General features: G+C 44.4%; 4 protein-coding genes across 5 annotated transcripts; 1 reads left to right on the top strand and 3 right to left on the bottom strand.

Moving 5' to 3' along the window:
• Nucleotides 1–2,980: 2,980 nt before the first annotated feature.
• NQO1 (NAD(P)H quinone dehydrogenase 1) lies at nt 2,981–9,658 on the bottom strand. Of its 2 annotated transcripts, none has more exons than XM_044255822.1 (6): nt 9,330–9,658; nt 8,029–8,193; nt 7,788–7,918; nt 5,603–5,716; nt 4,805–4,906; nt 2,981–3,876 (listed from the first exon to the last, which is right to left on the bottom strand). In XM_044255822.1, the coding sequence occupies exons 1-6, from the start codon at nt 9,331–9,333 to the stop codon at nt 3,571–3,573; spliced, it is 822 nt and encodes a 273-aa protein (XP_044111757.1). In that variant the 5' UTR covers nt 9,334–9,658; the 3' UTR covers nt 2,981–3,570. The 2 variants fall into 2 exon arrangements, with proteins under 2 accessions (XP_044111757.1, XP_044111756.1); XM_044255821.1 differs by having other exon boundaries at nt 8,029–8,196; nt 9,330–9,405.
• LOC122913284 (vegetative cell wall protein gp1-like) lies at nt 9,364–28,629 on the bottom strand. Its single transcript, XM_044260056.1, has 3 exons — nt 28,521–28,629; nt 15,443–15,955; nt 9,364–9,449 (listed from the first exon to the last, which is right to left on the bottom strand). The coding sequence occupies exons 1-3, from the start codon at nt 28,627–28,629 to the stop codon at nt 9,433–9,435; spliced, it is 639 nt and encodes a 212-aa protein (XP_044115991.1). The 3' UTR covers nt 9,364–9,432.
• Nucleotides 28,630–33,593: 4,964 nt separating this feature from the next.
• On the bottom strand, nt 33,594–41,445 carry NOB1 (NIN1 (RPN12) binding protein 1 homolog). Its single transcript, XM_044255820.1, has 9 exons — nt 41,368–41,445; nt 41,112–41,244; nt 40,162–40,292; nt 38,146–38,217; nt 37,821–37,949; nt 37,525–37,728; nt 36,850–36,947; nt 34,879–35,023; nt 33,594–34,174 (listed from the first exon to the last, which is right to left on the bottom strand). Exons 1-9 carry the CDS (start codon nt 41,428–41,430, stop codon nt 33,905–33,907), a joined length of 1,245 nt encoding a protein of 414 aa, XP_044111755.1. The 5' UTR covers nt 41,431–41,445; the 3' UTR covers nt 33,594–33,904.
• Nucleotides 41,446–48,213: 6,768 nt separating this feature from the next.
• Nucleotides 48,214–197,602, top strand: WWP2 (WW domain containing E3 ubiquitin protein ligase 2). The gene is made up of 24 exons (XM_044255819.1): nt 48,214–48,292; nt 70,087–70,171; nt 78,925–79,072; nt 79,434–79,555; nt 115,335–115,472; nt 117,279–117,375; nt 140,543–140,670; nt 154,133–154,343; nt 167,506–167,595; nt 176,082–176,256; nt 183,400–183,454; nt 186,807–186,888; nt 187,448–187,576; nt 187,953–188,028; nt 188,326–188,397; nt 188,623–188,711; nt 190,544–190,703; nt 192,124–192,257; nt 192,579–192,719; nt 192,999–193,119; nt 193,423–193,527; nt 194,793–194,889; nt 195,069–195,141; nt 195,621–197,602. Exons 2-24 carry the CDS (start codon nt 70,102–70,104, stop codon nt 195,718–195,720), a joined length of 2,613 nt encoding a protein of 870 aa, XP_044111754.1. The 5' UTR covers nt 48,214–48,292; nt 70,087–70,101; the 3' UTR covers nt 195,721–197,602.
• The last annotated feature ends 8,414 nt before the right edge of the window (nt 197,603–206,016 follow it).

Genomic DNA, 206,016 nt, shown 5'->3' with positions numbered 1-206,016 from the left:
CCTGAGATCATGGCCTGAGCCGAAAGCTGCGGCTTAACCCACTGAGCCACCCAGGCGCCCCCCCTTGTTTTTTAAATCAAAGACATGTTCCTTTAATTGTCTTCTTTCTCCAGCATCAAAATCTTTTCTGAGTCATTCCTACTGGCATATAAATTTGCTGTAATTTCCTTTATCTCTTAAAAAAAATAACTTTTTGACCACATTAACTCCATACACAGAGTTTCCACTTCCTCTCCTTCCATTCTTTCTTGAACCCATTCCAATCAGGCTTTCATGAGACCACTCTCCTGAAATATCTCTTGTCAAAATCGTCAGTATAGCCTCCACCTAGCTATATTCAAAGGTCCATTCTCAGACGTATCCTACTTGGCTTATGAGTTGTATTTGACACACCCGATCACTCCCTCTTTGAAACACGTTCTTTTTTCAGCTTTCAGGACCCTGCAACTCCAATCTCCCACTCTGCTGGCTACTTTCTTTCATACTCATCTTCTTGACCTCCTAACACTGGAGAGCCCTAGAGGTCAATCATCAGATCTCTTCTCTATTGCAGTGGTAATCTCATCCTTGACATAGCATTATATACTATCTCTATGTTGAAGATTTCCATATGTATGCCTCCAGTCATAACTTCTCCCCAAACTCCAGGTACCTATTACCATCCATCTCAAACATAGAATGCCTGAAGTCAAATTCTGATTTCGCCCTTCCTGACCCCAACTTCTGCCCTCAATATGCTTTCCAGATTCTTGCTCATCTTAGCAAATGGAGTTTCCATTCTTTTAGTTGCTTAAGCCAAAATACCTTTGAGGTTTTTATTTGACATAGATATGATCCTTTATCAACTACTGTTAGGCCAACCTTTGAGATGTATTGAACCTTATAAATGCGTCTTCTACTTGACACCTCTGTTGCTCAAAGCATTTATTAAGTAGATTGTCACATTGTCCCATAAGCACAAGCCATGCTTCCATCACTCTTACATTTGATTCCTCCCTACCAGCCAGCATTAAACATGAGTCATATTATAGCTCTGCCCAAAACTCTCCAGCCACTTTCTATTCTTATATACTTATAGAGCTCGCAAGGCTCTGTGTGAGCTGATTCCAGCTATGTGTCTGACCTAGGCCACTCCTCCTTTCTCTGCTTTAGTCACATGAACGTCTGTCCTCTTTCTTCCTCACACTGTACATGCTCCTGCCTCAGATACGTGCATTCTGCCATCACTGCTGCCTTCACGCGTCTACATCTCACTCTCTCACTTTATCAGGTCTTTGCTCAAATGTAGCCTTATTGGGGGCGCCTGGGTGGCTCAATGGGTTAAGCCGCTGCCTTCGGCTCAGGTCATGATCTCAGGGTCCTGGGATCGGGTCCCGCATCGGGCTCTCTGCTCAGCAGGGAGCCTGCTTCCTCCTCTCTCTCTCTGCCTGCCTCTCTGCCTACTTGTGATCTCTCTCTGTCAAATAAATAAATAAAATCTTTTTTTAAAAAAATGTAGCCTTATTGAGGAAGTCTTTATAAAACAAAACTACTCATATCCCATCTCTCTCAGCCTGCTCTTTCTTCCTAGCATGAAGTACTTGGTTTTGTTCATTGCTATGCTCCCAGTGCCTAGATGAGTACCTAGCCCAGTGACTAGATAAAATCAGAATAAATCAGGCAAATTACAATAAATACAGCTGCCCCTATGTATGTGTTTACTGAATTCTATTTTTTTTCTTGATTTCTATAACATTCTTACCTGGATCTCTCTAAATGTCCTGCAGATTCCCTGCAAGGATCTTAATAGGTTGTTCCATTACCATTCAATATGAAACAGCCCTGTTGGGAGAAGGTTGTTCCATTACCATTCAATATGAAACAGCCCTGTTGGGAGAGCTCTCAAGTCGTAGAGGCTTCTGGCCATTTTTTGTTTGTTTATTTGTTTTTTAAGATTTTATTTATTATTTATTTGACAGATAGAGATCACAAGTAGGCAGCGAGAGAGAGAGAGAGAGGAGGAAGCAGGCTCCCTGCTGAGCAGAGAGCCTGATGAGGGGCTCGATCCCAGGACCATGGAACCATGACCTGAGCCAAAGGCAGAGGCTTTAACCCACTGAGCCACCCAGGCTCCCCTGGTCGTTTGTTTTTAAAGATTTTATTTTTAAGGAATGTTCTCCACCCAACATAGGGTTGGAACTCACAAGTCTGAGATCAAGAGCTGCATCTCAGACTTAGCCAGCCAGGCACCTGGGGCCATAATTTCTTATTGCATGCTCTAATCCCATCCTCCCTAGTAAATTCCACTTTTGCCTGTATGCCTCTATCAGTAGCTTCACTGAAACCAGTGAGCGGGTCGGTTTGTAGAAATGGGTTTTATTTATTTCACTGGGAACTTTCAGAAATTTACACAAAATTGCAGTGAGGATGAAGGTAACAAGAAAATATTTTTCAAACTGAAGCACCTAGCCATATGCCATTGTGTGTATTGTAGAGGGAGAAATACCCAAGTACCTGTCAGCATCTAGCACATGAGGCTCTGGTCTGCCGCCCTCATTTTCTTGGCAGGTCGGGGACCTGTTCGTAGTTTCAGGCAACCTGGCTTTGCCTAATCTCTCCTGTTTTCTTTCAGTGCACCACAAGAGGGCGGCATTTCGTCATATTCTACTTGAATTCTACTGACAGTGAGCCTGACTTTAATCGAAATTGGAAGTTGGAATATTAATGTCAAAATTGTTCAGTTAATGAAACTGTAGGATTACAATTTCATCCCCAAAATTGTGGGACCAAAATGCATCCAAAAGGAAAGTCATCAGTTTAGCAATGATAGAGGGAAACCTTCCAGTGTGTTATATAGCTCAAAAATAAAATACTATTTGGAGAAGGCTGTTGCTAAGTATGGGGAGTAACTTTTCCTGAATTCATTCATTGCAGCAGATCTAGTGTATAGAGGTGTTGGCTTATTTCTGCAGACATTAAATTAGAAGACAGAAATAAAAAAGAGATTCTATTATCTTTTACTTGAAGGTATCTGTAGGTACTGTATACATACAACAGAGGTTGAAGCATGAGTAAAACATTAGGCATATTAGTCACTGTGCAGTAATTAAAACCAATACCATAAACAAGCATAAATTACTAACTACTAAACAAGTCCCTTGGGCCAGACAGATTCAGTCATTTCTCTGAGCAATTCCCTTCTGCCATAAGCCACAGAGAGGTGATTAAAAGAAAAATATATCATTGAAGAGTTAGATTTTGCCTTGCCACATTTGGCCCTAAAAATGTATCCCTAATAAGAGGAATTAAATCGTGTAGAGGACCATAAAGATTATTGTCTGGCATCTTTCTACTCCTTGCCCTGCTTTATAACCTAAGTGGCCTCTTGAGCCTAATCAGATTTTGCCAAGATAGCAATCATAAGAATCAGAAAGAAAACTAACCAAAAATATATTAATACAGTCTATTCTGTCCCCGATTCATTCCCTGTGGAAAAAGAAACCCACCTTAAAGACTAAAGCAAGTCAAGGAAGTCTGAATAAGAAACCTCAATTTTGCTACATTTTAGAAGGAAACCAAGTCTTGTGAGTCTCATTTTCTGGCTTTGATCTGGTTGTCAGTTGGGATGGACTTGCCCAAATGATGGCCCACAGAAAGGCCAAATGTTTCATTTTTCTGCTCATCCTGCACTTCCTTTTTCATTAAGAATCCTGCCTGGAAGTTTAAGTCAAAGAGGCTACTTGGAGCAAAATACAGTGGAGTCTCATCCCAGATATTCTCCAGGCGTTTCTTCCATCCTTCCAAGATCTGAATTCGGGCATCCATAGGAGTGTGCCCAATGCTGTAGGTCAGTTGAGGTTCCAAGACTTGGAAGCCACAGAAATGGAGAATGCCACTCTGGGGAAACACAAAAGCACAAACATGAGTCACAGAACAAACCCTACACAGCTTGTGCCACATACAAACAACAAAAGTTAATCTAGGTTTTCCATTAAGACACTTCGATATGGGGACCTGAGCCCTTCTGGAGAATCAATTCATAGTTATTGTCTCTCATCTGCGCTCTATTCCTAGATGTTACCTATGTTAGCCTATTCAGCTGAGCTCCTTTTTAAATGAATAAAACCTTGAAACCCTGCCAGCATGGGATCCTCTGCCAAAAATACCGGAAGTTCTATTACATAAGGGAGTTTCAGCTTCTTGGCAGCTGACTTGCCAAGGCATGCAGATGTGCCTTTCTCCGCCTCTCCATTTAACCAGATGAACCTCCGCAAATGATTCTTACAATTTATTCTCCAGTATTAATGGTTCACTTTTACAGATGGCCACCTCGTTTGCTCTTCTCTCCAACCCTCTTCCGTGGAAGAGATTACCTTGATAGTCCAGTGACCAACCCCAAAAAAGCCTACCTCATTCTTCACTTTTGTTCTAACTTCACTCTGGACTAAATCATTTCTTAAAATTTTCTAAGAGTTTGTGAGGCTTTAGCAGCAACTTGGAGAAAGCCAGGAAGCTTGGAGAGAGAGGTCAGTCATCTGGAGAGAATAGGGGCACATGGCTATATGAATCTAGGGATTACATGCACGAGCCCTTGGTTAGGAGGCAGCAATGTTTGGAAGAAAAATTCAAGTTTTTCTTGCAATAAGGGGGCCTGGGAAGACAAGCAGGGCCTAAAAGGGAGCTCCCTGTCCCTGGAGTTCTGAATTATTACATTGCTTTCCTCCTAACCCCTCAGGTCTATTTTCAGCTGTGATCTTGAGGATCTGGACCCCACAGAAACCTCAATTAATTAGCGCCCCCAAAGGTTCATTGAAAACAAAGTAACCTGAATTGGCCAGAGAATGATATTCATGTCTCCGTGGATACCCTGCAGAGAGTACATGGAGCCGCTGCCACCAGTGGTGATGGAAAGCACGGTCTTCTTATTCTGCAAAAGGCAAGTCATTGTTTCCCTCCACAGCTCCATGGTGACAGGAAGTTAATGAAACAGCCCCTGGGAAAAGAACACCCAAGTCCGCCCAGCTGCACATTGACTCCACTGAGCTACTCAGTGGGACTCCAGGAGTTACAGCCATGGCTAGCCAAGGACTCCATACTACTGGTGGCAAATTGGGGGAACTACAAAACCAGTGTGGATTGCTGGCGCAGAAGTAGAACTCTATTGTTTCTACCTGTCTCCCCGCAGTGCTACACATGTATTTAGTCATGGAATCCAGGAGGCCTCATAATATTTCTTGTGTAGTAGTTGGGTCTCTAAAAAACGAAGATAGACTTTCTTTTTTTATTTTTATTATGAAAAATGTCATACGTAGAGAAAATAGTATAATGATGCTTCCACACACACACCACCATGCCCAGCTTCAACTCTCAGTATTAGCTGTAACTCAAACCCTTCCCCCTTAGGTTCCCGGGCTATTTTATGAGACTGATGCGCTACCTACTGTGCTAAAGAGGCACCTCCCCAGGTTATTTTAAAGCAAGTCCTAAAGTCATGTCTAAATACCTCCAAAAACTTTCCGATCCATCTCTCCCAGGATCTCTCTTCATATCTGTTCAAAACCCTGCCTCAGAAGAGAGTCGAACCAGAATCTAGCTGATAGAGAAAGCAGAACTATCCACCTACCCGGAAAGGTCCCTTGTCATACATGGCAGCATATGTGTAAGCAAACTCCCCTATGAGCACTCGCTCGAACCAGCCTTTCAGGATGGCAGGGACTCCAAACCACTGCAGTGGGAACTGTGGGACAGAGGACAAAGGGGTCAGATCAGAAGGTGGCTCTCGTGCTTAGCTGCTGCCTATGATGTCACAGGCAAACTTCCTAGTCGACCTTTCTTGGTCGGGCCCTTGTCATTTCTTCTGGAGGAGTTAGCACATTAAAATTATTGTCCTTGGTCAGTCAACATGACACTCCTTGACTTGATATCTTTCTCTGATACTTGAATAGTTACTGACCTACAGGAGAGGGGCAAAGGGGGTTGGGTGTTTGTTTTTCTTTTTAAGGTTTTTATTTATTTATTAGAGATTTATTTATTTTATTTATTATTTATTAGAGTAGCAGGGAGGTAGGCAGAGAGAGAGAGAGGAGGAAGCAGGCTCCCTGCCGAGCAGAGAGCCTGATGCAGGGCTCGATCTCAGGACCCTGGGATCATGACCAGAGCCGAAGGCAGAGGCTTTAACCCACTGAGCCAACCAGGCACCCTGGGATTTGGGTTTTAAAACAGAAAGAACACGAGATTGTGTTCTCGCCCTGATTCTGCCACTGACATGATGTAAAACCTCTGCCCCATAAGCCCCTTACTTTCCCTGTCTCATGTGCCTACTTGTGGAAAGAGGGGCTTGAGTAACCTCTAGAGGCTTCTTATATTTATGACTCTGCAACAGTGAGGGGCCACCGGCAGCTTTTAAGAGAAATGTGTAGGTTGTTTAGACAAGTAGATTTGGTCCCTGTGAATGTTCTACAGTCAGAGCTGAAAATAGAATTGTTTGACTTGCAGGATATTGACAGTTTATTCTTCCTCTGGTTGTTCGTGGAGAAGTGAGGAAAGGGAGCAAGAGGCTAGCCCACATGGCACCTCGTTTGAATTAAAGTGTTCTTCCTCAGGATACTATTTCTATGTTGAAAGACTATCATTCATAGTACGCTGATTCTTCTATTGAAAGACTTTGCCTCTCATCCGTTTGTAACATGTTATAATCTACAAATCTGCAGTGTATATACATTGCCCTTTGATGTTGCTATTTGGCATGCACAACCTGCGCAGTTGTACTTATAGTAAATTAAACTTACGTGTTGGATAGAAGCTAAATTAAAAGACCCCCAAGATACACTCCAATTCTAAAATATGAGATGCAGACTTGAAAGCTGCTCCTGCCGCTTCCTTGGTTGCGCCAGGATACGATGCAGCAGAAAACACGCCCCCAAGAAGACATTCCACGGGACACCGGCTAATGGTGCATGGCTTTGATCTATAGCAGCAGGACTGAGGGTAGCACAGGCAGACAGAGAGGCAGGCAGAGGCAGAGGGAGAAGCAGGCTCCCTGCCAAGCAAGGAGCCCGATGTGGGACTCGATCCCAGGACGCTGGGATCATGACCTGAGCCGAAGGCAGCTGCTTAACCAACTGAGCCACCCAGGCGTCCCTGAGGGTCGAATAAAAGACCTAAAAGTTTGGATTCTTTGCAGCTGATTGAATAATTGCAAAAACTACAGCTGGCATCACCTTCCCTGTGCTGTTTCTAGTGTCACAGACATCCCATGTTTAGTATCAAAAAGCTGGTTAGAACCGGGAGAAGCAAAGCCACTGAGTCCAGTCTGGCATTTTCAAGAGAGAGGCCTAACAAGAAGCATATGCATGTCCAGTACTGACTGCCTAGCAGCGAGACAGCTTCCAGGAGAAGAAAGGCCCCACTCTGCAGCTGGAACACATTAAGCAGGGCAGCGGGCCCTTCAGCTGGAAAGCTCCCAGAGGTCTCTTTCCCATGCTTCCCTCGGCAGACCCCTCGGGGTGCTGATGCAGAAAAAGGGGACAACAGCAAACTGGGAGAAATCCCACAAGGAATCCCTAATTGAAGAAAAGCGCCAGGCTCTGGTGTCATTTCTGTAGCCACTCCTCCCATAGAGGAGTATGGCTAGTGCACTGGGTCTATCAATCTGTGTAATAGCACACCTTTGAAGTCATCACCGTTCTTTACAGAGAATGCACTCAAGTGGGTAACTGACTTTCCTAAGATCACATAGCTAACGAGGTGACCGGGCTCGGGCAGTAAGAACTCAAGTGTCCCGACACCTTTCTGATGTCTGACCACACCTGAAAAATCACAAGGTCCGCGGCTTCCAGCTTCTTTTGTTCCGCCACAATATCCGGGCTCAGACGGCCTTCCTTGTAAGCTAGAACAGACTCGGCAGGATACTGAAAGTTCCCCGGGTCCTTCAGTGTGCCTGCCTCGAGGAAAAAGACAGGTTGGAGCCAAAAGGGCCCAGGCAGGGCCAGAGAACCCACAGCTGAGACGTGCCACAGAGACCTCATGAAAGGAGGGAGCTGCTCCTACCTGTGATGTCCTTTCTGGAGATGATGGGATTGAAGTTCATAGCGTATAGGTCCGACACCGTGACCTCCCATCCTTTCCTCTTCAAGGCCTCCACCGCAGCCTCCTTCATGGCATAGTTGAAGGATGTCTTCTCTGCGTGGGCCAGGACAATAAGTGCTCTTCTGGCTGCTCAGGTACACACAAGGCATATGGAGAAAATCAGTTACCAAGAAGCAAAGCTTCAGCTGCAAGGCAGCCAAGCCAGGATCCACAAGGCAAGAATCAGCTTCAGGGGTGCCTGGCTGGCGCTGTTGGTAAAGCAGGGGGCTGTTGATCTTGGGGTTGTGATTTCAAGCCCCACATTGGGCATAGAGGTTACTAAATAAATAAACTTAAAAGAAAAAAAAGGGAGAGTCTACTTTGTTAGGCAGTAGGTGATGCAGTCACCTACTAAAGATGGAATTAACCCCTTAGAAAACTAATATAAGGTGTTAGGAGTCAGGATAGTGGTTCCCCTTGTCAAGGAGTAGTGATCAGAAGGAGCTTTGGGGGTACTGGCAATGTTCTATTTCTTCATCTGGGTGCTGATCACACAAGTCTGTGACAAGCCACTTCGATTTTGTGCACTTTTCAGTGCGTCTATTATATTCAATATGTATTTTGAGTGTTTTTTTTTCCAGTATCCCACAAACACACAACATAGAGCAATAAATTCCTGGCAGAGTAAAGCTCTAAAGGGAGAATTTGTATAACCTCAAGATAGAGAATATTTTTAAGAAAGACTAGAGATTCAGAAACCATGAAGGAAAAGCTTGCCAGATAAAGTCACATGAAAATTAAAAATTTGTTTGTACCAGAAGGCACCATAAACAAAGTCAAAAGACAATCAGCTAGACAGTATCTGCAACTCTTATCACAAAGGGTTAAAATCCCAAAGAGTGCCTATAAACAGAAAAAGACAATGCAACAGAAAAATAACTCAAGGCCACTGCTGCTATACAAGGAGGAAGAAATGCCAATGACAAAAAACAAATGAGCAAGTGCCCTGCCCAGCACTTTAGGGAAATGCCCTCTGGAAAAGCACATTAAAATGAGATATTAGGGGCGCCTGGGTGGCTCAGTGGGTTAAGACTCTGCCTTCAGCTCAGGTCATGATCTCAGGGTCCTGGGATCGAGCTCCGCACCCACACCCAGCTCTCTGCTGAGCAGGGAGCCTGCTGCCCTCTCCCCCTCTGCCCGCCTCTCTATCTACTTGTGTTTTCTCTGTCAAATAAATAAATAAAATCTTAAAAAAAGAGAGAGAGAGAGAGATTATTATTTACCCATCAGATTGGCAAAGCTGCGGCAACAAGCTAGCTCAGTCCGTGGAGGGTGCAAGTCTTGATCTCAGGGTTGTCAGTTCAGGCCCCACGCTGGGTGTAGAGATTACTTATAAATAAAATCTTAAAAAAAAAAAAAAGATTGGCAAAACAATTTAAGACAAGGAATACTGAGGTCTATTAAGACTGCAGGAAGACTGGCATGTTGCTGGTGAGAATACGAGCTGCATCCACCTTTGGGGAGAGTAATTAGGCTGAATCTTTTAAAATTGTAAAGACACATAAATCTTTGGGGCACCTGGGTGGCTCAGTTGGTTAAGTGCCTGACTCTTGATCTCAGCTCAAGTCACAATCTCAGGGTTGTGAGATCGACCCCTGGGTCGGCATGGAGTCTGCTTAGGATTCTTTTTCCCTCTCCACCTTCCCTTCTGTTCACTCTCTCTCTCAAAGAAAAAAAAAAAAAAGAACACATAAATTTTTTATCTAGTTCTCCATGTTGGGGAATCTGTTTTACAGACTAAAAGCATTGGGACATAAGGATACATGAAGAAGGATGTGTATTGTTTTAGTCTTTTCATCCGCAAAAATTGGATACAACCTATTTATGGGGAGTATTTGAATAAATTACAATATATATAGACCAAAGATTGGTATGTTGTTAACAATTAAGAGTTAACTATATATAGTCACCCAGAAAAAAGATATCCATGATATACTGTTAGCTCATAAAATGAAGTAAATGTGAACCCATTTTTATAGATGACAAAGAAAGAGGGGCATCTGGTTGGCTCAGCCGGAGCTTGCAACTCTAGATCCTGGAGTTGTGAGTTTGAAGCCCATGTTGGGTATAAACATTACTTTAAAAAAAAAAAAAAAAAAGACAAAGAAAGAAACTACATATATGTGTGGGTAGATATGCAGTATATAGGAACTATAAAACTAATAGGAAATTAGTTTTTTTAGCTAAGAGATGACAAGGAGATAGAGACAGAGGGGAATGATTTACTTTTTTTTTCTTGGACCTGTATTAATAAAATTGTTAGAACAAGAATGCTCTAGTCTTACAAGAACAGCATTTACAAGAAACAGTTCTATATTTCTTTTTAGGATTTTATTTATTAGAGAGAGAGAGAGAGGGTATGAACGGGGAAGGAGGATCAGAGAGAGAGAGAGGGAGAAGCAGGCTCCTCCTCACTAAAGAGAAGCAGGCTCCTTGCTGAGCAGGGAGCCCGATGTGGGGCTTGATCCCAGGATTCCGGGATCACGACCCCAGCCAAAGGCAGCTGTTTTTTTTGTTGTTGTTGTTTTGTTTTAAGGTTTTATTTATTTGACAGACAGAGGCAAGAGGCAAGTAGGCAGAGAGGCAGTCAGAGAGAGAGGAGGAAGCAGGCTCCCCGCTGAGCAGAGAGTTTGATGCAGGGCTCCATCCCAGGACTCTGGGATCATGGCCTGAGCCGAAGGCAGAGGCTTTAACCCACTGAGCTTTAACCCACTGAGCCACCCAGGCTTTAACCCACGAGCTTTAACCCACTGAGCCACCCAGGCGCCCCAAAGTTCTGTTTATTTTAAAGTCATCTCTATACCCAAGGTGGGGCTTGAACTCACGACCCAGAAGCCCGAGCTCCTCCAACTGAGCCAGCCAGGTGCCCCTTTTTCTTCTTTATTTTAACTGAAGTATATTTGACACACAACGTTACTTACATTTCACATGAACAACAGTGATTCTGCATGTCTGTACATTAGGCTGGGCTCACCCCAAACGTAGCTCCCACCTGCCATACCCCATCACACTGTTATATCACCACTGATTATATTCCCTGTGCTGTACCTTTCACTCCCCCCGCCACTTCACCCCACCCCGACTTATTCATTCCGTAACTGGAAGCCCATGCCTCCCACTCCCCTTCACCCATTTTGTACTTCTGCCCATCCCACTCCCCTCTGGCAAAGTCCCTTTGGTTTTTGTTTTTATTTATTTATTTATTTTTGTATTTATGGGCTTATGTCTTCTTGTTTGTTTGTTCATTGTTTGGGTTTTTAGATTCCACGTACAAGGGAAATACTATTTGCCTTTCTCTGCAAGAATACCATTAATGGGTGCTTACTATGTGCTAGGCACTGCTTGGAGTGCTTTGCATTCTTTAGCAGTTGTCCTGGCAATGCTGAGATAGCTACAGTGAGTATCCTCCTATCACAGATGGGAACACTGAGGCACAAACAAGTCAAGAAAGTTAGCATAGTGAGGGGTAAAACTGGAGTATTATTTATTTATTTGAGAGAGAGCGCGCACACGAGAGCAAGAGAGAGACTGAGAGAACGAGTGAAAGGAGAGGCAGAGAGAGCCCGACATGGGACTCGATCCCAGGACTGTGGCATGAACCTGAGCTGAAGGCAGATGCTTCACTGACTAAGCCGCCCAGGCGCCCCTGAAACTGGAGTAATTTTAAAATATATAGACATAGGGGCGCCTGGCTGGCATCGTCGGGGAAGCTGGGGCTCTTGATCTCATGGTTGAGACTGCAAGCCCCACGCTGAGTTTAGAGATTATTTTTTTTTTTTTTAAAGTACACACAGGAGCGCCTGGGTGGCTCAGTGGGTTAAGCCACTGCTTTCGGCTCAGGTCATGATCTCAGGGTCCTAGGATCGAGTCCCGCATCGGGCTCTCTGCTCGGCGGGGAGCCTGCTTCCCTCTCTCTCTCTCTGCCTGCCTCTCCGTCTACTTGTGATTTCTCTCTGTCAAATTAATAAATAAAAAAAATCTTAAAAAAAAAAGTACACACACACACACACACACACTCCATACATATATATATGGAGAGAGAGAGAAATCTACACAACCACATGCAGGCAGCAGCGGGGGGAAGGGCCAGAGAACGGAAGAGAATGGAGGATCCCACCACCACCACCGCTCCCAGTAACTGGGACCACAACCTGGTTTCTCACTGCTCCCAACAGTTGTGCCCACGGGCGGAGCTCCAAGGGGCGCAGGTGCTTCGGGTTACATTCAGGCCGGCGGCAGCTTCCCGCCCCCACCCTCGCGAGAGCAGCGCCGCCATGCTTGCTCGAGGCGGTTCTGAGGTGGCAGAATGTAAGTTTGATAAGGCATTTACATGCTATGAAAGTGGCTTATCTGCTTTGGACGGCCCGGGGGGGAAAGGGATAAGAGCTCCTGGGGCTGCCTCAACAAGCTCCTACCCCCAGCCTTTCTTTTTTTATCAAACTCCACGATTTTTTTATCAAACTCCACGACTTCCCTTTCTCAGAACTGTGAGTACCTTAAGTTCCGACGAGCATTTTCTCTGTGACTTAACTTTGTATTAGTTACATCAGTGTTTACTGAATACTGCTTTGTCAGTTTTTTATTCTCTTGGCTTCCTACCTATATATAAATATGTTTTTAACTTTTTTTTTTTTAAGATTTTATTTATTCAGTTGACAGAGATCACGAGTAGGCAGAGAGAGAGAGAGAGAGAGAGAGGAGGAAGCAGGCTCCCTGCTGAGTAGAGAGCCCAGTGCGGGGCTCGATCTGAGGACCCTGAGATCAGGACCCAAGCGAAAAGCAGAGGCCTAACCCACTGAGCCACCCAGGCGCCCCATTAACTTATCAGTGTCAGTATCAACAAGCATTTCCTAAGTAGTAAAATATAAAGGTACTTCATGTAAGATGAGAAAATCAGGCTATCCACCCTTTTCGCTGATGAGCAGCTCATCAGCTACCCGCTACAGGACGCCTGGTACCTTCAAATACAAGCAAGGCGAGAGACAAGACACAAACAGGAAGGACATATTTGCGAGAAATAGAACCAACAAAGTTCAGTATCTGGAATATATGGATTCCTGAAAACAACGCAGTAGGCAAATTGTAAAAGGTGCTGCACGCTCAACACTGATTTGCAGTCCACAGAGTAGTTGTGCTGCTTTGCCAGAGGGAAAGGGTAAACGGGAGAATCACTACCCCACATCGGAACACCAAGTCACTCGTTGCCAGTCCTTTTCCATGGACAAACCTGCGGTCTTTGGACTTGAAGGGCCCAGTGGCCCTTCCTGCCACTTAACTAGCAGTATGACAAGCTTGATTTTCTCAGGATTTACCCTGAGAAGGGAACTAAGAAAGACACACAGAAAACTCACGGTGTTAGCCTGACAGGGGAGACCAGGGACAAAATTCCTGAGGAAAACCGTTCACTTCAGGGCTGGCCGATGAGGAAAGGCTTCAGAGGAGCCGCCGTTGCAGGAGAGGTTTGAAAGACAAATGGGGCTTTCTAATTTAACGTTCATATCTGTTTGCCAGGCACACCACTGCCCTAACAGAAGCCACTGCTTATCCCACGGCTGAGCCTGTCCTTGTTAATGCAACTCTCTTCAGATTTCAGTCCCTGCTTGAAATACGCTCCCTGTTTCTGTCCTTTTCTGTGTTCTCAAATCCCTTGTTCCTTCCCCACCGGCTTTTGCGTTCTCTATCCACCGGAGCCAACTTGATCTCTCCCTGTGCAATGCTCATGTTCTAACGCATCTTCTCAGCCTCTCCACCAGGCTTGAGTGAGTACCTCCTACCCACTGGGCACTGCTTTAGGCATTTGGGATACACCAGTATGCAAAAACACACAATATTTCCATAGAGTATACATTCTGGTGTATGGCCAAAGCCTCCCGACTGTTTTGGGGCACTTGGCCTCTGTCCTCTTCTAAGGCTACCACATTCCTACAATTCTCTGCTTTCAAACTCAGGCCAATTCAAAACCAAGTTTTCTCGAACATTCCTGACTGCATGGTACTCTGTCATGGGGCACTTTCATTCAAGACCAACATAGAACTTAAACGACAGAAGGTAAAGCTGGAAGAGAAAGTAAAGAGGTCATGGCACCTTGTTTTAATGTAAAGCACTTCCAGATATCTTTAGCAGTAAAAGAGAACTTTACCCACAGATCATTCTGGCCGAAGAATAAGCAATAGAATAAGGGCAGGCCCTCTAATCAGGTTCGTGCATGCTGTTTCTGCCTCCTGGGCTTCTTGGGTTCCTGGAGGAACACGTACATGCCAGTCAGAGGCTCTTCGTGGTTGTAACAAATGCACAGAATATTCTGTAAGATGGGAAAATCAGGAACTGGCTCTTGCCCTGTATTAGAGGAGGGAGGGAGTGCTGGTGCCCTGAGGACAGCTTTGAATGAAGTAGAACCCCTAAGATGCATGTAGGAAGCCTTGTCAGCTGCAAAGCTGTCTCTCCCAGACGCTTGCCTAGGTTTCTAGAAACTCTGGGTGGGCTTCCAATCCCTGGCTCGGCCCTTTTCACAGAGATTCTAACCCTAGTTTGTCAACTGCAACATTAAGTCCGTCCCCTCACTTGCTTTTGGCAAGATGAGATTCTCTGCATGTGTGTTTTCAGAAAACAGAATGAGGTTCAGAGGGAAGGAAATTGCAAGGTGGAGTTCTGTTGCAGTGGAGGAGATCGCTTCCTAAATGGTAGCACTGTCCCATCTGGGAATGAGGCTTTCTGGGAAAAGAGCACCCTCTGCCTGCAGGTGTTCCTTGCTGCTGGGGTGTCTCTGAGGCCAGGCCTGCATCAGGTAAAGTTGGGGTGACCCATAAGGTCTCCCTCGGGTAGATGGTGGAGAGGGGAGGCTCTGTCACTCCCAAGGGTCACAATCAAAACTGTCCCCTAGCCAGACAGCTTGGGGCTGGTCTCTATCCAACTAAAGGGAACAACTTCCCCAGCTCCAGCCATCACTGGATCTTTTAATTTTCCTCCAGAAGCAGAGAATTCACTTTTTGAATGAAATCAACGATATTTACTGTGGATAGTAGCAACTGATACCAAAATGTTTTCAGTTATGTAAGGCCAAACAAGATGTGCCAATGGGCCAAATTTGCCCCCGGACGACCGGTTTCAACGTGTTCTGGAAGGCTTTTTTTTTTTTTTTTTCTTCAAGGTCAAGTCTCTTTCAAACGCCCACCCCAGTTTGTGCGAATGGGGTCGAAACAGGAGTTCCCCTTCCCTCAGTGTCTGGTCAGGGCTTATCCCGGGATCCTAATGCCTTTGCTTTCCAAACCCCTCGGGGCTCCCGCAAGCTAACGTGGGCCAGGAGCCCCTGTGCTCCACAGAGTGGCGAGGCACTCACCAGCAAGGGCTCCGGTGGTGCGTTGATTGGCTGCGCTACTGGCCGTGGCAAAGTCGTGGCGCGGATATGGGGGACCAGGTCTGCAGGCAGAGACTGGGGCTCCGGGGTACCCCGTGCAGAGCGCCCGCCACTTTATAGCTCCTCGCGCCCGGCCCACTGGACCGGGGCCCGCCAGGGCGGAGCCGGCCTCTGGGACCCTGGGACGCAGGGCGGGGCGCGCCTGGGCAGCGGTTCTGGGAAGGAAGGGGAGTCTGGGGGCGGGAGTGGGGACCCCCGACGTAGAAGAAGGAGGCCCTGAAGACGCGGGGGGAGTGGGGTGGGAGGGCGCGGGTAAAGAGTCCGGGTGCAGGTGGGAAGTATGCCCATCTGGACTCTGTCCAGAAACAACTTGGGGACACCAGGATGCCAGTGCCTGGTGGAGTGCCGGCGCGCCCTTGTGCCTCTCCCAGCCTCGGGAAAGCGCCTCCGCACGGAATGGGGCAGACAGGGAGGAGGGTGTACAGGGTTGTGGTCCTTAACCTCAAATTCGCTGAGTCACTGTGACTCTGGACTTCGATTTTGATGCCTGAGGTAGCTTGGGATACCTGTTCCTGGGAAAGGGAATTCGTTTCTTCATTGGCTAGCTTCAGATTCTGCCCTCCGGGGTCCAGGAAGATGCATTTCCCTTGGTGCCAACCCCTGCTCCTCAGAATCCGGGATTGGTTTGGTTTTGTGCCCCAAGAGCTCAGGGGGCGATCGCAGTAACAGGGAAGCATTTAAGAACAGCCAAGACAAATGAAGGTGGAGTGAATTTACACGCAGCCCTACCTGGAGAAGCTGAACAGAGCACAGAAAAAATTCTCAAGCCTTACCAAGTGAAAGTTAGTCTTAATCCTACAGGTTTTATTGTGCTTGTTTTAGTCTGCTTTGCAGATACTGATTTTTTTTTTTAAATGAATTGAATGTTTGTGGCAACCTCGCATGGAACAAATCTGAGGACACCCTTTGTCCACCGGCGTTTACTTGTTTTGTTTCTGTGACACATTTTGGTAATTCTTGGCAATATTTCAAATGTTTTCATTATATTTGGTGTGTTGATCTGTGATCAGTGATGATAACTCCCTGAAATCTCAGATGATTAACATTTTTGAACAATGAATTATATCACACAACACCCCCCCACCCTCCCACCCCACCACCCCACCACCCCACCACCCCACCACACCCCCCACCACCACACACCCCCCCTCACTCTTAAATGCCTGCCTTCACTCGGGTCATGATCCTGGAGACTGAAGATCAAGCCGTGCTTCTGGCCACTTGCTCAGGAGAGAGCCTACTTCTCCCTCTGCCCTTACCCTGCTTTTGCTCCCTCGCTCTCTCTCTCAAATAAGTAAATAAAATCTTAAAACACACACATAATGAAGGATTTTTAAATTAAGGTATGCACATTGTAAGACATAATGCTATTGTACACTTAACTAGAGTAAGTGTGGGGTAAACATAATTTTTATACACACTAGGAAACCGAAAAACTGATGTGATTTAATTTACAGTGGTTGTCTGCAACCAACCCTGCAATATCTCCGAGGAATGCCTGTACTACCAAAGGGGAAGGAAAAAGAAATAGAACTTTAAAGTGTAACCATCAGGGGTGCCTGGGTGGCTCAGTGGGTTAAGCCTCTGCCTTCAACTCTGGTCATGATCTCAGGGTCCTGGAATCGAGTTCCTTATCAGGCTCTCTGCTCAGCAGGGAGCCTGCTTCCCCCTCTCTCTGCCTGCCTTTCTGGCTACTTGTGATCTCTCTCTATCAAATAAATAAAAATCTTTTAAAAAATAATAAAAAAATAAAGTGTAACCATCAGAAAAATTAGAAATGAAAAGTACATCCTTTGGGTAGGGTTTATAAAATTTCAGGGTGTGCTAAAAAACTCAATAATCAAGATAAATAACTATTTTTTAAGTCTGTTTTTTTCCTTTTTTAAGTAATCTGTATACCCAATGTGGGGATTGAGTTACACACTCCACCAAGTGGGCCAGCCAGACACCCTGATAGATAACTCTTTAACACAATGTTTTTGAAAATCATTTTGCAGAAAAGAAAGTGATGATAGGGGCGCCTGAGTGGCTCAATGGGTTAAAGCCTCTGCTTTCAGCTCAGGTCATGATCCCAGAATCCTGGGATCGAGGCCCACATGGGCCTCTCTCCTCAGCAGGGAGCCTGCTTTCCTTCCTCTCTCTGCCTGCTCCTCTGCCTACTTGTGATCTCTGTCTGTAAAATAAATTAAAAAAAAAAAAAGAAGAAGAAAGTGATGATAGACAAAGTACAAAAATGTTAGGGCACCTGGGTGGTTCAGTAGTTAAGCCTCTGCCTTGGGCTTGGGTCATGATCCCAGGGTCCTGGGATGGAGCCCCACATTGGGCTTCTTGCTCAGTAGAGAACCTGCTTCTCCCTCTCCCTTTGCTTCTCTCCCTGCATGTGTGTGCTCTCTGTCAAATAAATAAATAAACAAAATCTTTAAAATAGATAGATAGATAGATAGATGTTAAAGATTAGTAGCAGTGCCAAGCCAAGCCATGCTGAGCCTAGAGAAAAATGAACATTTACTTAATACCAATCCATTTTTTATTCTGTTAAAAAATAAAATTAAGGGGCACCTGGGTGGCTTAGTCATTAAGAGTCTGGCTTCGGCCACGGTTGTGATCCCAGGGTCCTGGAATTAAGACCTACATTGGGCTCCCTGCTCAGCGGGAAACGTGCTTCTCTTTCTCCCTCTGCCTGCTGTTTCCCCTACTTGTCCACACTCTCTGTCAAATAAATAAATAAAATAAAATCTTTGAAAAAAAATAATAAAAACTAAAAAAATGATAATAAAATTCAATAGGATGTTGGGAAGAGGCTTTATTCAATGATTCATGAACCAGGCAGCATCCAGTCCAGCAGGTAGAATGGGGGTCTGAGGAGCTGTACAAAATGAATATAGGCAGAAAGGAGGGGGGACAAGGAAGTTACACTTTGTGAAAAGTGGATTGGTTTCTTTTGAGGTTACTTTCCTTGAGGGGGTGGTGGAAGGGTCTATCAGGTAGATTACCTAACTAGCACTGATCAGGCCATTCCTGACTGATTTATTTAAGATTCTAGGTCAGGGTGAGCTGAAACCACAAGTCTGTTCAGTAACATAGGGCTAAGCGTAAGTGACTCCATTTTGGGTCTGTTGTCTTATTTTAGCAATTGCCCCCTTTAGTTAGACCCTCAGCCTAAGAGATCTGATTTAAAAATGCAAGGTTTTAGGGGTACCTCAGTCAGTTAAGTGTCTGCCTCCAGCTCAGGTCATAATCTCTGGGTCTTAGGATCAAGTCCTGCTGGGGCTCCCTACTCAGCCGTCTGCCCCTTGCCCCCCCCCCAGCTCATGCTCACTCACTCTCTCTTGTGAGGCCTCTCTCTCTCTCTAATAAATAAACAGAATGTTTTTTTAAAAAATGCAAGGCTTTAGTCCTATTGCCAGTTACTCTCTGGAAGACTTCGTTGATTATGTGTAATTCACAGGTCACACAACATTGGGTTCACATTCTTTAAATCAGTTATTCTCTTGGATTCTTTTTTTTTTTTTAAGATTTTATTTATTCATTCGACAGACAGAGATCACAAGTAGGCAGAGAGGCAGGCAGAGAGAGAGGGGGAAGCAGGCTCCCTGCTGAGCAGAGAGCCTGATGCAGGGCTCGATCCCAGGACCCTGAGAGCATAACCTGAGCCGAAGGCAGAGACTTAACTCTCTGAGCCACACAGGTGCCCCTTCTCTTGGATTCTTTACTGAGATCATTTGCTTGGTGGTGGAGGGCAGAAAACATGCCTTTAAAACTTTTGAGAGAATATAGCACACTGAGGAGGCTATGGTTATTGTAAGCAAGATAATGCCCGGTGTTTGGAGTACACATGACAGTCATGGTCCCCTAGACCCAAGCCAATCAGAATCAAATAAGTCAAAGAAAGACCCCAGTTGAAGGGGCACTTTTTAAAGCCAACTGACTTATTCAGTGATCTTATGCAGCCGAGTCTCAACTTCCAAGTGTCCACCTGGGTGCAGCATGTGGTGCTGGTCACGGCACAAAAACCTCTTGCTCAGCTAAAAGATCATCATGGGCTCTCCTCTTTCCAGGAATGATTTTGGCTGGAGAGATTAGGGATTTCTATAGGGCAGCTAACGCTTTAGCAGCAGATTCTGCAATGTCTTCAAGAGTTAGGGAGAGGTGCCTGATCATAGCCTCACTGGCACTTACCTTAACCAGGACAGGACATTAGGGATCTGCCACAGGACATGAATTTTGAATAATGAGTGACTCGGTAATTCCCATTTGAATCTGTGACTAGGGACTGGAAAGGTGGCAGTCAGTAAAACTGAAGGGTCTACAGACTGCACAGGTGGTTTATTCTGGTTACCCTTGCCTTGTGTCCCCTTCTTTGAACAGAGACACGAGTTTCCCTGGTTTGGGGTCATTAACAAGAGTCCAGAAAAGGGACCCTCAGGATTAGGGAGCCTAACATGATAGAAAGTGGCTGTTTGTTTCAGAGAAACCAAGGCATTGGGAATCAAGGAGAAGCTATAACAGGCAGGTCTCCCAGATCACCAGTTTGGTGGCAAATATAACAGTTACTTGGAGGTTGCATTACCCACTCCCCTGCCGCCCCACCCCACACACAGCTTGCAGTGGCCTAAGCTAGGTGAGCAATGACATCCTCTTTCCAGGCCAGAGTAAGCAAAAGGTGAGCAAAAGAATCATTAAGACCTTCATGGTGTAACAATTAGGAAAAAGATGGTCATAGAGGGAAGGAGGAATGGAAACAATGTCAGAGCAACATTAGTTGCTTGTCTTTTTCCTCAGTGAGTTTTTTTTTTTTTTTTTTTTTTTTTGAGGTCTCTGTCTTTTGCACAGGGCCAGGTACCAGGTAGCACCTTCTTTAGCTGGGAGATGTGTGTCCCCAGGTTTGACACTTTGTAATTGGGCAGCAGGGTCAGTGGTCAAGAGTACTTGGTAGGGTCCTTCCCGTGAATCTTCATTTTGCAAAAGCATCAGAGTAAAACAGGAACTGTCTGTCAATGACAAAAGATTTTAAAATGTCCATGGTTGGGGCACCTGGGTGGCTCAGTTGTTAAGCATCTGCCTTCGGCTCAGGTCATGATCCCAGGGTCCTGGGATTGAGCCCTGCATCGGGCTCCCTGCTCAGCGGGAAGCTTGCTTCTCCCTCTCACTCCCTCTGCTTCTGTTCCCTCTCTCGTTGTCTCTCTCTGTCAAATTAATTAATTAATTAATTAAATGTCCATGGTTAAGCATCTGATGAGAGTTCATTATAATAGAATTGACAAGGACATTTGGTTATTTCTGTGATACACAGTATTTTAAGATCATAACGAATGATAACATTGTTCTAGGACATATCAGATTTGTAGGAATTTTGTATAATTTCTATAACCCCTATCTTTTTTTTTTTTTTTAAAGATTTTATTTATTTATTTGACAGACGGAGATCACAAGCAGGCAGAGAGGCAGGCAGAGAGAGATGAGGAAGCGGAAGCAGGCTCCCTGCTGAGCAGAGAGCCCGATTCGGGGCTCGATCCCAGGACTCTGAGATCATGACCTGAGCCGAAGGCAGTGGCTTAACCCACTGAGCCACCCAGGCGCCCCTATAACCCCTATCTTAATAGGCATCTGTACAAATATCACCTAAGAAGAGTTAACCTCACTTCTTATTTGATAATGCTTGCTGGGTAATTTAATATACCAAAGAAACGTTATTATTTTAACATCTTTGTAGGTGAGAGAGAAATCCTTTAGCTTTCCCGGGGAACATCTGGTAAACCTCAAAGTTAGTTTGAGGTCAAAAGATCCCATTTAGAATTTTATTTGAAGAAAATGTCGAATGGTTTGTACATTTGATTAGATAGGTTATATATCAGGGGCACCTGGGTGGCTCAGTCAGTTAAGTGTCTCTTTTTTTTTTTTTTAAAGATTTTATTTATTTATTTGACACAAAGAGATCACAAGTAGACAGAGAGGCAGGCAGAGAGAGAGAGAGAGAGAGGAGGAAGCAGGCTCCCTGTTGAGCAGAGAGCCCGATGTGGGACTCGATCCCGGGACACGAGATCATGACCTGAAGGCAGTGGCTTAACCCACTGAGCCACCCAGGTGCCCCAGTGTCTAACTCTTGATGTCAGCTCAGGTCGTGATCTCAAGGTCCCTAAGATCGAGCCCTATGTCAGGCTCTGCGATGATCATGGAGCCTCCTCGGGATTTTTTTTTTTTTTTCTCTCTTCCCTGGTTTGCACTTGCTCTCTATTAAATAAATAAATACTAGGAAATAATGTGGAATTACCTACTTAACCAAAGTGGCAATATATGTTAAAGGCAAGTACAGATGTTTACTTTGTTGTGAGAAGACCCAAAATCTTTGCTGTCCAGGCAAATTACCTAAATGATAAGGAAACTTTTACAATCACATATAAAAAGCAGACCAGAAATCTAAGAAAACCTGTCCTTTTAAGAGAAAGAAAACGAAATCTAATTTTGTACCAGTGTATTTTTCCATATGAAAACTCGTTAAAGGGGGCACCTGGGTGGCTCAGTCAGTTCAGGGTCCGCCTTTGGTTCAGCTCATGATCCTAGGGTCCTGGGATCAAGTTCCAGGTCAGGTTCCCTGATAAGCGGGGAGTCTGCTTCTCCCTCTGCCCCTCCCCCTGCTCCTGTGTTCTCCCTCTCTTTCTCTCTCTCAAATAAATAAAATCAATCAATCTCATTTTAAAAAGTCCCAAATACCCTTAAATCCCTTCCAGTCTTAGCTAGTTGAACCAAACATAGACTTCCTTTCCCAACATACGTTTTTCACAAATCCTGGGTTTTTTTAATTGCCATTCAGATTTTGTCCTATGTTTTATTCAAACTTTTTCTCATTCTGGAATAATCAATCATTTTATTTCTTTATTTAGTTTTCATACACATTGTTTCCTTTCATCCTTTTTACTTTTTTCTTTTTCTTTTTAAAGTAAGCTCTGCACCCAACATGGGGTTTAAACTCATGACCCAGAGTTCAAGAGTCATCTGCTCTAGGGACTGAGCCAGACAGGTGCCCCAAATTGTTGTTTTTTTTTTTTTTTAAATTGAGATATAATTGACATATAACATTGTGTCAGTTTATGGTGTGCTGTGTTGGTTTGATACATTTATTTATTTATTTATTTATTTGAGAGAGAGATCACAAGCAGGCAGAGAGGCCGGCAGAGACAGAGAGAGGGGGAAGCAGGCTCTCCGCTGAGCAGAGAGCCCAATGCGAGGCTCCATCCCAGGACTCTGGGATCATGACCTGAGCTGAAGGCAGAGGCTTTAACCCACTGAGCCACTCAGGCACCCCGGTTTGATACATTTTTGTATTGCAATATGATTGCTACAATATTAGCTAACACCCTTTTCAAGTCACATACTTATCTCTTCCTTTTTGTGTTGAAAACCAGATAAGATTTAGTATCTTGGTAACCTGGAAGTTTGTCATATAGTATTGTTGACTTTAGTCACCACGTTGCCCTTAGAGCTCTAGAACTTACTTCTAGTGATAAGTTTGTACCCTTAAATGTCTCCCCAACTCCCCTCCCCCCCAGCTGAGAACCACCATTCTACTCTGGTTTTTGTAAGTTCAGTATTTTTTAGATTCCACACATGAGTGATATCACATAGTATTTGTTTTCTCTTGGATTTACTTTCCCTAGCATAATGCCTTCAGGGTCCACCCATCTTGTCAAAAATGGTGGGATCTCCTTTCTCATGTCTGCATAATGCCCAGTAGTGTATGTGAATGTCTCCTTTATCCACTCATCTGTTGACAGACACAAAATAGCCAGGTGCCCTTGTTTAATTATTTTAAGACCTTATCTATTGGCTTGATATTATGAAAGGCAAGGAGTAGAACTTTGATACTGTCCACCATCTTTCCTCCTTCTATTCTCCCAATATGGCAATATAAAAAAATTGGCCAAATCAGTATTTAGGGTTTATGCTGATATGGTAATGAGCCAAATAGTGAATTATGATCATTTTCTTTCTTCAACTTCTTGTTTACCTAGAGTTAACAATCGCCTCGTTTCCTCATTAGTTTTCTATACCATAAACACTCTACTTTTCCTAAACCTTCCATTGAAATTGTGAAAAAACAGGGGAGCCTGAGTGGCTCAGTTGTTAAGCATCTGCCTTCAGCTCAGGTCATGATCCTATGGTCCTGGAATTGAGTCCCACATTGGGCTCCTTGCTCAGCGGGAATTCTGCTTCTCCCTCTCCCATGCCCCCTGCTTCTGTTCCCTCTCTCGCTGTTTATCTCTCTGTCAAAGAAACAAATAAAATCTTTAAAAAAAAAAAAAAAGAAAGAAATTATGAAAAGCAGTGGTGCCTGGCTGACTCAGTTGGTGGAGAGCGGAACTCTTGATCTTGAGATTGTGAATTGAGCCCCACGTTGAGTATAGAGATTACTTTAAATTCTTGGGGTGCCTGGGTGGCTCGGCCGGGACCTCAGGGTCATGGGATTGAGCCCAGTGTAGCCCTGTGTAGCCCCGTGTCTGGCTCTCTGCTCAGAGAGGACTCTGTTTACACTCTCCCTCTGTTCCCTGCCCGCCTCTGCCCTCCCTCCACTGGCTTGGGTGATGATCTCAGGGTCCTAGGTTTGAGCCTGCATCGGGTTCCCTGCTCTGCTGGGAACCTGCTTCTCCCTCTCCCTCTACTGTTCTCCCTGCCTGTGCTCTCTTGTGCTTTGCTCTCTGTGTCAAATAAACTCTTTTTTAAAAAAATGTGTAAAACAATGATGAACACACCATGAATGCTAATTTTCACTTGGTCAAACTCATCAGTTATACCCCTTCTATTCTTCTGGGAATAGTTCTGGAAGTCCTCTGTTTCAGTCCAGGCTGATCGCTCTCTGAGATTTGCTGCAGAGGTATCTTTCTGAGGGCTTCTTTCTTATGCTGGAGTCCGTGTATTCTCTTTGGTTTACTGTCCTCACCCCCCCCCCACCTCCCAGAGTACTTTTTTTTTCTTTTGAAGATTTTATTTATTTATTTGACAGAGCGATCCCAAGTAGGCAGAGAGGCAGGCAGAGAGAGGAGGAAGCAGGCTCCCTGCTAAGCAGAAAGCCCGATGCGGGACTCGATCCCAGGACCCTGAGATCATGACCTGAGCTGAAGGCAGCGGCTTAACCCACTGAGCCACCCAGGCGCCCCCAGATTACATTTTCTAATAGTTTGCTAATGAAGGATAAATGGAAGGTAAGTTTTTTGATATTGTAATATCAAATCGATATTACAATTCAATTATCAATATGATTATCAAATTGATATTATAATATCAAAATATCAAATTGATAATTATAATATCAAATATCAAATTGATATTATAATATCAAATGTTGTAATATTTGATATTATAATATATGACTAGTTGCGTGTAGGATTTTATGGTGGATGTGGACAATCTGATATCATCTACTTCCTAATTCCTCCCTGTTTTATTCTCTATAAGTACTTGAGATGTTTTTACTCCCAGTGTTGTGACATTTTGTCCAGATAAATATTACAAGAATAATCCCATTATGACATTATTCTATACTTTTACCTGAACTTGTGTACTACTATGGAAACCATATTGTATTAATTTGTGCTTTTCTAAGTGATCAGAATATGTCATGCTGTACTTAACAATGGACAATTCTTTTTTTTTTTTTTTAAGATTTTATTTATTTATTTGACAGACAGAGATCACAAGCAGGCAGAGAGGCAGGCAGAGAGAGAGAGAAAGAGAAGCAAGCCCCCTGCTGAGCAGAGAGCCAGATGCGGGGCTTGATCCTAGGACCCTGGGATCATGACCTGAGCAGAAAGCAGAGGCCCCAACCCACTGAGCCACCCAATTGCCCCAACAATTCTTCTAACTTTTTGACCCCTTCCTGTAAGAAAAGTCAACAGAATTTATTCCTTTCCCCCTACAGAATAGGAAGTAATGATCACTAATTTACTGACCACGCAGCAAGACCTGTTCTGAATACATTTACATGTATTAACTCATGCTAATTCTCCACACAGCACTTTGAGGGAAGTGCTATTATTATTCTCATTTTAAAAATAGATTTGAGGGGCGCCTGGGTGGCTCAGTGGGTTAAAGCCTCTGCTTTCTGCTCAGGTCATGATCCCAGGGTCCTGGGATTGAGCCCCACATCGGGCTCTCTGCTCAGCAGGGAGCCTGCTTCCCGCCCAGCCCCGCCCCCCCCCCCCCCCCGCCTCTCTGCCTACTTGTGATCTCTCTGTCAAATAAATAAATAAAATCTTTAAAAAAAATAGATTTGAGATATATAAGACTTGAAACGCACCCATTTAAAGGGGAGAGTATAGTGGCTTTTAATAAATGTATAGGGTTTTGCAATGGTCACAGTAATCTGATCTTAGAACATTTTTATTACTCCAGAAAGCATCCATTAGCATCTCCATTTCTCCTGCCTGTCCCACTCTTTGGTCCTAGGCAAAAACTAATCTTTCTGTTTCTATGGATTTGCCCATCCCAGTCATCTCACACAAACGGTATACATTATGTGGTCTTTTTAACTATCTTCTTTCACTTCACCTAATGTTTTCAGGGTTCATCCATGTTGTAGCAGATAACAGTACTGCATTTGTTTTTATGACTGATTAGTATTCCATTGTACGGATGAACCACATTTTGATTATCCTCTCATCTGTTGGTGGACATTTGGGTGGTTACCAACTTTTGCTCTTATGAATAATGCTACCATGAACACATGTGTCTAAGTTTTCATTTCTCTTGGGTAGATATCCAGGGAGAGAATTGCTAGTTACATGATGTTTAACATCAGAGAAACTGCCAAACTGTTTTCCAAGGTAGCTGTACTATCTTCCATTCCTACCAGCAAAGTAGGAGTGTTAGAATTTCTCCTCACCTACACTTGCTGTTGTCTCATTTATTATAACCATCCCAGTGTGTGTGTGAAGTGGTATTTCATTGTGGTTTTGAGTTGCATTTTCCAAATGACTGGTGATAGTCAACATATTTTCATGTAATTCTTGGACATTTATATATCTTCTTCGGAGAAATGTTTAATCCTTTTCTTTGCATATTTTAAAATTAGATTGTCTTTTTTATTACTGAATTGTAAGGGTTCTTTATACAAGCTCGTTCATTCATTCGTTCCTTCCTTCCTTTAAAGTAAGCTCTACACCCAACATGGGACTTGAAATCACAACCCCAATTTCAAGAGTCACACACTCTATCACGAGCCAGCTAGGCGCCTCCTTTATACAAATTCCTTATCAGATACATGACTTGTGAATATTTTATCCTATTCCTTGGGTTATCTTTTTATTTTCTCAGTGGTGTCTTTTAAACCACATATTTAATTTTGGTGAAGTCTAACTTATGATCCTTTTATCACTTCTGCTTTGGTGTCCTAAGAAATCATTGTCTAACCCTAGATTTATACCTGTTTTTTTGTTTTTTTTTTTTAAATCTGTGAGTTTTACAGTGTTAGCTCTTATATTTAGGTCTGCAATCTGCTTTGTAGTAATTTTCATGTATGATGTGATTAGGGAAAAAAAGCCTCATTTTAGAGATAGGGAAACTGATGAACCAAGTGGTAATATGGCTTGTCCATGGCTCTACAGCTAGTTAGTGGTATAGTTCGGAATTTGAACTCAGGCCCTCAGATTCCAGAGGAAGCTTCCAGCCCTCACTTGCCCTCAGAATTAGAGTCAGAATTCTTTTTTTTTTTTAGTTTATTTATTTATTTGACAGACAGAGATCACAAGTAGGCAGAGAGGCAGGTCGGGGGTGGTAGGGAATGGAGGAAGCAGGCTCCCTGCTGAGCAGAGAACCCGATGCGGGGCTCGATCCCAAGACCCTAGGATCATGACCTGAGCCGAAGGCAGAGGCTTCAACCCACTGAGCCACCCAGGCGCCCCTAGAATCAGAATTCTTGAGTCCAGCTCCAAATCAGCTGCCAGTGCTCTTCTTTTTGAGCCTTAGTTGTATCTGTAACAACACAGGTTTCAGCTGCATCACCCTAAAGGTCCCTCCAGCTTTAATTTGCTGTCAGTTTAAAAATTGTACAGTTCCCAGGGGTTCTCTGAGCAGACTTTTCCCCAGAGTATGTAGGTAGCAGCATCACATTGGTCATATTGACTTAAAACCGTGTCCTCAAGGTCTCTCCCACATCATCAGGGAGCAGCCAGCGCTGATGGTCTTCATTATCTAGAAATAAAGAAGCAGAGGCAGGAGAAATCTCAGGAGTCCCCCATCCTCCTCCCGATGAAAGAACACAAACAGCCTCATTAGTCACCTTAGCAGGTGGCTGCCTCCATGAGGGTGCCTCCTTTTTAGCATAAGAAGTCCCCAACGCCCCTTGCTGTGGATGCGGGACTTGGTGCAGCAGAGCTGGGCCACACAGGCCTGTCTGGGGACCCGGGCATCTGTCGTCCTCAGTGGCTCCCGTGGCTACCAGCCAGATATCCCTGGAGGGAACAGGCCTTTGGTATTGGGGATTAATGATTCTTCTGCTGTAAACCTCCTCCCCTCTTGTCCCCTGGCCCCAGTCACAAGGGTGTGGAACCTGCACTGTTAGGTTGGACTTCTATGTTCCCGTGTGTTTTGCTGGAACTTTGTCATGTTATATGTTGTGTCAGGACATTCTCTACTGGGCTTAGACCGCTATGTGTAAACTGAAATTTCTCTTGAAATGGCATGCATGTGTTCTGGAGAGGTATTATCTGATAGAGCAAATTGAGTTCTGATGTCAGATCACAGAGTTTTAAGTATAGAATGAGGGCATCTGGGTGGCTCAGTCGTGATTCCCGGGTCCTGGGATCAGGCCCCTCGTAAGGCTCCCTGCTCAGTGGGGAAGCCTGCTTCTCCCTCCCACACTCCCCTTGCTTGTGTTCCCTCTCTCACTGTGTCTCTCTCTGTCAAATAAATAAAGTCTTTGAAGGAATATAGAGTATAGAAGGGACTCCATTTTCAATGCTTGATCCTTTTTCTCCCACTAGTAACTCTTCAGTTCTGGCACAAATACCTTCAGGGGGAGGGAACTCATCTGTAATTTCCAAGAGCAAACTACCAGAAAAGTTAGGGAAAAGCATTCCTTGTCTCTTGATAATTTTCTCCAAACTGGTGTGAGTCATGCACTCAGTCCTACAAGCATTTATGAAACATCATTCAAGAACCTGGCTATGTGCCTCACGAAGGGTGTAGAAAGATAAACCCCACCCAGTTCCCAAGTTTGCAGACCTGTGAACAGCTCATTACTACAGTGTGGTAAATATTCACCATACCTCCGTGTCATCATGGGTCCCAGAATTACAGTCTCATTGTTGTCTTAATAATGCAGAAAGGTTGCATTGATGAGAATTTACCTCCAAACTCATGAACATACAAACACAGTGAGCTAGACATGGCAATCATTTCCACTATAGCTATCCCTCAGTCCATGTGTACTGGGGTGAAAATAACTAGTACATGTGGGGGCTGTGCTTCCTGAGGTCCCAGGGTTTTGCATTTGCTGCTTGATGGTGGATTACGGTGATACTCTTTCCTAGGAGGTGTTTTGGGAATGTCACTAACACTGCTATTAACGGAGCTTTAAAGAAGATAGTTTTGTAGAACTGATGCTGGCACTCTTGATCCAGGGACCCAGAGGGGGTCCTGCAGAACTAGACAAGAGGGTCCTTGGCTTCATGCAGGAGAGAAATCAAATGTGAGTCCACAGAGCTTATTGGAGATAGGGAAGAGATATAGATGATGTGTCTGGGAGACTCAGAAAGGAAAGGAGCAGGAGTCTCCTCTTTGTTCAAATGGGAGGATAGTCGTCCAGTGTACGTGTGCTCCCAGGCATCCAGGAACCTGTTAGAACAAAGACGGGAGCCCAGGTGTTCTTCTTTGGAGCCAGATGGTCTTGGCATCTAGATGTCTGGCCCCGGTGGTCTGGACTATGCACATGATGGCTTCGTGGGGGTCCCTCTCATCTGGCCCTTCCTTAGATATTATCGACTCTCGAGATATCATTAACTCTTTGTCCCTTATAAGGAGGACATTCTGAGCCTTGTGTAAAGTGGGGTAGGGATGCAGGTCCTGGCAAGAATAGAAGCAAGCAAAGGAGCAAAGAGCAGATTTTTATGGAGTACTTCCATTTCCCTATCTCAGAACTCTTATTAATTATTAATAACTAAAAGTGTCAATCAAGGTTGCCAGTAGTATTTGGGTTAAATATGAGTTTCACATGTCCTGAACTAGCAATCAAAACTTTCAAGGATAACTTAGATAAAAGTTCTTAAACTTTTAAAACTTCAAGTCCTAACGACCTAAACGCTAGAATTAACAGCCTGCTATGCACAAACTTAGAACATTTTATCCATTGTTCCTGCTCCCAAGTTTCTTTCTTTTCTTTTTTTTTTAAGTTTTTGTTGTTGTTGTTGTTTTTATTTACTTGAGAGAGAGCACAAGTAGGCAGAGAGACAGGCAGAGAGAGAGGAGGAAGCAGGCTCCCCACTGAGCAGAGAGCCCGATGTGGGGCTCCATCCCAAGGCTCTGGGATCATGACCTGAGCCGAAGGCAGAGGCCTTAACCCACTGAGGCACCCAGGTGCCCCTCCCAAGTTTATTTCAAAGTTACTTGTATGCATCTCTACCATTTGTGGTTGTTACTAATGGCTATTCACCAAGTATTTCTAACATCCTACCTTCCAGCTGTTGACTGGAATGCATTTCCTGGTCCTGTCTGGGTGGGTGGGGCCGCAGTACTAGCTCTGGCCTGTGAACTGTGAGAAGGATCCTTCTGAGGTTTTCTTTGCTGGGTGGGACCAGAGCAGCCTTTTGGGAAAGTATGGAATTTTCCTTTTTTGGTATCTGTGTCTGAGTATAAGTAACCTATTGTTCAGCTGGGACTTACGGATATTTTGTGGTGGGTCACCTGATGGGCCCTTTTGTATGTAGTGGCGGGGGTGGGTGAGATGGTTTGGGGTTGGGTGTCCCTAAAGGTCCTTCTACCTGACTCAGGTTTCCATTGTTCAAGTTGGTTGCCTAAAATTGACCTCTGTGTTGGGCACATGAGTGCTCTAACAGTATGAGGAGAAAGAGAAACAGACGCTCACAGGATCTTGCCCCTACGGCCCTCTCCTCCAGCACCCTGGACAGCAGCGGTGACAGCCAGCCTGTAGGCCGGCACCTTCAGTGAGCTTCACAGAGGTGGAGGGCAGGAGAGCCAGTGTTCACCCTGTTTCTTATGGTCTTCACTGGTCCATTTGTTGCATAAAAGCAGACAGACTAAGCTGAAATCTTGGGCAGGACACTCACAAGCTATGTGACTTTAAGGCATTTAATCTCACGTAGAGGATGACTGCTGTTCACAGCACCTACATCTCGTAAACAATGAATGTCCTGCCCAGTAAATGGATGAACATGGATTACATACTCAACCCAGAGCGTGTAACATGATGAAGTGCTTGAACTAGTAGCTTTTCATGACAGAGTGATAAAAACAAGGAAGATCTCTGTGGATGGATATGGATTGATTTTACTGAGCCAGCCAAGCACCCCTACTACTACTATTAGTTTAAGGAAAAAGTTAGGGCACCTGGCTGCCTTGGTCAGTGGAACATGGGACTTTTGATCTCAGAGTTGTGAATTCAAGTCCCATGGTGGGTGTAGCGATTATTTAAAAATAAAATCTTAAAAAAAGTTGCAGAACAAAACAAAGATGAAGTAGAAACAAAAGAAACCAATGACCTTATCTGTTAAGATGAAACAGGAAGGGAGGGAATGGCATCTGCCTCTAAGTATACCTTTTGGTTTTTACTTTTATTTTTTTTAAGATTTTATTTATTTATTTGATAGAGATCACAAGTAGGCAGAGAGGCAGGCAGAGAGAGGAGGAAGCAGGCTCCCCACTGAGCAGAGAGCCTGATGTGGGGCTTGATCCCAGAACCCTGGGATTATGACCTGAGCCAAAGGCAGAGGCTTCAACCCATTGAGCCACCCAGGTGCCCTGGGTTTTACTTTTAAAACTGTGTTTACTTATGTTAAAAAAAAAAAAATGGGAAAAACCTTAATGCTTTTTTTTTTTTTTATTTGACAGACGGAGACCACAAGTAGGCAGAGGCAGGCAGAGAGAGAAGGGGGGAAGCAGGCTCCCTGCTGAGCAGAGCCCAATGTGGGACTCGATCCCAGGACCGTGGGATCATGACCTGAGCCAAAGGCAGAGGCTTTAACCCACTGAGCCATCCAGATGCCCCAGTTTTTGGTTTAAATTCAGTCTAACTATATGCCAAATGGGTAAGATAACTATACAAGAAAAAAAACCTAATTAAGGAGTTTTTGAAGATCATCAAAAGCTCCTTAAGATTAGGTATATATATATATTTTGTATATATACTATCAATATATAAAGAACTTGGGAAAAGTCTTGTACTAGGTTCATATCCCAAGTAACCAAAGTTAGCGTCATTTAACATGATACCCTATATATCTACCATTCATGGAACATTTCTGCCCAAAGGGTTTCCCCCTACCACCATTGCTTGTGGTTATGCAATCTGTCAAACCCAAATGGAGGGACATTTTAAAAACGTGATACTGGGTGGCTCAGTGGGTTAAGCCTTGGCCTTCGGCTCAGGTCATGATCCCAGGGATTGAATAGAACCCGGCTTCCGGGCTCTCTGCTCAGCAGGGAGCCTGCTTCCCCCTCTCTCTGCCTGCTTGTGATCTCTGTCAAATAAATACATAAAACCTTAAAAAAAAAAAACTTGTTTAAAAAAAGTTATAATATTAAAAATGTCAACTGCAGGGGCGCCTGGGTGGCGCAATTGATAAAGCATCTCTTCAGCAGGAAGCCTGCTTCTCCCTCTGCCTATAGCTTTCCCTGCTTGTGTACTTTCTCAGATAAATAAAATATTTTTAAAAAAAGTCAGCTGCACAAGGCATATGTTAAAAGTATTCAGGGGTGTCTGGGTGGCTCAGTGGGTTGAATGTCCAACTCTTGGTTGCTCAGGTCATGATCTCAGGGTAGTGGGACTGAGTCCCATGTTGGGCTTCATGCTCTGTGTGAAACTCTCCCTCTGCCCCTCTCTCACTAAAATACATCAATCTTTAAGAAAAGGGTTCAGAAATAGGAAGAATGGTGGAACAAACTGGAGAAACTGAGTGCTGCTCTACTTCATTAATGGTAATATATCAATGTGGTTTCCTAAACTGATGCAAAAGAACATCATTTTCCTAGGAGATTCTTGGCGTACTCATGGGTGTAGAAAGGAAAAAGGAAACAAGGCAAAGTAAGACTGAAACTCGGTGAAAGGCTATAGCAGTTCACTACACTGAACTCTCTTAAATGAATGAAAGGCTCCAGAGTAAGTTTTTTTTTTTTTTAAAGATTTTATTTATTTATTTGACAGAGAGAGATTACAAGTAGGCAGAGAGGCAGGCAGAGAGAGAGAGGAGGAAGCAGGCTCCCTGCTGAGCAGAGAGCCCGATGCGGGACTCGATCCCGGGACCCTGAGATCATGATCTGAGCCGAAGGCAGCGGGTCAACCCACTGAGCCACCCAGGCACCTATTTTATTTATTTCTTTGACAGAGGGAGATCACAGTAGACAGAGAGGCAGGCAGAGAGAGAAGGAAGCAGGCTCCCCACCAAGCAGAGAGCCCGATGCGGGACTCGATCCCAGGACCCCAAGATCATGACCTGAGCTGAAGGCAGCAGCCTAACCCACTGAGGCCACCCAGGCGCCCCATGTGTTGTTTTTTTTAAAAAATTATTTATTTATTTGACAGAGAAAGAGAAAGCACACACACAAGAAGGGGAGCAGCAGGCAGAGAGAGAAGTAGACTCCCCACAGAGCAGGAGCTTGCTGTGGGGCTGGATCCCAGGACCCCAGGATAATGACCTGAGCTGAACGCAGATGCTTAACTGACTGAGCCATCCAGGTGCCCCAAGAATAAGTTTTAAAAAAGAAAAAATAGTTGCTTTTATTATAACAGACCTAGTATATTTTTTTGTAAAAAATATAATCTAAATGCTTGATAGTTGAGTATACAGCTTAAGTGTTACTTTCCAGCTACCTAAGCATTAGACATTTGGTGACGTAATGAAAAGGCATAGGAGCTCACAACCACATTTATTAGAAAAATACTAAGAGCTGGAAGTTCCCTTCTTGGAATGCTGAGGATGTGCTCCATGGGGCCATTCCTTCTGTTTTCATCAAACTCTGCTCAGCATGCCAGGAATCCCAGCTCTCTGGATGCTCCCAGGCCAGTTGCACCATGAACCCGACCCATCCCAGGCAGTCAGGAAGCAGCGCTGCGTAAGCCAGGCCTACTGCCTGGACCCAGAGGGATCTGGACCTGACAACCGGGCAGCGAGGTACCCGCGCGCCTCGGCGGCAATCCCGCTGGCCCGCGGAGCTTGCACTTCACCTCTTCTTCACAAACTTCTTTCTGGAAGCATTGGGATTTAACCGCCTTCTCCCTGCTCCCAAGGTGCTGTCTCGGATCTGCAGCGTAGCCGACCGGCTGGAGATGTCATTCTCTGCAAAGGGAGATACCCCAGCTATGTAGTCAGGGGCAAACACGTCCGTTTTCTGCCTGGCCTTTCGGGACAGTCTCAGCTGAGGGAAGCGCTGGTCCTCAGTCAGATGGGGGTTGATGGCGTATTTGCCCCCTTTGGGAGTGGGAAGCGAATACTGCAAACAAGAAAAGAAAGGTCATTAGGCAGGCACCCTATCCAAACATGTCCGATCCTGTTAATGTCAAGCTTCCTGACGGTTCTGGATGCGGGCAGATGACATCAGGGGAGTTTATCAGTCACTGCTCCTTGTGCTGTGACTACACACCCTCAGCTAGCAATGGAATTACCTCCAAACACAGAACTCTACTAAGCAGGTACCATTTTCACTGGTGTGAGTAACTCTGAAACAAGTGTTCTAGGATTGAGCAATTAAGTAATTATGGAAAATGGTGTCAAGATATCAGGGAGGGCTAGCATGAACTCTGTTGGGTTGAAATGGAACTTACAAACTCATTTTAAAATACAGATATCTAACAGAAAATATTCCTGTGTATGATCACATACAATCTCTATCCACTGTGGGCTGAGACATCTCTGACCCCCTAGGGCAAGGAGCCTACCCTGTGCTCAGCTCTGTGCTTCAAAACCCCATTCTCCATAAGAAATCAGAGAAAGGGCTGATCTCATGGCAGGGACGGAACTAGAAGAGTGCCAGACCATCTTGGGCTACAAGGTAAGGCTGGGTTCAAGGCATCAGAGGGACAGTTCCATGCCAAGCCTCTCCTGGTCCTCTCTGCAGATTCTGATCCTGGAGCTAAGAGGTCTTGCTCTGCCAGTCGCAGGCCCGGCTGTGAGGGGAGTGGGAGAGCCGCCACTCACCCGGAGGCCCCGAGGGTTCAGCACCTTCGGGTTGCGTGAGAAGTGCATGTGTAGGCTTCCATCGTCGCTAATGGTTACGGACACTTTCTTCAGGGTCTTGTTTCCACAATGCGAACAGAATACTCGGCTCATGTCAGATGTGGTTCTGGAGAGAAAAGGAAAGTTTTGGCAAAGAAGTCATGGGGGGCAAACCCCGTCCCCAGAGCACAAGATGAGTCATGGTTGTCAGAGGAGGAGAAGGAAGGAACAGGGGAGACTGAATGGCCCAACATGTCACAGACCATGGCCGCCCAGCCTTGTGTTGCTGAGACAAGCCGCCACTGTGCTGTGCCAAGGGCAAAGATGAACAAAGTAACACAGGCAGCAAGTCTGTAATTCAGCCTGAAGTTGAGCCAAATGTTGTTACACTAGTAATGAAGTCTTACTGTTAGACATTATTCCACAAGTTTAACATCAAAACAATCCTACAGAGCTGGCATTCTGTCCATCTTATAGCTGAGGAAACTGTGGCACGGAGCCAGTAAGTGGCAGCTACAAGGCCAGGAAGGTGACTCCACAATCAGTGCTCTCAATGGCACATGACTCAAGTCAAAGGGCTTATTCCTGCTTATTCCTGCGGCTCTCCACACCCTGCCTGGAGATGGCAGCCATGCTGCTGGGCCAAGAGGGAGCTCCAGAAGTGCCCAGAATGTATTAATGAATGCCGCAGGAAACACTGGAAAGCTGCTACGGCTGGATGAATCTCCCAAGAAGCTGAATTCCTGACCTGCAAGTCTTTGAGAATAAACCGCAAGTGCCTCAGTCACTGGGCTAATCTCACAAGAATGGAGAACGTTTCTTAGGGCTGCTAAGAATGCATGTTCATTTGGGGAACTTGGGGTTTTATAACAAAGGGCAACGGGGGAAATGGGATTTCATGAAGCCTCACTGTCCTAGGCCTGGTACATTTCCAAACTGAAGACTGAGAAGAAGGCGGAGGCTGATGGTAGGGCAGGGCCCCTGAGTCACGAGTGCCTGGTTGTCTTAAAGCTGGCAGGGGAGCAGTGGTCCATCTACACAACTTTACCCTCAGTGGAACAGCACTAGGGACACAGGAGACACCTTGCTCCTCCACGAGATGATCTGTATGATGGCCACCAAATCTGGACTGAATCTACAGAGAGGCTCTCAGCCACCGCAGCGTAAAATCCCAGGGCCATGCTTCCCTGGCAAAGCTGAAGTACAGCCTCGTCCACTCCAAGCAGGTCTCTGGGACCCTGGGGCCTGCCCACAGAACGTTAGCACCCCTCCATCACCCCATGAAGACCACTTTATGACCCAGAAGAGAAGGGCATGCTCTGCGAACTAACAGTTCACCTGAGTGGACTGTGTCCTGTGTTCTAGATACCACACTCTTCTAGGACAATCAGCCCTTCTGATTTTATGCAAGAAAAATCTGAGTTCACCAACTTCTGTAAAGCTACTGCAAGACAGAATTTGGATCTGAGCCTGTGTCATCCGAATCCATTCCACCTTTTTTTTTTTTTTTTAAATAGAAAATCTAAATATAAAGTAGACCAAAGAGCACAACGAACCCCCAAGGGCCCCTCACACAGCTTCAACAACTATCCATTGATGGCCATCCTGTTCCATCCTACCCCCACCCGCTCTTCCCACCCGTGGATTATTTCAAAGCAAATCCCAGGCATCATTTCATCCATAAATGCTGCAGTGCATGTGGTTAAATGATAAAGGCTCTTTGCTCCACAATCCACGCCTTTAATCCTATGACTAAGATACTAAGACAGGAGGTCACTGGTGGCCTCTGTCCCAGAGGTTTCAGCGCTCTGGTGAGGACAGAACCTAGGTACCTATGAAGGACAAGGGGGAGGAAAACCTACACACAAGGTCATCCTCCCGGAAGCTGGCACAAAGGACAGGGAGAGAAGCGGTCCACAAAGAGGCCGCGGGTGTAGATCGTCAGCTGTGTACCTGAAACAGCCATGGCAGCGCAAGATGTAGCTCCGGGCCTCTCGGACCAGCATGCCGTTCACGGCCAGAACATGCAGCCCCATCTGTAGCAGGACGTTCTGCAACCAATGAGCAAAAGCACCACCCAAGTCAGCAAAACCAAAGTCTAACATCTGTACAATTACAGTGAAAAGACTTCGCAAAGCCTGGTTTGGTTCATAAGGGGGTTTTGCTGAGGGAAAGGAAGATCAGGATGCCGCTCAAGGCATGTAAACTAGAGCTAAGACCTAGATTTCCCCCTTGTATTTGAAGGGGCCGGGTCTTTGGCCCAGGGCCCCTCACTAAGCATCTCTCTTAACAAAGACATTTATCGTGTTGCCTTTAAAAGCTTAAAAAAAAGACACACACAAAAACAAAGATATTTATTTTGTCAAACACAAAAATACACTCTTTCAGGAGCTGGAAACCTCTACTTTTTCCAAGAACCTAACTGAGAACAGAACATGAAACTTAATACAAGACATCTATTTTGTCACTATGTTGATTTTCTAGTTCCCAACCAAAGCTACAGATAATCAAAGAGCACAGGTAAAGTTTCTAGAACCAGGAAAAGAGGCATCACAGAGTAGAACTGTATATACTCCTGTGAAAGGTTATGAACTAGAGCCTAGGTCCGGCTGATGCCCATCCACCCACCTGCATGGCAAAGTCTGTAGTCACACAGCCAACCCGCACATCCTTTGGCACAGCGCACTGCTCTGACTCCCGCTGTATCTGCTTGATGTTGCTGGGAGTTATCCAACCGCCCCCGTCATCGTCACTATCCTGGTCTTTCCCTTCTTCAAATCCGTTCTCTCCTTCCTCGTCCTCCTCACTTGGAACATCATCATCTCTGTCCATCTGAAACAAGAGAATTCACAAAGTCCCAGCCCACGGGAACGGCAGGAAGAAGCTGGCGTGCTGTCCTCGGGGAATCATACATAGGGCCTTACCAGCAGCTCCTGCAGTTCATGATCAATATTAGGCAAAGGGTTTCTCCAGAACATGAAGGAAGTGAATTCTAGGTTCTCAGGCTCACCAGCTGGCTGTCCATGTTGTACTGTTTCTCGTGGGGGTTTAGACTGAGGTTAAAAGAAAATTAATTTTAAAACCTGAAAATTGAGAGGATTATATGCGGAATGATAGATGACACAAGTCAGATCTGACAGGGGCTGGACAAACTAGGATATTAGTTTAATAAATGTGGTTCACTGCATGCAATTTGTGGAGATATATAGCAAAAGAGGGCAGGAGAGCATGGCTTATCTAAGCAATTACCTTTGAGGGGAGATGGAAACCAGAAATGTGGAGAGGAGTTTCTGGGTGCTGACTTGATAAGCTCACTTTAACCTTTAAAAAGAAAAGAAAAAAGTGACAGCTCTAAGCAGAGAAATACACAGTCTGACAATTGAGCATGAAGAGTAAGTCAACAGAAAACAAAGTATCTTCCCTACAGTTATTAAAAATTGGAAAACATAAAAATAATTATTCAGTGATCCCTTAACTACCAAATAACGACTTTGGAATAGTTCTTTTTTGAATGCATTGATGAACAACGTTACTTATAAAACTTACATGTATCTTTAGTTATATACTTGGGATAAATGCCTAAGAGTGGAATTGCTGGGTCAAAAGATAATGTATTATTATTATAATGTATTATATTATGATGATGATGATGATTATTTTAAAGGTTTTATTTATTTACAGTGAGAGAGAGAGAGAGATCACAAGTAGGCAGAGAGGCAGGCGGAAGGAAAGGGGGAAAGCAAGCTCCTCGCTGAGCAGAAAGCCCGATGCAGGGCTCGATCCCAGGACCCTGAGATCATGACCTGAGCCGAAGGCAGAGGCTCAACCTACTGAGCCACCCAGTCACCTGATACTGTATTTTTAAAAGATATACTGTTTTAAAGCTTCTGATAGAAACTATCTAATTCCTGGGGCACCTGCCTAGTCAGTAGGTAGAGCATGAGATTCTTAAACTGACAGTCATGAGTTCAAGACCCCCACAGAATTTATTAAAAACAAAACAAAACAATACAAAACAACCCCCAAACCTAACTTGTGCCCAAAAGGCTGCAGGAAAAGGGCTATTTTTAGGAATCATGAACTGATGGATGCCAAATGGATACCCAGCTTCTAGTCACACTGTGCTCAGTCTCAGACTCGGGCTTTATGTTTCCCTTTACCGCATCTCCCTAAAACACTTCAGTGACACATAGAAATCTGTGTTTTACCCATCAGTTTTAGGCTCTTTGAACTGGAGGCTCTAAATCTGGTTGAAAACATGTGAAGGCAGTCCCAATTAGTACACAAATGTGAGTTTAGAAGACTTTTGATGATTTGAGACAGAGAATATTAAGCAATTCTTGTTAACACTATTTGAAATTAATTATTACATGATTATTTGGCTTATAAAATCTTCTGGCCTGGGAAAAGCCAATAGGACCCAGCCACAAATCAATTAATCTCTTGAACCTAACCAATGCGGCCAAGTCCCTGAAAGCACAATAGGAACCTAGAATTTTGAAAGTGGCAAGAGTTTAAACAAACAAACAAACAAACAAATAGGCAAGCACACAGCGTTCTGTTTAAAAATAGCAAGAACATAGCTTTTTTTTTTTTTTTTAAGATTTTATTTATTTATTTGACAGACAAAGATCACAAGTAGGCAGAGAGGCAGGCAGAGAGAGAGGAGGAAGCAGGCTCCCCGCCGAGCAGAGAGCCTGATGCGGGGCTCGATCCCAGGACTCTGGGATCATACCTGAGCCGAAGGCAGAAGCTCTAACCCACTGAGCCACTCAGGCGCCCCGAACATAGCTGATTTTACTCTATTTCTGCATTTTCCAAATTTAACCAGCCCTTTCTAAAAACCTGCAGATCAAGAGACTGAGATACTGAGATGCATCTGCTAACTGAAACATTAGAATCTTACTGGGATCGTGATCCAGACAAATGTTTAAAAAAAAATTGTAAAATAATTGGGAAATGTGAATACTAGGTAGACATTTGACAATATTAGGGAATTATTATTAATTCTGTTTAATGATTTTGTAGGGTTTTTTTTTGCTTTTTGAGAGAGAGACCAAGAAATATCAATGAAATACAATGTCTGAGTTCAAAATCCTAAGGGCTGGGGGTCAGTAGAAATGAACCTGATAGATCATGACTTGCTAAGTGTGGAGAGAGAGGAATGTGGACACTGGGTCCAACTATTCCCTCTACTCCGTGTATCTGATAGTTCCCAGAATAAAAAAGTTAAAAGGAGGAAAACCAATAATCCTCCTGATTTACCTTTTCTGGTTCTTGTTTTAGGTGAGACACCCCAACAAATTCTGCTTCTAACTGATAGGTGAGTGCCAGCACTTGAATATCTGTGGCAGAGAGGCTGGGATAGTCGCCAGTTTTCTTTGAAAATTCGGTCACTGTAAAGAGAGCCCCAACTCAAATTAGAAACAAAAAGCTATATGACCTTGGGGAACCATAGTGAAAGTATGAAAAAGAACTCAGGATCAATATCCCAAGAAAACATTCTTAATATTTGCATTCATTTCCTTTTTCTACTCACTGTTGAGACATTTGTACTCTCTATCATTAAAATTCAAGCCAGTTAGGTTTATTGTGACATCCTTATTCAGTCCAGACCATGGGACACGAGAACAAAGTTAACAGAAAGTAACTGAAAGCATAATGTCTGCAAATGATGAGAGTTCCTTATTAAATCTGGTATTATGTTGGAATAGATGATATCTTCTCTGGTCTAAAATTCTTTCATTCTAAGTATAACAAGCCAGATTAACAGGATATTCAAATTCCATAATGGGATTACAAGTTAATTCTGTTAATAACTGTTGTAGTTTATGATGAAACAAAATTATTGGACTGCTCTGTAAAGACTCTGCTTTATAACAATACCACTCACATTTCCTAAAAAGCAGGTATTAGCAGCTAAAATTTGTTGGGCACTTACTATGTATTAGGCATTGTACTAAAAGCTTCTTATTCTATCCTTCAACCAAACCCTATTACCATTAGTTACTTTTCAGAAAGAGTAAGTAACCCGTGTATAGCTAATAACTGGCAAGGCCTGACCCAGAGAGCCTCTCTGCCACCATGATCTCCTAGAACGTGGTTCTGAATCAAAGCTGATAAAACAGCCAGACCTCCAGTCCCACCCGAGTCGGTCCCCAACCGGTTAGCCTGGGACCCAGCTTCGCCATCGACACCGGGGCAGAGGCACTCACCCAGCCGCACGTACTCCGGGAAGGGCTCCTTGAAACGCAGCTCGTAGGGCAGGACGGCGAGCCGCCTGCGCGTGGCTTTATCCCGAATCTCGTTCACCACATCCCGGATTGTATAGATGTTCTTCCCGATGTCCTGCGGAAAGACCCACACAGCTTACACCCATCCATACCACGCAATGCACTGACCGACTGCCCGCAATACTTCAGGGGTTGGTCCAGCTCGGTCCCTGCTCCTCTTGGCGGTAGCCCTCCTTACCTGCAGAGCCGCGTCTCGCAGGAAAGCCCCGGCATCCGCCACAACGTGCTCCACGAGCGCCATCTTGACGGAACGCGCCCTCAGAGCGCTTGCGCACAGAGCTGGCTCCACCCCTACGTTCCAAACTGGGCCTCTGGGAGCCGGGACGTCCAGTTGTGACTCTGCGGCGCCTCCTGGCGGCCGCATAGGCTTTTCCCAGCTCAGGGATACCCAGGCGCGTGTCAGGTGTGGGCAGGTCAAACTTTGGGAGACACTGTAGGAGGTAGGGTCCTGCGGCCCACCCCTTAGCGCCTTATTTACTTTCAGTGTAAAATCTGTATGTAGTCCTATTATTACAAGTCAATACAGAGAAACTACAGTTCATTTTAAGGTCACAAGTCGATGAGATAGGTACTGTTTTGTGTCTAAGGGCCAGCTGCTCGGGACAGCTAGTCTCAGCTAACATGCCTAGTATCCGGTTTTAGGAAGATTAACATCTGGGGGTAACTCTCGATCTCACGGTCGTGGGTATGGAGCCTACTTACAAAAAGGGAGAAAGGGAGAAAGAAAAGGAAAAGGAAGGAAGGAAGAAAGGAGAGGGGGCGGGAGGGGAGGGGAAAAAGGAAAGGAGAGCATAGGTAAGAATAGATTGATTAACGGACACACCAACCCCTGAGCCACTTTCGTATCCATTATGCTCTGTTGACCGCTGCTTATGTACCGCCACTTGATTTTGAGAGTCTTTGATATCCTCACCTACTCTCTAAGCAAGGCACGTAATTTACTAGCAAATAAACCCTTGCGGTACAGAACTGAAGGGGAGTATTAGATGACTTCTAAATTCCTTTTGCAATCTGAGATTCTATAATTATGAGATCTGGTCTGTCAAAATTCATGCTGGAGAATTTCAGCAAAATGATGACGTGGGTTTTCTGTCATTCATCTTCAGCGTAATTGATTCATTCCAAGCCTCTTTTGTCAAGTCTTCAATCTTATCGCTTGATTATAATTTATTCATCCTACCCCCAAAAACCTTTCAGTGCCCTAGGCAGCTCTTTGAACAGTTGCCCAAATCTCTTTTCTTTCTCTAAACATCTGTCTCAACTTTTCTTACTATTTATTCTCTTCAATGGCTCCGGTCTTACCTGCCCTGCCTGAAATAGCATGGTGGAAATGGAAAGCTGTTTCTTTCTTTTTTTCTTTTTTAAGATTTGTTTTTTAAATTTTTATATATTTATTTGACAGAGAGACACAGTAAGAGAGGGAACATAAGAAGGGGGAGCGGGAGAGGAAGAAGCAGGCTTCCCACTGAGCAGGGAGCGGGATGTGGGGCTCTATCCCATGACCCTGGGATCATGACCTGAGCAGAAGGCAGATACTTAACAACTGAGACACCCAGGTACCCCTGGAAAGCGGTTTCTAATGTTCTAGTGGATCATATCAAAATTTTTTGGTTTTTTATTTCCCAGCTTTGTTTCTTTGCAAAATTTGATACTGCTGACCATCTCCTCTTTATGGACTGTCTCTCCTCTCTTGACTTTGGTAATACTTAAGGATCCTGGTCCCCCTACCTCTCTGATGGCTTCCCACCCTCCTTCACTGGATTTTATTCTTCCTTGCACACAGAGCACCCTCCACAGAAATGTCTTGGCCCCTTTGTCCTTCTAAATTCTCTCCTTCAGCAATACTATCTATCTTCAAGGCTTCACTTATTACATTGTAGGAATGTCTCCCAAATCTTTAGGTCCGATCCCTATTTATCTCCTAATTTAGCTTCCTGGAAACATCTATCTAAAATTTTTAGACATCGGGGCGCCTGGGTGGCTCAGCGGGTTAAAGCCTCTGCTTTCGGCTCAGGTCATGATCCCAGGGTCCTGGGATCGAGCCCCGCATCAGGCTCTCTGCTCAGCAGGGAGCCTGCTTCCTCCTCTCTCTCTCTGCCTGCCTCTCTGCCTACTTGTGATCTCTCTCTCTCTCTCTGTCAAATAAGTAAATAAATAATCTTTAAAATTTTTAGACATCTTGGGGTGCCTTCGTGGTTCAGCCAGTTAAGCATCTGCCTTTGGCTCAGGTTGTGATCCCAGGGTTCTAGAGTCCAGAGTCTGGCTCCTTGCTCTGCAGGGAACCTGCTTCTACCTCTTCCTCTGCCTGCCACTCTCCCAGCTTGTGCTTTCTGTCTCATATATATAAATAAAATCTTTAAAAATAAATAAATAAAAAATAAATAAAAATTTTAGACATCTTCACTCAAGGGGAAGGTTAAAATTGATGTAATTATCTCTTAACCTGCTTAAACTTTTTTTTTTTCACTCATTAGAGTTCTTATTTTTTACTAGTGGCATTTCCAACAGAGGCACTCAAGGTAAGAATCTGAGTCATCTTAATTCCCACGTTCATTTTTTAAAAAAAGATTTTATTTATTTGAGAGAGGAAAAGAGCATGGGTTGGGGTGAGGGGCAGAGGGAGAGGGAGAGAGAGAATCCCAAACTCCCCACTGATTGTGGAGCCCCACACCAGGCTCAATCCCACAACCCTGAGATCATGACCTGAACTGAAACAAAGAGCTGGACCACTTAACTGATTGAGCCACCCAGGTGCCCCCTCTTTTACCTTCGTTTGCAACCAGTACTCTCCTTGATGCCACTTCTGAAATATTTGGGGTGCCTCTGACCCCTCTACATGCATCCCGTTTACTCATCTTAATCTCATGCCTAGAATATATAATCCACTCAACATTAGTATTCTTTTCTCTCCTTCTTTAATTGATTGCTCCTGTTGCCTAAAAAGGGAGGGAGGATGTGGGAACTGGACTCCATAATAGGTTTATTAAAATTGGCAGTAATAATTCTGTAATCCCTGTAATGAAGAAGAATGATCTAGATCAGTGGTTCTCAAACTGGAGTGTGCATCAGAATCATCTGGAGAGCTTGTAAAAACAAATGGGTAATACGGGTGGCTGGCTGACTCAGTCTATGGAGCAAGCAACTCTTTATCCTGGGGTCCCGAGCTGGAGCCCCACACTGGGTGTAGAGGTTACTTAAAAATAAAATCTTAGGAACAAAAACGAAACAAAAAATGGGTGGCTAGGCTTCATCCTCACATTCTGATTTGTAGATCCCGGCAGTGTCTGAGAATTTGCATTTCTAATAAGTTTTATGTGCTGCTGCTGAGCTGAGCTGAGGACACACTCAAGAACCACAGATTTAGGGGAATCATGACAAAGAAGATCAGGCTTTGAGGCATTCATTTTCCGGTGAAGACTGAGAATATGTATTAATACAGAAGGTCTCTTGACACTGTGTGTCTTTTGTCACTTTTTAAAGCAGTATTTTAATTGCTTTTTTGTTTCTTTGTAACATTAGTCTCCAAGTTCCCTAAAGCCTTAGAAGGAATTTAATTTACTCCACAAATATGTATTGGGAGCTAATTTATACCATCATGGGTTGGGTGATACAACAAAATGAGTTTGTGGCTTTAGAGCTAGATCTTGAAGGACAAGTAAGGCAGAAGCACCGAGGTATGAAAGTCCAAGTAGTGTTCAGGAAATTGAAGGTAGTATATGTGGTAGCTGAGGACATCTGGGAACAGGATCTCTCACAGATGAAGTAAGCCCTGAAACACTTCAATTTTTTGAAGTTTATGGGTTTTCAAAAGTAAAGAAATCTAACACACTATTACAAAAATTATGGTCACTTTAAGCAGTTTACATTAAATTAACACTTTGAAAAACATGTAGAAGGACTCAATGTATGACTCATTTGGAGATAATGTCAAGTTTTACATGTGAAGCCCTGGTGGTATTTTTTTTTTTTTTTAACATGTGAACCTGGGTGGCTCAGGTCATGATCTCATGAGGTCCTGGGATTGAGCCTCGCTTCAGGCTCCCTGTTCAGCAGAAAGCCTCTTTCTCCCTCAGCCCCTGCACTCCTGCTCCCTGCTTGTGTTCTCTCTCTCTTCCTCTCTCTCTCAAATGAATAAATAAAAATCTTTTAAAAAATAAAAGAGAAAGGTCTTACTTGTGGGCCAGTGAAGATCTGAATTCATTTCCAGGACTGGAACATGCGGAGGCTGTGGAACTATGCACTTAACAGTAGGCTAGGGGAAGGGAAAAGTTGATGCAGAAGAAACACTACAAGGAATCAATAAGTATCCCTAGAATTCCTTTGGACATTTTTGGGAGTGTCCCAAACTTTTTGTCTCTGTGTTTGCCCTTGGTTTTTCTTCTTCAGGGACATTGTGCTGGCCAGTCACTACTTAGTCTCCCAGAAGCAGTTCAGTGGTCCCTTCTGTAAACCAGTCTCTGATTACTCAAATCAGATTTTTTCCCAAGGACTGATTTGTACTTTTTTTTTTTAAGATTTAAAAAAAAAAGATTTTATTTATTTATTGGACAGAGAGATCACAAGTAGGCAGAGAGGTAGGCAGAGAGAGAGAGAGAGAGGGGAAAGCAGACTCCCCGCTGAGCAGAGAGCCCGATGCGGCACTCGATCCCAGGACCCTGGGATCATGACCTGAGCCCGAAGGCAGAGACTTTAATCCAATGAGCCACCCAGGCGCCCCTGTACTTTTTTTCTTATCAAACTTAAGACATTTTAGTTCTTTTGCTCAATGAGCAGTTATTATTTCTGCTTTGCATTGTAATTGTGCATTTTTAAAAAAGATTTTATTTATTTGAGAGTGAGAATGAGAGAGAAAACATGAGGAGGAGGAGGAGGGATAGAGGGAGAAGTAAACTCCCTGCTGAGCAGGGAGCCCGATGTGACTTGATCCCAGGACCCTGGGATCGTGACCTGAGCTGAAGGCAACTACTTAACTGACTGAGCCACCCAGGGGCCCCAGTTATGTGTCTTCTTTAAGTGGGGTGGTGGGGGGAGAGGGATAATTTTCCTCAAATGAGCATTTCAATTTACCTTTTAACTTTGAGGGGACACTTTTATGAAAACATACTTCAGATTTTTTGGTGTGTCTTTGAAAAACGTCTTCTATACTGTGGGATCTACAGCAGTGTGTTCAGTGCTCAATAAATGCTGATGAAATCTATTCATTCACCAGTTTACTTAAAGAGACCTCCTGTGAGCCAGGCACTGCTTTAGGACTATGGCTTTGGGGATATGGCTCCTGTCCTTATAATTCTTCTGGTGGGAAACAGATTACACACACACACACACACACACACATGCATACATTCATTTGTAAGTGAGGTAGTGATTAAGTGTGGAGGAAATATGGAGGAAAAATATCAAGCAGGAACAGGGGCTGGTAGGAGGGGAAGTAAGAGATGGGCTGCAATAGTTAAGCAGGCTGATCAGGAAAGGCTTTACTGTGGATAGTTGAGCAAACATTGGATGAGAGATGAGGGAGTCAGCCATCTGACTTTGGGGAACGAGCTTTCCAGGCAAAGGGAAAATCAAGTCCAAAAAGAGTAACTGGAGATAAGATGTGGGGAGGGATCATGTAGGGCCCCATAGGTGACCATATACACTTTAGGTTTTACTCCTTTAATACACACACAATTGTGAGCATGTTTGCTTAGTTCTTTTTCTTTTTTAAAAATACTTTATTTGACAGAGAGACAGGGAGAGAGAGTGCACAAGCAGGGGGAGTGGCAGGCAGAGGGAGAGAAACAGGCTCCCCGCAGAGAAGGGAGCCCAGTGTGGGGCTCCATGCAGGGTCTTACCTCAGAATGCTGGGATCATGACTTAAAGTGAAGGCAGACGCTTAACCGACTGAGCCACCCAGGGACCCCTGCCTTTTGGTAAACATCTACTTCAATGCTCCCAAATCAAGGAATTCTTTCCTAATCCCTCTGTAGTAAGAAAAACTTCCTTCAGTGGAACTAGAGAAGTTTTAATAGTTTTATAAGAGGAAATTAATATAGAGTTTAAGGTATTAAAGAGGCCTGTATCTCCATGAAATACCATCTCGTGGATTTGGAATGGGAATAGGAAAAGTAGCAGTGCTCAACCAATTTAATTTGCATGCATAATAGGATCCATCTAAATTTGAAAACCCAAAAATAACGATAATTAATTCGCAGTGCTTAAGGCTAATTAAGTGATTAGTATTAATTTTAGTTAATGGTGATTAAGAATGATAAAACTGAGTCTTCATTGAACTTGTCAAAGCTGAAGGTCCATACTATTAGTACAGAATGTTGATTTAAAATGTTCTTTATAATTAATAAAATTCTGTTTTGTAAATTAAGGGAATGGGGGTTAGTTTGGTGTGGTGGGGCATTTTATGGACCCAACCGGGGGTTTTGAAGCTTTCCTATCTTAGCTTTATGTCACAAAAAACAGATGCTCCATAAACTGCCACTTTTGTGTTTCTAGAGCCTAGTACAGTGCGTGGTACCTACTAGGCATAGGGTTGCCAGATATATCAAATAAAATTACAGAATGCCCAAATTTTTAGCTAAACAGCAAATACTTTTTTTTTTTTCTATCTATCTATCTATCATGGGAGTATTTATAGGATAATACTCTCATGCAGTATTTGGGGCACGTCTACATATTGCATAGTTAATTATTCGAAATTCAAATTTAACTAGGCGTCCGTACTTACGGGGTAACCCTAAGTAGCTCAATAAATACTTGCTGACTTGATTGGCCTCCTCTCACCTGTAAAATGGGGCTAATGATAGACCCGCCTCCGGGGTTGACGGAGTGAACGAAGCTCCTGGCAGACAGTGAGCCTTCAACGTATTTGCTTACTCCAGGACCATCTGGTGAGTGGGAACCCCTTCTATTTTGACATACACAAAGGACAAGAAGGCCGACTCCCGGCCAAAGGAGCCCAAACCAGGCCTAGGTTGCCCACACCTGAGAGTCCGGCCGGCCTCTTCCGGGTCAGGTGACCGCGGGCGGTCACGTGACCCGGCCCGAGTGCGGGCGGTGGAAGGCGGAAGTGGGAGCGGAGTTGGGCGCCGCTTCTGTGGCCGCGGCAGGTAGCGAGCGCCGGCACGACGGGCGCGGGGGGTGCGGCGAGCGGGAGGGCGGGCCGGGGGCGCGGGGCGGGCGGGGGGCGGGGGACGGCGCGGGGTGGGCCGGGGCGGTGCGGCCCGGGCGCCGGGGGGCGGCGGCTTCCTGTGGGAGGGGCCTGGCTCGGCGGTTCCGGCCTCCGAGGAGGGGGGTGTCCCGGCTCCCGCCCGAGCGGGGTGGGCGTGCGGCGGGCCGCGCGCGGGGGTGCTTGGAGGTGGGCGCGGAGGCAGCCGGGGGTGCGGCGGCCAGCGGGTCCTGCCGGAAGAGGGAAAGGAGCTTAGGTCCTAGGGATGAAGAGGCGTGACCTTTGTGGAGGGTTCGGGTCTGGACGAAGGGGCGACTTGGGACTGAGCTGGAACCGTGCGCTTGAGTGTTTGACGTGGAGGGAAAGGAGAAATCAGGAAGAAGATGCTGTGTGAACCCCAGCTGAGAGTCTCTTTCTTCCTTGCTCTTTGGAAATGGTTGTTACCCGAGGCTTTGATTTTGGTCCCATTCAGTTTTTAAACTTCAGGAAGGATCACAGAATCTGGATCATTTTGCTTTCGTCACACCCACTTAGTCCTGGTTGGGTAGGGTTCCACTTCTTGGGAACCTAGCCCTTCAGATCATCTTTCTTTTAGATTTTCCCAGATCTCATCAACTTCGAGCCTTAAAAAAAAGAGTGAGGGCACTTTGCTCTGACCGTAAAATGGCTTTTAGCCTAAACTATTGACCACGACCTAGCCCAGCATTACCTCAGCAACAGTGACTGGAGAAATCTTGGCCAGAGTATCTGTACTCTGAAGCTTTATGACTTTTCTTCTTTCTTCGGTTTAAATTATTCAGTTTCACTTATCATGTGACTGCTTATCTTGATAAAGTGTAACTAGGTAGAATGACTGAACGGTCTCTTCTGTGTTTCTTAGTATTGTGACCTTAATCATGATTTTGATATTAAACACCTGTGTAAAAGCTGCTTACCCTCTTTCTTCATGTTTACTAAAATTTGCAGAAGTGAAATGAATATGCCACAAAGATGTGGTATAACTAGAGTGAATGTTCCAGCTGGACATTCACAGGAGCCGGAGTCGATTTGGATTACCAGTAGGAAAAAAAAAGACTTTGCTGACATGTTATGAGTTAAAGTTCTTGGAGTCTTTGACATTTAAAAATTATTTCCTTTCGCGGCCTTTGAGTTAGGTTGGGAAGGTATTATTCATATTTTGGAATGAACAAACAGCCCTAAGGGAGAGGGACTTGTTTTTTTTTTTTTTGTTTGTTTGTTTGTTTTTAGCAGTTTATTGCTTTCTTTTTTACTGGTCTCTCTGTTCCTGCTAGACTGCACATCCTTCAAGGGTAGGGTTCATATTGTATTTGGCTCCTACCCTAGTGGCTGGATATTGTGGGCACTTGGTAAATGTTTGGTGAATAAATGACTTTCTAGAGGTCACACAGCTGTAAGTGAAGGACAAGGGATTTGAACCCAAGACCTAGCTTTTCTCTTATCAGACCATTTTCTGTGCTATTGGTCCATATGAAGATGATGGGCATAGGAATAAGGCTTGGGTAGGCTTCTTAATCCCTTTTACCTAATGATGACTTCCTTGGTTACAAAGAGCTTTTACCAACATCTCGGGACCATGATCCTGTGAAGTTCAGGACTGTCCCTATTCCACAGATGAGGAAGCTAAGGCTTATTGATGTTCTTGCTTTAGATTCTAGAGCTAGTGACTGAGCAGGGACTCAAACCCAGGCAACAGACTCATTCTCTGCCATTTACAGAAGGAGTATAAAGTATTTTTTAAAAAAGATTGATTTATTTACTTATTTGACACACAGAGAGATCACAAGTAGGCAGAGAGACAGGCAGAGAGAGAGGGAAGCAGGCTCCCTGCTGAGCAGAGAGCCCGATGCGAGTCTTGATCCCAGGACCCTGGGATCATGACCTGAGCTGAAGGCAGAGGCTTTAACCCACTGAGCCACCCAGACCCCCCTATAAAGTATTATTTTAAAGTATTTTTTCAAGTATAGAAAGTATGACATTTTAAGGAAAAATAAAGTATATATATATATATATCATACCAAAAATTATGAATATGGGATGTAATTGAAGTTTAAAAAATTCCAAGAGGCACCTATGGTGCCTCTTCCTGGGAGAACATTCTTTCATTCAGTGAGTATATAAGTGCCTACTCTTGGAGTTGCACTGTCCAGTATGGTTGAGTACTGGAGATCTGCGATGGAGTATAAAATACACACTGGAGTTTGAAGAGTCAACTTGAAAAAAAAAGTAAAATATGTCATTGATTTGTTTCGACTGTTGTAAGAAGCATAATATTAATATAATATCAACATATGCTACACATGATAACATTTTAAGTTTATTGGGATAAATGCAGTATAATTGAAATTAATTTCACCGGTATCTTTCTACTTTTTAAAATGTGTTTCCTAGAAAATTAAATATTATATTGGACAGTCCTGTTCTAAACACTGGGAATATAGTACCCAAGAAAAGGAAAAACTCTTGCCCTTGTGGATCTTAAATTTTAGTGGAAAGGAACAATAAACAAAATAACCAAGTAAAGTGCATATTTTATTGTAATAAAGGGGGGAAGTGGGATGTGGAGTGTTGGCTGCGGCTGCAGTTTTGCATAGGGTCTTTAGAGATGCCGTCCTGCGAAGGTGACTGTTGAGTAATGACCTGAAGGAGATGAGGGGAGGAGCCATGGAAGTGGGGACATTGTGGTCCAGGCGGAGGGGACAGCAAGTTCAGTAGCCCTAGGTAGGCGCACCCCTAGCAGGTTTGTGGGCCAAATAGGGGGCTCCAGTGGCTGGAGGAGTATGAGCAAGGGAGAGTAGGAGATTGAGGTCTAAGAGGTGTTGGGGGCAAGGGGAGGGATGGGCACGTCATGGAGGGCCTTGCAACCCATTTTAAGGGTATGGGTTTTAGTCAGTGATTGGGTTCATTGGAAAGTCTTAAGCAGTGGCATGGACACGGTCACCCTGCCTTTTAACAGGCTCGGTCTGGTTGCTGTGTGGAGGAGTATAGAGGAGCAAGGCTAGGGCAGGGAATTGAATTTAGAGACCTCCAAGAGCCGTGGGAAAGACACAGGATGGATAGTGAGTTTTTAATGTTTAAATATTGGTCTTACCTGACATGTATCGGTTGCATTTTGTTTGTCAGGTATTCTGTTGTTTTAGATTTAAAACAAACAGAACCTCACTGAGGCGAAGTGATGTGCGTGAGGTCATGTAACTCCGACATGGAAGAACTGGGAGTTGAGTCTTGATCTTTGAGTGCAGAGCTCTTCCTTTCCTTAGATACGTGGCGGTGGATACATGAACATAATCTCCCACTGGAAGCAAATCAGTGAGCTGCTTTTGAATGATTTTGAGTCACCATGGGCTGTTATAGATTCTGGAATTTCCGAGAGTTAGGAACAAAAGGGAAGTTCTTGTTTCCCTTAAAAACGAACCAATTGAATCTTTTTTAGAAAGTTGCAGGCCTCTGCTTCTCCCCACAAGGTTGTAAACAAACACTCAGTGATTTAAGTCAAGTGTTAATAACTACTTCTAGGAAAATACCAAATACTAAGGCTTGGCAGTCCTGACCTAGGGCAGGTCCCCTTCCTCTGTGTCACCCATGCCTTTTGCTTCCTGTTTTGTTGTGCGATCTGCTTTCCATTCTCTTTTATTATTAGCCTATAATTCCACTGTACTTCCAAAGATATGACCTTCCCTGTCCCTCCCTCTCTGTTTTTATGTGCTTGGCCTTTTACCGATGTCATTTGGCAAAGTTTAGTTGTGTTTGATTGTTTTTCAATGTGGGGCTTTGGAAAATGGAAGGTAACTCAATGCTGGCCAGAGAAAAGAGGCCAAGCAAGAAGAATTAGTGTTGGGAAAGAAAGAAAGAGCTGGGAAAGCAGGAGAGTATGAAGGAAAGGAGAAATTTTTGAACAGACCCTTCTCTTCACATTTTTAAAAAAGTGGATATAGAGTAGATCTGTAATTACAGATCTACTGTAAAAACAGAAGCTCTGCCTGTTCCTACAGCTGCTTAATTAAAACCTTGATGTCGGTGAATAGTTTTTGCCCTTCTTTGGTCCATGTGCTTCACAGGTCCTTTCATCTTGAGATCAGTGTTCAGTGGTTTCTTGACTCAAAGCTGAGTGAAGAATTTGAGGAATTGCAGAGCCTAGACTTTGAGCTTCAAGAACTGTTTTAGCTTGTATTTTAGTTAATATTGAAGAGCACTTACTGTGTGCTAGCCGTTTTCCTTGATTGGGCTCATTTAATCCCTACAGTAATCTTAGAAGGTAAGTAATATTCTTAGGTTCATTTCACAGATGAAGAATTGAGCTTTAGGGAGGGTGAGTAACTTGTCCACTATCACACAAAGGCTTGTGAGTGGCCAGACCTATTTGCCTCTAAAAATTGACTGGTCTGAAAGGTTCTCCTGCAGTTGGGTGAGAAAAAGCATCAGGTGCTTTAGATACTGAAAGAGCTATCCCTTGCTAAAGTTTATGCATGGTTGCTTTCTTGTGCCAAAAGCCCTTTGAAGATTTCTTTAATGGGGGTCCCTCAGAGTAAGAGATCTGAGGTCCCAGATGGCAGGGATCCCCTGACATTCCCCATTGTATTTTCAGGGCCTGGCACAGAGTGGGGCCTATCAGCATTATTGAAAGACTGACCCTGGCTCTGGACTGCGCAGGTTGGAATAAGGGTCCAGAAGAGGCACAGTCAGAGAGCGGGCTGCCAGGCCCTGGAAATGCAAAAGTGAATATCAGGGGATTCCTTGGCCATTTTAGTCCCCTGGTTTCAAGAATCAACCTGTCCTAGACACCCTTTGTATCTGGAATCACAACTACGAAGCACAATTTGAGCACGACCACATCTCCTGTGACCGCTGGGCTGCTTTCTTTTCGGAAGTTACTGCGGGCCTGGGAGTTGGGCCTCCAAAGAAATGTGTTATGGGAAGGGGACTTAGAGTTTCAGCCTGATGTCATTTGAAATCTGGGTCTTCTAAAGCTTTTGCTGCTAATTGTATTAGTTTCCTCTTCCTCATCTGTTTAATGCATTACTATAAACCTGACCAACGTGATGGAGGCCTGAAGTCTGCAGTCAAGGTGATCAGTATCAGTATCGACAGGGCCTGATCCCTCTGGGGGTGGGGGAGTGGGGGTGGGTGGGGTGGTATTGGTGGGATCGTGGGGAATTCTTTCTTTGCCTCTCTTAGTGGCTCAAGGCATTTTGTTGGTTTGGAATCGTAGGACTCCAGTCCCTGCTCAGCCTTCACATGGCTTCCTCCCCTGGGTCTGTGTGTCTCCTCTCTGTCTCCTGTACGGATACTGCGCCCACTCTAGATTCAAGGTGATCTCATCTTCAGACCTTTAAGTTAATTGCCTCTGCACAGACCCTGTTGCAAAATAAGGTCACATTCACAAGGTTCCTTCCACATCCACAGGTTCAGACATATGTTTTTGGGTGCCACAATTCAACCCCCTACTCTAATTGAATGTAGGATGGGATGTTCTTATTAAAATTAAATAAGGACATCATCCTATGACCTGATTTGAAGAGGAACCTTTTTCTTTTCTGAATGTAAATTTTATTTGTGACTAAAATAATAATAATACATAATAAAAATAGTTAAAGAGCCAAAGAGCCTTGTAAGACTGAGAACGCAACAACAGTTACTGGCTTCGCCTCTGTTTGTTCTTGATTCTGCTCTGTGTAGTCAGTGACTTTCAACTCTTAGTTTTCTTCTAGTATTGACTTGTGCGTTTCTTTTATTTTTTTTTTTCCGATTTTATTTATTTGTTTGTGAGAGAGAGAGAGCATGAGAAGCAGGGAGGGTCAGAGGGAAAAGCAGACTCCCCACTGAGCAGGGAGCCCAATGTGGGACTTTGATCCTCGGACTCCAGGACCATGACCTGAGCTGAAGGCAGTCACTTAGCTAACTGAGCCACCCAGGCGCCCCCCTCCCTTTTTTTCCTTTCAAAGTAGGCTCCACACACAACATAGGGCTTGAACTCATGACTCTGAGATCGAGTCACATGCTCTATCTTCCCACTGAGCCTGCAAGACATTCCAACTTCTGCATTCCTGAAGGACAGTTTAATACTGCTCTCTTAGCCTGTCAGTTTTATCTACTGTCTTTTAACTATTGAAGGTGAGGATTTAGCCTTCTTTCTGGCCAGTCTCCATAAATACAGACTTCTACACACTTGTACCTCCACCTTTTGATTATTCCCACATCACAAGTTTTGATTAAGGTGTTTACATTGTTATAAATATTCACAGCTGAGCCACGTACTATGTTAGGATTGCATTTCCTATCATAGAACTTGTTGCTAGTTCCATATTTCCTGATTTTTTCGTTTGCATAGATTTTTGTGTTCCTGTTACTCATCCTGCATCAAAGACTGCCATAGAGCTAAACGTGCTCCTTTCTTCAGCGCACTCAGATGCTTCACGTAATCTATTCCTTCCATTTTCTTTCTTTCCTCTAGAGGTGACATTTCCTATAAATTCTCTAATCCGGACTGTAATGCCTTGGGATTTTTCACTGTTAACCTTGTAATTGCTTTTGTCTCTCCCACGTGAATCCCCACTGTTCTCCATCTTTTTCCTTTATTCCCTTGGAACACATCTTTCAGTAGCTTCCTGACAAAAGCAGCATAGGGAGGAGTTTCTGTGAGACCTTACAAACCATGGTTTTCCAATCCTACTTGACTGATGGTTTTTTGGTTGTAGAATTATAGATTGAAAAGTTAAAAAAAAATCATTTTATCTCAAATTTGAAAGCATTGCATTGTCTTTTCACCTTTGGTGTTACTTCTGAGAAGTCTGATGCTGATTTTTCTTGTTTGTAAATGTGACTGGAAGCTTGTATACCCTTTGTTCTTATGTTCTGAAATTTCATGACATTGTGCAATAGAATGTTTTTTTTTTTTTTTTCATCATTTGGGGCACTCAGTTGGGTTCTTTCTGTTTAGAGCTGTGTATTCTTCAGCTTAAGAAAAATCTTCTGTGGGCGCCTGGGTGGCTCAGTGGGTTAAGCCGCTGCCTTCGGCTCAGGTCATGATCTCAGGGTCCTGGGATCGAGTCCCACATCGGGCTCTCTGCTCAGCAGGGAGCCTGCTTCCCTCTCTCTCTCTCTGCCTGCCTCTCCATCTACTTGTGATTTCTGTCTGTCAAATAAATAAATAAAATCTTTAAAAAAAAAAAAAGAAAAATCTTCTGTGACATTTCTTTGATGATTTCTCTTTTTTTTTTAAAATTTCTGGGACTTGCTATAAGATGGACATTGGACAATTTAAAGATTTATTTGTTTTAGAGAGGGAATGCACACAAATGGAAGGGGCAGAGGGAGAGAATCCAAATCAGACTCTGTGCTGAGCATGGAGCCTGAGGCAGGGCTCCATCTCACCACTCTGAGATCATGACCTGAAACCAAGAGTTGGGTGCTCAACCGACTGAACCACCTGGGTGTCCTAGACTTTGGACATTTTGAACAAAACCACTGTTTTAAAAAAGTTATTTTTTACCTATTTACCATCTTCTTTGTCTTTGTATTTCCTCGCTTTATCAGCTTGGCTTCTGCTATGAGGACTGTCCTTTCTAAGAGCAGATTGTTATTCTCTGAGTCCACCCACCAGCCAACTTACTTGCCTGCCTGCCTTCCTTTAAAATTACATTCTGTTCTTGTTTCATGGGTGCAATATTTTATCTCTCTAAATTGTTTTGAGGTTTTCTTTGACCTCTATTTTATTTAACTGTGAGTTTTTATTTTTTTTTAAAGATTTCTATTTATTTATTCGGCAGACAGAGATCACAAGTAGGCAGAGGCGGGCAGAGAGAGAGAGGAGGAAGCAGGCTCCCTGTTGTGCAGAGCCCGGAGGGAAAGAGAGAGAGCACGCATGAGCCAAGGGAAGGGCAGAAAAGCGGACTCCCTGCTGAGCAGGGAGCCCAGTGAGGGCCACAGTTCTGGAACTCTTGGATCATGACTTGAGCTAAAGGCAGACACTTAACCTACTGAGCCACCCAGGCGCCCCTCTTTGTAACTTTATGAGGAACTGCCAGACTTTTCTAAAACTGTGCACTATTTTTCATTTCTAATTAGCAGTGTATGAAGATTCTAATTTTTCAAAGTTCTCAGTACTATTTGTTATTATATCCTTTTTTATTTTGGCCATTTTAGTTTGTGTGAGGTGATGTCTTATTGTGGTTTTAGTTTGTATTTCTCTAGTGGCTAATGATATACATTTTAAAAAAAGATTTTATTTATTTATTTGACAAAGAGAGATCACAAGTAGGCAGAGAGACAGACAGAGAGAGAGAGAGAGAGGGAAGCAGGCTCCCTGCTGAGCAGAGAGCCCAATGCGGGACTCAGTCCCAGGACCCTGAGATCATGACCTGACCTGAAGGCAGTGGCTTAACTCACTGAGCCTCCCAGGCACCCATGATATACATTTTTTATATGGTTATTTTTAAAATATATTTTTTAAAGATTTTATTGATTTGAGAGAGACGGTGAGACCGAATATAAGCAGGGGGAGCAGCTCAGGGAGAGGGAGAAGCAGATTCCCACTGAGCAGGGAGCCTGATACAGGACTCCATCCCAGGACCATGATATCATGACCTGGGCTGAAGACAGATGCTCAAACAACTCAGCCACCCAGGTGCCCCAGTTTTTATATCTTTTTTAGAGAAATGTCTGTTTAGATCCTTTGCCCATTTTTTTTTTAAGTTGGATTGTCTTTTTATTATTGAGTTGTAAAAGTTCTTTATATATTCTAGACATGTCTTTTTTTTTTTTTAAAGATTTTATTTATTTATTTGACAGAGAGAGAGGGATATCACAAGTAGGTAGAGGGGAAGCAGGCTCCCCGCTGAGCAGAGAGCCTGATTCGGGGCTTGATCCCAGGACCTGAGATCATGACCTGAGCCGAAGGCAGAGGCTTAACCCACTGAGCCACCCAGGTGCCCCTCTAGACTTGGTTTGCAAATATTTTCTCTCATTCTTTGGGTTGTCTTCACTTTCTTGATGGTATCCTCTGAAACATAGAAGATTTTAATTTTGATGAAGTCAAACTTATCTTGTTTTTATTGATAGTACTTTTCATATTATATCTAAGAAACCATTTCTTGACTTAAAGCCATGAAGATTTAAACCTGTGGGGTTTTTTCTGAGTTTTATAGTTTTGTTCTTATATTTTGGATTTCGGTGCATTTTGGATTCATTTTTGTATAAGGTATGAAGTAGGGGTCTAACTTTGTGCATTTGCTCATGGATACCCAGTTGTCCCAGCACCATTTGTTGAAAAGACTGTTACTCTTTTTCCATTGTATTGCCTTGGCATCCTTGTCTAAAATCAGTTGGATGTAGGTGTATGAATTTGTATCTGGACTCTCAATTTTCTTTTCTTTCTTTCTTTCTTTTTTTTTTTTTAAAGATTTTATGTATTTATTTATTTGAGAGCGAGAGAGAGTGCACAAGCTGAGGGTGGAGAGAGGCAGACGTGGAGGGACCAGCAGACTCCCTGCTGCGCAGGGATCCTAGCTCAGGACTTGATCCCAGAGCCCTGAGAACATGACCTGAGCTGCCGGCAAACATGTAACTGACTAAACCACCCAGGCTCTCCCTGACTCTCAATTTCCTTCACTTGCTCTGTGTCTATAGTAGTACCATGGTCTTGATTACTGTAGCTTGCTAGTAAGTTTTGAAATTAAGTAATATCCTGGGGGTTCTATGCAACTGATGAGTTATTGAACACTACATCTGAAACTAATGATATGCTATATGCTGGATAATTTAATTTAAATTAAAAAAAAGAAATTAAGTAGTATGAATCCTCCAACTTTGTTTTTTTCTAACATTATTCTGGCTATTCTGGGTCCCTTGTGTTTCCTTATGTATCTTAGGATGGCTTTATCAATTGAGTTCTATTTTTTCTTTTTATGTTTTATTTTTTTAAAGATTTTATTTATTTATTTATTTATTTATTTATTTGACAGACACAGATCACAAGAGAGGCAGGCAGAGAGGGGAAGGGGGAGGAAGCAGGCTCCCTGCTGAGCAGAGAGTCTGATGTGGGGCTCGATCCCAGGACCCTGGGATCATGACCTGAGCCGAAGGCAGAGGCTTTGACCCACTGAGCCACCCAGGCGCCCCTCTTTTTATGTTTTAATATCTGGCTTTTCTTTCTGAGGCTCTCTTTAGATAGTTGGATTCCTTTATGTATTTAGTAGCCACAGGCTGAGCTGTGTGCTCGGTCTCAAATGAGGGAAGGTGAGTGGGAATGGGACAGTGACTTCTCATAGCTCAGGATGTAGACTTCCATTTATCTGTCTGGATCAGTATGGTGTCTAATCGCTACCCTCAGCTGTGCCTGACCTCCACAGGTCTGGTGTAATCTATCCAGAGACTAAAAATGAACTCTTCCTATTTGGGATTGGGGAGAGGGTGACTGCCTGGCTGAATTGTTGGGGAGGGGGTCTGGGAACTGTTTCTCATACAGGCTTTTACTCTTCTCTCCTGTTTATAGGCCAACTCTGCTGTCACTTTCAGACACACCTAGTGCCCGCAGTCACCCTTTCTGTGATTCCCCAGTGCTACTAGCCTGCTTCTTGTCAACCCTACCCCCCAACCATTACAGGCATCTCACTTGCCCCTTTCCAGGATGTGGCTGCTGCCCCCTCTGTCTGTTGTTTCCTTTTCCATTCATTTTTAGTTGGTTTATATTTTTGTGTTTCTTTTCTGTCATTTTGATGGGATTTGAGAAGAGAGCAGAGATAAATATATGTGTTTAATCTGTTATGTTTATTAGGAGCTCCTGGAAGGTTCTCTAAGGGAAAAGTTGGTATCAGGGAAGGTGCTATGATACTTAGTCTCCTTGGAACCACTCCTGGCACAGAGCTCCTTCACTGTGTTCTGTTCCTAAAGTTTGATATTGCCCCTTTAAAAAAAATCTGCATATTGTTTAGTGCAATCTTTCTGCATAATTTTAGTTTAGCCTTAAACATTTTCATAGAGTTGGGCGCCTGGGTGACTCAGTGGGTTAAGCCTCTGACTTCAGCTCAGGTCATGATACCAGGGTCCTGGGATGGAGTCCCGCACTGGGCTCCCTGCTCCATGGGGACCCTGCTTCTCCCTCTGCCTCTGCCTCTCTGTCTTTTTCTGTCTTTCATGAATAAATAAATAAAATCTTTAAAAACAACAGCAACAGCAAAAGCATTCTGATTGAGGTGAAGTCCTACTCTTAGTGTAGTCAACTAATTCAGTAATGCTATACCAGTGGTTCTCACCCCAGCTTTATATAAGGATCCCCTGGGGAATTTTTAAATAATGTAACTGTCTGCACCCTACTCCAGACCAGTCAAATGGGAATCCCTGAGGTTGGGGTTTGGCTGTCATTGTTGGCTGGTTTGTTTTTAGTGCTCTCCAGTTAATTCCAATGTGCAGAAAGAATGGAGAACCGCTGCTCCAAAGCATTTCATAGTTCATTAAGAATAATTTTACCTGGGGCACCTGGGTGGTTCACTGAGTTAAAGCTTCTGTCTTTGGCTCAGGTCATGATCTCAGGTTCCTGAGATAGAGCCCCACATCGGGCTCTCTGCTCAGAAGGGAGCCTGCTTCCCCACCCGCCCCCTACCTGCCTCTCTGCCTACTTGTGATCTCTGTCAAATTAAAAAAAAAAAAAAAAAAGAATAATTTTACTTAACAGGATACATTCCATTCTATCCCTTATTGCCATTTTCTTCTTCCTCACTGCCCTTGAGACACACTGGCCCCTGCTTGTTTTGCAGCGTCCCAAGACATACTACTACCTCGAGAGCTCTTGCTCTTTTATCTGCCTGGAATGTTCTTCCAGTGTCATTCTCAGTTCTGTCCTTCACCTTCTTCTGATCTTTGGTTAAAAGCCACCTTCTTGGGGCGCCTGGGTGGCTCAGTGGGTTAAAGCCTCTTCCTTCAGCTCAGGTTATGGTCCGAGGGTCCTGGGATCGAGCCCCGCGTTGGGGGGGTCTCTGCTCGGTGGGGAGTCTGCTTCTCCCTCTCTCTGCCTGCCTCTCTGCCTACTTGTGATCTCTCCCTCTCTGTGTCAAATAAATAAATAAAATCTTAAAAAAAAAAAAGCCACCTTCTCAATGAGACTTTCCTCATCCACAGCTTTTTTGACTTTTGACCGCCATCTTAAATTCCTGTCCTCCTTCACTGCTTTGTTTTTCTCGGAATCACTTGTTACCTCTGCAGTTCTTTCATTTGCTTTATATCTGGCATCCCTTTTGACGCATGTCCTTTCCCTATGTTATCAGTCTTTTCGAGTTTAAAGAAGCCAGTGGATGGAGCCTCATTTATTCTTTCTCCCGTGCCCTTCTCTTCTGTTTGTAGATGCAAGTTTCTGACCTGTATCATTTCTTTCTCCTGGAAGGACTTCTTTTAAATGTTTCTTTCAGGGTATGTTTTTGTTTGAGGAAGTCTTTTGTTTACTCCTTCACTTGTAAAGAATAACTCCATTGGACACAAAATTCTAGGTTAGTATGTTTTTTCTTTCAGTACTTTAAATATTTCTCTCTGTTCTCTTCCTGCTTATATGGTTTCTGGTAAAACAAACAAACAAACAAACAACCAACCCTGTTGTAATTCTCATCATTATTCCTGTATAGGTTAGCTGTTTTCTTTCCCCTTTTGGCTTCTTTCAAGACTTTCCTTTTATTTTTGGTTTTCTCTAGATTCAGTATGGTAATATTCTATGTCTAGTTGTTTGTTTGTTTTGTTCTTGTGTTTGATGTTTCTCCTGCTTCTTGTTCTCTGAGCTTCCTGGATTTGGGGCTTGCTGTAGGTCATTAACTTTGGAAAATTCTTGGCCATTATTACTTCAGATATTTCTTTTGCTCTGTTCTCGCTTCTTCTGGTATTCCAATTATGCATATTTTGCACATTTTGAAACTATCCCACAGTACTTGGACTTCTAAAAACATTCTTTCTTGGGTGCCTGGACGACTTTGTTGGTTGAGTGGCTGCCTTCAGCTCCAGTCACGAGCGTAGGGTCCTGGGATGGAGCGCTATATCAGGCTCCCTGCTCAGTGGTGAGTCTGCTTCTTCCTCTGGCCCTTCTTCTCCACTCATTCTCTCTCTCTCAAGAAAATAAATAAAATCCTAAAGAAAAATGATTTCTTTTTGCATTTCTATTTGGGAAGTTTTTATTGACATAGCTCTAAGCTCTGTGATTCTATAGCCTTTTCTAGCCTTTTCTTCTTTCTTTCTTAGGGCTTCCATGTCTCTGCTTACATTATCCATCTGTTCTTGCTTGTTGTCTCCTCTTTCCATTAGAGCCCTTAATATATCTGTCCATAGTTATTTTAAATTCCCTGTCCATTAGTTTTAAAATCTGTGTCTTCTCTAAGTCTGGTTCTGATGCTTGCTTTGTCTCTTCACACTTTTTCTTGCCTTTTAGCATTGCTTGTAATTTTTTGAAAAGATTTTTTTATTCTTCAGAGAGAGTGAGAGAGCATGTGGAGGGGGGAAGGGCAGAGGGAGAGGGAGAGAGAGATTTCAAAGCAAATTCCCTGCTGAGTGTGGTGCCCTACATGGGGCATTGAAATTAATTAATTTCACCAAGCTGAAATCAAGAGTCAGACACTCAACCAACTGAGCCACCCAGGTGCCCTTTAGCATTATTTATAATTTTTAATTGAAAGCTGGACATCATGTATTGGGTAATAGGAGCTGAGGTGAATAGGCCTTTAGTTTGGGGTTTTATGTTAATCTGGCTCGGAGTTAATTTGGGTTTAACAATTGCTCTGACTTGGTGCACCAGGGTGGCTCAGTTGGTTAAGCATACAGCTTTCAATTTCATCTCAGGTCTTGATCTCAGGTTCATGAGTTCAGGCACCCTTGGGTGTGGAGCCTACTTAAAACAAAACAAAATAATTGCTCTAACTGTAAGTACCAGAGGCTTCAAATTCATCTAGTATCCTTGTTTTGGTCTCCCAGTTATCTTTGGTCTTCCTTAAGAACGACTTTGTGAATAGAATTTGCACCTTTCAGCTCTTTCAGCTGTATTCCAGTGTTATACTAGACCCATGAGATGGTGGGAAAGTATGGGGGAGGGCCAGAATTTTGTAGTCTTATCATTAAATCCCAGTCTTTTAGGGGTGTCCGGGTGGCACAGATAAGCGTCCGATCTTAGTTTCGTGATCATGTGGTTGTGAGACTGAGCTCTGCATTGGGCTCCAAGCTCAGCATGGAGTCTGCTTAAGTTTCTCTCCCTCTCTCTCTGTGTCTCCCCTTCACATGCTCTCTCTCTAAAATAAATACATCTTTAAAAAAAAAAACCACCCTCAGTCTTTTAATGAGTCTATGTCCATGGGTTGTCACCTTCAAAAGTGTTTTTTAACTAGTTTTCCTCCTTAAGTGATATAGGAAGAGTAGAAGGACCTCAGGCAGGGGAACTTCCTCCCCCTAGTTAGGATAAAGCTCTGGTGAAGTCGTTTTCGCTAGAGAGTAGGCCCTTGTTGTGAACCTTTGGGATATTTTACAGTGGTTACTTTTTCCTTTTCCATGCAAGAGCCAGGAGGGAATCTTTCTTGGCTCTTCACCAGGACAACCTCTAAAGCAGGAATTTTGTTTTGTTTCATTTTACTCACCGTTTATCACTGGCACCAAAACCAGTGCATGGTATATAATAGATGCTCAATAAATATTTGTTCCATGAGTGAATGAATACCTTTCATCCATGCCCATGAGGTTATTTTACATATGTGTGGGAAAATTTCTCAGACCTAAAATGGTAATGAGCTGATGACATTTCTCTGAGTGAATAGTTAGTCCTCAAATCTATTGATTACTTGTTGGGTTTTGTGGTGTTTTGTGAGTGTCTCTCTAATTTGAAGCCCTACCCAACATGGGATTGTTACAGAGCTGCTCTCATGCAACCTTTAGTAAGGAAACCAGTAAGGAATGTCTTTTATATCATGATCCAGTGTACTTGTTTTGTTTGTTTGCTTTTTAAGATTTTATTTATTTGACAGAGAGAGACACACAGTGAGAGAGGGAATACAAGCAGGGGAAGTGGGAGAGGGAGAAACAGCTTCCCGCTGAGCAGAGAGCCCGATGTGGGGCTCGATCCCAGGACCCTGGGATCACAACCGAAGCTGAAGGCAGAGGCTTAACGACTGAGCCACTCAGGTGCCCCGATCCAGTGTACTTGTACATATAAATGTCCATTTATCTGGACAGACTTTTCATGAAATAATACTTTCCTTTATGTATGATGTACTCTTATATTTTATATTCTGTTATATTTTACTTAAAAAAGTTTTTTTTTTCAAAGATTTTAATTTAATTGACGGAGAGAGAGAGAGATCACAAGTATGCAGAGAGGCAGGCAGAGAGAGAGTGGGGGGAGCAGGCTTCCAGCTGAGCAGAGATCCTGATGCAGGGCTCAATCCTAGGACCCCAAGATCATGACCTGAGCCGAAGGCAGAGGCTTAACCCACTAAGCCACCGAGGTGCCCCAAAAAAGGCTTTTTTTTTTTTTAATATTTTATTCATTCATCTGTCAGAGGAGAGAGCGAGAAAGAGAGCACACACAAGCAAGCAGAGGCGGAGAGAGAAGTAGGCTCCACACCGAGCAAAAAGCCTGATGTGGGATTCGATCCAAGGAGCCTGGGATGATGACCTGAGCCTAAGGCAGCAGCTTAACCGACTGAGCCACCCAGGTGGCCCCAAAAAAGGCTTTAAAAAATTTTTTTATTTATTTGTCAGAGAAGCATGCACACACGCTAGTGAGCACGAGCGGGGGAGGGGTGGAAGGAAAAGCAGGCTCCGCACCGAGCAAAGAGCCCAATGTGGGACTCAATTCCAGGACCCTGGGATCGTAACCTGAGTTGAAGGCAGATGCTTAAGCAACTGAGCCACCCAGGCATCCCTAAAAAAATGCTTTTCAAGGGACGCGTGGGTGGCTCAGTTGGTTAAGCAGCTGCCTTGGCTCAGGTCATGATCCCAGGGTCCTGGGATCGAGTCCCACATCAGGCTCCTTGCTCGGCAGGGAGCCTGCTTCTCCCTCTGCCTCTGCTTGCCTCTTTGTCTGCCTGTGCTCGCTCGCTTTCTCTCCCTCTGTCTCTGACAAATAAATAAATAATCTTTTTGAAAAATAATGCTTTTCAAGATTTACATAGAGGACAGGTTCAGAGGACAATACGCTTTTAGTGTTTTTACATTTGATCTTAGCCAAAAGCCAAGAAGTGATTGTTTTTAGTGTTTTTAAAGAAATTTGGGTTAATCCAACTAACCAGAGGTAGTTTTGGTTTTCCTCTTCCCCACCCAATAAATCCATTACGCCCTTCAATAATGAAATTTTCTGTGTGTCTGTAACCTTTGGTGATACTTAAAACATTGTTCCCCTTCCTCCTCCTTCCTACCCTGGGCTTATGCTAACTCCTGTTTTTGGGAGTGATTTGGATGCAAACATTTCCCATTGCTATGAGCAAGGGAAAAAATTACTTGAGTCCAGGTGCAGGGTTGCTGAGACAGGTATAGCATAAATCCTGGGCCTCAGGTTTCGTAACCTTCCGGTAGTAGGTAGTTGGGGATTGGAGCCTCCTGCCTATTAGGGACCATGTCTCATATGGGACCCTGAGGCAGAGGCTGAGAGGCTAAATGTACTTTGGGATGGGATCTGACTTCTTTTCTCTAGTAATGGTTACTTTTAAAAAATACATGGTTGGAAAGGTCTTACAGTTCAAAATACCTACCTTGTAAAGTCAAGGTGGTATTTTCCTTAATAGATCTGGAAAGACAGACAGTCCCCGTTGTAATAACACTGATTATTATTAATAAACACTGGACTACAATCTTGAAAGACGTTGGAAAAAGAAAACGTGTTATCTACTCTAATTCTTCTGCTTTCCCAGTTGGCTTTCTTCCTTCTGAGACTTCTTTAGAATTTATCTGCTTTGTTTTGTTGTGGGGCCCTGATGGATATAGATCCAGAGGTTTGGTCTTCCTCCCATTTAACAGGCCATGTAGGAGGTGCTGCCAGTTTCATTCTCTCGAATTTTCTTGAGTATAGGCCATAGGCTAAAAGGAGAAAAGCTCAGGGAGGACATGCTAGCTTAAAACTACCCTCAGTTGAGTTGTCTTAGGAAAAGAGTCCTAATAGATATAAAGATTTTTAAAATATTCTTTTATTTTTTGAGTCTCTAAATAATGGATCTCCTGCTTGTAGTGCTTTAACCTCTGTTACCGAAAGCCCCGAGGCTTATTTATAATCATTAATTTTTCCTTCATTATTCAAGATATGATCTTCCCCCTCTTTAAAATTATCGTTAAATTATGAGAGAGATCAAACATGTAAAATGGTTCAGAGAATAGGATAATGAATAGTCATAAAAACCACCATCTGGATTTAATGAATATTAACATCTTTCCATATTTGCTTCAGAACTTTTTCTTTAAAAGACAAAATGTTGCAGATACATTTGAAGTTCCCGTGGTCTCTGTCCTTCCACCAGTTCCCATGGTCCTTTCTGTGCTACCCCAGAAGTAACTTCCATTCTTACCTCGGTGTGGTTACTTCCCAGCCACACTTTTATACTTTTATTCCATTCATGTCTTGCCACAGCAGTATATACAACTGATTCTGTGTAAGTTCAAGCGTGCACCAATGACATCATACTACACTTAGGTTTTCACTTGCTTTTTCCCCCTTTTGCCATTATAATGTGGGATTTTTAAAAAAAGATTTATTTACTTATTTGACAGAGATCACAAGTAGGCAGAGAAGCAGGCTCCCCACCCAGCAGAGAGCCCGATGTGGGGCTCGATCCCAGGACCCTGAGATCATCACCTGAGCCACCCAGGCGCCCCATAATGTGGGATTTGTACGTGTAGATTGAATTCAGATATTCCAGCTATTCCACAGAATTCCATTTTTAAAGTAGATTCAGTTTATTCATTCCCCCATTGATGGACGTTTAGGTCGTTCACAAATTTTTGCTATTACAAACGTTGTGGTGAACATCTCTGCGTGGCTTCTTTTTTTTTTTTTTTTTAAAGATTTTATTTATTATTTATTTGACAGACAGAGATCACAAGTAGGCAGAGAGGCAGGCACAGAGAGAGGGGGAAGCAGGCTCCCTGCTGAGCAGAGAGCCCGATGTGGGACCGGATCCCAGGACCCTGGGATCATGACCTGAGCCGAAGGCAGAGGCTTTAACCCACTGAGCCACCCAGGCGCCCTGCAATGCGGCTTCTTTGGCATGTGTTGGGAGATTTTTCCCGGGGCCAAGACCCAGGAGGGGGATCCTGCCAGGCACAATATATGCATCTTTCACTGTATGGAAGTTGCCAGGTACCATCTCATTTGCCTTCAGAACTGTGTAAGGCTTCTCACCACTACTTTTTCTCTGACATCTCATCTCTTGCTGGTCTGCTCGGGGGAAAGAGAGCATTGATCTTTTTATTGCTTTACCAAAACAAATTTAGTCTAGGAAATCAAAATATCTTCCTTTTAAATTTCAGTCAGTGATGCTCCAGTTCACTGGGTAAACATTTATGGAGCTCCTGTTAAGAGCCAGGCATCATTCTGGACGGCAGAGCAGGGCTCCAGGGCTAACAGATGGGGCACACATCTCAGCCTTTGTGGGGCTTACATTCTAGGGGAGGGAGAGAGACAATAAATACGAGAAATCCATACAGTATGAACCATGCCAGTGATAAATGCTAGGGAGGAAAAGTAAAATAGGGAAGGAGGGGTCCAAATGCATGTGGAAAGGTAGGGTAATAGAGTGGTCCAGTAACACCTCTTAAGAAAGTGACTTCTGAGTACATGCCTGAGGTAGTCCCTATAGGTGAACAATTGGGGAAAGAACATTCTAGATGGAAAAGGTAGAAGTCCAATAGGAGAGCATGTCTGGCATGTTCAAGGATGAGTGGGGAGGCTTGTATAGCTTCAGGAGAGGGAGGAAGTGGGGAAAGAAAAGAGAGGGGAGGTCAGAGAGGCGTGTGGACTGTATCATGCAGGGCCTACATTTTAAGGACTTTGACTTGTACTTTGCAGTAGACTGGAAGCCCTGAATGGTTTTGAATAGCAGAGTGATGTAATCTGACATACGTCTTAAAAAAAATCAGAAGCAGGGATGAGTCCTAGAATTTTGGGCTGAGCCACTGGTTGGAAAGAGTTGTCATTAACTGAGATGCAGAAGGCCAAGAAGCAGGTTCGGAAGATTCGTTTGGTCATTAGACAAAGAGGGGCTGAGGTTCGAGGGTGAAGTTTGTACTAAACACACCAATTTGGGATTGTCAACAGTTGGCTGGTATTTAAAGCCATACGAGAAATTACCAGAAGACATGCAAGGCCTGAGCTGTGGGACACCCTGCTGGTTAGAGGTTGAGGAGTAGAGAGAGAGCCTGTAAAGAGGCTGAGAACGAGCAGCCCGAGAGGCAGGGGGAAACATCGGGCAGCTGTGATGTCCTGGAAACCACGGGAAGAAAGCATTCCAAGGAAGAGTGTGATCGATCTGTCATGTCAGGTGTGCCGGTAGGTTGTATGAGACGAGGACTGAGGATTCACTGTTGGACTTAGCAACACAGAGGTCTGGTCTTAAGAACTTGATAGCGGTAGTTTCTGTATTGTCTTCTTAGATGCTCCCTAGAACTTTTTAGATGTTTCTATTGCCACCCCATATCTAAGATTATAAGTAAAATGCCTGTTATAGACTAGTCCGGGAAAAACGAGTCACTAAAAAATACTTTTTTGGACTGCATGTACCTTATAAATAAGGCAGTTGTTTTGTTTTGGCTAAAATCTTAAAGTATAAAAGTATTTGACTTCAGCTATGGAAAATGTCAAAATCAGTGTGACTTTATGGTAGCTACATTTTCATCCTCACATAAAGGGTTTCCATTCTTAGTGAAATGTGTGGTGACTTAACCATCTTTGAAGGCTGAGTAACCCTTCAGAATAGCAAGTTGGAGGAGAGATCAGAAAGAAATACAATGGAAGAAGGTATTAATGATGTCGAATAGAAGAGGACTTTCTTAGTGTCTTTACAGTAGCAGTTCTCCACGCGAGGGAGCAGACGGGGGTCCCTTCGACCTCTGCTGGCCACTTGAGACCTAAAAGGTTTTGCAAGATCAAAACTATTTTCATAATAACCTTATTTGCCTTTTCCACCATGATTGCATTTGCACTGATGGTGCAAAAGCGAAGGTGAGTACAACCGTTGCTGCCGTTGTTGGAATCCGGGCTGTGCTGCGAGTCTGAGCTGTTGTCCTTGTCTTCCTCACTGCAGCGGACTTAGTAAAAAGAGAGCAGGCCAGTTTGACTTCAGAATGTGCTTGACAAAGCAGTAAAAATTATTAATTTTATTAAGTCTCAACCCCTATGCATGTCTTTTTTTTAATACTCTGTGTGATGAAATGGGAAATACGCCTACAGCACTTCTGCACGCCTAAGTATGATGGTTGTCTTGGGAGGAAGCACTTGTGTGAATTGAGAGCGAAGTTGCTTTTTTCATGAAATGCTATTTTTACTTAAAAAAACTGAACAAACTGAAGTTACTAGATTGGGTATTTGGCAGACATTTTGTTGAAGATGAATGAAGTGAGCCTGTCACTTGAAGGAAAACAATGGACAGTATTTGTTGCCAATGATAAAATATGAGTTTTTAAGCGAAGATTAGAATTTTGGAATACTTACATCTGCCACTAAGAGCTTGACACTTTCCCAATACTTAAAGATCTGATGAGATCAGTGGTGACATTCACAAATGTGCTTTTTCTGATAGTGTATAATGACATGTGTCAACATTTGGAATATCTACATAGCTCAGTGAACCAATATTTTTCAAATGATAAAGGGCGATGTTACAAAATTGTGTATAAGTAAAAGATCCATTCAAAATGCAAGATAGACTTATGCTTTGAGCCAAGGTAGAGTGACAGAGATGCCGGATGGCTAATGATGTCCAGAATGTGCTTATTGGCCATTCGTGTATCTTTTTATTATTTACTTATTTATTCATTTTTATTTTAGACAGTGTACCTGGGAGGGTGGAGGGGCAGAGAGAGAAGGGAGAGAGAGAGAATCCCAAGCAGAGAGTTCTAAGCTCCACACTGGGTGTAGAGCCTGATTCTGGTCTTGATCTCACAATCCTGAGATCATGACCTGAGCCTAAGTCAAGAGTTGGTCACTTAATCTGCTGAGCCACCCGGGCACCCCTTTTGTGTATTCTTCATTGATTTTAAAAATTGGACTTTTATTTATTTATTTATTTATTTTTAAAAAAATTTTATTTGTTTATTTGACAGACAGAGATTACAAATAGGCAGAGAGCCAGGCAGAGAGAGAGGAATGGAAGCAGTCCTCCTACTGAGCAGAGAGCCCTCTGTGGGGCTCGATCCCAGGACCCTGGGATTATGACCTGAGCAGGAGGCAGAGGCTTTAACCCACTGAACCACCCACGTGCCCCCCCCAAACTTGGACTTTTAAAAAATTGTTGAACTGTGATTTTCTTTTTGAAAGTGTTATATTAGGCTCTTTCCTGTAAATGTTGATGTTGTAATAGTCCTTTGCCCTTCCTAGGCTAGCAGAGACCTAGCTAGGCTCAGGACAAGACAGACAGACTCCACCCCGACAGAAGTAGCACGAAGTTGCTTGGACCTTTATATTTTTCTGGTTTATCTCTTTCAACTGAAATATTAAAAAGGGGTGCAGTTCCTCAGTCTCTTACCGGATATCCTCTAAACCTCCTGCTGTTTGTCTTGCAGTTTTCTGGTGATGACATGGCATCTGCCAGCTCCAGCCGGGCAGGAGTGGCCCTGCCTTTTGAGAAGTCGCAGCTTACTTTGAAAGGTGAGTGGCATCCTGTGAAATGTTTTCTGTTTGAGGTCCAGCGCAGTCTATGGGGAAGAGGTAGAATTATACCACGCCTCTGTCTGAGACCAGATACTGTGAAACAGCCTAAGAGTCTACTCTTCATTCTCACAGTGTTACCATATAGCTGGATTTCTCTTTTCTTTTTAATATTTTACTTTTAAGTAATCTCTGGAACCAGCGTGGGGCTCAGACTCACAATCTGAGATCAAGAGTCGCATGCTCCACTGACCGAGCCAGCCAGGTGCCCATATAGCTGGAATTCTTTTCCTTTCTTCCCTTTTTTTTTTTTTTTAAAGATTTTATTTATTTATTTGAGAGAGATTGAGAGAGCACAAACAGGAGGAGTGGCAGAGGGAGATGGAGAAGCAGACTTCTCGCTGAGCAGGGACTTGACATGGGGCTCCCTCCCAGGTCCCTGAGATCATGACCTGAACTAAAGGCAGATGTTTTACCACTTGAGCCACTCAGGCACCCCTGTCACTGGAATTCTTAAAAAAGAAGGATAAAAGGAACTTTTGGCAAAAATTAATGGTGATTCCTTCATGCCCTAGGGCCCTTTTCTGCCTATACTCATTCCCTAGGTAATCTCATCCAACCTCATGGTTTATTTATTTATTTTTAAAGATTTATTAATTTATTTGAGAAAGAGAGAGTGCTTGCACAAGCACACGGTGGGGAGAGGCAGGGGGAGAGAGAAACTTTAGCAGACTCCATGCTGAGCGTGGAGCCTGATGCGTGGGGCTCGATCTCAGGATCTTGAGATCAGGACTTGAGTCAGTCACTTAACCAACTTCACCACCCAGGCGCCCCCCAACCTCATGGCTTTAAATGCCACCAATAATAAGAACACTGCCAAAATTATGTCTCTAGCCTGGACCTCTTCTTTGATTTATTTCCAGATTTTTATCTCTAGTAGCCCACTTGTCGTTCCACTTGAATGGTTAGTAACCATATAAGCTCCTGGTTTTCCTTATCATATTCTGTATTCAGCCAGTCAGGGAATCTGCTTATGTCTGCCTTCAGAGCTACCCATCATTCCGCCTCTTCGCACCACCTGCGCGTCCACGAGCTGCCATGTCCACCCTAGATGAAGGCAGTAGCCTCCTAACCTGCCTCCCTGCCTCTGTCCTTTGTCTTACTTCGTCCTCTCAGTCACACAGCAGGCACATCAAGGCTTTCAACGTGTCAAGGGTGCTCCATCTCACCCAGTAAAAGCTGAGGCTCCCATGGATATGACCCCACCCACCACTCCCATTTCTCATCTCCTGTTACTCTTCCGCATATACCCTGCTGCGGCCACGTGGGCCTCTTTGCTCTTCACTGTGTGTGCCGGGCACACTCCCACCTCCGAGCCTTTGCATTTGCTGTTCCTTTGGAGTGAAGTCCTTTGGGGCCAGATATATACCTGGTTTGCTTCCTTGCTTTCTTTAGGTCTTTACTCAAAAGTCAACCTCTTTTTTTTTTTTTTTTAAAGATTCTATTTATCTATTTGACAGAGATCACAAGTAGGCAGAGAGGCAGGCGGGGGGGGGGAGCAGGCTCCCTGCTGAGCAGAGAGCCCGATGCGGGGCTCAATCCCAGGACCCTGAGATCATGACCTGAGCCGAAGACAGAGGCTTTAACCCACTGAGCCACCCAGGCGTCCCAAAAGTCATCCTCTTTAACAAGCCTTCCTGATTTCCCCATTTGCAGCCTCCCCGCCCTCCTCATGTCTATTCCCTTCATTACTTTATATTTTTTTCTTAGTCTTGTTACCATTTAACGTAGTACATATGTATTCTTAAAGATTTTGCTTATTTATTTTAGAGAGAGCAAGTGCGGGTGCACAATTGAGGGGAAGAGCACGTGGGAGGGAGAGGGACAAGCAGACTGCACTGAGTGCAGAGCCCAACTTGGGGCTCAGCCCCACCACCCTGCAAGTGTGACTGACCTGAGACGAAAATCAAGAGTTGGACATTCACCTGACTGAGTCATTCAGGCGCCCCAATGTAATTTACAGATTTTTATGTATTTCCTTTATTGACTTTCTCCTTCAATAGAGTGTAAACACAAAAATAGGGCTTTTGGTCTGTTTTGATTACTTTTGGTACCCCAGTGATAGAGAACAGTGCCGGACACTTAGTAGGCTGTCAATATTGCTTGAGTGACAGAAGGTTGCTTTGGTAGCCTTAGCTCTGCAGAAAAGTCACGGGACTGAGAGATGCCTGGTGACCCGGGACAGTGCTTAGTATCACAGCTCTGGCCTCTCAGAGACATGGTCATTTGGAGGCAAAATTGTCGCATCATTTTTTAAAATTATTATTTCTGAAATGCAAGTATTATTCATCTCTTTAATTCATTCAGATGCTTTAAAATTGTTTCCTTTCCTCCAGTTCCTCAGTGCCCCTGCTGGGAAACTAATATTACCAGCTTCTTGTGTGTCCCTTCCAAGATACCTGAAAGGGGATATGGTTTTGTAATCTTGAGAGCCGGGTTCCCTTCCTTGGAAGGAATAATTTTCTGGCAGTGCATGAGAGTGCCCATTTCCCCACATCTTTACCGACACAGTGTGTTCTCAGACTTTTTTTTTATCTTTGCCAGTCTGATTGGTTAAAAAAAAAAACAACTTTTTTCTTTCTCTCTGTCTTTTTGTTTTTAAAAGATTTATTTATTTGAGAGCAAGAGAGTGTGCATGAGCAGAGGGGTAGGGGCAGGGGAGAAGCAGGCTCCCCACTGAGCCTGATGTGCGGCTCCATCCCAGACTCCAGGATCATGAACTGAGCCAAAGGCAGATCCTTAATCCACTGAGCCATCCAGGCACCCCCAAGTAACTGTTTTCTCAGTGGACTTTTATTTCACATTTCTTTTATTATAAATGATGTGTAACATCTTATCCTATGTTTAAGGGAAATTTGGATTTCCTAGTCTGTAGATTCTCTGCCTCTTTCTTATTTACTTATTGATTTAAAAAATAGTCTTGATACATTTTAACCATTTTTGTTGATGTCTCATGGTTACTCTAGTCTAGCCCTCTTGAGGAGGGAGAAGCATTAGAGGGAACTTGATAGGGTTTTGAAATTGGGAGTTTAGCTTTTACTACCTGGTCTAAAAATTATCAAGTCTAGGTTAAAACAGAAGGCTGCCATAGACCTGGTGACACAATGAGGTCCCTGTTTTGGGGCCATATTATTCAGGAATGCATTTGACTTGTAAAGATGTCTGTTTGCCTTTCCTCAGTGTGAATTTTTACCAGTGTGGAATGAGCTAACTGGATAATACAAGCGTGTCTGACTACAGATGCATTTAACCAATAAGGATTCTGTAATACCACTGAGGAAAATGATGGGGGAAGAGAAAAAGAAAAAACAAAGTAGATGGTGTAGCTGGTTCCTCCTCCCATGTGTTTCATTAAGAGAGCCTATAGTGTAATTTGGGAGAGGTGACTTCGCTATTCCTTCTCTCTGCCTCACTTCCCTTATGTTTCTCTATAATGCAGGCCTACAGTTTTATTTTATTTATTTATTTTTACAAAAAGATTTTATTTATTTATTTGACAGAGATCACAACTAGGCAGAGAGGCAGGCAGAGAGAGGGGGAAAGCAGGCTCCCTGCTGAGCAGAGAGCCTGATGTGGGGCTCGATTCGGACCCTGAGATCATGATATGTGCCGAAGGCAGAGGCTTAACCCACTGAGCCACCCAGGCACCCCTAAAATACACTTTTAAAATATAGCAGGGTCCTTAAACATAAGCGAGCTGTTTTATCTGATACTTAACTGAAGAAGCACCGAGAAACTGAACACTGAAAACCAACACAACAAAGCAAAAACTGGCTTTTTGCTTTATATTGAAAGACATTAGATTAGACTCTATTCTGTACCTTCCTAAGAGCTTTTCAAGGTTACAATTTTGGCCATGTGTGGTTTTTTTGTTTTTTTTTGCCTTATTTGTTAACTTTAAAAGCTAAATTCTATGTGAAGATGTGAAATTGGCATTTATATTTCATCAAACAGTAAATAAACTTTCCAGATAAATCTGCTCAGATGTTGAGGCTTTTAATTTGGCTTGTGTTTTAAGAACATGAAACCTTCAAAATATCATCCCACTGATTAATTGTAAGTTATGAAGGGGAAAATGTATCTTTACCGTGGAGTGACCTGACAGACTGCACATTAACCAGAGGATCAAATTTAGTATCCACGGTAGGAGGACAGCCCAGTGTGTATAGTAAGACACATGCAACGTAACCTATGTAGTATTCTTGACAAAAATATTCACTGTGTATCTCATCATGAGGGTAACAATCAGAAAAACAGCATTTGGTGCATTATATGAGACAGCTGGTGGAAGTCTTTAAAAATTATTGTCAGGGAAAAAGAAGGGAGAGCATTCTAGGTTTTAGAAGATTAAGGAACCAGTAACCAAATCCAGTTTGCTCGTGCCGATAGGTTCTTGGATTGGGCGGAAACAGCTCTAACAAATATGTTTGGAGAAATTGGGGAAATTTGGATATGTAATGAATATCAAATGATAGAGGGAGTAACTGCATTTTTTTCAGGTATAATAATGGTGGTGTGGTTAGGTGGAAAAATGTCTTCCCTTTCTTTTTTTATGCTTTTCTTTTCTTTTTAAAAAAGATTTTATTTATTTATTTGGCAGACAGAGATCACAAGTAGGTAGAGAGGCAGGCAGAGAGAGGAGGAAGCAGGCTCCATGCTGAGCAGAGAGCCTGATGCGGGGCTTGATCCCAGGACCCTGGGATCATGACCTGAGCCGAAGTAGAGGCTTTAACCTCTGAGCCACCCAGATGCCCCTCTTTTCTTTCTTTCTTTTTTTTTTTTTTAAGTAGGCTCCATGCCTAGCTTGGAGCCCAACTCAGGACTTGAGCTCACAACCCTGAGATCAAAACCTGAGCTGAGATCAGGAGTTGGAGTTAATCGACTGAATCACCCAGGTGCCTGCATTTCTTCCGTCCCCTTTTTTAAAGGAAGTTCTATGCCCAGCATGGGGCTCAAACTCACAACCCTGAGAGTGAGTTGAATGCTGTACAAACTGAACCAGCCAGATGCCCCTCCTTATTTTTTTTAATTGAAGTATAATGAACATACTGTGTTACATTAGTTTCAAGTGTACAATGTTTAGAATGTCCATTTTTTTTTAAGATTTTATTTATTTATTTGAGAGAGAGACAGTGAGAGAGAGCATGAGAGGAGAGAAAGTCAGAGGGAGAAGCAGACTCCCCGTGGAGCTGGGAGCCCAATGTGGGACTCAATCCCAGGACTCTGGGACCATGACCTGAGTCGAAGGCAGCCACCCAATCAGCTGAGCCACCCATGTACCCTAGAATGTCCGTATTCTTACAAGTTGTATACTGGAAGTATTTAGGTTTGATCAGTCATGATATCTACAATTTTCAAATGGTGTGGGTATATGCAGAGTCATGCCCATACACAAATACAGATCTCCTGTATCTGTATCCTGGGCTATCTAGAAAGATAGTCACTCTAGCCACATAGAACTACTTATGTTAAGATTAAAATTAAACTTTAAATTTAAATCCTCAGTCATACCAGCTATATTCCGAGAGCTCAGTAGCCACGTGTATCTCATGGCCATGCATTAGCCTGTGTTGGCATAGAACTTTTCCTTATCACTGAAGTTCTCTCTCTCTCTCTCTCTCTTTTTTTTTTTAAGATTTTATTTATTTATTTAACAGAGAGAGACACAGTGAGAGAGGGAAGACAAGCAGGGGGAGTGGGAAAGGGAGAAGCAGGGTCTCCTCTGAGCTGGGAGCCCGAGGTGGGACCTGATCCCTGGGATCAGGGTCCCTGGGATCAGCCCGAGGTGGGACCTGATGCTGGTGGGATCATGACCTGAGTCGAATGCAGACACCCAACTGAGCCACCCAGGCGCTTCTGAAGTTCTCTTGAGTAGCAATGATGAAGGCACACGCATAGAAAAACAAAAACAAAAAAACACTAATGTGGTGGGGTGCCTAGCTGGCTTAGTTGGTAGAGCACATGACTCTTGATCTTGGGATTGTGAGTTCAAGCCCACTGATGTGGGGCTGGATTCCGGAACCCTGGGATCATGACCTGAGCTGAAGGCAGACACTTAACCTACTGAGCTACCTGGGTGTCCCGGAAAAAAGGTTTTTAAAAAAGCAAATGTGGCAAAGTGATAGTTGCTGCGGAATATACAGTTATGTATTGTCCTATTCTTCTTCTTTTTTTTTTTCTTTTGAGATTTTATTTATTTGACAGATAGAGATCACAAGTAGGCTGAGAGGCAGGCAGAGAGACAGGGAAGCAGGCTCCCTGCTGAGCAGAGAGCCGGATGCGGGGCTTGTTCCCAGGATCCTGCGACCATGACTTGAGCCGAAGGCAGAGGCTGTAACCCACTGAGCCACCCAGGCATCCCTTATTGTCCTATTCTTTTAACCCTTTCTGTAGATTGGACACTTCAGAATAAAACTACCAACTGCAATATGTAATCCTAGATTGGATCTTGGGCCACACACACACACAAAAAGTGTCTTTTCTCTTTTGCTATAATGGACATTGATAGGACATTTAACAAAATTTAAATGAGGTCTGTACATTAAATCGTAGTTTTAAAGATTATTTAATTTCTCCATGTTGATAATTATATTATGGTATTATCAGAAACTGTCTTTGTTCTTAGAAATATACACTGAAGTATTTAGAAGAAAAGGGCACAGCATCTCAAACTCACTTAAAGTTTCAGGAACGGATGTGGACGTATATGAGAGAGACTCAGGGAAGAGAAAGAGTAACAAAGCAAATATAGTAACAAGTTAGTATTTGGTGACCCTTAGGCGAAGGGTTTATAGGAATTCTTTGTATTTTTGCTGCAACTTTTCTAAATCTGAAATTATGTCAAGATAAAAAAGAAAGTAAAGATATCACAAAACAAAACAAAAAATAAATCTCCAAAGGGAGGAAAAAGAACCTAGGGGTAAAAGTTAGAGGGACAAAAAAGGAAACATTATAACAGAGTTCTGAGAATTGGCCTGTGTGCTGCCAGATTTTGGATATGTTATCTCACCTCCGGGCACCTTACTTAATTGGCCCAACTATTAAATGAAGGGTTCAAACTTGTTGATTTCTTCTTCTTTTTTCTTAATTTAAATTCAGTTAATTAACATATAGTATATTATTAGTTTCAGAAGTAGAGTTCAGTGATTCATCAGTCTTATATAACACCTAATACTAATCATTATATCAGGTGCTCTCCTTATGAACTTGTTGATTTCAAAGAAACTGTCTAGCTCAAAATGATAGGACTATAATTATAACTAGTCCTCTCCCCTTGCCCGTTTTTTAGACTCTATGTGCAGAGCTACTCTCCCACCACGAGGTGGCGTCAGTTAACCTTAGTCTATGTGTAAAGTAGTTCAGTTTTCTACTCTGGCCCACATTTCCCCTCGCCCCGACCTGTTTCTCCTACCATACCCTCTTGCTCCTGAATCTTAGCCACAGCTTTTGCTGCTGTTGTTCTTTGACTTGCTCTCTACTGTTCTATTGGGCCTGGAAAACACAGGTATTGCTAAAAGAATCCAGAGGTAGTTTTGTCCTTTCTCAAGTTGTGGACCCTTATAGGACTCTCAGAAGGGTATGGGAGAGAGAGGTTTGCTAACCCTTATCAGAAGGGGAGCTCAGTCTTGCCTCATGGGTAAGAAATGCCAGTCACATGCTCTGATTTGGGTCCCGGGATCGAGGACATCTTAGGTGTGGTCTGTCTCGTTGATCTGGAGTTTCCACCATGGGTAATACATGCTCTAAGAGATGCCTGCATACTTGTTCAGTTTGGCTTGCTCGTACCAAATAAACATCAGAAATGCTGCCACATGAAGGTTACAGATATAACAGGAAAGGCAGATGGCTAACAAGCTCATGGAAAACATATTCACCCTCACTAGTAATTGAAGAACGGTAATATAACCAATAATCGTGGTGGGGGGTCAGGTTGCCTGGGTGCACATCCTAGTTTGAAGCCCCCAGGCTCTGTGACCTGGGGCAATGACTTAGTTTCCCTAAGCCTGCTTCCACTTGGGTGAAATGGGGATGATGATGTAATTTAGATGATGTGTGCATAGCCTAGTGTCTGTAATAAGTGCTCATTAAATCTTCCGTAACTTAGATGATTTTTTTCCCCCTCTGATTTGCAAATATTGAAAAAACCTAATAGTACAATGGTGGTGACGTGGATATATTGGTATCTACATGGGTTTATCCTTTTTGTGAAGGAATGAAGCAGTTTGAAGAAAAATACTCCTATCATTTGAGGAATACTGAGAAGGGCCTGCAAATATTTACATTCATGCTGATTTTCCCAGAGTGAAAAATTGTAAGCACTGGAAGAATAGTTAACTAAATTATGGTATGTCTCTACAATTGGCTCATATTGTAGCCATTTAGAATTGATTCTGGAGGGAGAACAATTCTTGAAGAAGTGGGAGCATAAAAGATGAGAGTGTTAAGTGTGGATTTGCCAATATTTCAATGATAATTATCCCAGTATTTTCAGGTTAGGAGTGCTTATTTCCTTATGCTTCATAGTTTTAAAATATCCTTACATTTTTTTTTAAATAAATTTTTTTAGGGTCAGAAAAAAATCCCAAACCTATTTTTTTTAAAGAAACACTAAAAAAGAGCGAGAACATTTGCCACAGGGGGGCAGCTGGGAGCCTTCTGACTCATCTTTGACTTTTTCTTTCTTTCCCGTCCAGTGGTGTCAGCAAAGCCCAAGGTGCATAACCGTCAACCTCGAATTAACTCATTTGTGGAGGTGGCAGTGGATGGGCTCCCCAGTGAGACCAAGAAGACGGGGAAGCGAATTGGGAGCTCCGAGCTTCTCTGGAATGAGATCATCATTTTGTAAGAGAGTCTCTTCTCTTTGCAGTAACCTAGGAGAAAGAGAGAAGGTGCTCCACGGGGGTTGTGGGAGATCCTGCTTTCCTGTGACACCTCTAACTTCTCTGCCTTTGGTTCCCAAGGCACTTCTTACCAGGTGTTTCTACTTCATTGAGGTCACAGAGCGTTCATTATTAGCCGGATGGTTACAGGGTCAGCTTTGTGGGGAGAAGAGTACACATACAAGTATCTCCCTTTTGAGGCTTCCCCCCACCCCCAACCCCACCCCCATTCCAAGAGGTCAGCAGTAAGTTTATCTGTTTTCTTTTAAGCTGCAGGAAGACCAATAGGCTCGGATGTGATGAATCAAGTTTTTGTTTTCCAGGAATGTCACGGCCCAGAGTCATTTAGATTTGAAGGTCTGGAGCTGCCATACTTTGAGAAATGAACTGCTAGGCACTGCCTCTGTCAACCTCTCCAATGTTCTGAAGAACAATGGGGGCAAAAGTACGTATGATGAAGGGGTGGCCGGTGTGATTCACTTATGAGGGTGGAGAGAAGAATTTGCAGGCTTGGGTTTCTCTCACACGCCACGGATGGGCCTGGGGCCGCAGTTTCCTCCAGGACCAGGGGCTGCGGTGGCTGTTCCCTGTGAATGCCGTCGTGGAGTATTAGGAAGGCAGGAGCTCCTCTCTGCCTCCACTGCTGGGTTCAGCCTCCTTTGTCCCCAGGCTCTCCTGCTGGGATGCAGTGATGTGTCTCCTTGATACTTTCTGGGGGTTGAATGCTCTCCTTCTGCCTCTCCTCCTCTCTTCTCAATCTGGGTGACATGTGGTCTGTTGACTCAAACCGTCCGGTGCCTCCAGCCTAAATCATTACTTTCCTGGTGTGAGTCCTTGAGCAGAACAAAGAAGCAGCATGTGTTTGTGTGTGTGTGTCGGGGGGATGGTGTTACAAATAGTGCCTTGTGCTTAGTAGGCACTCAGTAAACATTTACCGAAGGTTGCAATGTGATGGAAGCTCTGTCTTAATTATTCAGGGAGCCTCTGCTGCATGGCAGTCCAAATCCTACAGTCTATTTATTGCTGCTTGTGGTCCGTGGCATAGCCCATGCCTGTGGTATCTGGACCCTCCCTCATAAAGCCTCTATTGAGAGCAGGACCATATGTGGTGAGGGAATGCCACGGAAAGAAAGGCTCCTTTTTCTCTTGATGTCTGCTGTCTAGAAAATATTTTCTGAAAGTGGATTTAGCTTAAGAGAGATGTGTGGGGGTGGGGAGTGTTGACTCCCAGGGAGAGCGCCGTGTTGTTTCGAGAGTCTTTTCTTTCTGAGCCTGTCCGGGCCACTTGAGTAGTGTTAGAGGCTCCTCTGGTCTTTCCCTTTCTGCAGGGCACACAGGCATGGGGTGAACCCAGCTTCAGGAATTGTTTAAAACCAGGAATATGCCTCTCTTTTAATTCCCCGATGGTTTATCTTCTGAGTTGGTCTTTATTTTCCCAAACTCTAGCATGCATTTTATAATTTGATCATCAAATTTGTTATGTCATTTGGAAATACACTTGAGGACATTCTCACATTAAGATCAGCAGCCGCTGTGACTGTCCCCTTCTTCATTTGTTCTGTCAACATACTTTTGATTATAAAAGTAATTGTAGAAAAACTAGAAATTACACGAAAGCACATAGACACACAAAGAAAATAAAATTCTCCTGTAAGCCACAGTACTTAGTGATAATTACTACCATTTTGATACAGGTTTTTCCGAACCTTTTTTTTTCCTTGCAAACAAATATTTAAGACATCAATGAAACAAAATTGAGACCATACATAAACATAATATCTTGCAACATGCCTTTTTATCTTTAAAATGTATGAATATATCTTTTTTTTTTAAGTTTATTTATTTAAAAAAAATTTTTTTTTTTAAGTAATCTCTACATGCGGATTTTGGGGCTCAAACCTACAACCCCCAGATCAAGAGTCACACACTCTTCAGATTGAGCCAGTCAGGCGCCCCTCAATATATCTTTATTTACTTATTTATTTCTAACTGTGGTAAAATGCACGTAAACATGAAGTTTATCATCTTTGTCATTTTTCGGTGTGCAGCGTAGTGGCATTAAGTCCATTCACATTATTGGGCAACCGTCACCACCATCTGTCTCCGGAATTTCAGACACAAACTCGGCACCCATCGGACAGGTCATTCGCTCTCTTCACCTCCCGCCCTTCTAGTTTCCGTCTCTATGTCTCTGAGTCGGTACTTCATGTAGGTAGAATCATACAGTATTTGTCCTTACAAAAAAGGGAGAGATCTTATTTATTTATTTATTTATTTATTTAGAGAATGAGCAGGGGAAGGGACAGAGGGAGAGGCAATCTTTTTTTTTTTTTTAAAGATTTATTTTTTTATTATTTATTTTTTTAATGATTTTTTTTAAAAATTTTTTTCCAATTTATTTATTTTTAGAAAAACAATATTCATTATTTTTTCACCACACCCAGTGCTCCATGCAATCCGTGCCCTCTATAATACCTACCACCTGGTACCCCAACCTCCCATCCTCCCGCCACTTCAAACCCCTCAGATTGTTTTTCAGAGTCCATAGTCTCTCGTGGTTCACCTCCCCATCCAATTTACCCCAACTCCCTTCTCCTCTCTAACACCCCTTGTCCTCCATGCTATTTGTTATGCTCCACAAATAAGTGAAACCATATGATAATTGACTCTCTCTGCTGGACTTATTTCACTCAGCATAATCTCTTCCAGTCCCGTCCATGTTGCTACAAAAGTTGGGTATTCATCCTTTCTGATGGAGGCATAATACTCCATATTAAAGATTTATTTGACAGACAGAGATCAGAGGTAGGCAGAGCAGCAGGCAGAGAGAAAGGAAGGTTAGCAGACTCCCCACTGAGCAGAGAGCCCAATGTTGGGCTTGATCCCGGGACCCTGGGATCATGACCTGAGCCAAAGGCAGAGGCTTTAACCCCACTGAGCCACCCGGCGCCGCAGGAGAGGCAATCTTAAGCAGACTTCATGCTGAGTGTGGAGGCTGACATGGGGCTTGATTTCTCACTCCAGAGATCACAGCCTGAGCTGAAACCAAGAGTTGGACACTTAATGGACTGTGCCAACCAGGCACCCACCCCCCCAATATATTGAAATAGCTTTAATTATTCTTCCAAAGTGTAGTTTTTTTTTTTTTTTAAGATTTTATTTATTTATTTGACAGACGGAGATCACAAGCAGGCAGAGAGGCAAGCAGAGAGAGAGGAGGAAGCAGGCTCCCTGCTGAGCAGAGAGCCTGATGCGGGGCTCGATCCAGGACACTGAGATCATGACCTGAGCCGAAGGCAGCGGCTTAACCCACTGAGCCACCCAGGCGCCCCCAAAGTGTAGTTTTTGATGACTGCCTGGTCGTGGTCTCTCAGGTGGTTGTGTGATGGACATTGGTGTTGTTTTTGGTATTTTATAGTCACAAATAATGCTATGGTAAATATATATATAAAAGATTTTATTTATTTATTTGACAGACAGAGATCACAAGTAGGCAGAGAGGCAGGCAGGGAGAGGAAGAAGCAGGCGCCCTGCGGAGCAGAGAGCCTGATGTGGGGCTTGATCCCAGGACTCTGGGATCATGACCTGAGCTGAAGGCAGAGGCTTTAACCCAGTGAGCCACACAGGCGCCCCTAAACTTACATGTTTATTAATCGTTGTGCCCATTTTGACAGTTGTGATAAATTACTGAAGATGGGTTTGCTGGATTTGAATATTTTTCACATACCTGTGACATTGGACACATATTGCAAGATTACTCTCTGGAAAAGTTCTGCCAGTTTACTCTCCCATCAGCAGTGGTCAAGACTGCTGGTTTCTTTTGCCTCTTGGCTTTTATTAGGGACTTTTTTTTATCTATTTGATAATTAATATTATGCCAGATTTGCTTCATCTAATTTTTTTTTTAACTTGTAGTATTTCAAAGTAAATTACAGGTGTTTCAGTATTATATTTTAGAGTTTTCAGCATGTGTCTTATAAAAAAGATATTTTTGGGGCGCCTGGGTGGCTCAGTGGGTTAAGCCTCTGCTTTCGGCTCAGGTCATGATCTCAGCGTCCTGGGATCGAGCCCCGCATCGGGCGCTCTGCTCAGTGGGGAGCCTGCTTCCCCTCTCTCTCTGCCTGCCTCTCTGACTACTTGTGATCTCTGTCTCTCTCTCCACACCAAATAAATAAATAAAATCTTAAAAAAAAAGATATTTTTATTTTTTGAAATTTTACTTTGTTGCATAAATTAACCCATTTATTATAGGCTCATAATGTTTCAGATGGTGGAGCTTCTACTGGTCTCTCAAGTCCTGCAAGGTTCTGATGGCCGTCAGCTTTACTGTGACTGCAGAGCAGTACTGCAGGTCTGAACCCCGCCAGCTGCTGTTCCCATGCAAGAAGCACAAAGCCAGATCCCTGAAGCTTGTCTTTTCATCTTGGTTTTGCCACAGAAGGAACAAGAGTGCCTTGCATATTGTATTACTTCAGTCTTTTTCACCATTTTCCTTCGAGAGGCCCCATAATGGGTCTCGTATGTACCAATGGTTCTGACCTTCTTGGTCCATTTAGCCATGTCACTGCAAACTAGGTCTAAGCCCAAAGAGGAAACAAGAAGGATCTTTTCTTATATAATTACTATACCATTATCACACCTGGCAATATTAACGTGAATTCCTTATTATCACCTAATACCCAGTTCCTGTTCAATTTCACTGTTGTCTCAAAGTGTTGTTTTCAAGTTTGTTTGCTTGAACCTGAATTCGGACAAGGTCTACTCTTTGAATTTGGTTGTTATGGCTCTGAAGTTACCCCAACTTCGCTCTGCTTTTTGATGCTATGATTTATTGAAGGAGATTGAATGGTTTTAGAGTGTGTTTATTGCCTTACTAATGTTCTTTGCTCATTTTTCTATCAAAGTGTACATTTTTCTCTTTCAGTTTTGAAAGAGTTCTTTATATGTTAAAGCCATTTCTCTTTGTCTTATAATTTGTAAATATTTTTCATTTGCATTTTAGTTTTTTTTTTCAATTTTTCATTTTCAGTTTTTCATTTGCATTTTAGTTTTTTTTTTTTTCAATTTTTCAAACAGATGTTTTAAACTTGCATTTGTAACTTTTTCCTTTATGAAGGCTTTCTCCATCCTGAGTTTGGATGAATCGTCACCTCTGGTTTTTCCTAGTTTATTGTAATTTTCTTTTTTCACATTAATTCTTTTTTTTTTTTTTTAAAGATTATTTATTTGAGAGTGAGAGAGTGAGAGAGAGTGAGCCCAAGCAGGAGTGGGGAGCAGAAGGAGAGGGAGAAGCAGGCTCCCTGCAGAGCAGGGAGCCCAAAGTGGGGCTTAATCCCAGGACCTGGGATCATGACCTCATCCAAGGTGGATAATTAATCAACTGAACCACCCAGGCATCCCACATTTTATTCTTCAAGTGAGCTTATTTTTGTGAACAGTGTGAGTAGGTATCTAATTTAATTTTTCCCTAGAGTTTACTGGTTGCTTTAGCACTAACTGAAATCTGTGATTATTATCCCTGATGGTTTGTTACCTTTAGCCTATATTTAAAAAAAAATATGTGTGCACATACAGACACACACACAGACACACACGTACACATACACATACTTGGACCTGTGGGGGATTTTCCATTTCATTTGTTGTTTTAGTGGACTTTTAAAATCACTCTGTCTTAGCTGTTATAACATTACCACGTTTTAATATCTAACTTTTTGAGCTTCTCTGCTTTTCAAAATCTTCCTTCCTCTTTTTCTTTGCATATATGACAATACCACCTGAACTTTGAATTATTTTCTGAGGTTCTCCCCCTCCTCCTCCTCTAAGATTTATGGAAATTCTATTCTTTGTAAAGTTCCTTTATGGAGAATGTCTATACTAATTCTTCCTACTTAAAAACATGTAGTGTCTCTAAATTCACTCAAATCATTTTGAAGTTATCTTTAGATAGACTCTTTTAAATTGTAAAAATATTTTTGATCTTACTTTTAGTGGGATTTTTTTCCTGTTGGGCCTCCTAATTTAATGTTGTTGATATATGACTATTAGTTTTTACATGTTTTTGTTTTGTTTTGTTTTTATAATTGGTCAACTACTGAATTCTTAGTATAGTTTTTCAGTAGTTTCTTTTGGGTTTTCTTGGTAGACATTTATGTGGTTTCTAAGATTGATAATTTTGCTCACATTAGGAAATAATTATGCTTTTTTCCCACTAGTTGTTTTGCATATAACTTCCTGTTTTAGTTGTGATGGAATGACCATCCCACCCTGTCTGGTAACCAGGCTTCTAATGACTCTTCTCTGGGTATAAAGTTGGGTGTTAGTAATCTCTTCTTGCCCCACCCCCCCTTGGTTTATTAATCACTTTTTTGTTGTTGTAATTGTTTTAATCAGGAAGGGTGTTGAATTTTTGTCAAATATCTTTTTTTTTTTGAGATTTTTTTTTTTTTTAAAGATTTTATTTATTTATTTGTCAGAGAGAGACGGAGAGAGAGCAAGCACAGGCAGACAGAGAGGCAGGCAGAGGCAGAGGGAGAAGCAGGCTCCCTGCCGAGCAAGGAGCCCGATGTGGGACTCGATTCCAGGACGCTGGGATCATGACCTGAGCCGAAGGCAGCTGCTTAACCAACTGAGCCACCCAGGCGTCCCTTTTTTTTTTTTTTGAGATTTTATTTATTTATTTGACACAGAGAGAGAGAAATCACAAGTAGGCAGAGAGGCAGGCGGGGGAGGAGGGAAGCAGAGAGCCCGATGCGGGACTCGATCCTAGGACCCTGAGATCATGACCTGAGCTGAAGGTAGAGGCTTAACCCACTGAGCCACCAAGGTGCCCCCTGTCAAATATCTTTTATGTAACTGGGGCTAGGTGGAGTCTGGGTGGTGCAGTTGGTTGAGCGTCAGACTCTTGGTTTCTGCTCAGGTCATGATCCCAGGGCTGTGAGATCAAGCCCCGCATTAGACTTCCGGGTCAGCATGGAGTCTGCTTGAGTTTTTCTCTCCATCTACCTCTCCCTCCCTGTTCATGCTCTCTCTCTCTCTCTCTAAAATAAGTAAAGTCTTTTTTTTAAAAAAAGGTAACTATTGGGATAATTAAATGGTTTTTCTTCTATTTCTTGCATTGATTACTTAATAGTAACAATCTTTAAATTTCTAGAATATACCCAATTGCTCATGTTGGATTTTGTTCCTTGAAAATTTTGTTAGAATCGCTTGTTAATATGTTATTTGGGGTTTTTCTGCCTATATTCATAAGTGATATTTGTCTGTAGTTTTGTACTATTTTTGTCGGCTCTAGAATCGAGGTTTAGCTAATTTTGTAAAGTAAATTGAAGCTCTTTCCAGCTTCAGGAACAGACTCTATAACATGGGAATTATCTGTTCTGTGAGTGCAGGAAAGAGCTTACCCGTAAAACCAACTGGGTCTGGCTGCTTTCTCTGAAAGAATTCTTTGATGACTTTTTCAGTTTTTTATCCCATAATGATTGGTTTGTTCAGCTTTTCTGATTCATCTTTCTTTCTTTTTAAGATTTATTTAGAGAGAGAGAGAGACAGCAAAAGAGGGAACACAGGCAGGGGGAGTGAAAGAGGGAGAAGCAGGCCTCTTGATGAGGAGGGAGCCGGATGTGGGGCTTGGTCCTAAGACCCTGGGATCATGACCTGAGCTGAAGGCAGACGCTTAATCACTGGGCCCCCAGGTGCCCGTTTCTGATCATCTTGCATCAATTTTGTTAATTCATATTTTCTGAGAAAAATTGTTTCATGAGCTTTTTCAAATTTATTAGTATAAAGATTTTAAATCTCATTCCCATTTAAAAAAATATTCCTAACTTTTCTCACTTAAAATTTTTGGTATTTGTTCCCAATTTTTTTCTTGACTAGTGTAAGCATTTTTTTTTTTTTTTTTTGGTAAGCATTTTCATTTTAACTTTTGCTCTTTATTTTTCAAAAGCTTCTTGGATTTATCAGTTACACCATATTTTCTAATATTTCCATTTTTTCCCCTAAAGATTTTATTTATTTGACAGAGAGAGAGAGAGAGTACAAGCCAGGGGAACCTCAGGCAGAGGGAGAAGGAGAAGCAGGCTTCCTGCTAAGCAGGGAGCCCGATTTGGTACTTGATCCCAGGACCCTGAAATCATGACCTGAACTGAAGGCAGCTACCCAACTGATTGAGCCACCCAGGCACCCTAATAATTCCATTTTTAACTTTAACTTTTTCAACAATTTGCCCTAGATATATATTTTTTTAATCCAGTCAGTTGGTCGTTTCTAGCTTTTTGAGTTGAAAGCTTATAGTGCATTTATTTTTGTCTTGTTTAATGATGAAAACCATCATGCTTTCAACTTGGCTTTTTTTTTTATCCCCCCCGTGGGTAGTCACATTTTTTTTCTTTTAAAGAAAAGTGCACAAACCTTAAGTGATATAGTTCAGTGAATGTTTACATATGTTCACATCTGTGTAATCACTACTCAGATCAAGATAAAGAACATTTCCAGGATCCCAGGAGATTCCCACATTACTGTTAGTCAACATCCCTTTGCTCACTCTGAGATAACCACTATCCTGACATCTAACACTATTGGTTAGTTTGGCCTATTCTTGAATTTTTATCAGTGAAACCATACAGTATAGTTTCTTGTCCTGGCTCACCATTGTATCTGTGAGAGTCACCCATGCTTTTGCATGTAATGCTGGTTTGTTTTTTTATAGGGGTAAAGGTTCCTATTGTATGACTATACCACAATTTATTTATTGTCCTTCTGCTGGACATTGGGGCTCTTTTCCAGTTTGGGGCCATCATGAACAAAGCTGCTTTGCATATTCTTTTACATGTATTTTGGAAGATATAGACGTATATTTCTATTGAGTGTGTTTACACACACACACACACACACACACACACACACACACACGTAGGGCCCTCGGTTCACAGAGTGGATGTATGTTTAGCTTTGGTAGATACTGTCCAGCAGTTTTTGAGGGGCAAATCCATACCTGTTGTTCTGTTCTTGTTTGTAATTGCTGTTGTGGTTTTTCTCTTTGAGGCTGGAACTACTCAGGGGCTTATGCTGTGTGACAGTCACTGTAGCTGCTCCTGCTCTGGCCAGCACCAGCTGAAGCACTTGAATTATGTGGCTGGGTGGAGGAGTGAGGCACATCAGATCCAAATCTGATGGAAAATGTGGGTTGTAATAGGCAGTAGGCTGTTTTTTCATAGAAAAAGAAATCTAGGATGACAGTGGCATAGAGGAAATATGTAACATTCCAGCTGTGTTTCATAAAGCCTTCTGTTTAGAGCAAGTCTGCTTCTGGTGATTACAGAGCTGTTGCATAGAAAAGTGGTTAAGAACATACAGGTTCCGGAGTCTGACTCCCTGGGTTTGAATCCTGATTCCATCAGCTTTGTGGCGTCAGACCATCACATAACTTCTTTGTGCTTCTGTTTCCTTATCTGTGAAATGTCGTTTTGAGGTTTAATGATCTAAAAATAGTTCCAGACATGTTTTAGTACTATATAAGTAGTAGCTGTGGTAGCCTTCTTTTTTTTTTTTTTATATATTTTTTAAAGATTTTATTTATTTGACAGACTAAGATCACAAGTAGGCAAAGAGAGAGGAAGGGAAGCAGGCTCCCCGCTGAGCAGAGAGCCCGATGTGAGGCTTGATCCCAGGACCCTGGCATCATGACCTGAGCCGAAGGCAGAGGCTTTAGCCTAGTGAGCCACCCAGGTGCCCCCCCGTGGTAGCCTTCTGCCTCCACTGATTCTTTTCTTCCCCAAGCTGGGGACGTTCAAATCCTTGAGATGGTGGCAGAGACCTTATTTCTTAGTCTAGGACCTCCTTGCCTAAATGAGAGGTAGCCCCAAGGTTGTTCCAAGGGAGAGTTCTTTTTTTTTTTTTTTTAAAGATTTTATTTATTTGTCAGAGAGCCCATGAGCACAAGCAGGGGGAGCAGCAGCCAGAGGGAGAAGCAGCCTCCCTGCCAAGCAAGGAGCCCGATGTGGGACTTGATCCCAGGATTCTGGGATCACAACCCAAGCCGAAGGCAGATGCTCAACCGACTGAGCCACTCAGGTGCCCCTCAAGGGAGAGTTCTAAGCCTGGACAGATGCAAAGACTTTGGGGATGTGGAGTGGAGAGGCTGCCATTAACATGAGGTATTTCAGCTCCAGGGCCTTGGCACCTGCATTCCTCGGGGAGCTGCTAGGCTGGGAATGTGTCCAGAGTTGTGTGTTAAGTATGAATATGGTTGTGTAGGTTCATAGGTCACGGCATGTTAGGTGACTCCTCTCCCTGTGGCCTCGTCTTACCGAAACAGCCGTTCCTGGGAAAAGACCTGACCGGTAGCGCCTGTCCTGCTACAATTCCCTCCTTCACTCGCTGCCTTGTTGTCCCCTAGGTGGACTTGAAGTTGACTGGGAAACTCAGCTGGTGTCTTATGCCTGGTGGAGGGCTTTGCTCGAGTTCTGCAGTTGCATAAGGGTCAGCCTTGACCGACTTTCTGAAAGGACCTTGACCTGGCTGTGGCTCCAAGAAGTACTTGACTCTGAGGGCTGGTTTGGCTCTTAAGGATGGCTCTACTCATCTCTGTGTGGAAGCCACATATTAGGGCTGAATATTGATTTTTAAAAACCTTCTTATTAGGGGCATTTTCAAGCAGAATCCCTATCACCCAGCTTCAGTAGTTATTAGCATGTCCATTTGTATCTGCCCACTGGATGATCTTGATTTCTTTCTAAATTGGTAGCAGGTAGGATGTAAGACTTGACTGATTTTCTCTTGCATTTCTCCTTTCCTGCAACTGGCCTCATTAACGCTGTAGATTTTGGCACTGTCAGATTGTCCTCCTTGCAAGGAGGGAGATGTAGCTTGAAGTAGATTAAAAAAAAACAAAAACAAAAACAAACCAGGGGCGCCTGGTGGCTCAGTGGGTTAAAGCCTCTGCCTTCGGCGCAGGCCATGCTCCCAGGGTCCTAGGTTCGAGCCCTGCATTGGGCTTTCTGCTCGGCAGGGAGCCTGCTTCCCCTCCGCACCCCGCCTGCCTCTCTGCCTATTTATGATCTCTGTCAAATAAATAAATAAAATCTTTAAAAAAATTTAAAAACCGCACAAAAATCTTTCCTATTTTAAAATAATGTCAAATTAAGACACAAGTTAAAGTTTTTTTTTTAACTTTTTTTTTTAAGATTTTATTTATTTATTTGACAGACAGCGATCACAAGTAGGCAGAGAGGTAGGCAGAGAGAGAGAGAGGAGGAGCAGGCTCCCTGCCGAGCAGAGAGCCCGACTCGGGGCCCGATCCCATGACCTGGGATCATGACCCGAGCCGAAGGCAGAGGCTTTAACCCACTGAGCCACCCAGGCACCCCAAGACACAAGTTAAAAGAAGGGGAAAGGAATTCCCCTGTACCCTGCATCCAGCTGTTAATATTTTGATACCCTTGCTTTAACATTGTCCCTGTCTATACTTACATCTATAATCATTTTCTAAACCATTTAATTGTATTTTTTGTTATTTTCTTTTCTTTTTAAAAATTTATTAATTATCTTTATTAACATATAATGTATTATTTGCCCCAGGGGTGCAGGTCTGTGAATCGTCAGGCTTACACATTTCACAGCAGTCACCGTAGCACATACCCTCCCCAATGTCCATAACCCAACCACCCTCTCCATGCCCCTTCTCCCTCCAGCAACCCTCAGTTTGTTTTGTGAGATTAAGAGTCTCTTATGGTGGGCGCCTGGGTGGCTCAGTGGGTTAAGCCTCTGCCTTCAGCTCAGGTCATGATCTCAGGATCCTGGGATCGAGTCCCACGTCTGGCTCTCTGCTCAGCAGGGGGCCTGCTTCCCTTCCTCTCTCTCTCTCTGCCTGCCTCTCTGCCTACTTGTGATCTCTGTCTGTCAAATAAATAAATAAAATCTTAAAAAAAAAAAAAGAGCCTCTTATGGTTTGTCTCCCTCCCAAACCCATCTTGTTTCATTTTTTCCTTCTCTACCCTCAAAACCTCCCACTCTGCCTCTCAGATTCCTCATATCAGGAAGATCATATGATAATTGTCTTCCTCTGATTCACTTATTTTGCTCAGCATAATACCCTCTAGTTCCATCCAGGTCGTTGCAAATGGCAAGATTTCATTTCTTTTGATGGCTGCATAGTATTCCATTATATATATATATATATACCACATCTTCTTTATCCATTCATCTGTTGATGGACATCTAGGTTCTTTCCATAGTTTGGCTATTGTGGACATTGCTGCTATAAACCTTCAGGTGCATGTGCCCCTTCGGATCACTACATTTGTATCTTTGGGGTAAATACCCAGTAGTGCGATTGCTGGGTCTTAGGGTAGCTCTATTTTCAACTTTTTGAGGAGCCTCCATGCTGTTTTCCAGAGTGGCTGCACCAGCTTGCATTCCCATCAACAGTGTAGGAGGGTTCCTCTTTCTCCGCATTTATATTTTCATAAGATTTTATTTATTTACTTGACAGAGATAGAGAGAGAGCACAAACAGGGGGAGCAGAAAGGGGAGAGGGAAAAGCAGGCTTCCCTCTGAGCAGGGAGCCTGATGCAAGACCCGATCCCAGGACCTTGGGATCATGACCCAAGCCGAAGGCAGATGCCCAACTGACTGAGCCACCCAGGCATCCCTGAATCATTTAAAATTATCAACCTTGTACTTTTTTTGAACGCTCAGTACAAGTAATTTATTGTTATTATTATGCCACTATATTGCTATTATTATAGTCATGTATATATCATTCTTTTAAAAAATTTATTTAAATTCAGTTCACATACAGTATATTATTAGTTTCAGAAGTAGAGTTCAGAAGTAGAGTTCAGTGATACATCAGTTTCCTATAATACCCAGTGCTTGTTAAGCATGTCCCCATGTCCTTCTTAATGCCCATCCCCCAAGTTACCTCATCCCCCCATGTACCTCCTTTCCAGCAACCCTCAGTTTTGTTTTTTTTTAAGATGTTTATTTATTTATTTGACAGAGATCACAAGTAGGCAGAGAGGCAGGCAGAGAGAGAGGAGGAAGCAGGCTCCCCGCTGTGCAGAGAGCCTGACGAGGGGCTTGATCCCAGGACTCTGAGATCATGACCTGAGCAGAAGACAGAGGCCCACCCCACCCAGCCACCCAGATGCCCCCTCAGTTTCTTTCTTTTTTTTTTTTTTTTTAAAGATTTTATGTATTTATTTGATAGAGGTCACAAGTAGGCAGAGAAGCAGGCAGAGAGACAGGGAAGCAGGCTCCCTGCTGAGCCGAGATTCCCAATGTGGGGCTCGATCCCAGGACCCTGAGATCATCACCTGAGCCGAAGGCAGAGGCTTAATGCACTGAGCCACCCAGGTGCCCCCTCAGTTTGTTTCTTAATAGTTAAGAGTCTCTTAAGGTTTGTCTCCCTCTCTGATTTCATCTTATTTTATTTTCCCCTCCCTTCCACTATGATCCTCTTTTAATTCCACATATGAGTGAAATCATTTGATAATTGTCTTTCTCTGATTGACTTATTTTGCTTAGCATCATACCCTCTAGTTCCATCCGTGTCATTGCAAATGGCAAGATTTCATTTTTTGATGGGTGCATAATATTCCATTGTATGTATATACCATATCTTCTTTGTCCATTCATCTGTCGATGGACATCTGTGCTCTTTCCATAGTTTGGCTGTTTGTGGGCATTCCTGCTATAAACATTGGGAGAATCTTGTACTTCTTTGTCCCTAAATACCTGAGCGTCTATTTTTTAAGAAGAAGGATGTTTTCTTACCTAACCACTGTACAATTAAACCAAGAAACCTAACATTTTTGCAACATTGCAAAAATGCACTTAAAGTGATTTTTTCCCCCCATGATCCAGGGTCCTGTGCAAAATTAGACATTGCATTTTGTTGTCATGTCTCCTTAAATCTGGGATTAGTTCGTCAGCCTATTTTTGTCTTTCATGACACTGAATCAACACTCATTGTTGAGGAGTTCAGGCCAGTCTTTTCGTAGAATCCTCTCAGTTTGGCTCTGTCTGGGTTTTCTTCAGGATTAGATTCAGGGTATGTATTTTTGGCAGTCACACTGTGGAAACGATATTGTGTCCTCAGTGCAAAATATCAGGAGGCATATGACTCAGTGTGTTTCACTGTTAACTTTGTTGATGTTAACTTTGATCATTGGCTTAAAGTGGTATCTGCCATGTTCTCCACAGTAAAATGACTATTTTCTATTTATAACTAAAAAGTAATTTCTTGGGAGATATAATACTTTGCAGTTATGTAAATATCTGTCTCTTGTCACACCTTCACCTACTTGTTTTTGCCTTCATTAATGATTTTTTTCTGAATCAGTTACTGTGATGGTTGCAAATTTTTTTACTATTCCTTGTACATTTATTAGTTGCTATACTATTGCAAGGAAGAGCATTTCCTTTTCTTTTAGGAATGTAGGTATGATCAGTCTCAATTCATGAATTCTTATTTCATTCAGTGGGTTATAATTTATTTTGCCATTATTTTGATGCTTATATTATCCCTGGTTTGGCTAGTGGGTATCTCTTCAAACTTGCTCCTGTATCCTTATATGTCCTCCATTGTATATTATTTTCTTTTTTTTTTTTTTAAAGATTTTATTTATTTATTTGACAGAGAGAAATCACAAGTAGATGGAGAGGCAGGCAGAGAGAGAGAGAGGGAAGCAGGCTCCCTGCTGAGCAGAGAGTCCGATGCGGGACTCGATCCCAGGACCCTGAGATCATAACCTGAGCTGAAGGCAGCGGCTTAACCCACTGAGCCACCCAGGCGCCCCTCCATTGTATATTATTCTAAATATGTTCCAATATAGATAGAATTTACTATATGATAAAGGTGGCATTAAGAATCAGAAGAGTTGAGGCACGCCTAGCTGGCTCAGTTAGTTAAGCCTCTGCCTTCGGCTCAGGTCATGATCTCAGGGTCCTGGGATTGAGCCCTGCATCGGGGTCTCTGCTTGGTGGAGAGCCTGCTTCCCGCCACCCCCAGCCCAACCCCCTGCTTGCCTCTCTGCCTGTTTGTGATCTCTGTCTGTCAAATAAATAAATAAAATCTTTAAAAAAAAGTTTTTTTAAAAAATTTATTTGACAGAGATCACAAGTAAGCAGAGAGGCAGGCAGAGAGAGAGGAAGGAAAGCAGGCTCCCTGCCGAGCAGAGAGCCCCATGCGGGGCTCCATCCCAGGACCCTGGGATCATGACCAGAGCCGAAAGCAGAGCCACTGAGCCACCCAGGTGCAACAATAAATAAAATCTTTGAAAAAAAATCAGAAGAGGTGAACATGGGCATCAGTTGGAAACATGCTAGAATGTAAATTCTGGGACACCTGGGTGGCTTAGTGGGTCAAGTATCTGCCTGCAGCTCAGGTCATGATCCTGGGGCCCTGAATTGAGCCCTGTGACAGGCTCCTTGCTTATCAGGAAATCTGCTTCTCCTCCTCCCTTTGCCTCTCCTCCTGGCTTATGTACTCTCTCTTTCTCTCAAGTAAATAAACTCTTAAAAAGAAAAAAAAAAAAAAGAAATAGAGATTCTGAGTCCCTATCCCAAACCTGCAGAATCAGAAACTCTGGGGCTGGGGTTCAAGCAATCTGTTTTAACAGATTTTCCAGGGAATTCTGATATATGCTCAAGTCTGAGAACTACAAAGCTAACTGCTTAGGAAAAAACGGTAAGCTTGATACCTTCCTTAAGTTGACACTTGTGATAATTTTCATTCGTCCGTCCTTCCTTCCTTCCTTCCTTCCTCCCTGTCTCTCTCTCTCTTTCTCTCTCTCTCTCTCTTTCTTATTTTTAAGTAATCTCTACACCCAACGTGGGGCTCGAATTTACAATCCTGAGATCAAGAGTCGCGTGTTCTACCAACTGAGCCAGCGAGGTGCCCCGTAACCATTTTCTTTAATTAGTTTTAAAAATATTTAACCCTTTAGTCAGTCGAGAGTTTATTTTATTTTATTTTTTTTTAAAGATTTTATTTTATTTATTTGAGAGAGAGAGACAGTGAGAGAGAGCATGAGCGAGGAGAAGGTCAGAGGGAGAAGCAGACTCCCCATGGAGCTGGGAGCCTGATGTGGGACTCGATCCCGGGACTCCAGGATCACGCCCTGAGCCGAAGGCAGTCGTTTAACCAACTGCACCACCCAGGCGTCCCGAGAGTTTATTTTTGATATATGATGTGGGATAGGGATCCAGTTGTATTTTTTTCCTAATGGGTTTTACACAGTCTCACTGTTTTCTTTGGACGGAGTGTCAGCATCAGGTTGGACATATTTCTTCTCCCTGCTCCTCTTCTTCAAAACTTTTTCAGCTATTAAGCATTCATTTTTTTCTGACAGACTTTCTGTCTGTCCATCCAGCTATTTAGCTAGCTCTCTATGCACATGTGTACACACATATGTGTAAATATCTATTTCTGTGTTTCTGTATTAAACACCATGAGTTCATCATTGAACCTCCATTTCTAGTTCAGTCCCGCAGGGCTCTTCCTAACTTGTCTTTCTTCCTGTATGAAAGCTCTGGCTCTCAGCACCATCCGTATATTGACTCATTCCCTCTATTCTAGAATGTACACAAGGTGTTTCGAGAATTGCTGTACCCATACCACTGTGAAAAGTGAAGTAGACTTTGAAAAGCCCCTTGCTTATGCTCTCCATTTCCTATGCATCTCTCTTTTCTTTGCCCATGTGTGTTAAAAAAGAAAAAAAAAGAAAAAGAAAAAGGCAAGCAAGAAAGCAAACAGCTCCCTTTAAAAAAAAAAATCTTATAAGCAGAGGGTTGTCTCGGCACTTTACATTTTGAGAACAGATAGGCCAGTCATGAGGGGTGCGGCATCTCCCTCACTCCGGTAAGGACGGAGTGTTCTGGTGGGTGGGCTGTGCATCTCAAGGAGGCATGCCCGACAGACAGTGCATGCATTTATTTTAAAGTAAACACAGTGCTGTTTTTCCAGTTTTTCAACTGAAAGATAAATAAAACTACTAATTCTTGGAACTTGGATCAGAGGGAGAAGAGAGAAAATGAAACAAAAATTGGCTCTACAGTTAAAAGCAGTTTACATTTATTTTTAAAATTAATTAATTAATTTTTTGGCGCCCAAGCTTTAAGAACTCCTACAAAATATTCCAGATAAATGACTTTTTTAATCCTCCTCTTCCTCTTCCTGGTTAATCTGGAAGTAATACAGTTTATAACTCTCTGCTCTTAGCAGCTATGTACAACCAATCACGTAGATTGTGCTTTTTCAGATATTTCTTGGTGAGATATTTGAAATACCTTTTGGAAGAAGGCACCAGAGAAGTTACAGTAATCTTGCTCTTGCTCCTTTCAGTATACATCCCCTCCACTGAGTATCCCAGCTTTGCTGTTGACTTTGATTCTCTCTCGGAAAAACTCCTCAAAATTGGTGGCATCTTTGGTTCCATCTTCTCTGTACGTATGTGTGTACGCATGTATATACACTGTACACCCCGCATGCTGCTTGTACTCACAACTCTGAGATCAAGAGTCACTAGCCCTTCCAACTGAGCCAGCCAGGCGCCTCACAATTCTGTCTTCTGTAGGGTGGGTGCTGTCAAGGGTAAACTTAAGAACTTGCTTCTTTTTTGTGCCTCCCCAGCCCCCAGGCTTTATTGCAGGGGCCATGGCAGCAACGGAAGCAGAAAGGCAAAAATAATCATACATTTAAATTCATAAAGTTGTTCACTACTTCTTTTTATTTTATTTATTTGACAGAGATCGCAAGTAGGCAGAGAGAGCACAGGAGAAGCAGGCTCCTTGCTGAGCAGGGAGCCTGATACAGGGCTTGATCCCAGGACCCTGGGATCTGAGCTGAAGGCAGAGGCTTAACCCAGTGAGCCACCCAGGCGCCCCTGTTCATGGCTTCTTAAACTTGAGGAAGAAGTGAGAAGGGACAAAAGCGAAAGGCAGTATGTGAGAGTCCTCTAAGCTGATCAGAAGATCTTACTTAGGACATACCTACAAACTCCAGTGTTTTGAACAGGCCTGATGATAGAAATGGTCAAAGCAGTCCTACATAGCCCATGATTTTTAAGCCTGGTAAACAAACAAGACCCAGTTTTTTTTAGTTTTGCGGAATGCTTACAGAAAATTTCTGAGAAATTCTCCAAATTGAAAATATTATTATTTTTTTCTATAATATTGCCTCTAAAACTGAAAATATTATTGTTGTTTTTCTTCTTATGATTTCCATGCTTATTTGAAAAAAAAAAAAGACAGCCGTTCTTTCTTTCTTTCTTTCTTTATTTATTTGACAGACTGAGATTACAAGCAGGCAGAGAGAGAGGGGAAGTGGGCTCCCTGCTGAGCAGAGAGCCCGATGTGGGGCTCCATCCCGTGACCCTGAGATCATGACCTGAGCCAAAGGCAGAGGCTTTAACCCACTGAGCCACCCAGGTCCCCCCCCACACTTTTTAAGATTTTATTTGAGAGAAAGAGAGCATGACTGGGGATGGAGGGAGAGGGAGAGGGAGAAGCAGACACCCCACTGAGCAGGGAGCCTGATGTGGGACTCGATCCCAGGACCCTGGATCATGACCTGAGCGGAAGGTAGACACCCAAAACTGACTGAGCCACCCAGGCCTCCCGACAAAAGCATTCTGAACTGCTTTAGTGTGTATCAGGCATTGTTTTGAATTCTTGAAATACAAATATTAAAACTTGTTCAATCCTCCCGTATACCTGTGAGATAGATTGTATTGCCATCCCCTTAGATGAGGGGATGTTACCTAAATAGGTAGATGTTATTATTACTTTTCCAAGGCCACACAGTAGGTGGTGACAGAACAGGGATTTAATCCAGGCCTTTTAGTCCCACATCCTGTCTGCATCTACTGCCTTCCAATGAGGGAGAGGGTTAAAATCACCTAAAATTTTAACATTCAGAGCTAACCCCATAAATCCTTTGTTATATATCCACTAAGCTTTTTGGGGTGGTATGTAAATCATATATGTATGTATATATAACTTTTTTTTTCCAAAATGGGAACTCACTATGCAGATTCCTTTGTAACTTTTTTCACCTAGTTTTGTTTTCTTTTTTTAACCTCAGTGAAACCAGACTATTTTCAATGGCTGCAGTAGCCTTTTTTGGGAATGAATGCGCCATAATTTAGCCAATCTCCTATTGTTGGCCATTTCTACTCTTTTGCTGTTATAAGAAAAACTTTTTGGTCATTCTTTTTTTTTTTTTTAAAGATTTTATTTGTTTATTTGTCAGAGACAGTGAGCACAGGCAGAGAGGGAGAAGCAGGCTCCCTGCTAAGCAAGGAGCCCAATGTAGGACTTGATCCCAGGACTCTGGGATCATGACTTGAGCCAAAGGCAGCCGCTTAACCAACTGAGCCACCCAGGCATCCCCTTTTGGTCAATTCTTATAAAGAGAGCTGTGCCGCAATTTTTTTCTTAAGGTGGTAAATTCCTAGGCATGCAGCTGCTGGGTCAAAGGCGTGCAAGTTTCAAGGTTTTTGATCCCTGTGGCCTGGGTCTGCTTCAAAGCCCAGGCCATTCACATGCTCACCACTCACCGATTCACCCTTCTCTACCTGTTCTATGTGTCCGTGGTGCTGGGGGTTGCCAACCTGTTCACCTCTGTTAAGTGAAAAGCAATTACTCTTCGTTATGTTAATTTGCATCTCTTTAGTCCTCTCTCCTCTTCTTGGGAAACTTCCAGGGAGGCTTCTGTCCTGCTTGCCCTGAGTCACCGGCCTCAGTCACCTCCCTGTTGTGAACTCTAGCGGTCAGGGGCATCCTCGGCTCACTTGCTTCCCTGATGGGATAGGATGAGTGATCCCTCCTCTGGACTTTGTTTTCACTTGGTTTCCTGGACACCACACCCGACTGGTTTTCTGTCTTTCTGGCCACTCCTTTTTTGTCGTTTTTTGTTGGTTTACTCCTCGCCAGGCTGGAGACATCAGGATACCCCAGGTTGACTTAGTCCTGCGTCCACTTGTTCATTCTCACCCCCGTCTTTCACGATCTCATCTAGCCTCATGGCTTTCAATTTGGTCTGGACACATGCCGTGGAAACCAAAGACTGTGTGTTTCTGGATGTCTAATTAACATCTTCAAAGGAACGTGTTAAAAGTCAAGCGACCTGGGCACCTGGGTGGCTCAGTGGGTTACAGCCGCTGCCTTCGGCTCGGGTCATGATCTCAGGGTCCTGGGATCGAATCCCGCATCGGGCTCTCTGCTCGGCAGGGAGCCTACTTCCTTCTCTCTCTCTGCCCACTCTCTGCCTACTTGTGATCTGCGTCTGTCAAATAAGTAAATAAAATATTAAAAAAAAAAAAAAGTCAAGCGACCTGCTTTCCCATGGCTTCCTCCATCTCAGGCAGTGGTGGTTGAGTCTTTGCTCAGGCTTAGAACCTTAGTGTCTTCCTTGATGCCACTCTTTCTTTCTGTTATGACCCACGTCCAGTTAGCATGTCCCGCCTGTGTTACCCTTAAGATATGTTCGAGGAACTGACCATTTCTCACGGTGACCGCTGCCATCACCCCTGTCCAGATGCCTCTTTTCAGCAGTCTCCCTGCAATGCCCTTTGTCTCCCTACTGTGTGCACTTTTGAACCCAGCAGCTAGAATAACCCAAACTAACTGAGAACCACATCATAACATTCCCACAGTGGTTGCCCATTGAACTAAGAGTAAAAATTCAAGTCCTCCCCTATTGGCCTAAAAGGCCCTCCCTGATCTTCCTGTCACTCCTCTGTTTTCTCAACCGTTATCCCCCTCTACAGGCCCCACTCTGGTCCCAAAGCCTCCTTGCTGTTCTTCTAACCCACTGCTCTTCTTGACCTCAGGGCCTTGGCACTGACCTTACCCTCTTCCTGAAATATTCTTCCTCATGTGTCCTCATGGCTTTGCTCGCTCACCCCCTTCCCGTCTACTCAGATACCATCCCATGGAGGCTTTCTTTGACCATTCTTTGTATTTCAGAAGTGTATAATTCAGTGATTTTTAAATCATTGATTTTATTTTTAAAATTTATGAGAGAGAGAGAGAGCATGTGGATGGGGAGGGGCAGAGGGAGAGGGAGAAGCAGACTCTCCACTGAGCAGGGAGCCTGACACAGGGCTCAATCCCACGACCCTGGAATCATGACCGGAGCAAAAGGCAGACGCTTAACTGATTGAACCACCCAGGTTCCCCAATTCAGTGATTTTTAAAAATTTTACCAAGTTGGGCATCATTCCCATGAGCTTTTCCAGCACCCCAGTAAGATCTCTTATGCCCACTTACCATTAATTTCCGTTTCCACCCCCCACTTCTGGCAACCATAAATCTACCTTCTGTGTCTGTAGATTTGCCTTTTCTGCACATTTTGTACAAATGGAATCATTTGGCCTTGGCCAAATGGTCTTAATTGCAGTTCCTCCCTACCCATCATTCCTGCTTTCTCTGCTTTATTTTCTTTCTAGCACTATCCCCATATAATACGATATATTTAGTGTATATCACTCCTTGCCCTCTACTACTGGAATGTAAGTTTCATGGAGCAGGCATTGTTTGATTTTTGTTCACTCTCGGGCATCCCTTCACTCCTGTGCACTCCTGTGCCTAGAACACAAGACACTAACACATATGTCTAAAATATATGCCCTTTATTTTATATGTCCTCAATTAGATTAGTGAGGATGAACATTTTTTGTTGTGACTTCGGTTTTTGTGGCCAGGGTCATGACTCACCTCTGAGGCAGAGGTGGGGCCGGGGTAGTCCCGAGTGCCTGCTCTGGGGAGGCATCAGGCTGAATCCGTCCCCAGCCTCCAAATGCAAGCCTTTGTTTCATTTTGCCCTGGTCTGGTTGCAGTTACATCAGTGACTACTGTTTTCTTGATTGGCACCAGATGCCAGGCATTGGGATTTAAAACCGTCTTTAATGGTCTCTGAAAAGCTCTCTGTGTGTTGCTTTCCATCATCTGCACCTCAGGCAGATATGGCCAAGCCAGAACCTCAAGGAATTCCCAAAGAAGCCAGAAGCACCCCCCGCCTCCCCCAACCCCACGTCCCCAGCTTCTCAGAGTTACAGCCGGGCCCAGTTCGTGGCTTTGGTGTCAGTGGAGAGCTGTTTGAAAGAAAAGGTCCTTTTAGCCAGAAGTCTCAAAAGTAAACACACAGGCCCCTGCGATGAATGTTAAAACAGACCCACTCTCTGTGTCACCAGCAGAGAGGTTGCCTTGTGAAACCTCACTTGAAGGAAGAAGAAAAGCTTTCTGTCAGGAATCTTTTCCCCTGTACGTGGCTGCCTCAGCGTAGCCTGGGGTTTACTGCTTGCTGCCTCTGGAGTGTTCTGTAAGCCTCTCGGTTTTGGAAGCCTGTCACCCTCCCTCCTGGGAGCATATATTGAGCAAAGAGTGTTTCTACCCCTTGAAACACGAATACCAGCCACGGCTGTTCCCCTTTCTCTTCCTCTAGAGGTGTATTGTGACCTCCTGCATTTTAGTCCGTGGTAGATGGTCAAGGCATTCTTCCCTCCATCTTGTTCTTTTGCCGTTTTAGATGGAAGGATGTCTCAGTGTTGGAGAAGGGTTTTGTATGAGAGGAAATCTGCACTCTTGGACATTTTCTCAGGATTGTGGGACCTGCCTGGAGTAGGGAGTGGATATGGAGTTTACTTACCAGCATTCACATGGTAAATTTTTACCTTCAGCTCTGGGCAAGATGCTAGAGAGGTGGAATGAACAAGGCGCTGTCCTGGAATTTAGGATCTAGAGAGGAAACCGGGCAGACACTAAGTAGGTCAGTAAAAGACACTAGTCCAGCGGTGACAGACGTGATGGAGGGAAGTACAAGATGCTCTGGGACTGTTTCACTGAGGACTTCATCTATCCCGAGGTGGGGGGTGTCAAGGAAGGCTTCCCTACGGAAGGACTCCAGGGGATGTGAAGGGATGCCTAGGCCAACAGGAGAAAAGCATTCCAGGCTGAGGGAACTCTTGGGAAGCTTTGAGGCAAGAATGGGCTTGGTGCTGTTAAGTCACACAGAGATGGCCCTTGATGCCATCCGGGCCTTGTGGTGAGAGCTGCTCAAGATTATGACCAAAAATTGGCAGGGAGGAGGCACTGGAACAGTACTGGCCAGTAGAAATATAATGTGAGCCACATATATAATTTAAAATTTTCTAGTAGCCACATTAAAAAAAGTAAAAACAAAAATAAGCAGGTGAAATTAATTTTAGTACTATATTTTATTTAGTATACCCCAAGTGTTACCGATTTATATATAACCAGTATAAAGAAAGCTATTACTGAGGGATTTTTGCATTCTTTTTTGTGTGTATGTCATGCATTTGAAATCTGGTATGTTGTTATATCCTCGCAGCACATCTCAGTGGGGACGGGTCTCATTTCTAGTGCTCTGGCCATGTGTGGCTTGGGGCTTCCACACTGGACAGTGCAGGCCTGGAGGTTGTTACTTAAGGAAGACTTGGGAGACTGTCCTCCTAAGTTAGGTTGTTAGTATAGGACTGTACTGTTTGTACAGTTCTAGAAACTCCTCTCATTCCTCTTAAGCTTGCCCCACAGAGGCATAGTGCCATGTCCTGGAGAACCTGTAGTGTTTCTAATCAGCTGTGTAGCATTTCGATTCTAAACTGACAGCTGTTATAGGCCTGAAATGGTGGCCTTGCGGAGAGCCCAGAATCAGTGATAGGAAAATGAGACTGTTGCCTGGATATGAGCTGTTTCCTTCCCCTTGCCAACAAAACAAAACAAAAAGAAACCCCTGCAACATTTCATCTAATGTTCAGGTCTCTATTTTACACCAGTTACTCAGGAGTGGCTTCTGCCCGATTATCCATTCCAGTCTCCCAGGTTCTCCCAGGGCAGGCATTGTGGCTGCTGGAAGAGTATTAGTATGAAACCTTATTTATCTCACTCAAGTGTATTACTTTCCCTTTTCTCCCAGTCTTCCAGGATGCTCAGAGTATTTTTCTTTTTTTTTTTTCTTTCTTTTTTTTTTTTTTTTTAAGATTTTATTTATTTATTTGACAGAGAGAGATCACAAGTAGGCAGAGAGGCAGGCAGAGAGAGAGAGGAGGAAGCAGGCTCTCCGCTGAGCAGAGAGCCCGATGCGGGACTCGATCCCAGGACCCTGAGATCACGACCCGAGCCGAAGGCAGCGGCCTAACCCACTGAGCCACCCAGGCGCCCCTCAGACTATTTTTCTTAGAGGAGGAGACTTAACTCTTGGCAGAAAGCGGCGTGTTGGGAGGGAGAGCGATAGTGCACCAGAGCACGGATGCCATAATTAGATGGTGGCGTTTAGGGCCGCTGTTAGGTACAGGGTGGAGATCTTCACCCCTGGTTTGGGGGATGCTGTTTATGATGCATAGGACAGCACGGCGCCCATTTCTCAGGTTCTGATCTCTGTGCCTTCCTTCCCTCCCTCTCGCTTCTCCTCCCTTCTCTTAATTAGTGTTCACTAATTAAGACACATTAAACACACTTAAACACACATTACATACATTCATTCTCATAGAGGGGGGCATTATAGTCCAGGCTGAATTCACCTTGAATATGTCCCTTCCTCGATCCGAAAATCCCCCTAAATGGATAGATTGCTTCTGTATGTATTTTTGAAGATTCATGGAACACATTAAGTGAAAAGTCAGAGGTTATGACTTCTCGGATAAAGTCAGTTTTGGATGTGTAGTTTATGTGTATTTGTGTTACTGCTGACAAGTACAATGACGTCAAACAAAGTCGACAACTATGAGTTATATCCTGGGGAAGGGATTTGGAATGTGTGTTTTTATGGTGCAGATGTCTTCTTTGCATTTGCATATTATTTTAATTTTTTAAAAGATTTATTTATTTTAGAGAGAGAGAGAGAGAGAGAGAGAGAGCGTGGGTGGGACAGACAGAGGCAGAGGGAGAGAGAATCTTAAGCAGACTCTGCACTGAGTGTAGGACCCAGTTCAGAGCCTGATCTCCCAACCCTGAGATCATGACCGGAGCCAAAACCAAGAGTCAGATGCTTGACTGACTGCCACCCGAGTGCCATCTCAGTTTTTCATAATAAGCCTGCTGTTGTTATTTTTTATTTTTTAAGTTCATATTATTTATTGTGAAGGCAATATTTTATAGCATAAATGGGACATTTAAAAAAACTTTTTATTATGGAAAGTATCAAACATAAATTAATGTAGAGCAGTGTAATGAACCATCCCATACTTGTTACCCACTTTTAAGAAGGATCAGCACGTGTCAGGTTGTCTTTAGCCTCCAGACCCAACTTTTTTGGGGGGAGCGTTTGAAAGCAAATCGTAGACATCCTATCATTTCATGTGTAAACACTTCCATGTACATGTCTAACTGATAAGCATTTCTGATAGATTTCTGTCTAACTGATAGAAAAAAAATTGTCCACTATGCAGATAATGGAAATTTAAAAAATAAAACCTTGTTTCATAATCTTACTCTTCAAACACAACTTACTGTTTTTCTCTGGTTCATTTATTTCTTTGTCCCGTTACATATTTATTTTTATAGGATTTTAGTAATAGGGTACATTCTATAACTTCATTTTTTTTAACTCAATGTAGTGTGAATAATGTTTTATATTCTTATATACTCTTTGTAATCATTAATCCATACCTTCATTGTGGCATAGCATTTCATTTCACTTATCTGACATTCTAATTTTTAAAAAGCAGTTGCTTACAAAGGAGATTTTTGCGTGTGTGTGCGGAATGATTACCACAAGTTTAGCTAATGTTTATCACCTCAAACAGATTCAGAAAGAAAAAAGAAAATGTGTTTTTCTCCTTGCGATGAGAATTTTTAGTTACTTTCTCGAATAGATCAGTGTTAACTGTAATCACTATGTTGTACATTACATCCTCAGTCTTTATAACTGGAAGTTTATAACTGCTGACTTTTTAAAAGCAGAATCTTAATGGTGAAAGTTCTCTTCTAGCTGGGCTCCTACGTTTTATATTTAAAGACCTTTGAAAAGGGAAGGTTTGTTCATTGAAAGCCTTCCCCTGCCAGTTTATAAACATGGCTTTGATCCTATACCACCCGGGAGACGTGGTGTGTTGCTGAGTTTCCCTGAGGGCACAGAGAATGGATGAGCTGTTAAGGGGCTGTGGTATAGGAATCTAGGAATTACTTTCATGGGTGACAAGGACTTTCCTTCCCATCAGGGACAAGGAGCTCTAATGACGAGGCAGCAGTAACTCAAATGGACTGATAGTTTATTCTGAAGACCTGGCTTTCCCAGATCTGTATTTATTCCCCCTGAAAAATTTATTCCCCCTTGAAAAATTAAAAAAATATGCTACAGCTTGACATTGAGATTTATCAAGATGAGGCCTTTCGTATCCTGTGTTAAAAGGACCTTCAGTTGGTTCAAGAGAGACTTTGTCTCTAATGTACCTTTCTCGATGGATGACTGTGACGAGGGGCCAGTTCTGAAAAGTGTATGCCCATGTGCTTTTTTTTTCTTGTAAGTGAAGAAAAAATGTCTGTTTCTGCATGGGCTTTGGCTTTTGACTTGAGTTTAGAGAAATAAGGATGATGATGATTAACAAAATCTGTCATGTACTAAAATGAGGATGCGCGTGACTAATTCCTCCTCCCTCTTTCCTCCAATAGGAGAAAAGGTGTCCCTCTTCCTCTTTCTAAGGGTGGAGTCTCCATCCATGCTTTGGAGCCCGTGTTTCCTGACTTCTCGGGAGTCCTTTCTGATTTTCCTGTTGCCTCTCTAACTATTCTCTGTTTTGCAAGGTCATCGTCATCTGTTTGTTAGCTGAGTTTCCTATCATTCCATCTTCTTCTGTGATCACATTCTTTTTTTTTTTTTTTAAGATTTTATTTATTTATTTCACAGAGAGAGAGATCAGAAGTAGGCAGAGAAGCAGGCAGAGAGAGGAGGAAGCAGGCAGAGCAGGCAGAGAGAGGGGGAAGCAGGCTCCCTGCTGAGCAGAGAGCCAGATGTGGGGCTTGATCCCAGGACCCTGAGATCATGACCTGAGCTGAAGGCAGCGGCTTAAACCACTGAGCCACCCAGGTGCCCCTGTGATCACATTCTTGTCCATACCTCCTCTTTATGCATAACCACCATGTGCAGGTGACCCATAGATTTGAATCTCCAGCCTAGATCTCTCCCATAAGCTCCATGCCCACATACCTGTTTTCTTGCTGTCTTCTTGTGCATATGTCAGAAACCCGTGCAAATCTTTACTCACTGACTCTTTCCCAGGCTTGACCCTTTTCCACTGTTCCATATTTCAGTTTGTAGATCCACCATTTATTTATTTAAAATAAGTTAGAAACTCGGGAGTCATCTTCAATACCTCTACCGCTCTTGCCTGTTTACTTTGCTAATCTATTTTAAGGTTCTCTTGGGTTTTACCTTTACAAGTTTGCCCACCTCTTTCATCTCCACTTCTGTTGGCCTGGTCTTTTCTTTCACCCTCTTGTCTGCTCTGCCTCTATCTGTCCTTACTTCCCTCCAGTCTTTTCCACACTGCAGACAGACGATTTTTGAAATCACAAAGCCGATCTTGTCACAGCTCGATTAAAAACCCTTAAGTACTGTGCTCCTGCTCTTAGGATAGAGAGAAACTTTTCAACATGGCAGGCCCACAAGGCACTGCCATGTATGGCCACCACCTGGGTCATCTACCCCATTTGGATCACATTCCATTCCATCCCCACTCATCTGTGTTCAATTTCTTGAGTGCGTTTGTGCCACAAGGCCTTTGCACATGGTATTTCCTCTGCCTCACTTGGTCTTCCTCTGTATTCTTCAACGTGCTCTGTGCCTGAAACTTCAGAGCACAGTTGAGTTGTCAGTTCCTTAGGAAATTTTCCCTGATGCATTGATGAGACCAGCTATCCAGTGCTCATGAGACTATAGATGTCTTCCATGATGTCTATTAATATAGTTGCAGTTTTACATGCTTTGTGAGATTTTTTAGTTCCTTTTCTCTCAAGTGACTTGTGAGTTTCCTCAATGCAGAGACTTAGTCTGTTTTCATTCTTCATTAATAACCAGCCTCTCACCCAGTGTCAGACGGATAGTGGAGGCCCAGAAAATGCTTCTTGAATGAATGAATAAGAACGAGAGAGAGAATATGAAAGTTTACAACCTGGCTTTGTAAAATGAAGCTATTTACATTTTTAGTGGAGTTAATGCAACCCCCATAGACCAAAACTGATTTAGGGACCATTGAGGGACTCTCAGCAGCACCATACAGAAGAGGCTTCAAGACCAGAGTAGACTCTTCTTTGCACCTTGTGTTCTAGGAAGAGCCTGCCAAATTGTCAGTGATGGGGGCTGAGGGGAGATGGGATGAAGCCAAGTCAACACTGGTACCCCAACAAGAATTCCAGTGTTTATAATCTGATGGTGGTTTGCTAGAAAAGACTTTCTCTTGTTAGGCTTTGGGTAAGTTTGGAAGCCAAAGAGACATCGTAACAGTAAATCCTGGAAGCCTCTGGCTTCCTTCACTGCAAAGGGAATGTGAAAGAGTGTTCTCTTTAAACCTGGGGTACACTCCAGCCTGTGTGTGTCTGAGTTACAGGGAGCCAGGGAATGGAAAGGAGACTATTTACTCTCTGCCCTTCTGGAATTTCCTCCGGTTCCGTTCCTCTGTGCACCAGTGTTTCACAGCTCTGTGTAGAATGAACACTGACCTGTTAATGAATGCCCTGCTTATTTTCACTTTCTTTTGATGGGCCTATGGGACTGAGGGCAGAGGGAGGCAGGAAGAAGGTTTGTTTCTTCCACTGAGCAGTTCGGTTAAGGCCAGATCAATCACATCTTCATTGGGCTTCCGAGACACTTGACCCAAGAGTACTTAGTCTCCCTTAAAAGTATCCTACTTTTGTGTCCTGTTTTATTTTTCTCACATTTCCTGGTAAATCTTTACATTTGTATTCTGAGTGAGGAAGAAAAAGAAAAAGATAAGATCTTTTTTTTTTTTTTTTTTTTTAAAAGAAGGCTCCACACTCAGCATGGAGCCCAACATGGTGCTTGATCTCACAACGCTGAGATCAAGACCTGAGCTGAAATCAGGAGTTGGACGTTTAATGGGCTGAGCCACCCAGGCACCCCAAGATCTTTCCTTTTAAAAAGATATGTGTGTATATGCATATACATTGTCGTGCTGTGTGAGCGGGAGCGGCAGTGATGATAGAAGATTCTACAGTTGAACATTCTTTCTCACACACCACAGTGAAGCTGTCTAGGCCGGAGTTCTGGATTTCATAACCGAATCCCATTACCAGTGGCACAGTTTGGCAGTTCTGGTTTACCTCATTTTCTCTTTTGTTGGAATAAGGAAGGCAACTTCCATGCTCTATTTATCTATACTTATTAATACCATATGCAAAAAACACGTTAAAAAGTCCAATTCAAGAAAGGGAAAAAGTAACTCTTAGAAAAATATTACTCATCTTTATTGCACGCAACCGCTCTTCCCAATAGGAAATGATTAACTTGAAGCCACTTGTAAATCTGAGGCTTTGAAGTAAGGAAAAATGAGAGTAGGAGTTCCTCCCGAAGCAGCTTGATTGTGGATCCCCTACCTTTTTGTATTTCAGACTGTATATGTAATGTCGAATTCTTATTTTTAGTTGATTCCAGTCACTGTTTGTGCCTTAGGTATGCTGCCTTGAGGGGGGAAAAAAGCTATTATAGAAAATGTCATGCATTCATGAAAGTGGAAAGAAGAGTCCATGAGTCCATGAGTGTCTGTCACGCAGCTCCACAGCCGTCAGCAGTGGCCTTTCCTGTTTCATCTTTCTTCTTACTCCACCCCCTACCGGGTTAGGGTTTTGGTTTTTTTGTTTTTTTTTTCCCCATTTAATTTATTTTTTGAGAGTGGGAGAGTGGGTACCTGCAAGCTAGGGCAGGGCAGAGGTAGAAGGAAAGAGAACCTCAAGCAGACCTGGCTCCCCTGCCTCCCCAGACCAGAGCCCTTGGTGGAGCTCAATCTCATCACCCTGAGATCATGAGGTGAGCAGAAATCAAGAGTCTGTTCTTTTTTTTTTTTTTTTTAAAGATTTTATTCATTTATTTGACAGACAGAGATCACAAGTAGGGAGAGAGGCAGGCAGAGAGAGAGAGAGAGGAGGAAGCAGGCTCCCCGCCAAGCAGGGAGCCCGATGCGGGACTCGATCCCAGGACCCCGAGATCATGACCTGAGCTGAAGGCAGTGGCTTAACCCACTGAGCCACCCAGGCGCCCCAAGAGTCTGTTCTTAATGGAATGAGCCACCCAGGTGTCTCCTCGGTCATTTTTCCTTATTTTAGTAGGGAGCTCTACAAGAGAAGGGCTCCCATAATTATAAAACCAATATCATACCTAAAAAGCATAATGGTAGTTATTTAAGTATTATCAGCTAGCCCAGTTTTACATCCCCTACTTGTCTTAAAGTTTCTAACATCTGTTTGTTCGCTTTGTTTGAATCAGAATCCGAACGGCGCTGATGTCTCTTCAGTCTCTTTTAACCGATACATTCTCCTTCTTTTTGTCCACGCCGGTTCAGTGTTGCAAAAACTGGACAGCTTGTCCTGTACTTTCCCACCTTTTGGATCTTGCTGCTGTTCCTCTGTCCTTCCGTGTCTCCTGTAAACTCAAAGGTAGATCAAGAAACTTGATCTGATCGGGTTCTGTTTTCCTTTCTGACGAGGTGGCTTGTGCCTCTATTTGGAAGCACCTAGATGTTTCTGGTCGCTCTTGGTATGCCAGCGTTTGAAGGGTTCTCCTGGCATGGTCCTTGACATTTTCCAGATTCTTTGCCTAGGTTCTGATAGTCAGCTCTACTGCTGTCTTGACCTTCATGATGTAGCATTATAAGGCCTGGCTAACCAGACAGTATGTAGAACAGAAGGGCACAATCCTGTAACCGAAGTACATTGGTTGACTGCTGAAGTTAGCATGAGCTTAGGCCTTTGGCTTTCTCAGAGAACGGAAGCCTCTTGCCAGCGGGATATTTTCATTATAAATGTTCCATCTGCTTATAATTGAATCAGACTTCCTCGAGCCATGCTCTAAGTTGGCCCTTTCTGCAGCACCTGCCTGTCCTTTGCCCCAACACTCCGAGAGACTGGTGGGCCCATGTGGTTGGGGAATCATGGGTTTTTCCTAACACACGCTAGGGAGGAAGCCAAGGTAGAGTCTTCCTTAAGCACTGTGTTCCTGGGGAAGACCTTGCTATCGTCCTGGCCCAAGCCAGCAGCTGTTGCACCTGGAATATCGCGCTGACTTCCTCCCAGGTCTCGTCTGCCTCAGCCCTTGGTCCTCCCGTAGCCCGAGGGATTCCACTACAGCACCACTCATGGCCCTTCCTTGCTCACAGCCCCCCAGTGGCTCCCAGTCTCACGCAGAGGAAATGCAGAGACCTTGCGGGAGCTTCAAAAGCTTTCCTTGTAGGCTCTGGGGACCCATCTCCTGCCCTCATCTGCTCATGTCGTCCCTCATCCACTCCAGCCACGCCAGCCTCCCTTCCTCAGACACACTAGGCCTGCTCCTGTGTGGGGCCTCTGTGCTTCCTTTTCTCTCTGCAGAATATTCTTGAATATTCTTCTTCCAGACACCTACCCGGCTTCCCTGGCTCCTCCTCTTTTCAGTCTCTGCTCAGTTGTCACCTCCCCAGCGAGCTTTTCTCACAACAGCAAGTCCTCCTGCCATCTCTAGCACTCACCCTCTTCTTTGCTCTGTGCATTGGTTTTTCCTGCCCTTGCCGCCTTCTGACAGATGATGCAGTTGTCTTTAAAAAAATTGCTAATTGTCTGTTTTCCCCAACTAGAATAGAAACACCCAGGCACACAATTTTTGTCTGTTTGGTTGCTGTTAAATCTCAGTGACCCGGGGCACCTGGGTGGCTCAGTCGGTTAAGTGGCTGCCTTCGGCTCAGGTCATGAGTCCGGGGTCCTGGGATCGAGTCCCGCATCAGGCTCCCTGCTCAGCAGGGAGTCTGCTTCTCCCTCTCCCTCTGCCTGCTGCTCTGCATACTTGTACTCTCTCTCTGTCAAATAAATAAATAAAATCTTAAAAAAAAAAGTCTCAGTGACTCAACTAGTAGGTGCTCTCTACACACACGTGGACGCCATGACCACGGGTGGGGTGGGGATGACGAGGCCGAGTGACTGGTGCACTTCCTGGGCACAGTCTCATTCTGGTTTATGGCAGTCGACTTACCGTGCCCCTTTTTTCAGCGATTTCTTGGTGTTTGAGCAGTGCCTCAAAAGGCAGTGGGAAGACCTGCTGCGAGAGAAAGGCCCTTTGTAGAGTCGTCCGCGTGGCTGTAGTGAAACCCGAGGGCCCCAGAGGCGAACTGGCTAAGGCTGCTATTTATAACTCAGCTTCAGTGTATGTTTTCCAGCCACACTTACTCCTTTCAGCCTCCCCTGTACGCTCAAGTCTGTCACTCAATTAGCTAATGGTTTCTTTGGTCCCATTATGCATTGTAGGGCTCCCCTGGCTCAGGTATTTTTTTTCAAAGAGAATAATGGGGTGTTCTGTTCTCAGAGGTTTAATTTTTTAATAGCCTTGCCAATTAAAAAAAAAACCCTTTTCCAACTTTGTATTATGAAATTTTCGAACAGACAAGAGAATGGAAAGAAGAATATAATGAACACCCAGACGCCCTCCACCTTGACCCAACACTTGTTACCATTTTTTTGCATTTGTTTTATCTAGTATGTGTGAGCCCCGTGGGCACATGCATTTTCCCCCCAAACCAGTTGAAGGTAAATTGCACCTATTGTGACACTTCCTTCCCCAGAACTGCAGATTATTCTCCTATAAGAACCATTCAGTAATTGTAGATACTATCAAAATCTTCTTGCATCTCTCAAGACTAGGAACATTCATATGTAAAACCACATGTTCTTATTGAACCTAAGAAAATTAACAGTCATTTCAGACAACATTTAATATCCAGTCAGTCTGGATATAAATTTCTCCACTTACCCCAAGAATATATTGTTTTTAGATTTTATTTATTTATTTGAGAGAGAGAGTTGGGGGGGAAGGGGTGGAGAGAGGGAGAGAGTCTTAAGCAGACTCTGTGCTGAGCATGGAGCCCGAGACTGGGCTCGATCTCATGACCCTGAGATCACGATCTAAGCTAAAACCAAGAGTCACTCACTCAACTGACTATGTCACTCAGGCGCCCCACCCCAAGAATATTTTTTTCAAGCTAATGTTTAATAAAACATTGCATAGCATTTGGTGGTTATGTTTGTTCAGATCCAAAAGAGTCTCCTCCTTGTCCCACTTTCTTCAGAAAAGAACTCTATTTGATGACATTGTCTTTTTGAAGAGCCCAGGACAGTTATTGTATAGATGTCCCATATTCTGGGTTTGTCTGATTGCTTCCTCGTGGCACTGTTGAATTTATTTCTCTGTCCCCTTATTTCATGTATGTCGGGAAGGAGATTGAGTGGCTTAATTGAATTCAGGCTCAGTGCTTTTAGCAAGAAGACTTTAAAAATGATGTTGTGTGCCTCATGCTGCATCACGTCAGGAAGTGTGTGTGTGTGTGTGTGTGTGTGTGTGAGCTTGTCTCGCTCTTAGGAATGCTTCATTTGATCACTTGGTGAGGACGGCGATGGTCAGAGGTCTCTCTGACTCTCTTTTTTTAGTAAATAGAACAAAGGAGGAATTATGGTCTGAAAAGTTTTGTTTAAAGAGGAAAGATGTCCCTCCTCCCTAGGTTTTTTGGAAGGCAAAATGTATCTCAAGGCATTGCAAGGTCACTTCTGAGCCTACAAGTATATAATGACTACTGGACGTGACTAATCGGTAGAGAGAAGAGCTAAGTTGGAACCTTAAGACGAGACCGTGTAGAGAAAAATTCAAGTTATGCCTGAGGCTTCTGTCAGAGGACCATGGCAGTATGACTTTCAGGAGTTTGAAATAAGCAATAAGAAGCCTGGGGCTCCCCTAGCTTCCCTTTGACCAATATCATCCCTCCAGAAAGGAGGGAAAGCCATGCCCACACTCCATTTGTAAAATAATGGTTTTTGAGATACCGAGAAAAGAATCATTTTTGAAATGCTCATCCCAGCACATTTCTGAGTTCAGAAGGCAGGGCATCTTTCAGAAGTGTCCTAGAAACAAGATGAGAAGGTGATTGGTCCTTGGGATGGTTAGGTAGCTCACCTTGGAAGACTTTTTGAAGTTTGTTGCTACAACCTGGAAAAGGCTCCAAAAGGTCCAGAGACGTACACCTTCACAGTGAAGAAGTTAGACCAAGAGAAATTGGGACTCTTCAGCCTGAAGACAGGAAAGTCAACAGGGAGATAATAAAAATGACAGACTATTAGGAGCCTGCGGGGCCCTAATAAATGTGCTCTTGCTATTCCTTTTTCCAGGTGGGGAGACTGAGGCTTGTGTTAAATAATTTGCATAATGCTGTAGCTACTAAGTAGTGGAACTGAGATTTGAACCCAGTCTGCCTGGCTGGTACCCATCCTGAACCTCTGTGCTGTACTATTTGCTAGGGACTTAGGCCCTGGATCCCTGCATAATACAGTAGAGAGACACCCCTTGACTTCTCTTTTAAGCAATAATAATAAGTATTTATTATCTGTGGGTTTCGGTGGGTCAGGATTTATGAGTGGCTCAGCTGGGAGATCTGGCCTAGGATCTCTCATGAGGTTCTAGTCTATACGGTGGCTGGACCACAGTTGTCTGAAGCCTCGACTGGGGCTGGAGGCCCTCCTTTCTGGGTGGCTCATTTGCAAGGCTGGCAAAGGGGTGCTGGTGGTCGAAAGGCCTCAGTTCTTTCCCAAGAGCTAGACTTTTGAAGGAACTCGTTTTCAGATTACAGGTATTACTTTATAGAAATATTTGGAGCTCACCAAGCCCCTGAGTGAAACGGACTGAAAGTAGCAACGGGCTCAAAATGACTTGGAGAGATCCATTACAGGAAAGAGAGAGTGAGGGAAGGTAGAGATACTTAGGAGAACTTGAGCAGGCAAAGGTAACTGGTTTCCACATTCTTCTAGTAGATCCTTGAATTGATCCAGACTTTTCCTTGGTTCTTAAAGGATTGTGTCTGTATCTTAGATTTGGGGCTGGCTTTTTTGGTTGGGGGAATTTGTTTCTAGAAAGTACTTAAAAGAGAGACTTTTTTATGCATATGCTGCCTCGTGATGGAAAACCAGTGAGATAGCTTATAATAATAGAGTAGCAATTAAGAGAGAGCGTAGAGCAGGTGGTTTCGTGGGTGGTGGGTGGGGAGGGAGGTTGGAATATGTGGTGCTCTCCTAGCCTGGCTCTGTAAGGTGTGGGAAGGCATGGAACAACCACATGCCCTTTGGAAATCCTCATAAATGCTGTTCTCTCGGTCATTACCGAGTGACCCTGAACTGGAGGTTTTAGCTCCTGAGCATAACTGGGTGGAAGCTGATCCCTGTGGCCAAGCTTGGTGGTGATGTTTGGGGGGTGGGGTGCAGCAGTTTCCAGACCATGGAGGGCTTGGGGCTTCTGCCTCGTGTCAGTTTGTCCTGTTTTTCTGCTGTGGTTTCCAGACTCTTCTTGCTCGCCCACAGGACTTGACGGCCTGGTGTTCTAGGGGCCAGGCGACAGTGAGGTGCCTTCTTACTCCTTACAGAGCCACTTGTCAACTGCTTTCTCCTCAGGGACTAACCCAGGGCCGTGTGACTGTTGTGGGGCTGACTTACCTTTGTTGAACTTTTGTTGCTTAAACATTTTTCCTTATTTCTAAGTGAAACATCTTCAGAAGTGAAAATTAAAAACAATATTTTTAACAGATAATCTTTAATTCTTCATCTAGAGATGACTCCTGATGACATTTCCTCAGGTCTCCTGACCTGTTTCTCTTCTTTTTTGCCACTGTTCTTTATGTGGGTAGGGGGATGCTGCTTCTCACGGCTTCCCCTATATGCCATCAATATCTCTGGACTTTTATCACAGCCCTGCAAGTATAACCAAACAGATCAGTCACACTGAAATTATAAAGATACAACGTGTTTAGAAAAACAAGAGTCCAGCCTTTCCCCGCAGTCTAATACAACAGTGATGACAATGAGACCTATTCCTTCCCATTCCTCTTTCCATGCCACAAGACGGATTCGAAGTGACAGAAAAATATTGCCTGGGGTGCCAGAGTAGGTTAAATGAGGGCAGAGAACTTACAGAGTCTTAACTTGGGGTGCATTTGATTTAGTCTATCCCTGTTGCTTTTCGTGTTCAACAGTGGAGAACACGCAGCTGACCCTGAACCTGCAGACGGAGAACAAAGGCGGTGTTGTCTCGGGTGGTGAGCTGACAATTTTCCTGGATGGGCCAACTGTTGATCTGGGAAGTGTGCCTAATGGCAGCGCCGTGACAGACGGTGAGTGCCGCCCTGCTCCCCGGGGCTGTGCCGGGATGGGGTGGGGCAGGGCTGGGGTGGGGCGTGCCCGGGGCTTGGTTCTCGCCAGGTACCTGCCTTTGGGTCCCACTCAGCCCTGGCCTGTAGCTAGTCCTGAATCCTCCTAATAATCTTAGCATGATCAAAACTGTGACATGGTTTTTTAAGGGCAGCTTTCTGATAAAGGACCAAAATAAATGTCAAGTGTGTTGTTGTTTTGCTTTGAGGGCAGAGAAAATATCTTTTCATCCCACATGGGCTCTGGAACATAAAGTGTCTTTATTAAATGTTACTTGGGCCCATTTTTTCCTCCCAGTACAGTTACACTTCCTGGGGGATCTTGGAGGTGACTTTTATATGACGGTATTGGTTGGGAAAGGGGACTATATGTCTTAAAGATTCACACTAGCAAAATACAGGCAGAAGCAGGGAAATTGGAGTATCTCCCACTCTGTCCTGAGTGAGGGCAGTTTGTTTCTTTTGATCTAGTCTGAAATTAGTCACCTTTGGATCTAGCAGGAAATTATTTCATGAAGTCTGAGGTCTGAGATGGGTTGGGTTTCTCCACAATTTTTCTTGTTAAATGTGAGGTAACTATAGCACTTTCCAAGCCTTAAACAGCCTTTCTGGAGCTTCAAGGGAGTGAAATTTGAATTCTAATTTAAGGGCATTTGGGTAGAATTACAGTGATTGGATGGGCCTTGACTGGAGAATCCTCCCTGGATGGAGTGATGCTTCGGGTACTGTAGGTGCATGGAGGAGGAAACATGCTTTATTAACTCATTCTGCACGTATTTCTATAATTGAGCACCTGGTATGTACTAAATCTTGGACCAGGTGCTAGCCAGATGGCAGGGGCAAATTCATATGGTCTCTACTCCTAGGAGCTCAGGTGGGTGCAGGGATGTTAGACATGAAACAGGTTAACGAAGAAATAACTATGTAATTGTAATCATGACAAAAGCGATGAAGTAAAAGTACCAGGTGATATGAGATTCTCATACTTTAGGGGGATCTCACTTAAATTGGGGGCCAGGAAAGATTTCTTTGAGGAAGCTCAGACCCGCTGGAGTTGAAGAGTTTAGATAGGCCAAGATGGAGGTTTGGGAATGGGGTAGCTGAATAAGAGGTAGAGGGATCCCCTGTGCAAAGGCCCTGAGGTGGGAATAAGCTTAGACTGCAGTGGAAGCAGAAGTGGTCCGGGTTGCTGGACCAGGGAGAGCAAGAAGGAGAGTGATGGCAGGTAAGCCCATAAGAGCAGGTCAGTTCAGATCACCACAGTCTCGAAGACCTTGGTGAGGATTTTGGACTTTATCCTAAGAAGCCAAAAGCTGTTGAGGAGTCTTGAGCAAGAGTGTCATGATTTGATTTGAATTGAATTGGCTTTGGATTTTTAAAAAGTTTTCTGGTTGCGATACGGACAAATGCTCCCACTGCTTGCCCCTACTTTGTCTGGTTAGCATCTGCTCTCTGTCTCCTATGATGCGGCTGAAGTTTATTAAATGCACAAGGCAAGTTGTTTGTAAGTGCCTCAGATGTTCTTGAAAGTCTTGGAGAAGAAGAGCTGTTTCACAGGTTTGAGCGCCTCTGCTCTGGGGCCCTGCTTGAATCCCATCTGGCTGTCCCTATTCCTGTTCCTACTGGAGGCCGCAGCTGGCTAGACTGCCAGGGTCCCATGTGGTGGGGCACTCGGATGCACGAACTGGACTTTGTTCCTGAGCCACATCTCAAACAAAGGTTGAGCTTCTCAATGTTTCTGTCTTTTCTTGTGATGGGTCTCCTGTTTAGGATCCCAGCCACCCTCAAGAGAGTCCAGTGGGACCGCTGTTGCTCCAGAGAACCGTCACCAGCCCCCCAGCACAAACTGTTTTGGTGGGAGATCGCGGTAAGAGCCCCCCCCTTGTGGATGAGGAGGAGCTAGGAAGGTGCTCAGAGCTATCGAAAACCTGTTGGGAGGAGGTGGGGAACAATTAATGTTAGAAACTATTGGAAATTTCCAACTGACTTACTCTGTTAAGGAGGTCCAGAGGGGAGTACAGAATTCAGGATTCTCGGGAGGGTCAGGGGTTCCTTGTCAGCGATCAGGACTGGCTAAGCTGGTTATTTGGGTAAGAGAGACTGTCGAACAGGGCTTAACTGGTGTTTTATGTTATGGGGGCAGCGACCACAGTTATCCTTTTGGTATACACACGAAATGCTTCGAGTAATGGTTCTTTATATGTGGGATTTTCTGTTGTGCATTTCTATTTTTTGGGGTGATCCATGATTCCCTCCTGCTCTTGGAGTCTGAGTTATGTTATACTTATTATAGCTATGAGGAATGACTTAATTTTATTTATTGACATACCCATCTTATGTGTGGGGTAACAGTGCAGATTCACTTCCATGCCACCTGAATTCCCAGGTATGTTAGAGAGGTGGGGAGGATGGACTTGGGGACTTTTAAAAATTTATTTATTTATTTATTTAATTATTTATCACAGTGTACAAAATCTCCAGATGTTTAAAGGAAATGTTAGGTAAAAGAGTCTTATGACTGTAATTTGTAAATCGTTACTATCTGCAGAGAGTAGGTGAAAAAACTAGTAAAATTAGTCTTCCTGAACAAATCCCAGGGAAGGAGTGGGAGTAATGCTTTGAGAAACACAGTATGACTTCAGCCAGTACCTACAGCATCTTTTTTTTTTAAGATTTTTATTTATTTATTTGACAGACAGAGATCACAAGTAGGCAGAGAGAGAGAGAGAGAGAGAGAGAGAGAGAGGAGGAAGCAGGCTCCTTGCTGAGCAGAGAGCCTGATGCAGGGCTCGATCCCAGGACCCTGAGATCATGACCTGAGCCGAAGGCAGAGGCTTAACCCACTGAGCCACTCAGGCGCCCCTCTTTTTTTTTTTTTTTTAAGATTTTATTGACAGACAGAGATTACAAGTAGGCGGAGAGGCAGGCAGAGAGAGGGGAAGGGAAGCAGGCTCCCTGCTGAGCAGAGAGCCCGATTCAGGGCTGGATCCCAGGACCCTGGGATCATGACCTGAGCCAAAGGCAGAGGCTTTAACCCACCGAGCAACCCAGGTGCCCCTACCCACAGCATCTTGAAAGATCCCTGTAATGATAGCCATCAGCTGTCTCTGGATTCATTGATTTTTAAGGGTTGGCCAGGGAGGTGTTGGGAGCAAGAGAGGGTTGCATGTTTGGATCTTTTGTGTGTAGCATCAGTAGAAGCCAGGGTACCATTTCCCTGTTCTCTTTTCCCCAAGCCTGTGCAAAGGTGTTGCCTCACATCCCGAAGACCATTCACTCTTTTCCTTGACTTGCTAGGTGAGTTATAAGTTAGGATAAATAGTCAAGTCTCACAGGGTAAGGACCAATGGTATAATTGGCAAATGTTGTGTCAACAGAGGCATGAGGGACACCTCGAGCTAGAGAAAACAGAATCTCTTTGGTGGTGAATAGCTGGCGGAGAAGAACACCTCAGCATTTCACTCTCTGAGAATGATGTCTTCTTAGCTTTGGCCCTAGCAGCTGCCATCTTGGTCTTTGAGCTGACTTGGAAAGTTTTGTGTCATATGCAACTGATGTCACTTATTTGGGGGCTGGAAGGCAGGCTCCAACCCTTAACAACTTTGGAATTAAGTTCTTGACCCATTTATTGCTCTCTGAAGTTCTCTAGTGAGGAGATCTTGAAACTCACATGTCCTAGGAGCCCTTCTTTGTTGTTTTGTGTTGAGGGTTGTTGTCTTATAAAGCAGCAACCAGACTTCAGCAGAGAATTGGATGCACCTTTTCTCATAAGCCACAGTAGACGTTTGATGCTAATTAACTATGGGTGGGCAGTGTGCCCTCCAAGTAGTTTGAGTGCTATGGGAGCTCGCCTTTGTCTGCTTCACTCCTGTAGCATCTTCCACTCATGGCTGCTGAGTTTTCACAGGCCTCTGCCATCCAAGTATCTATTCACATGGAGCCGGCTGCCATTCAGTAGCAGACACTTTTGAAAGGTTCACCTGCAGGCAGTGTCTTCTCTGTCCCTACGAACTGTTTTCCCCATCGCCGCTGCACCGAAGAAGACAAGTGTGCGCAGGCAGGTGGTAGTCGGGTAGTTGGCTGGATCAGGGTATGGGGCTTTACTAGCAGAAAAAGTAGATTGAGTCTTGGCCTGTCGTTTACTTGCTGTGTAACATTGGACAAGTCATTAAACCTCTTGGCACCTCAGTTTTTTCAGATGCAAAATGGGGATATTGCCTGCCTCACGGGATCGTTGTCGGAATTAACTGAGATGAGCTGTGTCAGGCTGAGTGAGGGCCTTGCACACTGGGAGGGCTCAGGGACAGTGGCAGGGGCTGCCTTTGCTCTGGAGACTCTCCTTCGTACCCATTTCCTCACCTGCAAATCTGAGAAGTATGGCCTGGCTGATGTTTTTGCATCAAGGTCTGTAATTAGCAGGGTGACGAATCAAACCTTCAGGATTCAAGGACAGTCCTCTGCTGTCCTTGGTTTCCTCGGGTAGAGAGGATGGGCTTCTGCCTGCTGCCTCCTAGACTAAATATTTAGCCTTTGCTTTTTGGTGGGTAGGGTTTTTTTTTTTGGACTTGGGTGCTATTCACTCTGATCAAAGATGCTTTGACGTGTCCATGAAGGTGAAAATGGTGAAGTCAAACATCTTTTCCTCTCCTTCCGCCTCCTTTATTAAGCTGTCGAACTGGAACCATGTAAGGGTTTTATTTAGGGGTTCATCTACCCAAGGTCATCCAGTCAAGGGACCATTTGCTTGTAGAATAAGACTCCTCCCCACACAAGCTCTGTCTTTCAGTGAGATCTTGCTCACTCTTTAAGAAGAATTGGGTGAGGGGCGTCTGAGTGACTCAGTCCATTAACAGCTGCCTTCGTCTTGGGTCATGATCCCTGGGGTCCTGGGAATGAGCCCCACATCGGGCTCCCTGCTCAGCATGGGTCCCTGCTGAGCAGGGAGCCTGGTTCTCCCTCTCTCTCTGCCACCTGCCCTGCTCGTGTTCTATCACTCTCTCAAATAAATAAGTAAATAAGTAAGTAAATAGATAAATACAGTCTTCAAAAAAAAAAAAAAAAGTATTGGGTGAAACATCCCTAGTTATTTTATCATGTGGCATAAACTGATTTATAGACACACCGTATTAGTATGCTGTCAGTGGGTCTGGTTGAGTAAGGTAAATATAAATTATTGTATAGTCTTACAGTGAAGTACCATCCCATACTAAAATGGGTGAAAGACAGTTGCATCAATGTGGTGGAATCTCAGAAACATAATGTTGAATAAGAGGCAGGGCATGGGGGAAAATCCCACAGTATGATGTAATTTATATAAAGTTTAAAAATGTCAAAATAAACCATATATATTTTTTATGGATGCCTCCATAACCAGTAAAGCTATAAAAAATGGAAGGGAATACATGACCTTGAATTTAGTAGGTTGGTTTTCACTGTGGGGCCGGAGGTGTGTAAAACAAGGAAAAACAAGGAAAAAGCACACAGAAATTTCCCTGCCTTGTGGATATGGGGCGTGGGTCCCCATGTGTTCATCCTACTCATCTTTGAACTGAACATATATTTAATGTATTCTTTGGTTTGCATGATTTATTTCACAATAAAAAAGGGAAGAAGTGTCCTCTGTCAATCTGAGAAAAACGAACAGCAATGGTATTAGGTTGGGGACACTGTCGTTGGCTGTTGAGGCAGACAGATGTCAGAACTTCGGATTTCTTCAGGCTCCATAACGACCACTTCTCCTCCTTCTGCCTGCTTGATCTGTGTAGCAGGAGCCACTGACTGGAAGTCAGTGAGGCTTTACATCGGCCTCATAGGTCGTGCTCCTGTCACTTCGGCCTGAGGCTTGAGAATTTAATTTGGGAGTTGGGGGGAACGGGTTCCAGATGGAAGCCAGCCACTGCCAGATAATGTGTCTGAACAGCGCTAGTGTTGATGTCCTTCCTGAGAGGCCTGGCCTGACACTATTTGGTGTTTGATTGGAGTGGGCATGATTACGTGGCGCCCCCGGATTCTGTCCGTGTCATCCTGCCCGGCGTCCTCAGCCAGTGTTCCTTCTTCCAGGGCAGTGGTGGAGCCGGCCTGGTGTGGGACGGAGCCCCCTGGGAGAGCGCATGCTCATTGGCACAGGGAATACCTACCACACCCTTTAATAATCCCTAAGCGTTTATTTTATTTTGCTGGAATGAGAGCTAACTTTGGGAACGGTGCCTAAGTCAATTCAGGTTTTGCAGATCTGATATGTGCCTGGTACTGTGCACACACTGCACACGGCTTGCCAGGAGCATGGGCTCCCCTTTCCATGGCTGGTTCACAGTCTTCATGATACATGAGATCTGTGTGCAACAGGCAGATAAAACTATGAGCGTTCCGGGCAGTTCAGAGGGAGAAGAAATCTGTGGGTGTGGAGGGAAAGACGGAGGAGAGAGTGGAAGTGGGAGTTTGCAGAGAGACTGTGGTCCCTTGTGTGAGGGTTCAGTACGATATCTCAGGGGCTGACTAGTGGAGGGAGTGAACAGTCAACGAGAGAAGCCACCAGTGGGGCGTCTGTGGAGGGAAAGGACCCGGCAGAGGGGATCCGCGCCGGTACTGACAGCTGTCTCCAGAGGTACTGTTCGGTTAGAAATGAGTGTGTAATTCGAGACTGGAGAGTAGAAAGTCGGGATGTGTGAGTCCTGCGTACTTTGCTGATGCTCCGTCACCTGTGACTTTTTCCTTTGCCCCTCCCCAGCCGTTTCTGTGAAATCAGGGCAAGGAGGGAAACCCAGCTCACAGCTGAAACTCTTGGGGCTGTCTGTGAGCCATGCTGCTCCTCCAAGCACAGTTGGAGATGCCTTCTGACTTGACCAATTAGCTCCTCAGTCAAGAATCCCTGTAGAGGGGTGCCTGGGTGGCTCAGTGGGTTAAGCAGCTGCCTTCGGCTCAGGTCATGATCTCGGGGTCCTGGGATCGAGTCCTGCATCGGGCTCTCTGCTCAGCAGGGAGCCTGCTTCCCTCTCTCTCTGCCTGCCTCTCCATCTACTTGTGATTTCTCTCTGTCAAATAAATAAATAAATAAAATCTTAAAAAAAAAAAAAAAAAAAAAAAAAAGAATCCCTGTAGATTTTCCACAGTTCTATAGGGAACTGGGGAGACAAAAAGGTGTTGAATTTCATGAATGGGCCGGAAAACTGAAAGAGATCTAGTTGAAGAAGCTGTAAGGAGCTTAAGCAATTAATTTTCCTTTGTCGTGTGTGTCCACATTTGTTTTGTGGAAGCGTAGATGCAGATGTGCAGGGAGGTACGTGCCTCTGTGTGTTTGGTGTGAGGGGATGGAGACCTGGAATTATTCCACGTCCATGGTCAGCTGTGAGTACTGGCCAGTGTTGGGCAGACCTCACGTTTTAACATGCTCCCCTGTGATTCTTCTACATGTAGAAGTTTCAGAATCTCTTCTGATAGAGTTTTCACCCACCCTTCTTTCCTCTTTTCATTTTTGTCCTGCTTTGTTGAAAGCATATGAAATTTATTGACTCCCTTGCCTTGGCATTAATGACCTCTGAAGATTTAAAAAAGAGTTATCGTCTCAGGGACTTACAAAGCCCCAAGGTCTCTGGTGAGCTCTAAATAGCTCATCAGCTGTGTCTGCAGACAGCCGAGCCCAGAAAGGAAAGAAAAATAAACTCAACAGGGCGTGAGTCTGCTGGGAACACTGCTGGGAGTCCTGGGAGGACCAAGGGGGTTTGGGAAGCAAAGCTAATGGGGACAGAGGCACGGACAGGACAGGAGTTGAGCCTTTGGGCACTGGGCCATTTTCTCAGTCCTCGTTGGCCACTGCTACCTCTCCTGCACTTGAGATGACCAAACTGTAGTTACTCAGAGATGTCACCTGGTCAACATGAAACACGGTTGAACACCTTTACAGTTTTCATGCAAGCCTCCCCACAACAGCTTCTACTTTACATCTGGGTAGAGCCTCAGGATTGCTCAGGAAGAGAAAGGAGTAACAGGAGAAATAAGTGGAATTCATTTATTCCTTTAGAAATGACTAAGATTCAGTCCCTGTTTGCAAGGGACTCTTTCCTGAGTAGTTGGTTTATTTGGAATAGGATTGAGACCGTGGACAGGAACCTCACTGCGTTGTCAAAGCAAGGCATTGGAAGGTAATCATGGAGATTAATTACACATTCATTTATACATTATTAATTTTGCACTAATTAAAATCCTGCACTATACATTATTATACACTTATCTCTTCAGATCTATGTATTTTGTAGGTATTTTTTGCGCATTTCTTCTCCGTGAGCCTAGAGAGGTGTGGTACGTGTGCCAGAAAGCTGGTTGGGAACTTTTCAGGAACTAGGACAAGGTAAGGCAGATGTCTGCACTTGAAGGCAATGTTGGTTCCACAGACAAGAATGCTGGGCTCTGAGCTAGGTTGTGGTGATAAACAGATGGAAAGCCATGCTCCCTGTCATCAAGGACATCTAGTGGGAGATACGAAGGTGACCATCAGTGTAGCGCAATGGACTGTGTAGTGGTAGTGAGTTCACATGCGAGAGGAAGGTAGTGGGAAGTGTTCCTGAATCTACCTGGGGGGTTTTGGGGAATGCCTCCCACGTTTGAGCTGTACTTTGGAAGGAGTTTGCAGACCAGTGTGGTATCAACATAAGGCAAGTCACTCCAGGAAGAGGGTACAGCATGGTCAAAGGCAAGGCAGAATAAAGAGAACTTAGCATATTTGAGGAACTATTAATCATTTGCTAATGTCAGTATAAAAGATATTTGTAGAGATAGCTATAGCAAACTGGTTCACAGACCAGCTCTAGGATGCCACCTGTTTACTTGTTTCGGTTTTGGGGGTTTTTTAAAGAGCAGTGTTAGGTTTACTGCAAATTGAATGGAGATTTCCCATAAACCTCCTGCCCCCACATACACAGTCTTGCCTTCTGTCAACATCACACACTGGCATAGCCCATTTGTTAAACAGTTGATGAACCTACACGGACACACCATTATCCCCAAAGTCCGTAGTTGGCATTACAATTCACTCTCAGTGTTGTACGTTCTGTGGGTTTTGATGAACTTACAGTGACACTTACCTACCATTATAGTGTCGTATAGAGTAGTTTCACTGCCCTGAGCATCCTCTGGGCTCGACCTTTTCATCCTTCTCTCACCCTCAACCCCTGCAACCACTGGTTCTTTTATGGTTTCCAAAAGCTGTCTTTTCTAGAACATCATATAATTGGAATCCAAGTATGTGGCTCAGATTGGCTTCTTTTCCTCAGTAATATGCATTTAGGCTCCCTTCATGTCTCTTTATGGATTGAGAGCTCATTTCTTTTTAGCGCCGAATAATACTCCATTGGCTGTACCACAGTTGATTCATCCATTCACCTACTGAAGAACAGGCTTGATTCTTTCCAGGTTTTGACAGCCATGAATAAAGCTGCTATAAACATCTGTGTGCAGGGTTTTTTTGTGTGTGTACATGTTTTAACTCCTTCAGGTACCAAGGAGAGTGACTGTTGTAAGAAACTGCCAGGCTGTCTTCCAAAGTGGTTGCACCGTATTGCCTTCCCACCAGCAATGAAAGAGAGTTCCTATTGTTCCGTACCCTCACTAATATTTGGTGTTATCAGTGTTCTAGATTCTGGCCATTCTTAAAGCTTTGTAGTAGTATCTCATTGCTGTTTTAATTTGCATTTTCCTGATGACATATGATGTACGGCATTTTTTTTTCTTTCAAGTTTTTATTTAAATATAGTTAGTTAGCATATATGATAAAATTGGTTTCAGATGCAGAATTTAGTGATTCATCACTTACGTACAACACCCAGAGCTGATCGCAACAAGTGCCCTCCTTAATACCTATCACCCATTTAACCCCCCCACCATCAACCCTCAATTTGTTCTCTATCATTCTGGTTTACTTCTCTCTCTTTTTTCCCTCTCCTAGTGTATTCATTTGTTTTGTTTCTTCAATTCCACATATGAGTCAAATCCTATGGTATTTGTCTTTAACTTACTTCACTTCACATAACACCTTCTGGCTCCATCCACGTCATTGCAAATGGCAAGGTTTCATTCTTTTTGATGGCTGATATTCCATTTTATTTTTTATATTTTTTAAAGATTTTATTTATTTATTTGACAGAGAGAGATCACAAGTAGGCAGAGAAGCAGGCAGAGAGAGAGAGAGAGAGGAGGAAGCAGGCTCCCCACCAAGGAGAGAGCCCAATGCGGGGCTTGATCCCAGGACCCTGGGATCATGACCTAAGCTGAAGGCAGAGGCTTTAACCCTCTGAGCCACCCAGGTGCCCCTGATATTCCATTTTATACACATACACACATACCCCAACTTTTTTATCCATTAATCAGTCAATGGTCATTTGGGCTCTTTCTGTAGTTTGGCTATTGTTGACAATGCTGCTATAAACATCGGGAACATTGAGGTGCATGTGCCCCTTCGAATCTGTATTTTGTATCCTTTGGGTAAATACCTAGTAGTGCAGTTGCTGGGTCGTAGGGTAGCTCTATTTTTAACTTTTTGAGGAACCGCCATACTCTTTTCCAGAGTGGCTACACCAGTTTGCAATCCCACCAACAGTGCAAGAGTGTTCTCCCTTTCATAGGTTTTTTTTGTCACCTGTGTATCATCTTTGGTGGGTTGTCTGTTCAGGTCTTTGGTCTGTTTTTTACTTGGGTGGTTTCTTTTCTGATTGTTGACTTGTAAGAGTTCTTCATATATTTTGAGTGACAGTCCTTTATCAGATATGTCTTTTGCAAATATTTTCCCCTGGTCTGTGGCTTGTCTTAATTCTCTTGAGCACCTGTTTTTGTAAATAATATTTTATTTGAATACAGCTATGCTTATTCATTTACATACTGTCTGTGGCCCCTTTTATGCTCCAAAGGGGCAGAGTTATGTAGCTGTGGTGGTCTGCAAAGCCCAAAATATTTGCTCTCCGGCCCTTTGTAGACAGTTTGCTGATCCCTGCTATAGGAGAGGGTAAGAAGGCAAGACCATTTCGTAAAGGGCCTTTATGCTTTACTGAGGACTTGAGATTTTATTCTTTGGAACTAAGGAACCACTGAATTTTGAGCAAGGGTGTGGTGTGCTATTTTTGTGATAAATTATCCAGAAATGTACCAAATGCATAAATTTGAAGCTGTATCACTTAGGGTTCATTGCAGGAAGCAGAAACCACGCTAGGTATTTTGAGCAGAAGGGATTTAATATGGGGAATTAGGTGTTTACAGAAGTCTTTGTATCGGCTGGAGGAACCGTAGTTTCAAGGTCACAGCCTTGCATCTGTAATCCAGATGTCAGGAAACTGCTATTGCCCCTCCAGCTGCCTTCCATGCACACAGGCAAGATTGCAACAGAAGAAGGCTGGAGTGTCTGCCACGGTGGAGGTTGAGATTGGAACCAGGGGCCAAGAGGAGGACTGTTGTAGGAACTGGTGAGATAGAAGTTGATGACTGGCCTTGGGCAGTGGCAGAATGGAGAGAAGTCAAGAGAAATACCTACAAGGTGTCATCATTGAGCAGGACTGGTTGATTGACTAAGAGACAGAGTGAAGAGCAGGAATAGAGAGGTCTCAGCGCTTTGTGATGTTATTCATGGAAATAAGAAATGGGGGTGGGGGGGAGGAGCTTATGAATTTGTCTCTTTAAAATGGCATCTTCCAGAATAGTTGGAAATGGTATTAGTGGCCATGTGGCCTTGAGGTAGTCAGAATCCGAAAGTGTATCCACAGAGGGAGGAATGAAAACCAAACTTTAAGAGATACAGAGCAAAACAAAATGTAATTCTGACATTGAACAACGAGGGGCCATTATAAGGGTCACCACAGTGAGGGCACAGCGGTGATGTCTCTTTAATTAGGTCTGTATCTGGATTTTGGGATTTCTCAGTTCTAGAAAATTGTGGTTGAAAGGGAGAGGATTTACAGAGAAGCAAATAAGAAGAGTGTGGGTCTTGGAGAAATGGCTTTTTAGTCATGGTTGCTTAGGCAGCTTGGGTCTGTGGTGATTAAAGAGCAGAACAGAACTGATGGCAGATGCTTTGGGCCGATGGGGATGGCGGGGAAGGGGGTTGCTTATGCCAGTTTGTGGCGTAGTATGGCGTGATGAGGTTAGACTTTTCCTTTAGGATTCTTTTGGCGCTGGATGACTCTTTTTGAGAGTGCCAAGGTTTGTGGAGGTGGAACTTTGGCATTTAGTTTAGTGACTGTCTCTATGATGATGTACTCAGTAGCCTTGATAGAATGACTCCTTTCAAACACTGAAACAGTTCTATATTTAAGTTTTGAATTTAGATGTAAAGTTCCAGAACTGAATTACAGAGTTTATAGAGCATGATGCTTCACCTGTCAGTGTTCTGAAGTTATTATGTACCCTTAGCTTATTAAAAATATAGTGAAGCTATTAGCCTCAGTATTCTTTGTGCCCCCCTTCCTTATTTCCCTTTAGGTATTAGTTCATTTCATTCTGGCATCTGGTTCAAGCACCCTGCCAAAATTATACCTACAAAGTCCCACCTGACCTATTTGCAGGTTTAACCTTGTGGACTAGTTCTTTCTGGAAATGTACATCCTGTGCCTTGCAGAATCCCAGGGTGTTCCTCTTTTTTCTGATTTTATTGATATTTATTTATTTATTTTATAATTTGATTAAAATTTTTTTATTTTTAAAAATTATTTTAAATGATTTTATTTATTTATTTGACAGACAGAGATCACAAGTAGGCAGAGAGGCAGGCAGAGAGAGAGAAGGAAGCAGGCTCCCTGCCGAGCAGAGAGTCCGATTTGGGGCTCGATCCCAGGAGCTGGGATCATGACCTGAGCCAAAGGCAGAGGCTTAACTCACTGAGCCACCCAGGTGCCCCTGATTTTTTAAATTTTTAAAAAATATTTTATTTATTTATTTGACAGAGAGAAAGAGATCATAAGTTGACAGAGAGCCAGGTAGAGAGAGAGGGGGAAGCAGGCTCCCTGCTGAGCAGAGAGCCCGATGTGGGGCCTGATCCCAGGACCCTGAGATCATGACTTGAGCCGAAGGCAGAGGCTTAACCCACTGAGCCACTCAGGTGCCCCTGATCTTTATTATTTAAAAAATAAATATGACCAATGCAATATATTTATATATCTATATCTGTATTATTTAACAACAAGATTCAGGAATAAACAGGCAGTCAGAGAGGCATTATTAAGAAGATGACCTTTCAACAAAGATTAGAAAATGAGGGCTGACCATGAGCATATCTGGGAGGAAGAATATTTGGGCAGAGGAATGGCTTCTGCCAAGGCCTTTGGAGGTGGAGCAAGGGTAGGGAGGCCAATCTGGTGGTTGGTGTGGAGGGAGTAGTGGGAAGATAGGAGATGAAGGCAGCAATAGGTGGGGCCAGATTGTCTCTGAGAACTTCTGCTTTATGCGTTTCTCAAGATTATTTTATTGGGTCCACGCTCTGAATTTGAAATAGGAGTTATGTGCAAATTGAATTTTTTATCTTTATCTCACTATCCCCCTCTTTTAGTACTTTTTCTCTGGAAATTTATTTGGTCTGAAGGATGAAAAGGAACAACCTACAACAACATAGATGACACTCAAAAGTATTATGCTAAGTGCAGGAACCTAGACACAAAAGGCTATATTGTGTATGAATCCATTTATATAACATTCTGGAAGAGGCAAAATTATAGGGATAGATATCCAATCAGCAGTTCCTAGGAATTGACGGGGGTGGGTGGTGGGATTAACTGCAACAGGGCACCAGAAATGTTTGGGGGGGATAGAAATGCTCTGTGTCTTCATTGTGGTGGTGGTAGCATGATTGTACACATTCGTTACAGCTCGTTAGACTGTACCCCTAAAAAGCGTGGATTTAACTCTATGTAAATTACACCTGATTTGTAAAAATTTTAAAAAATCTATTTGGTTTGACATTAGCATAGCTGACCCAGCTTCTTTTTGTTTTGTTTTGCTTGGCATATTTCCCCCCCACCCATTTAGTTTTAACCTTTTTGGTGTTTGTATTTTAGGTGGTATTGCTTGTGACGCCATTGAACTGTATTTTTAAAATACCGCTATGATAGTGTCTATCTTGAAACTTCACAGGCCATTTATGTTTCTTTGTTTCTGGATATCCTTGGAGTTGTTTTCGCCATCCTCTTGCCTCTTCTGTGCTGCCTTTTTTGTTTCCTATCTCTGGGCTGACTTTGCACTTTAAGCCTGTGTTTGCTGTGCCTTTTCTTGGTCTTGATGAATTGAAGTCAGCTTTGGTTCGCTGATTATTTGATAATGGAGTGTGAAATTCTGCATCAGCGGTGTGAAGAGAACAGGAACTTATTCGCTTACTCCCTGTCTGAATATTTTGTTTGCCTTTACTATTTAGCATGCCTAACGGGTTCGGTCTACTTTGTGTAGACAAATAGCCTTTAAAGGTACAAGGTTTTAATGACAAAATGACAAGAATTTTTCAAAAATGAAAGTAGTGAAAACACAAGGTAGAATGTAGTGCAAATAATTATTTCGCAAAGGAGAAGGAGAGCCTAAGACCAGGTTTGTTTGTTGTTGTGTTCTATTTTTAAAAAATTTTACCTTTAAAAAAGACTTAAGAAAGATTTATTTTAAATCACATCATTCAGTTTTGCTTTCAGCTTAGAAAAGAATGAATTACAGACTACCGAGGAGTGACTTCTTCCATCCACTTCTTTTTGGAGGGGGAGAAGGTGCAGGGGGAGTGGTGCCAAACTCTCAGCCAAATATTGTGTTAAAGGCATCTGTGCATTATTCATCTTTCTCTCCTTAGCAGAGCCTAGAATAGTGCCTTGCTGCACGTAGCAGCAGCTCAATAAATATTTGTTGAGTTGAAAGAGTCTTGTGTTCTCGTTCCATATTTGCCAAAACTTCGGGGTGGGTCTTGCTACTAGTTTACATTCCTTGGCGCCACTTCTCCTGAGAAGTGATGATTTCAGGGGCCCAGGGTGTAGGGGAGACTTTTTATCAGGACTGCCTTGTGCTTTCCAGGGCATAGCCTAATTGCCAAGAGCATGGTGGGTTCCCTGTGCCTGCTCTCTCTCTCCTGTTTCATCTGTTTTTTTCTTCATGACTGGTATTTCCATACTGAACCGTTTGCATGGACTGTTCTTTTCAAATCTTTGCAACTTTTTAGGTTGACACTGGAATCAGACACAAGTTGATACATGAATATGTCTTTTTTGGGAAAAGAATGTGTAAAGCCCCTGTAGCCGAACTCTACCATAGGAGAATGTAACCCATTAAGAACAGTAATGCCTCACTTATATATAGTTGAAATTCCCAAGTGAATGTTGAATCTTTGATGCTTGTCTCATAAAAGGACATCATATCACAGAAATGCTGTTGCTGTGAGATGAGCCCTGATCGCATAGAGCTGTACCACACCTGCATAAGGCGTTCTGGAATCGGAGTGAAATAGGGTGATCTGTAAGAATTTGGCCAAGGCTATTACCTAGCCTCATATTTGAAAGTTAGTGTTGTCTTCTGTGGAAATTGACATTTATTTGTATTGAAAGGTTGTATCAGTTTTCTATTGCTGTGTAATAAAATCACCACAAACTTAGGCCTTAAAGCGATAACATTTTTTAGCTCATATTTCTATAGCAGCACAGTGTGGCTGGCTGGGCTGCTGCCTTCTAATCTGGAAAGTCTAAGGAGGACTTTGCTTCAAGCTCATTCCGGTGGTTGGTAGACTTCTGTTACTTTCGGGTGTAGGACTGAGGTCCTTATTTCCTTCCTGGCTGTTAACTGGGGCCTCGCTTAGGTCTGGAAAGCCACCTGCATTCTTTCTCATATAGGTGCCCCCCCCCACTCCCTTGAGCTTTCAGTCAATCTCTCTGATTTTCTTTTCTGCTCTCCACTTCACATCTGCTAGAGAAAGCATACTGTTTTTTTTTTTTTAAAGATTTTATTTATTTATTTGACAGAGAGAAATCACAAATAGACGGAGAAGCAGGCAGAGAGAGAGAGAGGGAAGCAGGCTCCCTGCTGAGCAGAAAGCCCGATGCGGGACTCGATCCCAGGACCCTGAGATCACGACCTGAGCCGAAGGCAGCGGCTTAACCCACTGAGCCACCCAGGCGCCCCGAAAGCATACTGTTTTTATATTATATAATAAGATCAGGCCTGCTTGTATGAGCCCTTTCTTAAGTTCACCGGTGCCACATAATATAACATAATGAAGGGTGCGTTATTTTGTCACATTCACTGGTTTTAGGCATTAGGGTGGCGTATCTGGGAGGAGGGGTCATTCTAGAAATTCTGCCTACCATAGAAGGTGTCTCTCTAAATTCTCATGTTTAGTCACTCGCCTACTCTTTACTTGTTAGAATATGCTTAAAAATTATAGCTAGAACAAATAAAAACCCATGCCAAATAAAACTTGTTGGATTTAGAGATTGTCTCACAATTTTAGTATATGCTTTTGGGCATGAGTCTAGTGAAATGATTTTTATTTCTAGACATGATATTAGAGAATGTTTTTACATGATGCTTAGAGCTGGTCTTTCTGGAAGGCAGTAGCTCTGATACTTCTCAATTACCTCGTAGGCCCTGGATTCCATCCCCTGGCTGGATTCCATTCTCTAAAGGGATGGTGGGAGATGAGGACGTGATGAGTGACTGGGCTACAAAGAACATAGGCAGCACTAGAGATTACAGGCCCAAGAGTACTTTTTTAAAAATTTTATTTATTTATTTGACAGAGAGAGATCACAAGTAGGCAGAGAGGCAGGCAGAGAGAGAGGAGGAAGCAGGCTCCCCGCTGAGCAGAGAGCCCGATGCGGGACTCGATCCCAGGACCCTGAGATCATGACCTGAGCCGAAGGCAGCGGCTTAACCCACTGAGCCACCCAGGTTCCCCCAAGAGTACTTTTGAACTTGACAGCCTGCTTCTTTTATTCATTCGGCAAATATTTTTACATGCCTTTTTGTGGGACCAGGCTCATGCTGGGTGCTGGTTATGCAAAGGTACATAAAAGATACGGTGCCTGCCCTCATGGACGTTCTTGGAGGTAGACTTTGAACAAATAAACAAACAAATACATAATTACAAATAGAAGTATTTGTAATACTTCTATTTGAATTACAAATAGAAGTATTTTAATACTTCTGTTTGCCATAAAAGGAAAATTAGAATGCTTTGTGAGAGAGTATCAAGGAACTTATTGTAGCCTCGGAGATGAGGCCCATTTAGACCAAGATTTGGTTTGGGCGCCCAGAGAAGCGTCTGCCAGGTGAGTAGATGTACAAAGACCCTGAATTATCCTCAGGAGCAGTTTAGAGGGATGTTCTGAGGAATGTCCAAGGACCATACTCTTTTTGGAGCTTACCTCACTTCCACTGGATTTCTGCCTTTGTGATTTGCTGGGTCAGAACGCTTAGAAATAACAGCAGAATGCACTGTTTGACCCCAGTACCTCAGGTCCCCATGTCGTCCTTTTTGGTCTGAGGTTGTAGCACAAGGGACACTCAAAAGAGACAACTTGAATAGGACAAGGTGGAGACGTCTTTTTGGCTTACCTGTACGAAACGAGGTGGGGCTCCGCCTCGTGGGGACCTCAGGGTCTGCTCATGCAGGTTCCTCCTGCATGTGAGCCGGTGGCCCACAATGCTCGCCGCTTGAGCTGCGTATGTCCTCGTGGCATCTGAGGGCAAGGGACATTGATCAGTCATTGACTGCTGCAGCAAGCTGGGTAGAATGAGGAGTGAATACTTCCCCTGAACTTCAGCTCCCGTTCAGCTTGGGGAGGGTGTTGGGGTATTCTTTTCTGTTATTCTCGACCTACAACATGGAATTAGGTTAGATGAATTGGAATGTATCGTATGTTCTCGTGTAAGATGAATCTTTTAGTCTCTTAAGCTGCCACTGTTGAGATGATTGCTCTGTACTCCAGGTTGGGCACAAGTAAATCATTTGTCTTTCCAAAACGTTGAATGGACTTGGCAGCAGTTTTATTTTTACCTTTCCTGTCATTTCTGAGGCTGGCAGCTAGAGGTAGGGTGTGGAATGGAGCTGTAAATTACCCTTGGTATGATGAGAATGGTCCCATTTTAACTCTTAATTGCACCTTTACTTTTCACCTCTCCTTTTTCATCCCTTCCTTATTTTTATTTATTTGTTTGTTTGTTTATTTATTTATTTAGTTTCCCCTGAATCCACATTTGAATGGAGAGGAAGGATTGAGGAGCGTGTAGGTGGGGAGCAGGTTTGATTCACAATGCATCTCTGAATGGTGGAAACCATTTCTTTTCCCATCGCCAATTCCTTTTTTTTTCATTGCTTCTATTTTAAGTGCCTGCTTTTTTTTGCTGGTTCTGTCTTACTGGAAACTGGCCCAGCCTCACTCAGTTTTGTTTCCATGCTGCTATTAAAAGACAATGCCCAGTTAAGAGGCCCTGGAGGAGGGGCCGGACGGCCACCCTCTTGGGTCCAGTCATCCCGGCAAATATCAGTTCCCTGGATTGGAATGTGAGAAGAGTTTGAAGGTTATTAGGTGATTTTTAACTTTTGCATTGTTATTGATTTGACTTTGTAAATGGAGGAAAACTCACTGTTAGTTGTTATACTCTGAAACTTTGTATGAGCTGAGGTCAAATACTAATGGGCCTGAATCTGAGGTCACAGAACCTCCCTTTTGTACCCCAGTCCTCTTTTACCAATGTAGAAAATTATGCTCAGCAACCTGTGTCCAGGCAGCCAGGAATTCTCAGTATTTCAGAGAAATGTGTTCCTGAGCTTTGAAGAATCCTCACATTTAGTAATACAGAGTGTTTGGAGAGTCTTGAATATCGCCTAAAGTACATTCTTCCTGAGAATCTTGTTTGTGTGTGTGTGTGTGTGTGTGTGTGTGTGTGTGTTTAGCATTTCCTCACACAGTAAGTTACCTGTCTTTTAAAACTTTTGCTGACTTTTATTTTTTCTTTGTGTGATGAACTGTTTTTGCAGTGGCTGAAATATATAAATTGATGTTTAAAAATTATTAAGTTAGGTTTACTGAGGTGTACTTTATAAACAGTAAAATTCATCCTTTGCTGTGTATAGTTCTGTGGCTTTTGACTGAAGCATAAGTCCGGTAGCCATTACTGTATTCAAGATATAGATAGCTTTATCTTCCTGAAAAATTCCCTCGTGGCTCTTTGCAGTCATCCTCTCCTTCTACCTCCCACCACTGGCCAACACCAATCTGTTTTCTTTCCATACAGTTTGCCTTGCTTTGTCCTAAATACTATAAAAATGGAATGAAACACTGTAGCCTTTTGAGCCTGTCTTCTGGTTCCTGTAGTGTGTTTGATGTGAATCTATGTTGTTACATGTGTTAGTAGTTTGTTTGCTTTTATTTGCTACGTACTAGTCCCTTATATGGATGTACCACAGTCTGAAGGACTTTGGGTTGTTAACCGTTTTAGAAATTATGAATAAAGTCACTATAAAATATGGCTAAAGGTTATGGAAACATATTTTCCCCCCATTTTTGGGTAAATACCTAGGAGTGGGATTGCTGGTTTGTATGCCAAGTGAATATTTAACTTTATGAGAAACTGCCAATGGTTTTTCTTTTCTTTTTCCTCCAAACTGTAATCTAAAGTGGCTGTACCACATCCCATTCCTTCCAGCAGTGTTTGACTTTCAGTTGCTTTGTGTCCATGTTCCTCAGCACTTGCTACTGTCAGTTCTTTTGTTTGTCTGTTTTTATTGTGTCCATTCTAATAGGCATGTGATGGTATCTCATTGTGATTTTAATTCATATTTCCCTAATGACTAATGATGTTGAACAACTTTCCTGTGTTTATTTGCCTTTTCTAGATTGTCTCTGGTGAAATGTTTGTTAAAATCTTTTGACTATTTTTTTATATTGGTTTGTTATTGAGTTTTGAGAGTTCCTTATATATTCTGGACTTAAGTCCTTTATCATATAAATAGTTTCAAATATTTTTTCCCAGTCCCTGGATTATCTTTTCGTTTTCTTGACAATGTCTTTGGAAGAGCAGGAATTTTGAATTTTGATGAAGCTACCAACTATGTTTAAAAATCAGTTTCCCGGGGCACCTGGGTGGCTCAGTGAGTTAAAGCCTCTGCCTTTGGCTCAGGTCATTATCCCAGGGTTCTGGGATCAAGCCCTGCATCAGGCCCTCTGCTTAGCAGGGGGCCTGCTTCCTCCTCTCTCTCTCTCTGCCTGCCTCTCTGCCTACTTGTGATCTCTGTCTGTCAAATAAATAAATAAAATCTTTAAAAAAAAATCAATTTCCCTGTGAAGGATATGATAGACTAATCTCAAATTCTAAGCCACCACCAAATTTTGAATTCCACTGTTAATTTTGCAAAAGGTTTTGTGTTCTGACTTGTGAGCTATTACTTTTTTGGATTGTTCCTCTTCTTTTCACTTATGTTTCCAGTGCTAGGGCAGGCCTCTTTTTAAACCAAAGAAACAAAGTTTTGTTCAACTACGCCACATAAATTATTGCTTATGTGAGGCTCCTGGGTGGTCAGCCAGTTAAGTGCTTGCCTTCAGCTCAGGTTAAGAACCCAGAGTCCTGGGATCGAGTCCCACATCGGGCTCCCTGCTCAGTGGGGGGGACTGCTTCTCCCTCTCCCTCTGCCTGCTGCTCCCTTTGCTTGTGCTCGTTCTACCTCTGTGTCAAATAAATAAATAAAATCTTAAAAAAAGTATTGTATTTGTGATGATGGTCAACAAAGTTGTACTGGAGTGACACTGCCAAATTGTCAGCCAGTCTCACTCACTGGCCCAGTGGCTCTCACATGTCAGTATTGTAGAGTGTGATGCAAAATTACAGATCGGTACATTTCCACTAAGATGTAAACTTTTTGAGATCAGGGACTCTTTCTGTTTTTGTCTTTAAGTGTTTGCCACTTTGCCAAAGGATATGATAAAGAATATGAATCAACAACCAGATGGAAGACACACATAGGGCGAGGTATGAGGAAAGGTGGGGAGCTTCCACGCCCTCTCCAGGCACACCGCTCTACCCACATCTCCATGTGTTCACCAACCTGGAGCACCAGGGACCCTTTCTGTTTTGTTGTTAGCCCTAGACCAGGGCTTAGTGCTCAGAAAATAATTGAATGCTGTTCAGTGGCTTTCATGAAGCCACTTTCATGCAAGATGTCCCAAAGCAACCAGGGCTGTGGCTCTAGGTACAGCTGAGGACTGAGGCCAGCTCTGTGAATGGCAATGCTTGAATGCCAAGGGACAGCCCAGAGCCCCATCTGGGGGACTTCACATGCAGCAGATCTGCTTCTGGGAACGTGGAGAGAGAATTCCAGGGCCCTGGCCTTGGCTGGATTTTTTAGGGAGGCCTCAGGTCCTGAGAGAGGAACTTAGGTAAGGATTACCAGCATTCTGAGTAGGGCATGCTGTTGAGAGAGCTGAATCTGGGTGCCTGGATGGCTCAGTTGGTTGAGCAACTGCCTTAGGCTCAGGTCATGATCCTGGAGAGCCAGGATCGAGTCCCACATCAGGATCCCTGCTCAGCAGGGGGTCTGCTTCTCCCTTTGACCTTCCCCCACTCTTCATGCTAGCTCTCTCTCATTATCTCTCTCTCAAATAAGTAAATAAAATCTTAAAAAAAAAGAAAGAGCGAGAACTGAATCTCTGTAACTAGGTAACTTGAAACCAGTTGTGGAGTTCTGCTGTTGTATCTTCTGTCTCTGGGGTTGCGTACCACCCTCTCCCCTGCCCTCTGCTGCCTCCTGCCCCTGCTGACTTCTCCACCCTCAAAATGGTGGCGGGATCAGGCCAAAGTTGAAGTCACTGGCAGAGCCGGAGCCAGGCCGCCTGTGGTGGAGCCCAGCTCATCCCCACCCCACCGTCTCACTTTTGTCCTGATACTATTTTGGCTTATGGTGTGTGGTTTCAGCATTTGAGCCAGCTTTTAATCACGACACAATCCCATCTTGTAAGGGCTGAGCGAGTTCTCCAAGAGAGGAAACTGCTGAAGAGATTTTCCTCAACTGCTGAGGCCTTTCCTCCTTCAGAGAGTCTTATGTTAAAGGTAATTCAAGGTGAAAAAAAAAAGTGGAAACTGCAGACTGAGAGCAAGGGAAGAATCTGGGGAATGGGTGTGTGTGTGTGTGTGTGTGTGTGTGTTGGGGGGAGGGCGGAGGTGGCAGTGGGCTGCGGCCAGGGAGGCAGCAATTCCTGCCAAGTGGTCCCAGCTGCCCTTGGTTACAGGCTAATCCCAGCCCTGCTGCAGCCCATCATTCAGGGTGAGCTGCTATCATTAGTGGTGAAGCATTTCTGAGAGTATTCGCTCTCAACTCTGACCACAGGCCCTTTCGGGGAAGGGAGGGAGGAGCCAGGAGACTTAATGGGGCCCACCCTGTTGTCATGTCCAGCTGCTCTGCAGAGGGACAAGCAGCTGCAGACTGGAAGTGATCACGGGCCCCTCGGAGCCTGTGCGTGTGACGGGACTGATGTCGCCTTTCCTGTGCTGCCCACGCAGCCTGCTGCTTCTTGAGTGGTACAGCCCTCTACTGTGGACTGTGCGTACCAAATCAAAAAGGCTTTTTTTTTTTTGTCCTTTTAAGGGTATTCTTGGCCGGAATAAACCTTTTATTAACCAATTTTATCTCTGTCAAGCTCTCTGCACTCAGCACATTCACATACATTCACCAGTGGCCGAAGATTCTTTCCCTTTGGAACGAATCTGTACTCCTTCTACTTTCGATGAGGAGTTGTGGGAAGATGCTCAATACTAACATTTCTTCCCATGAAGTGGGGACTTTGAGATATTTTTTTTGACTGAGGTGTGGTTGACAGCTTTTTTTTTTTTTTTTTTTTTTTTTTTTTTTTTTTAAAGATTTTATTTATTTATTTGAGAGACAGTGAGAAAGAGCATGAGCGAGGAGAAGGTCAGAGAGTGAAGCAGACTCCCCATGGAGCTGGGAGCCTGATGTGGGACTCGATCCCGGGACTCCAGGATCACGCCCTGAGCCGAAGGCAGTCGTCCAACCAACTGCGCCACCCAGGCGTCCCTGGTTGACAGCTTTTAATTTATGAAATTAGCTTAGGGAAAAGTAAGATGGAAAAAGAGAGTCCAAATTAAATCTTTATTTCCATAGCTCAGTTGCGCCTTCTTTATCCATTTTTAACGGCCATGCAGTCTTTAGCAGTGAAAAACTGCACGGTTTGCTAGGTGTCTTCTTTCCTTCCTTCCTTCCTTCCATTTTGATCCAAGAAAAAACTTTTTTCTCCTTAAAAAATTGTGTTTTTTCCTTACTCAAAAGTGTATAATTTCTTTCTTTCTTTTTCTTTTTTTAAAGATTTTATTTATTTATTTGCCAGACAGAGATCACAAGTAGGCAGAGAGGCAGGCAGAGAGAGAGGAAGGGAAGCAGGCTCCCTGTTGAGCAGAGAGCCCGATGCAGGGCTCAATCCCAGGACCCTGAGATCATGACCTGATCCCAAGGCAGAGGCTCTAACCCACTGAGATATCCAGGCGCTGCAAAAGTGTATAATTTCAATGAAGAAAACTAGGAAACTCTAGAAAAGCACAAAAAGAAAAACCAAGGGAATTCATAGTCACAACAGTCAAAGATAATCACTAGTAATATTTTGGCTTATGCCCTTCATGTTGGAAAAAGTCCATTTCTTGTGCTGGAGAAGGTGGTTTGTGGGGACACTTCTCACGCCCCTAAAAACCTCCAAGTTTATTGTGTTGTGGACTTGTCCCAATACACTGGATGAGAGTCTCACCAGCAGAGGTGTTCTGTGGATATGCAGCCTTCCAGCCCAGCAGGGGACCTTTTCCTTTGGGCTCTACATCTCACCATCAGCCCAGTGAGCAGTGAAAGAATAGCCTGGGAGGGATTCAATTCAAGTCCAGGCTGCCCACCCCCAGTCTCCACCAAAGAATAGGAGCTCTTGATCTTAGGCTGCCTGGACTTGAGTCTTGCTCCATTGCTTGCTTTATCTTCTTTCTTACCTGTAAAATAGGCGTAACAATCGTTAACTCCTTCTAGGGTTTCCATGTTAGATGAGATAAAATAAAGAGCACAGTGCACCAGGGATACCTGTTACGTAATGTTCCAGCCCAGTGCATAGTACACACTCCTGTAGCTACTGCTGTTCCTTTTGTTGCTGATCATATTCTCATGGTCCATGTACATGGTGTGAGACTTCTCTCCAAGCGGGTGTGTGTTCTGGGGGATTTGGGGTACATGGACTTCTGTTTCTTTACTTAGACGGGGTGGTCTTTTCTTTACTAGACAATATTGAAATACTCTCACTTGAAAATTAATAGTAATGACTAGTCAGTTGAATAATCTCCTTTGACAAAACCCCTGGACTGAAGGGTGGGGAGCTTAAACATTGTCACTGAGTGAACAAAATCGGGACAACAGGACTGGGAGAATATGGACTGCCCATTGCCTCGTGTTCTCTGAAGTTGTCAGACGCTCTGCTCCTGGATTCCGCCATCTTCGGTGATGTAGATCCCTTTATGCTATGTTCCTCATTTATTTGGAATGGACCATTGAGTCATCTTTCCTAGATAAAACATGTCAACATATGCATGGGCTGGAGTTGTCTAGTGCCCCTTGACTTCTTTTTCCCTAGAATTGTATGTTTCTAGCTATAGAGAAAATATATTTAGATAAGTTTTGGCACTTTTTATGTAATGGGAGAATTATGTCATCTGTAGCCTGTCCAGTGATTCGTGTTTATTTATTACATTTGAGCCCAATAAAAATAATGTGATGGTCATAGGATATTTTGCCAGTTACTTCAGATGTGGGGGCAATTCACTCTGGATTTGTTTACTTCAAGTGGAAAAGTTTACACAAAGTTGCTTTCTGGGCTATGACCAAGAGGGAAGCTTACCTGAGTCTCTCTGTTTGGAGCCAGCTTCTGTTGAGTCAAAGACTACCGGGGCTTTTAAAAGTCTTATTTCCAATAAATAGTGAGAGAGGGGATACGATGACTTAGATGGGACATACTTTTTTCTTTTTCACAGTGACTTATATCTGTCTGCTTTATACTTTGAATTTCCAGGACACACAGACATTCAGGTGGCTCAGCCAGAACAGCCCCAGCAACTGGTGAGCAAAGCCCTGGTACTAGCAACAGGCACCGCCAGCCCGTCAAGAACCCAACCCACAATGGCTTGGCCAATGGCACAGGTGAGTGACAGCACAAAATACCGGCCTGGACTAAAGCAGTGGCTTCTAACCTTGCTCACATGGAGTCGGGACTCTGCCTGCTGCGTCAGAATGTAGGGTGGGCTAGAGAAGACTCCAATACTAAAATCCATCAGCCTTCCCATCTGCTTTTGTCTGTGGCATAGTCTTTTCAGCCGAGAATATTCTCCATATGACTGCACTCTTCTAAAATATTCCTTTGCACAAAAATAGAAAGTGTTGATTTTTAAATTCATTTCTGGTCAGTATTGGGGGAAAGGGGGTACCTTATTTAAATATGACACATTTTTTATTTCCTTAATTTAAGGGAATGATCAGACTAGGGAGAAAAAGACTAAGTATTGTTTCTCAGAGCTGGGTTTGAGAAGATGGCAGTGCTGTCGGACCCATTGGGACGCTGACTAGCAGCAAAGCGCCATAGGGGGTGGGGATGTGGGGGGGTGAGTGTGGGGGGCACATTCCGTGGTTGTTCCAGTGAGAGTATTCATACCATTGGAGAATGGGTAGCCCTTCCATATCCACAGAGAACTTTTGTGCCCTTGATTCTACTTCTCTGTAAGTGGAAAGGGAAGGACTATTTCAAAACGAATCAGTTTTTTGTCATGCTTTCCTTCTGTCTCCTCAGAACAGTGTCAAATTAAAAAGCAAAAAAGAGTTTGTTTTTCTCAATGTCTTGAAGATTGTCAAATCTTTAGTGATTGCCGGTCATTTGGTAATTTGTCTTAATTTGAAGCGTTTGGGAAAGGACTTGGATGTTTATTTCAGTAAACTGTAGATGAGGGAGATGCAGGTTTTTTTTAAACTTTATTTTCAATTATTTTTTAAAGAGTAGATCTCTTTTTGTTGTTGTTGTTCTGGTTTTTTATTTATTTGACAGAGAGAGAAAGAGAGAGCACAAGCAGGGGGAGCAGGACAGGGAGAAGCAGGCTCACTCACCCCATGTGGGTGGGGCTTGTTCCCAGGACCCTGAGATCATGACCTGAGCCGAAGGCAGATGCTCAACCCACTGAGCCACCCAGGCTCAGATGTTTCAATCAGTACGTGACATGGAATGAGTTTTGTAGATGCTGTGATAGCCGAGGTGTAGCGTGAAGGAGGGGAGATTGGAGCAGCATACCTTTCGACAGGCTAGTACATAGGTCCTGTTGCTGCCCCTTGTGAGCCGACTTACTGAGTCAGAGAGTTCAACTAGGAATGCTTTCTAGTGGCTTTCAGCTGGCGGGCAGCACCGTATGAGGGCCTCAGAGCCCCTCCGATAGTTCATGGTGCTTTGCTATACCATTACCTGGCTGGACTGCAGGGTGGAGGAGCCTGTCCTTCTGGCCTCCGTGCATGTGTGGTGAGTGGACATTCTCCCTGGAGTTGGGGACCTACCTGAAGGAATTGAGTTAGTTTGTTCCCCCTGAGCCTTGAGGACGAGGATGAGCTGGGGATGAGGAGTACACGTAGCTACCATCTCAGCGCACCTGGTGCTCCTATGCTGACTGCCATATTCACGTGCTGGGACATCCAGTCGTAGTGACCATGGGGGGCCCTGGCTTCTAGTCTGGGGGAAGGGGATGGTGAGGTGGCAGCTATGGAATGTGATATAGAAAACCATGAGCACCAATAAACGTGCTTCTCTTTGGAAAATAAGTCATGGGGTGCCTGGGTGGCTCAGTGGGTTAAACATTTGCCTTTGGCTCAGGTCATGATCCCACAGTCCTGGGATCAAGCCCCATGTCAGACTCCCTGATCAGCAGATGAGTGTGCTTTTCCCTCTCCCTGCCCATGTTCATGCTCTCTAGCTCACTTTTCTCAAGTAAATAAATAAAAATCTTTAGAAAAAAAAAAAAAGAAAAGAAAAAGGAAAGAAATGAGTCACTTGTAGAGAAGGGCCAGCATTTACAAATGGGGAGGGGAACTGGGTTTTTGGAACCACTTGTTTCTGGAGGCTGTGGCCAGGCTACCACGGGCCTTTGTTTTTTAGGGGCCTACATTACTTGAAACTGGTTTTCTTCAACCACCTCTGCTTTTCTTATAAAAACTATTGGTAAATTGACTTTATATGGCGATGGTCTTTGAGTCACTCCTATTGGGTACTGGAGCAGATCTGTGTTTCCCCTACGTTTATTTTTAGGTACCTTTGCGTATTGTCCTTATCTCCAGGAACGCTATGTTTCAGCAGACAAGGCAGGTGCCAGCCATGTCTTCAGAAAGCCAAATGTCTCTAACCCCAAACTGCACTGGGAATGTTTTATAGTGTTGTATCTGAGTGCCCAGACTGTTCCCAGAACCCATCTGTGAAGGACAGTCATTGCATTTTGGGGATTTCTGCCTGTTAAAATACTAAGGCTTTGGCCTCTATCTCGTCTCTCTGCTTTCTGCTGTGATGACGGTTCACCTTTGCTTCCAGCCAGCCTGGGTTTTGTAGGCTTTTTAATGTCTATCCAAGGGGTACGGAAAGATCTTACCTTTCCTTTGGGGAGCAGACAGAAACCCTCCTTTCCGGCAGCACGAGACAAGAAAGGAGTTTGAGGCTGTGAATGAGGACATCTTCATCTTTCAATATGTTGCTCTTAGAACTGTAAGGACCTGTTCCAAAATGGTGGTAGTAGCTGTGCCTCCAGGAACTATTTCCACAGACATACAAGATTTATTTAGCAAGCCTTCTTGGCTATGCTCTGCAGTTATGCATGAAAAAGACATTTAGGGCAAAAACAGAGCTGAGTTCCAGGTGGTTTTTTCATGTTGTCACAACTGTAAAGTATCCTTTTTTGTAAAATGAAAGTGAATGGCAGCCTGTCTGTATTAATGTAACATTACTAAGTTTTAGAAGTGGGGCAGCCGAGTAGATGAATAGTATAGCACTTCATTGAGACCTGTGTGCCATGATTTACTTTCTAACTTTTTATTGAAAACTTTATCCAAGAAAATTACATCTCTTATTCCTCTCTTAAATGTGATTTCCATGCACATAAAGCCTGGAGTCACACTGGTCGTGGTCAGATTCTGGAGGCGCCCCTCCCCCTGCACACACCATGTACAGTATGTGTGTAAGGCCCAGTTTCCTCATTGATAAAATGAGGACAAGAGTATATATCTCATAAAGTTGTTAGAAGGAATAAATTATATAAAACATGTAGAGTGCCCGAGACTGTCAAAGTTAGTTTTTCCTACAATTTTAATTATGTAGCATAGATATGAGGGTTTTTAAAATCCCATTTTTTTTTTAAGATTTTATTTATTTATTTGACAGAGATCACAAGTAGACAGAGAGGCAGGCAGAGAGAGAGAGAAGCAGGCTCCCTGCTGAGCAGAGAGCCTGATGCAGGGCTCGATCCCAGGGCTCTGGGATCATGACCTGAGCCGAAGGCAGAGGCTTTAACCCACTGAGCCACCCAGACACCCCCAGATCCCACTGTTTTTTTACACACAGTTCTACGTCTATGTTGTCTTGTTTGCTTTTTTAGTGACCTCCTACTGTTTCACAGTTAATATGTCAGAATTCATTTAACCATTGAATTCATACGCATTTCCCTATTATAAAACAAAATCCAATTGCAAATGTCTTTGCACACATCTTTGTTTCTTTTTGCGTAGTTGGAGTCAAAGGACATGAATTTTTAAAAATGAGATCAAATGATCAAATTAGCTTGCCTTCCAAAGGGATTGAAGCAATCACAGTAGTATAAAATTTGTTAGGTGGTATATGAAGTTTATTTTTTCCTGAAACTGTGTAAATACTGGCTTATCATTTTGCTAACAGCTGTTAAGTGCCACTTCATTGTTGAACCTAATTGCACGTTTCCAGTTACTAGTTGCTTGCTTGACTGTTTCTTTCCTCTTGTGTGATTTTTTTTCATAGCATTTGATTTTTGTTTGTTTGGAGATTGAGAGATTTATATATTTTGGTACAAGTTTTTTTTTTTTTTTTAAATTGTGGGAAAATATACATAGCCATTAAACCATTTGAAGTGTGTAATGTAGTAGCATTAAGTACATTGTCAGTGTTACTCAAGTGTCACCACCACTGTGCACATCCAGACCTTTCTCATCTTCTCAAACTGAAACTCTGTATCCCTTGAACAATAACTTTCTCCTCTCTATCTGCCCTCCAGCGCCCACCCTTGGTAACCTCTAGTCTCCTGTCTTATTTGTCTTGTTTGCTTATTCTTGGCTCCTGGCTGGCTTGGTCAGTAGGACAAGAGACTCTTGATCTTGGGGTCATGAGTTCGAGCTCCATGCTGTGCATAGAGATTACTGGGGGGGGGGGACTTAAAAGATAACCAGTGGCTAATAATTTAATCTATGATTTTGCTTATTCTGGTACCTCTTATAAGTGGAATAGTTTGTACTTTGTCTCTGGCCTATTTCACTTAGCATGTTTTCAAGATTTATCCACATTGTAGCATGTTTCATTCCTTTTTAAGGCTGAATAATGTTCCATTGCATGTGTATACCACATTTTATTAATCGCTTCATCTGTTGGTGGACCCAGTGGATGGTGCTTACCTTTTGGCTGTTTTGAGTAATATCAAATAATGCTGTTGTGAATATGGGTGTACATCTTTCAGTTCTTTTGGCTATAAACCTAGGAGTAGAATTAGTGGGGGTAAATGGTAATTTTGTGTAACTTTTTGAGGAACCCCCCAAACTATTTTCCATTGCAGCTGCACCATTTTACATTTCCTCTAGCAGTGAACGAGTGTTCCAGTATTTTCATATCCTTGCCAACACTTATTTTCTGTTTTTTTTTTTAAATGTAATAGCTATCTTAATATATACAAAGTACTTGGGTATAAGTTTTATCTGTTAAATTTGTGATTTTAAGTTTCCTTCCTATATTATTGTTTTACATTTTATCTCATTTTCTGTGGCTTTTGTAGTAAAGGGGAATGAAAATTTAAAAATAATTATGCCTGAGCATTTTTAAAAAAATGTTTATAGTTTTACTTTTTGCTTCAGTAGTAGAAAAAATTCTCTCTTGTCTGTGGTTAGGATAAATACTTTATCTGTTTGACTTTTTTTTTCATGGTTACAAAATAACTTATCCTAATGGAATGTTGTATACTGATATGTCTGAATACATATTAAATATAATGAAGTCTGGGTCTGAATTAATTTTTCTTTATATTGGGGTCCTATTATTCCAGAAACAATTTTTTTTCCTCACTGGTGGTTTTACTTAGTGTTTATCACTTATCATGTTCTTAATATGCAGTGAGAATTTATTTCTGAACTCATTTCATTTATTTCCAGTTTGGGGCTATTCCCATGTGATTTATTTATTTATTTATTTATTTATTTTAAAGATTTTGTTTATTTGACAGAGATCACAAGTAGACAGAGAGGCAGGCAGAGAGAGAGAGAGGGAAGCAGGGCCCCTGCTGAGCAGAGAGCCCCATGTGGGACTCGATCCCAGGACCCCGGGATCATGACCCGAGCCGAAGGCAGCGGCTTAACCCACTGAGCCACCCAGGCGCCCCTCCCATGTGATTTTGATTCTTGACGTGTGATAGTGTGTTTTCTAATATTTTGAAGGGCTATTTCTGATATTTTTTGGTATTACACATTTTCAAAACAAATTTCAGTCTTTGAGTTCTTAGAAGTGTGATGGGATATACTTGGAAGTTGGGCAAATCTGTATTTTGGTCAAGGAAGGACTGAACTTTCCCATGGTATGGCTTTGTAAGGTTTTCAAGTCTCTCTTCTTGCTTTCCAGCTAATTTTTCTTCTTTTTTCCCCCCATCTAATTTGGTTGCTTTTCTTTATATAAGCTCCTCACTGTATGTCATGCTAATAATGAAAGATTTTTCTGGTTTTGGTTGCTCTCATGAAGAACTGAGCAGCTAGTTGCCTTGGAATCCATTGCTTGTGTTTCATGGATGAGCGATAGTGACTGCTTTGCTGTGAATTATATGTTATGAGCTGATCTTCAGTTTAAAAAGTTTCCACTGTTGGCAATAACCTTTGCCATGCCTGAGTGTGGGGGCTAAAAAGGCCTGTGTATATACCAAGAGCCAGCACTATGCTACACACACCTGAAGGTCTTGGAACATACAGTGAGCTGGCAGCATGTCCAGGATTAAGAACAAGAATTTACAAATCCTGATCTTTTCTTGGCTAACTGCGACTAGGGTATGTCTCAGTCCTGACTGAATAACTGATTCATAAAGTTAGGGTGTTTAACCAGCCTCACAGAGGGAAGCTTGTGAAATATTCCTTGTTGCAGAAACCGGAGGCCATTCAACTACCATTTTACCTACTTAACCCCATTTACTGTGTCATCTTGGTACCCAACTTTTCTTCCCATAGGGGAAGGCCTTCAAAGCCATCTTCGTTTCTTCTCCCCTCCGTTCCTTCTCCCCTCCTCCTCCAAGTAAAACCATTGCTTTTATTTTGTGGTGTTCTGGATTTGAGTACTGGTTTTGCTGTTTGCCAACTGCATGGCTCCTGTCTGGGTGGAACCTCTGAGCTTCAGTTTTGTCTTAAATAGAATGAGAATAGTAGGGGCGCCTGGGTGGCTCAGTGGGTTAAAGCCTCTGCCTTCGGCTCAGGTCATAATCCCAGAGCCCTGGGATGGAGCCCCGCATCAGGCTCTCTGCTCAGCAGGGAGCCTGCTTCTCTCTCTCTCTCTGACTGCCTCTCTGCCTACTTGTGATCTCTGTCAAATAAATAAATAAAATCTTAAAAAAAAAAAAAAAGAACGGGAATAGTTATCTTCCTTGCAGAGCTATTAGGCAGGTAAATGAGTTGATGAAAATAAGTTTGCTAAAGGGATTGTAGGTTCCTGGATTGGCTCTTGGAACAGAAAAAGGGCATGAGTGGTACAGCTGGTGCATCCAAATCAAGTCTGAAGTTGGGTTGATAGTAATGTGCTGGTGTTCATATTTCAGCTTCAACATATGTGCTCACTTTCCCGTACTATTGCTCTTCGTGGTATCTTTTCAACTTTTCTGTAAGTCTATAAAGTTACTCCAAAATAAAAATGAAAAGAAACTGCTTTGTGATTGATAGTGTTACACAAATGTCAGATGGTTTTATTTCAGACTTCTTTCACTAGATTATTAGGTTTATTAAACAAGTATTTCTTTTTTTGGGGGAAGATTTTATTTATTTATTTGACAGACAGAGATCACAAGTAGGCAGAGAGGCAGGCAGAGAGAGAGGGGGAAGCAGACTCCCTGCTGAGCAGAGAGCCCGATGTGGGGCTCGATCCCAGGACCACGGGATCATGACCTGAGCTGACGGCAGAGGCTTTAGCTCACTGAGCCACCCAGGTGCCCCTAAACAAGTATTTCTTGAACAAATATCTGTCGAATGACATTTTGCTAAGGAGCATAGATGGTGTAAAGAGTTATAAAATAAGGGGGCATGTGGGTGGCTCGGCCAGTCGGGCATCTGCCTTTGGCTCAGATCCTGATCCCAGAGTCCTGGGATCGAGCCCTGCATTGGGCTCCCTGCTCGGTGGGCAGCCTGCCTCTCCTGCTCCCCCTGCTTGTGCTCTCTCTCTGTCAAATAAATGAATCTTTTTTTTTAAAGATTTTATTCATTTCTTTGACAGAGAAAGATCACAAGTAGGCAGAGAGGCAGTCAGAGAGAGAGAGAGAGAGAGAGACGCGGGCTTCCTGCTGAGCAAAGAGTGGGATCTTGACCCTGAGATCATGACCTGAGCCGAAGGCAGCGGCTTAACCTACTGAGCCATCCAGGTGCCTTAGTGAATAAAATCTTTAAAAAAATTATAAAATAAGTTTCTGCCCTCCAGTCTGTTTAGAAAAAGAAGCTCAAGACACTGTCAGCTAAGTATAAACACAGCAGATGTCACAGGGGCTGTGTGTTGAGTAGTCAAGAGCACAGGTATTGTGGGATCCACGGAGAGGATCAGTCTGGCTTATGTAGTGAAGAGGGCTCCAGGGAGTGGGGCTCAAGTGAGAAAGAGGTGTAGACAAGAACATAGGAGACAGAGAGTGGAAGTAGTGAAAAACAAAGGAAACAAATTTGCTCTTGTTTTCAAGAAGGGTACAGTCTTTGCAGAGAGCTACGTTGTCTATATCACACGATTAGGATTAATAGAAAACCTGTAAAATACAGCAGTTCTCTAAATCATGACTAAACTGTAACTCCTTGTCTTTGTCAGTCCAGTTTTTTTCTCTACTTGAAGCCCCATCATGGCCTGATTATGGTGCTCTGTCCTTGGCTTACTGGTGTAACCAGTAACTTAATCATCTGCAGAGTCAGAAGCCGTGATGGGCTGCATTTACCGCTGAGTTTCTTTCAAGCTCTCATGTTCTAAGACACACACATAAACTTTTTTTTTTCACACATAAACTTTTTGAGCATAGAAGAATACAAGCACAGACACAGAAAGTTGGTCAGTGCAAGGATATCCGGCTCTCACACTCTATTTCCAAATCAAAGTGTAGCACAGAGCTCCAAAACAGATGAGCGCCTGTGGTGAATCAAGGGCTCTGGGTTAGGTCTGTGAACGGATGCAGTCCTGGTGGGAATCCTTCGAACTAGATTTATATCTGCAAGTGTGACCTGATCCAAATAGCGTTGATTAGAGGGTCTTTACCTTGGCATGCCATGGAAAATGGGGCTCTGCTTTTGTTCTTTTCATGTCAATAATTTCGTTATAATTATTTTTAATAGGTAATGCATGTACATTATGAGAATTTTTTTTTATTTTTAAAAGATTTTATTTATTTATTTGACAGAGAGAGAATACAAGCAGGTAGAGCAGCAGGCAGAGGGAGAGGGAGAAGCAGGCTTCCCAAAGAGAGGGGAGCATGATGTGGGCCTTGACCCCAGAATCCTGGGATCGCAACCTGACACTTAATGGTCTAAGCCACCCAGGTGCCCCCATCTTGAGAATTTTAAAAGTATAAGAACTCAGTGTAAAGAAAGTCTCCTTCCCGTTCTGGTCCTCTCGCCCCCAGTTTCCTCCCCAGAGGCAGTCACTGTTGTGTTTCTTATGATTCTTTGAAAGATACTCTTTGACTATACAGGCGCATATGCACATCTGTTTGAAAGCACACATATACACACACGCTAGCAAAATATATATGCTGTTCTGCCCTTTCCCAATTAATAATTATCTTAGAAATTTTTGCATAGATTTTTGAAGCAAACTTGAAGAACTTTGCCACTTTACTCCCTTTGCCATTTTACTAACCCCAACCAGATATGTGGACAATTTTAGTATCAAAAATAATAATAATCGCTATGGATTGAAATATTTTAAATAAGTTTAAATCCAAGAGCTTATGATGATTTTTACACAAAACGAAATTTCATTTTTCATTTTTGGAGGATGGAAGGAAACCAATTAATTATTCTGAAAATTGGTAAATAAAAAGAAAGACCCAAGCATTTCTCTTGCCTTTTCTTTGCAAGCTGAACCTCAAGGTAGCCAAATAATTAACGAGGGAGTTTCTCCTATAGGCATGGTAGGATTAGAATATGGCTGTTTTGCAATCCCCAACCAACTTATGGATCTAGGCAATAATCATCAATGGGTGCTGACATTGCAGAAGGGTGACAGCCAGCTGTGATGTGCCTCCTAATGGAAGTATGCAACTCCCTGTGTGTCACCAACATTGAATATATAACAGCAAAAAGAAAATTACAATAAAGCCAGCTCTAAATATTACTGGTTCATGGCTATTTTAATTTCATCTCTAGGCCCACCACCTCTGTTTTACACCCCCACCCCACATCCCCCCCACCTCCCTCTTACTACATCTATTTTATTTTTTAAGTTTTATTATTATTATTATTATTATTTTAAATGGATGTCCTCTGTGGTGGGTGAGCTCAGGGTTGGTGAGATCATTCTTTCTTTCTTTCTTTTTTTAGGATTTTATTTATCTATTCGACAGACAGAGATCACATGTAGCTAGAGAGGCAGGCAGAGAGAGAGGAAGGGAAGCAGGCTTCCCTATGAGCAGAGAGCCCGACGCGGGGCTTCATCCCAGAACAGGACCTGAGCCAAAGGCAGAGGCTTAACCCACTGAGCCACCCAGGCGCCCCAAGTTTTATTATTTTTTTAAAGATTTTATTTATTTGTCAGAGAGAGAAGGAGAGCACAAGCAGGGGGAGCAGCAGACAAAGGGAAACAAGGCTCCCCGCTGAGCAGGGAGCCCCAAATGGGACTTGTTCCCAGCACCCTGGTATCATGACCTGAGCCAAAGGCAGACACTAAACCAACTGAGCTACCCAGGCACCCCCTCTTACTGCATTTAAGTTTTCCATATTGCCAGCTGTTCTCCACAGAGGTTCTAATAATTTCTACTCCTGCCAACAGTATGTGAGAATGCCAGTTTTTCTTATACTCTTACCAGTGTTTGTTTGTTTTTAATTTACCAGATTAATTTTGTTAAAGGGGGGGATGGGGCAGAGGGAGAGGGAGAGAATCTTAAGCAGCCTCCACACCCAGGCAGAGACTGATGCGGGGCTCCATCTCACAGCCCTGAGATTATGACCCAAGCTGAAATCAGGAGTTGGATATCCACTTAACTGCCTAAGTCATCCAGGTACCCCTTAGATTGCATCTCTCATAGTTGAGATTGAACATCTTTTAATATGTTTAGGGGTAATTTGTATTTCTTTTACTCTGAAGTGCCTGTGCATATTTTTGGTCTTTTTCTTACTGATTTGTAGAGATACTTTTCATATCAAAGGAATTAGCCATTAATCCATAGTATGAGTTGGCAATAATTTTTCCCAACTTGTTGTTTTTCTTTGATTTTTGTTTGTGATTTTTTTTTTTTTGCCATTAAAAAAAACCCCACCCTTTAATATAGTTGAATTCATTCATTTTTATGTCTTCTAGATTTTGGGTGATACTTCAAAAAGTTTTTTCCACTTTGAGATAAAAATATTCTCCTGTGTTTTCTTTAGTCTCTTTTTAGCTTCATTTCTTATGTCAGAATTTTTGATTCATCTGGAATTTATTTTCATGTCCTGGATAAGGGAGGACTATAACTCATCTTTTCCTCAGTGTACTACCCAGTTGTCACAGTGCTGTCCACTGAATGATCTCTTTGCTACGGTCATTTAAAATGCTGCCTTTGTCATATACTGAATTCCTGTGTGTGTTTCTGTTTCTGAACTTCCTGTTTATTTCATCAACATCTGCTTATTCTTCTGTTAACACCACATTCTTTTAATTGTTACAGCTTTATGATGAGTTACTACTTTAGAGAACTCTTCTCCCTCCCACACACATTCACACAGCACTCTTCAGATTTTCATGGCTGTTCTTCTGTATTTAGTTTTTTTTTAAATTATTTTTTCCCAAACATTTTACGTATTTTAAGGAGAGAGAGCAAGAACGAGTATGAGCAGGGAGAGGGGCAGAAGGGGAGGGAGAAGGACAAGCAGATTCTTCGCTTAGCACACACCCCACCACCCGGAGATCATGACCTGAGCTGAAGTTACTAGTCAGAGGCTTAACATCTTGAGCCATCCAGGCACCCCTAGTTTTTCTTATAACTTTTAGAATGAACTTATTGGTTCTCAAAAATGTCATGATGATTTTTATATTGGAATCGAGTAAAATTTATAGATTTGCCTGAAGAGAGTTGCCATCTGTTATGTCTCGCCAACTCAGCTGAGCTAGAATAGGAATAGAAGTACGAAGTCTCACATCTGTGTGGGGGAAACACCAGTTGCATAAGATGGCATCATTTATTAAACAACTCATTTAGTTGATGTGCCAGACCGTGTTTCATACACTGGTGAGAAAGCAAATGAATGGATTACAGGTAGTCCTTAGGCTCTTTTTCATTTCTGAAGAGCGGGTGGCATCACATCGTGTGAAGAAATTTTGGTTCCAGCTGGCCCCCAGCCTCAGGTAAGCCAGTAGGATCCTGTCTTGGCTTCAGTTGTTACCGTCTTGGGTTGCTTTAAAGGATATTCACAGAGGGAGAAGGAGAGCATCGTTAGTGAGGAGTTCGGGCTCTGGAGGCAGGCAGTAGGGGTAAGAATTAGGTGCCTCTCGACCTCAGCAGTTTATTTGACCTCTTTGAGCCTTAGTTTCCACAGCTGTAAAATGGGATATTCATTGTACCTAATGTGTGGGGTTGTGTGTGAGGCTTACATGAGGTAATGCAAAATGCTTTGCACTTTGCCTGGCGTACACTGGTGTTGTGTACATGTTAACTACTACCACTTAGATTGGAAATCTGACTCTGCTGGTCTGGTGGTGTCTGTTATATTATGTTCAGTTCCTGCTGTGTTATTGAGGAGAGGCAGTAGGAGAAGATACCAAAAGAGAGCAGCCTGGTGATAAGAAGGGAAGGGCCTAGTAACATTAAAGAAAGAGCAGGCCTTCTTACCAGAAAGGGAGAAGGTAAATGAGAAACAGGGTGGCCACGTACTTACACTGTATTGGGTGGGGGGTGAGGGGTTGGGGCCCCACTCTAAGCCCCACCCCACTAGGACCAGCCAGTAAAATTCTGCTTCACGTAAGAAAAAACTTGCTGTCAGGACATCTGCTCAGTGATGGGATGGTAGCGAATTCCTTGTCAGAAGCGTTTAAGAAGAGTCTAGATAGTGCATTTGTTACATTTGAATCTGCAAAAAGAATTTCTGAATTAGGAAGATGAGGCTAAATCATATCCAAGGGTTTTTCCTACAGAATTCTAGTATAAATGTGCACATATGCAATCACATATGTAGACATTCTCTGCATATGGCTTAGCCATTTTCAAAGAATTCTTCGAAAACCTCGTTGGATCCCTTTCTGAATAAGAAGCTATTGCATTGTTTTGGGGTCCTTGTGAACATGAATGATGATAAAAGAGATAAAGAAGTGGAGAAATAAGGAGACTCAGAAAAGGCTTATTTGACTTCTTCCTCTTTGTCTATCATTATTGGGCAGACAAGTCCCTCAGCTTTGGTGCTCATCTTTTTCATCTATAGTATCAATCTTTGTTCCATGCTTTGAGCATGAGACTTTAAAAGAACAAGCACGTGGTTGGAAGTTCTTTGCTTCTTAGAGTATAGAGAGCTTTTTGAAGGAAGGTGCTATTTGTGCCTGGCAGACAAATGGCAAGGTCAAAGAAATGTGACCCTGCAGATGTGGCCTTGGCCTTGCTTCATTTAGCACCAACACACCTCCCTATTACCCTCCTTCTTGCTCCTCTTTTATTGTAATATGTGTAATCAGAATACTTTAGAAAAATGTAATACAGGTATACAAAAGAGGTAACATTATATATATTTATTTCAGATTCATCTCCCACTTGTTGGGGGTGGGGTATGGGATTGGAGAACAGGGGCAGGCCATTACTGACTTGCTGTCATTTCCAAAGTTATATTTTATAAAACTTTTTGCTGTTGCCAGATACATGCGTGGTAACATCGTAGGTGCTGTGTTACCACTTTAAGGGAAAAATCTAGTTATTGTGAACACGAGTCTGAGTTGATCTCTCCAGTATGATTTCTCTGTTTTCAGTGAACGACGAACCCACTGCAGCCACTGATCCTGAAGAACCCTCTGTTGTTGGGGTGACATCGTCGCCTGCTGCGGTGTCGAGTGTGACCCCGAACCCCACCTCAGTGTCTCTCCCTGCTTCGGCCACCCCAGCAGAAGGAGAGGAGCCCAGCACCTCAGGCACCCAGCAGCTCCCAGCAGCTGCCCAGGCCCTTGATGCTCTGCCCGCCGGGTGAGTAGCCTTTTGGCCCACAGCAGCGCTTCCCCCTCTCAAAACTCAGGCTCCTTTGCCAGGACAGAAACAACATGGTTATTTATTACCTAGTGGCTTGTAGTCTCTGGGGAGGCTGCCATGCACAGGAGTGAGGGAGGTGTGGAAGAACTGCTTATTCTAAAGAAATCCTGAAAAGAATCTAAATCATCTGGGGCAGAATCAATGCTACCTTATACCATGACTTGAAATGAATGGCTTGACTTAAAGAGTCAAGGAACAAGGAGCTCATTTTGCCTTCCTTCGTCTTTGGAGGGTGTTCATTGAGATCCTGCTGAGAAAGCTGCTTTTCTCTCCTGAATTTTATCTTAACAATCTCTGGAGGACATCAGGCTCTGAATATTATTGTATAAACGTCCTGTAATACACTGGGGCTGATACTAACAACACGGACTACTCGTTTTCTGGCCATCCTTTAGTTCAGAGTTAAATCTGATGGTAAAGACCTTGGATGATAAGAAGGTGACCCCATTAAGCCAAAAGGAAGTTCAAATTTGACTATATAGTCGAGAGGGATTAAAAACGTGGACCCTGGAATCAAACAGATCTGGCTTCCGGTCTCCACTGGATCCGATGTGTCCTTGCTCAAATGCTTCACCATCTCTGCAAGGGGGAGTTCATAACCTTACGTGTCTGTCTAGGAAGTGGAAGGTGGAACATGGTGGATGTTCCACCTGGTGAGTGATATTTTTGAATCGACTGTGAGGGAATGGTGAAGAAAGGGAATGGTTCTGAACCGGGGAATGAAGTCTTATCTCAGCAACTGCCAGTCATTGTCAGAGCCATTGTTGTGGTCCTCAAATCCATCCTGCTTATCAGTTTGGTACCAAGGAAACCAGTGTCTTTATCACCCGAGTCCCTGGTCTGGCTGATGGCGGTGGTGGTGACGGTGGGTGGCTCCCCTGAACCCTGGTAGTTCATAAAGGACAAGGGAAGGATGCACAGTCTCTTGCTTGATGTATAATATGCTCCATCTTCTTAAGCCTCTTTAGAAAGCTAGCTTGTTAGAAACAAAAATCGTAAATCTGAAGGCAAATGTGATTTTTACCACGTACATATCACATCCTTAGCATTTGGCCCACTAGCTAACATGTATCTTACTAAAGTATGATGAATAAACAACAGGTATTGCAAGCAGTTCCTAATAACTCAGACCTGGAGAGATGGGACAAAAACTGAAAAGTTTTTGTGAAGTTCCTGATTTTGCGAAAACATTAATAACCAATTGCTGGTGTCCAGCCCTTTCCTGCAGAGATTTATGTTTTCTCTCGTATGTGGTGAAGAATACTAGAAAGACCTTTGTTTGGTTTATAATTTTAGATCTGTATGCTGTAATTTGGGGGGAACAGAGCAAAATCATTTTGGCAGAAAGGAGAGAAAATGGCTGCCTGTGTCCCCTGTGAGCTGTTTGTTTTCTTTCCGCTGAGCAAATGCCTGGAAGGCCGGCTTCGCTCCTGTGTCAGTCACAGGCAATTAGGGCTAATGGCTCAACATGTCTTTATGTAGGGTGTGTGTGAGGGTTACTGTTCTCTGGGATTGGGCTCTTCCTGTTTCCAGGCAGCTGGAAAACTCCAGGCCCTGAAAACACTCTTTATTCTAAGTTTGGCAGATGGAGCAGCCCAGGGAAGCCGATTCCCCACCCCCATCCTTGCCAGAGGCTGAAACACTTTGCCGAGGTAGAGTTTGAACTGTATCTTTTCCTTAGAGCATTTAGAATGTGGCGAGATCCGTGTGCGGGTCTGGGGAGGCCACTGCCCGCTCTAACATGGGTACGATGGTATTGAGACCCAGTTTTCCATCTTAAGGTGCCCATCCCTAAGACAGTGGGAGCTTAGTACTCTGCAGGCTGGTTCTGGGCGTAGAGATTGGAAATCACCACCAGAACTACTGAGTGCCAGGCATGAGGATGACGCGCTTTTGATGCTGCTCTGTGGCTCTGTGATAGCACGTTGGAGAAGACATGGTTCCCGCAGTGACCTCTGCAATTCAAAGACCTACCGTCACCACACCAGCTTATTTACAAGTTCAGGAGATCTGATCAGGATGGGTTATTCTTTTATTCCTGGCACTTTGGCTTTATGCGTAAGGAGACCAATCTTCATCTTTTAAAAAAAAAAACTCTGAGCATGACATTTGACACTTAGAATGTTGTCCTGGCTGCCCATTGTCCTTAGGCGTAAATTCCCAAATCCTTCATAAGGCCTAAGAAGCCCTACATGGTATGACCCCATCTACCCCCTCAGGCCTTCCATGGAAGGCTCTGCTCGGCTCTCTGAGCTCTAGCCTTACGGCTTAGGCTAGTTGGACAGATGGAGCACCCTTTCCCTGGACTTCGGACGCTCCACCACGCAGGTCACTCTTTCCAAAACCTTCCTTACCATTTTTTCCATCAATCAACCAGCACTTCCCCTGGGCCTCTTTCCTTGATCCATGGTAGACAAGGTCAAGCTGCTCTGTCTACTGTAACTCTTCTCACATGTGTATCTGCTTGTTTCACATCTCTCTGCCTCACTGGGCTGTAAATGGCAGGGTGACAGGGAGCCTGACACAAAGTAGGCCCCCCCAGACACATTTGTCATGAGTAAATTTAAATGCCATCTTTTTTTTTTTTTCTTCTTTTTTTCCCTCCTCCTGGATGAATGTGTTCTGCTTCTTTGGTACCACAACCATGACAGGAATATTGCATTTTCCTTCCCAGAGGCCAGAGTGGAGGGCTGTCATCCACTGGGTTGCCCGGCTCTGGGTTCAGATATACCGCTCTCACAGGCTGGGGGACACTCTTCGCCACTCATGAGGAGTCCTTGTGCACTGGGAGATCCCAGGACCATGTCTCCTCTTGGCCAAGTCATTTCTGAGCCACAAGACATTGCTTTATTGAGGCATCTGGCCAGCTGTCTCTTCCCAACTTGATCTTCTTGACCCCTCAGTCTCCTGTACTGAGCCATTGCCCAAGGTCCACTTGGGAATCCTGAGGGCCTGTCTCCCTGGTGGCTACGTGGCCTTTCTGAAATTCGCAGCATTTGCAGCTCTGATCTTGAAGAGTTTACACACGCCCGTCTGTATGTTTTAAGGACCGAAGGTACGGAAGGCTGGGCTGTGTGAGTCCACAGAGCACCCCTCAGCCCCTTTCTCTCTCCCTGTCTCCAAACCGTCCGGCTTTCTGTACTTTTAAATTTAATTAGGCTGAAGGAAGCCAAGTGGAAGGGTGAGGCATTTTCAGGTTGCAAACGTTCATTAAAGAAGGGGGTGCCCGGAAGGCCCAGGAGACGTGAGATAGTGGTCGCAGGCAGCGGGGAGCGAGGCCACTTGGCTCGGCTGGCCCTGCATCTGTTTTTTATCAGCGGCGAGCCCACTTTGGGAACCAAGTGCTCATTAACAGACCGTGTGTACATGGCTTAGATAAACTCCAAGTGCGTCCTGGGCTCTGCAGCTCCCTCCGTCCCTCGCACACAGAGGCACATTATTTGACTCTGGCAGCCTGCGCTCTGCTGTGGTTTCTTACATAAGGGAGGCCGTTGTGTTTGGACTGCTGACTTACCTCAGCACTGCCATTTCACACCATCCTTTTTCTCCCGCAGTCATTGGCTGGCCTGTCTGTTTCCTGCCTCAAAGTAGAATTAATTGAGGAGGGGTGTTTTCTAGATCTTTCGGCTCTGCCATCTCCGCTACCCCACACCCATTCATGGATGTCCAGAGGCCCTTTTCCCCAGGTGCTCCTTGAAATGCTATCAAGGATGACAGTCTTGTACGAACTCTTGGATGTTTTGTTTGTGGAGAGCTTTCAGAGACGTTGGAATTTGGAGCTTCTCCGCTAAGTTATAAACCAGCCGCTGCCATTGCATTTCATTCCAAACTCATTTTTGGCACTAGCCAAAGCTCCTTACCCAGGGAGTTAGAAAACGGTCCTTCTTACACTGTCTGTGAAGAACCAATCCTTTTTTTTTTCCCCTTTCTTTTCTGTTTTTATTTTCTTATTTTCAGTCTGTTAGGAATCCCTACTTTTGTTCTCTGCTTCTCCACTGATCACATTACTTAGATGTGGCGATGCCAAATTGGTACAAAAGTTTCTAAATGCTTAAAAACTTCTGTACTTTTCTGGTCGCTAAAGAGTAACTGTTTGGGCCGGGGACCATGCTTTGAGTGCCGCCAGATTAAAGGATTATACTGGGAGACTCTGTGCCTTCTTGTTGAATATGATTTAGTTCTTGGCCGTGCAAGGACTCTTACACACTTAGGTAACGCTGAATGTCGGCACATACTTCTGGCTTCCTCCTCCTCGTCTCAGAATGAAACCTTATTTCCAAAGAGTCTTGTGTTGTCCGAGGCTGGTCCATGAGACATTCTCCCACTACTATATGTGTGTGTAATTATGTGTAATTACAAATGTCCATTCTCACTACACTTTCTTGAGAGCTCCTCAAGAGCAGAGATGATTTTGTCCATTTTCCTATCCACCAGCACCTAGCATAGTACCCGGCTTAGAGGGAGATGGGGTGAGAAGTATTTGATAGTGACTAGATAAATGATTTCACATTCTCAGTAGCATTTAAAATTTAAAAAAGATTCTTTTTAAGTAGAAAAAGAAAATGGAGAAGGACAGCAGTAACAAGCCAATGCCCAGATTTAACCATTGGTGCTTTCCAGATTGTAGATATTTTTTCCTGACCATTAGTGACCGCTAGCATGTGTTCAGTGTTTACATTGTGTAGGGGAATGCTAAGTTTTGCCCATGGATTATTTGGTGCAGTCTTGACAACACTGTGTGGGGTAGCTGCTTTTATCCTCATTTTACAAATGAGGAAACCTTAAGCAATTTGCCCAGGACCACACATATACAGACACATACATGTAAACATACATCTACTAAAATTTAATCATCTTATAGCATGCGCTTTTAAAATTTGTATTTTTATTGTAACATATTGTAAGCATGCAGTTAAGCATGGAGAGTAATATGAAACATACCTGTGAGCTCACCACCAAGCTATATCAGACTTTAGAGTTATGCTGTGTTTGCTGCAGGCTTCCCCTTTCTTTAACCTCTTGACAAAGACATTACAAATCCAGTAGAAAGTTCTGTGAACCTCTTCCCATTTCCATTCTCTATATACAGAGCTACATGGAATTGGCATATTCATTTAAACTGCTATAAGATATTCTATTGTATGAATAGGTAAATTTTATTTTTAAATCAAATTTCCTTATATTTACTATATTTATATGTCATGTAAATATAAAATATAAAAACATATAAATGTATATTTAAACACATATATTAATTTAATAAACATTTATATTTGATAATTTATTTTTATATATAATTTATACCTTCCATTTGTATACTTAATAATATAAAAGCTAAGTAAATGTTTATATATTTTATATTTATACTGTTATTATCTCCTCACAATTATAAACATGCTACAGTGAAATTTTTCTGTGCATATCTTGTCTGTATTGTCTATTTTTTTTTTTAAGATTTTATTTATAAGGGAGCGAGTGCACAGGGCTTTGGGGGGAAAGGGGCAAGGGAGAGGGAGAGAGAATCCTCAGGTAGATTCCCCACTGGATGTGGACTGTGAGATGCAGGTCTGGATCCCACGACTTTTGAGATTGTGATGTGAGATGAAACCAAGAGTCAGATGCCTAACTGACTGAGCCACCCAGGTGTTCCTGCATGTCTGTTTCTTTAAGGCATGTGCTGGAGCTGGAATGTTATTGTAAGGGTTTAAGATCTTCAGTTTTCATAGATAGGATCAAATTGCTCACCAGTACTCACACTCCCACGAGCATGCATAAGCATTCCTGCTAAAACTTAATATTGTGGGGCACCGGGGTTGCTCAGTCAGTTAAGTGTCTGCCTTTGGCTCAGGTCATGGTCCTATCTCCCCAACCCTGCATCGGGCTCCCTGCTCACGAAGAGTCTCCTTCTCCCTCTGCTGCTGCTCTCCCTGCTTGTGCCCTCTCTGTCTCTATCAAATAAATACATAAATAATCTTAAAAACAACAGCAACAACAACAACAACAAAATATTGTGAGGTTTTTTTTTCTTTTTGGCTAGTTTGATTGGTGGACGCTTTGTGGTTTTAATTAGAATTTCCTTTATTACCACTGAGATTGAACCTCTTTCACATGTTTTTATTTGGTTCTTTGATTTCCTATTTTGTGAGTTGCCTCTTCGTATCTTTTTGTCCATTTTTCTATTTGGCTGTTTGTCTTTTTCTCTCTAACCTGTAGTGTTTCTTTATATATGCTGGATACTAATTGCTTTTTAATTCTGTGCATTGCAGACATTTTCTTCCAGCATGTGGTTCATCTTTTCACTTTTTAATGTTGCCTTTCATTGTACAGGAGTTCAAAATTTGAAGCAGCCTTGTTTGTTAAGCTTCGTGTGCTGTTTGTGTCTTGTCTAAAATTCCTCCTTACACTGATGTAAAAATTTTACTCACGTACACTCTCCACATTTTGTTGATTCTGATACACTTGTTATTTCACATTTAAACTTGAAAATCAATATGTAATTTATAAGCTTAATTGGCAGCATTTTTTTCTTTCTTAGTAATATGTTAAATCATATAATTGATGTCATTTTAGATTTAATGAAAAATAGTATATTAACATTATTTTTAAACAAAATCTTGACTAAATTATATGTGTTATTTGTTAACTTGCTTTTTCCACCCAATATATGGTAACTAGCTGGACAAGTCTATATTATCTATCATGTTATTTTCAATGAGTGTTATACCCATTAGAGAAATGACTTAATTTATTGTACTAATCCTCCATTTGGGGAGCATTTAGGTTGTGTTCAGGTTTTGTGTAACATGCTGTAACCTACTGTGACAGATATACTTACAGCTAAATCGTTGACATGTAATTATTTCCACAGTATACATCCTAGAAGAAGAGCTGCTGAATTATGAGATATTCATATAGGAAAGGTTTTTGACCAAGCTGCCAAATTGCCCTTTTCAAAGAGTATACTTCAAAGAGTATACCCATATTTGCTCCCACCAACTCTTTTTTTTTTTCAGTGACTATTCCTCTTCATTGCCAAATTTATCTGCAAAATCTGTTATCAGCAAAAATGTCCCCCCCCCTTTTTAAATTTTTAATGTACACCATCTTCAGGAATTGTCTTGCCTCTGCGTGAGAGCATACATTTTAATATTGTCATCCTTCCCGGAGGAGCTTTGGAGACTTTTCCAGTGCAAAGAAATTGGATGGTTGAAGGGGAAGAAAAACAGACTTAATTCAGAAGCCTTGATTGCTACTAAACATTGCCATTCTCTGCTTAAAGGGCATAAAGTGCTGGTTGCTGATGGTTTTTTAAGAAGGGGTTAGTGTGCTTAGATTGAAAGGGAAGCTCAGTATCCCAAGAGAGTTGGCTGAGGGAAGACCGAGTTTAACACGTTTCCTACCCAGTTTACAAAGGATCTACTGAAGCCATGAAAACGGTGAGCAGATTTGTTCCCTTGCACCTAGATTTCTGGTTCATAAAAGTCTAAAAACGTCCCTAACAGAAGAAATAAATCTCATGGTTCACCCAGGAAGTGGCCGAAGCTTGGGGATTAGGAGTTGGTTCAGAGTAATTTATTAGATGAGCATAAAATAGGAAACTGTGAGTTCAATGGGGTTTGGGCCTCTGCAGAGCTGAACTTCCACACTGGCAGCTTTAAGAGTACTTGAATACTTTGTGTCTTTTTCTGAAGTTGAATTTTTTTTTCTATGTAGCCAGCGAGACATCTTTTCTTTGGGGGCATGTAAGGGTTTGGGCCTGACTTTGTTTTGTAACAGAGTGTATTTTGAATGAGAGTCAACTTGACTAATGCCCAGTGCCTGTATTAGTCATAATGTATAAATCAGTAAATAATAAAAGGTAATTAAGATTGAATTTTTTGAGCATGTTGATAGGTAAATCTGTGAGGGCCTTTTATTTTTTTAATTTATTTTCAGAAAGATTTTATTTATTTATATCTCAGAGAAAAGCACAAATATGGGGAGCGGCAGGTAGAGGGAGAGGGGAGAAGCAGGTTCCCCGCTGAGCAGGGCCTTGGGATCATGACCCGAGCCCAAGGCAGAGGCTTAACCAGCTGAGCCCCCTAGGCATCCCTATGTGAGATGAAACCAAGAGAACATCTCCGATACTAACCTGAACTCCTTGCCTTGCTTTCAGCCCTTCTCAACTTAATCCGACTCTTGGTGAAAATGTGATTCTGCCCAAACATAAGGAAATCTGACTAGGTGGCATGTTGATCAGGGTTGGTTGAATGGCAGAATAATCGAGAATTCCCTGAAGACCTTTCAGGAAACCTTCCACAAGAAATGTAGTTTGGGGGACCAGACAATTTCCTTTCAGTTTGTACAGGAGAGAAATGATTGGGTGTCATCCTGACAATGGGATTTTTTTACCCTTTTAAGATGGTGATGCTGGAATGTGGGATGGGGGGTGGCACGCGTGTTAGGGCATGGGCACGGAAGACACAGAACTGAATAAAAGGCATAGGGACAAAGGTAATTTAAGTTAAAAAAAAATTACCTACGATTAATTGAAATTGGAGACTACTTTTTAAGTGCCTTGGAATACAAAGACCCTGTGTAGTTCGTGGTCGAACTGAATGTTACTCGTTGAAGGCCAAGGAGCAATGTGTTGGGAAGGCACCTGAATCAAGCTTGATGCTTTGAACACTGTTTCTGAGAACATCAAAGAAAGCTATTCAGTGGGAGAGGATATGACCATGTGACCAGGATGCAGTATTGAGACCCTTGGGTAGTGTGATTGAAAAGCCTTTTTATCTCAGTGTGAAGAAGATGCTTATAAGGGACAGAAACCTAACCCCTGACAGGGATGTGCTGATGAAAGGTCGCTGCCAGTATCACTTTCTTGGCATGGGGAGACCAAACCAAGACAGTCGGAAGGCTTAATCTATGTGGGTCAGCAGCTACTGAGGAGACAGGAGAATCGGGAGGCTCTTTTGATTGTCGCTAGAATTGACCGACTGTGCTGCAGTGAATGAAGGGAAGAGGTTTGTATGAATTCTGAGGAGCCGTGCAGGTAAGGGAGGAGTCGAGAGTTCTCTAAGAAAAGCAGTTAGGCCAGGTCATGGATCAGGGAGGACCCACACGGACATTTAATCTGAGCAGGAGTCCAATTTTAAAAAGAAAAAAATGTAGATATCAAAAAAGGTAATGCAAGAAAGGTCTTGTTCCTCTCGTAACTATTCTTCCAGTTAGGCCAATTGAGAGGGTTCACAGAAGGACATGGAGATTTGCTGGACAATAACAGCCCATGAAAGAGAGACTTTCATTTCCAGGATCAGCTGGGATCAAAGATGGGATGGACGGATCTTATCCGCGCTTGGAAAGAGCTGCGGTAACTCTTGAATATAAGCGAAGAGGACTTCACACCGATTTTCTTTCTGCCAGCGTGTGGGAAGACCACGGTGTCAATTAAATGCATCGACTTCATGGAATTTTAAGTATTATCCCATCTTCGAATTAAAATAAGAGCCAAAGTATAACAAAACCAAGTTTTCTCTTCGCCTGAAATGAATTGTAAAAGTAGAGACTATTTATAAGATGAAAGTTGTAACAAAAGAATTTTTGGAATAAAGAAAAATGTGTGTTTGGCACCTTTTATCTGCAATTGCTACAACAAATATCTTGTCTTCTTCAAAAGGTGCAGCTTTACCCACATATTATGGATGGGTTTCCAGACAGTGACTACAAAACGAGCAGACTCGTTTTGTTGGTGGTTTTGTGCCAGAAATTGCGAAGGAAGGGAAGGAGCTGGCTAACTTCTCGGGGAACACTGAGGGGTTCTCAGCCACTTAAGCCTTCCTGGGAGCGAATGTTACGAAAGAGTGGTTTGTTGCCATTTCCTTGAGCAGCTTCCATATTTCAGTACTTAACCCATAAGGCAAGCATCTTTCTCAAGACTGTCTCATTTCCGAATTCAGATGACTAAAGAGGGTATCAGATTTGCTGCTCTGTTACCGGGCAGACAGGAGGACTTTGAGGGTCTGGTGTGAAGCCACAGTACGTTAGCCTGGCTTTTTGACTGAGAGGTCCTCACAAGAAAGATTCTTCATAGACGGAACACCAGCCTCTCCAGCTGGAGTTATTTGTTCCTCTTTTGTCTTTGATTCAGAAGGGCATCTAGAGGGAGAAGATCTTTAACTTTTTACCCAGTGTGCACTTTTTTAAAAGATTTTATTTATTTATTTGCCAGACAGAGATCACAAGTAGGCAGAGAGGCAGGCAGAGAGAGAGAGAGAGAGAGGAGGAAGTAGGCTCTCTGCCAAGCAGAGAGCCCGATGTGGGACTCGATCCCAGGACCCTGAGATCATGACCTGAGCCGAAGGCAGCGGCTTAACCCACTGAGCCACCCAGGCGCCCCTACCCAGTGTGCATTTTCATCTGGTCACTTTTGGCAGAATATTCTGACCCTTTAATAAAATAGTGAAGTGTAAGGATCTTTCTGCAGTGGGAGGAGTTAGGGATCAAGTCACCCATATCTGCTCTAACCAGTACCTCAAGCAAGAATACCCAGGAGAGAAGATGTTCTCAAGCAGCGTTAACAGTGTGGGTAGCACTCGGGTACTCCGGCCAGGAGTTGATCTCTTTTGAGAGGTGGGATTGTGGAACCAGTGGACTTCACTGTTCCCAGGGCTGACCCTCTCAGTGGTGTGGAATGTGCAGCCTCCTCCCGCAGATCATTTTGGAGCAGAGGGTTGTAATTCAGATGGAGCCTAGAGATGAACGTGGTGCAGCCGCTGCAATCACTCCACAGCCGTCTTGATTCTGCAGGGCCCCCCTACCTGGACTCCGGTGCTGTTCACTTTGAGATGGGGTTTGGGAAGGCATCTGTTTGTTTTCTGGGTAGTAGGTTCCCTATAAATTGCAGTCAACCTTCCTTTTCCTCATTTCTTCCTTTGAGCATGTTGTGGTGAAACTCACTGGCTGGGGAGTCAGCTGAGTTGCAAGGACACATGAGAGTCACCCGGCTTTTCTGATGCTCAGTTTCGCCCATGGTGGTGGCATTTCTCACCTTAAAGTGTGGAGGCAAGGACTGCTTGGGTAGAGCTTGAGCCCACTGTAGCTCATTATAGATGCTCGGAGGGTGATGGTGCCCCCCCCTTCTTTTCCTTTTTTTCAAAGCCTCTTGTGTATCTGTATCTGAACCAGCCTCTGAGGTGTCGATCAGTGCAGGCTGCTGATCAGACATTTTGGTATAAATGAGAAACAGTATCGGATAAAGCTAATGTCCATTAGAATAGCCACACCAGGCTTAGTCATAGAAGTTAGGACATGTATTTCGGTATGCGGTCTGCACTGCTATCATGTACCTGTTCCTAAAAATCACCATGAAGTGCAAAAAAAAAAAAGGCAATAAAAACTATAGGGCTTACAGGAAAAGAATGAGTTAGGGGTATAACCCTCAAAAAGGTATCAGTGACAGGGGCATCTGGGTGGCTCAGTTGGTTAAGCATCTGCCTTCAGCTCATGATCTCAGGGTCCTGGGATCCAGCCCCGCATCAGCAGTGAGTCTGCTTCTCTCTCTCCCTCTGTGATCTCTCTCACTCTTTCATAAAATAAATAAAATATTTTTAAAAATGTGTCATTGACACACATGAAAAACAGGAACGTAATAATGGTGGTAGCAGAGTTTTACACATGTTAAATGGTTGAGGTACATAGCACTATAATAAGTGTGTGTTTCCATGAAAAGACCTGAAGTGTGCTTGTGGAAGCGGGTGTCTGAAGAGTGTGAGCTTGTGAGTGTTGTTGCAAAGTGGTACAAAAAAGGGCTGTCTGAAATCAGACGGGAGTTGTGACGCCAGATGTGGGTGAGTATGGCGTATGGCATGTAGTAAACCAAGGCAGCTGGTAGATGCATATGGGCTCTGTGTATTCCTACGTGACTGGGTTCAGCTGGGGGAAGTCATCTGAGTGCATTTCGCGTTTCGAAAAGGAAAAGTCATTCATAAGCAAACACAAAATTCACATTCTGCTCACATTGTTCCCTCATGTATCAATCATGCCGGGATAGATTTATGTTTTCAAAACAAGCGTTTCAGCAGAACTGACTGTACTAATAACTTCCTGGAAAAGGTCACCTTCTAGGCAGTACCTACAAGTAGAACTGAATGAAATCAATGTAAAACATAAAGGCTAAGGGGACCATTAACATCCTTTATAAAGCAGTGATCATTTTATAAATATAAAAATTTGCATCCCTTATTTATTATTACTGTGTTCTGAGTGAGTGGAATTATTGTCAGACTGCGTTGAGTGTGAGAATAATAGGAGTGTAGGGGTGGATACTAGTTGGCTGTATTTTGTAGTGGTTTTGCTTGTAGATTATTTCTTTGGATCATCTGCTACCTTGTTCTTCCATTAGCACAGAATGGCCACTGTCGGCACGCCTACCTCACCATTACACATAGGCACATGAGAAGAGAAGTCAATAAATAACATGAGGAGAGCAGTCAGTAAGTGATAGTATATGGTGTGTCTTGATTCACCCTGATCTCTTTTAAAGATCCTCTGTAAATGAAGCTTATATTTTAAAAAGAAATGTGATCATAAATATATTTTCATGCTAGGAGAATAGGGATAGTCCTATAATTTGTGACTTTAAAAGGTAGTTTTGGCTACAAAGATTGAGGGTCCCTAGATAAACTTTAGGCGAGGTCTGTGAAGCCCAGACATGGCATACAAATTTTTGTTGGTAAGTGCACTTTGGAAGGAAAGTGTCCTTGGCTTTCATCCCATTCCTACAGGGATCTGTGATCCTGAAATGGCCATGAAACACTGATTTAGAAAAGTTCATACAATGTAGATTTTTATAGGTCATTTAGGAGAAGCTAAAGTGACCCATGGCATATGCTAGTACACTGACTTCATTAAAGGAAGGTTTTGTTCTCAAGAAGTACTCCTGGGTGCCACCATCAGTGACAGAATGGACCGGGTTTGACCACTGGGCTGATATCATATGTCGTCTTTATCCTCTTAAAGTTGCCACACCAGTAGCATCAGTAGTGAAGGACTCCTTCTCAAACAAGTGCTTATGCTTTTCAACTGTGTATCTCATGCTTCCTTTCACTTTATTTTTCAGATGGGAACAGCGAGAACTGCCTAATGGGCGCGTCTATTATGTTGACCATAATACCAAAACCACCACCTGGGAGCGGCCTCTTCCTCCAGGGTAAGGCTTGGGCTGGCAAGCCCTGAGACTTTAGAACTGGCACCAAGAATCACCCGCTGGCTTCTCTACCAGCACTGCCATAGCCATCTCTTTAGTTCCCACTATTCTCTGCTCCTTTCCCTCTCTTTTCCCCCCTTCCGTTGTCATCTTCTACATTCTTTCCTCTCTTTATTTTCCTTTTCCCCCACATTCATTGTGTAGGCCATGACTGATGGCCATGAGCTTTAGTAAATGATACTCAGAACTACTGTGGCTCTTTGGTCCCGGAGGTAGGAGGGCTAGGAATCCTGCCTCTTGGACCATTGGTATCCTGATGCCCTCAGTTATTTCACCTACAGAGGTACCCTATCAGGGCCAGGTTCTCAGTCTCTTTCTGCAGAGATAGCAAAGAACAGGGACCTTTTCCCCTGGACACTTAATTGCTTTTCTATTCACTTAATTCTCTCATTTCTTAGGACATCCCAGGATTTATAGAGCATCTCCAGGGAAAAGGGGGCATGAGGAAGCCAAGATAGAGAGGGTGTTGGTGCATTTCATAGCATCCTGTCCCCATTCGGCCCCTGAAGGGTGCTTCTCATTCAGCTGGGCTTTGTGAGAATGCAGCTAAGTTCTCTAAAACCAGAGGATGAGTGAGGCTTCCAAGTGAGGGAAGATGGTCCAAGTTCAAGGAGAAGGAGTTTGGTTCCCAGTTTGCCAGGGACAGAAAGTTCTTTCCACATGTGCCTTTTGGTGCTGAGAGCATTCAAAAGAGAACGTATTCTGCTCTCAGGAGAGAATTCCCTCCCAGTAAAGCAGTCACGAAGGGCTCCTGCAGAACATCTGAACACCTCCCCACCAACCTTGTAGAGGGAGAGGATGTCAGAGGTGGGGAATATTTGGAAAACCCTTAGTCTTTGGTTCAGCCATCAGGTATGTGCCAGGCAAATACCGCCTCACCTTCTGGTCCTACTGATTTCCGTGGATGGGCTGTTTCTGGTTTCAGTTTTCCAGTAGAATACTGTGTTTTCCTTTTTTTCCCTTAACTTTCTGGAAATGAAACTATAATCTGTCATCATTGGTCCTCATTCTGTTTTCTACTTTAAGTCCAGAATATTTATTTATATATTTTTTAAATTTACATATTTAACCAAAGGAAAATATTGACTTCTTAGAAAAAGGTCAAACTTATTACTTTGGAAATTTTCATATTATGATGGATAGTTTCATATACACACTAAATAGAGAGAATCCCTACATACTTACCACTTGGCTTCAATAATTATTCAAATCATGGCCAGTCTCGTTTCATCTGTACTAGAGGTTGACAAGCTATGAACCTGTGGACCTCTACCTGTCTTTGTAAATAAAGTTTTATTGGACAGACACACTCATTTGTCTATACGTATAATCTGTGGTTGTTTTCATGCTCAATGGCAGAGTTGAGTAATTGCGACCTAGACTGTATAGCCTGCCAAGCCTAAAATATTCACGTTGCAGCCCTTTATAGAAAAAAATTTGCCAACTCCTGATCTGTAATCCTCACCCGGCCCTATCCCCCTTTCTTAGATCATTTTGAGGCAAACCCCAGGCATCATATAATTTTAACCATATTTTGGTATGTATTTCTAAAAAATGTTCTCTTATTAAAAACAAAACCACTGTATTGTTAACAGTATTCCTTTGCTCTCATCGAATACCCAGTCAGTAGTCAAATTTCTCCAGGGTCTTGCAAATTAATTGTTGATTTTTAACAGGATACATTTCATACTTTTACTTTTTGTGTTAACAGCCCATATATTTAAAAGCAGCATTTTTTCTGAAACCAATAATACATTATATGTTGATTAATTGAGTTAAAATAATTAACAAATATAAAAGCAGTCTTAACTCTAGAAGTGTTCTGGTTGTTTCCTCTTACCCCCTCTGGTCTATAAGTTATGTAGGCCTTAATCTCATGAACATTTGGATGAATCTAAATAAAGTATTTAATGGTGTTTTCTAAGAATGGCTGAGGTGGGACACTAGAGCCAGTTTTCCTTCTTTCTTTTTTTTTTTTTTTTTTTAATTTTTAAAAAGATTTTATTTATGTGACATAGAGAGCCACACACTGAGAGAGGGAACACAAGCAGGGGGAGCGAGAGAGGGAGAAGCAGGCTTCCCACTGAGCAGGGAGCCCGATGTGGGGCTCATTCTCAGGACCCTACGATCAAGGCCTGAGCCGAAGGCAGATGCTTAAGGACTGAGCAACCGAGGCACCCCTAGCCCGTTAGTTCTTACTGAGTTTTAGTCGCATACCTCTGATCCCCTGGCAGGTGCTTCTGCACTGTAACAGGGAGCCCAGAGAGAACAGAGTGCTAAAGCTCTCATTGCTCACTAATGGAAGAAGTTCCACCCCAGGGGAGTATTACCATGCACACAGCACACTTGAAACTACAGATGGAGCCATTATTTCAGCAGACATAGTCACCCAGGAGTAAGATTGAGCCAAAGGATTCACTTTATCATGGCCACCGCCTTCTGTCAGAGCCAGGGAATGCTTGTATGAGAAATGGTAATTTTTTTAAAAAGACTTTATTTATTTATTTAAGAGAAAGAAAGCATGCTTGAGTGCACTAGCAGGGGGAGGGGAAGAGGGAGAGGGAGAATCAGACTCCCCCCCTGCGCAGGGAGCCCAGTGATGATGTGGGGCCCAGTCCTGGGATCCCGAGACCATGACCTGAGCCGAAGGCAGATACTTAACCGAATGAGCCATCCAGGTGCCCTCAAACTGTCATTTTTTAAAATCTAGGAACAAGAAGTTTTGGATGTAAAGTGGAAGTAAAGATGAATGCAGTCATTTGCTCTTAGGTGGTGCTCAGACCAGAGGGGAGCAGGGAGAGGGGTCTCCGTAGAGCGTGGTGTAGGGGAGCCCTCTTAGAGGGAGGTGGCTCAGACTCATCTTGTAGGAAATGCTGGAGGTGGACTTCAATGACAAGAGGAAGTTGATCCAGGTTTGGGGAAGAGTGTGAGTGTAAAAGACGTCTGTAGGGAATGATTCGTGGAACAGTTCTGTTGTAGTGGAAGGTGTATGTGAAACAAAGGTGCTCAGAGTGTGTCTAGCAAGGCACCTGTGTGCAGCAGACACGCCTGCTGGAAGTGAAGAGGGTAAAGGGCGGACTGGACCTCCCCTCACTGCTCTGTTTGTCAGTCTTTGTAAGATTGCACCCGGAATCAGGGTAAGCTTATGCTGCTTGGAAGTTTGAAATTCACCAGTGCTGAGGAATTTCAGTTAAACATGTGGATTGAACATGTGTTTATTTCCATTCCTTTCTAAAAACTCCCTAAAATGGCAATAGAAGTATAATGATAAAGGAATGGAAGAGGAGAAGCAGCATATGGGAGATGGTAATCAAAGTTTAGTTGCTGATAGATAAATGGCAGAGCTGAGAAAGCTGAAACCCAAGTTTGCAGTGTGGGTATCCCCCAGGAAGCCAGCCAGTTTGCAGCTAGAAGCCCTGGAAAGCCTCGACAGTCAGACATTTGGGTGGGGTGTGTGTGTGTGTGTGTGTGTGTGTGTGCACGCGCGTGTGTGCGTGTAATGAGACTTAAAAACCCTGAAGTTAAGTCAAAAATATGTGCAGGGAGCAGTTAGACTTTCTCAAGTTGTCACTCATCACTTGCATCCTGTTGTCCCATGCACGTGTGCACATGTGTACGCCTCTCACACACATGTGCACATGCAGCCATCCTGTGGGATACAGCCATAGCGGAAGGCAGAGATGAACTCAGACAAAAAGGGATTAAGTGAGGATGCTGTCACCAAGTTAAAGACTGGAGTTTTTTGTTGGCTAAAGTGACCAGTCTAAGGGAAGAAAACTATAGATCATGCTGTTCAGGGGTCTTTTAGTCAAAGAGCGGGGTAAAGCCACTGGTCAGCCTGCCACACCCTGGATACCCAGAGTGTCCATTCAGCATTTTAGTGACTCACTTTTCAGTGTGAAAGAATAGCATGGAACCAGCAGATAAAGAAAGGGGGCCTTGGTGAAAACAATGTGGAAATAGAACCAAATTATAATTCATATCCTCAAAAGTTTAGGAGGAAATATGGCATCTCTACAAGAACAGGAGACTGTAAAAGGGACCGTTCAGGAAATAAGACCTTTTATTTTTATTTTTTATTTTTAAAAAAAGATTTTATTTATTTATTTATTTGTCAGAGAGAGAGCGAGCACAAGCAAGAGAGGCGGCAGGCAGAGGGAGAAGCAGGCTCCTTACTGCCCGATGTGGGGCTCAATCCCAGAACCCTGGGGTCATGACCTGAGCTGAAGGCAGGCACTTAACCAGTGGAGCCATCCAGGTGTCCCAAGAAGACCTTTTAAAAATTAATAAATAGTTGACTGTTAAACAGCCTAGGGACTAGGACAGTTGACACCCTGCACAGTTGAAAATATGGATATAACTTGGACTCCCCCAAGACTTAACTTTTAATATTACTGTTAACCAGAAGCCTTACAATGATTAACAAATATTTTGTATGTATATGTATTATATGCTATAATCTTAAAGTAAAGTAAGGTAGGGAAAAGAAAATCATAAGGAAGAAAAAATGCATTTCTAGTACTATAGTGTATTTATTGAAAAAAAATCCATGTGTAAGCAGACCCTCATAGTTCAAACCGTTGCTGATCAAGGGTCAACTATATATAACAGCAGAAAAAAAAATTACAGGATTGAAAGATAATGTTAGAGATAAGAAAAATAGAGGATGAGTCTAGGAGCTTCAACATCATTCATGAATAGTTCCAGCAAGAACTAGAAATAGAAGATAGGAAATTGTCAAAGAAAGAATGAAGGGATTTTGCTGGAATTGAAAGGTAAGGTATTCAAATTGAAAGGGCCTACCAAATGCCCAACCCAGAGAATGGGAAAAGAAGTGACCCTAGAATTTCATTCTAGTGAAATTTTGGGATGGCAAGAGAACATCTCAGAAGGCCCCAGAAGGTGAAAGTAGGGTACATATCAAAGATCAGGAATCAAGGATACCATCTCTCATCTCAACAGCCATCTCATCTATATCTAGCTATAGAACTGGATCCTTAAAATTCTGATGGAAAATTATTTCCTGTCTGGAAATCAACCCCTAGTCATCTTAACAGCCCTGAGGGTTGAAATTAAGGTATCTTTAGTGTGTTCAAATGGTTCGTTTTGGTGCATTCTTTCTCAGAAGCTACTAGATGGTTTGTTCCACCAGACAAGAGGAAACCAAGAAAGAAGTCATGAGTTGCAGGACACAGGGTACTCCATTCAGGGGCCAAAGACATTCCCACAAGGAAGGTGAGGGAAGCTGACTCAGGACAGTGATGTAGAGCAGGCCTGGAGGACAGGTGTCCACATAGGATGAAGTGGGCCTGGAGAAACGTGGTGAGGCACATCTAACTGACACTGAGGGGCCACCTGTGCTATAAGAATCTGGGGGTACAGTAGTGATAGGTTCTTGCGAATCAAGCAGAATGAAATGTATAGTTCTTTAACTTCAGAAAAAAAAAAAAGAAAAAGTTGTACAAGTAAGGAAATGCATTTCTAGTTCTACAAAGTCATAATACAAACTCTGAATGTTCATTTACGATGCTTTTCTAAATTGGAAGGCTGGGGGAGGCGAGGGCACTGTGTGTCTTGTGGGGTGGGATACAATAACTCAGTGCTCAGCTCCAGTAGTGGAAGGTTCACAGGTAATGTCTAATATGACAGAAATCAAGACATAATAAGAGAAGCATGTTATTCAGCAATATGGCTGTAACCAAAGAAACAATGGAATGGAAATTTGTTGCTTCTCAGGAGCAGGAATCGGCAATGGGGAGAGGTAGGGAAAGAGATGCTGTTTTTTATTGTACCTCCTATAGAACTGTTTGTATTTGTTAACTCTTGATACTTGATTCCTTTGATAAAAAAAGAAAAAGAAAAGTCACTAGTTGAGGGGATTTATGAGAAGGGTGGGAAGGTTCCAGTTTGTTGTGAACCTTGAATACTAATTCGAGGTTTTGACTCCAGGGTGATGAGGAGTCACTTGAAGTTTTTGAGCAGGAGTGTTGCGCACAAGTGGGGGCTGGGGACGGGGGGTGCAGTCTGGTGTGATTATCCTGATGACAGTTTATAGGCTGGCTCAGAGTGGGGAGATTTGTTCGGGGATAGTTGGACGTAGAAATGGAAAGTCAAGGGCGGATGATAACACCAGAAGTGTTGAATAGTTTACTGACATCAGCAGGAAGGGAAGAGTCAGGAGTGATGGGGTAGCTTCACCCCTGGGAGGGAGACTGGCAGGAGGAACACCGGGGAAGACTCAGGTTTGGGAAGAGGCATGTGGCATTTAGCTGAGTCCAAAGTGACAGTAGGTCATGAAGTCAGTGCAGTCTAGCAGGCCGAATTCTGACGCAGTGTGGGCACTGGCCATCAGGACTGGGGACTCCTTGAAGAGAAGCCATTTTTAGAGAGGCTTTGAGTTAAAAGAATCACTGAAGAGGTGGCCAAAAAAAGTCAGTTAGGAAGCTAACTGAAAACTGAGGAAGCAGACCAAAGCATGGTAGTCACATGAGTAAGATAAGGATTCAGAGAAGATGAAATGAGAAGGTAGTTAGGGAACAAAGACTTTCCAACACATACAGTGCAATCCCTATTGGTTCCCTTTGTATTGGGTTAGTGCTGTTTTCTTCAATTGTATCTCTTTCTTATCTTTTTAAGCCCCTTTGTCCCTCTCCCCCTTTCCAATTTATAATGCAAACATCAGGCATATTGGAGAGAGTAGTACAATGAATCCCTTGTAACCACCACTTGGTTCTGACAATAACATTTTGTTTCATCTGACCTCCTACTTTTCAGGGGAGGTGACTGATGAATTTTAAAGCAAATCCCAGATATCATATTCTTTGAACCATAAATACGTCACATACATCTCTAACAGAGAAGAGTTAAAAAAAAAAGACAAAACTAGGGGTGCCTCGCTGGTTCAGTCGGTAGAGCATGCAGCTCTTAATCTCAGGGTCATGAGTTTGAGCCCCACATTGGGCATAGAGATTACTTTAAAAACAAAACCAAAACTGAAATACCATTATCCCACCCAACAAAATTAACAGTATTTCCTTACTTCATGTCATCTATTTTCCCCAGTTGTCTTAAAACTATTTTTACAGTGTGATTTGTTTGAGTCCAGTTCAAACTCAAGACCATCATGTTGCTTTTGGCTGATACGTCTCATAAGTCTCTCTTAATCAATAAGTCTCCCACACTTTCTTATTTTATTCTGACCATTTATTTCTTGAAGATCCATAGCATTTGCTCTGCAGAATTTCTCATATTCTGAATGTGACTGGTGTGACCTTGAGGTGTTGGGAAACAGGCTCCTCTATCCCTTGTCTTCCCTGTAAACTGGTAGGTAGATATGAAGGCTTGATTAGATTCAAATTTACTGTTTAAAATTGAAGTATGATTTACATACAGTAAGATATACAGATCTCAGGTACGTAACTGGCTGAGTTTTGACAAATGCATACATTTGTGTAACCTACACTCCAGCAAAATGTTAAAGCATTTCCATCATTCCACAAAGTTCCCTCTCTTACTTTCTCTTGATCACTTCTTCCCTCAGTGTGTGCAAATCAAGTTACACCTACCAACCACAGATGAAGATTTTGACCATCTGTTCTAGCCTTGCCTTGCCCATGGGTATTTTAGGTGTTTTAGTACTTTGGTAAGATTGCTTTCTCACTAAAAATAATGTGGAGAATCCTGCCGTTGTTCATACCAACTCTTCTTCCCATGACCATGCAGCCTGTTTTCACTGGCACTTTATATCAGGATGATTTCTGTTACAAGGAACAAAAATTGGGATCCAAGTTGGCTTAAATAATGACGAGAATTCACTGGCTAATGTAACTGAAAATTCTAGATGTAGATCCTGGTTTCCAGTGAACCCTGATCTGGTGACTCAGCAATTTCACCAAGGAGCTGGCTTTTTTGTTTTGTTTTATTTTTCTACTCTGCCATCTATTGGGGTCAACCTCATATTGTGTTTATGTCGAAAATGGCAGCCAGTGGCTCCTCAGACTGCATACTTTCTCAGTCCTATCTGGCAAGGAAGAGAGACTATATTTTCCTGAGAATTCCTAGCAAAAGTCTTGAGATTTGCCTTGATTAAGCTCCGCACAGGTCACATGCCCACTCCTGACCCGGTCAGCTGTTCACTTTGCACTTGGGGGGAAAGTCACCTTCCCCAGAAAAACATGGATCTCCTAAATGGAAATCAGGAGCTAATGGTGAGGAGGGATTGGTGGCTGCAGAGGCGGCCACAAGTGACGGCTTTCATCACGTAAACCCCAGAAGCCTCCGTGACGGGGCCTTGCTTGGCCAGGCTCCTGGGCCAGACACCAGGCTAAACCCTCCCTCAGTCCCTCCTTGCCGGCCATCCTGGGATGTGTCTGGAATTTGAAGGTCGGGGTGGGTGGTCCCTGTGTTCATTCTGAGCTTAATGTTTCCAGCTGGGAAAAGCGCACAGACCCCCGAGGCAGGTTTTACTATGTGGATCACAACACTCGGACCACCACCTGGCAGCGCCCGACAGCCGAGTACGTGCGGAACTACGAGCAGTGGCAGTCCCAGCGCAATCAGCTCCAGGGCGCCATGCAGCACTTCAGCCAAAGATTCCTCTACCAGGTGAGAGGGCGGGGGCTCGCCACGCGGGCTGGAGCCTCCCGGCACCCGAGAATGTGCCGCCTCACGCAGCAGCCGGTGATCTGTTTGGTGAGCGGGGAAAACCGTGGCTAGGAACATCAGTGCTCTGGAGATTTTACCCATCACCGTGAAATTCCTCAAATTCCATTATTTCTAATTTAGTAACTCAATGTCTAGCCTCTGTGTTTAAGGATTCGAGATACCATCTTTCTTCCAAGACCAGATTTCTTTTCTGGTCCCTCCTTCCAAGCCCATTTATTCTAATTTGAAACCTGAAGGTCAGCTGTGACCTCTCCCATACCCCTACTTTTCAGAACAAAACAGCTACCCAAATCCTTTTCGTAGCTGCTACTGTTTTTCTTTAGATCTTTCTTATTTGACAGATTCTCAAGGATAGGGGACCTTTAAAATTGATCTGAATCAGGGCTTGGCGAACTATGCCCCATGGGCCAAACTGGCCCACATTTTGTTTTGTAAATAAAGTTTTATTGGCACAGAAGCACTCCCAGTAGTTTAGATATTGACTCTGGCTGCTTTTATGTTGTAACAACAGAGTTGGGTAGTTACAGCAGAGACCATTTAGTCTATAAAGCCTAAAATATTTACTGTCTGGCCCATAGAAGAAAAAACTTACTGACCCTTGCTCTGTTTCAACTTCCTTCTATCTGATGCCTGATTTTTCTCCGTCCCTCCCAACTGAACAGTTAGGGCAGCCTCTGAATTGTTCTGTGTGTTGGCTTTGCTTTCTTCTCTGATCAGTACTGCCTGTTCCCAGCAGAGTAGTCTTCAAATGTCATTGTTGCTTGACCACTTTTTAAAAGTCACCGTGAAAGGTTTAAGAAGAGGGGCTTTTTCTCCGCATTTATCACTGCCATTTTAATCACTGGCTGGAAGCTTTCTGTAGTCATTATCTACAGAATAGCATTAGATTTCCTGCTCTAGAATTCACAGTGCTGTGGTTCCAAATAAACTGTCTAATGGCCTCTTGTACTGTGTCCCTTCAGAAACCCTCCCAGCCTCACCTGCCGTCCCATTAGAGCCTCTACCAGTGACGTGGTGGCTGAGGGGAACCGAGCCACATAGCCTCTTTGGTAGGAACAGGGGAATTCCCAAACTGGAACTCTGTGAATTCTCATAGCACCTTGAACATGAAGCTTGGGATCTGCACTAGAATTCCTGTAGAAGGTAGTGACTTAGAGGCTGGAAACTTTTTGACCTGGTCCACAACATTGAATCACCATATTTAATCAACACTGTTTCTACTTGACATAAACTCTAAGCCCACAACAGTACCTTTTTTTTTTTTTTAAGATTTTATTTATTTATTTGACAGACAGATCACAAGTAGGCGGAGAGGCAGGCAGAGAGAGAGGAGGAGGCTCCCCACTGAGCAGAGAGCCCGATGCGGGGCTCAATCCCAGGATCCTAAGATCATGACCCAAGCCGAAGGCAGAGGCTTTAACCCACTGAGCCACCCAGGCACCCCACAACAATACCTTTTTAAATTAGAAACTTGCCTAGTTAGATGCTCAGAAAATCTTTAATTCCATTTAACCAAGTAGCATTCCTTATCAGGTTTGTCTTTGTTTGCAGCTTCTAACCCAAAGCAGGAGCTACACCAGCAACCACAAGGGATCTATCTCCCTGGGCTGGCCTGCCTCCTCTTCCATCTGTGGGGGCTGATGCTCATCGTACAGTGATTAAACCGATGAGGAACCTCAGTTTCCCTAGTATGGATGTACAGAAAGCACAAAGTTTGTCACATCATGCTGTGTCGAGATGAGCTGTAATGCCTGGCTCTAATCCGTGCCACTCCACAGCCCTTTTCACACTTGCCTGGCATCCATTTTGGGCACAAGTTGCACAACTGGGTGGGATCACTCATTCTCTGCATTTCAAAAACCGTTCCTCCAGAGCAAGGGCCCAAAGGCTTTACCTGCTCTTTTCCTGGGTGGTTATAGTTGAAAAACTAGAAAGGTCTGGGTATCTCTATCCTTTGACTTAGAGATAAGGACACATTCTAGAAGTCTCACAGTAATTTTGTTTCCTTGCTTACTCAGCTTCTCTAATTTAAAAAAAAAAACAAATCTCTTAAAGGAATCTTGTTTTCCTCCACAATGCACCAAAGATGTTCTGCTAGTTGACTGAGATGTTTGGTATGTGCAAGGGCAGGTTCTAGGGGTCGCATTCACTTGGTCTTTTGGAACATCCATTTCATCCATTTCTCTGGCCTGCTTCTGTCGCTCTAGCAGCATCATTCCGGGCACACAGAGGTAGAACTTTGCCTTGGAGTGTCTCCTTGAAGGAAATTTTTTTTTTTTTTAAGTACTCCAACCTGGTTTTCTCAGCTTGGCTGGGGATTCAGGAGGGTTCTGGATGGAGGTGATGGTTCCTTTTGCTCTGTGAAACAAGATTCATATTGAAAAACGTGTTAGGAATCTTTTTTGGGTCAGCTTTCAATGTGTCTCTGTTGACTTCCCTCTCCCCTGGATTTGCTTTGCCCCTCGTTTGCTATGGTGCCATGTCCTGGTTACAAGTAAGAAGCCTCGCTTTCATACAGTTATTTTGGGGTTTGGCCTCGGCCCAGGGTTTGACTCGGAAGACTTAAGAGCTGATACTGTACCAGTGGTTTCCCCTCCTCCTCCTCCTGCTGGGCTGAAACCAAGACTTCGTTCTTCTTCACTTGCTCTACAGAGAACGTGAAGAGCAGTTCAAGATGGAAGCCAGGGGAACCCCACAGCGCAGTCTCCCACAGTTCCTTCCTGCCCTCGGCTTCAACACACTTTTTTTGGTTTCTTTTATTGTTCCCTCATTTCTGATGTGCTTCTGTTTCTTGATATCCCAGCAAGAGCCTTTGTTTCTTGTAAGCATCACACACATACTTGCGTTTTGCTCTCACAGTTTCACTGGGCCCGCTCTTTTGTGATCCTGCTGTGGACCCGTGGGGCTGCACACGCATTCGTGTGCATTGTGCCTACTGCTTTCTGAGAGGCTCCTGTAACCCCCACTTTGGTCCTCCTTTAAGAACTAGAGGAGGGGGCACCTGGGTGGCTCAGTGGGTTAAAGCCTCTGCTTTCGGCTCGGGTCATGATCTCAGGGTCCTGGGATCAAGGCCCGCATCGGGCTCTCTGCTCAGCAGGGGGCCTGCTTCTTCCTCTCTCTCTCTCTGCCTGCCTCCCTGCCTACTTGTGATCTCTGTCTGTCAAATAAATAAATAAAATCTTTTAAAAAAAGAACTATAGGAGGTAGCCAGTGTCCCCAGGACTGAACAGGATCATTCTGTGGCTCCTAATGTGTGCTTGCCAAATTGTGTTCTCCAGAAACAGACAACTCTCGTTGCTTACTCTGCAGAGAGCCCTTTGGATTGAACTCTCAAACACCTGGGTTTTGTTCTGCACCCACGGGGTGGATCCTGAAAAAAAGGAGCCTGCCTTCCGTACAGTAACTTTATGCCCTTCCCAGAGCCTTTCTTGCCCTCGGCTGTGTTTGTTAGACATTCTTTATTTCTGAGTTTGTATCTTAAAATATTACTGGAACTTAGTGCTTAGTCCCTGAGGGAACTGAACTCAACGTGAGCTGTCTGGCTCGCGGCCTGCACCTCAGATGTCCCAACCATGGGACATTTACCAGGAAAATGATTCGATAGTGTTGCTTTCTATTGCTACTGGTAAAGGAAACGGTCTTGTCGCTTAGAGTCACCTGCACATCCCAGGATCTTTCTTCTGATCCCTTCTGTAATCCCTCCATGCCCCCTTCTCTGTGCTTCTCTGGCTGTGCTCCAAGCAATACTTAGGATCTCTTATTTTAGGGGAAATGTGGGAGAAGAGAAGGGGCAGTTGGTTGACTTAGTGGAGATGTGGGGTTTTGGTTTTTAGACCATGATGTGTAGCTCTTATTTATTTATTTATTTTTTGTTTCTCTTCAGCTTCTTTCTCTCCACTTCCTTTTCTTATTTTTCAGGTTGTACTGGGTACATTAGGGAAGAAATGTCAGAGTAGTTGTGTTATGCTTTAACTGCAAGCAGTCAGACTGTTGTGAGTGTCCACTTTCATTGACTTCTCATGTGTTGTTCATGCTTCTCAATCTCTGGTCACTTTCCCTTCTCTATTGCTTCCTCTTCTGTTCCCCTTTTCGCAGGTTTTGAGGGGGGTGTGGATCTGATAGGATGAGACTAGGACAATGTTAGGGGCGCTTGGGTTGCTCAGAGGGTTAAAGCCTTTGCTGTCGGCTCAGGTCATGATCCCAGGATCCTGGGATCGAGCCCCACATTGGGCTCTCTGCTTGGCAGGGAGCCTGCTTCCTCTTTTCTCTCTGCCTGCCTCTCTGTCTACTTGTGATTTCTGTCTGTCAAATAAATAAATAAAAATCTTAAAAAAAGAAAAAAGAGAATAGGATAATGCTAAGAAATTAAAAAAAAAAAAAGAACAACAGTACATGAAAGAGAACCAACATTGTATGAAGATATAAAAAAGGCAAGGATCAAGAAAAAGATTGGATCACCTGGGTGGCTCAATCAGTTAAGTGTCCGACTCGATCTCAGCTCAGGGTTTGATCTCAGGGTTAGGATTCAAGCCCCTCATTGGGTTCCATGCTCTGTGTGGAGCCTACTTAAAAAAGAGAGAGAGAGAGAGAGAAAGAAAGGAAAGAAAAGAAAGAGACAAGAGTTGGTATTTTTAAAAAATTTCCTCCCTATGCTTTGTATACAAGTCATGGTTGATTTTGATGAATAATAGAAATCCACTTGGTTAAACTTAAGCAGAAAAGGAATTTACCAAATGGGAGTGGGGGGTAGTTCATAGAATGAACAGGATGATGAAGAACCAAGCTCCGGCAGAAACTAGGGTAGGCTAGGCAGAGGAAAAGTTTGTGCAGGGCGGTGCCTGCTGTGCACCATTGAACACCCGTTGCTCCCGTGGACAGTGGGCTCCACTGCAACAGTGAGTCATTGCCCTGACCTCGTGCTTTCCTGCCAGTCCCCGGAAGTTCAGAGTGGGAGCATCTGATCAGCTGTTCTTTAAGTCATGTGCCTGCACCCGTAGGTGCTGTAGTATTGGAAAAGGAAATGTTTGCTAGCCGATAAATATTTTTTGGTTTCTAGTACAATGCAGGTCAGCAAGGCCGTTAGTAAAGATGGTTTGTCTGTTGATCTGTCGAGTTACACAGAAGATGACTGTCAGTCTCCTGAAGCCCAGTTGGTACCAGTTGGGAGTTGATTTCCCACTGGAGCCCGTGACCGCTTTATGGATTATCCACTCATTCCAAAAAAAAAAAAAAAAAAAAAATTGAAGCAGCAAAGAGTTTTGCTCTGAATGCTTCTTTTACTTTTTTAAAATGATCTTTTTTGTATTTCTTCCCTTTTGCTACAGCTCATTACCCAGTGAGTTCTATTTGGCTTCATTATCTGAAATGCACATGTATTTCACAAGTTAGTTCCTTTCCTTCTGTTACCAAATGCTTTTATAGCTACTGCTCTTCTGTGTTAACAAGGTTGGAGGAACTTGGGTTTTATGAGCTGCTGCAACACCCCCCCTCCCCACCCCTGCACTGTCACCAGAATGGCCTCTGGGAGATGTCACATTTGGGAGATCTCTTCCAGGAGCCACCAGGCAAATCTGAATTGGGATGGAAGTTTGAGCATGTCCTCCAGGACGATGGTAACCGGGGCCCTAAATCGAGCACAGCCCAGCGTCCCACACCTTTATCCAGTTTCATTCTGCTGGGCAGGAGACCTTTTGCTGAAAGGGGGCTCTGTTCTGTCAAGGAACCTATGGTTTCAAGACTTAAACTCTTTGTTGGAACTTGCTTTGGAAGAGTTGCCTGTGCTGCCACCTTGGAAAGAAAGTTTCTCTGTCCTTTCAGCTTGGGGGTGGAGAGCCGCCTGTGAAGGGGTGGGCTGGGGTCGGCGGTGGGGGGTGTGCATTGGCAGTTGAGTTCCACCAATGTTTTCTCAAGCCGAGACTGAGCCCCATTCATCGACCTGCCCGTGTGTGGCTCCGTCGCCCCCAGACAGAGCCGGCCAGGCAGCCCGAAGTCTGCACTGAGAACTTGATCCCTTCATGCAACGATTAAGTTTTAGTAAGTGAAATAAAAATGCTTCAGCAAAAAAGAAAAGGAAAGAAAAAAGCAAGCAAGTGTGGAACAACAGAACAGTACTTGTTTTATTTAACTATGAAGAGTTTTTGACAGCAGCTCCTTTCCCCGCAGGATATGAGAACTCTCGGTCCACTGCAGCCCTGCCCGGGGGATCTCCCAGCAGAATTAGGCTGGGGGTGGGGGGCTCGAATGTAAACAGTGACCCTGAAGGCCTGGAGTCCGCTTGCCCCTTTTTTCTCCTGTCTCTCCTGTTCGCTTGCCACCTCGCCCCCAGCCCCACCTCCCCAGACAGGCACACACAGAACACTGAGCAACTTCAGGTTCAGGCTGGAGGAGAATAAAGGTGCTTTGTGAAGGGAAGCAAAACATTCCTGGGGGAGGTGAGGGGCCTGGGGCATGAATGTACCCTCAGTCTGGGCCGGGTGTGCGCACCACGGCTGCTGGGAGGCTGCTCCCTCTCCCAGGGCACCCAGGAGGGTGGTGGAGGGAGGAGGGCCCAGCCCCCAGCCAGGAAGCTCTGGGCGTGGGCAGGGCTTGTGGGAATGATTTCATTGGAAAGGCCTGCGATATTTTTTCCCCTCCCGTGTGTGGTTCTTGGAGAAAGTTGGAGGTGGTGGTGATTTCAGTCGCCCCGGCTGCCGGGAGCAGGAGCCGAGAGCAGGGCACTGGCCGAGCCTGCGGGGCTGTCCGCTCTGGGCCCTCCTGCTTGTCTGGGGCCTGGGGCCGTCTCTTTTCCTCCACTGCCCTGGCCGACCTCCTTCCGCACGCATCTTCTTCCCCCTCGCTCCACCCTCTCCACAACCTGTCTGGGCCCTCCGTGCAGGGGGGGGGGGGTTCTTTCTTGGTTTTTCTTTTTTGGGAAAAACTTCCGAGAGGCGCCGATGTCACCTCAGGCCCCACTGTAGCCTGTACAAAGTGCTCAAATGTGGAAATGAGTCCTTGGCATTTTTATTTTTATCAGTCCGTTTATTTTTAAACCAGTGGCTTTTTTTTTTTTTAACCTCTGTGTTCTGCTGTGTTTCTTGTGTTTAGTCTTCAAGTACTTCGACTGACCATGACCCACTGGGCCCCCTCCCTCCTGGCTGGGGTAAGTACCGAGTTCTGTGTCCTCAGCTGTCTGTCAGCCGATGCTCCTCTGTGCTCTGTCGTCTTTCCCTGAGAGTCTGCCTCACTCCCAGCCCTCAGTTTCCCATTTCACTTCTCGCTAGCATGCTCTGTGGGGAGGCCCAGCCCGAGCGGTTATAGGCGTTGGAACTGGAAGGTTGGGAAAGCAGCCCTAGAGCATTTACCCGCCATGGCTGAAGCAGTGTATGAGACAGAGTCCCTGGGCAGCCATGGGACTGTTGGGTTTTGGTCCTGACCTTAAACTGTCTACCCAACCATCCAACGTGTCATTGGTGAAGGCATTCTGGTGCTGGCTTACTTGCTGGTGCATTGGTTTCAGGTCTGTGGCTGTGTGATCGGAAGGAGCCACCTCACCAAACCTTTCTTTGCAGCTGAGATGTTGGACTTCATCCTGATTTTGACTAAAGAAAGCCGCCTTTTTCTTTGTGACACAGTTGTGAGGGAAGCCGATGGGAGAGTTGAGCGCTGGGTGGCAAGTCAGTGATAGCACATCGCTGCTGGTTAATGGTACCGTGCTGGATTCTCTTTGACACTGGAGAATCTTAGGTCTGTGCTGCCATCTGCCAATAATGAGTTAGAAGGATTGACATCCATGACTTGGGAGAGATTATGAGCTTTGTGGCTATTCTGGGGGGTTGTGCACGAGATAGACTCAGTGCATCCTGCAGCTCAGAGCTGGGGCAGGGTTTCGTTGGGTACAGCAAGAGTCGCTGGGAGTGGAAGAGGGAGGTTTTTGTAGGAATCAGCAGGTGTTGGATTTAATGTATTGGTTGGGCCAGTGGAGGACAGTGAATGCTGCTTTGGTGGTGTGCACACGTGGTATTAAATCGGGCAGGGGCTTGCTCCCCAATAAAGACAGAGAAGTGGACAAATGATAGGATGAGCATGATGTGGAAAAGTAGGGCTTTTGAGCTGGAACCCCTGGTGGAGACACACTACTCCCTGGTAGTAATTTACCAGGTTGCTTCACTGCAGCAGCACCCCCCCCGCCCTGCCCCAGGCCCACAGGGTGTCACTTAGTGAATTACCACTGCATTCCAGAGCTTTGGAAGGACCTCATAGGCCTTCTGGGGGCGCATATGGGTTAACGGAGCCTCCAGACAGTTCCTGATTGTCAGCTAGGGAATCTCTTAGGTACACAGATCATCCACCTGGCTCTTTGAACTGATAAAAGTTCCCTGGTGTCTCAGAGACCAGCAGCCAGTCACATATGAGGAGTCGAGCACAGGATCCCTGGCTAGGCAGGGGAGAGCGCATCTGATTAAGCAAGAATCCATGATGTTGTTTGGCAGCCGGTAGGCGCTTGTGACCTGGAGCCAGGGACCCAGACTTGTTCCTGGATCTATAGAGTCACGGGCTTGTTTCCTGTACCGGTTCTGCTACATGATGGTCGCCAGGTAAGAGCAGCTCTAGCACCTCGAAAAGAGCTCCCAGAAGCCAAGTGTGAAATGTCTGGGATGGGAAGGGCAGCCATGGAGTCAGTGGTGTTTACATGTGATTGGGAAAACACACAAGATCATAGCGGTATGAAACTGAGAAAAAAGAACATCCAGCCGAGGGCCAGGAGCCTTCCTAATCAGATCCTTTGGGCTCTGTGTTGGCTCTTTCAGGGATGGGCCAAGACAGGGCCACCTTCCCACGGAAAGTTCAGAGTGAACAGAAAGAGCAGCAGAATCAAGTGAGAATTACATTTAGTGGGAGCCTGTGATCAAATCTACTGGGCCTCCTGCTCTCCATCCTGGGCCCTTTGTGCTCCTCCAGAAGAGAGGCCATGGTTCTCCCTGCACCCAGTGGTCAGGACACCTCAGGTTTAGATCCACATCTCTTCAGCGGCCCTGACCCTGGCACGTGACTAAGTGCTTCCAAGTTTGTTTCTTCCTAAAGGAGGCAAGCTAGCCCCGGGCCAGCTGGACAGATCCCCTGGCCTGATGATGAGCATTGGCTTTGGCCCTTGGCCAAGCAGACACAGAGGATCTAGTTCAAAGCAGAAGCTTCTGGGATGGGAGCATCTTCTCCTGTTCCTCAGAAACTTCTTGGGAAGCCTGACTTCCATGATACAGTCCCATAAACTGAGCAGAGGTGTTGGTAGCTCTGTCATAATCTTGGGCATCTTCTTTTCTTTCTTTCATCTGTGTTTTAAAAATTTCACACGAGTAATGGATACCACATAAGACAGAGACCAAGACCCTGGGTTGATGCTGGGAACGTTGCAGCCTGATGCTTGAGGGAGAGGAGTGGGCTCCTCAATTCTGTGCCCTTTTTAGCTCTTCGTTTCCCTGTAGCTTTTAGAACTAATTATTTTTATTTCTTTAATTTCACCCTGTAATTGTAAAAGAGGGAGGGCCATTCATATCATTTGTTTGGGGGGACAGAAATAGATTTGAAGGCTCAGGAACTTTCTGGGAAAGGTGACCTCTCTTCCATTCACAGCCTTGCCCCTAGTCTTGCCTGTTGTCTGCTTGGACCTAATGGGGCATCCTTCTCAATGCCTCTCAAAGCCTGGAATCACCAGCTAAAGTTGGGTCTGCCCAGACTCCCACCCATAAGCACGTAAGCCCCAGGAGAGGGGAGAGAGCAAAGATTGTCCAGAGGACAGAGACTGTATGCCTGAGCAACCCCCCCCCAAATACTGCCCTGGCTTGCAGTATACACTTAGGTGAAAGCACAAGATGGGCATTGTAAGTACCCGTGGCCCCAGGCATTTATCGCACACGTGCAGCATCGTGGTTTTGCTGGGATGTGAGTTTTAGAACAAAGCTCTGCCTTCATGCAAGGAGAAAGAGATAGGGTGGGCGGCAGATAGGCCCTGTGGTACAGAGCGCTGATCAAAAGGATATGAAGGAAATGCAGCCATCCCACAATAGTCCTGTTTGGATGGAGCTGTTGCAGGACTAGAGACCAGCCTGTGCGGGACTGGGGTGGGGACTGGGCTTGAGAGGTGGCCGGCTGCGCCTCCACTTTGCACACAGCTGGATGCAATTACGCCTCTGGTTTCAGCTGGGCTGCTCCCCCTCCTTGTTGCCACACCGCCCCCTTCTCTCCAGCAAATCAGCCAACCAAAGACAGTGCTGGATCTTGAGTTTGAAATGGTTTATTCTTCCCCCACTCCCCAGTAGGGAAAGATTCTCTTTGTCTTTTTTACCAGTGACAGATGCGAGTGAGCCAGGCTTTCAGCAGTTCAACTTTTCTAACAGGTTGGGAACGGGGGCAGAAATTTGGACCTGGCGCTCAGGAGGAGGGAGCCAGAGGGAAGTGGACATGGACTCAAGATGTTTCAAGCTGATTGTCCTCTTTTCTTTCCTCTCCCCTGGCAGAGAAGAGACAGGACAATGGACGGGTGTATTACGTGAACCATAACACACGCACTACCCAGTGGGAGGACCCTCGGACCCAGGGGTAAGGACTTGGGCCGGGTGGGCCCCATGTTGTTCCAGGCCAAGTGTCTTGGACTGTGTTGGTCCTCTGTGGTCGGGGTTCTGGGATCTTTAGCCACACACAAGTGCCTCAGGATCCTTACCATATAGTTTCTGCCTACTGAGACTTGAACGTGGCTTCTTAAATTGAACTTCCCGAAGGCTGGAGAGTGGCCCGACTGGCGGGTGTTGCTGGTCTCTCTGCCACTTGCGCAGGTTACTAATAGGGTGATTTCAAGAGATTTGAGGGAACCTCTCCAGAAGCTAGTCTAGGATAGGGGCGTGTGGAGTCTCTGGATAGCTGTTTTGCCACTTAGGCCACAGCCGTCCACCCAGAGCTGGTAGATGACCTCTCTCTGCTCCAGAATTGTCCTCATGACTTGGGTGGTACCAGGTGCCTTTCCTCAAGGCCCACTTTCAAGGGCTGTGTGGGGCCTGGGTGAAAGCAGAGAGAAAGCAACACTTTAGGAACCCCAGCCTCATAAGCACTGAGGCCCAGAAGGAGAGCTCGGCTCTTAATTCCTCCCTTCCCGTGCTTCCAGGATGATCCAGGAACCAGCATTGCCCCCAGGGTGGGAGATGAAGTACACCAGTGAAGGGGTACGCTATTTTGTGGACCACAATACACGCACCACCACCTTTAAGGATCCTCGCCCTGGGTTTGAGTCTGGGTAAGGACTTCCCACAGGCCGCATTAGTAGCTGTTCACACAGTCGGGTTTTATCTTTGTCTTGCTCCTCTTACTGCCCTCTGGTGGCTAATTTTGGTGTCACATTAGAGGGGATGGGAGAAGCCGGGGAGGCGGGGAGGAAGGGGGATCCTGTTTATTTGGAATAACACTTGTGGTCTTTCTTTAAAAGCAAGAGGTCTGGCTTTATTTCTGGTTTTTCTTTTTACTCTTCAAATCTGTCTACAGAAATGGCGGTCATTTCCTTTCTTTCATGCCTGCCTTTCTGGTCTTCAACATAGTATCAGCTTTCCTTGGGGCTAACCTTTGCTAATTCTTGAGAAATCACATGGATTCTAGAACATCTTTCCTCTTCCCAGGACGAAGCAAGGTTCCCCTGGTGCCTATGACCGAAGTTTTCGGTGGAAGTATCACCAGTTCCGTTTCCTCTGTCACGTGAGTTCTGGGACCGGACCTCCCCCAGACGGTGGGGTTAATTGAGTTACTTTAGCATGATTTCCTAACCTCGCAGAGATGTTGGGATAACTGCGTCCGAGGTGGGGGCCAGTTACTTGTCCTGCCCGCACCATTGTCTGACATCGTCTCCAGTCACTAGCTCCCATTTCTAGGGTACCAGGTTCTTCGCCGCTGGCCCGGGAGACGGGAAGCCTGTTCATACACACAGGAGACCTGACTAAATAGTGACCACTGAGGTCCTGATTCGGGTGTTTTCTTTTTCTCTTCCTTTTTTAGTCAAATGCCCTCCCCAGCCATGTGAAGATCAGTGTTTCCAGGCAGACGCTGTTTGAGGATTCTTTCCAACAGGTTAGAGCATAATCATGGTGTCTAAGACCCAACAAGCAGAAGGCCCCCTCGCAGCACACCATCTTCTGTCACATGGTCTGTTAAACCCACATGGTAGAGTTTCCAGGGTATGGGCCTTGGTGACAAGTCTCTGTGGAAGAGAAGGACTTAGAATTCCCTGCCCCAGCCCCTGAGCTGCCAAGGAAGCAGGAGTGGCAGGTGGGCCACCATGTTCTGTCTCCCCAGATTATGAACATGAAGCCCTATGACCTCCGCCGCCGGCTCTACATCATCATGCGTGGCGAGGAAGGCCTGGACTATGGAGGCATCGCCAGGTGAGCTCAGCACCCCTAGAAGGCTGGGCCATACCCCATTTCCCCAGCCTATAGAGCTCAGGGCCAGAAAGCTGCCTCCCCCTTGTTCACATTGGTCCCCAGAATTCTCACGCACCTTCAGGAGTGGGCATGGGTATGGCCGGTCCACATGGGTACAGGAGCAGGGTCCTGGGGTCCCCCTTGTGGGCGAGGCATTAACCCTTTAGTTAATGGTCTGTGGAGAGGCTGGGAGCTTCAGAGGGCAGGGCTTAGGACAGTGGTGCAAGAAACTATCTGAACTTGAACCAGTCTGGCTACACCGGTGGATGGGGGTTAAATATTGTTGTCCTATTGTTTCCGTTAAAAATTGACCCTAGGTTCTCTTGTTGAGGCAGCTGGGGCAGGTATATCGCTGATACCTAGTATATTGGCGTGTGCCTGACATAAATTGTGTCACCATCCAGAGGGCCTCAATCAGTGCTCAGCTACACGTCTTGTGCATAGCATCAATAAAGTTAAAATGGCTGACGTAGCCGTAAAAAGAGCCTAAAGCATTGTCTTGCCCTCACCCTAGCCTACCTACAAAAGCTAACAGAGTCTCTGACAAAAAGTTGCGTTGGATCATGGGGCTGACGTCCCTGGCAGGGAGAAGGAGCATCTTGGCCTGCGGCGACTGCTCAGCTCACTGACCTCTCCTGGTGTTGGGGACATCTTCTCTCTCGGTGTTGGGTTCACTTGTTTCTGGTCCTCTGTTTGCTGGTGGTGCTGCCCTCCTTGCTGGCCCCTGTGGATCAATTGCTCTTTTTCTGTGGTGACTATGGTGACCTTCTCTCCAGGCTCTGCTTGGTGGTGTGGCTCCCACCCCGTGTGTGTCTGTCTCTCTGTGTCCTGCCAGTGGTTTTACCCTATGGTAGGTTACGTCATGCTGTTCTACCACAGGGTAGAACCACGGACAGGATACCGAGGCACCCTCTGCATCGAAGGACTCCTCGTCTGCCCGGCCCCAAGCAGCCAGGGACTGGCCCCCTTGGGATGTCCCCCTGCTGGTTTGGCTCAAGCCTGAAAGGACCCTGAATTCTGGCTTGAGGCTTGTTACCTAGGCCACAAAAAGATGTCAAGGCATGGGTGTTGGTTCAGACAAATGCATGGTGATGGGGTTTGGGGTGGGGGGAGGGCAAAGAGATGCCTTTTGTGTAGCTAATGGGAGTTAAAAATCTAGAGGCAGAATGGATTACAGAGTTTTCATGCATCAGGACTTAGGAACGTGTTACTGTGTATTCCTTTCATGCTGCCTACTCAGGTTGCAAATGGGGGGGGGGCTGTTTTCTTCAGCACCTCTGCAAGATTTAGAAAAAGATGTCCTTTCTCAAGACACTTCCATGTTGGGAAATGGTCATGATACTTTGGTTTTATCAGGAAAAAACCAGATTGACTGCTGTATGCAGGAAAATTGTTGTAATAAATGTGCAAGTCTCTGATACTTTAACATAGTGCTCTTGTACAGAGCAGCCTACACAAGTGTACATGGTGGCCTCAGGGTACCACAAGCTCCTTTGCCATCAGCCATACTGGATATCGGATAGAAAGTCCTGGAATACATCGTCGGGGAGCCTGGAGACATGCATGCAGGCTTTCCTGAGCACTATCCGCAAGTGCAGTTGTCCTGATTCACCCTTGCTCACTGACCAGCCGTGAATACAGGTTATACCAGGTGTTCATCCCAGTGGGGCTCGACTCCTGGGAACCGTGTCTGTAAACTCACCGAAGCAGGACAGCAAAAGAGAGTCCCATCTCCAGTGCAGGTGTGCAGGAAGGGATCCATTACTCTTGTTTTTCTCTGTCTTCTCTCACAGGGAGTGGTTTTTCCTCCTGTCCCATGAGGTGCTCAACCCCATGTATTGTTTATTTGAGTATGCCGGGAAGAACAATTACTGCCTGCAGATCAACCCTGCCTCCTCCATCAACCCCGACCACCTCACCTACTTCCGCTTTATTGGCAGATTCATCGCTATGGTAAGACGCATTGCTGTGAGATCTCTAGACAGGGCGGCATGTACCAAGAGCAACCTGCAGTGGATGCCCCAACTTTGAGCTCCACACTCCTCACAGAACACCTAACAGGAAATGCAAAAAGCTGGAGAAAGTTCTGGAGATAGTTCAGAGCTCCCTCAGGGGCATCCCCAGGGGCTTCGAGAGGGTTTTCTTGTGTTGATTTGTGTGGAATTTGTCCGTGATAGCCCAGGGTTTCTGGGCCATGGGCATCACTGAACTTTCAGCATGCACCCTGTCGAGGGTGTTGGCATGACATACGCTGCCGAAATGCTGTCTTTCTTGCAGAGGGGAGGGGAGATGCAGGGCAGGCTACCACCGTTTGTCACAGCCCTTGGGTGAGAGTGTTAGGGAATGTCTGCCTGAGACACTTGGGCCTCTGGAAGGAGATTTGGAATCAACAGTAGCTTAGAAGAGAGTCCTGGTAGACCAGCTGGTCAGGACATAGGAGGCATCATCAGGGACTGGGTGAAGAGTAGGTACCCGTATTTATCTAGAAATAGGGACACAGTGTGACTAGAGGAGGGAGTCATGTCATGTGCATCCTGTCGAGTGTCTCGTGAGGGTAGAGAGCCAGGATTGAGGAAGGGGAGCCCATGGTAGCCACAGTCCTGCCGTATTTGGTAGTTTGAGATGTTTCATTGTTAAGTTTCCTTTGCTTCTTCCTGACTTCCTGAATGCTCTGCCCGCAAGAACCCAAGAGCCATGACTAAATATGTCCCTTCCCCTTGTCTGGAAGTTCTTGGCCAAGGTGCTGGGCTCAGGAAGTGGGCACATTCTTCCCAGGTCTAGAGACCCTGCCTGGCCCAGCAGCCAACAGGACAGACCAGTAAAACCCTAGACTATTACTCACCGCTGGCCCGCCAGCTCTCGCCGTCCACAGCGTCTGCATTATTTTTGGCTGCCTCCGCCGCCCAGCTCGGAGCGTCAGTGAGTCAGGGCTGCCACCTGGCGTTGTGCTGTCCATGAGTGTGGGGCAGTTCTCTGCTGGAGCACATTTAACACTCATATCCCTCCTATTATTACCGCTGCCAGCAGAGATCAGGAAGATGTTCGGGATGCTTTATCTGCTAGTGAGTGGGGACGGGGCTGGCCCTGGGCCACTGACATCTGTCTTCCCTGCAGCTCATGCTGTGCGGCATGCAGGAGATAGACATGAGCTGGTGGGCAAGTGTGCTGGACAGGCACTGGGTTCCTAAGTAGGCTGGTTCTGTTTGCCCCGGTGATCTGCAGGTGTGATGAGAGTCTGTGTCAAGGTCACAACCGCTCCTGGGGAGAAAGGGTAGGTAGCAGTAGTTGGGCTTTGGTGTGGAGCATCCAAGAGCCCGCTTCGGGCAGTGTCCTAAGAAGACCAAAGCCCTTTTCCATGTCTCCTCTTCCTCAGGCTCTGTACCATGGAAAGTTCATTGACACAGGCTTCACCCTCCCTTTCTATAAGCGGATGCTCAACAAGAGACCAACCCTGAAGGACCTGGAATCTATTGACCCAGAATTCTACAACTCTATTGTCTGGATCAAGTGAGTCCTCTCCCCTGTGCTATGCTGGGAGGAGAGGGGTCTCTGGTTGGGGAGCAGGCGCTGCTGGCCTTTGTTTTCTCTGCCAGACTGGCTCTGCGTTCATACGGGCTTTAGAAGTGCTTGTGGAGATGTGCAGCTCCTAGGTTTCCCTGTAGGGCAGCTCCAGAATCCTCTCCATGCCTCAGGGAGAGGTCCCGTGCAGCTGCTCTGGATCAAGGCTGTGAGTCCTGGTATCCCATGAGCACTGAAGTGAGGGACGGAGCAGGATGAGGGGGCCCTTCTAAGGTAGAACTCTTCCCTTTTGGTCTCTTGTGCCGCCAGAGAGAACAACCTGGAAGAGTGCGGTCTAGAGCTGTACTTCATCCAGGACATGGAGATCCTGGGCAAGGTGACAACCCACGAGCTCAAGGAAGGTGGTGAGAGCATCCGAGTGACAGAGGAGAACAAGGACGAGTATATCATGTGAGTCTTAAGTGCTGGAGAGCCAGTGCGGGGGGAGGGGAGCAGAGCCACCCTTGTCTCTGGGATACCCCGCATCCATGCCCCCCACATTTCACCAGGGATCACAGCCTCCCCTTTGGCATCCGCCCCAGGGCCAGCCCGCACACTGGCTCTGGGTGTGTGCCCGGGTCACCTCTCAGCCGATTCCTCACTGCTGTGGGACAGCAGCCTCCTGGCAGGTCCTGAGGTGCACGTAAGCTTTGGGTCTCAGCTCCCCTGACGGCTGGTCTTTGGTTTCAGGCTGCTGACTGACTGGCGTTTCACCCGCGGCGTGGAAGAGCAGACCAAAGCCTTCCTGGACGGCTTCAACGAGGTGGCCCCTCTGGAGTGGTTGCGCTACTTTGACGAGAAGGAGCTGGAGGTGAGAGCTGAGGTCGCTGGGACCCTGAGCCCTGGCCTCTGGGGCATTTGTGCCCTTTGTTGGCAAACTCTGTTTCCAGAGAAGCTCGCCAGTGGAACCTCACACTCCCTCCGGACCGAGGCCGTAGGGTAGATGGTTGTGCTTGGGTTTCTCACACTGTTTCGAGGGGCCCACATTTAACACTCATATCCCTCCTATTATTACCGCTGCCAGCAGAGATCAGGAAGATGTTCGGGATGCTTTATCTGCTAGTGAGCGGGGACGGGGCTGGCCCTGGGCCACTGACATCTGTCTTCCCTGCAGCTCATGCTGTGCGGCATGCAGGAGATAGACATGAGCGACTGGCAGAAGAACACTATTTACCGACACTACACCAAGAACAGCAAGCAGATCCAGTGGTTCTGGCAGGTAGGTCCTGGGGCCCATCCCAGGGAGGTTGGGGTAGGGGTCCAGACAGGCTTTAGCAGTCAGCCTCAGGAAGGAGACCTGATTCGATCTCAGGCTCCAGGTTGCGTGTTGCGTGGTCCACCTCCCTCATCTCTCACGCTCTCCTCACTCTGTGGAAGGAGAAGAGAGACCCAGCCTTGGGACGAACAGAGCTGTTGCAGCTGGACTGTGTCCAGGGCTCTTGACAGGACACGTTGGTGGTTAGCCTTGGTGGGACAGGGGTGAGCCTGCAGGCAGGAAGAAAAGTTCCCATTGGTCGTGTGGTTTCCTTCCAGCCAGGGGACACGGGCCAGCATGTGCTAGTCTCTGGAGAAACTGAATGAGCTGAGTCCTGGATGTAATGAGTTGATTCTTTTGTATGTGTAGTCTTGTTGTCGTTATGAAGTATAGCATACGTGAAGAAGAATAGGTATAAAAACATTCCTTTGTGAAGGCAAAATTCCCACCTCATAAAACTCACCGTGTTCAGCATTTTAAGGTATTACGATTCATTGGCCTTTCGTAGTACAAGGCAGTCATGACCACCGTCTAATTTCAGAACATTTCATCTCCCCCCAAAAACAAACCCCAGTCCCATGAAGCAATCACTCCCATCCTTAGTATATGTGTATTTTTAAAGACTGTATTTATTTATTTGACAGTGAGAGAGGAAACACAAGCATGGGGAGTGGGCGAAGGAGAAGCAGGCTTCCCACCAAGCAGAGAGCCTGATGCAGGGCTCGATCCCAGGTCCCTGGGAAAATGACCTGAGCTGAAGGCAGACACTTAATGACTGAGCCACCCAGGCGCCCCCCCCTCTTTTAAAAAATATTTACTTTTTAATTATTTTTTAAAGATTTTATTTATTTATTTGAGAGAGTGAGCAGAGAGAGAGCACAAGCAGGGGGAGCCGCTAGCAAATGGAGAAGCAGGCTCCCCGTTGTGCAAGGGAGCCCATCCTTAGTATATTTTTAAAAGCAGAACTTGGATGGGAAGAGAAAACCTGGCTCACGGTGCCCCTGAGACCGAGATGTCCCATGGGCTACAGGGACTGGCCTACACACCCCGCCTCTCAGAGGGAGCGGCTTTGGGGTTCCCAAGGTTGGTGGCTGTAACTCCCAACCCAACCCGGGCTTTGTGTTCTCAGCCCTGAAGGGGGTGCCAGCCGACCGGAATCACAGGTTAGGGCGAGGCTCTGGGTCAGGTGGGCGTCCTGGCTTTGCTCTGACTGGCGGAGATCGTCCTAGGTGGTGAAGGAGATGGACAACGAGAAGAGGATCCGACTGCTGCAGTTTGTCACTGGGACTTGCCGCCTGCCTGTTGGCGGATTTGCCGAACTCATTGGTACGTGTTTCCTCCCCGGGCTGGCCCCCTAGGGTGAGCCTGGGGGCCACTCCCAGGGTGCGAGTGAGTGGGCGGGGCCTGAGCCGTCTGTCGCGGGGGTGGGGGGGGTGGGGGGGTGGGAGTCAGAGTCCTGCCCATGGAAGTCCTGTTGCCTATGCTGTGCCTCTTTTGGATAACAGGTAGCAACGGACCACAGAAATTTTGCATCGACAAGGTTGGCAAGGAAACCTGGCTGCCCAGAAGCCACACGTGGTGAGTGTGCTGGTTTTGGTGGGAGGTGGCCACAACTCACAGACCACAGGAGCTCCTGAGGGCAGCCCTTTGGGTGGGGCAGCTTCAGGGACTTTGGCAACATCTGTGTGGCTCTGGGGTTGGAGAGGAGGGGCCTCTGAGCTTCTGGCATTTGCGGCAGCAGTTCTTATCCCTCACCAAACAGTTCCATTCCAGTAGACAAGGAGCTGCTTCCCTGTGTGCCCTCTGCCCAGGCCCCCATTTCCCCGTTTCTCCAGCTGCCCTGCCTTGTCTGCTGAACCTTCCAAGGACCAGGCACAGGAAGCATGAAGGCCTCACACAGCAGAGCTCTCAAGGACTCTGTTCTGGCATCTGGCCACATGGTGGCCGCGTTCACCACGGCCGCGTGAACTACTTTGACCCCACTCTGGCCAGGTTGGGGCAGGGCCGTGGAGCCCTGACCTCCCCGTGCTGACTGTTCTGCTTCTCTCTCTTCACAGTTTCAACCGCCTGGATCTCCCACCATATAAGAGCTACGAACAGCTGAAGGAGAAGCTGCTGTACGCCATCGAGGAGACTGAGGGCTTCGGACAGGAGTAACTGAGGCAGCCCCCTCCCACCCCCCCCCAGCACAACATGTAGTCATGAGTTCTTTCTGCCCCGAGAGGCCGGTGGCCACAGAGCTCCCGGGAGGCCCCCCCAGGTGGTGGCCGTGCGTGGGACCACAGTGTCATCAGGCTGGTGGTAGCAGAGCTCGACCTCAAGAGGCCCTGCCTGTCCCTTCCTTTCTCCTACCCAGTGGTGGCAGTCTGGAATAAAGCCCCCATGTTACCTTTGGCCCCGTCACCCATTGCAAAGTCTGGAGGCCTGACCCTCTCTGTAAGCTCTTCCTCCTTTTCCCCAAGCCCAGTGCTACGTGTGCGTGAGCGCGCAGGGAAGGGTGCTCTGGGCCGAAGAGCTGTGCAGAAGCCCTGGTTCTCACGGGCCGGTTCGGCAGGGAGGAGATGGGCCGCTCACTCGGGGTAGCTCTTCTGGGCTGCGAAAGCCCAGGGTCTTTGCCAGTAAAAGAGGTTCTGTTTTAAATAGAACTTTTCCAGTGATCTGTATAGAACGGAGGTCTGAGGGAGAGAAACTTCCCGCACTGGAGAGAGCTCTGGGTGGAGGCCCGCTGCTGCCTGTCCCGGCAGGACCCAGCCACTGAGGCTGTGCCGCGAGGCCCATCTCTGCACTCGGTGCGGGACGGTTTGTTCTTTCCTGCAAATAAAGGATTGTACCAGCTGCTCGGGTGTCAGGGGGTTGGAAACGACAAACTCCCTCAGACTTTCTTTTCCCTTTTATATCAACCTGAAGCATTTTGTGTGCAGGGTTACTTTGTGTTTTGATGTCGGTATGTTGCTGTCACTCTCTGTCAAGGAGCCGATACACCGGGAGTTGATGGGACCCGGAGGGACCCGACACTATTGGTCCAAGATCTTCTCAAACAGCTGCTCCTCTTAGGAACCCCCTTAGCAGTTCTGTGAGCAAGGCAGGCCCGACCCGGCGGCCCAGCTTCACAGCGGCATAGTCCCCAAGCCCTGACAGAGAGGGGAAGGGATGGCGTTCCAGGTGTCACCCAACCTTGCCGTGTTCCATAGAGAACTCCCTTTCCTAGACGTAGATGTCCAGCACCCCCGAGTGATGGAGCATGTGGGGGCGGGGGGCCCTGTCATTCCCCAGCAGCCCCTGAGGCTACAGGCAGGTCCATTAGTCTCCTGTTGAGAATGCAGTGCGTCCAGCCACCCTAGAGCACATTCATCCTGCCCCGGAGTGAGGCTTTGTCTGCCCACAGAGGTCAGCGGAAGGGCCTCGAGCTGCCGCACACGGTCTGACTCGGTGTCTGGAGCCCCCGCCAGCCTCTCACATGGGCGGTCCGCCATGTATGGAGATGTGCAAAGGCGAATGCGCTCCTCTGGGATACTGGCGCGGTGGCGGTTCCGAGCTCCCTGGTCTAGGCCCCCAGGGCTTTCATGCTGCACACCAGCTGCAGATTAGCTTGAGCCTCCTAGGACCCCAGGCAGGCCCACTAACCGGTCACGGGGCCTTCTTAGGACTGGCTCACATCCCCAGACCCTTGTCCTTCCCTGCCCTGGCCCATGGAGGGACAGCCCGTGTCCAGTTGCGTGTGCTGATTTGAGTGGCTTGGCTCACTGGAGCTCAACCTGTTTTCTTTCCTGGAGTTATTTGCTGTGCTTCCCTGCAGTGTCCCTCTCTCCTGGGAGGTTGGGGTGCAGGCTGCTGTGTGGGGTATGGAAGCCTGAGACTCTTAGGTGTTCCGAGTGTGTTCATGTGTGTGCGTGTGTGTACATACATGTATATAACTGAGGTGTTGTGTAGAGTGTCCTTCGGTGGCTCTGGGTTGGTCAACAGATGGTTTTGTAATGCCTTCCCCCTTGCCTTGGTATTGCCAGTTTCTCGTGCAATAAACAATCAGCAGCTGTGGGCAGCGTTGGTGTGGATGTCTGTAAGATCGCTGTGCTCGGGACAAGAGGTCTCTGGGCCCCCCAGATCCTCCAGGCCCAGACAGGGGTGGAAATTCCATGACCTTGCTGGTGTCAGGAATGTGTGTGTTATTAACTGAGACAGTCACACTTCTTGTGGGCGGCTGAGTCCTTGTGTAGGGATCATGGGGGTGGCCCTTGGTCAGGGTTGGATGTCCTCCCTGCTCCCCCCTCTGCCCCCACCAGGCCAGGGTTTCTGTGAACAGTTGTTGTGGGGCCAGAACATGAACTGTTGTGGCTGCAGGTCCAGTGGGTTTTAGAAACCAGCTTCTGGGGACAGTGTGTGGGCAGTTGTTCATGCGAGAAACATTTACTGAGTCTCACCATGATAGAGGGATGCCATGATCTTGAGCTAATGGTCATACGAGGTCTTGCTCCCCACTTTTTGAACACTTAAGGATTCACATGGGACAGATCACCAGGCTGTTGCGTCTTAAGGCATTTGACATGGAAATGACGTTGATCAAGCCTTGCCCTGATTGTGCCTCTTAAGGGAGGCAGAGATGTTCCGATTGGTTCTTCCCTGGAGTTTGCTCGGGGAGTTCACTGCGCCCCTCCAAAGCCTTTTCCCACTTGACAGAGCAATGCTATTTTGAGAACATTGAAGGAAGTCTACACATACGCAAACATCCCATAACAAATTCAAGTAAGACACAAGTAAGAAACTGTTCTCCCCAGTCTTACCTCAGAAATGACTGCTGTTAAGTTTGCTGCGGCCCTTCCATACTACTCACTGTGCCTACGCAGATCGTATATACATATCGCTTTTAAATATATCAAAAATGGGATCTTATCTATGCTAACCACTTGTCTCATTCAATAAGGTGTTTGGGAAACCTTTCCATCTTCCTCAACATAGGTCTAAATGATTCTTTAACTACTGCCTATAGTTCCTATGGTTCCTATGATATGCCCATCTCCACCCTAAGGGCCATTAGAGTTGTGTCCAACAGTTTGCTCCTGGCTGCACCCCTTTAGCAAATGCCCTTTGGCAGGTCTTGTGCCCTGGTGTTGCTCTTCCAGGAGGGGATAGTCCTGGAAGTTGGAAGTAGTTACCTTCACTTTTACTTAAAAAATTTTAAAAAAGTTTTAAAATTCAAAGATACATAGTGTCTACAGTGAAAGGCTACCACCCACCCTCCCCTTAATCTTGTTCCTCTGATCATCTGCTAGAGGCTAGGATTGCTAGTTTCTTTTGTATCTTTCTGGATACAACTTTAAACCCCCAACAGAGTCTACCCCACGGCCCTCAGAAAGGTTCCTGTGTTCCTAGCCTTAGCAATGGACAGGGTCCCTTGCCACCCCACTTTGAGCAGTGCATCTGAGCTCCCCTGGCCGTCCTTCCAGCTCTCCGTCTGCATTCGCTCTCCTGACTTTGGGGAGCTGTCCTTTTACTTCTACACAAATCCTTTTTTTTTTTCTTTAAACATTGTTTTGTGTAATCACAATGAAATCATCTGTATTTTTTCTAAAGGTTTATTCAAAAAGCTGAAAAGTAAGAAAAAGACATCTATAATACTATGATTATATAAATATATATTGTTTGCTCCAGAATTAATAGTATAATATAATACAGTTTTTTCTTCCTCATCCAGTCTCTCACCCTGGGGTGGGGTGGGGAGGTTCAAAGTACCTCTCTTTGCTTTTCCTACATCCTCCATTTCTTTTTTCCTTATTCTGAAAGGGTTTCAAGCAGAATTAGGCAGGCAGAGAGGCCCCCCTACCCCTACACTCTGTAAGAAGTTCTGATGTAATTAGTCAAAGCTATACGATTATTTTGGAAGTAAAGCGAGCTGATAGGACTTCCTTTGTTGCCAAAGATCTCCTGTGGGTCTCCCAGGTGTCAGTGAGACTTTACATCAGGTGGGATCTCCGTGGATCTGGAGTCTCAGTTCTTGCTACCCCACTGGCATTCTGTATTGGGGCTTACATCACCCTTCTAGAAAAACCCTAAAGATCTCTGTGTCTGTGTTTAGAGGTATGCTTACAGATAGCAAGCTCTCCTGGTTCTTCGGCTAGACTTGGCATCAATAAGGCCCCAGCCCCACTGAAGAAAATGAGTTAGTGCCTAAAGTTCTTACCCCAGACCCTATGGTCTACCTTGTGAATCCAAGTTTTAAATATCCTTTTACTTATCAGGACCCTGTGATTCTGAGCTTGATTGAAGCGACCCAATCTGGCTCACTTTTCTATAGCCCGTGCTTTATGAGTCCGCCTTCAGCCAACTCACACTGGACGTGTGATTTTTTGGCGCACTTTTATCTGTACCATTTGAACATCATGGATTCAGGGTCTAACTCGGACTCAGTTGGCCCCCGAGACAGCAGTCATTATTTTCTTAGATGCCTGTCAGTTTTGGCCCCTTCAACTTGCCTCTTTGGGATGTCTTTGATGATCTCTATGATACTCTATTCCCAACTTCAACACTATCGCCCCAACACAGAATCAGCTCTTCTTTGTTCTTTTCGGAGTAGAGTCAGTGTTAGAAACCAAAATGCGTTTGTTGAGATGGCGCAGTAAATTCACGCCTTGGCCAACCTCTCTGTTCCGAACATATAATAAAGACACATAAAATATAACAAGAGAAACCCTAAAAGGCTTGTTCAAAAACAAGGGAGAGACTTCCAAGGGTCAGAAATAGAGCAAAATGCAAAATGTCGACCAAGATCGCGAGTGTGCTGTTGCGCGCAGAGCCTTCCAGCAGTGCCTGGGTGTGCGGCTGCTGGGGGGGGGGGTCAACGGGTCTAAATAAGCTCCAGTTTGGACGCGGCCTGAGCACCAGCCCAGTGCTCCCTCCTGTTTCATGAAAAGCGGCCAACCAGCAAACTGCCGCAAAACCCAGCTGCCTCTGCTATGCACGGGCCATGGCTTTGAAAAAGATGGAGGCAGAAATTCATCAAGACAAACCATCCAGGGATCTAGCCTGAATCTGTGATATTCCTAGGTATGCCCAGGCCAAGGCCCCGACTGCCACTCAGAAGAGAAGGCTGTCGAAGGGATGCCCAGCAGGACAGGAGGAGATAGCTGCAGCACCATTAGGAAAGAGCACACGCACAGGGAGACAACAACTCTTCCCTAACCTTCGTGGTTCTCCTTATTTCAGAAGACACGCCTGGATGGTCTCTTGCCTGCTGGTCTTCGCTGGAAGAGGACTCAGGGCAGGTGGACCTTTATACTGGGACCATAAATGTCACTGCTCACATGTCTTTTCTCTGGGGTGATCATTTTCCCTGGAGAGGCATGAGGAAAGTTATGTTCTCTGCCTGGGGTGGGAGGAGATACCTGAGCTGGGGTACACCTGACTGTAGGCTTGCTGGGGATCAGGGGAAGGAAGGAACCTTGGTTCTCAGAGTCCTGGCCCCTGACTTGACCTTTTTCTCACTTTCTTGCCCTTCCCCTCAGCCTGGGCTCCTGCAGCTGGCAGAGGGGAGATGGCCAGGCTCTGTGGCTGGGCATGGGGACCTGGGTGTCCCACCCTTCCATAGAGAAACTACTTTGAACGACCCGAATTGTCCACACTTTTCCTGCCCTCCTGCTGCTCCCAAGTACTGTGTCTCTCTGGGGACTTGCTCACTTCTCCACTGCATCTCCCTCTGCAGGGTTTTAGGTTAAAACTTCTGCTTGGCTATGCTCCTCCATCTGCTTTCTACCTTTCAACACCTGCGTGACCATCCTTGTCCAGTCACTGAATCCTCTTACGTTCTCTTTGCCCTTGTGGAGAAAGATTTATAAAGCTTTCTTCACTGTCATTTTAGCGAGGCTGGAGAGGGCAAAGAGATGGTTAATCTGCCTTCTCGATTAACTTCCTTTCCCTTGATAGATGGTGGGGTGAGGGGAGGCAGAGGAGGAACAGCTTGCAGCTGGCAGTCTGTGCGTCGGGGTCCCAGAGGGGACCTGACTTTGACCAGATCTGCCCGTTTACCCCTGTGGCATTAATTCCAGCCTCTCTTGGATGAGCCTTTCCCGGCTTTCCAGAACTCTCCTTGGCGGACCTCCTTCCACACTCATTTTGACTGGAGATCCTGCTGCAGACCACTTCTGCTTTCCTCCTAGAAATTTGTTCAATTTTCTTTTCTATCTCTCAGGTTCTCTCTCTCTCTCTCTCTCTCTCAAATTGGGCCAAGTGGCCAGGGGACAATGAGAAATCTTTTACATTTATTCACTATCATTTTAATGGAATCTCTGCAGGAAGCATTGATAAATACATGGCAGAATTGAATTTTGCTGTCTTGCCACAGTTAAGGCCATTAGGCCTTACCTCTCTAAGAGCGCTGATTTGGTTCCTGATGCTTGGGCTTGGCTTGGCTTTGTTTTGTTTTGCTAATAATAGATAGTCCTGTTTATTAACAGGAGGAATGTTTTCCTTCTGCATTTTCTATTAACATTATCTTCATTCTAAGACATTAATTAAGTGCTGAAATTTAAAAAGGGAACCCCCTCTGGAGCCTGTTGTGAATTACTCTGATGAAATTCTATCAGTGGAAGGCAGACAACAACGACCACTGCTACTGCTACTTTTTCTCCTTCTCCTTTTTCTTCTAGATTTTACTTATTACAGAAAGAGAGCATGAGCTGGGGAAGGGCAGAGGGAGGGAGAAGCAGACTCCCAGCTGAGTAGGGAATCCAACGCGGGACTCTCCCAGAATCCCAGGATCATGGTCTTAGCTAAAGGCAGACTCCTTTTTTTTTTTTTTTAAGATTTTATTTATTTATTTGACAGAGAGATCGCAAATAGGCAGAGAGGGGGAAGCAGGCTCCCCGCAGAGCGGAGAGCCCGATGTGGGGCTCAATCCCAGGACCCTGGGATTATGACCCGAGCCGAAGGCAGAGGCTTTAACCCATGAGCCACCCAGGCGCCCCTAAAGGCAGACTCTTAATCAACTGAACGACTCTGGTAGCCCAGGAAGGCAGACTTCTTAGGTGGTCCCCTTACAACCTCCTCCTGGTATTGATACCCTAGTGGGATAATCCCCTTCTCTTGAGTGGCTCTGTGTTAATGATTTGCTTCTTAAAAATAGAATATGGCCAGGGTGACAGGTGTCACTTGTGTGCCTGCATTGCAACGGTTTTTGACCTCCCCCTTGCCAGTTGACTCTGCATTGCCCCCTTGGCTTGTGCACTTTGACGAAGTAAACTTGTATGTTGGAGAGACCCATGTAGCAAAGGACTGAGGGCAGCTTTGTGTCAACAACCAGTAAGGGACTGAGGTCCTCCATCCAACAGCCCATGAGGAATTGAAACCTGCCCATGAGCACATATGGAAGCTTAAGATGACTGCAGCCCAGCTGACCCCTTGATTGCTGCCTGCCCGTGAGTAGAGAACCCAGCCACGCTGCGCTGCAGCCTCTGACCCACAGAAACTGTGAGATCATAACGTGTGTTGTTTTAGCTGCTGCATTTTATGGCAATTTGTTAACACAGTAATAGATAACTCATACACTATCCTAGGTCAGATTCAGTGTCCTCGGATTAGCATCTCTTCCATGTTCTGGGCCCTGAATGTGGCCATGATTTTTAGTAAACAAAAAAGCCAGAGCATGGAAATTGTGTGTAGATTAAAAAAAAAAAAATCCCACTAAGCAGGAACAAAGGCGGAAAGGGACCAGTATTGTTCTTCTTCCTCTCCTTGGGGAAGCAACTACTGGGAAGAGGGAGTCATTTCAGTCCCTGTACCCAGTCCACAGCCTGACATCGGTTGCCTGGCAGCACCAGTGATCTCAGAAGCCTTGGGTCTGGCCCAGCCTGTGACTGTGGCCCTCTGCGTTGGGATGTCATTAGTGCTTATGTGAGCCTCCAGCCAAACCCAGTTGGCAAAGAGTTATGTCCAATCTCTCAAGGACAATTTTGGGTCTGTTTCCTCTATAATTATAGGGTGAGCAGCTAGGTAGGTGGTACCATTCCAGCAGTGAACCAGCCTGAAGAAGGGTCTCTGCAGCTCCACGACTCCCGCTGAGGTTGGCTGGAGGGGCACAACTTCCTCCTCAGTAGTGGCCTCATCTGGCCCTGGCTGGCCAGGGACATGGAAGCACTGATTCTTTTGTGAGGGAATTCATTTCACCGTTGAACTTTTGGATTTTATAGTCATGATGGTTTGCTACCTCCTTGTAATTGTTTCACAGTGGCTAAAATATAGGGTATATGTGGTGGGGATTGAATTTGACTCACCCTGTCCCTGCTCTCCAACAGGCACACACCCCAGTGCATCAGTGGTCTGCCATAGGGTCTGGGAGACCCCGGATAGGTATTTTTTTTTCTGAATTTATTCAGATACAATTGACATGGAGTATTGTGTAAGTTTAAGGTGTCCAAGATGATGATTTGATACGTATGTATATTGCAAAATGATTAGCACATCCATCACCTCACATAGTTGCCATTTGTTTTTAATGTTGAGGACATTTAAGGCTGTGTTGTGGTAGGGAGATTTCAGATCCGTTCTCTTAGCGATGTTCAAGTATACGATATTTGAAAGTAGTATTAGGAACTATAGTCGCCATGCAGTACCCTGGATAAACAGGATAGAGAATAGTATGGGCAAGTGGGATAGGGGAGAAAGGGTCTTTTAGAGAGGACCTTAGGGAAGGTCCTTTAGATAGGACCTTAGGGAAAGCATCTCCAAACAGGTGTTTCAGCCTGGAGACCTGAAAGCTGGGAAGGAGCCCATCAAGCAAAGAGCCACATCTGGGGTTGGGCCCATCAAGTACAGTGGCCTGACTGGGAGACTGGCATGTTCCAGAAGTGGGTAGAAGGCTGGTGTGGCTGAGCACTGATGGAGGGTAAGCGGGAACAGTGTGAATGAGGTTGGTGGGTCAGGGCTCACCATGTTCCTCCTCTATTGCCAAGGCAAGGGGAGGAAGAGACAAAAGGGGCTTTACACTGTGTACACCACTCCCGTCTCTTCATTGCCTAGGCTAACCTGTGGCTGTCTCTAACAGCAAAGTGGATGGGAGGTATTTTTTGTGGTAGGTCAGGAACAAGGAATGTGAAATAGGATTTGAAGATCACGTAGTAATGTCTTTGCCACACGTGATTAAAAGCTATGAAGTGAATGAAGATAGGCCTTTACAATATTGTTTTGAATTTTATTTATGTATTTATTTAATTTAGAGAGAGAGCATGTGTGAGCAGGGGGGAAAGGTGGAGGGAGAGGGAGAGGGACAGAAAATCTTAAGCAGACTCCATGCCCACTCTGGAACCCGATGCTGGACTGGACCTCACAACCCTGAGATCATGACTTGAGCCAAAATCAAGAGTCGGACGCTTAACTGACCCAGGAGACCTAATACTGTTTTGAATTTTAAGAGAGCATGAAAGAATGAAATCGAAAGGGAAGTAAATGTAATGTAAAATGCGTACCCATTCAAAACTAGACTGCACATTCTCCCACGATCCATCCATATGTAAGGACATTTACTAAACACACTGAAGCATCTTCCACTTGTGTGTATGTGTGTGTTGGGAGGAGTTAAAACTATAATGGAAATCAGGATAAAGGTAAAAACAGGGCAAGTGAGACGGGCCATAAAAGTGACAGTGGTGATAGGCATGAGCTGATGAGTAAAATTATGCAACCCTCTCCATCTTCATCGTCCAGCCAAGCTGACTGTGGTGTGAGGATAGAATATGGAAAAGGAAGGTAAGAAAGTACGAAGAAAGTGCAGGTAGACAACCTTAGCCACAGAAAAGGTAGCTGGAGTTGTGAGCAGGGGCAGGGAAACACAGAGGGCAGCTGTCAGACATGGTCCACGTGGTAGGATCCACAGGGGCTGAAAGTAGAGGCTGAAGGTGAGCAGTGTGTCCAGTGTGACTCCTAAACTCTGACCGAGTGGGTAACTAGCCAGGATTTGGAATAAAGAGGAGAAACAAATTTTGGAATTAGAAGCGTCACATAGATTGAGACTTTTAAAAATTTGTGTTAGGTTAAGTAAGATGACAGTTTAGAAGAGCAAAGGGCCCATGAGGGTCCAAGAGAAGCAGGATGAGCTCCTGGAGAGAAGCCTTCAGAGGTCAGGTCAAGTGAGGTCACGGCTGACAGATCAGGGTCAATTGAATGGGAAAGCAGAAGCCATTGGTGACTTTAGTACAGGCTGTTAGGGGCATGGTCGGGACAAAAACTGGGCTGCATGAGATTTAAAAAATGCTCGGAAGATAAAGAAAATTTAGTGAATATAGGTGTTTATTTGCTGACTGAAGTTAACTGAAACAGAGGGGGGTGTGTGTGTATGAGGCGATGGGAGAGAATTGAGTGTTTACATGCTGACGGGTAAGAGGTAGGGATAAGGCCAGGGTTGAAAATAAGGAAAGACCTTAATAGATAAAGTGAAGACTTTAGTTGGTTATTTTGGTTAAAATAGTAGCC

This window comes from Neovison vison, chromosome 7, assembly GCF_020171115.1.
Source record: "Neovison vison isolate M4711 chromosome 7, ASM_NN_V1, whole genome shotgun sequence".
Taxonomy (NCBI): Eukaryota; Metazoa; Chordata; class Mammalia; order Carnivora; family Mustelidae; genus Neogale; species Neogale vison.
This window is presented reverse-complemented; position numbering and strand designations above follow the sequence as displayed.

What these genes read in the sequence shown, in the direction of transcription:
- WWP2 (XM_044255819.1), top strand. Translation starts at nt 70,102, where the DNA reads ATGGCATCTGCCAGCTCCAGCCGGGCAGGAGTGGCCCTGCCTTTTGAG. An exon ending in TGGCTTGGCCAATGGCACAG is followed by an intron (nt 140,671 to 154,132) that starts GTGAGTGACAGC and finishes CTCTGTTTTCAG; the next exon opens with TGAACGACGAACCCACTGCA. An exon ending in GCCAAAGATTCCTCTACCAG is followed by an intron (nt 176,257 to 183,399) that starts GTGAGAGGGCGG and finishes TCTTGTGTTTAG; the next exon opens with TCTTCAAGTACTTCGACTGA.
- LOC122913284 (XM_044260056.1), bottom strand. Translation starts at nt 28,629, where the DNA reads ATGACTCACACCAGTTTGGAGAAAATTATCAAGAGACAAGGAATGCTT. An exon ending in TGAGTTCCCTCCCCCTGAAG is followed by an intron (nt 15,956 to 28,520) that starts GTATTTGTGCCA and finishes TTTGAGGTTAAG; the next exon opens with GACCACAACCCTGTACACCC.
- NQO1 (XM_044255821.1), bottom strand. An exon ending in ATGACAAGGGACCTTTCCGG is followed by an intron (nt 4,907 to 5,602) that starts GTAGGTGGATAG and finishes TGCCTTTTGCAG; the next exon opens with AATAAGAAGACCGTGCTTTC. An exon ending in TCATTCTCTGGCCAATTCAG is followed by an intron (nt 3,877 to 4,804) that starts GTTACTTTGTTT and finishes GTGTTTCCCCAG; the next exon opens with AGTGGCATTCTCCATTTCTG.
- NOB1 (XM_044255820.1), bottom strand. Translation starts at nt 41,430, where the DNA reads ATGGCGCTCGTGGAGCACGTTGTGGCGGATGCCGGGGCTTTCCTGCGA. An exon ending in CCCGGAGTACGTGCGGCTGG is followed by an intron (nt 40,293 to 41,111) that starts GTGAGTGCCTCT and finishes CTCTCTTTACAG; the next exon opens with TGACCGAATTTTCAAAGAAA. An exon ending in CGCTGCCATGGCTGTTTCAG is followed by an intron (nt 35,024 to 36,849) that starts GTACACAGCTGA and finishes TTTTCTCTCCAG; the next exon opens with AACCACATCTGACATGAGCC.